Genomic DNA, 286,933 nt, shown 5'->3' with positions numbered 1-286,933 from the left:
ATCAAGCTGCCTGGAAGGTAAATGGGTTTTGATAGCAGATGTCCAGGGAGTGGATACCCAGGTGTTCATTTTGAGTTCCTGCGAGCTATGGCCACTCCGTAACCAGGCCCTGTTGCGTTGGTGGGAGCTCTGGGATGCCCTGACTGTCTTACCGTGATGCCTGCGGTGTCTACCAGATGCGGGCCTCCCCTGCCCAGGGCTGTGGTCCCTGGCTCAGGTACCCTCATATCCCCACATTCACACACTTAAGTGCACACACTGACACACATGCACATGCCCGTCTTGCCCAGGTAGAGCGGCTACTGCCCGTCCTGGCTGTCTGCAGGTGCCATCCTGTGTTCCCATCTGTCTCCCTGCGTCCTCTCGCTGGGTCGTGCACCCATCGCTCTACCTGCCTTCACGTTCGGCTTTCACTCTCTTTTTGTCTGCATCTCTTTGTGTCTTTCTCTTCTTTCCACATCTCCTTTTTGAAGCACCCCACCAGGACCCCCAGCCCGCTCTCCGAAACGTGGTGTTTGGTACGTTGCCGTGGCGTGGCGTGGCGTGGTGTGGCGTGGGTGTCCGTGAATCCATCTGCCTTTGGATCTGAAGCTCAAATTGCACATCAGAAAGGATAATGCATCTTTAAGCTGTTACAACGACTTCTCAATTTTTCATTTCCTGTCGGGGTGGGAGCGGCAGGAGGCAGGGGCGGCCGCAGAGCCTGTCTCCTGCCAGCAAGTGTCTGCCTGGATCTGAGCGGTAGGAAACCCAGGGGTGATAAATCGCTATTTCTAAGTAAATTTCATGCATTTGCCCTTTGGTTAAAGTCTCCCCTCTCAGCACTTTCCCTGTGCACACAGCCCGACTAATAATGGCCGCGCAAGCCCTCGCCTCTGTGACAGCTGATTGCACCTTGAAGTAATAATGGCTGATTTCATAATTGGTATAATTTTTCACTGGTACCTGAATGTCATCGGTGCACAAAATAAGCTACCTGGACCCACAGCGGCAGCACTTTCCCTTCTTGGGCAAATCAATACTGCACAGAGGCCCGGCCCTAGTGGAGGTGGCTATGGGGGGTGTTAGCGGGGGCAGGGGAGGCTGAGGGCCACCGCACGGAGGCTGTAAGGCTGGACAGAGGTGTAAGGCTGGCTGGTCTGTGAGCCCAGCCAGGCGGAGCAGGGAGGCCTGAGCACACCCCCAGATCTAGCCCCATTGTGACAGCCCACTGCTGTGGCCTCCTCCTCCACTCCCCAAGGAGCCTTCCCCTTCCTCAGTCAGCGGGTAGGCGGGGCTTGGGTGTGTGTGCACAGGTGTTGACCCCATTGCTGCTTCCAGGGCCCTACTGTGATCCAGGAACCATGCTAGGGACAGCAGCTTTTCCAGTCTGGGACCTTGTGTGCACAGGTGCCTGGGTCAGGGTGACAGGTGTGTGTGTGCCTCTGGCTGGGACCGTGTGCCCTGTGAGAGGGTGAGGGAGCAGGAAGCTTCATCAACCCCAGCTTTGGCTTTGAAATCCATCTTTCCCTTTGAGTTCTGGGTTCCTTGGCCCTGTTGAGCTGGCTTCCGACACACATGTGTTTGGGACACTCCAGATGGGGCTAAGGTGGGGTGGGGAATCTGCCTTGCTGGATCCAGACCTACCATGCCCCTTCCTGCCGTACCCCTACTCAAGCCCCCTGCCTGGGAGGACTCCACCCACCCACCCCGCCCCATACCGCGAAGGGCACAGCCTCCGTGGCCCCATCTGGAGTCACGAATGAGGCAGGCCCTCTTGTCTCTAAACCCATTTTTCCCAAGAGGGGTCCCCAGAATCCCAAACTCACACGTCCCATGAAGACACAACAGGGTTATGGATGCAGCCTCTTGCACCTGCACACAGTAGGTCTCTGGTGAGCATTAGCCCTGATGCACTTTCCTGGCTCTAACCAATCCTTTGGGAGGTCCTGGCGGATAGGGAGTCTGTTTTCTGCACAGGCCCAGGGACTAAGACAAGCCAGGGTAGCACATAGTAGGTGCACAGCTAATGTCTGCTACGTAGGGACTCGCCTCTGGGGTGCTACTTGAGCTGTCTCCCAGCTACTGTGGGGTTAGCCAGAGTTTTACTGGCTCTGCCTGAGCCGGGTGGTCAGAAGGACCTTGACCAGGCCAGAACTGGGGGACCCAGGCAGGCCCAGACATCCCACCTCTCCCAGCCCCCTCCCCTCCTGCCTGTTGTCTGGCTGTGAACCGGGAAATCGATTTCAACTTCATCTCATCTCAAGATCAAACATCTTAAGTGAGATTATTCACGTTCCTCCATTGTTTCTAACTCATTTCCTATTTTCCAGTTGAAAAACCCTGCCAGAAGCGTTCTGTGGCAGAGATTAAAACAGCCTTGGAAAGCTGGCACCCAATTCTGCTCTTTGGATGGAGAGCAAATTGGATGCCTGGGAGAAGCAAGCAAATTTTATTATGAAGACACAGTTTGCGACTTAACTATCCTTAGGCCCCCCAGTGCTCGAGCCCGCAGCAGGAGGGCCCGGGGGGGGTGGACAAGATGAAGGGTGGGAGGAGAGGAGAGGAGGAGTGGGACCCCCAACTGCGCCCAGCCTTTTCCTGCACAGTGGGGAGCAGTGGATCTGCAGCCATCACCCAGACAGGGTCCTCAGCCTCCTGGGACCAAGGGTGGTAACCCAGACTTGCTGCCCTCCTGCACCAGTCCAGCCAGGTCCCAGGCTCCACGCTAGGGACTCAAAGCATCTGACAGCGCTGAGTCATCACAAGTTTGGTGGGGAATAATGGCTCTGGCTGTTTTCTGTTGAGACGCAGACAGGGCAGGTGACTTATCCAAGCACACACAGCAGTAGTTTGTTGAGGCAAGACGAGAGTCGGATTCATGATCTGAATGATCCCTGGGGAACACAGATTTCAAAAATGGCTATGGTTTGTACCCCTTTTCTCCTCGGAGCAGGCAGACTGGTCCCTCATTCCTCAAATCTGGACCAGCTTTGCTACTTGAGACAGAATGTGTTGGAATTACAGGTGTGACTCGAGGTAGGATGTGCTAGGAAAACCATGTGATTGTGCATACTTCTGTGCTCTTCTCTCTCTCTTCCTCTCTCCCTCTCCTCTTTCTCTCTCTCTGTGATCACTGAAGGAGAGCCCCTGGCTAGACCAGCCTGCAGCCAACCAGGTCCCCCAAGGCAGTGAGAGAGCCCATCCCCGCCTGCTGAGGAAGTCCTCCACCGACCTGAAAGGCACAAGCCACCAGAACCACCCCACTGAGCACTGCAAATGCAAAGATAAGGACTTGCTATTTTAACTCACAGGAGTAGTTCAATTTGGGAGTGACTATGTAGCAACAGCTGACTGCTACAGCCATTCACTCCAGGGCCGGGGCTCTCTGCACCTGTTCCCCCTCCCACTCTCCGCCCCAGACCCCCTGGGGTACCTGTCCCCCCTTCCCCTTCCCCCAGCACCAGTCCCCTGGGATACCCATCAGCTTTCTGCACCCAGGCCAGCCCACCTGGGATAACTTGCCCCTCACCGCCATGGTCACCCATCCCAGCCCCCCTGGAACGGACCTGGATGCTCTGGTCACTGCTCCCTCTGATTGGTGCTCACAGAGTAAGGAGGACCTTGTGGGAGCCATAGCCACGGAGCTACTTAAACCCTCCCAGCCCCCCAGGCCTTATCCACAGGCCCAGCTGCTTCTAGCCGTTCCGGAGCTCATTGGTAGCACCAGCTCCACCTGGGAGGGCTTCTCTGCTTTGGTGTGCATATAGGCCTGGGCAGGTGGCAGCTGCTTGACAGAACTCACTCCTGCCCAGGTGCCAGGAACAAGCAGTGAGAAGCCGTGGATGACATATGTGGGTGGGGGGGAGGCGGGCAGGTGGTGGTCATGGGCACAGGTGCACCTGGCACAGAGCCCAAACTCTAAAACTTTGTGTCCCCTTTGCTACAAGATGGGGCTGGGGAAGCTTCCTTGGTACCAGACTGATCACAACCAGGAGGGTTCTACCGCCGCCCCTCATCATGCCCACCCCCTCACTCCACTCCCACCGCACCCCACACCACCCCACCACCTTGTGCCTATGTAAGCCCGTCTTGCCTCCCCCCCTACGCCCTGCCTCCCCTGGCGCTTCATCCACTCTTGACTTCAGGCACGCTTGCTGCCCCTCCGATGAATAGCAGACCCCGGTGTGCAGTGTGTCAGACTCAGGGTGGGACCCCTCCCCCCGGGGCGAGGCCGCCCAGACACTGAGGGAGCCCCCCACCGCGGCAGCCGGGGGAGGTGGGGTGACTTCTCCCACTCTTCCCAGGCGGTTCCCTTAGCAACGGGCCTTGCTTTGACAGCCACCCTCGCAGACAGTCTGCTTTCTGGGGCGCGGTGGGGAGACTCTTGGCATCTCCTCTTTAGTGGAAGTCTTAGCGCTGCGGGGCTGAAGCAGAGGCGGGGAGCAGTCTCCTCTCCATAGTCTTCCTCACTCCCCGGCTGCCATCCCCCACGAGTGGGTCCTGCCCGCCTCCCTCCTGGCCTGCTTCCTTTCGCAGGCCCTAATGATTCTCATCTTAGGCCTCTCTGTGCCTTACTTCTCCACTGTCTCCTGGCTTTTTCTGTCTTTTGACTTCTCTCTGACACACCTCTGCCCCACCCTTCTTTGCCGCCCACGCCCCGACCTGTAGCAGCTAGCGCGGCTGCATGGACCATACTGTTTTTAACATAGGCCTTGGCGAGCCAGGAAAGGGGGCACTGCGCTTCCACAGAGCCGGAAGGGGGGCTCTTCATCCCGCATCCCGATGGTGGAGGAGAGGACAGCCTGGGCGGAGCGCTGACACCCGCAGGCACTCTGGCTTTTCTGTGCATTCCCAGGACCCCTTTTTCTGAGGCTTCCAACCAACAGCAACGCTAAAAGCCGGCTACGAGGATGGAGTTCTTCTCCGTGGTCAGGCCCTGTGCAGGGAGCGCCTATCCCCATATTAATATTAACATCCTAATATTAGCATTCCCACTCCACAAGTTAGAAACTGGAGCATCAGGCTAGCTGACTTACTGAACCCTGCCAGTTAAGGCCTAGGGTGTTTATACCATCAGAAAACAACATCCTCTTTTGCCTCCAAGCCCCAGTAGGTGAAAATGCTGGTCCCCTGAACCTCCATACAGGTCTGTGTCAGAGCCTGTTTAGAAGGGCTGAGGGCCCAGCGTCTCCCTCCACCTGCAGCCCAGCGTTCTAGGGTACACGGATGCGTTTACTGGTGCTGGCTGGTGCTGTGACACACCCTCTAGGGGAGTGCCCTCTCAGCTGTCGGCACTGCTGTGATGAGCAGGGGACCCCTCTAAGAGGCGGCCTGTTTGCAGCGCTGATGAACCAGGAGTCTGGTGAGAGCTGAGTCCTAGAACACTGGCTCACATCAAGCAGAGATCCTGCCAACTCCCATGCCATGGTCTCAGGGCAGAGGCCAGGCTGTGTCTTACTTCCTCTTATACAAGGAACTCGAACATCTGAGATTGCAGCACCCATAGGAGTTCCTGGAGTGCATCCCCACCAAGGCCAGGGTGCTGACGGTGGGCAGGGCGGCTCCAGCGGGCTGGGTTCCGGAAGCGGGGCATTGGAAAGCAGGTGCACGTTGCTGAGGGTGCCCTGGGATAGCGGAGGCGGTGCTCTGGGAGACACTTCCAGCTCCGGGAAGGTGGGGAGGGTAAGGAGAACCAGAGAGCTAATTAAGGAAGCTTGGAAGGATTGCTTGTAATGGTGGGAAGTCCTCCAAGGCTGGGGACCTCAAGTTTATCATGGCATCAAGTAATCCTGTCTGTAGGATTCTAGATCCCCCACAATCTCAGCTTCTCAAGAAACTTTGAAAATTCCTACAGACTCCCCTGTGCACCTGTGCCTTGTAACTTGCCCCAAGTGCAGAGTGTGTACCCCAGGGGACTTCAGAAAATTCACGGATAAAGGAATTAAACATTTATTTTGGTGCAAAGACATTGGAAATCCAGGAATAGTTTGGCCTTTTTTTTTCCCCCATGGTACACATTTTACACAAATGTTTTGAAGGCTGCTTGTGTGTAGTGTGTATTGTCCAAAATATTTATAAGAAAAATCTTAAAGATTTACTTTATTTGAAAGGTAGAGTTACAGGGGAATAGGGAGAAACACAGAGAGACAGATATTCCATCCACTGGCTCACTTCCCATGGCCACAGCAGTGGGCCTGGGGACCAGGCTGAAACTGGGAGTCAGGAGCTTAATCCAGGTTTCTCATGGGGGTTCAGATGCCCTGGCACTTGGAGGCATCTTCTGCTACTTTTCCCAGATGCATCAGCAGGAAGCTGGATCAGATGTGGAACACCTGGGACTCAAACCAGTACCCACATGTGATGCTGACATGCACCAGAGCTGGCTTGGCCCACTGCCCCACCATACTGGCCCCCTAACTTTATTTTTGAATGGAGTACTTCTTATTCCAGCACTCTTGGTGCGTTAGCAGCAGTTCACACCATGGGGCAAAGCATCTCTCAAAAGCCCCATGCCCAGTGCCATCCTGCTAGTGGCCTAAGTGTGCCATGATGGGAATGTTGACACCCAAGAAACAAGCATACGCCACAGACTAGGACCATTTTCCCTGCAGAACTGCTTGCTAAACATTTACTGTCCCACGTTGACAGTTCCATACAGAGCCAGTGTACAAAGACCAACAGGAGATAAAGTTACCAGAAAGGAAAGGGAAGATTATATGATTATTTACTGGGAAATCCAAAAGATCAGCCAGGAACCATTACAATTAATCAGGGATTCAGTAAGATGCTGACTTAAAAGAAATATCCAGCAATCAACGCCTCCGCTACGTTCTGGCATTAATCATCAAGAGCGGGTGATGGGGAGAAGACATTCACCATCACAACAAAAATAGAGAATATCTAGCAACCGAGGCAATAATAAATGTGTGAGGCTAAAGAGAACATAAAAATAAGAATTGACTATATGGAAACGCCTGCTGTGTTCATGGAAGAGAAGATTAAAAATTGTCAATTCCATTAAGATGAATCCATACATTTAATTCAGTTCCAATTAAATCCCAAATGTATTTTCTTACTTGCAACATTAGCTCATTGGGAGTTATAAATAGGCAAGTATGCCAAAGAACATCTTAATAAATAACATTGATCAGGGCAGGAGTAACTTCTAGGTCAGAGACTCAGATGCAAGGACCAAGAGGTGAGGTTGTGTTGCTCACTGCTCCACTGTGGAAACTCGAAGTCCCAAGTAGCATCTGCTGGACAGAACTGCCTGATATGTGTTTGTTGAATAAGGGAGATGGTGAGTGAATGAAGGAAAATGTGTGGTAATGGTCCAATAGTCCAAGACAGTATGAACTGGCATAAATAGACAAATGAGCCAATATAAAAAATAATTCAAGAGTTTGTAACTATTTATTCTGTGATAAAGGTGGCATTTCAAATCAGTAGCAGAAAAACATGAATTATTTAATAAAGAATTCTGGGATAATTGGTTAAGTATTTGAAAAAAAAATAAAGCCAGACAAATAGACTTATACTAATAACAGGATTGGCGAAGCAAATGACATTGCATTGAGAGCATGGGATACTCTGAGCCCACAGAAACAATATCACAAAGGAGATGCGTTGGCACCAGTCATTGCATTGCTAGGTGGGAAAATGAGGAGCAAACAAAATGAATGTGGCTGTGTGGCCTTCAGCAGGCCGCACCAACGCCCTGTGGTAAGGCACATCCCACGTGGAAGTGGCCCGGTTCATGTCCTGGCTCCTTGGCTTCTGATTCCAGCTTCCTGTTAATGTGCATTCTGGAGGCAGCATCATTCATATGATGGCTCAAGTCCTTGGTCCCTGTGACCCATGTGGGAGACTGGGATTGTGTTCCGGGTTCCTGGATTTGAGCTGGTCCAGCTTTGGAAGAGTGGGCCATCAAGTGGAAGATCTCTCTTTCTCTCCCCACTTTCCAGATGCAATGGAAATAAGTAAATAAGTAAATACTTTACAAGACAAAATGCAGACAAAATGCTTAGCAGTGTGTGTGCATGGTCGATGCCCTATGGCAGCATTTGTTGAGGCCTCCAGTGGTCCCTGCAGGTCTGGAGAAGTTGGGGCGGTGCCCCAGTTAGGTGGAGACCTGTGGGAGCCAGGAAAGGTATGGCAGGACAGTCCTGGCTCTCTGGGGGAAAGACAAGGTACCTGGCCCAGACAACTGGCCAAAGTTCCTAAAGCACCACTGTGTATGAGCCACAGAACTGGTGAGAGAGGAACATTACAGATGAAAGGAAGGACGTGAACAGGTAACCTGAAGAACAGGCATGCTGGAGTTGTGATGTCACAGAGGCAGAGGCGGGAGATGGGAGCCAAAGGTCCTGGGGGCTGACCCGAGGCGTCTAATGTCCACTGGCCTTGTAGGTAGGCTTCAGGGCAGGATGGGACGTTCAAAGTCACTGCCCTTAGTGCCTGTAGGACTGAGCTGAATGAGGGAGGCTGGAGTGAGTGAGATAGGGAGGCTGGGGCGGGTGTTCAGGCATGAGTTGGAAGAGGAAAGAGCAGGGAGGCCATACATGGACGGATGAGCACCTGCAGCCAGTGGGAAAGCAGAGCAGGTGGGTGTGGCAGACACAGGAGCAAGGAGCCCTGGGAGACTCACAGCTCATGCTCCCAGCTTCCAGGTAGGCTGGGGAGGGACAGAGGAGGAGGTTGGGAAGGGGAGATGTGTTGGCCTTGCTCAGTTAATGAGAACTATGTCTGTCTGCCCCCACCCCCAAGGGAGGTCTCTCAGGACAAGGAACATCCCTGCTGAGGCCCGAGTCCCCACCGTGTCGCCTGAGCTGCAGAGGTTCTCCCGGGACTGTGTGTGGCTGGGAGGTGGCCCTGGGCAGGTGATGGGGCAAAGTGGGGACGCCAGAAGAACTGCCCAGGAGCCACAGACAGAACAGAAGCACCAGCATTGGGGTCCTCCTGGACATGGCCCAGGCCCCACAAGTGAGAGATAAGGCAGGGGTGAGCTGGGGCAGAGTCGGACCCGGGAGAGATGGGCATGGGGAGTGAACGCGAGCTCCTCCCACTCCCAATGGGGCTGTGGCACAGAGGTGGCACCTGTGCAGATGGGGAGAGGAAGAACACACAGGGCACAGAAGCAAGACATCTGAAAGGCAGAACAGAGAGAATCTTCCATCCATTGTTCACTCCCCCAGTGGCCACAAGAGCAAGTCTGGACCAGGGGGGACCCCAGCACCGTAGGCAGGAACCCAGATGTAGCCATCATCTGCTGCCTTTCCAGGCATGCTCGCGGTGGGCGGGGGGACTGCATGGGAAACAGAGTAGCTGGGTTTGCCACTGACTCAAAGCACCAAGACCCCAGCCCTGCCTGGGTGTTTTAGAGTCTTCATTTCAGAACACATTTCGACTCACAGAGAAGTTGGGAAGGTGAGAGGCAGAGTTCCATGTGCCCCTTTTATGCCATTCTCCCTGTTCGGGGCCTCTTACATCCGTGTGGTCCACTGGTCACAGGAAAGGGACCACAGGTGACCCACGGTCCTTGACCCAAGTCTGTGCTCTGTTCTGATGACCTTAGCTCTCCCAGCATCCCACCACTCCCCCAGCGGCCCCTCCAGGACCCCACCCGTGGCTCAGGCATCTTGTCTTTCAGCTCCAGTTGCATGTGACAGCTTTCCCAGATGCTTCCAGGTTCGGGTGACCCTGACAGCACTGAGCAATGCTCCTCACTGGGCTGTCCCTCTCCTGGGATTTGGGTGATGCTTGCCTCCTAGAAGCCTCGAACGTTGGGTCTCAGGGAGCCCACAGCGGTGCCACACCATCATCCTGGTGTCATTCATCGTCCCCATGACTCCCTCGATGCTGACTCTGAGAACTGGCTGGGGTGTGTGGGTTTCTCCCTACTGTGCCCACATGGCATATCTACAGCACCCATGGGACGGGCATCCTGCGCACAGGTAGCCAGAGGCAGCACCCCCTTCAGGGAAACCAGGGCATCCCCAGGAATGCCTTCTACATCTGGCTGTTCATTCACTCATTTACTTGGAACAGAATGGGCTCCTAAATTTCTTCGGATGCTCATTTCCTTGCGGCTTTGGCCATCGGCAGCTCTTTTCGTGGGGCCGGAGTCCATCCTGGATGGGCTTTGGGAAAAGAAACCTCTGGGAAACAGGATGTGTGGTGCGTGGGTCTAGGGGGGCATTCCAGGAACAGCATGCGAGGAGGATACGGTGGCTGCTGGACCAGGCCGGCTGAGCAGAGGGAGGTTGTTGGGGTGATGAGGGAGTGAGGGACAGGGAGAAAATATGAGGATATACCCCCGGCTGCAGCCTCCTCCCCACGGGAAGGCAATAGACTGAAACTCCAATTTATAACAGCAGTTCTTAAAGGCAGGTGCCACATCTGAGGCCTGGCCAGCACAACCAGAAGCGAAGTGTGGGGGTGTCCAACCCTGTTCAGGCTTAATGCTGCACTTGGAGCACACACAGTTGATCCTTCCTTCCTTTCGCCTCCTCTCCCTGCCGGCCTGCATTCCACCACAAAGGCCCTGCCGGCATGACCTGCCCCCAGCAGTCAAGGGCCGTGTCCGCCAGAGGCTGGCCTAGGCAGGGGCAGCGGGGAGCGGCCAGTGAAGCCCTCCCCGTACCGCAGCTCCGGGCCAGGAGGGAGCCCGCCTGACCCGCCAGCGAGGAGGTGGACCGGGCCGCCCAGCCCCGCCCCGCGCCTTTGTCTCCTCCCGGCCTCGCCCCTTTTGTCCGCCTAAGTGTTATTTCTACAAATGTAATAAACCCCTGTGTGTTCCAAGCACACACTTGCTCCCCAGAACCACGGGGCTAAAATGAGCGTTTAATGGGGCTAATGAGGCGCCCCTTTGTTCTGAGCCAGAGGGCCGCAGGGACCCCCAGCGGCTGAAGGACAGAGCCGCTGATTAGGGCAGAGCCCAGGCCAGACGGCTCAGGGCCACTTAACGCCACGGCGCCTGAGCCGGGTTCCCACCTTCCCACCTTGCCGGAGAGCAGAGCAGCTTCCGTCTCCTCCTCAGGCCCTGCGACTCCCTGGGGACTTCCAGAAGAGTTCGAGGTTCTGAGTGACTTCCCACCCGACACTCCAGCCTTGGCGATTGGTAGATCCGCGGTGCTGGGCGGAAGCAGGGCCCATCAGGAGCGAGGGTCCCGTTCCCGGCCACCCGGGATGACCCTGGGAAGCTGAGGTACCTTCCCCTGAGCATCAGTTTCCTCCCTCAGCTGTAAAGTGGGTTCACAGGTGCCCCGCTCCACCCATTTGTGGGGAGGTTGGTGCGATGCAGAGAGCGGGAGGGCTGGTGGCAGAACTGGGCATGGAGCCATTGGAAGGGCTGTGCTCCTCTCCAGTCAGGACAGTGCCCACGCCACCCGTCACCTCCCAGAGCCCGTGTGCACGATGTTGGGGAAATGGGACTCGGGGCTTTGCCTCTTCCCGCTGGACTCCATGCTTTCGGCTTGTTCCCTATCGGGTCCTCCTGTCCCCTCTGAACACGCAAGGGGGAGCTAAGAGGCTAATGCATGAGGGCGGTGCGATTGGACAGTGACAGACGGCGGTCACCCGGATAGGCCCTGCCCTCGGGCTGTAATCCCAGCATCCCAGAGACCAGCACCACCCTTCCGCAGGGCTCACCTCCTGGCTCCAGCTCTTAGGAGCTCTGTGACCATGGATTCCTCCTCACTCTGCAATCTGCTCCTCCCTCTCCTCCCCGTTACTGGGGCTGCTGATCCAAGAGCTCTCTCTTCATGAGGGTTTAAAGCTTAGCACAGTGTTGCGTGTGGCCAAGGGCTGTGGACTCACTCAGTTACTGTCATCTGAGCCCTCACCTGCACTGTTCACTGGGTTCATAGTGCTATGCTGGGCACTGAGCCTCACTCTGCACCTGCTCACGCAGGCTCCAGGTGCACTGCACCCATTTCACAGAGGTGTCTTGGCTCACACAGCAGTTTTGCCTCATGCTTTCCACCGTTGCTCTGCTTTGCACATGGGCTTTTTCTGTGCACAGAGGTCACACTGTATGTGTGTCCAGGCTCAGGCCCCTCTTGATGGTTCCTGTAGTTATTTATGCTCAGAGGCATGAATGTCTTCCGGCCACGTGGCTATGGCTGGGAGAATCCATGCTGGGCACAGCTCACTGCAGGGGATCCTAGCTCCCCCTCTACTGCTGCCAAGACATGGGCAAATCCTGGGCTTGTGGATGTCCAGAGTGCCAATGGTGCCAGGCTTTGCTTGCTGGCCATCTGGCAGCGAGCTCTGTAGTCTTGGGGGTGTGGAATTACTGTCCAGGAACATCCATGGATAAGGCCACAGTACATGTGTAAGTGAGGAATGACTCTTGAGGGACACTCAACGACAGGACCACTGTACTTGCAGGTAAGCAAGGGGACTGAGACCTGGTGGTTTGGAGGGGAGAGACTGGAAGACCTGTATGGGTCAGACTCACGCACCAGCCCACATGGAGTCCTGAGTTGGGCTTGTTAGCATGAACATTGCTGACTACCACACACCAGTCCACGTGAAAGCTAGGGCTGGGGGCCTGTCTAGCAGGACTAGATCCCAGTACCTGACTGAATGTTGGAACAGGGGATGGGTCATGTTAGGCAGGGCCATGACACTAACCAGCACATGGAAGAACCAGGTCTGGGGGTAGATTCTGTGGGAATATGTGGGCCAAGCCCTATGGAAATACAAGTCCTGCTGGTTACCTCAAGAGATGGGGTGGTGATGGGCTGCGCTAGGCGTGACCATGGAACTTGCCAACACTCATGGGTACAGAGACCAAGAATAGTCTGTGCAGGTCTAGGCTCCAATACCCACATCCTAAAACAGGGTGTGATGCGGGGAGGGCTGCAACGTTTACCAGCTCATACTAGGCCAAGATGAAGGAGTAGGCAAACTGAGAAAGGGCCTAGCACCTGCTGGCATGTGTGAGATCTGGGTCTGGGAGTGGGCTGAGTAGGGAGCTCTGAGAAACTCTCCTGCTGGGTCATAGCTCCTGCTAGTGAGCACATGGTCCAGACCTGGGGATTGGCAAGCTGGGCAAGGTAGCTCCAACTGTTGGCTAATGTGTGGGTTGATTTTAGAAGGGGACAGACCAGGCAGGACCGAGAAAACCTTAGCTCACTGGCAAGTGCAGAAACCAGGCTGGAGTGCAGGTCATGCTGGGCTAGGCTGCTATACCTACAGGTTTGCAAAGCCAGGGATGAGAGCAGACTGAGTAGGGCCAGGTTCCAGCACCTGCCAGCGAGAGTTGGGACTTAGGGCAGGCCAGGGGCAGGACAGGCTACAGCACCCACAGGCAAAGGCCAAGACAGGGGAGGAACTATTCTGATGCCATGCTGGGTCAAAACAACCGCTGGCATATGCAAGATCTAAGGCTGGGAACAGGCCTGGTTGGGGAGCAAAGGGGATGCCCTGGCTGGATCGTGGTTCCCATTGGTGAGTGTGAGGGCTGAAGGGAGTGCTACTATCTGGTCTGGATAAGTGTCCCTTGGCCAAAGTGTGGACTGGATCTGGATGTGCCAGACTGGGCTAGACTCCAGCACCCACTGGTGCTCATGAAAACCAGGGAAGGTGTAGGTTGGACTGGGTTAGGTCTCTGCCCCTGCTGAGCCATATGTGAGCTGTGTCAGGGTATTGACAAGGCTTGGCTAGGCTGTAACACATAACATTAAAAACCAGAATGGGTAAAGACCAGTCAGGAAAGGCTACTGTTGCTGCTAGGACAGGATGTGGACTAAGTAGAGCTGGCCCATGGACCCACCAATGGATGCGAGATCTGGCACTGAGAGAGGTTCAGATGGAGCAGCTTAGGGGGTTCTTTTGTAGGGACACAGTCCCTGAGGTGAGCGTAAGAACTACAATAAGGAAGCAACCCAGACACGGCCAGGTAATGGTACCCACTGGCATCATTTGGCACAGGCTGGGGGTAAACCAGGCTGGGCCAGTTGATATCACCTGCTGGTGAGTCCAAGTACCAGAATGGAGTGTGGGTCAGGCGGGGTTGGGCCGCAACACAAGCCATTTCACATGAGGGCCTGGACTGGGGGCTGTTTGGGCTGGGCTAGGCTGTAGCCCACACTAGCATGAGCTGGAACTGCGGGTTGGCTGGGCTGAGTCAGGCTACAGCACCCACTTGCAAACATCGAATTGAGGCGGACTGTGCCAGACTGGGTCACAGCACCCAACCAGCACACATGAGACTGGCGGGGGGTGGAATCTGGTAGAGAGAGTGTATGAGGTTTCCCTGGTGGACCACCATTCATTCCCACTGGTGAACATGAGAGTTGGAATAGGAGCAGACCAGGCTGGGCAGAGCTACAATACCTGCAGGACTGCATGTGGGCTGGATTGGGAAAAAAGCCAGGGAAAGCCAGGCTAAGTTGACTGTTCCTACTGGTGCATACACAAGCTAGAGTGGGTGTGAGTTGGTTGGGCTTTACCACAGCATTAGCTGGCAGATGCTGGCATGGGGGTAAAATTCTGTCAAGTTAAACTGCAGAACCACTTGGAAAGTGCATGATTCGGGAGTGGGAGTGAGTCCAGTAGAGATATTGTGCGCACTTCCCTCTTGGGCTGCTACTCTGACTGGTGAGAGTGAAAAGCAGGACTGGGGCAGGCATGACTAGACGGAGAGTGGCACCTGCCAGCACATGTATGGGTTGGGTAGTGGGGCTGGTTGGGTTTAACTAGGCTTCAATGCCCATTGATATGTAGGAGGGCTAAATGGGATATGGGACAGACTGGACCAGTCTGGCGTATATACTGGCAAGCATGGGAACCAAGGCAGGGGGTAGGTCTGGTGGGGGTTATTGTGGGTCACTCTGACTAGGCTGCAGCTCCCACTGGTTTGTGTAAGGGCCAAGTGCAATGTGGACAGAATCGGGCTGGACTGCAACGCTCATTGGTTTGTGTAGAAGACAGAACTGACCCAGCAATTGCAACCACCAGCATGTGCAGAAGCTGATTGGGGCAATAGACTGTGCTGAACCATGTATTGGTAAGCACACACAAGAATCAGTTCTAGGATCACCTTAGATGAAGTTTCTTTGGGGATCCCCCCCCAATTGAACAGGTTAACTCAGAACCCCAACCATTGTAGGTTCCGTGGTCTGACCATGGAGTGCATATGTCAGAGCTGAGCCTCCTCAGTGACTTAAATGGAGCAGTGGACAGCATATCCAGATGCACAGGGAGGATATGGCAGTACATTGGAGTCTGCAGAGGACAACACCTGGTACCACAACAGAGGATAGAACAAATTGATCAACTACCCCAACCAAGTTTGGCAGTGAATATTTGGGCAAACAGACTCTAAGGAGGGCTCTATCAACCATTGGATCCTGGAATAATTTCATTGTGCTTAGAGTGGTTAGATCACCAGTAATTCAGAGCTGTTGAACTATCAAAACCTCTTGAGCAGGACCCTCGGAGCACACCCCACATCAGGGACCCTGGGGTGGTGTTGGGTGGCTGTCCTCCATCCCAGGGTGCAGAGCCATTTGGGAGGCTGGGTGTGGCTTCTCCCCTTATCTTCCCCTCCCCTCAGGAAGGAAAAAAAAAAGAATGTGAGAATAATGGTCTCATCCACTTTCTTATAGCCCTTGACCCTCATCACCCTAATTATGTAAAAATCATCAAAAATCTGAATTGAAAAAAAAGAAAAAGAAAAATATTTTAATTTTTAAAACGTTCACATATTAAAAAAAGAATACCGTGAATAGCTGTACGCCATTTGCCCTAACTTACCCAGTCTTCCTTGAGTCTTTTTGCTGTGCTGCTGTGAATATGCACACATGTGCACACGTCTGCATCTACTTACACACGGATAGCTATAACACAGTCATGTATACACATGTGTATGTACAAATGCACACGTGTGTATGCACATATACACACATATTTCTTTTTTTTGCTGAATCATTTGAGAGCTATCTTCAAATGAGACTTCCTTGTTTACAAATACTCAAGGCATATTTTCCAGAAATAAAATCAGCTTCTTACACTGCCAAATGAAATGCTCATGATATTCTTATTTATTCCATTCAAATCTCAACAATGCAATGGTACCATTGATGGCCACTTTATTTATGGCCCGGGATATACCCATGTTACTCTGTGTATATCAACACACAAGAGATGTATAAATATCATCTGGTTAGGTTCCCTTGCAAAGGCCACAAAGCTTTAAGCGGGGAAGCCAAAACTTGAACTCCCCTCTGAGTTCTGTTGTGTTTCCAAGATAAAGCTTGCATTATGCAAACATGGCATTTTACATGAACTGCAAGATGGTGATACTAATATTTGAATCTATACAATTTGGTGGTTTTCAGTATATTTGCAATGTGACACAACAATCACCACTGTCCCTAATTCTAAGCATTTGCATCACTTTCTTCCCCGAAAAAAAAAAATAAAATAAAAAGGGAAGAAAAGAAAAACCATGTCTATTAAGCAGTCACTCCTCATTACCCCACATCAAGATCCTGGCAAGCAGGAACCAGTTGCCTGTCTCTTTAAGAACAATGCGTTTACTACACCCAGCCTACTGAACGTCGTGCTTTGCTTAGTCTTACCAACCTCAAATGTGCTTGGAACACTTACATTAGCATGCGTCTGGCATGAAATCTGCTTTGGAATAAACTGTCAAACATCTCATGTGCATCTATAGACGGGCGTTTTGTAGACATGATGAGATTAAGGCGGGTAGCACAGTGCACAGTATTGGTTGTTTACCTTCATGATGGTGCTGTTAGCTGGGAGCTGCACCTGCTACTGCTGCCTCACCTCAGACAGCATCTTAGGCACCTTGCTCTCCAATCCCACATCTGAGTGTCTGGCCAGGATACCCACCTCTAGCTCCTGTCTCCAGCTTCCTGCTAACGAGGATGCTAGGAAGCAGCAATGATGGCTGAAATAACTGGGTGCCTGCCAGCCGTGAGAGACCTGGATTGAGTTCCCAGCTCCAAGCTTTAGCCCAGCCCAGTTTGGTTAATTGTGAGCTCTTAGGGGAGTGGGCCAACAAATGCAAGCTCTGTCTCTTTCCCTCTCAAACCAGTATACACATTTTCCAAAGCCCAGGAAATGATCAAACATCAAAATATGGTTTCTACGGTTTAGGTATTGTTTCCTCATCAATGTAACATTGAAAAATCCTAGGTTGAGAAGCCCCAAGTCATGGAGAAAAAGTTTCATCCTGAGTCATGGGGGGGTTAAAATCCAAACTGCTTTGAGATTCGATCGTACCAGGTAAGGTGCATCGGATGCGATGTCATCGCGCTGGTCAGTGTCCCAGTACATGGCCTGTGGGAATTAGAAACAGCACAGTCAGTGTGCAAAAACAGCTCGGAAGCTCCTTATAAAGTGTAACTTACAACTATCTATCATGTGACCCACAAGTTTCACCCTTACACACCAAAGAGAAGGGAAACACACCCACACACACACACTCACATACAAACGTTCATAACAGCCAAAACGTGTACATAACTCAAATGCCCACCAATTGATGAATGAGTGACACCTTGTAGTACATTTGTGCAAAAGAATGTTACTCAGTCCCAAAAAGGAATAAAATTCTGATACATGCAACAACTTGGATGAACCCAAAAGTATGATACTCAAAACCCTGAACCGAAAGACCATGTGTTATATATGCTTCTATTTATATGAAAGGCAGATTTACAGAGAGAAAGAGAAATCAAGCTCTTCCATCCGCTGATTCACTCCCCAAATGGCTGCAGCGGCCAGAGCTGAGCCGATCCAATACGGGAGCCAGGAGTCTTGTCTCTGTTTCCCGTGTGGGTGCAGGGTCCCAAGGACTCGGTTCATCCTCTTCTGCTTTCTGAGGCCACAGCAGGGAGCTGGATCAGAAGTGGAGCAGCCAGGACACAAACTGGCGCCCGTACAGGATTCTGGTGGCTGGAGGACGAGCCTGTTGGGCCACAGTGTCAGCCCCTACTCTTCTCATTTTACTCCGTTACGGATTTATTTTGTGTTAGAGGTTTCCTAGTTCACTGTGTTAACCTCCTTTTCATTTAGTGCATTTAAAAAAATTTTTTGAGTTTTTAAAATATTTTTCCCAGAGATTATAATTAGTGTCTTAATTTTTAAGAAAACGGACTGGATTCATATCAGATTTATTTCAGTGTTATACAAAAACCTTGGTACTCTTAGCTTCATCCTCCTGCTTTTCGCAGATGCGATCACAAATTATATCCTTCTATAGGGCATGCTTAGGAGCATAGTTTATAACCTGCAACAAATAATGATTTGGTGTCTTCATCTTTTCCAGTCCTGTGTGGGGTGGGTGCTGGCAGCAGTGAATGGGGTGCTCATGTTCCATCTCGGGGGGCCTGGGTTCAGGTCTCAGACTCGCCGCTGATTCCAGCCTCCCGCCCGCGCAGGGCCTGGGAGGACCGCAGACGACGACGACTCAAACCCGCATGGGAGACCTGAACTGACTTCAGAGTTCGTGGCTGCAGCCGGGTCAGCTCCAAACGTTGGTATCTGGGGAATGAGGCAGTGGCTGGAAGATTCCTGTCTCTCTCTCTCTTCCTTTCAAACAAGCAAAGAAAACAAATAAATAAAAATTTAAAGGCATTTTATGGAAAAAGTTTTAGAAATGATAAAAATGGCCTTTCTATTCACATATGTAGTTAGTTTTGCCAGTCAGTATTCTTCATTTCATGGTATGACTTGGACTCACTCTGGCGTGGCCTCTTGTTTCAGCCCCCCAAATTCCCTTTAGAGTGTCTCGTGCAGCTCATCTCCCGGCAATGAACTCCTTTAGGTTTTTTGTTTTTGGAATACTGAAATCTCTTGATTTCACCTTCATTTTTGAAGCATAATTTTACTGAATATAAAATTCTTGATTGAGAAGTTTTTTGCTCTTGAAAATATTTTAAAAATATTTTTACTTTCTGACCTCCCAGCTTTCTGATAAGAAATGTGCTGTAACTGATGTTGATTTTGGCTAGTTATTTCTCCCTGACTTACATTGGGATTTTCTTTTAGTCTTTGAACAGCTCGATTTTCTGCGTGAAAAGTCTTTCTGTGTGCTTCTTTTTGAGTTTATTCTGTCTGGAGTTGATTGAGCTCCTTGGATGATTTTTAAATCAAATTTGGGATGTTTATTATCATTATTTCTTCTGACACTCTTTATTTCTATTTTTGGTGTTTTTAAAAAGGTTTATTTATACATTTGGAAGGCAAAGAGAGAGATCTCTTTGGCCAGGCCAAAGTCAAAAACCTAGAACTGTATGTGGGTCTCCCACGTGCTTGTCAGGGACCTGGACACCTGGCCGTCTGCTGCCATTTTCCCAGCCGCATTTGCAGAGAGCTGGATGAGAAGCAGAGCAACAGCCGGGACTTTGGTCATTGAGTGGTCACTGCTCACAGAGGATGCAGATGTCTCAGGCAGGGGCTTAGCCCAGTGAGTCACAACACTCCACAGCATTCTCTTCTGTTTAAGCCCCTCACACTGAAGAATGTCACACAACCTAACACAGCCAGCGCAGCACGACTAGGGTTGGAAAGAGGGTGACACGCAACTGATAAAATAAGAAATAAAACAGACATGGGTCTGGCATGGTAGCCTAGCAGCTAAAGTCCTCTCTTTGAACATATGGGCACCAGTTTGTATCCTAGTGGCCCTGCTTCCCATCCAGCACCCTGCTTGTGACCTAGGAAAGCAGTCGAGGACAGTCCAAGGCCTTAGGACCCCGCACCCATATGGGAGACCCAGAAGAAGCTCCTGGCTCCTGGCTTCAGATTGGCTCAGCTCCAACTGTTGTCGCCACTTAGGGAGATGGATGGAAGATCTTCCTCTCTGTCTCTTCTCCTCTCTGTAGATCTGTCTTTGCAATAAAAATAAATAAATCTAAAAAAAAAAAAAAAGGACACAGGATAAAGACAACAAAAGCAGGTGACCAGAGGGAAGCCCCTTGTTGAGGAAGGAGATCAAGCTAGAAGGTTCGCTGCCTCCACCTTGTGTTGAAATGCTTGGGGAGTCCAAGTACAGGAGTCACTGTGGTAAATGTCAGCAGCTGCGTCCTGTTCTGATGTTCACCAGCCAATGCTCGATGATCTAGAAGTAACCCACATGCACAAGTGAGTGCGTGACCGTCACAATGGAACCTTAGAGCACGCAGCCCTGTGGCCCCGGGCCTCGACCAGCTGCAGAACCTCACTGCACGCCTTGACCGTGGTTTTGGACTTTTGCCCGCTTGTAAATCATTGCCTGCAGTTTGACCTCGGTCTGCAGCACCAGCAATCTGCAAACTCAAGATCCCAGACACAGTCTGTCCTGCTCCTCTGCCTGCTCAAAACTGCTATGGCTTCTGCCAAGGGAGTCTTCATCTCCATCATTGGGCTTCTCATCACGGGAGCGCCTATTTGCTGCTCCAATTCCTGCCTCCTTACTGGGATTAGCCGCTTGGAGAGATGTTATTCCCAGGATTTCCTTTAATCCTCTTTTGTTCCCCCAAGATTTATTTTTGTTGGAAAGGCAGATTTTACAGAGAGCGGATGAGAGAGAGAAGATCTTCCATCCACTGGTTCACTCCCCAGATGATCACAATGGCTACAGTCTGGCTGATCTGAAGCTCGGAGTCAGGAGCCTCCTCTGGGTCTCCCAAGCACGTGGACCGTCCTCTGCTTTTCAGGCCATAAGCAGAGAGCTGGATCGGAAGTGGAGCAACCAGGAAACACTCTTTTTCAGAGCCCTTGCGCATGACCTCTTTGCTGGAAGGACCAAACACCTGCCCTGCACTTGGCCAACACCTCTTCATCCCTTAAAGCCACACATTTTCAGCTTATGTACATGCTGTGGGGATACAGTGAACCAAGCTGTCTCCATGGGCTGTCTTCAGGGGTCGTTCTGAGCCCCTACTCATGGACCACGGTGAACAAGAGAATTCCATCTTTCTGTGGTTCCTACCACCAACTCTGCTCCGCTTTGGGTTGTATGCAAGAGTGGGGCAAACCCCAACTTGTCCTACACACCTGCCTTCCTCTAGACTTGATTTCCCACAACTGATGAGGACTGGTACTTGCTAATCTTGCCCCAGAGGCCTTGGCCTTTTTCTCTCCCTTACTACTTCCTGGAAATCTGTTCCCAGTGTCCATGCTTCACTTCTGTGCACACATCAGGCTTTGGGGTGGGACAGTTGGGAACTAGTTGGATGTTGCCCATCCGGGTGATCAAAATGGAACACCACTCATCCCCAAACCACCCGCTTCGACTCTCCTTTAGGAGTCCTGAGATTCTTAAACTGTTTCCTGGCCTGGAGTGAACAGAATGAGGCCAGAAAGGGGGAGAGCTCTCCTGATCAGAGAGCCTGTCTACGGGCCTAGATTCAAGACTGGGCAGCCAGAGTTAAAGATACTTGTTGCCAATATCTTCTGACATGATCATGTCAATATGCAATTGGGCCAAGGGAGACTGGATGAACAATTGAACAAATGAATGAATGAATAATTGAAAGGAAGAAAGGAGCAGTGGGGGCTTAGGAACATAAAGGCTTTGCAGCAATGGTCAGGGGATGACCTTGCTGTGGCACTGTGGCCATCTGTGGTCATAGACTTTGTGGTGATGGCGATGGGGTGCGGGGCAGCAGTGTCCAGGATCGAGTAACCCCATGGGGCTGGCCAGGCCAGGGGGCTGTGACTTGGGGTTCTTGGAGACACAGGATTACCAGGCAATGGGGATCCTAGGGGCATGACTCGCATAATCAGGAAACTTGACTTTGCTTCCAGGCCTGGGGCTGGTGAGAGATGAGGACTCTGGGATTCCATGTAGAAAAAGAATAGAGAGAAGAAGAAAGAGCAAGTAAAAAGCTAAGTATAGGAAGAGGTGGAGCAGGCTGGACAAAGCCCGAGGGAGGAGATCCAGCAAGGAAAAACAGTTAGCAATGGATACAAGTTGGAAGTGAAAGGCATCTGGCAACCTTGCATTGCTGTGAAATGATATTAACATTTTATTATTGTAAGGTGAGCTTTTTAAAACGGAATTTTAAATGTTACCCTGCTGTTCGGGAACACAAAAACCTTTAATTTTATGCAAATGAACAGCGAAGAGCTGAGCGCTTAATGTAAACGAACACTTTCTTTGTAGGAGAGGTTGGGAGAGAGAGAGAGAAAAAAAATTCCCCAGGATTCTTTAATTGCTGTCTGAAATTATGTAAATCCCAGCACTAGGCAGAACACAATTACCCGGCGGCCCTCCCTGCCAGCGCTGCTAATGTCTAACAAAATATCGGTGGGTGACATTTAGACGAGCTAATGCAAATGAGAATTAATTTTTTTCCAAGACAAAGGGCAGCTGAAAGATCACCTCATTCATATACAGGCGCGAGGAAAGCTGAGGAACGCTGGGGGTGGGGTGGAAGGGGAGCCAGGGGCCAGGGGTTCCCCCTTAGGCCTGGGTCCCTGGAATTCTAGCCTCAGGGAGTTTGGGATCACGCACCCCCCAATCGTAGGTCCCACGCAGTTCTTCGTGGAAATCGAATGGACAAGTGTAAACAGTCGTTAAAATATCTACATTCCTGCACGCAAAGGTGACCCTTTCTTGGAGACACGGAGCCACCGACAAGGCCATGCTAGCAGGAACATCTGACACAGAGCAGGTGACCGAGGCTCAGAGATGGCAGGGTGCCCAACCAAGGTCACACTGGCACACAGCGCATGCCAATGGGGAGAGCTGGGTCAACTGTGGGAAGGACCGTGTTGTTTCCTGACCCTTCCTCGTTCTTGCCCTCTCTCCTCCCTCTCTCCCTTCTATCTTCTTTCCTTCCTTCCTGGGTTTTCCACTGAATGTTTATCATTTTTAAAAATAGTGCTTTTAGCAGAGGGAGAAACCCAAAGCCTCAATGTAGTCCCATCTGCACCCCCAGTTTCCTTTTCTGCCGGGGATTCTCTATGCAGCAGTTTTGTCATATTCTTTACTATTAAAAATTTCTCCAAAAATCTAAAGGGGAGCAGAGCGAGATGTTCCATCCAATATTGATGGGCTCTCCCAATGCCCACGTCAGCCAGGACTGGGTCAGGCCCAAGGCAGGAGCCTGGAACTCAGCCCAGGTCTCCCACGTGATCCAAGAGCTTGGGCTGTCACTGCTACTCCACAGAGCGTGCGTTAGCAGGAAGCTGGAATCCAAATGGATCCAGGCAATCCAAGATGGGGTGCAAGTGTGCCAAACAGTGACTTAACTCCTGGACCAAATGCCTGCTCCCAGATTTTAAGTCATGACATCAACGTGACTTCCTTGAGGGGAGTCTTCTCTGAACTATTTCCAACCTGGCACCCAGGTGTTGACTTCCAGGTGAAGTTCCAAAATGGCAGTACCAAGTCAAGCTCTGTGCTCCCAGTGGGACCATAAGGTGTCAGCTCCAAGGGGACAAGGACTGTTCTGGTTGTCGCCGTTGCCCAGCACTGCAAAGGTTTAAATGACCTCATGCATTAATGAACGATCTGAACGGAGAGTGCATATTAATCAAGGTGGTCATCCTGTTAGCACATCTAAAAATGCAAAGCGAGTTGTTATGATTCTCTTAGTGGCTGCTCCTGGGATTCAAAAACTGTTTCACAGCAGATTGGGGAGCGTGGCGCGTAGACAAGAAGTCAGAGTTCCTGGAGTTAAGAGAGCTCCTCTGCCACCAACTCTGGTTCAGACTAACACAGCCACGCCCTAAGTGCCGCTGACTCCTGGGAACTAACTGGTTTAGTCAGCTCCTCAGTTGCTGCTCTGCATCTTTCCTGCCAGTTTTTAATCCTTGGATAATTCCTCTAGTTTCTTTGAAAGACATTTTGAGCTTGACCCAAATCTGGAAACAAACAAATCTGCTACTAAAAGAAAAATAAGAGGCCTGCGTCACGGCACAACAGGTGAAGCTACTGCCCATGATGCCAGCATCCGCTATGAGCATCAGTTCAAGTCCCAGCTGTTTGCACTTCTGATGCAGCTCTCAGACAATAGCATGGGAACACAGCAGAAGGTGGCCCAAGTGCTTGGGCTCCTGCCATGCATGTGGCAGACCCGGATGGAGTTCCAGGATCTTGGCTTTACCCTGGCCCCATCCTGGCTTTTGTGCTCATTTGAGGAGTGAACTAAAAAGATGAAAAGCACTTTTCTCCCCCCTCTCCCATCTGGCTCTCATCTATCTCTCCTCTTTCTTTTATTTTTTATATTATTTATATAGTTGAGAGGGATGCATGCCCATGTGGGCCTCTGATTAGGGTGGGGAGGGTCAGGTATGGGGGAGGGTGGGTGGGATACACCCAGGGGAAGAAGAGGCTGCCCCTTGTTGTCAAACTACATCAACATCGGGGGTGGGGGATGGTCATTTGATGATGCCTTGGAGACAAGGATATGGGGAAGAATGTTCCAAGGTTTTACTAGAGTGGTTTTGATATTTCTGAGAAGTTGTTGGTTTTGTTGCTTCAGGACTGAGAAAATCTTTCTAAGGTCCGTTGATTGACAAAGCCCACCTTAAAGCATCCATAGGCACAAGAAGGTGATACAAAGTTTGGCAAAATAGTCCAACCAGTTCTGCTTTCCATACTCTGATGAGGCAGTCAGCGCCCCCTGCTGGCTTAGATGAGTTGGCCATCATGTTGCCTGTGTGCATCTGGACATGCTAGTCACTGCACACCCAATCAGCAACCGCAGGGGCCCAGTACTGATAAATGCACTCTAAGGTCAGACCACACATCCTGTGGTTTTTCTTGTGGTTGGAGTCTGAGTTCAGTGGTCTAGTTGGGGAGTTCCCCCAAGAAAGCTTGCCTGGGGTGACCTCATGGGTGTGCTAGCCAGTACAGGGTCAGGTGTAGTCTGTCACCTGCGCCAACCAATGCAAAGACCCAGTGGATGCAGCTGCTTGGTCAGTTCCGCCTCAGACCCGTATCTCACAAAAACTGATGGGTGCTACAGTGCAGGCAAGTCAGCCTGACGTAGGTCCGATCCTCACGCGTATCAGCAGGTGCTGTGGCCTAGTCAGGGCCACCTTTAATAACCCTCATTAGGCCTGCCCCAAGACTTGGTGTTTGCATGTGCCAGCTTCTGGCTCAGCCCATCCTATCAGGCTCTTGTGCATACCCATGGGTGCTGAGGTAGCTCAGCCTGACCTGCCCCCAGACCCGGCCCTCACATATACTGACAGGTTTCACTGCCTTGCCCAGACTGGCCTGCCCCCAGACCTGATTTCTGTGCTCACCTGTCGGGCACAGTCCCAGCCCCAGATCTTGTGCCTGCCAGGAGGTACTGCAGTCCAGTGTGACATTATTCACATCCAGTCCTAACACTTGCCAGCTGGTGCTACAGCTTAGCCCAGCCTGATTTGGCTGGCCTGAACCCACTCTGGCTCTTGTACTTGCTGGCCCACGCCTGTCCCAGCTCTTATACTCACCAGTAGAAGCAGCAGCCCAGCAAGGGAGTCCTGAAATTCCCCTACCAACCCCACTCCAAGCCCAGGTCTTGCATGTGCCAACAGGTGCTGCAGCCCAGTCTGAGATGGCCTGCCCCAACTTCTTGGCATTTGCCATTAGGTGCTACAGCCTGGCTTAGCCTGGCCTGCTGCCAGTACCAGCTCTCATCAGTGGATGCAATAACCTAGCCCAGTCTGGCCCCGAGCCCTCATGTTAAATGGTGGGTGTTGTTGTCCACCCTGGTCTGGCCTGCATCCTGTTTTGGTTCTATTGCCGATGTGTGCTATGGACTGCCCTTGTTTGATGCATCCTCCAAAACTGGCTCACATGAATACTAACTGAATATGCAGCCCAGCCTGGTGTAACCTGCTCCTAGCCCTGGCTCTTGTACTCAGCAGAAGCTGTAGCCTAGCAAGGGAGTTCCTCAACTTCCCTTACAAGGCCAGTTACCAGCCCCAGATCCTGTGTGTGCTGTCAGGTGCTGTTTTTAAGACTGACATGATCAGTGCCCAAGCCTGGCACTCATTGATGGGTACTGTAGCCTAGCCCAACTGGCCAACATCAATTATAATTATAATCAAGTATAACCCAGCCTGTCCACCACCCCCAGACCTGGATCTCATGTGACCTGGTAAGTGCTATGGTCCAGCATGGCTTGTCCCCATACCCTTTTTGGCTCTTGAGAGCTCCAGCAGGTACTGGAGCACAGCCAAGTTTGCCCCCCACCCCACCCCCCCGCCAGATCTAGTCAACACACATGCTGGCAGGTGCTACAGCTTTGCCAAGCCTTGTCTGCCCACAGCTCTGGGTCTCACAGTCACCAGAGGGAGATGCAGACCAGCAGGGGAGTCCCCAGAGTTCCTTTACCAGGTCCATTCCCATGTGCTGGCAGGAGCTTCGACCCAGCATGGCATGGCCCTGCCACATTCTCAGCTCTTGCTGGCAGGTATTGTAGCCAGGCATGACCCACACTTTGTCCTGGATCTCGTGTGTGCCAGTAGGTGTTAAGGTCTGGCCCAGACCAGCCTGGCCCCAGACCCGGCCCACATAAATGCTAATGAATGCTACGGTTTTGCCTGGCCTGCCCCAGCCTTGGCTATTGAGCACCCCAGTGGGAGCTGTGGCCTAATAGGGTAGCTTCCCAAGTTCCTCTCCCAGGCCTGCTCTTGGCTCTGGATCTTATGTGTGCTGGCAGGGGCAGTGGACCTTGTTGGCATGGTCTGCCTTCAGTACTGGCCCTGGCATGCACTGGCAGGTGCTGCAGCCTTGCCCCATCCAGCCTTCTCCCAGCCACACTGAGTGTCAGAGGGATTCTTATCAGCTCCCCATGTAAACCAGAGGGTGCTGCTGTCGCATAGAGGCAGGCTCACAAGTCCCCTGCAGTAGTTCCAGGCTCCTAGTTTTTGACCGACCCAGCTCTGGCCGTTGATGCCATTTGAGAAGTGAACCAGTGAGTGGAAGAGCTCTCTCTCTCTCTCTCTCTCTTTCTCTCTCTCTCTCTCTCCTCTCTCTGTAAATCTGCCTTTTAGACAAAAATGAATAAATTTTAAATAGAATAAGAATAATCATGTTTTTTTTTAAAGTAACAGGAGGTAAAAGAATACGAGTGACGGTATTTGGAGAGATGAACTTGGACTTCAGGATTCACAAAGGACACAGATAGTCAGGGTCAGGCAGCCCACAATCAGTGTCACCCTGTGCTCCACTTTCTCTCTCACTGCCTTTACAGTCTGTCTTTTTATAAAGTCTTTGTTGTTCTTCAGGTTTATTTCCAAGTATCGAGGTATGGACTCCTTCTGACTCCTGCTTGAGACTCATGTTTGGGACTGGTGTATGGCTGGTGTATGGTGTATGGGGCCGGTGTGTGGTGTATGGCTAGTGTATGGTATATGGTATATGGGATTGTTGTATGGCTGGTGTATGGTATATGGTGTATGGGACTGGTGTGTGGTGTATGGGACTGGTGTGTGGTGTATGGGGCTGGTGTGTGGTGTATGGTATATGGGGCTGGTGTATGGCACAGCAGGCTAAACTGTGTCTTCGGACACCCCATCGCATACTGCAATGCCTGTTGAAAGATCTTCCATCCACTGGTTCACACCTGAAGTGGCTGCAATGACCAGAGCGGAGCTGATCCAAAGGCAGGAGCCAGGGGCTTCCTCCAAGTCTCCCACACAGGGTCAGAGTCCCAAGGCTTTGGGCCGTCTTCCACTGCTTTCCCAGGCCACAAGCAGGGAGCTGGATGGAAGTGGAGTATCCAGGATGTGAATCAGTGCTCATGCAGGATATTGGCATGTGCAAGGCAAGGATTTAGCTACTGAACCAATATGCTGGGCCCTTAAAAACTCTCCTGTTGTTAACTGATGTTTGATGTAAGATGCAGTTTTCAGTTGTGTTTATTTTCTAACGAAAGCATTTCAGCCTATTTTTCTGTTATAGTAGAACACTTGCTCCCTCCCTCCCTTCTTCCCAATGTTTCACGTGCTGCTAACAGCAAATCTTGCTATTTCCTACACTAGCTCTCCTTCCTTATCAAAGAGAATCTTAATTAGGTTTGGGAAAGTATTGTGCTTGGCCGTGTTTTGGAGAGCATTTTCCCCAGCATCCCTTGCGACTCGAGGTAGCAGCAATGTGCTTCATTCCGGTAGACAAGCTGTAAGCAGTGCCAGGGACTCCCGCAGGAGGTCTGAGCCTGGATGGAGCTAGTACTCCTTTTCCCATCTTGCTTTCCTCCTCCTGCTGCAAGTCTGTAGAGTGAATGTGCTGCTGTCTCGAGGCGCAGCAGCCATGTTTGTAACCTCAGGATGAAAGACACCCAGCAGGCAGGATGGAGCGTGAACGGAGGTGATCAGCTTGTTTAAGCAGCAATGCCCTTTTGCAATGCTGCTGAAACAGCCAAGAGCCAGGCTTCTGTTAGGGCGGTCTGATGCGCCGTATCTCAAATGTTGACACCGAATTTCATGCGCAAGTCCTTATAACTGAAGTCTGTTCCCAATTCTATTGTCTTGCATGGAGCATAAAGTGACAGGGACACTCCTTTACATGTTACTGATGTGCAGTAAGTTTTATTATTGAATGGATCAAATGCCCCTTCATAAGCTTTCCTGTTTTCAAAATAGCTCTATTCAAAACTTGGGCTCTTCCTGATGAGCTGTAGAGTGACTGTATCGAGTAGGTTCAACCTGTTTTGTCTTTCAAATGGAATTGCATTGAATCTGTAAACTGACTTGGGAAGGATTCAGGCCATGACTGTACCTCTTCTCCCTACTCTCGAGTATGGTATACCTTCCCGCCTCCTTCCAGTCCTGTGTATCTAAATCAAGTTGTATGGGGAGCCCATGTGAGAGCGTAGCATGCTAAACCACTTGTGATCCCAACATCCTGTTATGATCCCAGGTTCGAGTCCTGACTGCTCCATATCTGAGCTAGCTCCCTGCTAACAGACTTGGGAAAGCAGCAGAAGATGGTCCAAGTGCTTGGGTCTCTGCCCCCCTCACTCCCATGTGGGAGATCCCTGTAGAATTTCAGGCCCCTGACTTCTGTCTGGCCCAGCCTTTCAAATAAATCATTTAAAAAAGAAAGTGTGCAGCATTTTTCATGGATAATTTCTGCACCATTCTTTTTATGGCTATCACGAAATCTTTTATGCTTTTATTGCTATTGTAAACAGAATCTATTTTCTATTACACCTTACAACTAGTTATTGCTGGAATATAGAAAAACTATTGATTTCTAAACATTACCACGTATTTGACTGCACATTTATCCTAAACATTTTTGTGTTGCTGCTTTCATGTTTTCTGGATGTGTTATTTTGTCATCCATAAATGAAGATGATCTCATCTTCTCCCTTCTAATAAACCGTGTGTCGCTGCTTATAAGTTTTATTGCACTGAAAGCAATGATGTTGAATAAAAATGGAAGTCGTCATGCTTGCTTTGATCTTGATTTTAGAGGGAATGTCTCTATACTGTCCCCATAAGGACAATCTATTGTTATTCCAGCAGGAGTGTATTTTATTATGTTAATGAATATTCTCCTATTTCTGGTTTTGAAAATCAGTAGTGAGAATAAAATTTTATGCTATGTCATGTCTACATACACTGTGATTATTCCTTTTTTAACTTAAAAATTTTATTTTCATTTTCTTGGAAAGCAGACAGAAACATGGAGGGGGGTGTCTACTTTCTCTGGTTCATCCCCCAGGTACCTGCAATAGTGGGGGCCGGGCCTCAGCCAGGAGCCCAGGACTCCTTCCTGGTAGCTCATGTAGGCTTCAGGGACCCAACTGCTAGAATTGTCACTGATGCTACCCGGGGTGGGTGTTAGTAGGAAGCTGGAATGGGGGCAGGGGGCCAGGACCCACACCCAGGCACTCGGGTAATGAGTTCAAGCACCCCAAGGGGCATCTTTACTTGCTATGTGCAATAGTCACCCTTTTGTACTTTTTGTTTGATTCTTTTGCTGATGGATTGTGTGATTGGATTTCTTACATGGAAAACAAATCCTTCATATCCTGAAACAAAACATAGCTGATTATAAAATATGATTTTATGAATCTTGTTACTTTTAATTTACTAATTTTAAAGGATTTTTTCCATATTTTAACTTGTAAATTAAATTCATCTGTAACTTATTTTTTGTGTCGTCTCTATCCAGTGTTGGTCTCAGAGTCTAGTTCTGTAAAATGACATAGGAGAGATAGATTGAGTCATAAAATCAATTGTTATTCTTCTGCAGTAGAATTAGACACCCACACCCTTGCCGTGTCCTCACAGGGTGCTGAATGTGTAAGTTCTGCCCCTTAGCAGAACTTGGGTTCACCCAGGCACCTTGCTTTGGACAATGACAAGTGACACAACGTTTTCAGGAACGGAAAGTTGAAACCCGCTAATATGGTGTGCTTGCTTCCTTCCTGGCCCACCGTCACCACAGGCAGAACCTACCGCAGCTAGACTCCTGCCCCAAAGACATCCCAGCCCCACCTGTGGCTTAGACCTAGGTCCAGCCAAGCCACACCGCCATCACTGCCCAGATGACCCGCAGGCATGTGGACAGGAATGAATGAATGTGTAGCCTGGAGGAGACTCCTTGTGTGGAATTACTGTGGCAACAGCCGGCCGCTGTCTACCCTTCCCCTGTGTTCTGAGGAAATTCCTTACAGCACGTTTGCTCCTCACACTAAAGGAGCTCCCCAATAGGATCGATAGGAGCTCCCAATAGGATCAATAGGAGCTCCCCAATAGGATCGATAGGAGCTCCCAATAGGATCGATAAGTCCGCTTGCTTTGGTGGATGGGGAGAGGGTTGGATTTGTTGATTTTTTTCTTCCTTGTTGTCCTTCACGATTTCTTACAAAGGAATGAAGACATGACAGAGAGCAAGAATGCTGCACTAAATCTTTCCCTTCCTCCCTAAAATCACTGTCTCAACCTTGTGTGTTACTTCCTCATGCAGGCGTACATCGGTAAACATGGATTAAAGCAACAACAATATGTTTACTGTCCTTGGGCAGCAAGTGTTATGTCCATGTGCAGAAACATCCCATGAAACCCATCAGCAGCGTGACTTTCATGTCAGTTAAAATACAATTGAAAGAATTAAAAAAAGGGGGGGAGGGGACCTGGTGTGGTAGTACAGTGGCTAAAGTCCTCACCTTGTCACTGCTGGGATCCCATATGAGCCACAGTTCGTATTCCAGCTACTCCACTTCCCATCCAGCTCCCTGATTGTGGCCTGGGAAAGCAGTCGAGGACGGCCCAAAACCTTGGGATACTACACCTAGAAGAAGCTCCCGGCTTCGGATCGGCTGAAATCTGGCCGTTGTGGCTACTTGGGGAGTGAAATAAAAATAAATCTTTTTTAAAAAAAGAATTAAAAAAAAAAGAAAGCATAATGGCTCCAATGACTAATCCTCCACCTCTTCAAGCATGGTATCCCATATGGGCTAATTTATGTCCTGACTCCTCCACTTCTGATCCAGCTCCCTGTTTATGGAAGAATTAAGAAAGAAAGAAAGAAAGAAAAAAAGAAAGAAAGAAAAGAAGAAAGAAAGAAAGAAAGAAAGAAAGAAAGAAAGAAAGAAAGAAAGAAAGAAAAAAAGAAAGAAAGAAAAGAAGAAAGAAAAAAAGAAAGAAAATAGGCTATTTTAAATAGCCATCATTTATTCATTTTATTTTTAATTTTTTAAAGATTTATTTATTTTTAATTGGAAAGGCAGATTTACAGAAAGAAGGAGATACCAAAATCTGTTGGTTCACTTCTCCAATAGCTGCAATGACCAGAGCTAAGCCAATCTGAAGCCAGGAACCAGGAGCTTCTTCCAGGTCTCCTATGCAGGTGCAGAGTTACAAGGCTTTGGGCCATCCTCTAGTGCTTTCCCAAGTCACAGGCATGGAACTGGATGGGAAGTGAAGCAGTTGGGACACAAACTGGTGCCCATATCAGATCCCAATTGTGCAAGGCAAGGATTTTAGCCACTGAGACATTGTACCAGGCCTTTAATTTATTTTTTAAGATTTATTTATTTATTATTGGAAAGTCAGATATACAGAGAGAAGAAGAAACAGAGGAAGATCTTCTGTCTGCTGATTCATTTCCCAAGTGGCCACAATGGCTGGAGCTGAGCCAATCTGAAGCCAGGAGCTAGGAGCTTCTTCCAGGTCTCCCACATGTGGGTGCAGGGTCCCAAGGCTTTGGGATTTCCTTGACTGCTTTCCCAGGCCACAAGCAGGGAGCTGGATGGGAAGCAGAGCCACCAGGGTTAGAACTGGTGCCCATATGGGATCTCAGCATATTCAGGGTGAGGACTTTAGCCACTAGGCTACCATGCCAGGCCCAGATTTATTAATTTATTAGATAGGCAGATTTACGGAGAGAAGGAAAGAAAGATCTTCCATCTTCCGTTTAACTCCCCAAATGACCACAACAGCCAGAGTTGAGGTGGTCCACAGCCAGAAGGCAGGAGTTTCAATGGCTTCAGGGTCCCAAGGCTTTGTGTTATCTTCAGCTGTTCTCCAAGGCTATACGCAGGGAGTTGGATGGGAAGTAGAGCGGCTAGGACACGATCCGATGCCTATATGGCATGCTGGCGCTTGCAGGCAGAGGATGAACCAGTTGAGCTTTCTTGTTGACTTTGATCCATTTTCTTTTTAAAAGATGTCAAATCTTAATAGAACAAATTCAATAAAAACATAAGAAATGTACCTATTGGACTTTTTCTTTTTAATACATGAGACGATTACAAAGACTATAGGGAAGCCAATTGTATCAGAATCACCAGCAACATTCTAAAAAAGTGAAGCAATGAGCATATACTACTTCTGTCATCTGGTATGCCAAAGTGTTGAACATCAGCAAGTAAATAAAATGTGGTCCTGGATCCAGGGTAGAAAACGGCCAACTGGACAAGCAAAGTCCAGAATGTATCCAGTGAGGAATGAAAGCTTAACACATGCTGGTTAAGGCAGCATTTCTCGTCAAAAGTAAAGATGTGAGGAGCACGGGGCTGCCCTGAGCCCAGGGTGAAGATGAGGCCGGGTGTTCGCAGACCAGGCTGTCTCTGTGACTGTGGATCTTGCCCTGAGCCTAAGGTGAAGACAAGGCCAGGTGTCCCCAGACCAGACCGTCTCTGTGACTATGGATCCGAAAGGAGAGCAGATAGCAGAGAGGCCCAGGAACCAGCTCACCCCATTCGGTCTTCATCACAGGTGGATCCTTGCCGTTCCTTGCTCCCACAGCCACCCCACGCAAGGACAGGACCTCAGACCATAGCCTCCTAGGTCTTGGGGTGAACCCAGGTCAGTACTCCTTAACCTTGAGGTCCCCAGAGTCACCCCCAAGGTTCCTGACCAAAGCCATAGGGGAGGACGCAAGGACATACAATTCCAACAGGCCCTCGGACCATGTGATACAGGCCAGTATGGCTGTCCTTGAGTTCACTTGACCCAGGGGCTAAATGTAGGGATTTGGCATCACATACAACAAAGTTCTAGACTGGCATGTAGGACACCCTCAAAATCTGCAAGCAATTAGTGTCAAACTAGGGAGAGTCTGGGGGACATTTGGGGCTGGACTAGACTTGTCGATGAGGTGGTGGTGGGGGGGACATAGTAGCCTGGCCCAAGACAGAAAGATCAGCAGATGGGCTGTGTTTGGAACCCCCAGACCACGCCAGACATCCAGTTCAAGCCCAGGAAGTCAGGCTGTACAGCTGCCCAGACCTGGGTTTTTCTTAGCCTCATCACTCCTTAGCCAGAAACTTGGGGCAGGTGTGAAAATCCAGCTGCCCGCCTCACCCTGTATGTTAGCAGAGAGCACAAGAGTTGCTGGGGGGTTGCCAAGGCCATGCTCCCTGCCCCCTCAACACAGGGACAGGACCTATGAGAATCTCAGGAGGAATGAACGTGTGGCACTAAGTGGGTGCCCCACCAGCATCTTTCCTGTAAGACAGAGCTGTGGTTCTTATTCCTGTTGATCTCATTCCCCATCGCTCTTGCCATCCTGATCCCCACACAGGGACAGGACCCGTTAGCACCCAGGTCCTAGAGACACTATCCCATGCTTGTGCTGGGTCAGAGTGACACCTCCAGTCCTGTGACCAGGACACCTATGGGGCCTAGGCTATCCCCAGCTCTCCTGCTGGATGGAGCCTTAGGGACTGCCAACTAGGTTGGCCCACGGGGTGCCCAGACATTTGGTCAAACGTGATGCTGGCTGTGTCTGTGAGGTCAGTGTGGGGGAACTAAGAAAGACACATTCCCTACCCAGTGTGCATGAGCTTCATCCAATCCACTCAAGACCTGGATGGGAGATCCACCTGGGAACCCCTCCCACCTGCTGACCTGTGCTGGGGTGCTGGCCTTGTCTTGTCTTCAGACCTGGACCACAGTATGGGCTCTTCCTGGGTCCTGTGCCTGCCCGTTTTCAGATTAGCACTCACACCACCAGCTCCCTTGGGTCTCCGGCTTGCTGATCAAAGAGCTGCTGACTTCACAGCTTCCAGAATTACTAGAGTCAATTCCTTGTGGTAAACCTCTTTTTTCTCTCTTTCTTTCTCTCTGTCTCTCTCTGTCTCTCTCTCTCTCTCACACACACACACACACACACACACCGTGTTGGTTCAGTTTCTCTGGATGACACTGACACATTCACTTGCCTTTGCTGGGTGGTCACCCTTGCCTGGCCCCTCCTTTCCTGGCCCACTTCCGTTCCCACCATCATGCAGCTCACCCCCCTGCCTGCTCTTAAACTGTTATATGCACCTCCTGGGCCCAGGTGAGGACCCCCACAGTCCCATTGCTCGCTGTCATACTCCGGCCTTCCCCTAGGTCACCGCTGACTTGGCAGGAGACCCAGAAAGGGGAGCCCTGGTGGGAACCCCAGCATGTCCAGTGGGCTTCTTGGGCCTGCAGGCCAATGACCAAGTTCATGGCAGGGGGACCAGCCCACCCCAGTGTGCAAGTGTGCGTGCGCTGGGGGCAGCTGCTACCTTCCCCACCCTCCCCAACCTCCCCACCCTCCCCACCCGCTGACAGGTACTGGGAGCCGGCTAGAGGCCACCCTCATTAATATTTATGATGAGGAGAGGAAGTTGCATAAATCTTCCCTGATACTTAATTAAACCAAACTTCTTTTGATTTCCCCTCTTTCTGCCTCACTGAATGTGCCCAGCATGCCTATTAGATGTTCATCCTCCCCCAGGCTGTGAGCTGGACAGAGCCCACAGGTGCCCAGGAACCCGGAGCCACTGTAGCCATCAGCGGGCACCTAGGGAAATCTCAACAGACACTGGGTGGACAGCCTCGGCAGAGGACCTGACAGAGACCTTAGCAGAGCTGGCTGTACCCAGCTCCCCACCAAGATGCCCCTCTGACTCCAGAAAAACACAGCCTTTAGAGAGTGCTGAGAAGGAGCTGCTCAGACAGGGGGAGGCCCTGAGTTCCAAGACCTCTGTGGAGTAGCTGAGGCTTCTGGAGAAGCTGGCTGGGGCAGTGTCCCCCCGACTCTTCCCCACACATACACTCTAGTACTGGCACTGGAGGTGTCAGAGTGAACCCAGGCAGGACAGACGCCCCCGGCGCTGTAGGAGCTGGTTAGTGGCCGGCTGACATATCTTTGATAAGGAATCATACCCAGGAAGCAGCTTGACCCCCAAAGGCCCCTCTTAGCGTGGGATTGACACTGGCCATTGACTTTGCTTCAGGCTTATCCGCAAATCTCAGCCAATTTTATTAAAGAGCCGCCTGTGGTGTGGAGCATGCCAGAGAGACAACTTTATTTATAGATCTTGATCGGCAGCGAGGAGCCCACGCTTGATTCCGCCAGTGCCCAGACCTGCTCGCTCCTCCTCAGGTGGGAGGGATGATTGGCAGGTGCGGTTTCCCACTGGCCCCACTTCCCCGGTGGTACCCCGAGACTCACAGGCACAGGGGCAGACAGACGTACAGGACTAAGCTGGGGCACATGCAGTCACAAGTCACAGAGGCGTGTGTCACTTCCCCAGATTTACATGCTAAAATCCTAAATCCGAGTGCATGGAGGTGGGGCATCTAGGGAGACAATAGGTTCCATGAGGTTCAAAGTGGGAGCCCTAATCTGAACGGACTGGCACTCTTACTATAAGAGGCACTTCTCTTGTTCTTCCTCTCCCACACCAGGAGCCGGTGAGAAGAGGCAGGGCGGGGCAGGACAGGGCTGGCTACAAGCCACACTGAGAGCCTTGACCAGAGACCCCAGGTGCTGGCCCCTTGATCATGTCTCCCTCCTACCCAATGCTTCCAGTGCTGTAGGGAAGCACGATGCATTGTGAAAGCCACCAAGTGGTGGTCATTCAATGTGGTGGCCCCAGCCAACTAGTGAACAAATGTACACATGCACGAGGGCACATGGAGCCATCACTACAGACACACACCCCAGCTGTGTACTTCATACACACACAAGGACCTAGACCACCCAGCCAGACCAAGGCAGTGCAACCCAACCCAGGCATCCCAACACAGAGGTGGCCTGCAGGAACTGTGTGCTAAACACAGTGATACATTCTGCAAGAGGCAGGAGTGGACAGTTCAGTGAGGGTGCCCTGGCCCCTGGTGCTGAGGTCTTTGTACTAGGCACTCCTGGACTTGGAGGATAGGGATGCACTTCCTGTGGAGACTGTAGGGCCAGAGCTGGGCTGAGGGCACCTGGGCTGGGGGGCAGTGCCCACGAGCTGCTCCCAGCTCCCTGGCGTTGGCAAGCCTCAGGCTCCACTGGCACCTCAGGGACTGTGTGGCTGAATCCTGTGGCTGCTGAAGAGATGGAGGTGTATAGCAGTGTGACACAGCCTGCTACTCAGGTACCGGATTCCTAATACTTCCCAAGGGAGAAGAGGACCCTGCCTGTCTTCTGCCTGGCCCTGATGCCGCAGGAACTCCTGCAGCCCCATTCATGGAGCAAGGAGGAGGGAGGGCAGTGGTTGGGTGAGTCTCGCTGTCTGCCTGGCTGAGACAGACAAGCCCTGCACAGCAGAGCAGGTGGGATCGGGATGGGAGGCTGAGGCTTGTGTCCTACCCCTTAGCACAGAGAAGGGCCACTGCCAAGAACAGATCTAGGGATTGGGCTTATCTCACCCTGCTGAAGAGCACAGGGCCAGGCTGGGCTGCTGGGGGGTGAACAGGGCCAGGCTGGGCTGCTGGGGGATGGGCAGGGCCAGGCTGGGTCTGCTGGGGGGGTAGTCAGGGCCAGGCTGGGCTGCTGGGGGGTGAGCAGGGCCAGCCTGGATTGCTGGGGAGCCCTCAGGGAAGGGCCTGCATCAGGCCTCGCTATCAGGGCTGCTGTACTTGGAGTTTCCTTGGCGGCTGAGGAGGGGTGGTCAAGTGCCGGGGCAGGGTAGGGGGTGACTATTCCACAGTTCTGGGTTTTACTGGGGGAGGATGGAAAAGCTGGGGAACTAGACAGAGGTGACACCTGAACAGCAATGTGGACACTTATCTGTACACTTGTGAATGCTTGATTGATGCTCTGTATGTTTCAGCTCAAGTAAACCAAGATGAGAATGAGAGAGCAGAGACACTTCCCTCTGCACCTGCCCTGTGTCCTGGCTCCATCACCTCCAGCCGGGTGGCCCTGGAAAGAGTTCTGTCATCTCTCAGCATTTGTCTTTGTGACATGGGTTAACAGCGGCACCTTAACAGCAGATAAAGTGATGGGATGAGTCTGTGAGCACTCAGTATGCAGGAACTGGGCCAGTTTGTCAAATGTGCCCCAAGTGCTTTAGGCTCCCAGCCACTCTGGATTCAGTGGCAGTGAAAGGCGGGTGTTCGGCTGACCTGGGGCCAGTGGCTAAAGCTCTGAGCAGAACCAGGAGGGCAGGGCCTCAGGAGGCATGTTCTGGGCTCCCTAAGACCTTCTCAACCTGGGAAGGAAGCCACTTCTGGCTGTGCTAAGACGACCTCCTGGGACAACCAGAGGGGTCATGAGAATCCCACTGCCCCCCACCCCGCCATTCTCCTGTCTCCTGTTGAAGGCCTCAGTGCAGCCCGGTGCTAACAGAGAATACTACTGGACCAGCACCTGGGGCTGGGCACCAGTCAGAACAGCAGGGTAGGGAGGCAGAGGCACATTCCGGGCGTGTAGGTTCCTCCTGATTGCAGAATTCAGAACATCCTACAATGCAGCCTACTGTGGCATCCCCCAGGGAGATGCCCAGAGTCAGCTCACAGCACTGGTCTTCTTGTTCCAGACCCCGGGAGAAGGCAAACTGCCTCCGCTAGCTCCGCGGGAAAGAGCAAGGGTGAGGAGATGGGGGAGGGAATGGGCAGCACCCAGGCATCGACACATGTCCACTGTGACATGAGGAGCCCACGCAGGAAGCAGAAATGTTTGGAGAAATTCTGCAGCAGGAAGCAAGTCGGCCATGGAAGGTACTTGCTGTGTTGCATCAGCAGTCTGGAAATTCCAAAATGGTGAGGACAGAAGGTCATTGCATTGAAAAAGAATTTATCATGGAGAATGGGACATAAGAGTAGAGTGGCATCATATCTAGAAACATTAAAAGATTTATTTTGATTTGAAAGGCAGAGTTACAGAGAGAAGGAATGCTAGATCTTCCATCTGCTGGTTCACTCCTTAACAGCTGCAATGACTGGGGCTGGGCTAACCCAAGGCCAGGAGCATCTTCTGGGTCTCCCATGTAGGTGCAGAAACCCGAGGGCTTGGGCTGTCTTCCACTGCCTTCCAGGGCCATAAGCAGGGAGCTGGATTGCAAGTACAGCAGCCAGGACTCAAACCAGTGGACTCAAACTCCACATTTAGAACCTTGAAAGACATTATTAAGAAAAGAAGAATACTGCAAAATGAAGTAAACATAAACCCACATAATTAAATCATTAGGAGCACTAATAAGAAAAAAATAAACTGTGGTAAGCTGAGTGTGTTGGGGAGGAAAACTGGAAAAGCTCTTTTGAAAGTTAAAGAAAGGAAAATGGCTTACTTAAATGAAAAAAGGTGAAACCTAGTTAATTGGTAACTAATAAGTATTGCTGAATTGGCTGATGTTTTTGAGTCAGAAGAAAATGGACCAGATGTAACAAAGATGGAATAGAAGAAAAATTTTCAAAAGTGAAAACAGCAAACTCATAGATTAAAATATTTGAATGATTTTTTTGGAGAGATACACAAATGGGTTCTGTTCGGATTTTTTTAAATTGTGAGGTGGGGCTGACATGGTAGAATAGTGAGCTAATCCTCCACCTGCAGTGGGCTCCGGTTCACGTCCTGGCTGCTCCACGTCGAATCCAGCTTTCTATTTGTGGCCTGGGAAAGCAGCGGAGGATGGCTCAAATCCATGGGACCCTGCACCCACGTGGGAGACCTGGAAACATCTTCTGGTTCCCGGCTTCAGATCAGCTCTGTTTTGACCATCTATCTCTCCTTCTGTTTGTAAACCTGCCTTTCAAGTGAAAGGAAAAAAGAAAAAATTCCCATAGGGATAGAGGCAAACAAAAAACAGTATCTCTAAGAAACCACAATTAGACCTGACTTGTCCAAAATGCCAAACACAAAAGCACACTGAAACAAAATCCATAGTTCCAAGGAAACAAGCTTGTGTCAGAACTCTTTGCCCGTGTCGTCTGGTTAAGAAGGCAACTACTGCACTTTCCCAGGCAGGAACAGGCCCGTGCTCAACCCGACAAGATGCTGGTGGTTTTAAAAGTCTGTACTCAGTGCTACCAATAGCAATGAGATTTGACCTTGAGGAAGATCATTCTAGATGCAGTGATCTAGAAGGATCATTCTAGAAGGAGTGGGTTGTGAGGGGAGAAGCGTGGAAGTATAGAACAGTTAGAAGGTTGTCCCAGCTGCAACAGGTGAGCAGCTGTGAGCGTGGAGGCCGTGCCAAGCGCTGCTGGAAGGTCAGCGAGGATGAGGATGGAGAAATGAATGACCCTGGGACTTGGCGTCATGGTGGTCACTGCGGGCTTGTTGGGAGTGGCTTCTAAGGGATGGTGGGTCTCAGAAAAAATGGAAGGAAGACAAAAAGAGGATGTGGGTACAGCTTGCCACCCCGGAGGATGCCCCTGCAAAGAGGACTTGAGAATTGGGTAGTAACTGGGAAGGGAGATGGATTAAGAGGCTGTTTGTGTTGCAAATGTGGGAGAAACTCCAGGTGTGCATAGCATGGTAGGGACAACCCACTGGGAGGGGAACCTGGGGTAGGGGAGAAGGGTGTGGGCTGCTGTGCAGAGCCCTTGAGTAGGAAAGAAGGGTTGGCTCTGTGTAACGCTCAAGTGGTTTATAGTGGAGGAAGAATATTAGAGGTACAGGTGTGTAGGTTGGTGTGTGGACAGAGGTGCTGCTGGGATCTGAGAGAGTGAAAAAGAGAGAGGAAGTTTAAAAGAATCTAAGAAATAGGCTAGGAATGGCCTGGGGAAAGGGAGTAAATGCCTGGGCCATGGCAAGGCCAGTCTGAGTGCTGGCGTCCACTCACACAGCCAGCTGGCAGCTGGGAGCGAGTGGGGTTTCTCTCAGCGTGTGTTTTTGTCATGAGTGTGTGACAAAACTGAGAAAGGAAGGAGAGAGGTGAGGGTGTAGGCGAGGTAAGATCATGGAACTAGGTGATCAACTGGATAGGGATCACGGGACGTGAGGACCCTGAAGAGGTGACACCCATGCCTGAAGTCTCGCTAGGGTCAACGGGTGATGGAGTGCACCATCAGGAGGAGCCAGCAGGAGACAGGAGGGTGGATCCGCGGAGCAGAGGACTGCCGGTGACACAGCCTGTGTGGGGCTAAGATGACGGCGAGACCTTGGGAAGAAAAGGCTGCGCCAGCCATCCCAGGCTGGATCATGACGGCACACACTGAGATGACCGGAAGAGAGAAGAGAGCAGCAGCAAGCCAGGCGCTTGGGCCCAGGAGAGGTGAGGAGGCAGACAGCGGCCAGAGTGGAGTGTGGGAAGGACTAGACATTCAAACAGGAGTCTATTCAGGAGGCTGAGGCCCCAGGTCCTCACACATTCCTGCGTCTGCACTCCTTGCAAGGAGTGACTGCAGACACTCTGCTGTAGGTCAAGGCTATCGTCCGCCCCTGGAATCAGGGCCGCCCTTCTGACTTACCCAGCCAGTGCAAAGCAGCAGAGCCATTGAAAACCCATTGCTCAAGAGGCCCAGCAACTCCCTGTCTCTCCTGGCTCTCTGTTCTGCTGTCCTGGGAACATATCCCCCAGCGGAGGCCACCCCAAATCAACACACAGCCAACTGACTCCAAACATGCAGGCCAGGCCGGGCCCAGATGGGCAGAGCTGTCTTCCACCTATGGCTGGCCGGAGATGTGTGTGGCCCCAGCTGAGAACAGAGCCATTCACCCAAAGGGGCATGAATCAAATGCTTATCATTGTAAGCTGCATTGACTTTCTTTTGTACGCAACAAATACCACAAATTCAGTAGCTTGAAGTCACACTCACGTATGGGGTTCCATAGGGTAGACTCCCATGTCGGTGCCATGGACCCGGCTTAGAGTTTATCTTCACTGCCAAGCCACTCAGCGCACTATATTGCCATTTCATTTCTTCTGCAGCTTGGCCTTGGTAAGTGCACTTAGATTTTTATGTCCCTACTGATGTTCCAGCTGGGTGTCCTTTATAAAGTAGGACTCCACCTGTATCCCTCTGTGGTCTGTCACGTTTCACCTCTCCCAGAAGGCCTCCTCTCCCCTTCCTGACTCTCCCTGTGTTTGGTATCCTTGGTTGTATGTGCTGGAAGCCTGGTCCCTCGTGTGGCAGTGTTGGGATGTGATGGCACCTTTAAGAGGTGCCGCCTAAGGCCCAGAGTGCCAGCCTAGTGGTTAAAGTCCTAGCCTTGCACACGCCAGGATCCCGTATGGGTGCCAGTTCTAAACCCAGTAGCCTCGCTTCCCATCCAGCTCCCTGCTTGTGGCCTCGGAAAGCAGTTGAGGACGGCCCAAAGCCTTCAGACCCTCAGCTGCATGGGAGACATGGAAGAGGCTCCTGGGTTTGGATCAGCTCAGCTCCGACCGTTGTGGCCGCTTCAGGAGTGAATCATCAAATGAAAGATCTTTCTGTCTCTCCTTCTCTCTATATCTGACTTTCAAATAAAAATAAAATAAATCTTAAAAAAAAAAAAGAGGTGCCACCTTGGACAAGGTGATTAGGTCTGGTGTGCTGTTTCCATGAGCCTCTGTTGTTGAGGGGGTCAGTTTCCATGAGCCTCTGTTGTTGGACTCAGGACTATACCTGCAAGGGACCGGTCATGTTGTGACATGGCCCAGGATGCTCACCAGGATGCTGGCACCTGTAGGGATCCTTCAGCCTCCAGAATCACGCACCACCTAAAACCTCTTAACTTCATAGATTACTTAGCCTTGGGCATTTAACAAACAAGCTTATCCTTCAATAAATCCTTGAAAATGGTGCAAAGGAAGAACTAGTTCTGAAATGTCATGTTTTTCTTTCTGATCGGTCAGTGTTTTAGAATCCTACGCTAAAAATCCGGTTTTTCTCCTAACCATGACGATGTGTGCTGCCTTGTCTTCTGGTTGCCACCGTCACTGCTGATAGCATAGATGTCCGTGTTTGTGCAGGGTCTCTTCCTTCCCTCCAGGGGGGCTTTCAGGGCTGAATTTTGGGGGACAGAATGCTCCCAGTGATGACCTCTGCTGGGGCTTTCTCCTTCACTGCTCTGGATCAGGAATGGACCTTTCTATTTATTTACTATTTTGAGGGGAAGGAGGGACACAGATGGAGCCCCCATCCACTGCTTCACCCTGCAAACGCTCCAGCTGGTCAGGGCTACCTCAGGCTGAATCCAAGAACCTGGAACGCCATTCAGGCCTCCCAAGTCGAATCCGGAATGGAGGCAGGACTCCAACCCAAGTACCACAATATGGGACACAGATGTCATAACTGGCTAGACCCCGTGCCTACCCCAGAGCCTTTGAGATGTACATGTAGTTAGTTTCCAGTGGGACAGAGGCACAACAGTTGTGCAGATGGGAAAAATAAGTCAAGAAAGTGGGTGGGAGAGCTAACATTTTCTTCTATTGATTCTCAGCCAAATCCAGCAACACATAAACTTCCTACTATTTCTGTTATAAAAACAAAATAAAACAAGAGCATGTGTCTGGCCTAGCGGTTAAGACAACTCATCAGCATGCCCAGTTCAGCTCCCAGCTCTGGTTTGAGTCGTTTCCTGCCAAGCAGACTCTGGCAGGCAGCAGTGATGACCCAAGCAGTTGAATTCCTGCCATCCCCGAGGGAGCCCTGCATTGTGCCCACTCCCGGCCTTGGCCCTCCTGGCCATCATGGGGACTGACTCAGCGGAGTCTCCACACACCTGTTTTTCCAAGTAGGCAAAAGCTCACCTCTACTCCGTCTCCCAGCTTCTGATCTCACATCTCCCTTCATTTATGAAAAAACAAACAAACTCCCTGAACAATTGTCTGCTGTCACTGGGGTCACTGCTGGCTACTCACAGCTCTTGTGCATTGGACACACGGTCAGGCAAATTGAGGTGAGGTATAAACATAAATAAATAGCGTGCATGCCAGGTTTCAGAGTCTCAGTATGAAAAGAAAAATGGGGTATCTAATCATTTTATATGATTCTTATAGAAGTGAACTGATTGTATACACTGAGCTACATCAAACGTATCAGTAACATTAATCTCACCTATTTCTTTTTATTTTGCCAAATGTGGCTACTCGGAAGCTGAATACAGCATAGCCGGTACCCTGCTTATATTGGACAGGGCAGGCTGGATTGCAGCTCCTCTCCTTGAATTCCCTCCCATCTGGCCTCCACCTTGCTGGAGCACTGAAACGTCCCTTCATGTCCATTGGGGGTGGCCGCATGGCTGACGCTCAGTTCTCAGACCCCATCTCTCTCTGAATTTTAGCAGCACTCGCCACTCTCTGGCTGGTCACACTTCCTCGTTGGAACTCAAGGTCTCCACATTCTTCCCTTCTTTGACTCTCCTCCCCCAGGCCCTGCCTCTCCCTCACCTCTGACCCACCCAATCCTTGGCTTTCTTTCTAGCCACACTCATTCCCTGTGTGATGTCATTTGCAGCCACAACATTAAATACCATCTGACTCTCTGCAAGCAACCTTCTCTTCCCTCAGTGCTTGCCATATTGGCCCCTGGTATGGTCCGGCCCCCGGGCCTTTGCACTGACCACTCCCTCTGTGGGAAGCAGACTTTACCCAGCCTTCTGGGTGACTTGTTCCCTCTCATCCTACAGAGCGTGACTCATCTGGAACCTTCTCTGCAGCGTCCTCTCCTGGCCCTTTCCCCATGCACTTCCTCCTCTCCATTCCCTCTTTGATTTCATCGCAGAGCCCTCATCATCACCCAGTTATCTACTATGCTCGTTTATCTGCAGGTTGTCTCTCCCACTCCTGGAAGGCTGGCAGCAGCAACACCCCGAAGATGCCTCAACGCGTGCCACACCCCAGCCCCAGCTTCCTGCACCGGCAGGCGAGTGTTGCCATTCCTTCTCCTGACCTAACGAAGCTCGTGTTTGCCAGGGTTTCTGGCTCATCCACCTTGTTCCGCTCACTGTGCCCCTGCGGATTTAGACCGCACTTGTCCCTTTTACGTTAGCAATGACAGAAATAAAGACACGGAGCCGGAAGTCCCAAGGCTATGCTGTTGTGCTTTGCCAACACCCTTTTCCCTTCCTCTGCACAGGGTGAATTATGATCTGTGTGTTGTGTGTGTGTGGTGTATGTTGTGTGTGTGGTGTGGTGTGTGTTGTGTGGTGTGTGTATGGTGTGTGTTGTGTGTGTGGTGTGTTGTGTGTGTTGTGTTGTGTGTGTGTGTGTTGTGTGTGTTGTGTGTGTGTGTGTGTTTACTCTCAGTGGCTGCATGTAATTCTTCTCTGCCGTTAGAACACTACTTATGACACAACCTTCCCAGCTCTGGACAATTCAACGATTCAAGTTGTTGCTAGGTTTTGGTTACACTAAAATTAGTTGCTGTGTCTTCTCCTCTCTGGGTGAGTACTGAAATTTGAAGGCATGGAGAGTTGGAGGCGATTCAGCGACCCTTCGGCGGAGCACACTGCTGCACCCCGTCCCAGCAGCGGCGCTGGGGAGAGCCCACGCGTGCCACCAGCGAGTGCTGGCATCATTTTCAATCTTGAGCCGTGCGATAGGCGAAAATATGTCTCCCTGTTAAGATAATTTGTATTTTCTGTAATTACTAGTGAGGTTGAGCATCTTTCCTATTTATTAGCTTTTTCGATTTCTTCATATGTTCATGACATATCATAAAGATAAAAGCAGGTTACCAAACGTTATGTCTAAGTTTGTGAAAAGAAGATTAGGACCGGCAGAAAACAGGACAAACACAAACTGGCTACTCCTGGGCAGTGGGATGGACGCTAGGTCTTCTTTTTTCATGTTCAAACATGTCTATTTTACAAATTATTGTACCCTGAACATGTATTATTTTTGAAACAAAAAAACCCAGAGTGATTTAAAAAATAACAATTATCTTAAGGAAATAGCCTAGTTTTCTGAAGGGAGTTAGGTTCATGAAAATAGCACGCCCCAGCCAGGCCTCCTAGGATGTCCAAGACGTGTGTGTGTCTGCTCCTGCAAAGGGCAAAGGTGGACCATGGGCAGGGCAACTGGCCTGAGATGCAGCCAGTGGGTACCGGGCGCCCATGGGCATCACCGGGTAATTACATCTCCTTTTAACGCATGCAAATTGTATCAGTATTATTTATATATTCAAAGCCACGGATGAATAATATATGCATTTATGCAGAGGTAATTGCCTTAGCCAGGTTCTTCCTGGGACTTTTATTGTCTCCCAAGATACTGAATATTCAACTCTCCTCTCCAAGCCAGAGCTGGGGGTGCAGTGAGATTGTCTACAGCCTGGGCTCCCTCCGGCGAAGGGGAAGAGGCCCTGGCAGGAGAGGGGGCTTGGGCTGGGCACTGGACCTGCAGCTCCTGTTGAGTCTTCTATGGCATCTTTGAGGATTGGAAGCCTAGAGCCCAAGATCACAGCATGGTTCCAAATCCCTCGACCTGGTTCAGGCTGACACGTGGCTTCTTTGGCACGAGCTGTCACTCCTACACGTGCATCAGTTAAACCAGGACGTCTGCCCGTGCAGCTCACACCGCCTCAGAGCCTCACCCGTGACAGTCAGCACTGAACTTGTTCCTCTTGGTTTGTGCCTTTTGACGGACTGCTGCAGCCAGACCCAGCTCTAGGCCTGGTATCTGTCAGGGGGCCTTGGACACCCCCCCTACCCCGCTCGCTGCCTTTGTTTGAATTGAGTGCCCTGTCCACTCTCCAGCCAGGCCCTGATGGCAGGAGGGATCAAACACTATCTTGGTGGACGTGCTCTGTGGAGACAGAAGCAGCTGACTGCAGGGCTGATGAGCACAGGAAGGCCTGGGGCAGACCCACCGTCAGGCACCACCCTGTTACACTGGCCTGGGTAGCTTGTGCCTGAAATGATGCCACTTTAGGAAAATGGGTGCAGAGTGGCACCTGTACCTCCTTGCCCCACTTCCCAGCATGCCTTCTTCCAGGCCATGGGCCTCTAGGGCAATCAGATGGATGAAGACCATTTTACAAACGTCAGCAGAGAAAGGAAATCAAGGATTTGGAAGAAAGAGAAATACGCATAAAAAGGAGGTTGGAGGAGATAGATAGTATGTGGCTAGGGTGGGAGGAGGGAGCGGGGAACTCAGGGTACCCAGAGGAGAAGAGGCCTTGGGAAATGAGACAGAACAGGATCTGCAGGCAGTGTCCAGTGAGAGGGGCGTTCCTCTTCCTCCAAGGTGGGGAGGAATGGGGAGGATACTGCAGCATGGGGGGCTGGGGTGGGCCTAGGATCCATGCTTCTCTTTTTCCATTAGCTGAGACCAGTTGTACTCCTGGAATTGAGTGAAGGAGTGAGGAGGGGCAGGCTGGGGAATGTGGTAGGAAAGGGGAATCATAGAGAGCTGAGGAAACGGGAGGAGGTGGCGCCCTGCTGGTCCCACTGGCACTAGGCTTGCACTGTGCCATCGCACCCAAGGCAGCAGTCATGGTGGCAGTGGCCGGCCTGAGAGCTGTGTCTCCACCTGCCCACCTGTCTTCCATCTTCTCAAACCACTGTCCTCCCCATTCTCCCAAGGGCCTCTTGCTTCCCCCACTGGCTCCCTGCCTCTCCTCCTCCTCTTCCTCCTTCTTGACTGTCTTAAAACCCTGGTGGGCTCAGGTGGCAAACCGCTCCTGCAGCGATGCTGCATCCTCGGAGACCCCTTACTGCCTGGAGGTTGGAGCGAGCCGTGGCAGGAGGCTGATGCCCCCCACTGGGTCTGCAGCTCAGGCCTGTGGGTCAGGTGCTGTCCCTGGGGCTGTCTCTGTTGCCATGACCCAGTACCACAGGCCAGGGCTTTGCAAGTGGCAGAAGCTTGTCCGGTTCCAAGTTCTGGGACTGGTTCGTCAGAGAGGCTCTTATGCGCATCATAATGTGGTAGGAGGACCAAATGAGCGCACAGGAAACTGGGAAAATGGTCACATTCATTTTTTAGATGAGGAGCTCTCTCGCAGGAAAACTAAGCCACACCCATTGTGGTGCAGTGCACTAGGCCCCCACTTGCCATGTGGCATCCTATATGAGTACCAGTTTTAGTCCCAGTTGCTCTACTTCTGATCCAGTTCCCTACTGGTGCTCCTAGAAAAGCAGTGGAAAGTGGGCCACATGCCTTGGGCCCTAAAGCATCCACACAGGAGACATGGAAGGAGTCCCAGCTCCTGGCTGGTTCCTGTCATTTGGGGGAGCGAACCAGCAGCCATCTCGTGCTCACCTGCTTCTTTATTCTGCTTTTCAAATAGATTTTTAAAAAAATTAAACCCAATCCTGCGCCAGAGTCCTCAAGGCTCAATCACCTTTAAAACTAGCCCCTGCCACGCCCCCCCCCCCCCCCCCGGTCCTTCTGCAGTAACTATGAAATGGAATATGGGATTGGAGTGGCTATTAGACCCTAGTAGGTGCCACACCACATTCCTCACTTTTTCCCCTGACCTACCACTCCAACAGTCTCCCCAGACTGGTCAGTGGCCATGCCCCTTGACCATTGCCCAACCAAAGCCCAGGCATCATTCTTGGTGATTCCCTTTCCCTCTTAATCCACACCCAATCCACAAGGAAAGTCGCAGCAACACTCTTAAAATTCGCTCACACTGGACGACTCTGGCCCCCTTTGCTGCTGCCAAGCTGGTGCCAGCTCACTCAGATGACCACAGCCACCTGCTGCCATTCCAGGCTCCCCTAGGAGTCTGCACCCCACACAGGGTGTGCATGTCCCTTCTCAGCTCCAAGCTCTCTTCCTGCTGGCCTAACTGAATATGGGGTAAACCTCAGACTCATTTTGGTCACGTTCCTTCACCCTCTGGCACTGCTCCAACCTCCCTTTTCCCCACCCTTCCCCTGCCTCATTGTACGCCCACCCACCCACCCCATCCCAGGTGCTGCCTGGGGTTGTGGGTGGCAGCTGTTGTAGTTCAATCATCTTTAAAAAAACATTTGACCTCATCTGGAAGCCCACCTGTCAATACCACATCAGGAGGTGGTTGGATACGGTCGGCTGCACAGCCAGGTCGTGCAACCACCAAGTTAGCATCTGCTCCGTGGTGCACGGAGCACGGGGGACGGGGAGGCCACGGGAAACGCTACAGATGGCTAAAGGGCTGTCATTAAGAAAGCGGCAGGGTCCAGACCTTGCCTTGGGGACAAAGGAGAGGAGCTACCTCAATGAGAGTTATAAAGAGGCACATCAAAATGTGTGTGGAAAATGCATATTATGAAAAATTTATACATTGATTTCAAAACTTCTTGCATCAGAGGAAATGTCCTTTAGCTCAGTTTTCCTACACCTCTGATGTATATTGACATTTGAGCAGGGGATCATAAAACATCGCACACATTCAAAAGCAGGTGAGCTGGTACCATGAACCCTTGGTAATAACATCACCCTGATTCAGACATTTCAGCTCATGGCTAGCTTTATTTCATCTGTTTTATCATTCATACTCCCTCAATTGTGTTGAAGCAAAGCCCAAACATTATAATAGCTCAATCATGAACATCTTAGTGACCTATGGGGTTTTCATTTCAGCTAGGACTGGCCCCATGAGTTAGGCAATTACCTCTTCCGCCCATTTCGCCCCCAAACCTCTCCTACCACCACCAAAGACCACATTGGGCTCTCACTGCTGGCTCTGAGCAGGCCTGAGCTTCAGGGCCGTTACCTCTGGGCTGGGTTTCCAGTGAAGGACAATACCTTCAGCCAATCTTTCAGGAAATAAGATTGGCCGAAAGCATGATTGGGGTGGTCACTTAAGGACCGTGAGCATGCCGGGCGGGGAGCGTGGGCCAATCTGGCACAGCAAGGTGCAGAAGTCAAAGTGACCTAAAGAAATCCGAATCCTAACAGACTTTCAAGTGGAAATTGGCACACAGATTTAAAATGAATGTGGAAATTCAAAAGAACTGCACTAACTAAATTAAACTTTAAAAGGAGAGGTGGGGGTTTTGTGCAGCAGTTAAGGCATGGCTTGGGGCCTCTACATGTCATGCCCGAGTGTCTGGGTCCAAGCTGCCTCTGCTCTCTGCTGACGCTCACCCTGGCAGCAGCAGCAGGGATGGTTCCAGCAGCTGAGTCCTCGCCCCTCACGCGCGAGACCTGCATCGCGAGATCCTGCCTCTGACTGTGGTCTGGCCCAGCACGGGTTGTTGTGAACTCTGTTGTGTCTCTGTCTCGTCTTTAAAGCATTTTTTTTAAGAAAAATAAAGTTGAGGATTTGCTCAATCTAATTTTAAAATTTATTATAAATGTATAATAACCAAGTCAGTGAGATCCTGAAAAGTGTCAGTGAGACAGAAAAGCAACATCCACAAATCAAAAAAGAAACCCATAAATACAGACCATGCAGTTTGGGACAGCACCAAGATGATTCAAAGAAAGTGTTTTTTGCCAAATTGTCCAAGAACAACTGAATAAATACATGGGAAACTGTCCCCAACCCCTGATGCACCCCCAAAATACCCTACTTCATGCCACACACAAAGATGACTTCAAGATGGAAACCAAAGGCAAACTCAAAGCTATAAAACCTCTGCAAGAAAGCTCAGAGAAGATGCACTGACGCCTTAGAGCAAGATTAATCCCACAGTCCCAACACAGTGGCCCCATGGCCAGAGTCCTCACCTCGTGCCGGCATCCCATATGAGCACAGGTTCATATCCCAGCTGCTCCACTTTCCTTCCAGCTCGCTCGCTGCTTGTGTCCTGAGGAAGCAGTCGAGGACGGCCCAAGGCCTTGGATCCCTGCACTCGCTTGGGAGACCCAGAAGAAGCTCCTGGCTTCGGATCAGCTTGGCTCTGGCAATTGTGGTCACTGGGGGAGTGAACCAGCAGCTGAAATACCTTTCTCACTGTATTTCCTTCTCTCTGTAAAAAATAAATAAATCTTACAAAAAAAGAAAGACGAATTCAAGAGGATACACGAGACACGGACTATCAAAGAAAAAGTTGAAATGCTGGGCTTTATCAAAACTGCAAACTGTTTAGGCTCTGTTAAACAGTGAACCAATTCAGAGAAGATATATCATGGGTTATGTGACAATGCATAATATATACCCTGCAAGTCAATGATGGAAAGACAGACAACTCAAAGAGAAAAATGAGCAAAACATGTGGAGGAAGAGATACAAAGGGCCAGCAGGCCTGGGGAAAGGCTGTCAGCAGTAAACGTGCACATGGAGATCTCAGAACAAGCACCACCACATTCCACAGGACGGCCCAAAGCAAAGACTGACACCAGCACGTGTTGCCAAGCATGTGCGATGATCAGAAAGCTGTAACTTTGCAGTGACAGAGCAAATAAAAATGGAAAAATAGAAAGGAGAAAGAAATGAAAATTGATTGGAATCTTACTTTAAAAGGCGACTATGCATTTATCACTCAGCCTGGACAGTTCACTCCTAAATATTTACCCAAGGAAATAAAAATAAAATGGCTTCTATACAAACGCTCACCATGGTCAAATGTTGCAAACATGTGGTCACGGTCAGGCGAGTGGATCTGAAGCCACAGCCTCGCAGTGCCTGGAAGGTCCCTACCAGCCTTGGAACCCCAGCCCTCTCTCTCCCCTCTCAGCCTAAAGCTCCCTCGTCCAGCTCCTGCAGGATTGCAGCTCAGCTTCTCCCTGTGGTGACAGAGTGGCCGCCGGAGTCCCCTCCACAATCACTTGAATTCCCTGGAGGACATGGAATTGCTGGCCAGTCAGAGGAGGACGAGGAACGCTAGTGCCCAGCGAGGGGCCTGGCCATGAGCCGGACACGCGCCTCTGGGCTTCAGTCTCCGGCCCTTCTCCCCCAGCCCCCTAGGAGCAGGGAGTGCGGAGGGAGCTGCCTGGTTCCTTGCTTTGCTCGGGACCATCAACCTTCCTGCCTTCATCCTCACCTGGGTGTCAGTTTTCTGGGTATCCCCACAAGCAGACCCAATTTGGGGCGTTCTATAGCCACTCGGAGCAGTTCTGAGGGGTGTCCGATGTCAAATCCATAACCTGTGGTGTACTCGTATAACCCAGTACTATTTAGAAATAGAAATGAGCAAACTTGATTTGTAAAAAATAAAACACAAACCGAGCAAGCACGGCCCGTGCGATTTCATGGACACGTTCAAGAACAAGTGAATTCAATTGACGTTAAAGGAAATCGCAGCAGAAAGGGCTGTGGGGGCGGGGGGAGGGAGGAGTTGACTGCGCAGGTGCAAGAAGAAACTTGGCAGGTGATGAATGGGTTCTGTGTCCTGAGTCTTGCTGTCGGGGGAGGGGAGCCGGGCCGGCTTCATCCTTCCCGGGGGGGTCGCAGGAAGTGTGTATCATGAAAAAACTGCGCATGGGTGTCAAGCATTTTGCCTCCAAAATGAGCATCTTCTAATTCCGTTCCCCACCGCCACCACCTACTCACCCAGAACTTTCTGGAGTCCCTCTCCAGTACCCGGATCCAGGCGAAGGCTTGTGCCTTTCACTGTTAAGTGAATTTTACCTCCTCCTACCCCTCGCTTCAGCTGGAACAGTTTCATGGCGAAGTTCCAGGTGATTTAAACCGCAGCTTCCCTGAAGCGCAGTCCACGGCCACACCGCGAGTGAGTCTGCGCAGGAGTAACCCAGCCCCGCATCGCACAGGTCTCCCCAGTCCGTCCCCAGCCACCTGTCCCCTGGGTCACCCCTGGGGAGAGCAGGAGGCAAGAAAGACTGGCAATGATGAGGGACAGAGGGCCTGTGCCCCGGACTGCCTGGGACCTTTCCTCAGCACCTGCCAGAGCTGGCCTGGGCCTCAGGAGGCTCCTGGAGGTGGCTGGGCAGCGGCCTCCTTCCCCACAAAGACCTCAAATGTCGGGGACCTGGAAACGTGCCTGCGCAGTGCGGGCTGTGCCGGAGTGGGGGACCGAGGTGGGAGGGTGGGAGCGCTGGGGAAAGGACTTGAGGGGAGCGGCCGCCGAGCCCCAGCCTCCACGGACCTGCTTGCCCCTAAATCACGCAGCCGCATGAATAATAAATAAGGACCGCTCGGATCCTTAATAGTAGTCGCATGTCTTATTAAACTAATATTTCACAAACTTTTATTCTCCCTGTGGTTGGAGATCGGGAACAAAGCCCACCGCCCCTACACCTCGGCTGGCGACACACAGCCTGTGCCAGGGGGGCTAAGGGGCAACCTCAGGAGCCCCACTTCACCCCACTGAGTGCCCAAGCCAGCAAGGGGCAGCCTTTGAGTAGGTTCCTCCCGGCCTGGGCAGAGTGTGAGGGGCTTCGCAAAGCCATGAACCCCGCAGGGTGGGCCCAGGGCAAGCACCTTCCAAAACTGCCTGCACACGGCCTGGCAGCCCAAACAGCCAAGGTCAAAGCCGGAGAGCTGGTGTGAACCCCTCATCCGTTCTAGCCGGGAGCCAGACTGGAGTGTCAGTTCCCAGCCCTGGCACCCCCAGCCTCGCAGCATGCCACCTCACAGCCCTCTGTGGCTCACACCCTCGTCCGCCTGGCACCGTCCTCGCTGCTCGCTGGGTATCTATGAAAGTGGGAAAACGAGGCACTTCTAAGCAGCTTCAAGTGTCGGTGCTGCTGGCTTCGTGTGCGTTTCACAGCTCGGTTAAGATTCCAGAATGCACTTTTTGAAAAGGCTTTTTAAAATTTTTATTGCAAAGACACAGAGAAAGATCTTCCATGCACTGGTTCACTCTGCAAATGGCTGCAACAGCCTGAGCTGAGCTGATCCAAAGCCAGGAGCTAGAAGCCTCTTCCAGTCCCCAAGACTTTGAGCCATCCTCGGCTGCTTTCCCAGGCCACAAACAGGAAGCTGCATGGGAAGTGGAGAGGTCAGGGCATGAACTGGTGCCCATATGGGATGACTGTGCTTGGAGGTGGGAGATTAGCCAATCGAGCCATCCCACCAGGCCCCAGGATGAAGTTTAAAGAGATGATCTATGAACACCTTGGAGGGGCGGAGTGGCAGAGCCAGGAGAGCAAGGGGCTTGCTAGGCACAGGCTGGGCCAGAGGGCCCTGCCACCTTGTCTGCAAAGTGGCCCGTCCAGCAAGTCAGCAAAGCGAGGCTGGGAAATGGTGTCTAGGTCTTATATGGTGGATAATGACATCTGTTGGGACAGGCTGAGGCAAGCAGGGGGTATGTGCGAGGTAATTCCCAACTGGCTGACCCGCAGGTCCCTGATGCGGTGCCCGGGGGCTGAGTCCTGGTCCGTGTGGTCCCCTCTCAGATGACTGCCCAGCAGGTCCCTGATGCGGTGCCCCGGGGCTGAGTCCTGGTCCGTGTGGTCCCCTCTCGGGTATATGAAGGCAGGAGCTTTTGCAGACTCCACAGAGTGGGGGCCGAGACCACCCCCACTCAGGTTTTCCTTTTAAAATTAGTACTTATGGGCCCGGCGCAGTGGCGCAAGTGGTTAAGTCCTCGCCTTGCACGCCCGGGATCCCATATGGGCACCGGTTCTAATCCCTGCAGCCCCGCTTCCCTTCCAGCTCCCTGCCTGTGGCCTGGGAAAGCAGTCGAGGACGGCCCAAAGCTTTGGGAACCTGCACCCGCGTGGGAGACCCGGAAGAGGCTCCTGGCTTCAGATCGGCATAGTATCGGCCCGTTGCGCTCACTTGGGGAGTGAATCATCGGACGGAAGATCTTCCTCTCTGTATCTCCTCTCTGTATATCTGTCTCTCCTCTCTGTATATCTGCCTTTCCAATGAAAAAAATAATAAAAATAAATCTTTAAAATTCGTACTTATTTAAGAGCCTGAGAAAGGACCTGTGTAATGGCTCAACTGGCTAATCCTCTGCCTGTAGCACCAGCAGCCCGTGTGGATGCTGGTTCATGCCCCAGCTGCTGCTCCACTTCCCATCCAGCTCCTGTTTGTGACCTGGGAAAGCAGTGGAGGACGGCCCAAAGCCTTGGAACACTGCATCTGCCTGGGAGACCCAGAAGAAGCTCCTGGCTTCAGATTGGCTCAGCTCTGGCTGTTGTGGCCATTTTGGAGGTGAATCAGCAGAAGGAAGATCTTTCTCCTTCTCCTTCTCTCTGTAAGTCTGCCTGTCCAGTGAAAATAAAATAAATCTTTACAGAAAAAAAAAAAAGAGGCAGGGAGAGAGAGAGAACCCCCATCCACTGGTTCATTCCGTGGTGTCTGTGACTGAGCCAAGCTGAAGAATTCAACCCTGGCCCTGAGCGCTAAGGATCCAAATACGTGAGTCCCGACCTTCGCCCCCCAGGGGGCATGCGATGGGAAGCTGGGGCTGACAGCAGGGTAGCCAGGCTCTCACTGACGGCTTAACTGGCAGAACAAATGAATACTGAGCTTGAGTCCCACGCAGGGAAATTGCTTGGAGATCCCAGTCTGCCCAGTATGCCCAGGGGAGGGGTGGTGGGGAAGAGGGGCCCGAAATAATAACAAGGAACCTTAAAGGAACTTCTCTGGTGTGCGGCCCCTCACACAGCAAACAGGTCAAACAAACCCACGCATGGTCACCTGGTCAGTGGACGGCAGGGCCAGGGCACCATCCCAGCTTGTGGCAGGTTAGCCCGCTGTGCTCTGCGCTGCCTCCCCCAGCAGAGTCTGAACTCAGCGTCCAGGGTGAAGCTATCAGACCCTGGCTGTGCCCCCCTAAGGCCGCCTGGCTGGAGCCACCCCTGGCAGCTGCCTCCTTGGGAGCGACTGGCAGCAGCTGCCCCTGGTGGTTGGGCAGTGTGGGCACAGGTGCCTGGAGGACTCCTACACGCTGATTGGGGTGGGTAGGGCCAGGAGGGACTCTGAGGCTGTCTGGAGAGTTAGGGTCTCCTGGGCTGGCAGCGAGGTCCCCATCCCTGGGGGAGGATTCGAGAGGGACCCTCAGCTCTGGTGGCTGTGCTAATCCTGCCCCGGGGCGGCCTTCGGCTCTCAGTCATCCCACTTCCTGCCCAGACCAGATCTCACACCTGGCAAGGCATGTCCCCAAAGGCCCTGCTGGCTCTGCCATCCTTGGCCCTGGTTCCTTCGTCGTAAACTAGATACCCGTCACGTGCTAAAGTGTCAAGCCAAGTCGGAGCACAAGCAATGGACCAGAACCAGCACACACGGCCCTCATTACAGAGCCTGTTAGAGCCTGTTGACCCGTGTGAGCCCCACACTGCCCACCGCGTAACACCATGTGGGGACACTGGGACACGGGGAGAGAAGGCAATCTACCCAAGGTCACACAGCCGGGCCAGGGTGGAGGCCAGGGCGGGGGCCAGGGCGGGGGCCAGGGCGGGGCCAGGGGCGGGGCCAGGGGCGGGGCCAGGGCGGGGGCCAGGACGGGGGCCAGGACGGGGGGCCAGGGCGGGGGCCAGGGGTGAGGGCCAGGGGCAGGGGGCAGGGCCAGGGGCAGGGGCGGGGGCCAGGACGGGGGCCAGGGTGGGAGCCAGGGGTGAGGGCCAGGGCGGGGGCCAGGGCGGGGGCCAGGACGGGGGCCAGGACGGGGGCCAGGACGGGGGCCAGGGGTCAGGGGCAGGGGGCAGGGCCAGGGGCAGGGGCGGGGGCCAGGACGGGGGCCAGGGTCGGGGGCCAGGGCGGGGGCCAGGGTGGGGGCCGGGGCGGGGGCCAGGGGCAGTCAGGGGCGGGGGGCCAGGGCGGGGGCCAGGGCGGGGCCAGGACGGGGTCCAGGGGCGGGGGCCAGGGTCGGAGGCCAGGGTGGAGGCCAGGGCGGGGTCAGGGGCGGGGGCCAGGGCTTGAACCAGAGGCTGCACCGAGTGGCTCCTAGCATGCAGGAAATTCCGGTGTGAGAGCGCAAGGCAGCAGGCGCCCTGGGCCTGTGCTACCTGGTGTGGTCTCCGTCTCCTGCTGCCCGCTGTGGGCGCTCGCCGCTGCTCCCTCTCCCTGCCTTTGTCTGCCACTCCCCTTCTCCACCTGCCCTCTCTCTGTCCTCGTCTTTCTCCTCTCCCCTCGGCCTTGTCTCTGACTCTGTGTCTTCCCGTCTTGCGGCTGTGTCCCCACCAAGCCCTGGTTCTGCCTCCCTGGTCTTCCGGGCGCCTCTCGGCAGCTCGGCGTCATCTTTGTCTTTATGAGGCAGCCCGGGTCTCACTCCCTCTCCCCTCCATTTACGAGTCTGTGTGAGTGGACGGGGTAGCCCGATGGGGACCACTCACTAGTGACCCATCTCCACCACCACCTCATTATTTATCACCAGGGACGCCAGAGTTTCTATAAATTACCCCGACCTGGAGCCGCCTGCGCCGGAATCAATAGTCGCCTCTTGCCTAATACCCAATTATTAATAACCACGGGGGGAAGGGTGGCCAGACGAGCTGGCACTCAGGGTCCTCACTAGGTGGAGGGAGTGGAAACCAGCACCCACCCTGTGAAATGCCCACACAGGGCCAGGGCGAGGGCCTGGAGAAGGAGCCAGGGTCCCCAAGTTCTCTCCAAAAGCTGGGACATGGAATCTGAGATGCAGGACCGGGAACGGACGCCGAGCCCCATCTCCAGCATGCCCAGCCTGCTTCCACAGAGCCCCTTGGGACGAGGGTCCTGTTCCCCAGGACCTCACCCTGCCCCGCTTACAGGCAGGTGTGGGTCAGAGGTGGTCCTGGATGCACTCGCACTGCAAGCCCCTCAGGTAAATTATGCTGGAGATTTGAAGCCGTAGGAACTGGTGGCTGCTGGAAGGAAACCCCCAAGAGAGGGCAGGGATGGGGGAGGGGAGGAGAGACAGAGCGTTCGGGGGCTACACAGCTGGGGGAGTCTAGGACTGGGCACTGGGGGGTGTGAACCAGAGCAGCTTGTCCACACAGGGGCCAGGGCAGGGTGGCACTGATATCCAGGCCTGCGTGCACGCACAAACACACACACACACGCATCTCCACTATTGGCATTCCCCTTCTTGCTCCCCAAACCACACACACCAGGGACACCAAAACACTGCTGCACACGAGGCACTCTCACAATGCAGGCACCAGCTCCTACACACACACACACACACACACACACACACACACACACACACACACACACAGAGCCACAAAGACAGCTAAAGCGCAGGAAGGCATACAGGCACACAAATACACCCACAAGCACAGGATCAGGCACGCAGACCCTTCCCCAGACCACGCCGCAGGCAGGAATCCCACCCGCCGTCCCGTCCCACCATTCCCAGCCCATCCTGCACACGCACCCCTTTGTGCACACTGCGTGCTGGCGTCTGGCAGCAGTCAGGCCAGGGGACGCTGCCTTCAGCGCCTCTGGAGCCCAGTCGGTGCCAACACTGCCACCGTGTGGCCACAGGGACACAGTGCACAGGCCACGAGGCTAGACATCAGGCCAGTGGGAAGAAGGAAGATGAGGCAGGGAGGGCTCCCACACCTCACACTAAAATCCCAGGCCTCTCCATCTAGATGGGCCCCGCTGCCAACTCGTCCTTGCTCTGTGATACCACAGTCTTGGTAAATCAGGTGTGGGGTGTATGGCAGCTGGTGCCAGGCACCGTGGCCAGAGCTGTCCACCCCCAGCAGGGCCCCCACCCAGGTTTCCCCCTTGGTCTCTGTCCCGGCAAGCCCTGCAGGAGCTGAGCAGCTGGCAGGCAGCCCCTGTGCTAGTGCTAAGTTGCCTAACCTCTCTGAAAGACTAGGAATCGATCCCAACCTGCAGCTTCATTATTTATTCACTCATCAATATCTATTGCAGCTCTAATTCCATGTCAGGAGTAGAACACCAGGTGACACAAAGGTGAGCAACACAGAAAGGTCCCTCTGCTTAATGTCCCTGGAGTGATGACACCATAAATGATTATGGTTGACACAACAGGAAATTGCCATCCGTGCAAGTCCCAAATGGTTGACTGCTGGCAGGTGCCGTGAGTCCCTAGGAATGGACCGGCGTCGTGTACAGGGCAGCGGGCTGGACATGGGGAGAAGTGACTCCAAGCTGAATGTGGGAGGACAAAGGGCGGTTAGGCACCCAGCAGGAGCTGGGAAGAGCCGTGCAACAGCCCAGAGGCAGGAAAGCGCTTGAGACAACCAACAGACGCCTGGTGTGCTCAGAGCCAAGAGACCAAGTGGTGGGAGCGGTGGGTATGCACAGAGGCCACGGGCATGTGAGCAGGCAATACACAGGACTGGGATGTCCTCCCTAGGGGATGCTCGCTGAGGTAGGTCCTTGGCTACCCAGGGAAGAAGGTGCTGGAGCAGGGCAGGTGGCTGCTGAGAGACCAGCTGGGGAGAGAGCTGGGTTCTGTCCTGTCCAAGTGCTGGTGTCACCTTCCATGGGCTTCCCTTCCTGGAAGATGTCTGGCTGACGAGTAACCCGGCCAACGGCAACCACAGTTGCCAGCCTTCCCCTGACCAGAAGGCCAGAGGACACACCCCCACCAGAGCCCACTGTGGCCCCAAGGGTTTCCCCATCCCTTCCAGCCCACCTATCTTTGTCTCCCGAAGGTGGGGTACAGGGCAGGCTGGGAGGTACTGGGAGGTACTGGGAGGCACTTGGCGAGGCTCTCTGTTCTGGGAGATGAAGCACAGGGCTAGGGCAGGCACACAGCCACACAGGCTGGTCAAGATGAGGAAACTGAGGCCGGAAGAGAACGTCAAACACGGAGCTGCAGCACTGAGAGCCCCTCCCCCAACTCCTCTGCTTATTAAAACAACAACCAGAAAACACCTTAGGGACAGAAAGTTGAGCTCAATACGCATCTCACTTGCAGGCACAACATTCACACCAGGTTATCTTCCTGGTCCGTGATTACTAAGACACTGATTTGTGACAATCCATTCTTTGAGCCCCCCTTCCACCAGGGTGTCAAGCTCAGTGGTGAGCACCCCTGGATGGCTGGATGGCCCTTCCTGGTCGTGGGGAGTGTGTGGCTCCAGGGCCGGCTTCTGCAATGAGTATGGCTGGCTCACCTCTGCGCAGGGAGCCTGCGGGCACCTCCGTGGATCTGGCCTTAGAATAAAGGAACACACACAAGTGCAAAAAGATAGACATCAGGCTGTGGCGTGCCATGAATTACTAGCCCCAGGTGACTGCCGCTTGCTCCATGAAGCCTGTCTTGGACTGAGTGGTTAGTGGCTAAGCTGGAGGTTCAGACACCCCTATCTGATCCTGCAGGATGTGGCTCAGTTCCTGGCTCTGGCTCCTGACATGGGCTGTGGAAGCCACCAGTGACAGCTCAGGGACCTGCGTCCTCCCCTTCCCCGGGGGACCTGGGCTGAGTTCCCTGCCCCCGACTCCAGCCTTGGCCCAGCACTAACCATCGTGGACATCTGCGGAGGAACCAGCACGCTGGAGTGCTTTCTCTCTCTCTCTAAAACAAAAATATTTCTGTACTGTCTGGATTTTATAAACTGAGCAAGAAGTATTCTTATAATTGGAGGGAAAACCTGTTTCTATATTGTAAACCAAAATAAAGACTGAGCTCAAAAAGGCTGCTGCTCTTGCCACAGGGCAGCCAGAACATGCACTAAACTGCAGGGGTCAGAGATGGGCTGGCAGGGGCCTGCAGGGAGGCAGTGGGACTGCCACCCGGCAGCTGGCAATGACAGCACACATCTGGGCGTGCTTGTTCGGAGTGGGGCTTATCCCAGGGATTGTCCTAATCCAGCAGTACTGGCATCTTTGCTTTTTTTTTTTTCTCCTTTTAAGATTTTTTTTTAAAAAAGATTTATTTATTTTTATTGCAAAGTCAGATATATATAGTGAGAGGAAAGACAGAGAAGATCTTCCACCTGCTGATTCACTCCCCAAGTGGCTGCAATGACCGAAGCTAAGCCGATCCAAAGCTGGGAGCCCGGAACCTCTTCCAAGTCTCCCACACAGGTGCAGGGTCTCAAGGCTTTGGGCTGTCTTCGACTGCTTTCCCAGGCTAAAGGCAGGGAGCTGAATGGGAAGCAGGACCGCTGGGATTAGAACCGGCTTCCATGTGGGATCCCGGTGCGTTCAAGGCGAAGATTTTTGCTGATAGACTACTGCGTTGAGCCCAATATCTTATTTCTTCAAAAGAGACAAAGAGCAAGAGAGAAGGAGAAAGATGTTCCATCTGCTGGTTCACTCCTCAAATGGCCACATCATCTGGAGCTGAGCCAATCCAAAGCCAGGATCCAGGAGTTTCTTCCGGGTTCCCCAACTGGATTCAGGGGCCCAGGGCTATCTTCGGCTGCTTTCCCTTTCCATAAACAGGCAGCTGGGTTGAAAGTGGACTAGCCAGGACTTGAATCGGTGCTCATATGAGATGTTGGCATTGCAGGTGGCAACCTCACCCACTGTACCACTGTGCCAGCCGCAGCTGGCATCCTTCCAAGAAAAGGTGCTTGAGACATTGGTGAGGGGAAGACAGTGTTGGCCTATCTGGGAAAGAAACTGCAGAAAACCCTGCTGACAGCTGGACCCCGGGCCTCAGGGATCCTAAGTCTGGGGAGTCATGGAAAGGACAACCTGTGCCCGTTAAGACGCCGTCTGCGGTTGTGGCGGCGCTGGCAAACCTAGCGCTGCAGGTGGGCGTGTGGGGATGTTGGGCTGTGTGACAAGCTGTTCCTACCCCCAGCCCCAGAGAACAAGGATTTTCTTTCCTTCCTCGCAGTGTGGCCACTGCCTTTCCCAGTGGACTTCCAACGTGGAACAAGGCAGAGGGATGTGGCAGAGGGACGTGGCATTCTCATGAGCTGGCCCATCTCTGTCTCTGCATCCAGCAGGGCAGCAGTGGATGTCCCCCAGGTTCAGGGAGAGGGTGCACCGTCCGCACCGAGCTGGCCCCTTGCATGGGGAGCCGGTGGAATAGAATGTGCACCATGGTTTCTCAAAGAGCTCATGGAAACTGACATTACCTGGCAAGTCTTTTGGAGGGGAAACTTTATTTTTTTCATCCATGCGTAGTTTTCTTCTTCTTCTTCTTCTTCATTGTACATTTTCTCTGGCGACTCCTTGTGTTAGGGAGCGTCCTCAGACTTCCCATTTCCCAGGTAAGCAAGTAGAGTGTGCCGACAGAAGAGGGTAATACGAGACAGACCGTTGCTGGCCCAGGAAAGACACTGACCCCCAAGTTCAAGGTTCAGGTTGTAAAACAGACTGGCACAGAGAAACACTGAGGCTTTCAAAGCAAGAAGTGATGCTAGATCCTTGCCTGGGGGATTTCACTCTGGCAGCAGAAGTGGGGGGAAGAGGGGAGCAGGGTGCCTGGGGGCAGTGCAGGGGACAGGTGCTGCGATGGGGCAGAGGGATGTACCCAGCCCTGTTCGTGCTTGGAGGGTAGAGCAGATGCAAGGAGGGACCTGGGGCGTCACATGCAGGTGCCCCTTTAGCCTGTTGGCTTCCTCTGCCTTGGAAGTGGCCCCTCCTGCTGGCAGGATGTGATTTCGCCACACACAGCAGCCCAACCAACGCTTAGTGTTTGTAGGGTGTCCAAATGAATGGCTGAATGAATTAATAAATGTGAGACCAGGAGCAAAAGTCAACCAAGATACACACAATCCTGATACTCCAAGGGAAATAAACGGCAAATATGCCTTCAACGTGAAATTGCACAGGATCTTGGGTTTGGGATTCCTACCAGGATGGCACAGCCAGAGATGGGGGAGGGTGTGGGCAGAGGGATCCTCCTCCAGCACGGAGCAAATTGGCTGAATGGTATGAAAGCAACACCTTCCTCCCAGGGTTTGGGGCGGCCCAGTGAGCATTCCCAGAGGACTTGGGGTGTGCGACCCCAACCTTGAAAGTGTCCTGCAGCACGTGTCTTAGATGGAGTCAGAGTCCACCCCATGGTCCTCCCCACTGGAGACCAGGAGCTGCTTCAGGGCACGGTTGGTGGCCCAAGCCAAGCCAGGTTAGAGGGGACCAGGGCGCTAGGTGCTGGGAACAGGAACGGGGCTCATAGGGGCCTACCAGGATGGCGCCCTTATGCTGTAGACCCTGTCCATGTGCCAGCCAGGGAGCACATGTTCCTGAAGAGCCTCACAGAGCCAGGCAGGCCGTGAGGAGGTGAAGAGGACCACCTCAAACCTCCGGGAGAAAGTGCTTGTCCCCAGCCTATGGATGGGGACACTGAAGCGCCATGTCAGCACAGATGGTGAGAACTCCACACCCAGGCTTTGTCCCGCGTCACTCCACCTCCAGGGTCTCTCTCAGGAGGGGCAGAGGGAAACCAGGACAAAGAACCCCAGTGGAGCCTCTGGGGCCAGCAAAAGGCAGTGTGCCTTCTCCAGGTCCCTGCATGTCCAGCACCTGTGTTTGCGGGCCCCCAGGAGTTGCCTTTGGACCGCCCAGGAACAATTCTTCTGGATCCAGTGTTCGGAACAGCCTGGACTGAGGGAAAGAAAGGAAAAGCAGGTCTCGCTCCCCATGGCTGGGGGTTGGCGCAGCCCAAGGTCCCTGGGGTCCTGGAACATACAGCTGCTGGTGGGGCCCTTGCAAAGCTAAGAGTGAGGAGGGACCAGCCCTAGGACATGCTGACAGCCCCCTCCTCACGCCCAAGACCCCAAGCACTCTCAGTTGCCAGGACCTGCGCCTTTATGTGCCAACATGGCCTGGAAAGACGCTCTCCCGCATGTAAGGTCTTGGAGCTGAAGCATGGGGCATCTTTGGGCCTCCAGCTGGACACATACCCTGTCTTTAACCTCCTGTCATCTTCAGCTAATAGGGACCGCCACTGGTCACCCCTCAGTGCCTTGGTCACCCTGATCAGGGCAAGGAGCTCATCCGATGCCAAGCAATGGGCCCCAGAATTGACCACTCAGTCTCAGGACCATCAGTAGCCTGGCAGGTAGCGCCAGCCTTGCCCATCCCCTCTCGAGCTTGCTCTGCTCAAGACCAAGTGCTCACAGCCCTTTGGGCAGGAATTCAAACAGCTTCCCACGCAGTAGCCTGGCCTACAGCCAGGACGAGTCCGGAAACTGCTCCTGTCAACCTCCACACACCAGCTCAGGGTGGCCACAACCCCCACCTTCTCCATCAACCTACTCCCCAGCTCCAGCCCCCCTCCCCACGTTCCCAGCCTGCGCTGTTGGATTTGACATTCGCCCTGTGGCCCAGGCTCTCAGGACCCCCCGCAGCCCTGCCTGGGGACCCAGCCCGGGTTCCAGCTGGCTGGCGAGCCCAGCCAAGCATCACAGCTCCCGCGACATCCCTGAGTGACAGGAAACAACTCGCTCCTTCCAAGAGGCGAAGCTCTGACAAACACTCACTAGGAAATAATAAAGTGGCAAAATAATTCTGCATCGGACACACTTACCAGAGCAGAAAGCGTCTGCGGAGGAGACAACATCTTGTACCATCTATCTTCCTTAAATCCCCACGCTGTGACAAAGTGGAGGGCAAAATCATGATGAATGATCGGACACATTTAGCCAGTACCTGTGCTCTGCAGCGAGCGAGGCCCCGGGAAGGGGCTTTAATGAAGATCTGTGCCCCCCGCCCCAAGCCGGGCCTCATCAGAAAGCAGTCTTTATGACGAAATTGGCGCCTGGTTTTCATGCCACGCAGGCTGGAGGGGCAAGGAGTGACATGAATGAATGCTGGCACCTGCAGGGCCAGCCCAGCCCTCGCTGGCAGTACAGAGACAAACGGGTTCGGCTCCCGCCACCACTCTGCATCTGCTTGACAAGGCGCCAGTCGCCATCCAATTGTGCGGGAACACGCCTCGGTTCTGTTCCTGCCCGGCCCGCCATCATTTATTCTGCTGCCTCATTTGAATATGATGAATACTGTAGTCCTTTATTTGTTCACAACAACCAAATAATTGTAGATCCGTGGGCTTCGGGGCAATTAATCACATTTTTCCCTCCACCAATCCACTACAAACATGACATTGAACAATAAAGTACATTAACCTCTGCTTTGCACAAAACTTTGCTTATTTAAACACCACAAGGTTATTTGTTTTCCTTCTTGCCAGGCCCCTGGTTCGAGGGAAGGCGGACATGGAGCAAAGACCCACCCCATAGCAGCCTACCGGTCTGGCCCATCCTGGACTGAGACTTGGGGCCTGGGTCTAGAGCCAGGAGGTATGGCTGGCTGCAAGCCTGGCGTGGGCGCCCCTGTGCACACACGCACATACACATATACATACCCATGTGAATGAGCATACGTGTCGAGAGGATGTGTGTACATGAACCGTGTGCACATGTGTGTATGCATAAAGATTCCTGTGTGACATTTCAAACACAGATGGGGATTCTTTCATTTTCTTTCCATCACGAGATGGAATCCATACCTCCTTCAACTGGAAAGCAGAGTTGCAGAGAGAGAAAGAGCAAGACAAAGATTTTCCCACCCACTGGTCACTCCCCACATGGCAGCAACAGCCAAAACTGGGCAGGTCCAAAGCCAGGAGCCAGGAGCTTCTTTCAGGTCACCTATGTGAATGCAGGGGCTCAAGGATCTGGGCCATCTCTGCTGCTTTCCCAGCCATTAACGGGGAGCTGGACAGGAAGTGGAGCAGCAGGAACACAAACCTGTACCCATGTTGAATACCAGTGCCATAGGTGGAGGCTTAGGCTACCGCACCAGGACACCAGCCCCTAAACCTCCTTGCTTGCACTCAGGTGGGCTGACTGCTCTGACAGAGGTGTTTAAAATAAGCCAGCCAGGTCAGCAAGGTCATATGGCTTCTGCCTTGTACATGGAGCAGAGCACACACCCTGGGTATCCCAAGCTGCCATGTACAAAACCCAGCTAGTGGGAAGTCACCATGTGGGGAAGCCACAGAGAGAGGCCCCCAGGCTCATGAAGAGAGATGTTGGACGAGTACCCAGCCATTCCAGTCATCTCAGCTTGTGAGATAGGATGCCTGCAGCCCCGTGGTCCTCCCAGCTGGAGGCCTGTAGAGCTGAGTATAAGGGCATAGTGTGGCACCATGCCATCAAGCCAGCGGGGGGCGGGGGGAGCTTGTGCTTCTGGCAGTTTCTGTACACATACGTGCCCTGAGCGTCCTCAGTAAGACCCTAAGGATCTGTGCTTCTGGACACGTGGGATCCAACAGGGAGCAAAGCCAAGACTGCGTGTCCTGCGGAGTTTTCATGGCAGGGGGCAGTATTGAAGTGTGGCGGATGTCACCCAGTGATGATGGCTCTGGGCAAAGCAAAGACTGCAGCTCAGCAAGGGGAGAGGCAGAGCTGGCGTCTGGGGGTGAGGTGCAGTTTGGGGTGGTCATGGTGGGCTTCCATGTGAAGAGGAGGTTGGAGTTAATCCTTGAACGGTGTGAAAGAGCATTAGAGGTTTAATTACGTCCACCTCTTCCCAAATCCCATCGAGACATGCTGCGGTACCTTGCAAACAGAGTTGGAGTTACTGCAGTTGTAACTAGTAAGGACTCCCATTGTGACTGGTGTCGACGTGAGGGAGAGAAGGGGGTGTAAAGACGGAAGCATGTGGGAGGCCAGGCAGAGATGAGAGCCCCAAGTAGGCTTCTGCAGCTACCAGCAGCTCAGGGAGCAGGGAGGGCTGAGGCAGACGCCCCGCTAGAGCTGTATCCCCAGGGAGCAGTGCCTGCCAGGCACGATGGCCTCCATGTCTGCTCTCCAGGACCAGGGGCAGGGAGCAGCCGTTGTTCCAAGCCACCCCACTCACAGCACTTTGTCCCATCGCCCTAGCAGACGCACAGGGTCAGTGTCTCGGAGATCTGCGGGAGGAGCTGCCCAGCTGGGGAGAATTAGCTCACAGGAAGAGTCCCGTGATAGAGCCCCAAATCAAGTTCAAAGGTCAGCAGAGAGGAGGAGAAGCTTAGAGGTCAGCCAGAAGGGGGTTAGCAGGGCTGCTTCACTGTCAAGTCATGGTAGGCACTTGGCTTTTGTTCTGGGTGAGGGTGAGCTGTTGCTGGGGTCTGAGCACGGCATTTTCCAACCAGGATATAAAAGGCTCGGCCCGGGGACCTGCGCAGCAGCGTAGCAGGATGAAACCCCTGGCTGCCAGCTCTGGACCTGCCCAGCTCTGGTTCTTCTGGCCATCTGGAGAGTGAATCAGCAGATGGAGAATCTCTTTCCCTCCCACTTTCTCTTTCCCTCTCTATAACCCTGATTTTCAAGTAAAAGAAATAAATCTTTAAAAAAAAAAAAAAGCTCAATCTGGTGTTTTGAATATAAACTGGTGGGGAAGCTGCGGTCATAAGGTGAAATAGGAACTTGTGGCCGTACCCCAGTGGTAAGTGGTGTCATTCCCATCCTCCACCCGCGTGGGCCTGTCCATCAACACGGTGCTGATGCGGGCAAAGTGAGCCTGGTTCCTTGGAGGATGTGGGGATGGCACACACAAGGCAGAAGAGGAGCAGGCATCTGTGTTTCATGCAAATGCTACTATGTAACTGCCATTCTCCCATTAAAAAAAAAAAACTATGTTTTAAAAATTGTTCTATTTCGCTATGTGTGCATACAAGGGCACATTGAAACATTCATGGAAAATTATTATTTTGATGCAAAATCTTAGGAAATCCACACACAGGAGGTGTCTTCTAACAGTTCATGGAAAGTATATATTACGCGAACAAGTATGCGTAGATTTCAAATCTTTTACGCCCAAATAAAGCTCTGTGAATGTCACTTAGCCACAGATTTCCTGAAGGATCCTTGTGTGCCACTGTGCTTCGGGGTTGATAGAGCTAACAGGAACTGCTGCTGTCCATCCTGCCCCAGCAAACTGCACGGAGCACCCCTCAGACACCACCGCCTGCCTCGCACCTGTGGTAGAATTGCTGTGGGCCCTGGGGTGTGCATGGGCTAGATTTGCATAAGTAGCATTGGATCACCCCATAAGGCAGCCCTCATAGTTCACACTCCCATGGGCTGGCTAAGCATGAGGAACTCCTTGTTTCACCATTAATTGGTATTACCCAGCTTGCGAGTTTTTCCCAGTCTAAAGGTGCAAAGTGATACCTCGTTTTAATTTGCATTTCTTTGACTACTAATGAGTTTGAGCATGGCTTCGTGAGCTTATTAGCTTTTGGGGGCTCCTTTTCTGCGAATTGCCTGTCAAGTCATTTGCCCACTTTTATCTGAGAGTTACTGCTCTCTTCAGCTTTGCAGAGCTCCCGGTCTGTTCTAGGTGTTAATCCTGTGTCACTGTTAGACTCCAAAAAAAGTCTTAATCTGCTCATCCGACTCTTAATTGGCTCACGCTACTTCTTTTTATCCAAAACCTAATTTGCTGATTACGATACAATCAAATTCAGAAAACTGTATTCATTTGGCTTTATGATGTTAAAGTCTTATTAAATATCCATCCATTTCTCAACACCCAAAGACAGTCTCCCATGTTTTTCTCTGAATCCTGGGATGTTTGATTCACATAGCTTCCATCCGCTTTGTTGACCCTTTATGCAGATGGCTATCCAAAGGTCTATTGGTCATTTTGTTAGTGGACTAAGCTGGATCTCCCTCCTCTTTGTAGAAAATGGACCACCCTTCTCCCAGTATGGATGTGTTGCCCTAAGTTCCCATTCACTTGTGTGTGGGTTTTTACAGTCTCCAAGTTGCTTCACTGATGTATTTGTCTATTCTTGAGACAACAACATAGTTTTCAATCACTATGCCTTGACAGTCTTGAGACTTGGTGCAGAAAGTCACTCTCCTTCATTGCGTGTGTGTATTTTAAGATTTATTACTATTTTTTTTTTAAAGCAGAGTCGTTGAGAGAGAGGAGGAAAGAAAGACCTTCCATCTGCTGGTTCACTCCCCCAAAATAACCACAGTGTCTGGGGCTGGGTCAGGTTGAAGCCACGAGCCTGGACCTCCATCAAGATGGAGCTTTTACATGCTGTTAAATCATAAAATATACTGAATCTTATTATATGACTTTTCTGCCTCAGTTGAGATTCTTCTTTTTAAATTTTTTTTTAAAAAAGATTTAGTTATTTTCTAGTAGCTGCATTCCTTGCCTCACACACCACAGGATCCCATATGGGTGCTAGTTAGTATCCTGGCAGCCCTGCTTCCCATCCAGCTCCCTGCTTGTGACCCAGGAAAGCAGTCAAGGATGGACCAAAGCCTTGGGACCCTGCACCTGCATAGGAGACCCGGAAGAGGCTCCAGGCTCCAGGCTCCCGGCTTCAAATCGGCTCAGCTATAGCTGTTGTGGTCATTTGGGGAGTGAACCAGTGGATGGAAGACCTTCTTTTTGTCTCTTTTCTCTGTAAATCCCACTTTTCAATAACAAATGAATAAATCTTTTTTTAAAAAGATTTACTTATCTTCAATGGAAGGGCAAATCAGATTTACAAGGACAGAGAGATCTTCTATCCACTGGCTCACTCCCCAGATGACCACAACAGGCACAATTCAGCTGATCTGAAGCCAGCACCGAGGATTCTCCTCAGTCCCCTGTGGGGAGTGGTGTGCAGGGAGCTGACCCCACGCATATGATAGGCCGTCGCAAGATGGCGTCTGTCTGAGGGCCAGGAGGCGGGGTTGGTGCCGCTAGTAGGCAAACAGGAAATCACGGGGATAGGCTGATGCCCTCACTGCAATTATGTCATTGCTACTGGCCTATCAGGTAGTGTCAAGTGGACAGACAGGGAGAAGTGATTGGTGGAGAACTGTATATAAGCAGTCCACTTTCGGCAATAAAGGTTGTTGGTGGTGGGTTTTTCAGTTAGTTGGTTCGTTGGTGTGTTTGTATGTTCGTGTGTTCATTTGTTGTGTGTTCTGGTCACAGTGGCGATTCCTGTTTTTTTCCAGACCCTCGAGAGTGTTCCTCGTCATTTTAGTGTCACTGCTGGACGGCGGCAGTCTCCCACGCGGGTGCAGTGTCCCAAGGGTTTGGGCCATCCTCAACTGCTTTCCCAGAACGTAAGCAGGGAGCTGGATGGGAAGTGGAGCAGCCAGGACATGAAGCAGTATCCGTATGGGATCCCAGTGCTTGTAAGGTGAGGGTGTAGACATTAAGCCCCAGTTGAAGTTATTGTGTATTATTTCCTCCTCTTCATACATTGAATTAAATGGAAAAGTTTTCTGATGTTCCACCATCCTTGCACACCTTGGATGTACTGCTCTCTTTTCAACGCCCGGGGGACTTGGCCGACGGTCTGGCTGTAGGAGTTCTGAAGTTTGGGCTTTTGGTGAAGCAGGGCTACACTTCTCGTATAAGTTGTCTGAGTTTCGAGTCATCACTTTACAAGTATTAGCCTCATTTGCGCAAGCTTTCCTATTCTACTTGCTAGAGCAACTTGAGTAGAGTACTGTCCTTTTTGAACTTCAGTAGGATTCACAGGTAGAGACTTCTGTGGCATGTGGTTCTAAGTGGTGGTGGTTTTGTGTGCGAGGGAAGTAGAGGACAGGAGTGTAGAAAAAGGAGATATTTTACCACGATTTCAGCATTTCTCACTTTCATATGTTTGGTAAAGGTCATTTCTGGGGCCACCTCCTGCAACACCACTTGATATCCCCAGTGCTCGTCTTTCAATTCTACTTCCTATTGATGGCCTGGAAAAAAAAAAAAAAGCTGTGGAAGATGGTCCAAGTATCTACCATCTGCATAGAAGACTCAGATGAAGCTCCTGGCTTTGGTCTGGTCCAACACTGGCCGTTGCCGCTACCCAGGGAGTGAACCAACGGGTGAAAGATACATCTCTCTATGTAACTCTGCCTTTCCAAAGCAATCGAACAAATAATACATCTTATTTGAAAATATATTTTTTAATTTATTTGAAAGGCAGATTTACAGAGAGAAGGAGAAACAGAGAGAGAATATCTTCCATCTACCGGTTCACTCTCCAAAAGGCCACAACAGCCAGAGCTGAGCTGATCCATAGTCAAGGGCCAGAAGCTTTTTTTGGGCCTCTCACATGGGTGCAGGGCCCAAGAACCTGGGCCGGCCTCTACTGCCTTCCCAGGTCATAAGCAGGGAACTGGATTGGAAGTAGAGCAGCCAGGAGTAGAACCAGTGCTCATATGGGGTGCCAGCACCACAAATTAGAGGATTAACCTGTAGAACCACCATAACAACCCCTCAATAAATATATCCTTACAAAAAATCATTCGTCTGTCAGTGCACACTCACTCCTTCTTGCACAGATATTGGCATTTTAGATTTTACTATACATTTCACACACATTCCTAAACTTGGTAGTATTTAGCTCTTCATACTTCTTAACTTCTTAATTTTATTTCCTTTAGCGGGAGAGGGAGGAGAGCATGTTCCCATGCTTGTCACAGTCCAGGGCTCCCACATGGACGGCAGAGACCCTGTCCCTTGGGCCATCCCCACTGCCTACCATGATCTGCATGAACAGAAAGCTGTTATCAGGAGTCGCAGCCGGGTATGGAACCCAGGCACTCAGCTGTGGAAGGCAGGTGGATGTGTTAACCACATGGCTAAGCACCTGCCCAAGGAATTCTGTTCCTGTAAGACCTTCATTTGCGCTTTCCTGCAATGACCTTGGTTCCCAGGTAAGAGCTCCTGGCTGTCCGTTGTTCTCCCTCTCTGTGCACCCAGTTGTCATTGTGGCTGTTCCTTTAGTGTGAATTTTTATTGTCTCGAGTACAACTTCCAGATCTGGAGAGTCTGAACGGTAACCTTCTACTCCCAGCTGTTACATCTGAGGAGTTTGCTCAGGTGAAAGCGTGCCTTTGCCAGTCTCCCATGGTTGTTAGCTATCCTGTCCCCAAGCTCTAGAACTCTCCATCGCCCACCTCCCTTCCCACCATCTGAGCCTTCTCCCCCACTTCCTCCTGGGCTTCCTTCCTTATTCATTTTGTTCTCCGCCTCCAGTGGTTTTTTCCTAGGAGTCCAGAGGGAGCCTCATGGGCACTGTCATACCGCTGGGAGAACTCAGCCTTTGGCTCGCCTCCTTCTGCCCCCTCCCCACCGCCAGCTTGCACGTGGGGAGACACACCCCGGTTTTGCCAGTGGTTCTCGGGTCCCACTAGGGAGGGAGCGCCCTCCTGCTGTGTGGATACATCCTTCAGAGAGTGAGTATCTGTGACTTTGTCCACTTGGGCTTCCTGGTGCTGCCAACACCCCGCTGTCTGTGCCAGGGGTTTCTGGACACCCCACCCCAAACAGTGGCCCCTGGAGACACAGCAGCCCATGGTTTTGTGGGAAAGCCCAGGCATTCCTTCTCTTCCGGTGCTTTTTGAATTTTCCAGACGAAGTTTTGGGGAGATTCAAACACCACACTACTACCACACGCTCAGTGTGCTTAATTCTTTATTGTCACCTTGAGGACCAATGTCAACTGAGGACTCTAATTTCATTTTCCCACTTTCAGAAGCCACCCCATCCTGTTACTAGGGACGCTGTGTTTACTTACGGAAGAAGGCATACAATATGGGCAAGCAAAGGGGAAAAAATAAAACTTAGTTCTACTCTTCCTACCCACATAGTCACTTTGACATTTTGATCTATATGCTGTCCGGCATTTTACGTTGGCTGACCTTGGGCAAGCTGCTTAATATCCTGGGGATTCAGCCTCCTATAAAGCAAGGAGACGGACCATCACTCACTGAATCTAATATGTAATCAATTGTTAGAATTTCCTTTTTCTTTTTCACTACTAAGAAAGGGAAAATATGTAGTGCCAATTAAGCTATGACATGCTAGCAATCAATTTTAAATATCTTGATATGAAAAAGTGCATTAATCTCCAAATCAATTGAAAATGATAATTATGACCTTACAGCATCATTATAGGGATAAAATGATATATTAAGTGTAAGGTACAATAAATGATAACTATTATTATTCCATTATATTAATTTATTGAAATTTACATAACCCCTTACTGTTGAACACCTAGGTTAATTCAAATCATTGGATATTGAATGATTGATAAATAAATATTACCAAATATTAGATCTTAATTCACAACACTAATTGGAAAATGCAACTCAAAACAACAATGGAATACAAATTAATAGAATTCTTTCATATGAAGGAAAAATTGGACAAGTCTCATCGCCTAACCAGAGACTATAGCTAAATAAATTGTGATTTAATGGCATTTTTAGCCATAAGAAAGAGACAATACACAAAAGGGAGCAATTTATAATGTCACAAGCTACAATTCATAACAAAGACACAATTATGCATACCTTTGCATTAAATAACAGGAGAGAAATGATGAAACAAACAGAAGCACATCATAGTAGGAGACTTCAATTCACCTTCCAAGTTCATGACATTCACACAAAAAAGTAATAAGGGGGACCTATTAATGCAATAAATAAGTCTAATCTTTGATCACACTGTGAAAAACAATAATTATGGATTTCTTCCAAGTGTTCCTGTAGATTCACAAAATTGACCATATATTGGCTGAAAAAAATTTTTTTAAAGAGCAGTGAGACACCATTCTTGGATCCTAATGCAATAAAACTAAATGATAATGAAAACACTCAAATACGTGTAACATTTTCAACTGTCAATTACTGTATCAAAACCTGCAGAACGTACAGAAAATAATCATAGTGACGATCTTAGGTATTAAACCAGAGAAAGAGCAGTATTCAGAGAAAAATGCATGGTCTGGAGTCTGGCGCAACAGCATAGTGGCTGAAGTTCTTACCTTAAAAGCGCCAGGATTCTATATGGGTGCCAGTTTTAATCCTGGTGGCCCTGCTTCCCATCTAGCTCCCTGCTTGTGGCCTGGGAAAGCAGTCAAGGACGGCCCAAAACCTTAGGACCCTGCACCCGTTTGGGAGACCTGGGAGAGGCTCCTGGCTTCTGGCTTCAGATCAGCTCAGCTCTGGCCATTGCAGCCACTTGGGGAGTGAATCAGCAGATGGAAGATCTTTGTCTCTCCTCCTCTCTGTATATATAATTTCCCAATGAAAATAAATAAAACTTTTAAAAAGAAAAGAAAAATTCATGGTCATTGATATACATATTACTGATTAAGAAAGAATGAGCAAAAATGCTTCAAGTTGGGTCCAGCACGGTAGCCTAGTGGCACAAGGATCACATACGGACACTGGTTCTAATCCCAGCTGCTCCGTTTCCCATTCAGCTCCCTGCCTGTGGCCTGGGAAGGCAGTAGAGGATGGCACAAAGCCTTGGGACCCTGCACCCGCATGGGAAACCCAGAAGAAACTCCTGGCTTCAGATCAGCTCCAGTCCAGGCGTTGTGGCGACTTGGGGAGTAAACCAGAGGATGGAGGATCTTTCTCTGTCTCTCCTCTCTGTGGAATTGATGTTCTAATAAAAAAATAAATAAATCTTTCTTTAAAAATGCTTCAAGTTTACTTAGTTGATTAGAAAAAATGAGAAGAAAAATTATAAAGAGAAAAAGAAATATCAGTGAATTAGGAAATTTGGGATGTGTAAAAGTGTATTTGAGGCAGAGGGCGAGAGGGCGAGAGAGCTGCCCTCCATGAGCACGTGGTCCGTGTGAGGGCTCCCATCTGCTGGCTCTCATCTCACATGCCCACAACGCCCGCCAGCACGTCAGCAGGAGAGGGTTTGAACCGAAGTACCCCGTCTGCCGTGGGACGGGGCGCCCCAAGCAGCATTCTTCATCACGAAACCGCAAGCCTGCCCAGAAGCGGATGCTTCTGCTAGGGAAAAATGACTGATCAAAACTGACTCCAGAAGAGAAAGAAATCGTAAACAGCAACTTGCCTTCGATGCAGCAGTGATGCTGAGAGGAACTTACCCATCTTCTTGCACGGCTGTCCATCACAGGGAGTCTCACGGGGAATCCCTCCAGGATTTGAAAGAATGTGCAGTGCCACTGCCGCTTGAGCTGCCGCGGTGCCTAACGCTGTGTCATGTTGCTCAAATCGTTCCTGTGAAACAAAACCGTTTGACCTCAAAACCCAATATTCACCAATATGCATATTTCTCCTGTCAATACAAAAGTTCACATTTAGATAAGAAACAAAATACTAATATGTTTAAACCAAGTGGTCTTAACTATAGTCATGCAAGAGTGTTTCAATAGGGCCCGGCGTGGTGGCCTAGCCGTTAAAGTCCTCACCTTGCATGTGCTGGGACCCCATATGGTCGCCAATTCTAATCCTGGCTGCCCTGCTTCCCATCCAGCTCCCTGCTTGTGGCCTGGGAAAGCAGTTGAGGATGGCCCAAAGCCTTGGGACCCTGTACCTGCCTGGGAGACCTGGAAGAGGCTCCAGGCTCCTGGCTTGAGATCAGCTCAGCTCCAGCTTATTGCAGCCACTTGGAGGGTAAATCAACAGACGGAAGATCTTTGTCTTTCCTCCTTTCTGTATATCTGACTTTCAAATAAAAATAAAATGAATCTTTTTTTTTAAAGAGTATTTTAGTAGTTTAAGGTCAATTAAAATCTACTAAAAGCAGCACTTACAATTATTTATTACCTGTTCTGTGAATAGGCTGGCACAGTAACCTATTAATGGTAGAACGAGAATGGTAGCTATAGGCATGTTTGCTATGATGTAGTTTCAATTTCACTATACCTTTGAGGTCTCTCACAACACAGTGTTGGGGAAACATCTATTAATATAATTCATCATATTAATAGGTCTAAAGAGCATGATCGGAGAATCATTTCCACACACTGAAAAGGCATTCGACAAATCCAAGAACCATTCTTAACTTTTAAAGCATTTCATAAAATAGAAAAAGTTGGCTATTTCTCTGGCATATAAAATAGATGCATCTCGACCCAGAAGCCAGCACTATGCTTCGTTGATATTTTTATTAGGAAAAAAATAATTTATGGTTAATGGAAAAAACACTGAAAACATTCCCATTAAAGTCAAGATAAAACAAAAATGTCCCAATATCACTCTATTGGCCTATTATTTGCATTGTTCTGGAAGAAATAACCAATGTAATTAAAGAAAGACATTAGAGGCATGAAAAGAAGAAAGTGAAACATTAAATTATCTTTATTTGCAGATGATATGACAGTATAGCTAGGAAACCCAAGGGACTCAACTAAATACCATCATTAACAAGAAGATGATTGAATCCTGTGCCTGGCTACAGTTAGAAGAAGCAAGAATATAATCACACACTTGCCAGTGGATCTGTACGAGCAGACACACACACCACACATACTCATGATATTTATCATGATGATACATGTATAATATGTGCATGAATGATTTGGGTAACACCTTGAACTGTAAATGCTGACTTTTTTATACACCCATGCTTACTGCAGCTTAATTTACAATAGCTGAGATCTGAAAACACTCCAAATGTCCATCAAGAGATAACTGGACAAGGAAAACGTGGTATGTATGCACTGTTGAGTCCTGTCTTTACAACAAATGCTAAAAAAACCAAAAAGCTTGTGTCTTCCATGATTTGTGATAGCTAATGCACAGAGTGCAAGAAGGTAAGTTACACGAGTGAGCGAGGTAGACATGGCAAGACTTGTTTGTTGTGTATCGCCTTTATGTACAGTTTTTTTATCTTCTACATTATTTTTAATTTTAAGATACAATTCCATAGGCTCTGGAATTTCCCTTACCCCCTTCCTGCAACTGCTTTCCCCTATATTATTACAGTAGTATCGTCCTTCATAAACAGTCCATCATTATGCTATTTAAGTGTATCCTGACATTGTGGGTACAGACAATGGCAGACAGTCCAGCGTTGGGCCCTGCACAACGGCCTGGTGCCTGAAGTCCTCACCTTGCATCCTCTGGGATCCTGTATGGGCACTGGTTCATGTCCCAGCTGCTCTACTTCCCATCCAGCTTCCTGCCTGTGGCCTGGGAGGGTGGTGGACGATGGCCCAAAGCCATGTAGGGGACCCAGGGGAAGCTCCTGGCTCCTGGCTTTGGATCTCCTTGCTCTAGCTGCTGCAGCCACTTGGAATGTGAATTAGAGCATGCAGGATTTTTCTATATCTTCTTCTCTCTGTGTATCTGTCTTTCCAATAAAAAATAAATAAATCTTTAAAAAAAAGAAAAAAAAGGAAAGTTATTTTAGTCACTTAGATAGGAAGACTCAAAGAGGTGGGTTCTTTAAAATTAATTTATCACATGATGCTAGCTCACCAAAAGGGCTAACAATGTTATTAAATGCAACTAGCCGATTCAAAAGTTCAACTAAAAATGAGATGCGCGATTGCTTTTTAAGATGTGTTTGTTTGTTTATGCTCCTCCCACAAACACAGCATCCCTAAGAAATGAAGAGTCTGAGAGTGGGGCAATGTGAAGGCTCTAAACATGGTACTCTGAGTGGGTGCATGAGGCTCCAGGAAGGCAAACTGCCCAAGACGTGGCAATAATTAACGAGTGGCCTTCCAAAGCACTGCCTCAAGCCATCAACCCTATCCCTTAGTAACTAATTTTCTCTCAATAGGAAGAGATTACATTTAAATGATGGATTGATTAAGTTGATGAATATCATAATTGCAATTTTAAAGGAATCTACAGCTTCGTTTAATAATAAAATAAATTAAAATATTTTAGGGGATCACTAATAGAAGAAGGTCAAGAAAGAGGAATCTAAACAAATGGTCAACAGAAAGGAAGTGGAGACGATCATCAAACACAAAAGTCCTTACACAAATGCAGTGTTCATCTGCAGTAGCTAAATGGCAACAACGACCCAAATACCCATGAAGAGATGAATGAAGGAAGCCAACACAACGTGTCTATAAAATGGAATATTGTCCAGCCAGCCCAGGGAGAATGACGCATGGATCACCAATCACATGGGCGGGCCCTGACGACATCACGCTGAGAGAAGCCAGTCATGAAAGAACACATCTTGTGTGAAACGCCCAGAAGAGGCCAGTCTGTACAGGGCAAAAACAGACAGGTTCGTAGTGGATGAAGCTGGGAATGATGGGGCGTTTGGGAACTAATGACTAAAGGGTGTGGAGTTTCTTTCTGGGGTGATGCCAAAGTTCAGAAATGAATCTTGGTGATGACAGCACAATGGTGGATATGCCAAAATAATCCAATTGTTCACTTTGAATGGGTGAATTGAGTGGCCTCCAATAAGATGTATCCAAGAAAGCTCTTACCAGAAACAGAGAAAGACTTCATACACTAGTAATTCTTTAGAATGGGCCATTTGGAACTTCTTTTTCTTTTTTTGAAATTAATATATTTTTATTTTGAATTTTGAATTATGTGGTACAATACCCCCGTCAGATTTTTCCCATTTTGTTACAATAGTGTAGTCCTTCATGAGGAATCATAATTCTCTCAGTCTCTTATTTGAGTGTACCCCAACACTGTTGGTACAGACAATGTCAGACAGTCCAGCATCCCATTGCCTACACATGTCCAACAGTTTGATTGGAAATCCATCTTTCGTCTGGATGCAGGGATGCATGTTGCATTATACCCCCACGTCTGTATGTGATAGACCCCAGTACTCCATCACTATACATTACCATAAGTGAGAAACCATGAAACAAGATCAACAACTGGCATGAGTTAGAACAGCCACAACAACATCAACAACAAATTACAGCACCATGAAAAAACAAACGCACCACTGATGAGTGACAAAAAGGAAACACAGAAGTCTCTTGGGAAAAATGATGCCACCGTATAATTCATGAGCCTGTATTGAATTCGACTAGAGAAAAGAGATTATTTGGAATGAACCAAACTGAAATAAAAAACATCAAAACACATGGGATTGGAACTTCTTAAAAGATAGGCACTTTCTCTAAGAACACACACATACACAGGCAAGTTGGCCTTTATTTTCAGAGAGTTTAAGGACTCCCAGAGGCTCACATTCAAAAGTTGCAGAACTATTTAGTGTTAAGGAAAGATATTCTTGTCACCCATTCTATAGCAAAGGCTTATGAAGTATTGAGATGCACTCATTTCCGGGACCAGTGTTGTGGAATAAATGGGTTGAGATACTACCCTCAGCACTGGCATTCTATATTGGCACTAGTTTGAATCCTGGCCGCTCCACTTCCAGTCCAGTTTTTTGCTAATGTGACTCGGAAAGCAACATAAATGACCCAACTCTTTGCGCCCTTGCACCCAGAAACCTAGAAGAAGCTCCTGGTGCCTAACAGCTTAGCCCAGCCGTGGCTGTTGTAATCCATTTGGGGAGTGACCTTGTAGATGAAAGATCTCTCTCTGTGTCTCCTTCTCCTTTTTCTGCAACTCTGCCTTTCAAATAATAATAATAATAATAATAATAATAACTTTTTTAAAAGAATGAGCTCATTTCTCATTATGTCTGATGTGTATGTACATTGAGGCACACACAAACAAATCTTTGAGTGTTGGAAAAAGCTAGTCAGTTTCAAAATGTTAGAGTCATTTTCTGAGTGATAGGATGCTGGGAAATTCATATTTGTTCCCCTTTTCTGTATTTTGTGCAATAAGTATATTTTTGTGTTGAGATTCCCTCCACCAAGATCCCACATGGGATTATAACAATGCTTGCATTATTGATTACAACAATGCTTAAGAACCAATATCTGCAGAATATCTGTTCTTCCCGTTCTGAAAGCGTGTGTTTCTCGTGTATCAAGCGTTCTTCTATGTAAAGGTTTAAGGTTTGTCATACATGGATATGCAGGATATTTTTATGTGGTTGTTGAATTATTTGGTTGCTTTTAGAATCTTTTTTCTTCCAATATTTTATTACCAATTTTTATTGCTGTTACATTTGCTTCATAGACGGCCATTGCCAAACTTTATTAAATTTTTATTTTCACCTTTTATCCTTCAATTTACTTAATCTTCAAATGCAACTACCATCATTATAATTTTCAGCATAGAAAAGTAATACATGTTCATCATGTTAAAATTCAAACAAAAGATTAAAATGTGAAGGTGTCTCGTTGGTTCTGGCCCCAGGGGTAAACACTGCTTCTTATTGCTTCTAAGGATCTTCCAGTTAATTATCTGGAGTTTCCAAGACAGAAAAATCATATCATCTTTAATTAATGTGTGACAAAGTATTCCTGCGCAGATATTTAAACCAGTGCATCTTCTTTTCAAAATAATTTTAATTATGAAAAATTTCAAGTATATAAGAAATACAGAAAGTGGCACAACAGATAACTATCTTACCATCATCAGCTGAACAGCTGTTCATGTTTGTGCTGACGAAGTTGTCCTCATCCTCTTGTCTTCCTCCTTTCCCGAGGATGACAGTGACCTGAAGTTGGTAGGTGTCATCCCCATAGGCTTATCACGTAGATGTATATCCACCAAGATAGACACAAACCTTTTGTGGGATCCAGGGTTTGCATGAATGGCCACACACCGTCGTGGTTGTTAAAGTCTGATTCTGAGATCCACTTTTTCACGTCACCGCAGATAGGTTCTTTGTTCAACTTACTTGCTTTCTAGTATTTCTCCTTATGATGATCTTTTTTTCCCATTTCCTTTCAAAGGCACTGTGAAGTTGCTGCCACTCTCATACTATCTAGAGCGATGAAATTCTTTTTCATATCTCCTTAGGCAAATGGGGGAAGTTTATCCAGGGCAGATCTGTGGGCACTGAATTGCTGGGTCACAAGCTAGGGCAATTTCAACCTGCCTAGGTCCCTATCATCAAAGTGTCCCCAATGTGACTGAACTAGCTCCTGCTCCCGCCGGGGCTGTGTCCGCAACAACTTTACCTGTGACTTTTAAGTTTCACTGATGGATGAATGAGAATTGTTTCTCATCACTGCCTCAACCGTCTTGATTGCCAACGAGGTCGCGAATTTCTGCTGCATTTGTTTGACTATTTCTGCTTTTCTGCTCAAGTTCCCTGTGCATTGTCTGGGTCCATGTGTCCATGGTCACTGTGTACCACGGGCATGATGGCTTTATTGCACAGTTTCTCACAGACTACGGCTTGTCTTTAACCTTCCTTCCGGTATCTTTCATTCTATGGAAATATTGTATTTTTATATACTAAGGTGAGTCTTGGCCGTTGTGGTTAGCACCTTTGCTTAGTGAGTTTTCCCACCCCTGTGTCACAAATAAGTGTCTCTATATTTATTTCCCAAAGTTGAGATGGAGTTTTTCAAATTTTCTCTTTTACTCATTTGAATAAGCAAATCATTCCAGGATTCTTTTGCCTCTTTTTTACTTTGGAAATGTCACACATACACAAAAGTAGAGACCGGGACGCATGGGCTTGTCTCAGAGTCAACAGTTCTGAGACCATAGACAACACTGTGTCAGTCACTCCTCCCAACAGTATTTGCTGAATTTAATGAAGCAACCCCGACATCAAGATTCATTCTCAGGTGTTTGAGAGTCTCTTTTGAGTCACGATAACACTATTACAACAACGACAACAACAATTAAAAAAAAAACAATACCGCGAACGGGGGCTGCTGTTGTGACTTCACACGTACGAGCTCCGATTAGAGTCCCCAGCTGCTCCGCTTTCGCTCCAACACTGTATCATTGCACCTGGGAAAGCAGAGGTTGATGCTCTGAGTCTTTGGGCCTCTGCCCCCACATGAGACATTCCGAAGAAGCCGCCTTGTCATGCCACAGCACTGAACCGCCTCTGTCTATTTTAATCAGGGTCTGAATTAAACTTCGTAACTCGGGACTGGCTGGATGTTTCCTGTCTGTTTTCATCTACAATTCTTTCCGAGCTCTTTTTTTAAAAAAAAAAAAAAAAACTCATTTCTTGAGGAGACTGGACTGCTGTGCAGAGCTCCACCTTGTCTCTCGTCACATGCCTGTCACATCCTGTGATGTGTCTCCTCTGCCCCTGGTTTTCATCAGTCTAGAGAAGTGATCAGATTCAGATCCGATGTTCGGCAGGAAACTGCAGGATTCTGTGTGTTTTCATCAGCAGTGTATTTCATCATGTTAAATATAACATTCCAGTCTTGGAAGATTAACGATCATAAATGGTCTTTGTTTAGACCCCAAAGTAACTACTCCACTGGAGCTTGAAAATCGGCAGTACTCTCATGGCAGGCAGTGTAGCACAGGCAGTCAAGCCTCACATATCCGGTGTGAGAGTGTGTGGGATCAAGTCTTGCCTCTATTTCGGATTTAGCTCCCTGCTAACGTGCCTGGGAGGCAGCAGACAGTGGTCCAAGCGCTTGGCTCCCGGCCACCCATGGGAGAGGACTGAATGGAATTCCTGGCCTGTGATACTGACCTAGCCCAGCGTGGGCTGTTGCAGACATTTGGGGAGTGATCCAGGGGATGGAAGATATTTGTTTCTGTGTTTTTCCCTTTACCCAAATCCCCTCCTTTGTCACTATGCCTTTTAGATAAATCTTATTCTCAATAACAGTATTTTAACACCATCACCTTTCATTATTCAGTACAGCATCGTTTATTAACAGCCCATCCTTTGCTATCATGTATGCCAGTCCCTTCTATGCCATCGCTTCAATTATTTTTGCCATCTCTCCCTGTCCTGGCACTAATATCACATGATTTCAATTACTCCAGCTTCATAAGAAATCTCATAGCTAGGAAGGAAAATACATCACTGAATCCATCAGCTAATACAAGTATAGATTTCAGGCCTTTTTTGCAACAAAGTAGTTATGTTTAATTTCCATTTTCCACAAACTTTTTAAGTATACCCACACAGCAAGTTATTCCTGACTGTGGTTGCAGACATATTTTGAAATAAGCTTTTCCAGTTCAAGGGAAAATGCCTTGTCATTTTGAAATGCCATAGAACCAAATCTACATCTTAGTTAAGAGAACATTTCCATCTTTATGACATTGAGTCACTACATCCTTCAGTGTGACTCAGTTGTTCGTTTCTTTAAGTCCTTTCTATCTTTAAATGAAGTCATATGATTTACTTAAGGATCTTTATACTTGGTTGTTGTGGTTGTTACAGTCACTGATATTATATACAGGCATACAATTGACTTCCATATAAGCTTGCATCCAGCACACTTGAACTCTATTATAGCAGTCAGCTTCTTGGGAAGGGAGGTACTTGTTTTGGCTTTCAGTTTGCAGGTTCCTAGTCTGGGATGGTGCAGCCCTGTCGCTCTGACATTGGATAGAGGCCATAATGGCACAGCAGGTGCAGTGAACCACCCACATGAAGAGCCAGAAAATAGAGAGAGGAACAGAAGCTTGGCCAGCTTGCCAAGCCAGCCCTCCCCAAGAGCCATCTCCTGAGAACTAACCCCCAGTAGCCTGAACACTGCCCAGCAGACCCTGCCACAGACATCAAGACTCCACTCCATCCCAGCGCCCATCAGCATCAGGCATTGGGGTTTAACTGGCTGTATGATTTGGGAATTTGAGTCCTATTTTGGTAACTAGTTGATAGATGCTCTTAATACTTTTTTTTACAATTGTAGTTAATGATTTATCCAGGGATAATGACAATTCTGTCCTTTCCAATCCATTATGTCTTTTTTTCTCTTGCCTATTATGGATACAGTATTGAATATAATTGGTTTTGGCAACCATTTTTCACCATTTTGGAATTTAGTGGAAATTTACCACTACATACAATTTAATATAGTTTTCTAGAAAATACTCATCATGACCCCAATGTATTCCCTAGGTAATTTTTTATAAATGAGCATTGAATTTTTTAAAATTTGAAAGACAGATTTATAGAGAGAAGGAGAGACAGCAAGAAAGGTCTTCTGTCTGTTGGTTCACTCCCCAAGTGACTACAATATTCTGAGTAGAGGCAACCCAAAGTCAGGAGCCAAGAGCCTCTTCTGGGTCTCCACATGGGTGCAGGGTCCTAAGGCTTTGGGTCATCCTTTACTGCTTTCCCAGGCCACAAGCAAGGAGCTGGATGGGAAGTGGAACAGGGACAAAAGTCAGTGCCTACATGGGATCTTGGCACTTGCAAGGTGAGGATATAGCCATTGAGTCATTGCGCCATGCCCAAGCATTCAATTTTATCACATACTTTTGCCCACAAGTATTGGGATTGATAATACGTTTTTCTGTTAATATATTACTGGGATGATTGCATTATTTTTGATTGTTGTTGAGCTATCCTTGCATTCCTCAAATAATTTTCACTTGGATATTCCTCTTCCGTATTTTTGCAACTACTGGATTAACTCTGATTTTCCATCTCTTTAAAGCAATTTATTTTGGGGGAACTGTTTCTCATGGTTATAGATACAATATTCGTAGTTTTGTTTTCATTTTCTAAATTAATGGAATGTTGGTTCATTGCTTGACAACCTATACATATTTCTAATTTTATTAAAATGTAATCAGAGTATGTGGTTTGCATGGAACTAGTCTCTTCAAAGACTAATATGACCTACTGCTTGTCCCCTAAATACTAGATATGGCTGATACTTCTGTAACTTTTGAATACAAAGTTCAGAACAGCTTTGTAATTCCAAGTTTACTTACTACATTGTTGGAATTTTCAGTTTTCTTTCTAAAGCTGTTTTTTTTTAATCTGCTTGATATTCAAGAGAACACACTGAAAAGATACCAATTGGTAGATGTATCTGCTTTTTGTTCTAACTCCAGCGATGTTCTGCTGTGTCTACTCTGAGGTTCCTGTTCCATGTGTGCAAGTTTAGCATTCTTACAGCTTCTTGGTTCATCGCTTCTTACTGTTCTACAACATTATCCTGCCTTGCTTTCACCTCACTCTTCACATAGCTACATCAGCTCCTAAATTTATTGTTTTTTTTTTTCAAACTGAAAAAAAAACTTCATTAGCAAGGTTTGCTTGAGCCCTGATGTCTCTTTATTTGTGTCATCTTATTTTGTGCTGTTAGTCATGCTGTTCGTTGGTTTCTTCTTCTCCTCTCCCCCTGTCCTATCATTTATTTTAACAACTTTCTTGACTCTATCCCTAGGATGCCATTTAGTTCTCTCTCCTTCCAGAGAGTCTGTCTCGACTCTTACAATGTGGACTTGAATGACCCAAGCCTGCGTGACTCAGTGTGTCTATATCCTCATCCCAAACTGTCCAGGGATTTGCTAACTGCTCCGTCTCATGCCGTCCGTGTTATGCGTGTTTAGAAACGCAACTCCACTCACCGCAAAATTTCAATCACTTGTATCATGTCTTACTTTCTCACCTGTAGGATGTTGCAGTCTTATAGCTCTGGATTTTAAAAGGGTGTGTGTGTGTGTGTAAAAAAGAGGTCTGCATGTTGAAAATGTGGTGGAATATTTCATTTGGGATCCCCGGGAGGATTTGGGGTTGTCAAGGAAAGGATGCACTGACTTAGTTCTAGTGGAAGGCCCACCACATTTCCCTGGGCATTGATAAGCCTGTGAATTGAGAGAAGAGTTTTTTTTCCCTTTGGGGATTTTTTTTTTTAATGTAACAGATTGTATCTACTACACTGCATTTTAAAAAAAACATTTGTTTATTATTTGAAAGGCAGAGTTACAGAAAGTAGAGAGGGAGAAAAAGAGGGAAAGATTGAGAAAGAGATTTTCCACCTGCTGATTCATTCCCCAAATGGCTGCCATGACTGGGCCAGACTAAAGCCAGAAGTCAGAAGGCAGGAACTCCATCCGACATGGGTTCAAGGGATCCCAAACATTTATTCCATGTTCTGCTGCTTTCCCAGGGGCATCAGCAGGGAGCTGGTTCACAAGTGGATTAACTGGGCTTCATACAGAATACTGGCTTGCAGGTGGCAGTTTAACCCACAAAACCCTAACACCGGCCTTTTCTTCCTTTCCTCAAACAATAATAAGCATCTTCTGCAGTTGACATCTGAACATGAAACTGAGCTGTTTCACTCCTGCAACATATTGCCTGGTGCAAACTTACTGCAGCTTGCTGAACTGGTGTCCTGCATGATGGATACTTTGAATAGTCCCAGGTTTGCTGTTGCCCAAGGTGTTTGATCAAGCACTGTTCTCAAGCTGCCTTGGGAATGCGCACTGGGGTTCCTCTCTCTATGCGGAAGCCCTGAAGTGGAGTTGTCTTCTCCTAGAAGATGTGTGTCTTCATTCTCATCCTGCCCAGACGCCCCGCCGGGTGGAGGTGTCTGTCACAGTGGGGATGTATGTAAGATATTTCGCATACATCTTCCATTCCCCAAGTAATGCATGGAGCCCTCTGCTACCCAGAACACCAACACTTCAAGTTATATTTGAGCTTGTAAGTATTTACTAAGCTAATGAGTGAAAAGGGGCATCTCTTTATTGTGTTTTGCAATTAGTTCCCTGATTATTAGTAGAATGAAAACAGCTTTTTGAATTTGAATATTGGTGATTTATGTTTTCTATGCTGAGGATTGCCTCATCACAGGCTTTGTCCAATTTCTATCAGATTGTTTAATTTTCTTCTTCTTAATTAGTAGTTCTTTATTTATTCTTGATCCTAGTACTTTGCCTCTTAAAAGTATCAGCAAGCAATTTAGCAGATGTGTCACTTCTAAGAAACTTTTGTGTTATCACTTGTCACAGGGAATTATGACTTATATAGTAGAATTAAGCTTAGAAAAATGTTTCATTTATGGCTTTTGATTTTTATGCTTTTTCTAAAAAGTTGCCTGTACCCCAGGTTGATAAGATAGTGTCCAATATTTCTTCTAGTACTGTTGTTATATGTTTCACTCCTAAAACTACTTTTAAATGTTTATTTCTGTATTTGGAAGTCAGAGTTGCAGAGACAGAGAGAGATGGAGAGACAGAGAGACCTTCCATCCACTTATCCACTCTCCAGATGGCCACAACGACCAGGCCAAAGTCAGGAGTCAGGATCTTCTTCCTGGTCTCCCATGCATGTACAGGGATCCAAGCACTTGGACCATCCTACTGCTCTTCCCAGGCCATTACCAGGAAGCTGGATGAGAAGTGGAGCAGCCAGGGTAGGAATTGGCACCCATATGCGATGCAGACACCAAAGGCAGTGGCTTAACCTACAATACCACAAGGTCAGCTCAAACCTAAGGACTTTAATCCATTAGGACATTTTCTTTATAAAGGATGTGAGTTAAGTACCTAATCTCAATTTTTCCAAACACCAAGCAGTTGTCCCAGTATCACTTATTAAGTAATATTTAATTTCCTCCAGTAGTCGACATTGATTTTTTTTTTAATTTGACTATCAGAGCAATGAAGGGAAAGTGAAAGAAGAAGAGAGTAGGGTCTTTCATCTACTGGTTCACTCCAGATGCCCTCAACCGCTGGGACCAGGAGCCAGGGACTCAGCCCAGATCTCCCACAAAGGTAGCAGGAACCACCGCTTCTCATGGTGTGCACTGACAGGAAGCTAGAACCAGGAGCCAAACCCCTACTCTCTAGCGTGAAACGTGGGGGTGTTCAGCACCTGCTCTTACAGCCCATTTACATGAAGAAATCAACGGACACCAAGTGTCTGAATTCTTCTCAGCTCCACTAATTTAATCACCAGAAATGGCATCATGACAACATTCAGATGTTTGTCATTTTACAAAACTTTAAATCTCAAAGCATAATTATAAGTGGTTTTAAATAATCACCAATCAGTTCACACACATACTACTTTCATATTCATTTTAACACTAGCTCACAAAATTTCATGGAAAAAAAAATCCTGTTGAGTCACCATTGAAATCACATTGGGAGGCCCTTATTTTCCAAATACTTTAGCTTTTTTATTTGTTTCAACTTCTGTTACAAATGTTTTGTTATTGCACTTATACATAAAAATATGTACCCTCTGCCAACAATAAATGCAAAAGGACTCCACAATAGTTCATGCATGTCATCCTTCAGTCCATAGCTTCATGGACATTGGAAGCCCCTGGCATCGGTCACACGCCCGCTTTACAAAGCCACTCTTCCAGGATGAAGAGCCAGGGCAACATGAGAAAGACCGTATCCTCTGCCCTCTTGTGGCTTAGCCTGCCCATCTTTGGCAAGCTACTAACATTTCCATTGCGGGTTAGAAAAGTGATGAGCTTTTTAAAATGCCCAGTGGAATGTGTTAAGAGAAGGTATTCTGTGTAGATTATAGACTTAAAAATATATCTAGTAAATAATTTTATTAATGAAATTACTCACATCTTCCATATTTTTATTTCTTTTTGCCTACTTTGATTTGACAGAGATGAAGCAATGCAATAATATTAAGGTATCCGATTAAGACTGTGATTTTTGCCAAATCTATCTTGCTGTTTCTAATAGCTTTTGCTCATATATTGCTTTAAAAAAAAACACCATTTATTAGATTTTTTTAATAAAGGAAATGCTAAAGAATATCCCATAATCCCACCATCCACATAATCTGTACCCTACACCCCCAAAACACATAAACAAACACACACTTGGGATTAAGAAAAGTGTTCGGAAGAACAAAAAATAAAATTTGGGTTTCCTGCTTCTGGCATACTCTCCCGCAAGGCAGCTCTGGCTAAGAATCTGGCAAGCTTTGCCTGCAGTAGTTCCTTCCAGCATGGTCCCCCAGGGGCTCCTGTTCAGGAACTTCAGGATGAACTGAGCGCGGCCTCCATCTGACAGCACATCCCCATGGTGCCTTGGAGCGTGCGTTTCCGGCGCCGTGTCCTGCACAGCTGCTCGTGCCACTGCCCCTTGCTTTGGAATTGTGAAGACTTCCTAGCGTAGCTCTTCTCAGATGTTTATGGGCACAAGCTCCAGGGGATGTACACAGAAAGGCAGATTTTGGGGCAGGTGTTTGCAGTTAAGACGCAAGATGCAGCTGGAAGCTCCTCCCTTCATAATCACAGTTACCTGATGATGTGCACCCTGGGACGCAGCAGGTGGCGGCTCAACTAGTTGGGTCTCGAGTTCTAGGCTCCCGGTTTCATCCAGGCCCAATCCTGTGCTTTTGCGGAGTGCACAGCATAGGGAAAAGTCCCCTCTCCCTCCTTTTTAAGTAAGTAAAAACAAGTAACTAAAACATTTTAAGGAAGGAGATTTAGATTCGCTGAGGCGGCAGTGAAACCTGAGATTTGGCATATCTCTCAAGCTAATGAAGTTGCTGGTTTATGGGCCACACTTAAAAAAAAAAAAAGGAAGATTTATTGATTTATCTCGAAAGTTAAAGTGACAGGGAGAGGGGGAGGGACCTTCCATCTGCTGGTTCACCTCTCTCAGATGTCCACAATGGCCAGCAGTGGTCCAGGCTGAAGACAGGACCCAGGAACTTCATCGGGGTCTCCCCACATGAGTAACAGGACCCAAGCAACTGGGGGCATCTTCCGCTGCTTATGGAATGCTGATGCCATAGGCAGAAGCTCTATCCACTATGCCGCAGTGCAAGCCCCAGGTGCCACACTTTGAGTAGTCGGGTCCTGTCTTTGAATATAGCTGCTCTTTGGAACCCCTTGGGTGAGTTCTACAGAATGCAGATGCCCGGGAGCCATCCCCAGACGTCCTGACGTGGTCACAGGAGGTGCAACCCACACTCAGGGTGGGAGCCATCTAAAGCTCCCCTTGTGGGTGGGAGGCTTGAGAACCCCCCCAGCTCTTGGTCCCATGCCCCCCCAGTGCTCTCGACTGCACTGGACCTGCCTTCGGCCAACCAGGGGCAGCAGCTGTGATGGACACTGCTGGAACTGACTAGATCTCTACCACACGCTTTTCAGAGGAGGCTTTTCCTGCCCTTCTACGTACTCCGTGCTGTGATGTCCGCCAGAGGGGGCGATGAAGAGGGCAGGATGTTCTAGTCCTGCTGTCACCTCCTGACTGGGTTTGTCCCTCCCTGGAGATGTCCTGCAACAGCCATCATGTGCCTGACGCCTAGCTCCATCTGCCACCATGCTGCCTCTCTCCCCCTTAACATGTCTTATCTTTTTTTTATTTTTTTTCACAGAGTTACAGAGAAAGAGGGAAAGACAGAAATATCTTCCATCTGCTGGTTCCCTCCCCAAATGACCACAATGGCCAGAGCTGGGCCACATCGAAGCCAGGAGTTGGAAATCTATGCTGATCTCCCTTGTGGGTGGCAGGGGCCTGAGGACTTCGTCCATATTCTGATGATGATATGGGCCGTGTTCCACTGCTTTCCCAGACATGTTAACAGGGATCAGAAGTGGAGCAGCTGTAACGAGAACTGGTACCCGTATGGGATGCTGTTGTGGCAGGATGCTCTTTCATCAGCGTTGTCACTACACTGACCCAGACTTGTTTCATTGTTGTAGAGCCTTCCCTTGGCAAAAGTGGTTCTCCAAATAGGAGGGTTGGGGATGTCCCTGTGTAGCAGCCTCAGCTTCACCAGGGAATTGGTTAGGAACACCAACTCCCAGGGCAGCCCCATCCAGTCCTTCAGGACCAGAAACTCCGGGGCGAAGTCCAGTATCAACATTTATCCAGCCATGCCTGCAGTGCTGAGAATCCCTGCCCAGGAGGGACGGATACTGGCCTGCTTTGGCCCAGGGTGAGGTTTACACAAACCCCGGTGGACCTAAGGCAGAGTGAGCCATTGCCCAGAGAACAAGTTCCTTACACCTGCCAGCCCCATGGCTGAGGCGAAGTCACACCTGCAACCCCACCTCCGGCCACCTTGAAGTGCCGTTGCCAGGATCTCATTCTTCCTCTTCCCTCTCACATTTGTCCGGCTTTTCCATCATTCTTTAAGTTATATGTCCCAAACCCTAAGATGGAAGACTTCCCTTTTGCTCCACTGATACTTCAGAGCGTGTGTGTGTGTGTGTGTGTGTGTGTGTGTGTGTACGTGTGCCCAGCAGCAGCAGCAGGGGTGGGCGGGTACAGGGGCCCATCTTTCTCTTGAGTCATCTTCCTCTGCTTTCCCAGGTACATTAACAGGGAACTGGACTGGAAATGAGGCAGCCATCACTTCAACAGGCACCCATACAGGATGCTGACATTGCAGGTGGAGTCGTAAGCTGTTAGCCACAGACTGGCCCTGGGACTGTGTTTATTCTGCTTCATTTCTGCCTCAGCTCCTGTCCTGAGAGTGAGTCTGAGGCTTTCAGTCCCAGCCTCGAGGCACGAGCTCCCCGAACTGTGATTATTTGGAGCTTGCAATATTAGTAAGTTGTTCCTTGTGAACCTGAGAAGGCACATCTCATTGTAACCGACAGGTGAATCCTTTTTATCCCTACATTAATAAAATGTGCTACTCTTCTCAAAAGGAAGCCTTGAGCTGGATCTCCACAATTCCAGGCTGGTCCCCAAATGAAGTGTTAGCCTGTGCTCTCCTCTCCAAGCACACCTGCCCACTGCCCTTGTGAGGTCTCATCCTGGAGCCTTCCCCCAAGCCCTTGGGGCTGGTCAGCTTGCCCCTGGCTGCCAGCCTCCCTCCCATGGGCTTCAATTTAAAGTGTTCTCTGTGAATCCAATCCTATCACGTGTCTGCTTCTTTCTCCTGTGGCTTTAAACAAAGTTCTCAAACTCCATTCAGGTCCTCTTGGTGAGATTTCAGGAACATGTCTTTAGTCTCCATTTCACCCAAAGTCCTTTCCTTTTCCCATTGGAACCACATCTGCTTGCTCTCGAACACACCCAGTTCCTTCCCGCCTCTGCACCTTCGCACAAGCTGCTCCCCTCTCCTGCGGCCGGTTGCCCTCTCTCCCTAGCTCTTCACCTGGCTCGCTGTGACTGATGAGTTGAGTCTTAGCTTAAAGCCACCCACCCACAGGGAGCAGCATTGCGACACAGTGAGTTAAACCACTACTTGGGGCGCATCCCACATCAAAGTCCTGATTCAAGTCCTGGCCACTCTCCTTCCGGTCTGCCCTCCTGATAATGTCCCCTGGGACAGCATCAGAAGATGCCTCAAGCACTGTGTGTGAGACCCTCATGGAATTCTGGCATCTCGGGCCATTGCAGCCATCTGGGGGGCAAATCAGCAGATGGAAGATCCTATTCCTGCCCCGCATGCTCCAAGCCTGTATGTGTGTGTGTCTTCCCCTCTGTCGTTCTGCCTCTCTAATCAATACACGTCTCCCTCGGGGAGACTTGCCCAGTGCTGGGCCTCCTGCCTACCCATGGCAGCTCCCAAGGCTGACAGGGTACAGTCAGAGTTGCCGGTCTCCATATTCTGTAACCACTTTCTGCAGCTCAGATGCAGCAGGAGGTCCCTAGAGAGAAGGACAGAGGAAAGAAGGGCTCCCCTGATCTCAGAGGTTCTGGCTGGTGGCCCCCCGCAAGCCTGGCCATCACTTCCCCTACAAGCACACTGCCCCAGGGTAGCTGATTCCCAAGACCTGCCCCCAGCCAGCCTCCAGTAAGAGGTCACCTTAGACCAGCCTTGCCTCTGCTCTTTGGCCTCAGCATGCCTCCTGGAGCCTGCAGCTGGCCAGCTGATCCCTGTCCCTCTCCCTGGGCCCCTCTGGGTCTCTGTCTCACTGTCTCTCTCTCTCCCTGCCTCAGTCCCATCCCTTCCTTCTCTTCTCTCCCCCTTCCTCCCTCCCTCCCACCCATCCACCTCGTTTCCCTTTGTCTCTCCACACTCTCGCTGTCCTCTCTGGCTATAAGAAGCTCAGTCTCTCCCTGGCACCAGCACACCCAGAGGGCTCCTGGGCATCCTTCCTACTCTGGCTGCTGCCTCCCTTCAGGTGCGTGGCTGGCAGGGCCTCAGAGCAGCTGGGCCCAGGTGTGGCATGGCCCAGTGGCTGGCCGGACCGCCCGCCATCTAACACTCTTGTAAGGTTACTATTTATCTAGTGCAACCAAAGTTGGCACACACATCTGGTGCCGGGTACTTAGTGCAATTATTTATGATTTCCACCAAGATTTAAAAGCTCATCGCCGGCCTTGTAATGCAGTAACTGATTGCGCTGCTAATGTAATTAAGAAAAGATTATGATGTCCACGTGGCATACCAGATGGTGGCATTCATAGCAATCGGCGTGCACAACTGGCAGACAACTGCACAAGGGCGGCCGAGCGCAGGCAGCTGGAGACCAGTGGCTTCTATGAGTCACTCGGAGGGGAGGAGGATGTTGGGAGCACTGGGCAGTGCAGAGTAGGAGAGGAGGGGAGGAGAGAGGAATGGGAGGTCTGCAGAGGCGTCCACAGTCTCTGATCGGCTGCTCCTGATCAACTGCATGCACACACCCACGTGCACACACACCACACATGCACACACACCACACATGCACTGCTGATGCTTTGCTTAGACCCAAACACACAAGGCCCACGTGGACCTGTATAAGGACCCTAGTCTTCATTCATTCAGAAATCCGGATGGAATGTCTAGTTGTGCTAAGAGCTGAGACTAACACAGCAAGTTCAGCACCCCAGATCCTCCTGCCCCATGGAGCGCAACAGGCTGGAGGAGAAGGAGGAAGTCTTGGTGAAGTAACCATAGCAATGAATTTAGAACTGAACCAAGGCCAGCAGGGGGGCGGTTGAGGTGCTTCCAGGGTAGGACATTTGACCTGACTGGGGAGTTCAGGGGGAACTTCTGATCCTGTTCCTTGCGAATGCACCTGGAGGCAGCAGCTGACGGTCCAAGGCTTTTACCATCCTCTGGAACTAGGAGTGAGCTCCTGGCTCCTGGTTCAGCCTGGCCCAGCTTCACCTGCTGTGAGCATTGCAGGAGTGACACAGCGGATTGAAGAGTGTGTGTGTATACACACTCCCACGCACACATGTCTTATCTCTGTAATTCTGCCTTTCAAATAAAGCTTTAAAAAAGAAAAACTGTATAAGGTACTAGCTTCCATTTGCTCTCAGAAAATGCAAACTAAAGCTGCAGCAAGATGCCACTTCCATTCCCCAAGAGGGTAAACCTAAAAAGACAAAACACCACCCTGTTTTGAAGAGGGCATGGAGAACACGGAGAGCCAGGGAGTGCTGAAGTGGGAGTGGAGACTTGCCCCATGCTAGTCCACGGGTGCTGTCCATGGAGCTGGAGTCTGGCCTGGTCAAGGGCCCAGCCAGTGGTCTCCTGGTTGCAACCACGCTGAATGTTTCATGTGGACAGAAATGAGAGTGCTCTCAGTTGTGCCACCAGTGAGTGTCAAAAGCTCCAGGCCTCCTAAAAGCCTGCCTTGAGGGACAGGACGCACCCACGGAGCACGCATGCGTGGATTGAGTATCCTTGCATCAGAATGCTGCAAAACTGCAGATCAGCAGTTTCCCCAAAGGACGTGAGCCCAGAAAGCCCTGGAGAGAGAGCGCTGACCTCCAAGAGGTCACGTGGAAAGGAAAGTGGGAACAGGGCAGAAGCTCAGAATGGGGGGAATGGAAAACTCCCAGAAAACGCCACCAATTCCTGTCCCTGAAACCCACCTGTCACAAGCAAAAAGGTCAGCACCCTGAGTCCAGTACCCAGGCAGGATGTCAGCGGGTTTCTTACCGATGCAGAGTCCAGCAGAAAGACTACCTCACAGGAGCCCTGCCTCATGTGGGGCCTTCGGCTCAAAGGTCTAGATGCACATGGGATTCCCAAGCAACTTTCAATTGTCCATCTGAAACATACGCACAGATCACTAAGAAATCCAGATGTGTGAGAACACATGACCTGAGAGGGAATACAGTGCACAGGAGACTGTTTCCAGAAATTCAGACTGTCATGCTCAGAAAAGTTAAATTAAAGGTGGTGCAGTGGCTCAACTGGCTAATCCTCCATCTCCAAGCACCAGCATTCTATATATAGGCTCCAGTTCATGTCCTGACTCCTTTGCTTTCCAGCCAGCTCCCTGCTTGTGACCTGGGAAAAGCAGTGGAGGATGACCCAAAGCCTTGAGCCCCTACACCCATGTGGGAGACTTGGAGAAAGCTCCTGGCTTTGGATTGGCTCAGCTCTGGCCATTCATTGCAGCCATTTGAAGAGTGAACCAGCAGATGGGAGATCTTTCCCTCTGTCTCTGTAAATCTACTTTCCAATGAAAATAAAGAAAACATTAAAAACAAAAGCTAAAAAAGAATGAAAACGGACACCAAAGGGGAGGGGTGCCTGGTGTCCAGGAAGCACGGGGCTCACCCAGAGCAACAGTGAAGAGTAACCTCCGGGGAGAAGCCACACAACAGGTCCCACGGGCTGGGCCAAAGTGGGCTCAGAGTGGAGACCAGGTCTGTGCAAAGGGTGGGTGCAGTGAAGCACAGGACAGGGTGGTGAGGCTGCGAGCCAATTAAGTTGTGATGACAGCAGACAGCCTAACGTAGCAATTCCAGGGAGGCAAATGGTACTCAAAAGAGAAGATGAAATAGTAATGAGCTACCTGGCTTTACCCTGTGTAAACATAAATAGCGTGTGTGTGCTAGCCCCTCGCCTATGGTAGCAGGTTGCAATGAACAATGTGTAAGGTAAGTCCGTCAAGAACTGGACTGGGAAGGTTGTTATTAGGAGCTGTCAGAGCTACTGTGAGTCACAGTGAAAGGAGCTGAGAGCGGGCTGCGGTGTTGGCGTTAGGAATAAGGCAGGGTGCAGACCTATTTTCACCAGTACGTGTGTATCTTGCCTAAGGGGTGAAGTTGCTGTTTTGCACAGGCTGGCAGAGTGGAAAAATCTGATTGGAACATCAAGGACAGAAGCAAGTGCTTCAATCCATCGTAGCCAAGCCACAGGCCAGATTCAGCTCATTTTACGGTCAGATGAGGCTCCTCAGGTGCAGATCCGTGACTAGCCCAGCTGTCCTGCAGGCACCAGTCAGCACACACAGGGAGGGACACCCTGGATAGCTCCAGAAAAAGGGTGTGTCCTTGGGCTCCTGTAGCAATCCAGCCGTGCTCTCAGGCCTCCTTAATAGAACATCCCAGAGCATCCTCTCACACATGAATGAGGTCCCAAGCGTCTCTCTTGACGCTGTGTTGGTCGTTCTGGGCCAGTGTTCTCCCGGGCTGCTCAGGGCAGCACAGCCTCCCAAGAAGTGGCCTTGGAGGATTGTCTCAAGCTCTGTGGGCCTCAGTCTCTCTGGGGAGTGGGTTGTGCAGTAGCATCAACCTCATGGTGCCGATGCAAAGACTGGATGAAATAACGACATTTGCTGCCTGCAAGGAAGGAAGTGTTAGAAGTCGAGAGAGATCTCCCATCTCCCAGCAGCCACCAAACACAGCTGTCCCAAGGAACTGAGTACTCTGGACTGTGGAGAGCGGAGCTGCACCTCAAAGATGGCGCTTGTTGACCATTGCTTCGTGGCACAAAGGTGGTAAACAGGTTTTGGGAAGTTACTAAGGATTGGGCCGAGCACGCAGGGAAGCTACGTGACCTAAGTCATGATTGGTGTGTTTACCACATGATGTGAGGAACTGTGTATGGATTGGTTTGTGTAATGTAAAAAGGTCTGGGTGAAAAATAGTTAATGAGGAGATTCCACCAGGCACGCTTCAAGGCTAGGCTAGAGCTATCGCTATCACTTCAAGGCTATTGCTAGCTAGCACTAGGCTGCTTTTGCTTTACTGTAATAAATCTTACAAGTGCTGTAACTGCTTTCACTTTGCCACAACGCTTGAAGTCTTACCCAATAAACTTTTTTAAGAATCTTTACTGCATCGGGGTCTTGCTCGCGGGACGAGGGACCCCGATACTGGACCACCCATGATTTTCTGGAATTGGTGAGTGATTAGACTTCTGGTGTTCACTAGCTGTGTCCAGTTGATAGGGTCTCTCAAAGACCAGCAGAGAATCCTAAAAATGCCTTCTAAGAGATCACTTGTGGACACCGGAAGGATAGAGAGCAAAATTCTGAGTTCTGTTTATAATAATGAAAATTGAAAATATTCTACTTGTTCTTGATAAATGAAATGCGTTGGGCCAGCGCTGTGGTGCTTAGGCTAAAGCCGCCACCTGCAGTGCCATCCTTCCACATGGGTGGAGTCTCGGCTGCTCCACTTCTGCTCCAGCTCCGTACTAATGTGCCTGGGGGAGCAGCGGAAACCGTCCCAAGTGCTCGTTCTTGTACACCCACGTGGGAGACACAGAGGAAGCACCTGCTTACTGGCTTCTAACTGGCTCAGCTCCAGCCAGTGCAGCCATCTGCAGAGTGAAGCAGCAGATGGAAGACCTTCTCTCTTTACCTCCCTTTCTCTCTGTAAATCTGCTCTTCAAAAAAATTAAATAATTTTCTAAAAGATTATAATATATTCATGGATTTGTATGTAGAATAGAAAATAGGAATTGAATAGATCAAAAGTTAGCAGTTGAAATGGCTATCTCTGGTTAATGGGATTTCAGATGTCTTTTATTTTCTTCTTTATAGTTCTATGAATTGTCAGAAAATAAAAACTTTCAATGTGTGCATACTAGTTTTTCCACCTTTTAAAAGTAAATTATTTGGCCTGGCACAGTAGCCTAGTGGCCAAAGTCCTCATCTTACATGTGCCAGGATCCCATATGGATGCTAGTTTGTGCCCGGCTACTCTGCTTCCCATTCAGCTCCCTGCTTGTGGCCTGGGAAAGCAATATAGGACAGTCCAAAGCCTTGGGACCCTGCACCCACATGGGAGACCTGGAAGAAGCTCCTGGTTCCTGGCTTCAGATCGGTTCAGCTCCAACCGTTGCAGCCACTTCGGGAGTAAATCAGCAGATGAAAGATCTTTCTCTCTGTCTCTCCTTCTCTCTGTAAATCTAACTTTTCAATAAAAAATGGATAAATCTTCTTTAAAAACTAAACTATTAAAATCATATAAACTGAATTAACAAAATAATTAAATATCAACGCAAGACACATGTTACTTTCAAAGTGGAAAGAAGGATTAGTTTTACTGTTTCAAGAAAGATATAGTACTTGTTATTTAATTCAAATAATGCAGAAATGTATCATCTCAAAACCAGCTCAATATTCATTGAATTATGAACATTTATTGACATACTTCAAATGCTTGGGCCCGCACCTATGAGGGAGGCCTGGATGCAGGGGCATTGCCCCATCGTCTCTTTTGTCCAGTAATATTAGATTGTATTTTAGTCACTGTCAACAGGAGGAGAGACTCTGGATTCTATCTCTTCCTCTGGAGGGCTGATTTTTTATGTGTGTTAGCAGACAGCTTGGATGAACTCAAACCTCTGCTGCGTGGTAGGCAGCAGCTGAGAATTTTGTTCTTTCAGTTCAGTCAGTGAGGATTCTAGAAGGCTCCCAAGAGAATCTGCTATTCAGAAAATAGCCCGGGGTTTGGGTAGAGTTTATAAGCAGAATGTAGAACATGCCTTCATGAATTTCTCCTTTCCATTTGCTGTCTGATTCCTCCACATGTAAGAATACAGATTTCTATCCAACTGTTAGACGACTTATGAGGCACTGCATGAAACCTGCCCTCAGGCACAAAGCAATCACAGTGAGAAGTTCGTCCAATATCGTTCCCTTCTCGCAAAGGTCACCCACTCTCCTAGTTCTAACTGGTTTGTGTCACTCTGACCATATTCTCTTCCAGAATTTATAATTATCCGTAGAAGAGATTGTCTTTTACAAGGTACTCGGTGATGATTGGAGCTGAACATTTCTGACTGCATAAAATTTGAATTGTTTTTAGGATGACTAACAAGTTCCATAAATGGTGTTAAAAAGACAAACACTAAAGGGAGGGAAAATACAACATTGCAAAGCCTATGACAGAGAAAGAGTTAATTTCTAGCTCTTAGAAATTGTTAAGAAAAAGATGAAGCATCCAATAGAAAAATGTTCCCAAGATATGAATAGGCTCAGAGAAGAGTAAACCCACTTGGCCAATAAACATATGGCTGAACCTCCCAGTACTCAGGGAAATGCAAATTAAAGCAACAATGAGGCATCACTTCTCGCCCATCAGGTTGGCAAAAATTCAAAAGAATGCTAACACCTAATACTTATGGGTATGAATGGAAAAGTATATTTTCATACCTAGCTGATGAAAATGAGAATTAATACTGCCTCTCTGGAAAGCAATATGGAGGAAAAAATTGTTTTAAAAACACAAATACACATACTATTCAACCCATTAACCCTACTCATAAGAATTTGTCTCAGAGAAAAGAACAAAAGCATACAGATGCAGGAATATATAAAAGTGCCTAATTGGCTATATTTGTAGCGACTATAGAATTAGAAAGGGCCCACCCACAGGAAGATGCTTCAGTCATGACATGCTCGTGCCATGGAACAAGATACAGCTATTAGAAAAGATGTTCTCCTGGATGGGTTCTCACAATGGCTAGTTAACTAAGAAGATCAAAGAGAGTTCATGGAATATGAGCCACGGTGTCAGTGACTAGCAAGAGACAATAGATACATTTGATTCATACACACGGGAGATGCTATGCACCTGCAAGGCATAAATAACACACACCAGGCTTTTTAACATTGTTTTGTGGGCCATTAGTTAAGGATCAGAGACAGCACCAGACAGAAAAGTCTGCTTTAAAAGTGTCCAAGAAGCCAGCATCTTAGGATACAAGATTAAACCGCCACGTATGATGTCAGTGTCCTATCCGAGCGCTGTTTGTGTCCTGGCTGCTCTACTTCTGATCCAGCTCCCTGCTAATGTGCCTGCAAAAGCAACTGTAGAAGGCCCAAGTGCTTGGGCTGCTGTCCCCACAGGGGAGACCCTAAAGAAGTTCCCTGGCTTCCACCTGGCACAGTGGCTATTTGTGAAATGAACCAGCAAGAGGGTAATCTCTCTTTCTCTCCTCCTCTCCCTGGTACTCTGTCTTTCAAAAACTTAAATTCAAATAGAAGTATACATTTTTTAAAAAGAGAGAGAGAATACTCACTTTTTGATGAACAGCTTCCCACCAGCATAGAGCATCTTCAGAATTGTCTCAGACTCCAAGCTCCATTCACAGCCTGACACAAAATACATCAACAGCAGTACCCCAGGCCCACCAGGACCAGGGCACCTCCTTCCATCGTGGATAATGCTATGGATTGAGCTGTGCCCTTCCCCGTGTATGAAAGGCCTCCCCCTCAGCCCACCTCCACCACCTACCTCGTGCAGTACTGTTTAGAGGTAGGGCTTTGGGCAGCTGATTAGGTTCGGTTAAGATCCTAAGCCAGAAGCCCCCGTGATGGGAGTGAAAGGCAGGAGACCATCCTCATAAGCCAGAAGTGCAGCCGGAGAAGCCAAGCCAGCCAGATCTTGGTCTTGAATTTCCCAGTCTTCGAGGCTGTGGAAATCAATTCCTGTCTGGATCCTTCCCGACAGCAGTCCAAGCCAACTCGTCACAGGCGTCTCCGAGGTGGGCCAAGGAGAGCTGTCAGACCTAAAAGGCAGAAGCCACATGATGACTGTAGAAGTGGCTGACCTGCGGTAGCATGGACCACAGCAGCAACCCACTCCCCCACTCCTGCACCCGCCTTTTCCCAACCACATCTAATCTTTATTCCCAAATATCATCCAGTCCATCCTCTCAAGTCCATCTTCAGGCAAGTCTTCACTTGACCGTTCTCCTAAGATTGACTAATTGTCAATTTCAAGTGATCTTGTATCCTCTCTACAGTGACCTACCTTTCCTCTAGTATTTTCATGACAAAGTGAGAGTCTGTTAACATGGATGGTGAGATTGCGACTCTTGTTAATACTGCAGTCCGCCTCATCTGTAGTTTCCATGAACTGTGGTCAACCTCAGCTGAAAATGGGGATGATGGAAAATTCCAGAAACAAACAATTCATCAATAGTCTTGTTGTGAGTAGCGTGATGAAATTCTGCATGGTATTGTCCCACAAGGAATGAGCATCCTCTCTTTGCCCAGTGTGTCCATACTATATACGCTTTCTCCTCCTATTGGTCATTTCACAGCATCTCAGTTATCAGAGCCACTGTCATAGGAACTCGGGGCTTGTGTTCAAGTAACTCTTTTACTCAACAATGGCCTCAGCATGCAGGACAGCAAACAAATCCCTAGGGCATAAAACACAAAAGGACTGGCTGGCTCTGGTGGTCAGCAGGACTGCCATCAGGCATATAGGAAAAAGTAACCAATACCAAGGGTTCCATACAATCTGCAGTTTTGGACATTGCTGGGCATCTTGGAATAATCCCCCACCCCCTGCAAATGTTAGAGGGCGCTTCCTATAGAACTTTCCAGCAACCCCAAATCCTCTTACTTTCTCTCACGGTTTCCCCTGTACCCAAGGGAAGAAACATGCCTGAAGACCAGTTCAAACATCACTTGTGCCAAAAACCTCTGACCCTTTGCAGGCCAAGTGGGTCCCTTCTGGACTCCCACAGAACAGAAAACTCATTCCTTCAATTCAGGGGGGCACAGTAAGGGGGTGCAGCTAAGTGTTGATGCACATATTCAAGGTTATATCATGACAGCCACAGTCCCAACTGAAGTAAACACACCAGGACTTCCCAAGGACATGTCCTCAGACTGGATGGGGACAGTACAGTAGTGTCGCAAGGATTCGGGAGTTGAGTGGGCTAACCTTGTCCTCCAGCCAAAATTGGAACCTAAAGGGGCTCTCCAAGGCTTCTCTGGGCCACCTTCTCTCTCTCTATCATGGCCTCCATCTCTCACTGAGACCACAAGCTCGGCCCAAGTCCTCTGCGCATCCTTATCCACACTTCCACCTAGATAAGCCTTCCAGTCCTGTGGGTGCATGAATGGGTGACTCTAGAATCCACAGCATGGATTCTCTTGAATTTCCACCTCTACCCAACTCACAGGAACTACAGGTAGTCTGTGGATCACGCTGTCTGTTCAACATCTGCTCCTGTAGGAGGATCGAGGCAGACGGAGCCAGACCAAGCTTCTTCCCCTCCAACAGATGTGGACCCATCTCAGGACTTGACACCACCATGTAGCCAGTCAATCAAGCCCTCAGCTGCAAGTTAGGGAGTCCTGATTCTTCTTGTTCTCCCACATCTCACTCTCAACCCTAGGGCAGCCTCCCTGGGGTCCGTGTTCAAAGTCACATCCTGCAATGCTGGCAGCCTGATCCCACAGTGAACATGGGACCTGCAGACTCTTGCTTGGCCAAGGAAAAGCCTGGACAGCATTCTGCCAAACAATACTCTATACCTTTGCATGAACGAGCTCTTACTGAACTCAGCTGTGACAGTGACAATCGCAAAATGATGATCCCCAGCCCCTAGCCACAATCTTGCCATGTTTTCCACATCAATTCCACATTCCTCTATAAAAAAACTTCTCTCTGTTCTCTCTCTGAGGACTTCTCTGGGTTCATGAATTGCTGTTGAATTCCATGTGCCAGAGTCCATCTCTATCCTTCTTTTTTTAATGTTCTCACAGTTCAAAATTTTGGCCAAATTCCCACGTCCTTTTGATACACCCCCACCAGTCCTGCAGCACAGCCCTGCTTTCTGCAACACAACAGTCGGCATATCTGGGGAAACTTCAGGACAGACTTTGCTGAATGCACTTCTTGGCTAGGGTAGTTACCATGGTGCTGGAGGAGAATGTCCTTGCTCTTGGAAAATATTCCCAAAGATTGCAGGGTAAAATGTTGTGGTGTCTACACTTGACTCTTGGCAGAGTGGGGAGAGCGGGGGAAAAAAAGCATCATGAAATTCAGCAACCATAAGTACAGTAACTGTGCCTTTGGTGCAACTTTTCGATAGGGTCAAAGAGTTGTCAGGAAGCCAGGCACGTCCAGGTCCAATTCCCTGCCACACTGCCCACCTCAACTGATGCAGTATCGGTGCCCACGCACACCCTCAGTGCTCACCCACCCTTTCCTGTCTGCAGTAGCCTCTGCCCTCCCTACATCCCATGCTCACAGTACTGTCCAAAAGACTGCCATAGACTGGGATTCAATTCCCGGCTGCTGACTCTGGCTTCCTTCTAACGTAGACCCTGGTTAGTAGCAGGGTGGTCAGGTGGATGGGTTCCTACCACCCATGGAAGACATTGGGCTAAGTTTGAGACTCCCGATTTTAGCCTGGCCAAGTCCCAGACATTGTTGATCCTTGGAGCATGAATCAGTGGATGGGAACTTGCTTTCTCCCTGTCAGACACTCTCTTATCTGGGCCACTCCGCAAACCTTTGCCAAGAGGACCCCAAACCTCCTGGCATGGTCACCTCCTGATTCAGAAAAGCTGATAGGATTGGGGGAGGGGACCTGCTAGACAGGTGCCCCCTGATTTAGGGCTGCCCTGAGGCCCTTAGGAGAAGCAATGTCACCAAGGCCATTAGCTGCCTGGGTAGAGGAATAAAACACGCTTGGCTTGGCACCCTCTGCTCTGGCCACACCGGCTGTTGCAGTCACCCAGACTCCTGGGCAGTGTCCAGAAGCCAAGGGCAGCAGTCTCTTCTAGCTACACACTCCCTGGGCTACTGCGTTATCTCCTGCACTTTTTAGGTAAGGCAAACTGACCTGTCGTGTGCAGATCCAATTATATCCAGCTGGGGCTTGGGGGGTCTGGAAGGAGCTGTTGCTCCCAGGGCAGGGCTGAGACAGCCACAGCTGAGCTCTGTTGATGCCTGGAGCTCCCAAAGCACCCTTGATGCCAGGCAGTGGGCAGCAGAGCAGCCCCAGGACCCAGCTGCTGGCTCAGCCCTCCCTGTTTAGAACTGCCTGCAGGGTCCATGCAGGACTCTGGTCTGAGCCCTCAAAGCCTGTCCTGCATTTTAAGCTGACAGCACTGCACAGCCATGGATAGGTTTTAGACTTGGGAACATCTAGACACACTGTCCTCTCCATTTGGGGACAAAGCATGGCCAGTGTCACCGTACTAAAGTAGCAAAGCAGACCAGGGCCAGGGAAGGGGGCCAACATTTCACAGCGACTCTTACTAGAGACCAGAGTTCGACCCAGACATGGGCTTCCTCCATTCATTCATGCACCCACATCACACAGGCCTCACAGAGGCAAGAAATAAACCAAGTCCTCTCAGCCAAGACTGGAGGGTGGTAGAGGAGAAGCGAGGGCTGGGACCATGCACAGTGAAGGGAGGGTGTGGGAACTGACAATCCTGTCTCGGCTCTGTGATGCCCCAGGAAGAGGGTATATCCCACCTACCTGACAGACAAAGAAGCTGAAGCTGAGGGCGTGCAAGGCAGGGGTCTTCAGGGACCCGCAGAGCAACCCTCCTCCCCCCACCCACAGCCACTTCAAGGGTAATTTCTGTCCTTGCCTTCCGTCCCAATGAACTGCTGAAGTTCTGGGGAAATATGAGGCCCTTGGGGATGAGCCCAGGGGCCCAGTGCGGCTGCTTCCAGGCTGTGAGTAAAGCCTGCTGGTTCTTCCACTCGTGAGGAACGCAGCAAATTCACAAAGTCCACACTGTGCCTGGAGGACAAACTCCAGCCCCCTCATACTATACTCCTGCCGTGCACCCGGGGAAACCATGTGCCCCCACACTGCTCCCCTGGGGGGGCTGGCCCTGGACCACCCCCCAGAGATGCCCAGCAGGTGGGCAGACAGGATGTCCCCTCCAGCCCTGCCACACACAGCCTGTATTCCTGGCTTGGAGGGAAGGGGAGGAGACTGCAAACATCCCTGACCAGTGAGTCCTTGGAATCCAAGACTTGGAGCAAATGCTTGCTTGGGGCAGGAGGAGCTGGGGACTCCAGGGTCCCAGGGCTAGGCACACTAGGACTCCCTGGGATTTCAAATGATAGGGACGGTTCCCACCTCCTGGCACCTCAGTGAGTACGTGGGTAGGGAGGTGCTCTATGGAGTCCTGCCCAGGACAGGGGATTTCTCGTTCTCAGCATGGTGCCTCCTCCACAGAGACCTTAGTGTGGATCTAAGGCCAAGTCCTCCTGGAGGCGGCCAACCATGGGAAGTGTCCAGAGCTGAGACAGCAATGAAGGCCAATGGAGGGAGAAATGTCTGCCTAGGTAGAGCGGACACCCTGGGAGCCAGGGGATCTCCTACAAAAAGGAGGAAGCCAGGGTTGCATGGGTGGGTGGCAGGTGGGACCAGGGCTTTAGTGGGCAAGGTGGCTCTTGGGGATGGGAGCTGGCATGAGTGGTACAGGGGGCTCACAACCCAGCCATGCAAGGCAGCCAAGTGTAAGGCAGAGCTCTAAGCCCAAATGGAAAAAAGGAAGCCAAAGAAGCAAGCCCAATCTGGGCAGAATCAGAGCTGATGGACAAATGTAATGCTGGATCCCACCTGTTGGTGGCGCTGTGGCCATGCACCTGCTGGGAGGAGTAAAAGTGTAAGGAGCGCTGTCTCCAGCTGGGCACACCAGGAATCAGTGACCCTAGTGCTGACCACCATGGACCTCTTCCCACACCCACTTTGTGCCGTGGGCTGAGGTCCTGGACCTGACATGCAGCTTCTTGTATTAGTTGGCTTTTTGTTACTGTGACAAAACATCTGAGGCAGGGCTATTTTGCAAGAAAGATTTGCTGAGGCTCACTCACAGTGCTGGAGGTGCAGGGTCACGGGGCTGCTTGCTGGTGGAGTCCCAAGGTGTCACTAGCAGACAGAACCACAGACAGGAAGCGTGTCCGTGTGTCTGACCTGCCCTTCCTCTTACAAGCCCACCAGAATTCAGTCATGGCAGGTGCCTGATCACCCAAGGGCCTGTGGACACCAAGGTTGGGCTAAGTCTCCATGCTCTGGAAGCCTGTGGAAAGGGCAAATGTGCAGCCTTGGACAGCACTCAGACCACACCCAGCCACTGCAGGGCCTGTGGGCCTCTCACCACCTCCCTCCCGAAGCTCACCCCGCTGTTCCTGAACCTGGCCTGAGCTGCCCTCAGCCCCACAGTCCTCACTCTCTCCCTGTTGTGTAAGTTTCACCCAATTCTGACCTCATCTTCCCCCCTACCCCCCGCAGAATTTAGTCCCATTTCTGACTCCAGCCCCATGCCCCCTCCCCTGCTCTCCCTCTCTGCATCCCAAACCTTCCCCTGCTTTCCGTGCCCAGCAGGATATGCTCAGGTCCGATATGACTCAGAACAGGCTCAGGGTCCAGCTCTCAGGTGTCAGAGGGAGCCAGGATGAGGCGGCTGCTGCCCCTTCGACACTGTGTTTGACCTGAGTCTCCTGCTTCCTTTAGGGTCCAGGCAACAGGTGGGCCTTTCAGCAGGCCCTCCCCGACCCCACGAGGGATTTCAAATCAGCCTCACGAAAATGCCATGTCTGCGATGGAGCCAGCGCCCCACACTCACCAGCATCATGGATCTCCTACAGGGAGAGGGAGGGGAGCTGTGGTCGGTCACTCAGTCCAGGTGCAGATAACATGGCTGGGGTTGTAGAGGGAGGGGGTTTGCCAGGCAGGTCACAAAGCTCTGTGTTTCTGGCTTGTGCCTCTTTATGCTTCACTTCCACAAAAGGTTGCTTATTTTGTTTTTTTCTACAAGTCCCCACAGCCGTGGGCAGGTGGAGCCCAAGGGCCATGGGGGCTGGCAGCCGGGTCCCTAGCAGTGGCAGCGCCATAGCCAGCTGGGAGGCAGGTCAGGCTCACTGTGCTTGGTGAGGTGTGATCTGGCCCGCAAGCTTTCACTCTGACAGCAGGCTGACAGCAAGGGCACACCACCCCCCCCCCACCCACTACCACTGCCACCACCCCCTTCCCCGGCTCCTGGCCACACACCCCACGGTCTGCTGGGACCCCGCCTTGGTGCCAGCTGCCTTCCCCACCCCGGCAGCTGTATTTCTCAGGTCCGATATGACAGGCTCAATCTATCCCTGTTATATATTTCCCAGTAAATGGACAAGGTGAAAATAGTGTCAGTTCAAATCACTATCATGACACTTAATTCTGATTTACTGTACCTTTTGCTGCAATCTTGCAAGCGCCTGCATCGCCACTCAGCCCGATTGCCCAGCCGGGCCCCACAGGGTCGAAGTTAAGATCAGCTTCAATAAAAGAATTTAGGGTAAGGCAGCCCCAGGAGGGGCATGGGGCAAGCTTGGACCCGGAGGAGGAGCCGCCACAGCCGTTGCAGCCGCTGTTCCCCGCCTCCCTTGCCGGGACTCTTTGTCCCCAGCTCTGTGTCTGCAGCAGCTGCTGGGAAATTTATGGCGGCTCCATAAACGGGTTTTACAGACAGCTGTTAGAGCGCGCCGAGCAAGGCTCGGCTGTCGGGGGACCTCGTCGCGGGCTTACAGCCAAGACACTTAAATATTATGGCCCCACATATATAAAAAAGTGTGCTGTGTGCGTCCTCCATTGCCTCCGCCTCCTGACCCAAGAGCCTGGGCCACGGCCAGAGAGTAGCAGCCGCTCACAGCTGCACACTGGGCACGGACAAAATGCCCACGACCCCAAAGCTCCGCTCACTGCTGGGGGATGCTGACCGGGCTGGCAGCTCTAGCGAGGGCAGACTCAGGCAGGCAGGTAGCCATGCCGAGTCGGCTTCTCACCCCTCTTGCCCTTCCTGGCTCCCTGGGCTCGATGCACCTAGTTCTTTCAGGTTTGGCGCCAGCTCTGTCTCCCTGCCTTGACAGTTCTATTCCACCCCTTCTTGCTCCGGCTGGTTCCTCCAGATCATTCCAGAACTCAGTAGGAACGCTGTTCTCACAGAGGCATTGAGCCTTGCCTCCAGAGTTCGGTCTCCCATTATAAATGCTCCCCCCCTTACCCCCGCACCCTCCCCGGATGTCTTTATAACATTTATAACACTTGCAATTAAATAATTATCGGTGTCATTAGCTGTTTAATGTCTGCTTCCCCACTGGACAATAAACTCTGGGAAGGCAGGCCTGGGATCCGCGCATGGCCCTGAGAACGAAGAATGCACAGACATGGAGAGGACACTCACACAACCCTTGGATGCCCAGAAAACCAGAGGTGTGCAGGTGTCAGCGCAGGAGAGGGATGGGCCCACGTTTCTCTGGAGAGACTCATCAAAGGCCGTCAGTATGGTGCAATAATTAGGTGCTTTTTTTTTTTTTTTGAAGATTTATTTATTTTTTGTTTGGAAGGTTTATAGAGAGAAGCAGAGACAGAGGGGAAGATCCTCCATCTGCTGCTTCAAACCCTAAATGGTCACAATGTTCATAGCTGAGCCAATCTGAAGCCAGGAGACAAGAGCTTCTTTTGGGTCTCCCGCACAGGTGCAGGGTCCCAAGGCCTTGGGCAGTCCTCTGCTGCTTTCCCAGGTCATAAGCAGGGAGCTGGATGGAAGTGGAGCAGCCATGACATGAACCAGCAACCATATGGGATGCCAGCAGTTGCTGATAGAGAATTAGCCAGTTGAGCCATGGCACCCTCCCCAAGGAGTTAGGCACTGTCCTCCCACATCCGCCAGCCATGGCATGCAACATGGGAGGCAGTGCAAGTCCCCAAGACTCTTAGACCTTAGACTCTTAGAACCTCAGCTACTGGACCACTAGTGATGGTAGCTAGAACTTGGCAACTCCAGGAAGTTACATGTGAAAGATGGAAATCATTCCTCATGGGACTGATGCCAAGGCATACAGATTAAGCCTCTGCAGCACTAGCTAGCATTCCTTATGGGTGCCAACTGGAGTCCCGGCAGCCCCAGTCCTGATCCAGCTCCCTGCTGGGGACCTGGGAAAGCAGCAGTGGATGGCCCAAGCCCTTGGGTCCCTGCATCTGCATGGGAGACCCAGAGGAAGCTCCTGGATCCTGGCTGGGGACCTGGCCCAGTCCTGGCTATTGGAACCATCAGATGGAAGATATTCTCTGTTTTTCTCCCTTTCTCTCTCTGTAACTCTGTTTTTCAAATAAAGATAAACATATATTTTTTAAAGGAGAAAAATTGTTCCCCTACAATAATTTGGTACCTCAGCAGCCGTGCTTTGGCTGTCAGAATCTCAGCCTTGGGTGTTGGACTGGGGAGAGTATCCATTGGTAAGAGCCAATCATAACCCAGTCAGTGACTTGCTGGACCAATCAGACTTCTCTTGACTGATTGAAGAGACCTGGAAAGAAATGGTAGGAGGGTCACGTTCACAAAGTTCCATCATGGAAATGTTGCTGTACAGAAGATCGTGATGATGGGAGCAGGTATGTGACCTTGTGGTTAAGCCGCAAATTAAGAGATCTACATCGTTAGTCAGTGTGTGAGTCTAACACACACTTGCAACTTGCAACTCCAGCTTCCTCCCCATGCAGAACCTGCAAGGCAGTGGTGACAGCTCAAGTCACTGGGTTCCTGCCTCCCACAGGAGAGACCTGGGATGAATTCCCAGCTCCCAGCTTCATCTGGGTGGTGGTGACATTTGAGAAAGGAAGCCACTGGGTGGGAGCAGCCTTCCTCTCAAACAAATTTCAAAAACTTGGTGCCCAGAGCAATGTCCCAATTGGCTAATCCTCCACCTGCAAGTGGTAAAATCCCATATGGGCTCCAGCTCATGTTCTGGCTGCTCCATTTCTCATTGTGTTCCCTGCAGCAGTAGAGGACAGCCCAAAGCATTGGGACTCTGCACCCATGTGGGAGACCCAGAAGAAGCTCCCGGTTTCTGGCTTCAGATCAGTTCAGCTCTAGCCATTACAGCCATGTGAGTGAGTCAACAGCAAAGATGGGAGATTTTTCTCTCTCCTTCTCTCTGTAAATCTGCCTTTTCTATAAACTAATTAAAAATCTTTAAAATGCTTACAGGTGGAAGTTGATTAAACAATGGAGCTAAAAGATAAGCTAAACTTTTAAAATGTAGATGATAGCAAAGCACAAGGAGACCGAGAGAGCAGCTTACGATGAGAAGGGTGCTGCTCCCTCCCGTCCAGGGAGGCTGTAGTGTAGCACAGTGAAGTCCGATTCATTCATAAGTGTTCTGGCTGTGTGACCTTGAACAACGTGCCTAACCTCTCTAAGCTTGCATGTCCTTGTCCATAGAGAAGGAATGAGCAAAGTGTTTGTCACAGGAGGTCACTGCGTGGGCTCGGTGAGATTTTACAGTAGGTGGAGCGCTCACATCTTCTCCTCCTGACTACGAGCAAGTAGGTTCATCTAAGGTAGCGTGACCTTACCCTTGAACCTCCATCTTTGTGCATAAGGCTGGGAGACCTGTTCTGCTTGCACACTGAGTATGTTCTCCAATGAGGAAGAAGGACACGGCCAACATCCATGCAGCTGGCTTAAGAGGATGGGCCCAGCTGTGGTTCAACCTTAGGGAGAAAAGGAAGGGTCCTCCAAGAGCCAAAGTCACAAAGAACATGGGACTGAGCACACCTCCCACGGGAGCTGGATTAGGGACCTTCCCCTAGGCCTGGGAGATGGACCCCCGAACAGGAGCCAGGGGGGCCGGAGCGTCTCCATGGTGCAGTGAGGGGCCACGGGTGGGCGTGTTTGTCTGGGATTGTTGGGATAGGGACAGGCTGGGCCTGGTTCTCAGGTTCCCTGAATCACAACGAGCCAGTTCTGTCTTTTTTCCCAAGGTCTCATACAAGATCTTTGACTGTGAACTTGAACATGTTGCTAGATGGCGCTATGGGTGACTGGTAGGGAGCTGAGCTTGTTCTGCATGAAGGAGTGCAGGGAGGATGAGTATGGCGTGCCCAGAAGGGACATGGACACTGCAGCATGGACACTACTGCCACAGCCCCTGCGATGTCACTCTCAGCAGTGGAACTCTGGCCGGTGATGTACAAGTGCAAGGGACACAGAAACTGCCCCAGCCTGTTGTGTCTTACTGCATTCTGCCTCCTGCGGGAATGACAGCTGCAACCAGCCAGCATCCAGACGGAAAACAGCCTGGCTTTGGGAAGGAAATCAAGAGTAATCATTGCCGTCAGCCGCAAGCGGCTTGGCCCACACAGGTAGCACGGGGGCGAAATAGACCTTGGCAGGTGCAAGAGGTTGGGGTTGGGAATGCTCTATTGCTGCATCCCAGCCTGGCTTCTCCTGATGGGGAAGGTGATGTGCAGAACTGAGCCAGGAGCCTGGCTCAGAATGAGAACCAGCAGTATTCCTTTCCTTTCCTGTTGCCTAGAAGCCAGCGTCTTCTATTTCAAGGTCTGCAGGCAAGAAATATGCAATTGGTCAGAAAAGAGTGTGATGCCGCTAGAATGAAGGCTCTGTGGAGGGGAGGCATTGACAATGAAAGGAGAAAAAGAGAATGGCGAGAGTGGGGTCGGGAGACTTGGAATAGAAGCCACCACCTGGCTAAACCAGCACAGGAGTGAGGGCGCACACAGGTCAATTTATAATGTTCCATGGAAGCCAAGACCCCATATTCTGACCTGCTAGCATCTGCCCTGATTTCCTCTGAACTCCACACAATCTAACCAGCCATCAGCTGAGGCATGTCTGTTGACCAGAAAACCTTGTCTGTCCACCAGAAGGAAGGCTGTGTTTCTGCCTGCCCAGTTCTCTGTCCTGTGGCGTCACGGCTGAAGATGGACTAGCCCAGAGCAAGGGCATGTAAGAAGCAGGGGCTAGAGCTTTCCACCCTAACATTTAAAACTTCTCTGTGACAACTGACACCATAAACAAGCTGGGGACAAGCTGTGGCCGGGGAGAAAATATTTGCAATTTATATACCAGATAAGGGATTAGCATCCAGAATATATAAAGAATTCCAGTAAATCAATAAGAATAAGATAAATGGCCCAATAGAACATTCAGCAAATGATTTTAAAAAAAGTTGATTTATAGAAAAGGAAATTTAAATGGCCAATAAACTTGAAGAATGTTCAATTTCACTAGTAATCAAGAAAATAAAACATTAAACTGCCACAAACTGTATTTTACTCCATAGCTTGGCACCCAAAATGTTACGTTTGATGTTAAATTTTAGAGTGTATGGAAATGGGAACTTTTCAAAAGAAAAAAATTCATTAACTTATTTGAAAAGCAAGAGAGATTGCACATTTTCATCTTCTGATTCACTCTCCACCTGCCCACGGTAGGTGGAGCTGGTCAGGCAAACGGTGGGAGGGCCAGGAACTCAGTCTGGGTTTCCCCTATGAGTAACCAAGTCCCAAAGACGTGAGCCATCCCCTGCTGCCTCCCAGAAAGCTGGGGGAGAGGCCTGGACTGGAACCCAAGCAGGAGTCCCAAGGAGGGTCTTAACTACTGCACGAGATACCTGCCCCTGGAAATGGGAACTCATCAAAGTCGCTGGTGACAATACAAATGAACATAACCACTTTGAGCGACCAGAGCGCCTCTTGCTGCTGTCTCCGCTGCTGGGGCGGAGCCCTTGCACATGTGCCGGAGGAGGCCTGTGGGAGATGTTCATTGCAGGATGGTCTCAGAGAGCAGAGCCCTAACACAGCCGCCGTGTCCTCCAGCAAGGGGTTGAATGAGCCACAGCGTGGTCGTGGCATGGAGTGCTGCGTGAACATCTTCAGGAATGAGGTAAAAAATCCGTGGAGTTACATGAGGTACTGTTGGGTCAAAGCAGCAGAAGACACACAAAACAGTACACTTGAAGGTGGGGACAGACAGAGAGAAACAGCAACACATTCTGCTTAAATTGGATGTGAGGTTATGGACATAACAGAAATGCCTAATACTTCAAAGCACGCCTCTGAAGGGAAGAGCTGGTCGCCTTGGAGCCTGCAGGAAGGGATGGCAGGTGATGCTGGTGGTGGAGCAGCCCCTGGGACCCACAATGAGGACTCGACCTGCCTGCATGAACCATCTTCACAGCATCTCCCACAGCCCACGGCCAATGGAGGAAGTTCATCTCTCCTCCTTCACCTTGGCCATGCCAGAAGGTGGGACCAAAGCTAGTCCTTGTGCCAGGGAAAGGGGTTGACCTGCAAGCTGGAGCTAAAGATCCTGCCTGCTGACTTGGGCTCCACATGCCACCAACAAGGCAGAGGTGAGTGGGGTTGTGTTTTATGGGGCCACTGAGGGTCTCTGGGTCTCCACGTCAATCTTGATTTCTAATAGATGCCATAACAGACTACCACAGACTAGGGGGCTTAAAGACTAGGAGGTTTTTATTGTTTTGTCTTGTTTTCTTTTCTTTTTAATATGTATTTATCAGGCCCAGCATGGTAGCCTAGTGACTAAAGTCCTAGCCTTACATGGTTCTAATCCCAGCAGCCCCGTTTCCAGCTCCCTGCTTGTGGCCTGGGAAAGCACTCAAACACAGCCCAAAGCCTTGGGACCCTGTATTCGTATGGGAGACCTGGAAGAGGCTCCTGACCCTGGCTTCAAATCAGTGCAGATCCAGCCATTGCGGCCATGTGGGTAATGAATCAGCAGCTGGAAGACCTTCCTCTCTGTCTCTCCTCCTCTCTGTATATCTGACTTTCCAATAAAAATAAATCATAATATGTATTTAGCTACTTATTTGACAGGCAGTTATAGAGAAAGCAGACAGAGAGATCTTCCATCCACTAGTTCATTCCTCAAAGGCTACAATGGCCAGAGCTGAGCCAATCAAAGCTGAAGGCCAGGAGCTTCACTGGGGTCTCCTGCATGGGTGCAGGAGCTCAAGCACTTGGGCCATCTTCTGCTGCTTTCCCAACCTAAGCACATTAAAAGGGAGTTGGATTGGCAGTGGAGCAGCTGGGACTCAAAGCAGTGCCCTCAGGATGCTGGAGGTGGCGGCTTTACCTGCTAGCCATGTCACCAGCCCCCTCTTCACAGTTCTGAAGGCTGAAAGTCCAAGGCTAAGGGGCTGGTATCTTGAGACCCCTCTCTTCCAGCTTGTGTTTGGTTATCTTCTTCGGTGTGTCTCTAGGTGGCTGTCACTGTGTGTGTGTATGTGTCTATCTCTTTGTCTTTTCAAGGTTGTCAGTCAGAGCAAATGAGTTCACTCATTTCCTCTTCAAAAGCCTTGCCTCAGGTTGGCCCTGTGGATCAGTGGGTTAACCCACTGGCCTTGCATTTGAATGAGCCTTCATTTAAGTTCCCAGCTGCTCCTCCTCCCACCCAGCTCCCCGGGAAGGCAGCTGGGAAGGCAACAAAAAATGGCCCAAGTGCTGAAACCTTGGCATCCATGTGGGAGATCCAGATGAAGTTCTCTAGGCTTGTGATCGTCTGTGGAATGAATACACGGATACATGTCTGTCCCTCTCCCCGTCTGTTGCTCTGCCTTTCAAATGAATATATATATATTTTTTTCTGATATAAAATTAGCATAAATGTTTTTTGTTTTTTTATTTTTCATTATACAGTTTCATAATTCAGGGATTTCTCCTCCCACCCTCCCCATCCCCCGCCAGCCCACCCCAGTTCCCCCATACTCTTACATTAGTACAATCCTTCAGCAATAGTCGTAAGTCCATCATTCTTCTATTTCAGTGTATCATGACATTGTAGATATAAACAATTCAAGATAAAAAAAAAAAAGGGCCCTCTCTTCTGTATACTCACATGCTCAAGCATCAGGATTAAGACTTCCACATGGAAGCTGGCGGGTGGGGGTTCCCTAGCAGGTGTTTGTAAACACCTTGCTGCTCCGTGGGTCTCCATGACTACAAGTTTGCATAGCTATGTTTCTGTGTCAAGGTCCATGTGTCTGACCTCTGGGGACTCTGTCCCTGTGACCCTACTCTTGGAACTCAGTGCACCATTGTCAGAGCACTGCAGCATTCTGCAATGGGCTTTGCTGAGCAGTGAGCATGAGATCATGGGGTGTGGGGCCCCAGGAACAGAAACTGCTCACTTCTGGCTCCCTGTGCTTGTGGGCCTCTTTGTGTGTGTCTGTGATCAGAAGTGCCACTGTCCAAAGCCTGTGACCAGAAGGCAGAGTTGAAAGGAGAGTCGAGAAGGATCATGTTCATTTGAGGCATTAAAGTGGAGTTTTTACCAAAGCAGTGATCTAGTGTAGGAGCTGACTCCAAAGCGACCATCTCCTGTCATTTTTATTTAATAGCTTTTTTTTCCTAACTGTTAGATAAAACAGACTGGCAGACAGAACTTCTTCCCACAAGGTTTTGTTTTGTTTTATTTAATACATGGTCATTGATTTGCAAAGCAGAGTTACAGAGAAAGAGAGAGACAGAGACAGAAAAACCGTTTATCCATTGGTTCACTCCCTAAATGGCTGCAAGAACCAGGGCTGGGCCAGGCTGAAGCCAAGAGACCAGAATTCCAACTGGGTCTCGCCCCTGGGTGGCATGGGTCGAAGCTCTTGTGTCATCTTCTGCTGTCTCCAGATATATTGCTAGGAAGGTGGAACAAAAGTGGAGCACTGGGACTTGAACCAGTGCTCATCTGAGATGCACAGCATCTGCTGCGCCTCTGCCTTGGTGGCCCCTGCCCACAGGTTTTGATAAGTAGAGTTGCTGTTCTTGTTTACCTGTAAGTGTGACAACTTCTGACCTCTGAGATGACACCCTTACAGACGCCCTCATGGCCTTGTCTTGGAGACTAGTTCCTTTTTTTCCCTTTAATTCCCATGTTCATACTGTTTGCTTGTCTAAATTGTGCTATGGACCTTCTCTGGCAGCCTAATTCTTTCTTAAAGATTTCTTTGGGGGATAAAAATCCCTTTCTAACCCGTGAGAGTCTACAAGTTCAGATAAGGAGCCTGTTTTCCAAGCCAAGCGTTCCAATAGCCGTTGTGATTTCATGTCCAAATTGTCATCGATTCGCAAGCATTTTGTTCACTTTCCAAGCTTTTCTTTCATGGCTGGAGAGGTGTTTAGAGATGGTTCAACGGCAGCACCTGACCCTCAGCACACAGGCCTACTCCCCAGTGGCCAGGTCAAGGCCAGCCCCAGGCCTCACTTAGCTGTGCCACTCAGTGCTCCACCTCCACTAGGTGTCAAGGCCTATGCATCAGGAAGACAGGGGCATGAGAGCCCTGGGTAGGGTTATTCCAGCCTCTCATTGTCTTAGCCAGACTCCTCTATGGATCCCCCATTCCATTCACAGGCCCTGGGACTCGCAAGTCCTTCCTTCTCTCTACAGCCCCATAGCTGCGATTCTGCTCCCTGTTTCAACCCTGAATTCCTTCTTTTGGATGCTGCTGCTTCTTCCTCTTTCTGGCTTCAGAACTAACCCTTGCATTTAGGCTTTGGGGTTATATTCCATCCCCATCCCACCTCAGCATCTTAATGGATGAAGGACAGCAGGGAAGACTTCCCACACTGGCTGCATCCTCCCAGAACTCATACGTAGAAGCCAAGTCGCCGCGGTGATGGTAGTAGAAGCCGGAGCCTTTGGGCGTTGATCAGGTCACCAGGGCTATGCCCTTAGCAGTGGGATTAATACCCTTGGAAAGGAGGGCCTGAGATTTGTCTTCCACTTCTGCCATGTGAGGATGCTGCAAGAAGCAGAGGGCCCTTGCCAGATGCCAAATCTGCTGGCACTTCTGCTTCTGGAAATGGACGAAATAAAAACCCATCATTCATAAATGATACTGCATAAGATACTTTGTTACAGGATGGACTTAAATGTTGGTTTCATGTACTCATTTTAATTTCGACTCTCTGGCATGATGAGCTACAAGCCTCTGAGTAAGATATTGAAGTCTGAACCTCAGTTTTCTTTCATGTACAAAATGAGTAGATTCTACAATAGGAAAATCTACAAAATGGGTTGATGAAGGGATTATATATACAGATCCACACACAGTGTAGCATACAAGATGTCTGGATCACAGGAACTGTGCAATCAATGAGACGTGGAGCCCAGAAGGATGGAATGATTTGCCTAAAGTCACACAGCCAGCTCATGACATACGTACCAGATGTTTGAGCCTTCCTAGCTCAGGAGCCTCAGGAGCAGGTGAACTGAGAGGTCTTCAGCGTGCTTGGGCTCAGTTGCTGCCTGAGAGAACTGCTTAGGCACACTCCGGCTAGCCTTAGTTGTGTGGCAAAGTAAATGACTGCCATCCTTATAAGCCACCGTGCAAGAGGGTCTGTCACGAGAACATGAGCACTGTCCTGTTGCTTACAGCTGCATCGTTAGTCCATCCACTTCAACAAGCATGGATGGAGCCCCATTGAGCCTCAGGCTCTTGGCGCAGCATGGGGGATTCAGTGGTAAGCACGTCAGACAAGAAACAAACAAATATGAAACACCAGGTAGTGATAAGCAGCGATATGTGTCAAAAGGAAAATAAAAGCATTCTGAGAAAGAGCGGCATATGGAGGCTTTGTGACATGGGTGATCAGGGCGGGTGACATTTAAGTTGACATGAAGGTCGAGAGGGAGTAGGATTGGCAGCTAAAGGACTTGCTGGTACCAGTGCCCTGTGGGCAGAGCAAACCTGCTGTGCTTGAGTTCCCGCCATGCTCTCTGGGGGCTGGAGCTGAGTGAACACAGCAGCCAAGGACAGGAAAGAGACAGGCAGTGGGCAGGTGCTGGGGATCCAGCAGTCCAATAGGGTCAACTTCAAGCTCTCAGTGGCTTGTTCTGAGAGGTGTGGATTTCTCTCTAGCGTCATGGTCTGTTGTGTAGAGGTTTTCTTCTTCCTAACGGGTGACTCAGGAGCTCAGGGTGCCTTTGCCCAGTGGGTCCAGCATCTCACGGCTTCAAGGTCACTCTGATGGTATGCACTTGGGGAAAGTACATCAACAACAGATGGTTCTGGCTTACAAGTAGCAGACTTGACTTTCCGCATGGTGCAAACACACAAAGCAGTTAGTAGAATCCACACTTTATTTGATCTGGTGATACATAGGTTCATGCTGTCCTATGATGCAGGGCAATGGCAGTAAGCCACAGCTGCTAGGGTAAATGTCCAGGCATCCACAGGAAATGGCTTTTCCCAGCTCCAGTGTCTAGTAAGCTCAATGTGTTAAGTATTTTTTTTTCACTTATTTTCTGCTTATAACAGGTTTATCAGGACATAACTGCTTCACAAGTTGAGGAGTTTCTTTATTTGGGCACCTTAGCCTCAATGGAACACATTCCCCTCCTGTTCACTTCCTGATGGCCAGAGCTCGTCCTGTGACTGCCCTAACTGCAAGGGAAGCTGGGAGCTGCAAAGTGCAGGTCCAATAGCCTCGTCTATAGGCAGTGACAGGACCTGCTATGTATTCTAAGTGGCACCCTGGCTACTGTGAAGTACGTTGGTCAACAGCCATGTGAGTTCCGGAAATGATCAAACTGGAATTTGTCGTTTGTGGCTTGAAAGTCTGGGAAATTTTTACATCCTGGAATAAACCTCGAGTATTAGAAGTTGTGTCCCAAAGGGACATTCAAGGCAAAGTCAGAATAAAGGAATTCAAAACCAAGAGTTTAATCAGAGAGGCCCTAAGTTTTCTCCCAGATGTTGTGATTGTGAGCACTGGCAGGTTCTAGCATAATGTGAAAATCAGCAGTCGCCACAAAGAAATCAACAAGCGTTTGTCTCATAAGTACTGACACTGCTTCAATCTCTCCATGCAATAAAGAGCATCTTGCTCTAAACAGCTGGAAGGAAATAATTACACAATGAAAAGGCCCTCTTTCACCAAAAGCACATCACACTGACGTGCATGTACCATACACATATGTGTAGACCTTCTGTACATGCATGCACATGCTGGCCAGGGAGGTACTGTGCTGGACGTCAGTCCATTTCCATCACCAGGTAACTCTGTACTATGTATGTACAGTGACTCTGTACTATGACCCATGGTGAGAAGTTGCCTGATGGCAATTCTCACCTTCCTTTCCAAGAATCACCCTCCAAACCTTCACCTAGGGAGTTCCGCCAAGCAGTGTCTTCTTTCACTGCAGCATCTCAGCATTCACAACATGCCCTTTGCAACTGGTAGCTGACAGGGCTCCTGTCTTCCTGATGGCTTCCCTGTCTGAGATGTCTAGCGCCCCTGGCTTAGTCCATTTTCTGTTGCTACTACAGGAAAGAAATGTGGCTTGGCTCACAGTTCTAGAGACTGGAAAGTTCAAGAATGCAGCATTGGTGAAGGCCCCAGGCCGCTCCAATCCATGGCAGGGGGCAGAAGGGCAAGTGGACACTCTTGAAAGGGGCAAAGCACCAGGGCAGCCTACCCAGTTGGGAATCTGAGCTCACAGTAACTCCACCAGCACTCCCTCCCTACCAGTGAGAACAACCCATTCCCACCAGTCACCAATCCTTCTGAACAACCAACTTGCTTCTCAAAGGCCTACCTCCCAATACTGCCACAACGGCGAATAAATACCAACAACTCTCATCCAAGCCATTACAGTTCTCAAAGTGAGTTTTTGTGCACCTCACAAGCAAGGGCAATTTAAGGTTCAGTTTTAAGCCAGAGCACTGCCAACACCCCACCCACATTCTCCAGGCCTAGTCATTTTTTTTTAATGTGATGTGGTATAACACACAAAAATGCAATTGTATTTCTACAATGCCACATTGTCCCTTTCTTTTTCATTTCCCTATCTGCATATCCTGTCCCACGGACAAACATCGGCCTGTAAACTGCTGTTCGGAGGCTTTGGTGGGGTTGGCGAAAAACAGGAGCCACGGTCCAATACACAGAGGCTGTGTCTCTTCTCCCCACCCCCACCACCATCCTCCAGCTGGCCTGACTGCTGTGTCATGCCCCACACAAGCCCCTTTCTCCTATTTCTGTGTCCTTGGCATCTGTCCCCTTCTTCCTGGAGCAGCTCCCTCTTGAGTCCCCTTGCATGTCACTCTTTTAAAGGCATCTTAGTGACAACCCTCCTCCCCCCATGGTCCTGAGCCTTGAGGCTAGCACACGTGTTCAGAGACAAAAAGCCCACAAAGTTGCCTCCCAGGACACCGGCTGAGAAAGTGGGAAGTTGTGTTTTTCAGTAGATTAGATGAGGAGTCCTGAAGTTGGAGAGGATTTATAAGGGACAATATATCCAGGACAAAACCTGGAGCTGAGGTTTTAGACATGTCACAGGTGGATATTGTGCTGGTGTGGATGTGGTGGGTCCCCAAGGATGCGAGGCTAAGAGTTGGAGTGCACTTGAAGGTGAGTCTGTTACAGAAATACTACCCCCCAAAATAACGATTGCCTGTCTGTTGGGAGTGGGTTAGGACCTGCAGAGTTGTATTAGCCCCCTTGAAAGGGGATTATTCCAAAGTGAGTTTGGTTTCCTGGATGCTTTGCCTGCTCTCTGGCTTCTTTTCTCACTGTGTATACCTCCATGACCGGTCCTCACTGGAAACTGGTGGTGGCCATGCCTTTGCTTCTGCAGAACTTGAGCTACCTAAGCCTGTTTACTCAATCAAGGTGCCCAGCCATGGGCATATCGTGAAGTCACACGGAAGGAGACACCATGAGGCGTTCAGCCGGGCTTGTCAGGTAGGCTGTTGGAGTCCAGGAGAGAGGGCCAAGCTGGAGACATATATCTTGGAGTCACCAGCATGAGACTGAATGTAAAGCAATTATTTTTGGCACAGTTTCTATGGCATGTGGTTCCCTGTGGCCTGAAGCATGGAGCATTGGCTCTTTCTAGTTGGTTTTGGCTCGCCACTTCTAACCTCACTGCATTCCCTTCCAGCTTTGCACCATCACACCAGCCCCAGACAACCTGTGTCTTCCTCTACACTGAACAGGTGCACGACTCTCCCAACTTGCCTGTCTGTTGCCTGCCCCTCCTCCCTCAAGCGGCCGGTTCATACCTCTCCAAAGGAGGGCTCTTCCTCTTCTGATAATTCCTACAGCACTCTGACTATATGAGCTGACGCCCTTGGAAAATCACTTCACAGTGACTCTAATACAGGATCTCTGATAAATATTTTGGGGAGATTACCCAGATTGCTTTCTGCTTGGCAATTCCTTCTATAATTTCAACCTGAACCTCTTTCCTGTCTAAAATGTGGGCTTACTGCCTTGGGGAAGAAATACCAAAAGTAAATGCCAAAAACAAATACCAAATAGAAACAAATACCAAAAGCAAAAGATTAATTTCCTGCTTTTTGAGTTTTCCAATTTCACTACTAAAGCCCAAGACGAAACTACAAAGACAAGCCAGGAATGGGGAGAAACTATTGGCAAAAGATTCACTTGGTAGGGACTATTTCTCAAAACACACAAAGGACTCTCAAAACTCAAAATTACAAAAACAACCCAGGCACAGAGTGGGTCAGAAAGGTCCACGGGTGGCACAACAGCATGCATCGAACATGTCAAGAGCAGCATAACTTAAAGCAGTGGTAAGATACCGCTGCACACTTAGCAGGTGGCCAGAACCCAGAACCCTGACCCCTGACCACACCAGACGCTGCAAAGGATATGGAGCCCCAGGACCTCTTCTTCACTGCTGGTGGGAATGCAGATGTTTTGTAAAACTATCCAGACTGATAACACATTTAGCAAGATGTACCAGCCAGCTGAGCCAGTAACGTGGACACGTGGATACGGCGAAAGTCTAGGGCATGAGGTTTACTCTTTCCCCCATACCCTCATTAGCGCATATTGGATACAGCTGAGTCCAATTATTAGACCAGGTGCTTCTAGCCCCAAGCCCACTCCCTGCAGTGCTCGGCTTAAGGGGTGCTAGTCAACTCCTTAGCCCACAACAGCAAGACAAACAGGATGACAATGAGAACCCTGCCAGTGCAAAACTTTAAGCAGCTGTAATTCTGTAAGAAAGCTCCAAAAAAAAAAAAAAAAAAAACCCTCAGGACAAAAGTCTTGCAGCAGTTGGAATGGAAAAGCATGGGTGCAGGCACTCCCTAATCCTCGAGCTTTGGCAACGAATCAGACAGGTGCTTCTTCTTGCATAAGTTGTTTAATTATTAGTAGCCTAACAGAAAACATTGTCTACTGATTGACACACCCCTTGCATGCAAGCACATAAAACACGTCCTGTTTCAGACCCTCCTTCTTTGTGCCTACATGACACTCGGTGTTTAAAATCTTTTGCTGTTAATAAACTTTGGCTGTTGACCATCAGTCAGTAGTTCTTGTACAAGATTATTGGCTCTGTGTACCAAGTCCCTCGCTGCTGGACAGCAGACATCACATGATCCAGCAATCATGCTCCTTGGTATTGAGCTAAAGGAGCTAAAAAGGCATGTCTATACAAGATCTCTACATGAATATTCACAGTAGCTTGAATTGTAATCGCCAAAGCTTGGGAGCAGACAATGGGCCAAGATGCTCTTCAAAAGGTGAAAGGACAAACTGTGACGAGTCTAGACAGTGGAATAGAGTTCAACAGTAAAAAGAGGGAAATGCTTAAGCCGTTCAAGGACACAGAGGAGTCTTCAATGCACGTGGCTCCATGATGGAAGCCACCTAGAGGAGGCCTCACAGTGCATGATTCCAATGTGCAACATGTAGAAAAGGCAAAACTGAAGACAACAAAAAATTAAGGGCTTGGCAAGTGTTGGCAGTGTGGTGGGGGAAGGAAGAGGAGAGTGGAAAAATGGCGAGCAGTGAAGCTATTCCATGTGATGCTGCATTGGTGGATATGCATCATTACATATTGGGCAAACCCTACCAAATATAAAACACCAAGAATGAGTCCTCATACGATTTATAGATCTTCGGTGATGACCGTGGGTAGGCTCATCAATTGTGACAAGTGCGCCGTTCTGACGGGGATGCTGATGTGTCATAGAGGTGGGAATAACTGAGACATCTCTGTACTTTCTGTTCAACTTTCACATGAACCTGTTTTAAAGGAGGAGATCATCCTTTAACAAAGCCAAAAAGCATTAAAAAACAAAAAAAACCAAACTCCACGCAAAACTTCACATCTATGACAGAGAAATGATGTGACAGACAAATGTTTTTGATTTGCTAGGATCAGTTTCTTCAAAGAGACGTGGTTATGCGACATCTTAAAGGATTGTTATATGAGGACACAAATGACTAGGTCTGAAGTTTAAATCTCCTAAAAGAGATATGTGTATGTAGAGCAGTTACCTGGGCACACACACACATAAAGGCTCGCAGAAAGATGACCTTGTAAGAGAGAAAGCACAGTACCGAGATGGGTGGGAGTGAGAACGTGGAGGACAGGCAGAGCCAGGGCCATCGGACGCTGACCGTGGGCCAGGCTGGGATGGAGCTGTCACAGCCTGGCTCTGCTCTAAGTGGGGTTTCTGTGAAGCAGAGCAGGTGGTTATGGATCCCTGGCTTACCCAGGTGAGGATTCCGCATGTATTTTTTATACCCGTCCAAACTCTGGTGAAAGAGAGAAACAGCCACACGGGTGCACTGTGGCCACTGAGGAGTGAACCAGGGGATGGAGTATCTCTCTTCTCTGTCGCTCCGTCTCTCTATAACTCTGTCTTTCAAATACAAGTAAAATAAATCTCATTTTAAAAATCTTGCTTTAAAATAGAAGATCTAATTTTTTTTTTCCAGGGAGGAATATCTGGCAAAATGGCCAACAGTGAAGGTGATCATGATGGACAAGGCCGATTTTTCAGTCTCCCTTGTCAGGTAGGAGTGGCCAATGCAGTCATTTCTGTTCCAAGAGATCTTAGCAGGACCACTGGGAGAACTTGGTAAGAGGGAGACGTCACGGCATCTGAAGCAGAGGGAGCAATCCTGTGGATTGACGACAGCAAGCAGAGGATGTCAGGGAGGTCTGGAGGGACAGGTGCCCTTAATGACTTCATTGTCACCTATAAGGAAGACTGAGAGAGGCAGCTGCTGGCCAGCAAAATAACACCTACTGTTCAAGCTTCTGCTGGTGGGACTTTCTGCTATTTACATCCGTGTTGCTAAGTGATATTAATATGCTAAAATAGAAATGAGCGCTCTGGGTAAGCCATCCCCAAGACATAACCACCATTAAACACTTAACATCTGGAATGTATTTTTTCAAAGCGTGTGTATATATGAATACATCAATCACAAAAGAATCTACAATCAAAAGGCTCATATAGTCAACGCCTTTTGATATACAACCTATTTTTTCCACTTAAAAATACCACACTATATTTTTTTATGTCAGTACAACCTCTTTTTTTTTTTAATGACTCAATCTTCTGTTGCCAGACATTTAGGCTATATCCAATATTTTCTCATTATAAGCAGTGCCGAAATAATTACCCTTGAACATACATCTGTGTGCACTTGTTTGCTTTGGATAAATTATCGTACATGGACAAAGGGTATGCACCTATTAAATGTTGGCACATCTATCTACGAAATGCTTATTGAATGGTCTAGTATGTGTGCACATTTATGCTTGATGAACCAAAGATACATAGTTGGGTGGTCCTGGGTGGAAGACTGACAGGTGAACGGGTAAATGAAGAACAGAAAGTTTCAAATTGTGATGAATGACAAGCAGGAGATGCTCTCACACCATCTGGCAACATTAGGGACCTCCTTGACAGATGACAGGTGAAGACTTCCAAGGAGTAATATCTAAGCAGAGATTCAAGGATGAGAGGTGTCACCCTTGGCAAGGCAATGTCAAACGCAGTCACCCAAGCAGGAAACAGCTTGGGTAGCTCAAGACCTAAAAGCCAGCAGGTAGAGTGAGAACCGCTGAGAGGAGAACGGGCAGGTAAGCTCCAGAATGAACGAGACCCTGCAGGTTGGGCTGCAGCATTCAGATTTTATCTCTATTTCTAAAGTCACTGGAGGGCTTTAAACAAGGGAGTAAGGTCTGTATTTTTATGATTATCATGGTTATGTTTAGAATGATCGCTTTGGCTGCCATTTTCCTCGTTTGGATGGGAACAAAACTGGGGACTAGTTAGAAGGTTAGGTTGAGGCTAGGCTAGAGAGTGCAGTCTGGAATAAGGCATATAAATGTGTATATTCTATTTACACAGACATGTGCAGATTGGTCAATGTTGATAAAAGGCAAGCATTTTAAATGAACTTCAATATGATAAAAGTGTGTATTTTTACACTAGTAACCCACAGTTTTTCTCATTTAAAGTTTTTACATTATATTTTAGTATGCATTACGGCAATTTCTTCTCATTACTCCATATCAAAAATTTGCTGATTGTAAGTTTTCCATGTTTCATACCATCCCATCCACCAAAACATATTGGTTCTTTGATCTGAATATTTCACTGAATTTATGAACAATCCTGCTGAGGGGTTTGTCTTATTTTCTTGTTAATTTGTATCATAGGGCCTTCCAAAAGGTTTTATTGTTTTCTTTCTATGGACTCTGCCATGTCTTGTTAAACTTATGTCTAGTAGGGCCAGTCAGTCTCTTTGTTAAAAGGAGAATACTTATTTTTGCATTATACTTCCAAATGGAGATTAGTGGTATTTAGTACTATATCTGGGGGAACCCATGAATAGTTTTTCCTTCCTCTTGGATTTGGAATCATTTGTGCCATTGATACAGGAAAGATACAAAAACTAATGTTTCTGAGCAAATGGAATTAAAAGATTATTTTATCGTAGACAGTGTTGGAAATCCATGCATCTTTCCCACAATACACATTTTGCATGAACTTTTTGAAGACCACTTGTACTTAGCTATGTTATTAATAAAGCTGCCTGGGAGACGTAACCTTTGATCTGTGGCTAAGTTAACTTGCTCTTCTGGTACCTCTGCCCTCACTGGGCACATCTCTGTATTTGTAGGCAGTGTGGGGCAACACTCCCTCTGCCTCAGAAACAGGATGAGTTTCCACATAGCACATGAAAATATCTGCTCTCTGAAGTCAGCCAAACTCACAAAGAGACTACGTCCGACTCCTAAACTCACTGAACTCTTCTTGCAAACTCACTCAGCCTTTCCTTTGGGCAAAGAGGCCAGGAGTTCGTGCTAACTAAAGTTCCTTTATTTGGAAATGAAGCCTTTAGCATTTCCCTTAGCACTTAGGGAAACCTTATCAAAGTCTCGATATTTCACTGATTCTCTTGAACACCTAAATCTTAGGCAAATAATGACAATTGAGTCTCTTTCTGTCCAATATTTATATTTTCAATTTATTTTTTCTTATCTTATTGCACTGTCTGTAGCTTGTAGCAACTACAGCTACAAGCTATAATTATAAATATATGCATTTTAATGTAATTACATGTGCAGTTGTTTTGCTCTGACTTAAAACAAGAATGCCTTTAACATTTCAGCATTAAAATATGTCTGTTGGTGACTTCTAATACATAAATTTTGCCATTGTATATTGACCAATTACATTCAAAGTATCTATCCTGTTGACTTTCTGATTTATTTTGCCTTTAACAATGCAATCCATTTACAGAGTCGCTTGCGTTGCTATCACCACACTTCCGGAGTAGATTTTTTTCAGAGCAGGTTTTGACTTGTTTTATGACAAGCTGGCTTCAAACTGGCTAAACTTTTACTTTGCCATTTCACAATTTTATTTAGCCAGTTGGCCTGTCACAGAGATTCATCCACAGAGATTAACCAGTGAACTCTCATAAAGTGGTCCCGGCCCACAAGACGTTAGGAAATGCCAGATTAAACCAACCAAACAGGTTTCTTTGCTGGCGGATTTATCCGAAACCACAACACATTGACACTTATCTCCTCTTAAAGGTATTCTAGAACTGGTATGCAGCATGGGCATCTCAAGTTGTGTGACCCTGCAAGTCTTTTTCTTTTTTTCCTTTCCCCTCCCGCCCTACCGCCTCCCAAAACACACGCTAAATTTCCCAGAGACCATGTTCTATAGTCAGATGCAGTTCTCCCACTGAGCATCATTTCTGTTGGGTATTGCTGCCAAGGCTATGTTGAGTTTGGGAAATAAGATGGAAAGTTGTCTCCACGCCCCGCCCTCTCTGTTTTGCTGGGTAACAGTTTAAGGACCAGGGAGATCACATGAGCCCCCCGCCCCCACGCCAGCGTTATATTGATGGAACCTGCCAGGACACCATCAGAACGGGTGGAATTTGGGATGCTAGGAGGAACGCACCCCTTGCGGTGGAGTTTCCAACTTCTCTCCTCAGAGGCACCCTTTCCTTTAGGCTCAAAGAGCTGATTTGGAAGGAAAAAAAAAAACTGTCAAGTGTGATCTTGGAGAGCCTAACGCTGATGGCAGCCCCCCCGCGGATACCAAAGCACCAGCTTCCTGGCCTTTTAAAATGGCACCTTCTCGTCTGGTGTTGTGTCTGCTCCTGCCTTTCCTGTCAGCCCCTCTTGACCGAGGACCAAGCTCTGGGACGCTCTCCTGGCCCAGCTTCAACTATCCCAGATACTGCACTGTAGGGCCCTGCTTCAACCTTTTCTTCTAGAAGCTTCCCTGAGGCTAAGCCCCATACATTCTGCCTCGGGGGTAAATCCGGTGAGCCTCAGGGGGTCCACTGGAATCTGCTAAAGGGAGCATGTGTCCCTATAAGGACTCGCTCAGCCTGAGGACCTAGGGATTTCCAGAACTGGCGGCCACTCCCGACAACCGTACTCGGACCGCGAGGCCTTGGCGAGCTCCCCGGGCCAAGCGTGACAGGAAAGGCCACCTTGGTGAGGAGCGGAGAGGAGGAAGACCCACGCCCCGAGCACCAGAGGCCTGAGGCGGCTCCTGTCTGGGGTTGGGCAGGGGTCGCCCGTGGGCTCCGTGAGGCCAGGTCGGCGCGTCGGGCCCTCTGGGGAGTGGACCGGCCGAGGCAGCGGAGCGGGTTCGGGACCCAGGGCTCCCGCTCCCTCCTCCCGCCCAACCAGCCTCGGGCGCCGCCCCCGGAGCCAGCGCCACCGCCGGGGGCCCGGAGCCGGCCGCCGCGGCCCGCGGAGGGAGCTGCCGCCGTTGTTGCCGCTGCTGTTGCTGGAGCCGCCGCCGCCAGGCCGCGCCCCGCCCCTCCAGCCGCCGCCGCCGTCGCCGCCGCTCCCCGCCAGGCTCGCGCTCGAGCTGCGGCGCCGGCTCCAGCCGACTGGGCCCCGGGCCCGTCCCCTCCCGCGCCGCCCGGGCGATGAGAAGCTGCTTCTGCGTGAGACGGAGCCGGGACCCGCCGCCGCCACTGCCGCCGCCGCAGCCGCCCCAGCGGGGAACAGTTAAGTGAGGCCCGGGCGCCGCCGCAGCTCGGCCGAGCCGGCCCTGCTGCCCGAAGGGCGGGCGGTCGGATGCGGGCCCCGGGCCGAGGGGCGGGCGGACGGGAGGAGCCGGGCCGCGCCGAGGCCTGCGGGCTCCATGCCCGGCCCCGTGGCTGGGCAGGCCCGGGCGGCCTCTGTCGGGCCCGGTGCGCGCCGCGGATTCCCGTCCCCGGCTCGGCCTTGCTGCGGGGGGGAACGGGAAGACCGAGTGCTGGCAGCGCCCCCAGGGCCGGGCAGAGGAGGGGCCCCCAGAGCCTCCCGCGCCCTGGGAGAGGCGAGGCGGCTCACCTGTGCCGCGGCCACCTGGCTGCAGGCTGCGGACAGTCATTGAGCCAGCTTGGCTTGGGGGCCCCGGGGTCTGTGCTCACGTGGGGCGCAGACCGGAGTGCACCTGACCCTCGGGCATCCTTGGGGGACAGAGCGGAGGGGACCCTCAAACCCTGGGGGCACCTGTCTGGGAGGTGGTATAGCCTGGCCGGGTGCCCATACAGGACGGATGGCTGGGAATGGGATGAACGTCCTAGAATGACTGCAGACAGAATGAGGTGCAAGATCAGCACCGGGAGATAGCCAATCCCAGGATGGGCACAGGTGAACAAGGAAGACCCGTGAGCATCCTTGTTCTTTTGTTACCAACACACAACTGTTTGTAAATTAACAGCCTTTCTCACCATCCAAGATGTTATTCTTCCGTCCCCAGTCCCTCAGCAGCCTGCTCAGATGCATAAACACCCCAGGAGGGCAACGGCCCCTTCTCTTGCTCCCTTCCCACACAGCTTTCCGCCACAAAAGCAGACAGCAGGCCAGCTCCATGTTAGGGGTTCTTTGTCTCTTGTGGTTCCTTCTCAGTGTAGCCTCATTGTGTGTTTCTCGACAGCTGGCTGCAGCTCATCTCATTTTAACTGGGTAATCTTATCAGCTGCACCACAAAAGCCTTACAACACTCAACCAGATAAGGCTTGTGGAAACCCCCAAGTCAGGGGTGAAACAAACAAACAAACATACAAAAACAAAAATTCAGTGTACCTGAGGGTTAGTTAAAGGAGCTGGTGACAACCTTTCTTCTTTGCTGGAAGTCGTGTGGGATCTTTGGGGACCCTGTGACATGCTCAGAATATGGAAATGGGGCCTTGGAGACCAGGGGCTGCTCCAGGACCCTTGTGCAGCATCCTTCCGCGGCCCCCCTCCCTTTTTTCTTGTCTCTCAGCTGTCAGGCCACAGCCCAGCTGCAGATCAAAGGCATTTCCCCTGCTCTGCAGGGTCACCATCCTGGGGATAAGCTTTCTCCCCTTCTGGCTGGAACCGCCACTACACCACGTGCAAGGCTTAGCGTTAGGCCTCAGCTTAAGGCTTGTCTTCCCTGCCTACTGTGTGTTCTTGGGCAAGTTAGGGAAGATTTTGTGTCTCCTCTGTCCAGGGAAGCGAATGACAGCGTCTCTTCTACATGACTTTCAGGAGAGGGGCATGAATGATTGCAATGAAAGGTCGGTTCCGTGCCTGGCATGTGACAAATGGTCAGTAAACACTAAGGTGTTTAGTAAGGGCCTTCAGCTGATTGATCAGAAGAGCTTTTTGTTAATTTCTTTTTTTTATATAGATTTATTTTTATTATGTTTTATTGGAAAGGCGGATATACAGAGAGGAGAGACAGAGAGGAAGATCTTCCGTCCGATGATTCACTCCCCAAGTGAGCGCAACGGCCGACGCCATGCCGGTCCAAAGCCAGGAGCCTCTTCTGGGTCTCCCACACGGGTGCAGGGTCCCAAAGCTTTGGGCCGTCCTCGACTGCTTTCCCGGGCCACAGGCAGAGAGCTGGAAGGGAAGCGGGGCTGCCGGGATTAGAACCGTTGCCCATATGGGATTCCAGGCGTGCAAGGCGAGGACCTTAACCACTTGCGCCACCGCGCCGGGCCCCTCTTTTTGTTAATTTCTAATGTTTCCCCCCACCCCCCCTTTAAAATATTTGTTTATTTGAAAGGCAGAATCCAGATAGAGACAGGACTCACATTACTGATTCATTCTCAGACTGCTGTGATAGCCAGGACTAGGCCAAATCAAAACCAGGAGCCCTTCTGAGTTTGCTACCTAGGCGTAGTGCCCGAGCACTTGTACCATCTTCTGCTGCTTTTCCAGGCACATCAGCAGGGAGCTGGGTTGGAAGTGGAGCAGCCAAGTCTTGAACTGGCACCCGCAAGGGCTGCTGGCATCACAGGCAATGGCTTTATCTGCTGTGCCACAGTGCCAACCCTACCATCTTTTAAAAACAATTACTTGAAAAGCAGAGTTGGAGGGCAGAGACAGAGGCATCATCCATGCACTGGTTCATTCTCCCAGTGGCTGCAGCTGCTGAGCCTCTGCCAGGCCAAAGCCAGGAGTCGTGGACTCTGTTCAGGCTTCCCACAGAGCTGACAGGGTGCAGGCACTTGGACCTTCCTCTGCTGCATTAGCAGAATTGGACTGGAAGCTGAGCAAATGGGATGCTGGCATTGCAGGTACTGCCTTAACCCACTGTTCCACAATCTTAGCCCCTGATGCCTTTCTGTTCGTTCTTTCTATTGAGCCAAGTAGGCAGTGATGATATGGTAGGGCATAGATTCAAGGTCTTGGTCATGAATCTCAGGCTACCTCACAGATCCCAGGTAACCCTAGGCTAGTCATGGGACCATTCTGAATGCTCATGTCCTTAACGGTGACAGTAACAAATGAAAATAAGCCTACAGTAGCAAGTTAAGCTAGCCTCATGCAAGGACAGTCTATTGGAAAGCCTAGGTGAGCATGTGTGTGACAGTAGTTGGCCCTGTGCAGGTTGGGGACCCCCACAGCATGAAACTTAGCATGGGATCCAGTACCCAATGGTAGATTCTGAATGTGTGGGCCCATCATTCATACAGTTTGTTGAGGCATGGATTGCTGTTAAGAAAAAGTATATTCTTTTGTACTTAATATGTGTTGAACACATGTGAGCACGTTGCTGGATGTCCTCTCAGGGCCTTGGCAGGGGTGAGGGAGGGCCTGAAGCTAAGCTGTACCAGGGAATCCCAGCACCTTCGCCTTAGCGGGTCAGAAGCAGTTCCGTGCCACATGCTGGGAGGGCGCCGTCTTTGCCACGCTGCAAAGTATGGACAGCCTTGGGAAATGTCAGAGGTGCTGTTATGATGATGGAGGAAGCAAATGAGTACATGGCTGCTGGTGGCTGGGCTGAGGAGGCTGTGTGTAGTCGGCTGCGGGTGAGTGAGCAGGGCCTCCCCTGCAACCAGCTTGTGGGAGGGGTGGCCTGGGTTCCTGGGGTCGGGGGCTCCCCCTGCCAGGCTGTTCTCTGGCCTGCATCTCACTAGTCCCCGGGGCTCTCCTTGGCCTTGCCTGTACCGGGCTGCCCTTGGGAATTGTGGTTTTCCCCACGTTGTCTGCGCTCTGTGCACCAGCCTTGCCTGAGTCGGGTCTGTTGGCAGCTGCCCCTGCGGGGTGTGTGTGACATTGCCTCCCTCGCTGGGGACATCCTGTGGACATGTGTTGGGCTGACTTGACATGCTTCTGGCAGGATGCTGCACTTGTCCGGGCAGAAATGTGAGAGGCCCATGGGCCTGGAGCCCACGGACAGCACGCAGGAGCTCTGTGGCTCCTACGTCCCTGGGGATCGGAGGGGCATCCTGTTGGGCTGTGGCTGGGCTCAGCAGAAGTCTGTTCTGTCTTTTGTAGTTACAGGTGCAGACATCTCTTTCACACACACACATACACACGGATTGTTTTTCAAAGACACTGATCAGCAGAGAAAAAGGTTCAGCACAGTATCTCCTGACCTTTTAGAAAAGAGACAGAAATGAGTTCTCTTTTTAAAAAATGTTTTGCTTGCTTTTGATTTTGTTTTTAAAATATTCATTTATTTTTATTGCAAAGTCAGATACACAGAGAGGAGGAGAGAGAGAGAGAGAAAGATCTTCTGTCCACTGATTCCTTCCCCATGTGGCAACAATGGCTGGAGCTGAGCCAGTTTGAAGCTAGGAGACTGGAGTCTCTTCCAGGTCTCCCACACAGGTGCAGGGGCTGCCGGGATTAGAACTGGCACTCATATGGGATCCCAATACATGCAAGGCAAAGACTTTAGCCACTAGGTTACCATGTTGGGCTCAGAAATGAGTTTTTAAAGTTAACTCTGGCCCGGCGTGGTGGCCTAGTGGCTGGGGTCCTCACCTTGAGTGCGCCGGGATCCTATGTGGGCGCCGGTTCTAATCCCAGTGGCCCCGCTTCCCATCCAGCTCCCTGCTTGTGGCCTTGGGGAGCAGTTAAAGATGGCCCAGACCTTGGGACCCTGCACCCGCGTGGAAGACCCGGAGGAGCTCCTGGCTCCCGGCTTTGGATCGGCGCAGTGCCGGCCATTGTGGTCGCTTGGGGGGTGAGTCATTGGGCGGTGGATCATCCTCTGTGTCTTTCCTTCTCTCTGTGTGTCTGACTTTGTAGTGAAAATAGATAAAATCTTAAAAAATAATAATAATAAAGTTAACTCTGCCTCAGGAGTTGGTGAAAATGCAAATTCCAGAATCCCCCCATTTTATTGAAGGAAAATCTCCAGGGGGGGGGCGGTGGAGAGGGTCCCTGGGATCTGACAGTTTCTCAAGGCCCTGAGGTTGTTGGAGTCCAAGAACCACAGTGCCAGACGCTGCTTGGCACGTGGGTAACTCTGCATGGCGCGCAATGAACCGTTGTTGCCAGTTGACATGCGCGGCCGGAGGCACGAGCAGTGAGCATCGCTGCTCCTGGGCTCCTCTGCTGCAGAGTGGGTCCTCAATCCTTGTTAGACAGGCCCTGGCAGCCACCACTCTGCTGCTGCTCTCCACGTGCCCCGGGCGCCTCACTGAAGTAGAATCCACAATATTGTCATCTTTGTGCCTGGCCCACTTCACTCAGGGTTCCTCACGTTGTATCCTCTATCAAAAGGTCTTCCTTTTTGCAGGCTGAATACTATTTCATTGACCATGCAGACCATCTTTTTGTCTATTTTTTAAAGATTATTAATTTTTTATTATTCGAAAGTCAGATATACAGAAAGGAGGAGAGAAGAGAGGAAGATCTTCCATCTACTAATGATTCACTCCCCAAGTAACCGCAATGGTCAGAACTGAGCCAATCCGAAGGCAGGAGACAGAAGCCTCCTTCGGGTCTCACACACAGGTGCAACATCTCAAGGCTTTGGGCCATCTCTGACTGCCTTCCCAGGCGACAAGCAGGGGGCTGAATGGGAAGCAGGGCCACTGGGATAAGAACTAGCACCCATATGGGATCCCGGCGAATGCAAAGCAAGGACTTTAGCCATTATGCTACTGTACCAGGCCCGCGGACTGTCTTTTGTTTATTGGCCCTGAGATAGGCATATGAGGTGCTTATGCCATTTTGGGCTGTGGTGAATGGCTCTCTCTACATGGGTGTGAAATTATCTGCTTGAGTTTCTGCTTTCAGTTCTTTTGCATATACACCCAGAAGTGGAGTTGTTGATCATGTTATAATTCTGTTTTCAATTTTTGGAGGGCCCAACCCAGTGTTTTCCATCTCATTTAGTTACCATCCCATTTTGCATTCTCAACAACAAGATGCTGATTTTTCCATATTCTCACTGATGTCTATTGTTTTGTTTGTTTCTGATAATAGCCATCCTATTGGTGTACTCTCATTGAGATTTGATTTGTGTTTTCCTAGTGACTAACGTGTTGGTGAACATCGATCTGATGTGTTTGTTGGCCATTTACATGTCATCTTTAGAAAAAAAATGCTTATTCGAGTCCTTTGTCCATTTCAAATATATGATATTTTTTAAATTATGTTTATTTAAGATACAAGGAGAAAGACTAAGACAAACTTCCATCCACTGGCTTTCTCCCCCAAGTTTCTATAACAGGACAGGTTACACTGAAGGCAGCAACCAAGATCTCCATTTGGGTCTCCCCTGTGGGTGGCCAGGACCCAACAACTAGAGCTGTCACCTGCCACCTCCTGGAGTCTGCGTTGGCAGGATGCTGGAATTGGAAATGAAAGCGGGGCTCAAACCCAAGCACTCTAGTATGGGTGATGGGTAACCCAAGTAAGATCTTAACTGCTGTGCCTAACATCCACCCCTAGGAATCTGTTTCTATGTTGCTGAGCTGTAGCAGCTCTTTGTAAATTTGAATGTTTACCTTTATCAGACACCTGATGTTTTAAATATTTTCCCATCCCACGGGTTGCCTTTTCACTCTGTTCCTTGTGTCCTTTGATGCAAATTTTGGATGCCTCTTACATATTATAACCCTGTATCATCAATTCCAGTTTTATGGGGGTGGAAACTCAACCTAGTTTAGTTCATTTGCATGGGGTCACACAGCTGTGTCAGATCTGCAGTTGGAGCTCAGGGTCCTCTGAATCCCAAGCTGGCCCCCTTTCCGGTCCTCTCCCTTGCCTGCCACTCCCACCACTGAGCTCATGGCATAAGGAGGCCTGTGGGCATCTGAAGGAGGTGCTGTTGGTTGGCTGAAGAAGCACTGAGCTATAGGGGAGGACGTACACACAGAAAATCTCTTTCTTCAGATCATTTACTTAGAAATAACAGGGGAGTACCCATGGGTCTTTGCGTTTAGTCTGCTGTGTGGTGTGTATCTATTCCAACATGTCCTATACTCGTGTCGGATCCCATCTGCCACTCACAGCTCCCCAGCAGCCAGTGTGAGTTCACACTGTGTGCCCTTGGGACAGATGTCTCCCAACTGCAAGAGTTGACTCCCATCCTCGGCTCACAGGAAGGCCCACTCCTCTGCATTCCTCCCTGCCTCACCAGGCGAAGGGAGAGTGCACTCATTTGTAGCCCCTTGCTTTTGGAATCCTCCCAGCAGCCTTGGAGGTCCAGGTCTTAACTCACCGTGGAACCTCTCCTTGGCTGTGAATTACCGAGTGTTAGCCCCAGCTCAGATCTATTCAGTCAGAAGCTGAGCAGGGAGAGGGGTGGGCAGTTCTGGTTTCATAGGCTCGCTGCCCCCCATCTCTCCATCCCTGCCACCCCCCAGCCCCACCTAAGTACCTTCTGCCCCTGCCTGGCCCTCATCCTGATTCACTTCCGCAAGGCTGTGCCAGGCTGAAGCCAGGAACCTGGAATGCCATGTGGGTCTCCCATGTGGGCAGCAGGGGCACTTGGGCTGAATTTTCTACCATTTTCCCAGGCACGTTAGTAGGGACCTGGGTCAGAAGTGGAGCAGCTGGGACTGAAACTGGCACCGTGTGTGGTGGCTTAGCCCTGCTGTACTACAGTCTAAGCAGTTTTGAGAGGTCATGAACTTTGCCCATTCATTTTTGCTTCTCTCATATAGAATCTGCTTGATGAATCACCTACTAGAGGATCTAATACACCTTGCAGCAGTTTACGTTCTGCTGCGGAGAGGGCTGTATCCTGCGAGACAAGGCTGTATCCGCGAATGCTATGTGTGCCGGGCTGTGTTCTGAGAGCACATGCTCTGATGATATTAGGATCCAATGGGCAGAGAATCAAGATGGCGGAATAGGGTAAGGACACGTTTAAAAGGACGGAGAAACATTTAATCAGGATGAAGCAGAGAGGACATATTTCAGGAAATACGAAAGGAGAGAACAACAGCAGAGGGGTACCTGGAGACTGACAGACACAGGAAAGCAGCAGGCACAGCAGTGTGGTGTTGCAGTGACTGATACTCCAGCACGGCGATCTGAACTGCACCAGTAGCCTCAACTCCACCAGCATCCAGGTGGGAAGGGACTTTCACTGGGAGCTTGGGAGGTGAACCCAGATGGGGAACTGTCTGTCCTGCTGGTCTGTTTGATTTGACCAGGAGCAGAGACAGAGCAGTAAATCTCAGGCAGTGTGAGAACAGAGTGAATTTCATAGTCCAGTTAGCCCCCAGAGCTGAATTGGGCGCCATTTGCATAAGGAGGAAAGGGCAAGGGAAAGTACGGAGCATGCTCTGAGCTGGGAGTGAGCTCATTTCTGACTCGGTAAACTGCAACGATGTGGCATTCTACGGGTTCCACCTGGGGCAGGTCAGGGTAGCCCTCGGATCTGATGGCCAGAAGATCAAGAACTGTGGTGGTAGCACGTCAGGCACCATTTTACGCACTATGGCAATAGTTTTGGGACTGGAGGGGACAACAGTGAACTGCGCATGTGCTGAGCTCACGAGAACTCGCTGAGGTCCCGCAGGAAAATAATACCGACTGTGGCATCCTACCGGTCAAAATAGGCCCGTGTGGCACCCAGACCTAACATCCAACAGGTTCCAACAAGATCAGCACCACCAACAACCTAACTAGATAGTACACCTGGTGTCTCTAATCCTGGAACCCACTCCAACCGGAAGAGGGAGACATCGGTATCACAGGAGGTGGAGAGTGGTGAGCCAAGAGCTGGGGCTGTGGAGACCACAGTGGATATCTGACATAAGAATCCAGACCTGGAACTCGCTGGAGGTTGTGGCACAAGTGGCTGCAAGCAAAAAGTTGTATACCAACTGCAGTAAGTAAAATCGCATTGTAGACCTGTGGGTGACACAGCTTAGAAACCTGCCCCAAGAAGAAGACTCTGCTAACCAGAAGTACAATCAAGAGCAAAAGGAGAGACAAAGGCACAATGAATATTACTGAAAACTGCCCTGCAAAGGAGCAAAAACCTTTGGCAACCTCAGAGTTAACTGAGGAAGACATTGAGAAAATGGGGGACACAGAATCCATAAGACTCATTTTAAAGATTCTGGTAAAAAATGAGAAGCTCATGCAAGAGTTCAAAGAATTTAAGGAAGCAGTAAAGCAAATCAAGGCTGGAATATCAGAAATTAAGAATACAGTAGAGCAAATTAAAAGTACAGTGGAGAGTCTCCAAAATAGAATGAAGCAAGCAGAAGAAAAAATCTCAGAATTGGAAGATGTTTCCTGTCACCAGGGGGAAGCAAACAAAAAGCTGGAAGCAGAGCTGGATCAAGCCAAAAAAAGTATTCAAGAATTGAAAGACACTATTACGAGGCCAAATATAAGAGTTATGGGAGTCCCGGAAGGTGCAGAAAGAGAAGCTGAGTTTGCAAATGTATTTAATGAAATAATCAAGGGAAATTTCCCTAATCTGGAGAAAGAATTGGGAAACAAGATCCAGGAGGGACACAGAACTCCCAACAGGCTTGATCAAAAGCGATCTTCACCAAGACATGTGATAATCAAGCTCTCTTCAATTGAACATAAGAAAAAGATCCTTAAATGTGTCACGCCCACGTGTCTTACCGCCCAGCAGTAAGAGGCAGACGCGAGTGAAGCCTTCTGCGGTAAAATTTATTGCGCGCACAAAGATGAGGAAGAGGAAGGGGGCGACCCCGGCAGTCTTTCTGCTCTTATGTGCTGACTGGCCCCGCCTCCGCCGATGATAGGTCGGCGTCATGATCACGCAGGGTCCTGGGCGACTGGATTCGTCAGTCCCCAGTGTTCACGTGCCGGCCACGCCGCAGCTCATTGCGCAGGCGCCTCATGCGTAGTACAGCGAAGGCTACGTGACTTCCACCACGCACGAAGGTGTGGCTTCTCCGGCCGGCGCCATTTTAGGCACAGCATGTGGCCAGTGCATACAGATGCGGCTTGCAACATAAATGTGCACGTGAAAAAAATCAATTGACATATAAAGGAATGCCAATTAAGCTCACAGGAGATCTCTTACAGGAAGCTCTACAGGCAAGAAGAGAATGGAGTGACATATTCCAGATTCTAAAAGAAAAAAATTGTCGGCCTAGGATAACATACCTGGCAAAGCTTTCTTTCATCTTTGAAAATGAAATAAAATTCTTCCAGAATAAAGAAAAGCTAAAAGAATATGCCTCGGGCCCGGCGCCGTGGCGCAGTGGTTAAGGTCCTCCCCTTGCACACCCGGGATCCCATATGGGCGCCGGTTCTATCCCGGCGGCCACGCTTCCCTTCCAGCTCCCTGTCTGTGGCCCGGGAAAGCAGTCGAGGACGGCCCAAAGCTTTGGGACCCTGCACCCGCGTGGGAGACCCGGACGAGGCTCCTGGCTTTGGATCGGCATGGCTCACTTGGGGCCATGCCGTTGCGCTCACTTGGGGAGTGAATCATCGGACGGAAGATCTTCGTCTCTGTCTCTCCTCTCTGTATATCCGCCTTTCCAATAAAAAAAAATAATAAAAATAAATCTTAAAAAAAAAAAAAAAGAATATGCCTCTTCCAAACCTGCCCTACAAATGATACTTCATGATGTTCTCTTGACAGAGAAGAGGAATAGCACCTACCAAAACCAAAGGCAAATGGGAAGAACATCCCAGTAAAATGACAACAGAAGACTAAATCAATGAACAACCCATTCCTAAAATGACAGGACCTAAGTACCACCTATGTATATTTAACTCTGAATGTAAATGGCTTAAGCTCAATCAAACATCATATAGATTAGTAGACTGGATTAAAAAACAAAACCCATCTGTTTATTGTCGAGAGGAGACACACTCCAACAAAGATCAGCGGAAACTATATCACATGGGTTTTGTTGTTTTCTGTTGGTTTCATCTCTTCAAAACACTTTCTTCTGATTAAATCATTCAATGACTCGTAGATCATGCAGTGGCATCATTTTCTTCAAGAAGGTTTTTGATTTTCACTTCTTCGGCTACACGTTATACATTTAATAGCATGTTGTTTAACTTCTTGGTGTTGTTAATTTCTTTTTTCTCTCAGATGCTGAGTTTGTTTTGTGGCTCTTCATTTAAGGGAATGTATAGTAGTTGTGTAATGGAGACTGTCATATCTAGTATCATGTCATTTAACTTCATGGCATTGTAAATTTCTATTTTTCTATTGTTGATTTTGTATCATGACTTTTCATTTAAGGGAATGTACAGTAGTTATGTAATGGAGACTAACATCCAGATGTGAGGATGCAGTGTGGTACGCATTTCTGTTTCCAGACAAAGATGGACTTACAGTGAAACTGTTTTGACAATAGGATTCTGGACTCTCTGCCATTGTCCATGCCCGCAAAGATGGACATATGACTGAGTATGAAGAACTATATGTTAGTAATGATATAAAGGAACTAGGTGGAAGGGAGGGAATTGGGGAGGGGATAAGGGAATATGGAACTGTATCATAAAATGATAGCAATAATAATAAAATGTGAAGAAAAAAAAAACAAAACCAAAAAACAAACAAACAAAAAAAGAAAGGGTCCAATGGGCAGCTGCTGTCCGGCTGGGCAGTAGGAGGTTTGGGGGGAATGGATGGAGCGAATGATCTGGATTTTAGTGGGTATGCTAGAGGGTATGTGAGTGTCAAGGAGAAGGCACTGGGGTTCTGTCCTGACCTAGTGGTAGAGAGGAAGAGATCTGGAGATTCCTTTGAGGCTTATCTCAACAGGAGATCACCTTTAGGCCTTTTCTTTCTTTCTTTCATTCGTTGTTATTCATTCATTCATCCATCAAATTCCTAACACAGCCCTACTGTCTTGTCAGATTTCATAGCACTGACCATTTGAGAATTAGCCAGGAGCTTGTTGGAAATGTAGCTCCACTCTGCCCCCTCCCCGGTGACTGCTGCAGGTAGGGCTCCAGCTCTGTCAATGCAGTTCCTCCAGGGTAGCTTTCCACACGTTGACATTAGGGAACTCTTGCTGCAGAGTGCAAGACTTTGCGTCTTTGATGCTGCCATACCTTCCAGTGCTTAGCTCAGCCACCGCAGTGCCCCAGGCCTTGCTAGGGAGTGGGATGATTGTGGGTGGTGCTTGGCGTTAGTGGGATGCACAGGTAAAAACAGGTGACAGGACACTTGGCACATGCCCGATTAGCAGGGGTAAAGTCCAGTCCCAGGGGGGATTCTGGAAGTCAACACACAAGCAGAATGATTAGATCACCACAAGTTTGGCAAGGGACTTAGAAGTCCCACATCAAGGCAGGGAGGGGCTTGGTGACCTGGCTGACCTGAAGCCGCTGTCTTCATGGCCTGGCAGCCCCTGCTGCTGTGGGCTCTGTGGCAACGAGAGCTAGATGTGGCTCAGGTCATTTGACTGGAGAGACCATCGCTTTTGAGACTTCCTGGGGAAGTTTCGTGGAGGGAGTGTCGTCTGCCTCCCAGGAGACAGAGCGACAGTAGCAAGCCCTGATGGGAGTGTGTAGGGCTGGCCCTCGTTGGCGGTGATTGTGAATACAACGGAAGGTGACCCATCCTGGCATGATGGGCCTCGGTTTATATAGCACCGGGCAGGGCTTTGGCCAGGGCAGTGCCTGGGAACTTGATCCCAGGTTTATTTTTGGAGGGGGGAATTCTGGGATTTAGCATTGCACTGTGCAGGGCTGCCACCACCTGGACTTAAGGACTGCCTCACATTACCTATGGAAAAATCTATTTGCTCATCAAAGGGTTACCATCAGCGCAAGCCTGGGTCAGATGGAATCAACATATTTACAAACCAGATTCTCCTGCTGGGAGAAGCAGACCTTTACTGTGGGGGTGGGGGAAGGGAGGGGAAGGTTGGGGGAAAATATGGAGAGGAAATGCTGGCAATTGTTGATTTCCTAACTGGAAAATTCTTTGTGATCCAGGAGAGCTGGGGGAGGAGGGGGGAAGAATATTTACTTTCTCAGAACAACATCCAGCAGGACAACATCCAGAAGTCCAGAGTGGCTGACTTCTGACCGATGACCTAGGTAATCTGCCCAGACCAAAGCTGGGGAGGCTCTGGGATGCTGTCCCGAGCACCACACAAGGCGCATCATGCCAGCATGTGTCTCCGTTGTGACACTGGCCAGCCTGTGCGTGGTCCCTCAGGGCAGTCTCAAGAGCTGGCTGCACATTTGCCTGGGTGCTACATGCTGCACGCACCCCAGGCTGTTCCCTCTAAGGAGGGCATCTCTGGCCCTGTGTTTGTGAAGGCACTTCAGTGGAGCCTGGCCAGGGGCTCCCTCTGCAGGGACAGGGCAGTGTTCTTGTATCTCCTGCTTGCAGTTTACAGCCGAGGTCATGCTAGGGTGTCTGAGCAGATTGTTGGTGCTCCTGGGAATGGGCCAAGAACCTCCCCACAGCAGCTGCAGCAGCAGCCCTCACCAGGGACGGACAACTTTCACGACCACCCTGCTCTTGTGTGTGAAACATTTCTTCCCTCCCCTTCCGCAGCTCCTCGAGCTGGTAGATGTCTTTGGGCAGTTTATGCCTTTGGAGCCCTTGGTTTTGGATTTCAGGCAAGCAGATCACAAGTTCGTCCTTTAGTAGGAACTTAATTAACCCACTGTTTTTGTCATTTCAAGTATAGTAGTCTGGGTTAATCTGTTCCCTTTGGATACTTTGAAATTGCTCTCCTCGAAAGCTGTGTGCCAGTGGTGCCTGCAGTCCTGGTGGGTGGCACTCGCCCCACTTCTGAGCCTGCCCTCCTCGCCACGTCAGGGAGGCTGGGGTGCCGGTGTACCTCCTTTGAAGGAAGCGCCCCTTGCCCCCTGCAGTTGTCGCCCTGAAAGCACTTTAAACTCCTCGGCCTGCCGGAAAGGCCTCTCAGGTTGAGGTCTGAGCTCCATTAGTCAGGTTTTGATTTCGGTCCTGGAATTGATAAAACCGGTCAATCCCAGGCTCACTAGGGCAGTGGAAATTAAACAGAGATGATATCAAAGTTTCCCTGAGTTTTCAGCTGTGATACAGTAGCTCCTGCTCCTCCCCTTTGGTGCCTTTGATTCAGAAACAATGTTGAGCATCCATGCACTAAACCCAGCACTGCCCACTTTGAGAAATTAAGCTCTTGATTTTAGTAATTCTTTGATCAGCTGCAAGGGAGCTGTGTGCTGCCTGCTTGAAGGGGCTTCAAAGTTCATTTCTCTGTGAACCTGGGATAATAGTGCTGGGCAGTGCGGGAGCACTGGGATCTGGCCCTGGCCCCAGCCCCAGCCCCAGCCCTTGGTGCAGCACTGCAGGTCAGAGCAACAAACGGGCCCCTCCCGGACCTGCATGCTATTCATTAAATCTGGCATGAACAGCTCTTCACCCTCTCCCTTCCCGTGTTGCCCAGATCACACATGTGCAGGCCTTCCAGTGGCAGACTTAGGCTCCCCTCAGCCTTGGGCATGACCTGGCAGACAAATGCTGGGCTGGTTCGCCAGAGAGGGTGGAATGAGGATTGGGGCCAAATCTGCAAGGATCAGCGCAAGGTCTGTGTCGCCATGCCCAGCAGCTGACGTGACTTCCAGGCACCCCCCCACCTGCATTCCTTACCTGACATTTATTGAGAATGGAATTAGATTCAGGCTGGCTCAATCCTGTCGTTTTGGAAAAATCTCGTCATTCATTCTCTTGTCAACCAAAACACTGGGTCAACTTGTGGCTTTCCCAGTAGAGGCGCTCCTTGTAAGCGCAGCTGGGATGGCACGCATTTCCCCACTTGGCGTCTCTCCTCTGTGTTGGCCCCTCTACTTCCCCTGGTAATGGAGCCCCTGTGTGCTGTGGATCCCGCCCGCCCCAGGCCGTACATCAACCCGTCCCCTCCTGCGTGCCACACAGATCTCCCTCATTAGGCCTAAATTTACCTCCGTCCTACGCAAACGTGGTCCTAGCTCATTTTTATTGTTGTAAATTATTTATGAGGGGAATGTTGCATCTTGAAACTGAGGTGTGAGGAAAATTAATCCCTTGTTACTTTTATCTTTCTCTACTTTTCTCCTTCCGCCTTGACTTATTGAGCTGTGGACAGAGATAGAAGAGCGCTGGCATTTCAAACCGTAATTAGTGTCGGAACGCTCTCTCCGTCGGGTGGGGCGAAGGGAAAGCGGACCAGGAGGCACTAGGACTGGGGTCCCGTCCGGCTCTGCAGTCTGCCTGCTGGGTCTTGGTTTGCTTTCCTGTAAGACCGGGCTGACACAGGCCAGCCACCTCCCTAGCTGGCTCTGCACATGAGCTGAGGAAGAACCCAGGGATGCCTCCTGAGAACTGCACAGCGCCACACAGCAGAACAGAGTGGCTGGGACTTCCAGACAGAGCGGATGCTGGGTGCAGAGCTGCCCGAATGAAACCTGGGTAGTTCCCGGAGGGCCTGAGTATCTTGTGCTGGCTCAGTAGCACCTCTTGAAAGACAGGTTAATGCTGGTTTTAAAAATCTTGTGCCCTTGGCCTGCTCCCTCAGGGCCTCTGCTTTCCCCTATAAAAGTCCGGCCTGTGACCCCTGGCCACTGAGTCCTAGGAGGTGTCATCCCTTCTGGCTCAAGGCAGCGGAGGTCCTGGGAAAGCCTGGAGTGCTAGTTAATAAATGGCCTTTTGTTAGGAAGGTCAATTGAAGTGCCAGTGGAGATGCTGTTAGAAGTAATTTGCAGTCAGAAAATATGTAATTCAGGGCAGGCTTCTATGAGTGATGGCCTCTGCCGTGGATATCTTGGGTGTTTCTCATTAAAAGCCTCTGTGGCTGGTGGTGGCGGTGGCGCAGTCCCCACAGCCGAGCTGGCCACAGCCCCGCACTGCAAGGAGCCATTTGTCTCTGCTTCACAAAGGGCTGCCTTGGTCCCTCGGGCACAGCCACCCAGGGAAGGAAAGGAGGAGGCCAGCGCATGCACGAGATGCTGGGTGCTGCTCGCTGGCCCTCTAGCCTGTACAGCCTGGACTCGGACTGCACAGCCCGCTGCTTGTCTGCCTCAGCTCGAGGTGCCTGCAGCCATCTTGGAAGCCACGGCCGGGGTTTCCTTCTTGGTGCATTCTGGGAGCAGCAGCATGTCTCGCGGCGTGTTGACCCCGCGCACCCACACGAGAGGCCGTGTGCTTCGGAGCCAGAGCCGTGCTCCTGGGAGGGTCTTGGGAATGGAGGACCTGCATTTGCCCCAGATAAGAGATTTCTTATCTGTGCTTACCTTCTCCCTTCCCCTTTCCTCTCTCCCTTGCTAAATCTCTCTCTCTTTCTCTCTGATAGTAAAGGCAGTATGATCATGAAAAAAAAAGTACATGTTCTTTATTAAATTCACAGCATGGTATTTTAGCACTGGCATAATTCGTACATTCTGTTAATGGGTTGTTAATTGCAAAGTGTTTTTGGTAACCAACAGCAGGTACCCGTGTTTTGCAAACTGCAGCAGTGCTATTTCTGTGTCACCAGTGATACAGGTTTTTTTCCAGGCACCGCATCAAGACTTCTGACCGGTGCTTGCTTTGGATCAAGCAGGTGTAGATCTTTGCTGGGGGGTCATGCAGGCACATTTACTCAGTAAATATTTACTGCATTCCTACTGTGTGTGGAAAGTCCTGAACCCTACACTTTACGCAGATAAACTCCGCCTGGTGAACGAAATTTGAAAACAGGAGATGGTATAGCATGGTTTCCTGCCCCGCTCCCCCTCACAGTCTTGGCCTTCTAGAAGCATATCTTTAGCAGAATTCAGCTAAACATAATGCAGTGTAGCTTTTGTCCTCAGCAGAAGCTGCTGGTGCAGCTGTGCCAGGCTCTACCTCACATTAGTCGGCCTGGGCTCTGTGGCAGGGGTGAGTCTGTGTCCCAGCCTTTGTGGGTATCACAGACTCCAGGGGTGACGAGTGTGCAGCACTTGGACCACTCCTGCTCAGGAGGCTGCAGGCGTTTTGAATGACCTCCGCTTCTGCTGACTGAGAAGTAAGAATATTCCTCCACCTGCCTCCCTAGGCCGGGTACTGGGTTTGCTTTAGAAGCAGTAAGTGGCCTGGAGGCATCTGGCAGACCCGTGGGCAGCCAGCAAGGGGGTCGGGGTGGTTCATTGCTACAGAAGGAAGAGAGGGGAATCTCACTTGTTCCGTCACTTGTCCTTTTCAGAGTGCTTCACTTCATTTACGCAGGGTGTTGCCTTTTTGTTTGCTTTCTGGCACAGCCTCTCTTGCTGCCCAGACCCACGTTCTCTGCGTTCCACCTGTCTCCCTGGCTCACATCAAAAGGGAGTCGGCATGGGGTAGACCTTCCTCCCTGACCCCTGCTTCTTCCCGAGTGCAGCCCTCCATCCCCCCCGTTTAGAGGTGAGGGGTGTTAAACACCATAGAAGGTTCTGCCAGTCCCCTGGGGACTGTTGGCCACCTGGCTTCCAACTTCCCAGTGACAGTGGACCTTCCAGACTCAGATGCTTTCTGTTGACTGCCCACTGTGTGCCAGGGGCCCCTTCAATGCCCTTCGTGTACATTGGCTTTCTTAGTTCTCCAAACAGCCAAGGAGTGTGTCAGTACCCTAACCTCATTTTGTACTGGAGAAAAATGAGGCTCCAAAAGGTTAAATTGCTTTTTTAAAGCCGCCGACTGCTGCGTCGTGGAGCCTGGATTCCAGTGCAGTACTCAGGAGAAGAGACACTGAAAGGGAGAGGATTGAAAGTCAGACTGTCTGACTAAGCCGTGTCCGGTTCGCCCACAGAGGTGCTGCTGGTACCCTCTGAGAAACTGGGCAGCCGCATGGTGGAGTGGAGGGTGACTGGCTTTCAGTGAGAGGCGGCAGGAAGCCTCCTTCAATGTGCCTGCGCAGTGGTCCATGGCGCAGGAGAGAAGCAGGGGCCAGGGGTCATTTGCTGAAATCTTGACCTGAAGACAGAGTTGGGTGTGGTGGGGGTCCCTTCTGCCAAGTCATTTGGTGGAGCACAGGGTGTTTGGCCCGATCATGTTCCATCTTTGAAACCTTGAATTGTTCCTGTTGGATGCTCAGTTTGAATTTTGTGCTTCCTTCTTCTCTTTTCTGAACTAGGACCAGTCCACCATGCCTGAAGTGAAAGACCTTTCAGAAGCCTTGCCAGAGACTTCCTTGGACCCCCTCACGGGGGTCGGGGTGGTAGCTTCACGGAACCGTGCCCCCACAGGCTACGACGTGGTAAGTCGGGCTACTTGTTGGTGTGTGTCACTCCCTGATCCAGCCAGTGCTTGCCGCCTACGTTCAATGCCTTTGGACCCTGAGTATGGACATTCCTTGCCTCGAGGACCTCGGGGAGATGGGGAGTGAAGGTATCCATGAGTGCAAGTGTCCTGGCTTGGAAGGTGGAAGGCCTCTTTCTGGACTTAACCTTGGCTTGAGTGACATCCAGAGGTTGGAGACTCTGATTTCCTAGGTCAGTTGTCATTGTAACATTTCCCGAAAAGGGACCAGGGGAAAGACTGGTGGTTGTCATATTCTGCCATGTGTGCGTCAGCAGTCATCATGTCTTCATAGCTCTTTGCAGTTTCCGAGCCATGAGCTCGTTTAGCTCTCACCGGTTCCTGGAAGCCTGGGAGAGTACGTCAGCCCAGCTCACTTGGTGCTTATGAAGGGTACGCAGCCTCTGAGAAGTGACAGAGTGCTGGGCCTTGAGCGTGGCCGATCCCCAGGCTAGCCCTCTTGCTGCCAGCTCCAGGCTCTGACAGACCACACTGCAGCCCAGAGCAGAGGCCTCTCCCTGATGTCAGGAACAGGTCTGTGCTGGTGTTCCGAGGCCTTACTGGTTGGAACCAGTCTTGGCACTGTTTCAGTTGAGGAGTTCTTCTCTGGGTGGAGCTGACCAGGCGTGGAGTGCCCTTAGGGGGCTCCTTCCCAGTAAATAGCACCATGTGTCCCCAGAATGTAAAGGGATCTGATTCCTGCTTTCCTCATTTTGTGTTTATAACATTTTATTTTTTTCCTTGATAGCATGCATCAAAAATACATTAGAAGGTCACACATGTCATTAGACAGCGATGAACACCTGTCAGTAATCAGATTAATCTTGTGACCCAGGTAGGCAGGTTGTCCAGTGCCACAGAAAGCCCCCCAAGAGGGGTTTTCTTTTATTATTATTATTATTATTATTTTTATTGCAAAATCAGATATATACAGAGAGGAGAAGAGACAGTGAAATATCTTCCATCTGATGATTCACTCCCTAAGTGACCGCAACAGCTGGTGCTGTGCCAATCTGGAGCCAGGAGCCTAGATCCTCTTCTGGGTCTCCCACGCAGGTGCAGGGTCCCAAGGCTTTGGGCTGTCCTCGACTGCTTTCCCAGGCCACAAACAGGGAGCTGGATGGGAAGCAGGGCCGCCAGGATACTAACCGGTGCCCATATGGGATCGTGGTGCATTCAAGATGAGGACTTTAGCTGCTAGGCCATGACACCGGGCCCCCAAGAGGGGTTTTCAAGCTCAATGTGCTTGATATCTGGGGTCAGATAACTAGATAATTCTCTGCTGTGGGGCTATTCTGTACATCATGGGTTGTTCAGCAGTCTTGCTGATCTCTGCCCACTTGATACTAACAGCACCTGCTGCTTCTTTCCCAGTGATGACAAGCAGAAATGTCTCTAGGTGTTCCCAGGTGAAAACAGTGGTGAGAACGTTTCCCGACAGGAACACCTGCCATCGGGACTGGGGCCTGGAGAAAGGCACGTTCAAGGGCTACCTGTCAGTTTCCCAATGGCCTGCAAGTTTATGATTGGTGTAAGGGTGAGAGAACAGGATCCCTTTCAACAGAAGTTTGAGTCTTACCTGCTGCCTGACTTCACAGCACTCTCTGAATGTATAACTTTCCATAAAATAGAATCATTAGGTATGGCTTTTTGCCATAAAGCTGGTGGGGAAGCTAATAAAAGTGTTCCCGGTTTGAGAAGCCAAAGTGTCTTTTGATGAATGAGGCCCGAAGCAGCAAGGCCGTGAATCAGGCGAGGAGCTCTCAGGCTGCTCTGGCAGAGGGCGGCCCAGGTCGCTCTCCTGAGAGTGCTACCGGGGAGCACATGGCACGGTCATGGGTCTCTGCAGCTTCCTGCTGCTCCCTCTCGCTCGTCTGCAGCTTTAACGGTCCATTTGTACCTTTGGGGTCATCCTGAATGCCTGGCTCGTGGGCAGCAGATGGCCTTTGGTAGTTTGGTTTTCCAGAAGTCTTGGTAAGTCTGACAGGAGCAGAATCTATCCCTATCATTTTCTCCTAACATGGAGCCCAGGGCAGAGGAGCGTGGTGTCAAATGAGTACAATTAATAAGCACATTGCCTGATTATGCTGTACCATGCATTTTAGCGGAAGGTGAGCAGGGCAAGGGACTTGAGCTAGCTGGCCTGGTAATTACCCAGCCTCTGCTCGCCTGGCCCCTCTTCCTCTAAAAGCCCCTTCAGGGAGAGCGCTGGGAACCATCCCTTGGTGCTGGCTTCCGGTGTCTTCTCAGAGGTCTGACCCCGGGGTCAAGAGGACAGCAGGCTAGGCAGACAGAGAGGTACATCCCCACTCTTATTATCTGGAGTTTCATATCAAGTCAGCATCAGGCTGCAGCACAAGGCCAGTGCATAGTGGAGGCGGCTGCTGTGCTGCCTGTATGGCGAGCCCACTAGCTGCCTTCCTGTGTTTTGCAGGGTTCATCCCTCCTGTGCATAACATGTGTTCAAGACTGTGACAGCCACACAGCCCTGTGGAGGAGGCCCTAGATGCACTGCTGAGCCTGCGTTGGGCAGCTGCTTTAGAATCAGATGAATTTCATTCAGTGACTTCCTCCTCTCCAAGTCAGAAGAGTCTTAGTCTGGAGGGCTGGGCATGATTTGCTGAACTTTCAGTTTATGGTCCCTGTTCATGCAGTCTGCTCTGAAGCAGCCTCCCCTTTCTGTTCTGCAACCATATTCTCAAATCTTGGGGTGACTAGCTGACGATAGGCAGGATGGGTCCCCTATGTCCTTTGGATGCCACAGTGCCCAGATGAATGGCTCCGTGATGGACCTGCCTGGTGTTTGCCACAGATAGTACGTGCTCCTTTTCATAGGCAGCTGGCCAGTTTTCCAGTTGTAGCAGCACACACAAAAAAAACACTTCTTCCCACCGCTCCTGTGCACAGAATTTAGCCCTGGATTTCCACATCGCTCTGGGCTGTTGTATTGTGCAAGGGTATCCAGCTTGTTGGGTGTGTTTCTGTGTGCTTGCAGAGACTTGATCCTGTCACCTCCATCCGTGAGCCTTTCTCAGAGGGTGTCTCTGACTTAGACTGCAGCCTCACATGGCACGGATGCAGTGGCTTTGTGCTATTGTACCTTGAAACTTACTTTTTCTATATTCCCTGGGTGTTTATGCCCTCCCTTTTTGGTAAAAACTTACTCATCATCCTTCAAAGCTTAGTTCACAAAGCTTCTTAATTAAACTTTTCCTGCTCATTGCTCATTCATTCACTGATTTGCTCATTAGTTTCACCCCCTACTGTAGGAGCCCTGGAAATCCAGTGTTCTGGGAAGGTTGAGTTTCATTAGGCGAAGGTGGGAGGGAGGACAGGCAGATGGGTAGGGCCACATCCCAGCCAAGTGCTGTAAGCTGCACGGAGGGCTTGGGCTGTTGTTCGGAGGGTGCTGAGAGTCATTCAAGGATTTTAAGGGAAAGAGGTTCTTGGATTTGTGTTTTCAAAAGTTCACACACCGTGACGCCATGTGCGGCAAGAAATATTACTGGAGAGGATAGGTCCTGAGGCAGGTGGATGAGTTAGAGCCTGTGGGTTGGTGCCTGGGGGGGGGGGGGGGGGGGGGGAGGGTTAGCCCATCACAGGTAATTGATGATGGAAATGGAAAGAGGCAGACAGCTCCGTAGTCCACAGAAACATGGGCTGTGGAAGCCAAGTGCATATTTGACAGGGGAAATGAAGCAAGGTGTTGTGATGTAGGTGTGGGGTGAAGAGAGGGAAGGAGCTGAGCGATGTGGGGATCCCCTCCTGGGCAGCTGGTTGAATGCTGACGTTCCCTGTGGAGGGTGGAGTATGGACAGCCAAGTGTGTTCTGTCTGTTTGGGACACGCTGAGTTGGAGGTGCTTGTGTGATACCCAGATGGAGCCCAGGTCTGCTGATCCAGAAACAGGCCATTGTCACAAGCACTGAAGAGAGCCATAGCGGTCTGGGGCAGAGAGAAGCTGTGGAGCTGGAGTAGACACCGTGCGAGGTCAGCTGCCCATCAGTGTACCCTGGGATAGGCCGATTAGGGAATGGCAGAAGAGGAATCGCTCAAAAGGGAGTTGGGGCCTAGCTACCGGAAAGGCAGAAAATGAGCAAGAACACTAAGAGGGAAAGAGTGGTTCAGGAGGAAGAGGTGGTCAGGGTTGTCCAGGGCTGCCTGAAGGGTCAGTGCAGTGAGTCTGATGGTCAGTACAGTGAGGCTGATGGTCAGTGCAGTGAGTGTGATGGTCAGTGCAGTGAGGCTGATGGGTCAGTGCAGTGAGGCTGATGGTCAGGGCAGTGAGTCTGATGGTCAGTGCAGTGAGGCTGATGGTCAGTGCAGTGAGTCTGATGGTCAGTGCAGTGAGTCTGATGGTCAGTACAGTGAGTCTGATGGTCAGTGCAGTGAGTGTGATGGTCAGTGCAGTGAGTTTGATGGTCAGTACAGTGAGGCTGATGGTCAGTGCAGTGAGTCTGAAGGGTCAGTACAGTGAGTGTGATGGTCAGTGCAGTGAGTCTGAAGGGTCAGTACAGTGAGTGTGATGGTCAGTGCAGTGAGGCTGATGGTCAAGTACAATAAGTCTGAAGGGTCAGTGCAGCGAGTGTGATGGTCAGTACAGTGAGGCTGATGGTCAGTACAGTGAGGCTGATGGTCAGTACAGTGAGTGTGATGGTCAGTGCAGTGAGGCTGATGGTCAGTGCAGTGAGGCTGATGGTCAGTGCAGTGAGTTTGATGGTCAGTGCAGTGAGGCTGATGGTCAAGTACAGTAAGTCTGAAGGGTCAGTGCAGTGAGTCTGATGGTCAGTGCAGTGAGTCTGATGGTCAGTACAGTGAGGCTGATGGTCAGTGCAGTGAATCTGATGGTCAGTGCAGTGAGGCTGATGGTCAGTGCAGTGAATCTGATGGTCAGTGCAGTGAATCTGATGGTCAGTGCAGTGAGTCTGATCAGTTAATGCAGTGAGGCTGATGGTCAGTGCAGTGAGTCTGATCGGTTAATGCAGTGAGGCTGATGGTCAGTGCAGTGAGTCTGATGGTCAGTGCAGTGAGGCTGATGGTCAGTGCAGTGAGGCTGATGGTCAGTACAGTGAGGCTGATGGTCAGTGCAGTGAGTGTGATGGTCAGTGCAGTGAGTCTGATCAGTTAATGCAGTGAGTCTGATGGTCAGTGCAGTGAGTCTGATGGTCAGTGCAGTGAGGCTGATGGTCAGTGCAGTGAGGCTGATGGTCAGTACAGTGAGTCTGATGGTCAGTGCAGTGAGGCTGATGGTCTGCGCAGGTTCAGTGACAGGAGGTGACAGAGCTTGGTGGTGGGCACTGATTGCAGTGGATTCAGGCATGGGTGTGATGAAGAGACACTGAGTGCAGGGGCCTTTAAGAAGAGGGTGGGGGTGCCTGTGGCTGGAGTTTGACGTGACTTTAGGTGCCTTTCCCTCTTATCTCAAGGTAAGAAGGAGTGGACAGTGATGGAGGTGTGCGGGGCAGAGGGGAGAAGGCAGTGTGATGAAGCAGGTAGGAAGGAGTGGACAGTGATGGCAGAGACAAAGGCCACTCAACAGTGTTAATGTGAATGAAACAGTACAAACTTACAAATAGCTGGACCTCCTTAACCCCCAGAATGCCCCAGATGCATCAGGCATTTCTTGAACTTAGATGCTGCAGCTGTCAGACACGGCAGCTCCCGGGGCTGCCTCGAGAACAGAGCCTCTGGGTCCACGTGCTGGGGAGGGAGCATGCAGAGGATCTATTGAATCTGAAGAAGGTCTTCGTATTTTACTTGCTGGAGTAGGAAAATGGGGGGAAAATGAAAATAAAGGTTCAAACAAGCCTGCATTTTTTTCATATAGCACTTAAGGAATTTTTAAGAATCATATTATAAAAAGTGTGTGAGAACGGTAATATGTGGGCCAGATCAAGGGGAAAAAATGTGGGCCTGGTCATATATCCATTTGATTACCTCTCTCTGGAATTCCAGAAAGCCAGAGCTGTGGTGGAAGGCTCCTGGCAGGGCCGGAAACCACCTTTGTCCCTCCTGGGCTTGGAGACAGTGAGGACCCAAAGCCCAGGTAAGCCCCTAGCTCTGTCTCCAGCTAGGAAGTGCAGCAGCGTTTTCCTATTGTCTAACTCCGCTGTGCCATCAAGGAGCTACTTTTTACTTATTTTGTTTCTTTAAAAGATAGAAAGATGGAAATCTCCTTTCTGCTGGCTCACTCCCCTAATGCCTAAAACTGGATCAGGCTGAAGTCAGGAGCCCCCAACTCCATCTGGGCCTTCCCCATGGATGGTAGGGACCCAAGTACTTGAACTCAGACACTGATAGAGGCTTCGGGAGTCGCCAGCAGCATGTTCACAGCCGTGCCAGACTGTGACCGTGCCCGACTGTGACCGTGCCCCTCGAATAGCTGGTTCTGATTGCAGAAATGACCCAACGGAGTCCACCCTCAAGCCTGCTTTATCTTCACAGAGCTTGTTTTGATAAAAGGCACCAGGTGTTCCTCCTTTTTGTTTTATTAAAAAAAAAAACACATTAAGCTGAGGTTTATTGAAAATATAGAAAGTGGTTTTGTGACCAGCCTTTGGGTATTTGTTTCCTGTTGCCTGAATTGGCAAACTCTGCTTTTGCTTTTTGCTCTTGTTTCCCTTTGACCTGCCCAGCAGGGGCCTCCGGGGAGTCACCCAGAGTTGGCACATGGCACACTGGGGCACCGTGTGCCACAGGAGGCGTGTGGGAAGCAGGCACCAGCTGCAGTCGGGGTGGGCCTTTCAGAATCCGGGCTTCATGTCTGCCTGTGGAAGAGCTGCCCTCTCCCACCATCCGTGAATGTTTTATTTTGATCCAAAGACTTTGGTTCCCCAGGAGTGGGGGCCTGGTGGGGAACAATGCACAGCGTCCTGGCACTTCCTTCTGTTCGCTGAAACTTCCTGTTCACTAATTTGAAAAGACTTCTCTGACAATGAAATCTGAATTAATTGGGTTGAGGGAAAAGATGAGACACTTACTTTAATTCTTTCATTTTTAAAATTTAAACTTTTAAATTTTGAGATCATTGTGGATGCAGGATCCTGTTTACCCATCCCCCTCTCCCTGAAAAAGGGAACAGCTTGCAGACTCTGGTACAGTGTCACAGCCAGGATGTTGCAATTGACACAGTCAAAATACAGAACAATTCTATTTTAAAATGTACCCAGGGTTTTGTAGTTATTCATGTGTGGTGTGGCCACGATACCAGGAGAGGCTTGTCACTGGAAAGATAGTTTGTTAAAGTTCCTAAGAGGAGTTGCTAACCTGGGGAAGCAAAAGGTGTTGCTGACCTGGCTGAGCAGGATAGAGTTGGAGTCATTTCTTTAGACTCTAGGCTTTGAGGGTGGTCCCCAGATACTGGCTCTGGGGGTGCTTTAGGGCTGAGGAATAAGGGACCAGGCGGCAGGAGCCTGGGTAAAGCTGGGGTGCAGACCTAGCATCAGCTGCCTTGTATATCCAAAGTGTTGTTCACTGTCAATACATTCACCGCCTCCAGGAGTTGGCTGATCCTGGGTGCAGTCGCTCCTCACAAAGCCCCACGCTCAGCCATCAAAGCCTTATGCAGTACAGGCAGCAAACCCCAGAGCAGTTGCCATCCTCCTGGATCCTTCATCCTCCAGCCCCTCCCATGACCACTGATCTGTTTTCATTTCTAAATGTAATTATACAGGATATAGCCACTGGCATTGTCTTTATAAAGGCTCCTGACCTTATGGGAGACCTGGATGAAGTTCCAGGCTCCAGCCTGGCCCAGGGCCATTGTGGCCATTTGGGGAATGAACCAGTGGATGGAAGATCATTTTCATTTTGTTTCGCCCTCTCTAAGTCTGCTACTCAAATAAGCAAAATAAATCCTATTAAAAAGAAAGCTCAGCATAATTCTCTTGAGATTCATTCAGAGAATACGTTGTATGTATCAATAATTTGTTTATTTTTATTAATGTAGAGATCTTTATAAAAGACATCTTATTTATTTCTGGTTTGGAGCTATTATGATAAAATATATAGTATTCATGGCCAAGTTTTTTTAATGAGGGTTTTTTTTTTTTTTTTTGTGGGCAGAAGTTTTTATTGCTCCTGATAAGTGTCCAGTAGCATATTTTCTGGGTCATGTGTATTTCATGTTTAGATTTTTAAATATTTATTGGAATGTCAGATTTACAGAGAGAACGAGGGACAGAAAGAGCTTGCATCCTCTGGCTCACGCCCCAAATGGTCTCAGTGGTGAAGCTGAGCCAATCTGTAGCCAGGAGCATCTTCTGGGTCTCCCACATCACTGCAGGGTTCCAAGGCTTTGGGCTGTCCTCTACTGCTTTCCCAGACTACAAGCAGTGAGCTGATGAGAAGTGGAGCAGCAGGGACATGAACAGGTGCTCATTGGGTCCCAGCGCATTTATTATAAAGGCGAGGATTTCGCTACTGAGCCATCACACAGGGTTCTCATGTTTAGTTTTTAAAGAAAATGCCAAAATTACTTTCTGACATGGTTACAATTTATGAGAGATCCACTTTCTCAGTATCTTTTCCAGCATTTGTTATTGTAAGTATTTCTTGTTTTAGCCATTCTAATAAGTTTGTAGTGGTAACTCTGTGGTTTTAATTTCTATTTTCTTTCATGTGGCTAACGATGCTTAATGTCTTTTCATTGTGCTATTTTCCATGAAAGTCTGTTCATGTCTCTAACTGGTGTTTTAATTGGTTGGCGTGTTACTGTTGAGCCTTACTTGTGTTTTCTTTGTACGAATCCTTCATTGGAAAACCCTTATTGGTTTGCAAATCTGTTCTTGTCTGTACTCAACTTTCCCAGTCAGGATCTTTCATAGGGCAAAGGTTTTAAATTGTGATGCAGTCCAGTCTATCAGATTTTTAAAAATCATCAGATGGAAGATCTTCCTCTCTGTCTCTCTTCCTCTGCGCATATCTGACTTTGCAATAAAAATAAATAAATCTTTTTAAAATCTTTTTTAAAAAAGAAATATAGTGTTAGCTCTAGATTTTTTTGTAAATGGATGTTGACTTTTGTCAGGCATTTTTCCATATCAATTGATTTGATTATGTGATTCTCCGCCCCCCTCCTTTAACTTACCAATGTGGTAGATTACCTTGGTTTGTTTTTGAATATTGAACCAGCCTTGCTTCCCTGAAACAAATCCCATTTGGCTGTGCTATGTAATTGTTTTTACTGTTCACTTCTCTTTGCTACTATTTTTTGTTGAGAATTTTGTTTCTATATTCACGAGGGATGGGATGCTCATTCTGTTTTATACTGTCTGGTTTGCTAGTGGTAGATCCATAAAATAAGTTATAAGATATTCCCTCTTGCACATTCTGGAAGATGCCTTGTAAAATTGATGTTAATTATCCTTAAATGTTACAATTCTCCAGTGAGAGTGGTCCTGGAAATTTATATGCAGAAAGTGTTATAATTATACATCAAGTTTCCTTCATAGTTATAGGGATTTTAGATTATCCGTTGTGTGCTAGATGAGTAGGGTGGCCTGTATCCGTTGTGTGTTGGATGAGTGGGGTGGCCTGTATCCGTTGTGTGTTGGATGAGTGGGGTGGCCTGTATCCATCGTGTATTGATGAGTGGGGTGGCCTGTATCCGTTGTGTGTTGGATGAGTGGGGTGGCCTGTATCCGTTGTGTGTTGGATGAGTGGGGTGGCCTGTATCCATTGGGGGTGGCCCGTTTCATCTAAAGTCATGTATGTGGAGTTGTTCCTGTCATTCCCTTACTCATTTGATGGCTACAGTCTGTAAGGACATCCTGTTTCTGATTTGATCATTTGTCTTCTCTATAGCTTTTCAAAAGACTCTTTGTATCATTGATTTTTCAATTTCTCTCTGCTTTTAATTTTTCCCTTATTCTTTATTATTTTCTCCTTTTTTGCTAACTTTTGGCTTCTTTACTTGCTTATTTTTTCTAGGTTCCTGATATGTGAGCTTAGATTATTAATTATGAAGTCATCATTCTTGTTTTAAAAAGTATTTATCTATTTTTATTGGAAAGTCAGATATACAGAGAGGAGGAGAGATAGAGAGGAAGATCCTCCATCCGCTGATTCACTCCCCAAGTGGATGCAGTGGTCGGAGTTGAACCTGTCCAAAGCCAGAAGCCAGGAGCCTCCTCTGGGTCTCCCACACGGGTGCAGGGTCCTAAGGCTTTGGCCATCCTTGACTCTTTTCCAGGCCACAAGCAGGAAGCTGGATGGGAAGCAGGGCCACTGGGATTATAACCAGTGCCCATATGGGATCCTGGTGAATGCAGGGTGAGGACTTTGGCCACTAGGCTACGGCACCGAGTCCTGAAGTCCTCGTTCTTACAGTATGCATTTTGTGGTGTAAATTTCTCTTTTAGCACTGTGTGAGCTTTATCTCACAAGTTTATGTATTCAATTTTAAATTTTCATTCCATTCAAAGTACTTTAAAATTTCCTTTTAGATTTCTTCTTTTACTCACATTATCTGAAAGTGTTATTTGGTTTTCAAGCATTTAGGGGTTTTTCTTGTGATTTGTTAGTAGTTTCTAGTTTGAGTCCAATGTGATTGAAACCATTGTGATAATTTCAGTTCTCTAAGACTTGTAGACATTTTTTTCATGGCCTATTAAATGGCTTATGTTGGTCTGTGTTCTTCAGGCACTTGAAAAACAGTGTATTCTGTAGTTGTTGAGAGAAATGTCCTCTAAAACTTCATTAGATTGTGTCGTAGACAGAATATGCGCACCTGCTTTTACTGAGTTCCGCCCAATTCCATTAGTTTAGAGAAAGGGTTGTTGAAATCTGTGTTGTGGACTTTTTTTCTTCTCAGTACTGTCACTTTTTGCTTTTACAGATTTTGCAGCAATATGTATGGGGTATTTACATTAAGATAACTATGTCTTCTTGATGCATAAATCGTTAATATATATTTCTGTCTGATATTTTCTTAGCTTTGAATTCAGTCTATTTTATCTGATATCAGTGTGGCAACTTCTACTTCCTTTTTGGGAGTTACTTCTACTTCCTTTTGCTAACGCTTTCACTTTCAAACAATGTGTAACATTTCCCATAGAAAAATTTTGCTATATTTTAAATCTACTCTGTCAGTTTCTTTGCCTTAACTTGTGTGTTTAGTCTGTTTACACTTAATGTATTTATTCACATACTAGAGCTCAAGCCTGACATTTTTCTTATTTACTATGAAGTTTTTGTTCTTAATTTGTTTTCCTTGCCTTGCTGTGGGTTATTCGTGCATTTATTAGACTTTTTTGTTTTGCTTATGTGATTGTTTTGAATGTTCTTTGTATAACTTTCTAGTGGTGGTTGTGGGTATCACAATATGTGTATGCTCTATTTACATGTCTTATAATGTGTTCGTGTTTTATCAGCTTTTTTATCAGTTTGAGTAAAGCACAGGACCTTTGCTCTCATTTATTTTTGTTTATAAGCCTTATTTAAAATAGATTCTTAAACACTCATATGCACGGATTTCAATTTTTGCACCAAAATAAACTTACCTTTTAGTTTTGTTTTCTGTGAACTGTTTGAAGTGCCTTTTTTTTTTTTTTTTAACCTTTTTGACCATATAGCCTTACACCTTTTACCAAATCGGGGAAGTTTGTAGCTACTATCTTTTAGGTACATCTTCCACCTGGCCCTCTGATGACACAGATGTTTTCTCTGTGCTTCAGGTCACATGATATGTATTCCGTATTCTGATTGGTTGATTATTTCTCTCCTCCCCTTTCTGCTGCTGGGCTCATCATTGAGTTGTTTCAGGTGCTGTACTTCTTAGCCCTAAAATTTCAATTTGATTCTTGTTTATATTTTCTGTGTTTTTTTCTCTTTCATTTGCTACAAGCATGTTCACAATTGCCCAGTGAAGCATTTTTATAATGAATGCTATAGAACTATAAATTCTGACCCTGCTTTGTCTAACACTAGTTTGGGAGGAAAAAGTTTGAGGATTCTTACCACCTCTTCAAAGCCAGGTAGGGGTAGAAATCCAGGTTTCCTGCCTGGGCTCTAGAGAACCCCTTGGCATGAGGCTCCTTGCAACTGCTGAGCAGTGCTGCTCTTCTGGCCCCTCCACTAGGCCTTCACCCGTGCCTTCTTGGTTAGGGGAGCGTCACTGTGGCTCCTTTTGTGGCCTCCACCGACGTCACAGGGCTGGAGAGCAGGTTGTTAAAAACTGGCTGCACAGTGCTGGTTTCTAATGCTGGGCATCTTCTGCATCTCTCAACTGCAGAGGGAAGGGAGAAGATAAGGGTGAAAGTCCTGGCTCCCTGCTGGGCTGTCTCCCAAAGCACCTTGCAGCGGGCGAGGGTGGACAGCCGTGCAAGTCCTGACCCTGGTTTTGCTGACATGGCAGGGGTAGGGCTGCAGTGTTTGTTACAGTGTGTGGCTACAGTGCTGATGGTTTGGAAGTTTTCCATCTTGCTAGGCTACCCCTTTGATTAGAGAAAGCCTGCTTTTGTTGGGGCTTCCCCCATCCCACCCCTGTTTCCGGGTTGCTGGTTTCGCTTTTTAGCTCCAAGACTAGGGTATTTGAGACAAAAAGAAAACCCACAGAACTCATCATTGTGATGTTGCTTGATTCCCAAGGCCCCTGGCTGTTCTGCCTTACTCTCTCTCCTCTCCAGAGGCTTCTTAGGTTTGTTTCACATAATGTCAAGAACTTTTAGTTATACTTGGTGGGAAAAATAGGAAAATGCTTATGTACTCCAGATTCGGAAATGCTAAGTACCAGCCTGCTGTGCTGTATTTTTGTGTTAATCCAGGGCTAACCAGAGAATCTGTTTATCTGCTTTCCCAAACCTCCATGTTCCATGTCTGTCTTGCGGAGTGTGAGAGAGATCACACTAGACCTGAGTGTAGGATGTTAGGAGTCTATTTTCCAAGCTTGGTGACAGCAGTTCCCACTGCATGCCAGGAGCTACCAAAGTCGGGGGTTTTTAAGCTTTCTTCCTCCAATCAGATTGAGAGCCACACAGTACAAAGTTTCAGGCAGGAAGGGAGTTACCAGAGCCCAAATTTCTCCTGTAGTTAGCCTAATCTAGTACAATAGGAGGATGAGGGGCCGGGAGTAATTTCTGCACTGTCAGTTGTTCTGAATGGTGCAGAAGACCCGAGGGGTGGCGCACTTTTCGCGCCTTCAGGTAACTTGAATGGTGTGAGAGGAGGTAGAAAAGGTGGGGTGCAGAAACTGTTTCTGCGCCCTGTTTGCTGTTAATTAACCTGACAAGCGGGTGCGAGCCATCAGTGACTGCACCCCGTTACATCTGTGCAGGAAGGGCGCTGCTGTGTGCTCTCGGCACACTCGCCACTTGCTCGCTGAAGCCTGCGCGGCTTGCCGTGCTTCAGGGCTGCTTGGCTCGGTTCCACAGTCCACATTTACACTGTGAGAGTGGACTTGATAATGCAGGTGGGAGGTTCCGGTGAAAGGCTGAGGTCACTGGAGGGAGGAATGGCCCACGAGACCAGAAAGAAGCATCTGTTCTGTTTCTTACAGTGATCCACTTCCAGAGGGTCTGTCCTTTCCTCTGTCTCGTTCATTCCTTTACGTGTGCATTCGTTCATACCTCAGTGTTGTTCTGCCTGAATGGCAGGAGTATTTATTATATGAGTATGTTACTGTAGAAGATGCAGGCGGTTCAGGGGCTCCCATCAGTTCTTACCACCTCTCATCTCCCAGAGGGAACTGGTAGGGACAGTCTGGTCTGTATCCTTTCAGTCATCTTTCAACAGACCTACAACCACCTATTAAGGGATAGGCTCAGTGGTCAAAATCAGACTTGCCTTCTGCCTGGTCTAGAGGCTCCACTTAGAGCCTCAGCTTTCTTTCTTGTCTCTGAAGTGGGGGATTAATAACTGAACTTTCCTTCTAGAATTGAGGTGAGGAGCAACTGAATAATGCCCGCACTGTACTTTGAGACATGGTGGTGGCTGCTGCTCTTGCACACGTGTGCTAAAGGGAACATCATTCAATTTCCCTTTCCCCTTCACAGGACTGTATCTGTCGGAGGTTTTTCCATGCCATCAAAGAATACCAGGACCTTGTTCCTTTTGTTTTAATTTTTAAATGTATTATTTATTATAATTTTACTTGAAAACAGGCAGAAAGAGCCAGAACTAGACAAAAAGCTGTCCCACCACAGGTTCAACCCCCAAAAGCCTGCAGTAGCCAGGCCTAGGCCAGGCTGAGCTCGGGAGCCTGGAACTCATTCCAGCTCTCCCACCTGGGTGTCAGGGATGCATATACGTGAGCCATCATCTGCCTCCCAGGGAACATGCAACCAGCAAGTTGGAATCCAAAGCAAAACTGAGAGTTGAACAGCCCAGGCATTCTCCTACAGGATGTGGGTGTCCCAAGTAGCATCTAAGCCAGTATGCCAAGTCCCTGCCCTGTTACCTCATCCTTTTGATAATGGTTATAAATTTTCTAGACACTGTCCTGCTGATAACAGTTTAGAGTTTCCCCTCTGGTCTGCGCAGAGCAGTGCTTCAAAGCATCTCCCTGTCCACCTGTCAGGGAGCGTGCCAGTGGCTGCAGGGACATGGGTGGTTCAGGGTCAGTGGTTGTCACCAGGTAGCCTTTCCAAAGCACACTGCTGAGCCGGACACACGGCAGACACTGTCCTCTTTGGCCTTGCCGGCCTTCACCACACTTAGTCCTTATTACTTTTCCAAAGCAGAAGCTCATTGTGCAAATTTATGTTCCATGATTAGTCGAAGGGCTGAACAGCCTTTGCTGTGTGTGGCCCACGTGTAGTTTTGCTGTTCTTTCTTTCTTTCTTTCTTTCTTTCTTTCTTTCTTTCTTTCTTTCTTTCTTTCTTTCTTTCTTTCTTTCTTTCTTTCTTTCTTTTTTTTTTTTATTTTTGAGTTGACTCATTTTGTTGGCCTTTTGTTACTGATTTGTATGTAGGATTCCCTCATGTATCTTGCACAGTTCTAACCAAAAGAGCTGAAAACTGAAATGCTTCAAAATCTATTTCAGATTTTGGATTTTCACACTAGGGATGTTCAGCAAAGTCTTTTCAAATCCAGAAACAAACAAAACAACAGAAAATGTCAAACATTTTTGTTCTATATATTAAGCTGCTACATTTTATACTGAATATTACACCGATTTTTCTAGACTTTTGTATTCTTATTATCAGAATTGTTCGCTCTGTTAAAATGTTGATGTAGTCACATCTGTCCATCAGTCTCTTTGGTTTTGTTTTTGTCAGTATTATTTTTAATGATTTATTTGAGAGGCAGAGTTGCATCCACCCCTTCTTTCTGCTTTACTCTCCCAATCAGCATAGCAGCTGGGGCTCTGTCAGGTGGCAGCCAGGAACCTGGAACCTTAACTTGTGCTCTCACATGGGTGGCAGAGGCCCAAGCGCCTGGGCCGGTCTTCAGCTGCTTTCCCAGGAGCCCTAGCAGGGAGCTGGGTCTGAAATGGAGCAATCAGGACTTGAACCGGTGCTCAGGCAGGGTTGCCAGTGTCATAGACCAGTTAGCTGCTCCACAGGGCTGGCTGCAGTCATGGCGCGCTTAACGTTCTATCTAGATGTTGAAAACAGCAGGTGGAGTTTTTGTGAGAAACGGTTTATTTAGTCTCAAAGTGCCTTTCGTAAAGTACTTACTGTTTACAGAGGACTGAAAGTGAGACACCAAAGCAGACTCCACTGAGGTGAGTGATCTGAGTTAGCACTACCAGTTAGGAGAACAATCCTGTGAGCCCCCAGGAAGCATGTGGCAGATAAATGAAACACATACACTCACATACATGTGCAGACATGCATGGATTTCAAAGTTTTGCATCAAGATAAATTTCTCTTTTGGAGTCTCATGTGCTCCTTGAAGTTCTCACACATGGAAGGAAGAGAAAAAGGCGGTATGGAAATGGTAACCTTTCACAATTCTCTGCTTAAGAAGAGTTAGTGGTTATATTTATAAAATGCATGAAATTGGTTCTTTTTATTAATTTTAAAAAATAAAGGTTATTACCCTTATTTGGGAATCTGGGCAATGGGTGTATGAGAATTTTTGCATGTTTATAATTTGTCTTTAAATCCGAAGTTATTTCAGCATAAAAACTTGAGGAAATTAAGGAAAAATAAGAAAGCCTAACTATCCCATGATGTAAGACTGATAGTTTTAGCTGATAATCCTTCACGTGTCTTACTGGTGTGTTTGTAGACATCCCAGTGCTGCTTCTGGGGTCTGGGTTAGGATGGACCCTGGATCCACACCCCCCAAGCGTGTGGATGTCTTCCACGCCGTCTTCACCTCTGTATCTGATGGTGCTGCCGCTCCGTTGCTAACTCGCGCCTGCTCGGGCACAGGTAGTGCTCTGATCAGATTCAAACCTCCTCTCCCGTCCTGGAGACAAAATCCACAGGAGCTTCTTTTCTCTTAAGGGAAATAGTCCTCTGCAGAGGATCCAGGACACCAGGAATTAGCTGTGTCGCTGCCTCCTGCTTACCCCAGGTGACAACCAGCGGGGCGCTGGGCAGTGGGGAGGGCTGTGAGGCCCTGGGCAGAGCAAGGGCTGCATTATGGCAGGCAGGTCGGCTTGTGCTGCTGATAGCGAGTCAGGCCCTTAGCATTCGACTCTGGCTTCTGTGTTTCTTTCTATTCTGCTGCGTTATGATGATAATACAACATCCTGCTTGCAGCTTAGGGCCTGCAGGTCTCAGCCGATTGAGGACCAGTCTGGTGACCACAGCAAGAAATCTTGTTGTAGGGTGGCATTTACTTGGGCCTCAAAGAAGGGAATTTTCCAGATTATTTTAAGCTGTATTTTGTTTCATTAATCTGTGTAACCTATTCCTGTGCAATAACACACTGTTTCAATTATTGGAAGCTTAGAGCATGTTTTTTTTTTTTTTTAAGTTAGCCGTTCTTTTGATTTTCTAAAATTGAAGTGAAATTGCCCATAACGTAGAATTCACCGTTTTAAAGTGAACAATTCAGTGGCATTTAGTACACTCTGGAGAATGTGCAGAGCGCCATCATGACCCCCGAGGCACTCCTGCCCCCTTGAAGGCGCTGTCCTCCTCCTCCTGGCAGCCCCCCGGCCCACAGCCTGTGCCCTGGCCGGGCTTTACCGAGGCTGGGAGATTCATGGATACGGAACCCTATGACATATGGCCATCTGTGTGTTCAGCTTCTCTCATTTCAAGGTTTTTTGTAGCCTATTTTAACGTCTGACAGAGCCATTTTCTTTTTTGAGATGTTTTGGTTACTGCCGCATGTTTTCTAAGAACTCTGGAGCCAGCTTGTCAGACGCACAAAGGGTGATGATGTTTCGGTGAATGGGTTGACTTGAGGGAGTTGATGTTGACAGCACCGAGTTTTCCAACCTTAGAGCATGATTTGCCTTTTTTGTTTTCTCTTTCAACATTTATTTATTTTGTTTGAAAAGCTGACTTGGAGAGGAAGCAGGGAGGAAAAGAGAAAGAGAAATCTTCCACCTGCTGTTTGACTTCCCCTCTCCCCACAGCGACCAGGGAGGGCTGGGCTGGGGCCAGGAGGTAGGTCTCCCACACAGGTGCAGCTTCTGTTGCTTTCCCCGGGCACAGTTAGCAGGGAGCTGAACCCAAGTGAAGCAGCTGGGGTTCAAACTGACACCTGTGTAGGACACCGGTGTCGCTGCAGGTAGCTTGGGATTGGCCTGCAGTCTGCCGCCGTGTCTGACGAGCTTTGCGCGCATGCGTGGACCTGTGAGACCATCACAGGGGAGTGAGCTCGGCCCTCAGCCCCAGACGCTCCTCCCTGCCCTGTTCTCTCCCTGCCTGCTTCCCGAGGAAGTCACCGGCCTTTCTGATGCCGTAGAGTAGGTCACGTTTTCTAGAATCTCGTGTGACTTTTTCATCTGGCTTTCTTCACTCAGATCTTGGCTTGTTGAGAGCATTTGTAGTTCCTGTTAATGGAGCAGTGTTCCTTTGGTTACTGGCCGGTCGCCTGCAGGTGGTTATCTGAGTTGCTTCTAGTTTGAGCTACTAAAGTGCTGCTACTCACACGAATCTCTGTGTGGAATTATGCATTCCTTTAGGCAGTCCCCTTAGGAGGGAGAAGTTGGAGGGTATGATATATGGGTTAAGGGTCTCACTGTACATATTCTGATCCAGTTGTTCTAGTGACCTCTCCTTAAGGCCTGTGCTTTCTTCATTGAGTTATTCTGATACTTTTTCCAAAATTTCATTGATCATACATATGCATAGCTGTACTGCTGAATTCTGTGTCCTGTTTCATCGATCTGCATGTCTGTGTGTTTGCCAAATCCATGCTCTTAGATTACTATAGTTTTATAGTAATTCTTAAAATTAGATAATTTTTTGGGCCCGGTATGGTAGCCTAATAGCCAAGTCTTCACCTTGCACGTGCCAGGATCCCATATGAGTGTCAGTTTGTGTCCCAATGGCCCTGCATCCCATCCAGCTCCCTGCTTGTGGCCTGGGAAAGCAGTTGAGGATGGGCAAAGGTCTTGGGACCCTGCACCCACATGGGAGACCTGGAGGAAGTTCCTGGCTCCTGGCTTCAGATTGGTGCAGCATCACCTGTTGCGGTCACCTGGGGAGTGAATCATTGGATGGAAGATCTTCCTCTCTGTCTCTCCTCCTCTCTGTATATCTAACTTTGCAATAAAAATAAAATAAGTCTTTTTAAAAAAATGTTAAGGAATGAACTGATATTTGAATGTTAAACCAAACTTGCATTTCTGGAATAAATCCAATGTAGATGCAATATGTTGCCATTTTATTTATTGTTACATTCAGTTTGCCAAAGTTTTGTCAAGAAATGTTACTTTCATGAGGGATAGAGATTAACCTGTGACTTTTTTGTCTTATGATGGCTGTCAGGTTTCGGTATTAGAGTAATACTGGTCTCATATAATGAGTTGAAAAATGTTCCTGGGGCAGTTTTGACAGATTTGGTGTAGATCTTCTATTTTAGGCATCTTTAAATATTTGTAGAATTCACCAGTGTAGTTTTTCTGGTTCCAGCTATGAGAAGGTTTTTTTCACAGTCTGATATTTTACAGAGATGATGATATCCAGGTTACCCCTCTTTTAAATTGATATTGATGATCTGTGTTTGTCAAGGAATTTTCCATTCGAGTTTTTCAATTCACAGGTATTAGGTTGTGTGTAACATTCCCGGAGTGGACTCGGAGCAGCTCAGATGCCTGCAGCCTACGTTGGGCTGTCTGGGTTCACTCCTGACCCCAGATCCTGCCCACATAGACCCTGGGTGACAGGGCTGGTACTGCACCCCAGCACCCCCTCAGGGGAGAGACCTGGGTTCGTTCCTGGCTCCCTCTGCCCCCACTCAGCCACAGCACCAGCCTGGGCCTGCCTGTTGTACGCCTTCGTGGATAAATGCAAAATAATTTCCAAAAGTTTAAAAATTCCTTTTTTTTTTCTTTTTAAAAAATTATTGACTTTTATTGGAAAGTCAGATATACAGAGGGGAGGAGAGACAAAGAAGATCCCCAAGCAGCCACAATGGCTGGAGCTGAGCCAATCCGAAGCCAGGAGCCCAGAGCCTCTTCAGGTCTCCACGTGGGTACAGGATCTCAAGGCTTTGGGCAGTCCTTGACTGCTTTCCCAGGCCACAAGCAGGGAGCTGGATGGAAAGCAGAGACACAAACTGGCACTCATGGGATCCCAGCGTGTGCAAGGCAAGGACTTTAGCTGTTAGGCTACCGTGCTGGGCCCTAAAAATATTTCTTTACATTATCTTTGTAATGTCTTTGAAAAGAATAGTGTATCTTTTCTTTCATTCCCAATAATGATAAATGATAATGATGTTCTCATTTTTTTCCCGATTATACCACCTAGATATTCATCTATTTCATCTCTCAAAAAAATCAGTTTCTGGTTATACTTATTTTTCTCTTGTCTGTTATTTTATTTTATTATTAATAATTAATATAATAATATACAATCAATATTATAATTAATTAATTATTAATATTATTCTTTTCTTTCTGCTGTTTGATGTGGGTTTAGCTTTTTTTTTCTGTAAGATAGAAGTGTTGGTCATTGATTTGAAATTTTTTTCTTTTCTAACATGAACATTTAATGCTGAGTGTTCTGTGAGCCTGTGTTAGCTACAACCCCTACCGCCTGAGGCTTTCACCCCGCATGAGCACCGGTTAGAATCACGACTGCTTCATGTGGGATTCAGTCTGTGAGAAAGCGGCAGAGGATGGCCCACGTTCCTAGGACCTTGCACCCAGTCAGGAGCCTTAGATGAAGCTGTTGGCTCCTGGCTCGAGCCTGGACCAGCCCCAGGGGATCGGCATGTGGGGAATGAACCTGCGAATGGAAGGTCTCTCTCACCTCCTCTCTCTGACTCTGCTTTGCAAATAAATAAATATGTTTTTCTTTAAAACCCCAATTTATTGAATTCTGTGTGGCCAGATGGTACAATTTCATGCCTGGAATAAGGGTGAGCATTTGGGGGGGGGGGGGGGGTAGGGTAAGAGCCAGATAATAAGCATTTTCAGCCTTGTGAACCACATCTGATCTCTGCTGCATATTATTGTGTTTTTAACTCTTAAAAATATGAAAACCATTTGTAATTAACATGCTGCAGGCTGAAAAGACTGTGGTTCATCAGCTGTGGCCCAGACTATGGTCTTGCTAAATGTATTCAAGGAAGAAATTTATTTCCCACAAAGGCACTAGGCCAAATTTGATTTAAAGCAATGTTCCCTCAAATGATCAAAGAACAGGTAATTCCCACATGATATAAACTACCCTAAAGCTTTGAAAAAAAGATGAGCTGCCTCTTAATTTATTTTGCAAAATGCTTCAACCTTGATGATTGACATTGTTATTACGAGTTGTACTGTTTTCTTCTAGTGTGTTCTGTAAGCAGTTTTATAGTTTGGGCTATAGTTTACATATCTTACACAGCAGAAAACTCATTTTTTACAAAATATATTTTGGTTCAATTCAACAGCTTCACTGAATTATCTTATTGCTTCTAATTCTCTACTTTGTTTCCTCTCCTGTGACCCTTTGGACTGTGGTTAAAGATAAATTTGCAGGGTTTATGCAGTGGGAAATTATGTGGTTGTGAATTCCACATTGTTAGTGAGGAGGAGCAAGTGAGAGAGTGTATGAAGGACTGACCTGTTGACTAAGCTTTGCTTTCCACCCTCCTCTGAAGGCCTGCTGCATGGCCCCACCTTCCTCTCTAAAGGCCTGCTGCATGGCCCCCACCCTCCTCTCTGAAGGCCTGCTGCATGGCCCCCACCCTCCTCTGAAGGCCTGCTGCATGGCCCCACCCTCCTCTCTGAAGGCCTGCTGCATGGCCCCCCACCCTCCCCTCCTCTGAAGGCTTGCTGCATGGCCCCCCACCCTCCCCTCCTCTGAAGGCTTGCTGCATGGCCCCTCACCCTTCTCTCTGAAGGCCTGCTGCATGGCCCCCACCCTCCTCTCTGAAGGCCTGCTGCATGGCCCCCACCCTTCTCTCTGCAGGCCTGCTGCGTGGCCCCTCACCCTTCTCTCTGAAGGCCTGCTGCATGGCCCCCACCCTCCTCTGAAGGCCTGCTGCATGGCCCCCACCCTCCTCTGAAGGCCTGCTGCATGGCCCCCACCCTCCTCTCTAAAGGCCTGCTGCATGGCCCCCACCCTCCTCTCTAAAGGCCTGCTGCATGGCCCCCCACCCTCCCCTCCTCTGAAGGCTTGCTGCATGGCCCCTCACCCTCCTCTCTGAAGGCCTGCTGCATGGCCCCCCACCCTCCCCTCCTCTGAAGGCCTGCTGCATGGCCCCCACCCTCCTCTGCAGGCCTGCTGCGTGGCCCCTCACCCTTCTCTCTGAAGGCCTGCTGCATGGCCCCCACCCTCCTCTGAAGGCCTGCTGCATGGCCCTCAGTGCCTCTGCCCAGCTGTGTTTAGCCTTCTCCAATCTTTCCTAAACTGTTGCCAGTAGAAGCTTTCTAAAAGACTAGTTTACTCACCTCATTGTTCTCGGCTCTTTGTTGTTGATTCAAAGGCAAATTCATTGTTTGTCCACGCAATTAAAGCCCAGCACTAGCACTTAGTGGGTGCTTATCAAGTGGGCTTCATGGACATCTAAGCCCCCTTATAGCCTTCATGCTGCCCCCTTGGGGCTCAGCGCAGGTCCCCAGAGATGCTGCCCCACTCTCACCTCCGTGCCTTGGCAGGTCCGTACCTCCCTCCTCCCCGGGGGATGCTCTTCTGGCTATTTGTGTTGGGATAGCACCTTTGCTTTCTATGTTGCGGCTTGTGTCACTCTTCATTTGCACTTGTCAGCCTGTGTGTCTTGTTGTGCACCAAGGTCCTTGGAAACTGTGGACCTGCGCCTTTCATGTGGCCAGCCCTCCAGTGCCCAGCACAGTGCCCGGCTGCACGCAGACTACACCCGGCATGTGAAGAATGTTTATTGAATTGAATTAGCCCCTTTCTGTTTTCCTTCCTGTGTCTGGGATATTGGATGCCAACATCCAGCTAAGTTATGTTTGTGTTAAACATGAATTGAAATGCAATTACAGCTGGCAATGTGGTTTGAGGGCTGAGTAATAGAGTAAATAAGAAGAGTGACTTAGTCACAAGGGCCAGTCCATCTCCTCTGCTTTCTTGCCTCCTGTCATTGAGCATGACTCATGAACCACACGAGTTCAGCTTATCTTCTCGAAATCCCATCACTTTCACTCTTCTTGCCATCTATGTTTTGTTGGGTCTCTTTGTTAAATTCAGCAAGCAGTGCAGAGCCAGGCCTCACAATCTGAGTTCTTAACTCTAGCAGGAGGCTTTATCCCCCGCTCCAGGAGGTCTGTACAGAGAGCTTGGGCAGGGGTAGAGCAAGCGCAATGGGGCCCAGGGTCCCTGCGTCCAAGGGCAGGCGGCCAACATCCTTTCTCCAGGGCTTGGGGAGGCCATGCAGCACTGTGGATGTTTGCAGTCTAGATCATGAGGCTTTGCTATTTCTTAACTTTGTCCTGATGGAGCCCAGCCAAGCCAGGCACAGGGCTGTTTGCCATGGATGCTGCCTTGTTGACTTGAATTCAGCAGTTGTCTTACGACAGTTGCCTTGAGGTCAGTTGATTGGCGGGCTTGATGGAAAAACTCGGCTGTCTTGGGTCACTTGTGTCCTCCAGCACCTTTCAGAGCCTGTGGGAGTTCCGATAGTCCCCTGAGTCAGCTGGCATTCTTTGATGAGCCCTTTCTTCTGGGTTCAGAGGGAAGTTCCCCCCACACTTCAGAGATGGAGCAGAGGACAAAGGAAGCATTCATCTCTTTGTTCATTTTCACACCCACCATGTACCACTCATAGACCCTGTGCTAGGCGTTGGGAATTGCATGCTGAATGAACCAGGTGTCGTCCCTGCCTGTCTGGAATTGACAGACTCCAGCTGAAAGAATAAAAAATGACACAAGGGGTAACAGAGTGGAGCGCCCTCAAGTGGCCCTCTTCTTCCCTGGGATTAACTACTCCCCCGCAACCCCCACCCCAGCCACCCCAGCAAGTGCTCACATATTCTACTCCTGCTTTGAGTTTTATAAATCCCTCCCTTGTGGGGCTAGTAGGAAGCTGTGACTCTGGCAGAGGTATCCTATTTGGTCCCTGTTCACGTCCTGGCCACTCCACTTCCAATCCAGCTCCCTGGGCCTGATTCTGTAGCCTAGTGGCTAAAATCCTTGCTTTGCATGTGCCGAGATCCCATTTGGGTGCCAATTTGTGTCCTGGCTGCTCCACTTCCCTTCCAGCTTTCTGCTTGTGGCCTGGGAAAGTAGCAGAGAACGGCTCAAGTTCGTGGGCGCCTGCGCTGACATGGGAAACCTAGAAGAGCCTCCTGTCTCCTGGCTTATGATCAGCTCAGCTCTGGCCATTACAGCTACTTGGTGAGTGAACCAGCAGTTGGAAGATCTCTCGGTCTCTCCTTTTCTCTGTAACTCTGCCTTTCAAATAAATATAATAGATCTTAAAATTCTTCTCTTTCACATTGGAGTCTCTCTTCTCTTGGTTCCTCTTCATGACATAACGTTCTACATTCCCCGTGGTTAAAATAAACAGACCCGTGGCCACACCTCCCCTCGTCTTGCCAGCCCCTCCCATGCCTGGACTTCCAGATGGTTCCTCTTTCATCTCCTCTTCATTTTCTCTACTCACCCTTACTTCTTGATTGTGTAGCTCACTGGCCTTTTGCTAATCTTGATTCTCCTTAACCTCATCTCAGCCTAGCAACTATAGACTCATCCATCCTTCTTACTTTATTAATATTTCTATGTTCATTCATTCATTTGAAAAGCAGAGTTACAGCGTGAGAGAGTATCTTCCCTTTGCTCACTCAGTTCCCAGAAGCTGTAGTGCTGGGGCTGAGCCAGGCTGAAGCCTGGAGCCTGCAGCTCCATGTAGCTCTCCCATCTTGATGGCAGAACTTGGGCCGTCTTCTGCTGCTTTCCCAGGCATATTCTCAGGGAACTGGATCAAAACTGGAGCAGTCTGGACTAGAATTCACACTCATGCAGGATGCTGTTGTCACACGTGATGACAACTTGCAGTACCTCAAAGCCAACCCCGTATGCATTCTCTGAATTCAGAGAACTAATATGTGTTCATTGTGAACCATTTGAAGGTAAAGAAAAGCACAAGGAAGAATATAAAAGTAAGTCAAAATTCTGTTAAGAGGAAAACTGCTGTTGACATTTTGACATACACCCTTTGGTTCGTGTGTGTGTGTGTGTGTGTGTGTGTGTGTGTGTTGGCAGTACAGATGCTCCTTGACTTGTGATGAGACTGAGTCCAAACAGCCCATTGTAAGTTGAAAATATATGTTGAAAATGCATGGAACACACAGAACCTACCAGGCTCCTAGTTTAGCAGCACAGCACACACAGGGCGCCTGGCTGGCTGGGAGCTGCAGCTGCTTCCTTCCGAGAAAACATGTAGCATGTATCACTAATCTAGGAAAGGATACAAATCCAAAGTGCGGTGTCTGCTTACTGGGCATTGCTTTCCCACCGTGGTAAAGTCAAGCACTGGTAAATGGAAGCATTGTAAGATGATGCTGGTGCACATATATATGGTCAGGCTTCACCTATCGACAGGGCTGTGCTCTGAGACATGCAGAGGCGTAGGTGATATTGTGTGAACATCAGGGAGTGTACTTATACAAGCCCAGATGTTACAGCCTGCTCCACACCTCGATCTGTGTGTGTGTGTGTGTGTGTGTGTGTGTGTGTGTGTGTGTGTGTGTGGTACAGCCTTTTGTACCCACAGCCACAATGAACAAAACAACACAAGGTTAAATCAGGCACAGGATGGTGATGCAATCGAAAGGGACAGTAAACACGAGATGTACAAGGCTGCTGCTGGCATAGCACAGCATGCTGTCTTATGATAATCTTTTCATGTGTAGAAGGAGTACACGGTGAGGTAATGATATAAAGTGTAGGAACGACATACGCCTGTAATGCTGTCATTTATTGTCATTTGAAGTACAAGAAGCTGTACAGCGTTGTGTGTGTGACATTTTTACATGAGCAGCAGCACAGAGGGTTGGAGTCCGCATGCATCGGCACAAACCTGTGCGGTGTGTTCTGTGTCACAGTGACCTGCTGACGCCACCAGCTGTAGGAACTTCTTAGTTCCATTACAGTTGCGTGTAGTACATGACTGTAAAGTTCTATGGTCTTATTGTTCCATTGTGTCTTCTTGTTTTCACTGCAGTATATTCTTGGGCCATCAGCTTCTCTCTGTAGTCCTTCTTCCTTCAAATGTGCTTAGCCCTTCTATTCGATCTCATTTGTTTTCTGCCCTGTTCTTCTCTCACCCATCCTTCCATCTTGCAGCAGCCTCTGTAGGCTGTGACACACCCAGGCTCCTGTGCTGTGTGCTGCTCTCCAGCCCAGCTGATGCCCTCAGCCCCATGCCCCCTGTCCAGCTGTATGCCAGACAAGCCCACCAGCCTTACTGGCTCACACTTGAATGCTCCTGAATTGAGTGGGTCTTCTGTTTCCCTGCCATCTATACCCAACCCCATCTACCGAAGGGCGAGCCAGCCCGCAATCCCATCTCCCGCCCTCCCACGCTGTTGCTCCTGCAGAGGCCAGGCTCCTCCCAGGGCTCCCCCAACCTGCCCTGCCTTAGCACCCAGGCAGGCAGTATTTCAAGCTTTTCCTTTCTGTCTCTGCCACCAACTATCCCTCACAACTCCTGTCCCACGCAACCCCTCCCAGGAAGGCTCTGTACCCATCCACCTGTGCTCTGGAATTGTCCCTTCCCCATCCCCGTCCTCAGCAGTACCCAGCTGTCCCCCAGTTCTGACTTGTTCCATTCCTAGGTCTGCTACCATAAAGCCCATAATCCAGCTCCCCACACCTGTGCCTTGGAGCCACACCTCTTTGCCTTGGAGCCACACCTCTCCAGGACCACGCCTTCCGCTTGCATGTGCCTCTCGGCTGCCTGTGGATGCCTCAGTTATCCCACCACGGCTGCCCTTTGTTCTCTCCGCCTCCCCATGACTGTCCTGTTTTATGTTCTTTACTTTCCTTACCTTTCACACTGCCTTGCCCCTCCAGGAACCACAGTCTGCCTGCTTCTGGCTGCTTCCTTAGACTGTGCACCTCACACAGTGATCCTGCAAGGTCACTGCCATAGCCTCATTGCACAGAGGAGAGAAAGCCATGGGGAGAGCTTGAGTGAGATGGGAGCTAAGCCAGGACCCTCGTCTCTGCCCTTTTTTCCTTGGCCCCTCACTGCCAGCCCAGAGAACCTGTTAGCTGTCTGCCAAGGGAGTGGCTTACCTTGCCCATGCCTGGGAACACTCAAGTGCATAACTTGAGTCCTTAGCCAATATTTACAGAAAGAAGATGACTTCCAGCCTCATGCTGACCACACCTGCAGGTAATGGTGTCTCTGCAGCCAGGGCATGGCAGGGAACAGTGCTTCTGTAAAGCAGTAAGACAGTATTTGCCATGAAAAGGGATGACCATGTGTGAGATACCCAGAGCACTTCATGTTGTTACTGTCAGCGTGTGATACACACTCTGTTGTCTGCATGAGAGAGGCTCGGGAATGCAGCTGAGGTCGCACAGCAACTGCAAAGTGAAGCTGGAGGCTCTCACTTCCTCCAACACCAGGCCATCACATTGTCCTGTTTCCCTGGCCTGGGAGAGTAGGGGTTGGGTGGCTTGGGACATGGGCTGTTATCCCGGATTCCAGCCACCAGGGATGTGATGATTTCTGTTAGCAGCATCAGTGGGAGGGTTTTCAGGAAGCAGCCTGAAGCTGCAGCCTCTTCTTGCCTCTGCTCGGCAGATGTACCCACCATATTGGAACAAACTTCCTTTCCTTTCCCTTCCTTTATCGTTTTTGAAAAGGCAAATTTGACAAAAATGAGAGAAAGATTTTCCGTACACTGGTTCGCTTCCCAGATGGCCACAATGGCTTGAGCGGAGCTCATTTGAAGCCAGAAGCTAGGAGCTTCTTCCAGCTTTTCCTTGTGTGTCACAAGGCTTTGGACCATCCCCTGCTGCTTTGCCAGGCTACATGCCAGGGTATGAGCAGGGAATAGGATCCGAAGTGGAGCAGCTGGGTTGTTATTTGTTTTGTTTTGTTTTTCCTAAAATAATTCTTTCTAATTAGATGAGAACACAGAAATGGCTTTTATTTTAAGAAATCTAATATAGCCAAAGCTCGAGTACCTTTTGGCCATGCACCTGATTTCTGTTAGCTGTTGTCATCGGTTTGCCTGTTTTCCTTAGTTTTTCTCTATATGTAAACATATCATTGTAATTTTGCAGTTTCAAAATAAGTTAGATCATGCAGTAAGCTCTTTCTGGCCCAGTGTGTGCGTGTCTTAGGCTTTCTTGTTAACTGCTCTGTCACCTTCCCAGGAGACTAAGCAGTCTATGTTACATACAACTTAACTTTTAGTTACCCTTTCCAAATTTTCACCAAACAGAACCTTAGTATATTGCCTCCCTGGTAGTGCTATGAAATTTAGCAATAAAAATAAAGGCTGATCTGTTGAATTGGAAAGTCTGGTGGTTTTGTTTTTTTTTTTAAAGACTAGTTTAGCAAAGTGTCCTGGGACTATCTCTGGCAACCATATTAGGTATACAGATCTGTGAATATTTTAGGGTACTTCCTTGGGTCTGGTACCTGACTTTTAAAGTTTAAAAATTTTGCCACAAATACAGAAAAATTAGCAAATAATGTAACAGAAACCCGTGTAACCACCATGCAGCTTTTCTAAGTCTTAATATCTTATGAAGTTTTAAAACAGAATTTTAAAAAATTGTTCTGAAATGAATTTGAGAGTGAGAGTGAGGGGGTGCCCCCCTAAGTGCTGATTCATTCCAAAAGTGCCTACAACAAAAAGGAGCAAAGCCTGGAGCCGGACACTCTATCCAGCTCTCTCACATGAATGTCTGGGACTCGGTTAACCTGAATCATCACCTCTGCCTCCCAGGGTCTACTCTGGCCATAAGCTGACGTCAAGAACTGGAGCCAGGGTTCAAACTCAGGTCCTGCTGAGTGGGACGGGGCATGTACTTGATGCCCAGATAAATGGAGGAAGCCATGATTGATGCCCGTGTGCCCAGAGGGGCTTCCTTGCTTACCAGACTCTCCCCTGCTATGAACGTCCCTTCCATTGTTCTTGGCTTGTTGTCTGTGTGTTCACATTGTATACGATGATATCTTACAGCTGCAAGCTGTGGTATTTTCCAGCTTGCTTTTGGTGACTGCCATCCTTTTTGAGATTCATCCCTGCCGATAGATTATGATGATCCTTCCGAAGGATTGTGGAAGGTGGAATTGAAATCTAAGTTTGTTGCCTGCAGTGTGGCATCCTTTAGCACTGCTAGTTCATGGCTTGACTACTTGCTTCCCATCCAGCTCCCTGTTAATGTTTGTGGGAAAGCAGTGAAAGATGGCCCAAGTCCTTGGGTCCCTGCACCCATGTGAGAGACGTACAAGAAGCTCCTGGCTTCTGGCTTAAGCATGGCATAGCCCAACTATTGTGCCCACTTGGGGAATGAACCAGCAGATGGAAGATCTCTCAATCTCTTCTCTCTGTGTCTCTCTCTCTGTGTGTGACATCCTTTTTTTTTTCTTTTTTATAGAAAGAAAAGTTTCTTTTTGCACTAAGCAAGTTTGAGATCTATGCACAGTTTTTATAATACATATGTCCTGTGAACTTTTTAAGACTCTACTATATAATTTATCTTTTAATTCCATTTTATATAGAATCTTAAATATTTTTGTTGATAGGCAAGGAGAGATTGTCCGTCACCTTTTTCACTCCCTAAATGGCCATAATGGCCAAGCTGAAGCCAGTAACCTACAGAGCCAAATCCAGGCTCCTTCTACAAGTTTATAAAATACCCACCTAGGGCTCTAGATCTTGTGTTTTCAAGGCCACACAGCATTCTGTTGGAGGAATCTACTGGAATGTATTTAATCATCCTTCTGCTAATGAACATTTGGGTTGTTTCCAATTATTTACCGCCACAGACAATATTGCAAATAGCATCTTTGTGTCTTTATGCTAGGGATTTCTCCAGAGAGCGGTTAAGAGTCGAATTGCCGAATCACCTTGCTGGATGCAGCACGTGTTCTGTGGGGGGGTGCATGTTCATGCCCACTCGTTTGCCAACATTGGCCGTTTGGATGCTGATTTGCCATGAGTGGTATCGTTGCTCTTTTCCATTTGTGCTTATAGAGAGGTGGAATGTCTTCTCAAGTGGCTTCTGGGCACTGCGTGTGGTTTTTCTCATCTGCACATTATTTCTTTTTCTTGCTGCCTTGTGGTTGTTCTTTATATCCTTGTTTCAGAGGTTAAGCTTTGTTAGGGACCCGTGGCTCATGGCCTCAGGCTTGTCTTCTGTAGCATAAAACTCTTGTCCTTTGCAGCCTGAAATTATAAGTGTAGGGAAGTCAAGTCTATGGATTTTTTGTTTTGTATATGTATCTAGTCCTTTAGTCATTCCCTCTATTAAAAAAAATTCCACATTTCCTTCCAAAGTTTTGAAGTGTTGCTTTTTGGATTTACTCTTGAATACCTTTAGGTTTGGGTTTGACACAAGGTAGAGCTCTGAGTTAATTTTTTGGTCTAGATTGACTCCCAGGTGTATGGATGCTCTTTGTTCACTGGTCTCTACTTCATCCTGTGCTGTGTCACTAACAGCTCCATGACAGTGTCCAGAGGCAGAGAGGACCTGGCCCTCATGTGAGTGCTGACTGGCCCCGAAGCTGCCTCATAGTCTTTGAAGCTACTTGCTGTGTCTACAGAGATCCAGGGAATCCTGCTGTGATTGCATGTGGTGGAGACAGGAGTTCTTCTGGCCCAGTTGCTCCCTTCTGGTGACCTGATGTGGCTGACAGCCTGCTGTGTGGAGATCCTCCTTTCCTCTCTGCAGGGCCTCACAGCTCCCAGAAGCTCACTCCCCAGGGTCCCCAGCAGAGTCATCAATCACTGCCCTGTCTCCAGGGGCCTGGCCAGCACTGAACTCCGCCTTTGTCCACCTTCACCCTCCCTACGCAGCTGCTGGGACCCATCTTCCCCACGCCAGCTGTGGCAGAGGCACCTGTGCAGCAGCTGCAGTGACGAAAGGCAGCCCCTGATGAGCCAGGCATCAGTCTCTGCACTTTTCATATTCTGCTTTTCTTTAATGGCTCATTCTGCCATTTGGCAAATATGTGATGGTGTACTGTAAGCAGGGCAGTGGGCTAGGGACTCGGAAAAACAGAAGAGCAGAGATAATTATAAATATCTAACATCGTGTGTGTGCCACATGCCATGCCTTATGCTATATGCCTTTAAAAGAAATAGCAACTTTATTGAGGTATAATTCACCTACCAGAAAGCTCACCCTTTAGAATGATTTTCATGTTGCTCAGTGCTACTATGCAAGGTGCCCAGTTCTATCTGCCTCAAGAACATCTCCACCTCACCAGCCCCTGGCAGCCCCTACTCTGCTTTCCATCTCTGTGGATTTTCCTTCTGTTGCCATTTTATGTAAACAAAATCATAGAATTTGTGACCTTATTATTATATCACTATTCCTCCACATTCCTGTATTGTTTGATTATTTCATTCCTCTGGTTTGTTAATAATATCCCATCATGTGGCTAGATCACGTTTTGTTAACCATTTAGGCTATTCCCACTTTGTGCTGCTTATGAAAAATGCTGTTTTGCGCACGGACGGACAAGTTTCTGGGTGGGTGTCTGTTTCATTCTCCCTGGATGTATACCTAGTGGCGGATTTGTTAATGTTTGAGGAACTTCAGGTTTATTTTCCAAAGTGACTGTACTGTTCTACAGTGCTACTACAAACCTGCCAACATTTGATAATTCCTGTTTTGTTCCCTTTAAATATTCATTGGAGAGGCAGAAGTATGCTCAGAGAGAAGCAGACAGAGACCCAGAGACTGAGCTCCTGTGCACCAGCTCAGGCCCCCCGATGCCCACCATGGCCAGGACTGGGCCAGGGCTGGAGCCAGGAGCTGAGAACTCAATGCAAGCCCCCCATCTGGGTGGCACTGTGAGTCAGGGTCAGCCTTGTTGCCCGTTTTTTTAAAAACTAGGCTCTTGTGATGGGGCTGAAGTGGTATCTCCTTGCTGAGTGCCTTCTCTCCTGGAATTCTCACGAATAATGTCCTGAGTCAGGTGCTGTTACTATCTGCATGTGTAGATGAGGCTCAGAGAACCAAAATGTGACTTTGGGAAACCCAGAATATAAAGCAGAGCCAGAGCTGGAGCTTGAACTTGAATCCTTTCAACCCACAAGTTCCAAGTTCTTTCCACTGAGAGGGGACACAGGAGCTGGGCCAGGGAAGTAGGGATGGTAGGGCCCTGTGAAAATGTGGATTTGCAGGTGAGCCAGGTAGGGGCAGGGCAGTGCATCAGGAGGCCCAGAAGGGTGCCAGGCCACCAGGGTAGGGGTTGCATGGTGCGCCTATGCCCCAGGAATAGGAAGCACCTGGGCACAGAGGGGAATGCATTGCTATTCCCAACAGAGCCCTGCATCCCATTTCTTTTGCTGAAAATATTAGGCATTTCCATGGAAGGTCTGCAGCATACTTTAGGTCTCCACTCAGGATGTACAAAAATAAAATGAAACTGATGAACTCAGAACCGTGGGCAACCAAGCACTCCCACACCCCTCTCTTGAGAAGCCAGATTTCCTTTACTTTGCACTGGAGGAAGGATTTGGGACACTCCTATTAGGGATCAGAGACTGCCTGGATTGGGCTTTTTGCCCCACACCACCCCACACCGCTCTGCTTAAGAGTTTAAGTGGCTCCACGGCAGCCGTGGTCCACCTGTGCCAAGTGTATGTGTCTCCACATTCCAGGATCTGGCATGTCAGGAGGTCTTTGAACTTCATTCTTGCTCACAACGCCAGGCAGATATTCCCTCCGGAATGTCTGCAGAACTTCCTGGCTTCTTTGTTTTCTCTTTGCGAGTACCTCTTTAAGTTCTGGGTGGGCTTTCCTCAAACACCAGGGTGTAAACAGAGTGATGAAATCAGTGGTTAGCTGTCTCTTGCCTGAGATCCCTCTGGGCTTGGGCGAGCAGCTCTCAGTTCCTCTGTCAGGAAACCCCTTAGCTCTTCTCCAGGTGGGCAGTGGATTCACCATGCCAGAAGCTTTTCTGCTTCTCACTTGCGCAAATGAGGTCATTACTGTTTTTCTAATTATAAAAGATAGCTATGCAAATTACAAAAAAAATCAGAAATATAGGTGCAAGCAGAATACTATGTAATCATCAGCATCATCTCAACTTTGCACAAACAGTAGCCACTGCTTTGCTTTGTGTTTGTCTCAGTCATTTCCTGTACAGATGATGTAAAAAACATAAAATATGCAATTGTATATTACCAACCATTTTGAGACTTACTTTTTCCTCCTGAACTGTCAAAGTTTGTTAGAGACATCCACAAAACTGTTGAGCCACAGCTTGGGCTGCCAGTATCACGTATTGGAGAACTGGGTTAAGTCCAGCTCCTTCCCTTTTGATGCAGCTCCCTGCTGTTCACCTGGGAAGGCTGCTGAAGATGGCCCAAGTACTTTGGGCAGCTGCCACTCTCACGGAAGACCTGCATGGAGTTGCAGGCGCCTGGCTTCAGCCTGGCCAGGCCCAGCTGTTTGCAGACATTTGGGGAGGGAACCAGTGTATGGAGCATCTTTCTCTGTCTCTGTCCCTCTCTAACTCTCCCTTTCACATAAATACATCTGTGTAAAATACGATCCAAAGCAGACAAGTCTCCATTTGTAAAGCTGGCCCCTGGCCCCCATGTGTTATAACCAGAACCCCAGTGGACATGCTGCTGACGTATTGCCTCTAGCCAGGCGGAAGTGGCCTGCCGGCTTTGTGTCTACCTCAGGGGCTTCACAGCAGTTGCTCTCTCCTCCTGCTGGGTACCCGCAGGGCCAGTTCCCTGTCATCCAGATGCGAGCCCCCCCTTCCCTTACCAATCCCAACTGAAGGTTCCCACCTGGCAATCATTCTGGCACCCTGTTTTATTTTGCATATGGCACTCACTACTCTCAAAAATTATCCTGCTTTCTCTTATTTATTTTGTATCTTTCCTATTTAGAATGTGACCCTGGGGTCAGTGTAATTTGGCTTGTCTTGTTTGACACGTTGTTCTCAGCTCCCAGAGGCTTAACTTACTTTAGAGGAGTGATCAGTAAGGACAGATTTGTGTAAAAAACTAATCACTTCGGGCCCGGTGTGGTGGCGCAGTGGTTAAGGTCCTTTCCTTGCATGCCCGGGATCCCATATGGGCACTGGTTCTAATCCCGGTGGCCCCGCTTCCCATCCAGCTCCATGCTTGTGGCCTGGGAAAGCAGTCGAGGACGGCCCAAAGCTTTGGGACCCTGCACCCGTGTGGGAGACCCGGAGGAGGCTCCTGGCTTCGGATCGGCATAGCATCGACCATTGCGCTCACTTGGGGAGTGAATCATCGGATGGAAGATCTTCCTCTGTGTCTCTCCTCTCTGTATATCCGCCTTTCCAATAAAAAATTAAAAAAAAAACAAAAAAAAAAACCAAAAACTAATCACTTCATGAGACTGACCACAGGACCTGTGTGTGTTCCAGGCTTCAGGGACCCCTGACCACGGGGCATGTGTGCGTTCAAGGGTTCAGGGATTTGGCACCAGGTTAGACGAATGTAGACTTGTATCACTTTCTGGTCACACCTGGTGTGACCAGTTCCTGTGAGAATATCCCATAGCACTGAATGTTGCCATCTCGTCCTGTCCCCCTTTGTCTCATCTTATTATTCTCCTTTGATTCTAATAATTGACATAGCTAAACGTTTTTCTGTGTTCAATGGCCATTTGTGTTGCAATGTAAATTGGTTGATGGCCATGGTCCATTTTTTTTTTTTTTTTACTGTAGTTTTGGTCTTTTCTTTGCTGCTTTGTGTGTGTGTGTGTGTGGTGAGAGACAGAGAGAGTGAGAGAGAGAGTAATTTACATGGTTTTATGTTTTAATTTTGATTATTTATCATACTTTTTTTTTTTTTTTTTACCTTTTTTGGGTAATGACTTATTTATTTGAAAGGTAGAGTTAGAAATATCTTCCATTCACTCCCCAAATAACTGCTGGAACCTGGAACTCCATCCTGGTCCCTTACACAGGCTGCCGTTTGGTGCCTCCCAGGCAACATCAGCACCAGGCTTGTTGCAAGTGGAGTGGCCAGGACCAACCTGTGCTCAGGATGCCGACTTTGCAGGCAGTAGTTTAGTATGCTGCAGTGCAGTGCCGGCCCTCCCCTTCACATGCTTTTTGGTAAGCGGGGTTTTTTTTCTCCACTTAACATGCCATGGATATAATTCCATGTAAACACCCTCATCCCTTTTAAGACCTGGATAACCATTTTGTAGACCTAATTTATTTAACCACTGTCCTTTTGCTTTTCAGCTTCCTCATCTACAAATCCAGACAATGAGCGTATCTAGGTCAAAGGGAAGTTGTATTAGATGTCACTTGCTTGAATTGAAGGCAGGTGGAAGACTTCGGTAGGACATGTGTGTGGGGTGCAATAAGCCTTGTGCTAAGCAATTCCAGCTCCACTGTCTGTCCCACGCAGCCATTCAAGGTTTCCTGAGCACACATTCTCTCATTTGAGCGCCACACAATAGGCCAGAATGTGGCTTCTGAGTGTGAGCCAGAGAAGGACATCAGAGGCCAGGGCTGTGAGAACCAGAGGTGGAGTCCGGCCCTGGGAGGTGTGCTCACTGCTGACATTCTGTCACTGCTTCTGCGCCTAGGGCAGTCCAACACCAGACACTCCTTCACCTGCTGTGGCTCCTCTTCTGCACGTTGGAGGTTAACCCTGGCTGGAGCTGAGCTACAGGGGCAGCTCGAGGCAGCTGGGCTTGCAGCTTGGAGAGCATCACCCACTTGGGTACACATGAGCAAGCTGCCTCGGGGTGAGAGCGAGGGTTTGTCCAAAAGGAATGCCCAGTTCCCACATTTCCTTCCATGACATGTCTCCTTAGCTGACTTTCTTTTTTTTTTTAAAGATTTTATTTTGTTTTTATTGGAAAGGCAGATATACAGAGAGGAAGAGAGACAGAGAGGAAGGTTCTCCGTCCGATGGTTCACTCCCCAAGTGGCCGCAATGGCTGAAGCTGATCCGATCTGAAGCCAGGAGCCTCTTCTGGGTCTTCCACACAGGTGCAGGGTCCCAAGCCTTTGGGCTGTTCTTGACTGCTTTCCCTGGCCACAAGCAGGGAGCTGGATGGGAAGAGGGGCTGACAGGATTAGAACCAGCGCCCATATGGGACACCCGAGCCACAGGCAGTCCTATCTAGAATGCAGCAAAAGAAATCTGCCAGATGAAAGGAGCCCCTAAGAGGAACTTTAGGGCATGCAAGGCAAGGACCTTAACCACTATGCTATGGCACCAGGCCCATAGTTGACTTTCTAAATTAGGATTTGCTTTTAACAAAGTGACGCATGCATACGCAGTTGAAGATTCAGTGCTGAAAGGTGTGTAAGAAAATATGCATCCCCTGGCTTGTCTCTGTGTCTTTAAAAAGAAAAACTTTCATTTGGAACGCCGAATGTTGGGAAGAAAGGAGAGGGAGAGTTGTGTACCATCATCTGTCACTTGCTGGTTCACTCCCCAGATGGCCACTCTAGCCAGTGCTGGGCCTGGAGTGTGGAACTCCATCTGGGTCTCCCTTGTAGGTGGCAGGGGACCAATCACTCGGGCCATCCTGTAATGTTTCCCTAATCACATTAGCAGGAAGCTGGACTGGAGTAGAGTAGCTGGGACTTGAACCATTGCTGTGCCACAGTGCTAGCCTATAATGTTGAAAATTAATATGTTCTTTTTAAAATAGCTGCCATGCCTGTTTATTTCAGCCTCCTAGATGTTCTGTTGCACTTCTCATATGCCCATCCATTCTTCTTCCAAATGTTCCAGTGCGGTTCTAAATCCTTGGGTTCTGCAGCACCTCCGCCCCTAGAGCCTGTCAGGGCCGCCCCCGTGGGGCGCCCCGGCTCCCTGCTGCCCCCGTGGGGCGCCCCGGCTCCCTGCTGCCCTGTGGGCTCCTGTTCCTGGACCTCCTGCTTCCTTGTCATTGATTGAATTCACAGTTTTGTGATGCATCCCCCAGTAGCTTCCGAAGACAGGCCCTCTGGAGAGGAATTCTGGAGTCCTTGAACATCTGAAAAGGTCCTCATTCCACTCTCACATCTAATTGATGGTTCAGGTGTAGAATTCCAGAATTGCTCAGGTCTTGGAGACAGAGTTCTCTTCATTTCTTGTGTCTGCATTCCCCTGTCGGCACTGTTACTTCTCCCCGCAAGGTTTTAAGGTGATGTTTTCATCCCGCCTGTGGTGGGGATCTCCTCCGCTTTGCTCTTGTCTGCCAGGGAGGGGCCTTTTCTTAGAGGTGCTCACTCTTCCTCTTCATCGCTTATTTCTCTCTCTCTCTCTTTTTAAAGGTTGATTTATTTGAGATGCAGAGTTAGAAAAGAGACAGAGAGAGAGGTATTCCAAGTACTAGTTCCCTCCCCAAATGACTGCAACAACTTAGGCTGGGCCAGGCCAAAGGCAAGAGGCAGGAGCTTCCTCCAGTCGCAAGAACCAGGGCCACCTTCCACTGCTTTTCCAGGCACATCAGCTGGGAGCTGGGTCGGAAATGGAGTGCCCAGACTCCAGGGAGCACTCTGATAGGGAGGTGGGTATCTCAAGTAGCAACGTAGCCCTCTGTGCCACAGCGCAGGTCATTGGTTATTTTTCTTCCCTTGGACTTTACCAGTTGGATGTCATGTTGATCTTTCATTTCTCTTGGATTTATCTCTTCATTTTGCATTTTACCTTCTGAAGATTTCCTTAACTTTCTCTTCTGTTTTTTTATTTTTGAATTTTTAATTTCGCCTATAAATTTTTAATTTTTAATCTGTTTATACTGTTCCCAGATTGTTTCTTCTTTCACAACAAAATAAAGTCACAGCAATCTGTTGTGGATGCAGAACACACAGGATTGCGCCTCCCTCTGAGGACTCTCATGGCTTTGTCCCAGGATCTGTGCCACCTCCGGGTGCCTGTGAGTGCCTGGTGAGCCTTTGTCGTCAGCGCTGCAGGGTAGGGGCAGCAGTCAGAAACTGGCCTTTGTGCCCTGGCCTTCTGTAGTTCCTTCCTTAGCCAATGTTTAGGGGAGACAGCTGGAGCCCTCCTTCCTGGGGAGGGGGCAAGGGAGACATTCACCTCTTCAGGGTGCGTAGTTAGCATTTATACTTCTCTTTTCTTTCTGTAATGGACTGGGATTCCAGGATCTGGAGCCTTGCCAGAACCCACATCTGGGTGTAGATTGAGGCACTGACTGCTTTGCTTATGGGCCTTGCTGCCAGTGGCCCGCTGCAGTCCTATACCCCCACGCTCATCCCCACCAGTGGTATCTGTGGAGCTGGGCCCTGGGCTCCGGCACATGAAGCAGCCTTGTCCAGCATGGGCCTCCACATGCCCCCAGGCGCAGCGCCCTCCGCCCAGCTAAAACCCTGCCTCCCACATCCCATGGTCAAGTGCTGGTTGACAGACAGATGCTGGGGCACCACAGCTAGTGGCAGCACAGGGTTTGGGAACAAGGAAGGAAAAAAGCAAATGATAACTAAAGGACAAGTTGCCTCAGTGTGGAAACAGGTCTGAGCTTCGGACAGGGAGACCTACTCAGCTCAGCACGTTAAATCCTACCATCTCGGGACTAATACGATAGTCTAGTGGCTAAAGTCCTTGCCTTGCATCTACCAGGATCCCATATGTATCCTGGTTCATGTCCCAGCTGCTCCACTTCCATCCAACTCTCTGCTTGTGGCCTGGGAAAACAGTAAAGGCCCAAAGTTTTGGGACCCTGCACCTGTGTGGGAGACCTGGAAAAATTCCTGGCTCCTGGCTTCCAATAAGCTGAGCTCCAGGCCATTGCAGCCACTTGGGGAGTCAGAGGGTAGAAGATCTTTCTCTGTATATCTCCTTCTCTCTGTACATCTGCCTTTCCAGTAAAAATAAATAAATCTTAAAAAAAAAATCCTAGAATCTTGTGCTGATTCCCCTTCCCAGGGAGCCAGCGGGGCACGTGGCTTTTCCCTCTGCTGTGGCCGAGTGACTGATTTGTCCATTCCTCCAGCACCGTTAATCCCGCTTACGTGTGTCATGTGCTGTTCTTTGGGTGCAGGATAGTGCAGGGGAGAGCAGGGGAGAGACGCATGGGCCACGCAAGTGTAATCTGCTCTGTAAGCAGGGGATTCATTTCAAGGACACCTCTGTATCCTGTGCCACCCCAGTGGCTACCAAAATCAAGAGATATGCAGAACCTTTATATATATATATATTACAGTGTTTGTATATAAATTCCACCATCCCCTTGTATCCTTTTTTTTTCCACCTTTTTTTTTGTATGAATTTGAGAAGTGGAAAACAAAGGAACAGCATGGAAACCTAAGAGAGAAAAATCTCCCTATTTGTTAGTTTACTTCCCAAATGCCTGAGATGGCTGGACTGGGGCTGGGTTGGGCAGGAACAGGATGCTGGGAATTCAGTGTATGTTTGCAGTGTGGATGGCAGAGCTCAATTACTTGAGCCTTCCCTGTTGCCACCAAGGTTTGCTTTCGCAAGAAGTGGTGTCGGGAGCCAGAGCTGGGTGCTGAACCGAGGCATTCTGAACTGGGATGCAGGTGTCCAACCACTAGGCTGAACACCAGGCCCTAAGCTTTCAGTCACCTCTGGATGACCTGTAATACCCAGTGTCAACAGCATGCACTGTTTTGTGTTTTAGTGTTTAGGGAATAATGATGAAAGTCTTTGAATGTTAACTGTTGATTTCTGTTTTGCTTGTTTTCAATATTTTTAACTAGAGTTTATTTACTTGAAGGGTATAATTCAAGAATGGGAAGGGGGGAGAGGGAGGGAGAGAGAGGGAAAGAAAGAGAACTAGTTCCAGCTACTGGTTCACTCCCCACAATGACCACAATGGCCACAATGGCCAGGGCTGGGCTAAGATGAAACCAGAGGCTGGGAACTCTGTCCAGCTCTCCCACGTAGGTGACAATGGCCCAAATACTTAAGAAATCATCCACTGGTTTCCAAGGCATATTATCAGGGAACTGGATATTTACTTATCTGAAGAGAAAGAGAGAGAGACAGGCATACAGACAACTCCCAACTGCTGCTTTATTCCTGGAATGCCCACAGTAGCCAGCTTGGGCCAGTCTGAGGTCAGGATCAAGGAACTCTGTCTGGGTCTCCTGTGGGGTGGATGGTGTCCAGGCGCTTGGACCCCAGCACCTGCTGCCTCTCGGGGTACATTTTGTCAGGAATCTGGAGCAGAGCAGAGGTCAGCCTTAATCTCCAGCACTCCAGTATAAGATGGGGGTGTCCCGAGCGGTGTCTTCACCAACCCATTTTCTGCCTGAAGTGGTTGTGTCCCAGGTGTGGAATGTGAGGTACAGGGGGCCAATCTGCTGTGACTCTCAAAACAGATCACACTTGGGTCCAAAGATGGAGAAAGAATCCCAGGATACCTAACGGAATTGGGCCACAAGGAACCATACAGGGCCTTTTGGAGCCTGGTGTGGTGCACATCCACCTTACATACCTGGCTTGATATCAGACCAGAGGTTCGTCTTGTGTTTGGCAAGTGCTCACTGGTCCTGGCTTGTGCGGCATGTCTTGTGTCCTGGCAGTGGGCCCAGGCAGCAGGTCCACTTTACAGAGAGCATTGTGGGATTTGAGTAAGCCATTGGATGTCAAGATCACATTTGCCACTGTATTTCACAAATATACTGGGGATGGAAGGAGGGCCTTGTCATTTTCAGACCACCGACCCAGCAGCCTTGGTTAGAATGTACCCCTGTGCCAGCAGTGTTTCTGCATTCCTTGTGGGCCCCTCTGGAGAACTGCCTGGCCCCGTGAAAGGTTCAACACAGCTTTCTCTGGAGGGACACCCTGAAAGTCCACAGGATTCTGCACCCTGCCTCTATTTGCAAGTATTTATCACAGATAGTCACTTCCTATAGAGACCAAAAACCTTCCCTGTTTCCTAATTTAAATTTTTATTCTTTAATGGTTCTGAAATGTGGATGCATCTTAAAAACAGATGTATGCATTTTAAAAATCTTTATTTTTATTTGAAAAAGATACAGAAGGAGAGGAGGAGAGAGAATCTTTGATCCGTTAGCTCCCTTCTTAAATGGTCACAGCTGCCAGCGTTGGGCCGGTCAGGAGCCGGGGGCCTTTTTTCTGGGTCTTCCATGTGGATTCAGGGCCAAGGACTTGGCTCCTCTGCTGTCTTCCCAGGCACATTAGCAGGGGGCTGGATCAGAAGCGAAGTGGCCAGCACTCCGTCATTGCCCTCATGGGATACTGTCACCGCAGGCCGAAGCTTAGGCCTGGCACTGGCCCCAATATGCGCATTTTGATATGGTATTGTTTCTTTTTGTGAGTGAATTAGTGTTTCTTAAAATTCATGGCAGTTTCCCAATGACCACATTTGAGGAAAACACAGTAGAGGGTGCAGTTTTGAGAGACAAAAACAAAAACAAAACAGAAACAACTCAAAACGTGCACCTCATGGAAGAAAACGATCCCAGGAACCCTTGGAGGTGGAGAAGCTGACACTGCCGGAACCTGCCTGCTTCCCTGGGCGCTGGGTGTGGGATGCTCATGAAGAAAGGCCTGAAAAGGCTGGGTGGGTATTAGCATGTTTGTTCCCTGGGGGTGGCCCACTTGGAATCAGCAGTTCCTGAAGCCATCCAGCTTGCGGGTCAAGTAGATTTACATATCTAGTGTAAGGACCCTTCTTGTTCTGTGCTTCTCTCTGCTAATGCACGATTGTTCAGTTTGAGAAGCAAGCACTTTGCCTTTGCCAGCTGGGTCTGGGTTTCTCTGAGGCTGCCTCCGAGAGCCAGGGTGTGGGGGACCTGGAATGCTTCACAGCCCCACACTTCCGCCCACACACTGCTGTGACAGAGGCTATGGACATGCTGCTTCTGGGTGGGACTGAGTCAAGGCAGCTTTTCGTGTGAGGGAATTAAGTCCTTTCAGTAGTTTGTGAGTGTGATTGGATGCTCATCATATGCAGCACTAGATTCCAAACTCTCAACCTCACTGAGAGGGTAGCCAAGAAGTGCAAGTGCAGACTGCCTAAAGACGTACACAGAGTTATCTTGTACTGGGGCACTGCTCCCTTCATCCTCCGGCTCCCCCATTGCATAGCTGCCGTGGAGGTTGATCACACTCTGGCCCAGTGTGGGCTGCAAGGGGCAGAGCAGATTAAGCCCTGAGTAGCATCGTCAGAATAATCTGGAGAGAAGATGCAGGAAGTAGCATGTTCCTCTAGTCCCCTTGTCTTCCGCCCTTGCTAACACTTCCCCACCACAGAGCCTGGTATGCTGCTGCTTCCAGCACACAGGTCCCTGGGAGCAGCCATGGTGACTCTGGTGCTTTGGGTCCCAGGCACCTCCGCAGGGAACTCGGATTGATTTCCAGCTCCCAACCTTGAGCAGGCACCATGGCAGGCATCACCTGGGGAGTGAATCAGCAGATGGATGCTCCCTGTCTCTGCCTTCTCTGCCTCTCAAATATATAAATTTAAAAAAAAAAAATATGTATCAGGGCTGGCTTCGTCCTGGAGCATTTCCAGAAAATTTCTGCAGCTGAGTATGAAAAAGTGGCTTCTTGGTGAGAGAGCAGACGAGGGATGGGGCCGTTCCAGATCTTTCTGTCATGATGCTGTGTGTGACCTTGAGCACTGCTCTTCGGGGGGCGGGAGGGGACGGAGTGAGGAAGACATGTATGCAGCAAAGTGCCCCTGCAGGCCCCAGGGTCCAGGGCCAGGAGCCAGTGTCAGCTGCACCACAGGTGGTGCCCTCTCAGGTGGCATCTCACAGCTCCCTGACGTCTGCCCTCACCCCGCGGGGCTCCCTGAGACAGTGGTAATGAGCAACTTAATGTGCTGACTTACCCGGTCCTTCTTGGTCCATTGCAACAAAAGTTGCTCTTTTCTCATTAGAACCATTTTTGTCAGAGTGTCTTTAATCAATGACTTCCCCGGGGACAATATTTTTAGAAGTTGTATTTTTCACATTCTCCCTTTTCCCCTTTTGGAAATTCTCTGCCCTGTGCCTAGTGAAGTGAACTAATGAGACGTCGTGAGAGTTGGGCGGGTGTGAATCGGCACAGGTAGGCAGGAGGCCCCCCCCTGCCCCCACCGCCGCCCGTCCACCTTCGCTTCCTCCCCGTCACCTCCCGTGCTCTCCTTTGTCTCCCCATGCAGGTCGCACAGACAGCAGATGGTGTGGACGCTGACCTCTGGAAAGATGGCCTGTTTAAATCCAAGGTCACCAGGTACCTGTGCTTCACCAGATCGTTTTCCAAAGAAAATGTAAGTCTCGTTGTGGTTTCCATTTGCTGAGTGAGCACAAGTAATTTACATTCCTGTTTGGAATCTCCTCATTTGGGGGAGGGGTACTGAGGTTTATTTTCATTGCCATATTAATTTATTTGTGGTTTTAGCGAACAGGGTAAAATCAGCAGCCAGTGCTGTGTTTCATTGTATTGACAGTATTATTAACCGTGTACCCAAGTGTATAGTGAATTCCATTAAAATGTGTTCTCCAAAGGAAACCAGCAGATTTCTCTCGCAGCTTTCATTTTGCCTGCCTTTCCTTCCAGCAGCAAATCACGGGGCAGTCTAGATATAGGAACTGCCCGGCCGAGCTGGGTGTGTCGCATGCCAGGGGGGCGAGCTTGGCTCATAGCAGCACCCAGCTCTTCCTCCCCTGCCCTGCTGCTGGGCCACAGACGCAGCCTTGTTTCCAAGTCTCTGTGTGGCATCAGGCGTTGCTCTGTCTTATAGGATGGCATCCATGTACAGATTTCTCAGAGTGCTACTTATTAGTACAAGGACTATACGTTAAGAAGCTTTAAAGATAAAGCTTTTCTAATAAAGCATCTAGTGGGTGGCTTTGGAAAAAGGAGGTGGCTCTAGTGGGCTGTCTGCTGGACAGAGCCCACTCAGCCTGGCGTCCTGCGAAATCTCTCACTGCACCCTCGGTCTCCCAATTCATGGAGACTCCCATGGACTTTATTTTCACAAGTGAAATGTTATTTTTTGGCCTCAAAGTTACTGTCTCTTTCTAATACAAATGTTTATTTTTGAAAATATTTTATTGACTTATTTTTATCAATTGTACTGTAACAGCAATAGATGTCTATAGTGTAAAAAAAAATGAAAACAAGTTCATGTGTCCTCTCTCATAAGCATGGAAGGAAATTCTCCTGTCTGATGTTGCCTGGCGTTTTCCGGGCTGGGCTGTCCACTACCACCATTCCTGCTTGTTGGCAACCCTTGCCGGGAGAATTACTGCTAGCATGTTCAGGACATGGGGGGAAGTCAAGCCTTTCACCACCTCCCTGCCTCCTGCCCCACCTTCCACACGAGCTGCACATGCTCAACGTGACAAAGCTGGGGCAGCCGGGATGCTGAGTGCTGGGAACCTCTCAAAAACTTCTTAGGGCACATTGAATCCTAGGAAGTGGTGACAGAGCTGGGCTGGCTGCCGGCCCTGTGGGTCTGGCCTGTGCGCCGGCCCCCAGAGCTGGCAGGGTGGTGAGGGAACAGCAAAGGGTGGCTCTGAAGGCGGCCTCCCGAGCATAAGGCGTCCCTGGTTGTTCTTTTCCCTGCCTGTGCTCCTTCCTGCATTCATTCCCTCAGCCCCTTTACCCTAGGGCTCACTTGTTTTTCTGGAAGTTACGTGGCTTTCACTGCCTCCCTTTCAGTCGTGACTGCCCACTCTGCATGAGGTCGGCATGTTCCCGGTGTTCCCCGCTGCTCTAGGCTCTTAGGAGGGGCTCCTGGGGCTTTGGCAGCTGCTGTTCACACCCCTCCGTGCAGTGGCTCATGCAGGCCTTCCTGATCTCAGCTCACCGTCAGTCTCCCGAAGAGGCTTGGTTCAGAATGGCCTCCAGGCTGGCAGGCATCTCCCTGGTGGCAGGTGGCCTTTGTTTTTGTTGCATCTTCTCTGCAAAGGCTGTGGGAATATTGCAGTTCTCAGCTATGAGTCCTGCACCCCTTTGGAGACAGTGATGAGTCTGGAATGACAAAGTGATGCCACTGGGGCCTGTGCATTTGGGGGGTGTGGGTGGGCATTATAAATAAGCACTGATCGCGTCCTCACTGTTGAGCATAAGGCATGTGTTTATTGGGTATGATGAAGCTTGACAGAGAGGGTAAGGCCAAGGAGAGACCTCTGCCTCAAGTTGGAAACAACGTGAGAAGTAGCTTGTTTTTTTTAATAAAGAATTAATAAATGAGTTCTACTATGGGATCCAGACAGTAGAATCAAGAGATCAAATCTGATTTGGGACCACGCTGAGGGGTAGCAGCCCAGGTGCCTCCCAGGAGTGGTGTGGCAATGAGGTGTGTCTTGCTGTGTTGTAGCTGCTCTGCTCCAGCCCCACTGTCTGAGCCACGGCTTTACAGAGCATAATTCTTCCCAACTGTGCAGGAGGCAGTGGGATCTCCAGACAGGCAGCGTCTTAATGAGGTGACTTGAGACTCCCTGTGTAGGAGTTTTGGGAGACTCCTTTGGAGCCTAAATTCCTTTCCCCCAATAATGCTATTAATACAGAAACCTGGCTTTTGGAGTGACATTGCTTCCTGGGGAAGGATCAAGATTAATTGCACTTTTCATGCCCTGTACTTTCTGCATTACCTGTAATAATAATGTACATAGATTAGGTGGGGAGGATATTAAACAGAAGGATTTATGAACATTTGAATATTAAGTTGGTTATCTGTGGCTACCTTAAATGCAAGGTTGTCAAAAATAATTACAGTATACTAGCAAATACTGGCTACCAGAGACAATATAAATACCCTGCGTCAGTGCATCTTGGGCTTTTGGCATGAATCATTTGCTCAACAAGGATTGGGAATACGTTCTTCATATTTATGAGGAGGAAATGAAAGAAAGCAGGGTGGGGGAGGGGAGAGGAGCACGCAAAATTAATGGTGTCGCAGACCTGCTGTGTGAGACCCCGTGCAAGGAGGGACCCCGCCCGGGCTGTGGGAGCCGCCACGGTGCAGCCTCCTGCTTTGTACGCACAGGGGCTTTCCTGATGCTTTCTTCTAACCGCATCACTGCTGTTCTGGTTTTGTGCTCAGGGACATTTGTAGACAGTGTGGAGGGTGAGGTCGCTAAGTGGTTCGCAGTTGACTTCTGGAAAACCCAACTTGTCAAGGTAGAGATATCTGAAAAGGATGTTGATGAATGCCCATCCATTCACGGGGCAGGAAAACATGCCCAATGGTTAATTTCTCAATGCAGAAAGCAGTGATGACATGGAAAGCGACTGACTGCCATGAAAAATAAAAAGAAAAGAAAAAAGAAGAGAGAAAGAGAAACCCTCTGATAGATTGTGATTCCACAAGGGGCTGATGTCCACAAGTTAGGTTAGCACTTCAGACCCTTCACGCATGGGCTGATTTACCCCATGTCAACAGTAGTTCTGGATTCCACCGGCTGCGTGCACACACAGCCTCTTCCTGCCACCCAGCTGCCTGGAATGTAGCAATACTCAATTGTTGGCGGAAACAACAGCTCTGAGACAAAGGTGGTTTCCTGGTGGCAGTGCTGTGACGGCACTCATCAAGGGTTACACACCCCACTTTGGCCTGCATAGTTCAATTCCAAGAATTTATTTCATCTGTGTACTTTATGTTCATAATATACTTATTAAATCTGCTTTCAGTACTTTTATTGATACTATTTAGATTTGCCATCCAAGCAAATGCTATTTTATTTCTGACTCTGAATAACTTACCCACTTGAAATATTTACTGAAAGACATTAATTGATTTAACAAGTAGTCGCTGAAACATCCCATAGGTGAGACTTGTTCTAGGTTAGACCCAGAGGTAGCTTCAGTTCTCATGATTCTCCGGTGTGGAGAGGCAGGTACGCATCACCTCTCCATGTCAGTGGGGCTTCCCAAGCTTACTCTTCAGAAAGTCATTGGAAGATGCATAGCATTTTTTTAAGAAAAGTATACATGGATTTCAAATTTTCCTACAACAAAATAACTGCCTTTTAATTTCACTTTCCATGAACTTGGTAAAGTACACCCTCAGATACGATTATGAATTCATGTGAAGAAGAAAAGAGTGCCAGGAGAGCCCAGCATGCTTATGTGGTAGTGGTTCCCTGCTTGACTTCCAAGGATGCTGGCACCTCAGAGAAGTGGAGGTTGGGGTCCTTGCCACGCTGCCCCTTCTGGCAGTAGTTGCTGTTGAGGGCAGAGTGATGGCTGAGCAGCGAGATGCTCCCCACAGGGATGCAGAACAGGTGCATGGAGAGCAAGCCTCTGCTGCAGTCCCAGCGTGGGGCTGTTCTGGAAAATGGACATGCAGGGTGCACTGCACGTGTCCTACGAGGAGAGATTTGGGGTTGAAACCCATCAATCTTCACTTAACTGGCTAGACTGCAAAGTGCTCTGAAGATGCTCATGATCTCTCCCAGGCAGCCCCACGTCTCCAACTTACAGGGCAGAGGTCCTTAGAGCGCATTTCCAACTCAAGAGCCAGCGTGTCTGCAAAGCATTCCCTCACAATCTGAGGATGGTACAATACTGTCTTCCAAAGATATTTTTACACCAGTTATGGAAACTGCGCACTGTGGGCCCTATATTACCACCACTAACTTTAAGAATTTTAAGCTTTAAGAGGCCCCTGTGTGTGTCATTTTGGAAGATGTGTACTATTGAGGCAGTGAGGCTTCTACTGTGTGTTACTTTATGATTCTTGGGATTTTGCAAAGTGTATCTAGCAGCCAGAATATGTGTCAGAAAGCAGACCTGTGATCACTCAGGAGTGGGATTGGCTCCCACAAGGTTTAGCTGTGGCTGTTCCCCTCAAGGAGTCTGCCCTTTCTGAAACCTGATGGCCCTGAGAGCTGAGTGGCAGCTGGGTCCAAGGACAAGTGTGCACTGCTGCACTCTCATGCCTAAAGCGTCTTCTGGGTCGAACATCCTGTGAGCCAAGACCGTGTCTAAGTGAGTGGTTTTGAGGTCCTGCAGATGCAACTCCTTCCTGGGGGCTACTTGAGTCCCTGTGTAACTGCTGGGAAACATAAAGTGTCACCTTCACTAATTAACCTGCCGTCATGGTGTTGCACAAGCCACTGTGTTAAATATGCCTCTTGAAGCCAAGACACAAGCATACCACATGCATGTTCAGATTAATAGTCTGTATCCCTTCTCTTCTTCCAAGAGCCATTTGGGGAACGTGTTAGTGGATATGAAGCTGATTGACATCAAGGACACACTGCCTGTGGGCTTCATCCCAATTCAGGAGACAGTGGACACACGTGAGTCCCTCTTTATACTGCTCATCATGCGGGGGTCCTCCTTCTCTAGGTATATTTCTAGATGGTTTCTGTGTTGCATGTTTCTTGGGAACATGTTAGGAGACTTCTCTGTGTACCTGTGGGTAAGGCCTGCTGCTCTGACATGCCTCTGACTGGTTTTCGGGAGTGAGTGATGTTTGGGGACCAGCATGACCTGCTGATTGGGCTCTCACAGGATCGGATCGCTGGGACCTGGGAGAGTTCATCCCTGGTCATCCTCCTGGTACTGCTGAAGCCAAACTTGGCACAAGATGCAGAAACAAGAGGGGGAAAAAACCCGCCCAGTGCCTGGTGAATGCGAGTGCAGTAATGGCTCTCAGAGCAAAGAAGGGAAGAGAAAAGCAGCAGACTTTGAGGGAAGGTGCTCAGGGTTTGAATCAGGCCGAGCAGTGAATCAGGTGCTGTGAGGACCCTGAGCTGGGGGAGCCCTGCTCCCATGATTCCTGTGTTGGTGGTCAGCGCTGGCCCTAGTGAGCCACGCTGTAAGGTCACAGAGGCCTTTGCTGTAATTCCACTCAAATTGTTTATTTCTAATTACTGGTTAGGAGACAATGAAACAGTGAGGAGAGGCAAACAGAGAGAGACCTTGTCGTGGCACAACCCATCTGTGAAATGCAGCCTCGCGTTCTTGGTCGGACATGCTCTTTTGCAGTGGTAGCCCTGCTCTGGACCCACTGTGTTTTTTTTGCTTGTTGACATTTCATACTAGCCAGACTTCTCGTCTGCACAGACCCTGCATAGCTGTTACCTTAATGACATGAGTAGATCTGCTGTGTAGCAGATTTCCCCCCTCACTGGTCTCCTCACTTTGGGGTATTGGGCTGCTGTTAGTTGCTGATTCTTGGGAGTGTGAGCTCAGAGCCATAGTAATTGATGTTTACTGTCTGCTTACTTCATGCAAGTCCTGGTAAGCAGTGCTTTATCTGCCTCATTTACTTAATTTTTTTTTGAAGACCTCCCCTTTAGATACAGGTGTTGCTGTACCCATTTCACATAGGAGAAAAGTGAGGCACCCTAACTTCTTAGAGATTTAAGTGCTTAAGGGTGGAGGGGTAGCAAGAACACACACACCTGAACCACATTGCCACACTCGAAGGTTTTATATAGTGTGATTAGAGTGTTTCTCTTGTAATAGCTTTATTGGGATATGAAGCGCATGCCATGCAATAAACCCTTTTAAAGTATGTAATTCAAATTTGTGTAACCATTATCATCTTCAGTTTTAAGGCATTTTCTCACCTCCAAAAATAAATTATTCATTTCTCCCTGCCCTTACGTCCCTGCAGCCCTAGGCAACCGCTGGCTCACTTTCTCTCCAGATTGCCCTGTTCTGGGTATTTCGTGCAAGTGGAATCCGATAGCATCTAGGAGTGTTTTATCCCATTTTATTGCCGGATAATATTTTTGTATTCTCTGGGCACATCACATGTGAACACTGATGTAACGTTCTTGTCTGGACACGCGTCTGCATCTCTCTTGGTATCTGCCTAGGCCTCGAGCTGCTGGTAACATAACTCTGTGTGTCACTCTTTAAGGAGTGGCAGCCTGCCTTGCAAAGGAGCTTGTATCATTCTACATTTCTACCAGCCTTACACTAGGCCTCCAGCTCTCCACGTATTTGCCAGCACTTGTTGTTGTCCACTGTTCTTAAACAATTTACTATTAATGTATTTGAAAGGCACAGAAAAGGAGATGGAGATTTTTCGTCTGCTGATTCATTTCCCAAACACCCGCATTAGCCAGGGCTGGGCCCAGTGGAAGCCTGGAGCTCCTTCCTTTGGGGCTGGGAACCTAAGGACTTGAGCCATCACCACCTGGCCCGCAGCGTGCATTTTAAGAGAAGCTATGTTAGAAGCCAAGACAAACTTGAACCCAGGCACTGCTCTCTGTAAGTTGTAGGCACCACAGCGGTGGCTTAGCTGCTGCACCGCAATGCCCACCCCCTGTCTAACAGATCCTGGCCCTCTCAGTGGATACAAGTTGGTATCTCATTGTGGCATTCTCTTGTGAGATACATGTTTTGTGCAAATGCTCTCCCATTCTGTCAGCTTTCCCTTTTCTTAGTGGTATCTTTTGCTGCTTATTTACTTATTATATTGTTTGAAAGGGAGATAGAAAGAGAAAGAGAATGAGCAAACATTCATCTGCTGATTTACTCCCCAGTCCCCATAACCACCAGGGCCAGGCTGAAGCCAGGCTGGCAGGAGCGCCATTGGTGGAGCCCTCCAGGGCTGTGCAGAGCCGGCACACTAACCGAGACACTTGATATAGAGTGGCAGCATCTCGGCTGCAGGGCCAGATGTCCACCCCGAGGGCTCCTTTGAAACATGGAAATCTTCATTTCTTAGGTGTGGTTTGGGTGTCATAGCTAAGAAAACACTGCCTAGTTCAAGGTTGCCGTTATATATGCCACTGCTTCTTCTAATGGTTTTATGATTTGAACTCTTACACTTCTGTCTTGGACCCATTTTTAGTTCATTTTTTTCTGTTTGTTGTGAAATGTCACCCAACTTTACTCTTTGCCATGTGCATAGCCATCCAGTTATCCAAGCCCCGTTTGTTGAGATGACTGTTGGTGTCCTCACTGAGTTGACTCAGCAGTTTTGTTCAAATTCAGCTGACCCTGAGAGTGAGGGCTTAGTTCTGGACCCTGGATTCTCTCCGTGGATCTGGATGTCTTGCCGTACAAGCACAGCAGTCTCTACCACTGTAGCTTTGTTGCAAATTTTTGCAATCAAGAAAGTGTGATCCCTGCAACTTTTATCTTTTTCAAGATTGTTTTGGCAATCCTAGGTTTATGAATTTTAGAATTAGCTTGTCAGTTTCTGCAGAGAAGCCAGCTGTGGTTTTGATAGGTTTGGTATTTGTAAATGCTGAGTGAATTCCTCACGACACGTTCCTCCTCTGACAGCAGGCCCGGTTCCTCTGCAGACAGATGCAATCTCCCTGCTCTCCTCCCAAGCCCAGCCCTCCCCAGGCCTGCCGCTTGCTCCTCTCTTTCTGATTGTCCCTCCCAACTCCTCGGAGTGTCTCTACCCTGTGTCTTCCACAGGCAAGTGTCTGTGTCTCCCCCTGCAGCCTCTGGTCCTGCACTCCTGTTTGAAGTGAGCTCACCCTTAGCCTCCACAGGCAGCTGAGATGATGAGCGCCTAGTGCAGGGCAGGCCTGCCAGCTCTGACGAAGGATAAAGAAGACACTGGCCCTTCCCTTAGGCAGTGTGGTCTAGCTGGGGTATGCCTGCAGTAGGGAAGTGCAGTGCCAGGACCGGATTAGACAGCAGTCAGGGCCCCGTCTGCCTGTTACTGCCCAACCGTTCCCCTGGCACAGCACGTGCTGGGCAAGGGTGTAGGCACCTGTAAGTGGCTGTGACGAACAGCCACCTCTCACCCCCAAGTCACAGTGGCAGGAGGCTGAGTAGTGTCAGTTCAGCCTCTGAATTTTTAGGACAAACTGGTGAGCGGTCCTTGGATTGTGCAGTCAAACTTGCCAAGTATTCAGTCTGGCTCTGCCGCTTATACCCAGTGGGCACAGAACTCGGTTTGCTCCTCTGTCGAACGGGAGAAATGTTACTCAGTTCACTTTAGAATGTGCATGTTAGCGTTAGCTTGCACTATAGTCCTGTCTGTGCTGCTTAGCTTTCGTTTTGTTTTTGTTTTCTTAAGGACAAGGTCCAGGTTTAATTTCCTCTGTAAGCCACCCAGGTTCCTGCCTCCTGCAGTGGCCTGCTCATGGATAGTTTCTGTGGAGGCACACTGTATCACTGTGTTCCCAGGTCAACTTCTGTAGTGATGGCATTGTACCTGTTCCCCACAGGCCTGCCAGCACAGGTTTGGTTTTATCATCTAATTTTTCCTTCATTATTAATTAGTAAGACTGAACAGTCAAGTGCTTGTTGCTACACATATACATTGTCTACGTATGAGCTGAAATTACCTTGTAGATTGTATTAATTTTGCACTTTTCCCTTGGGTTTTTCATAATTTGAAAAACTCATACTGATGTTGATTTCTGAGATCATGTGGATGTACATTGGAACCAAGAAATTCCCGTCCTCATTTCCCTCCCTGTGCACCCAGGCTAGGTCCTGTCTGGGCCCCGGTCTGGCTAGGGTAGGCCCCGGGGCCCTGGTCCGGAAGCCCCTCCCCTGTGCCTGGACACTGCCTTTATAGACTGTGCGGGGTTGCATCCTGAGCTGTCCCATCAGAAGCCTTACCATGCAGCGTGAGATGGGTGAGGGGGGCCTCCTGGTTTCTAATTGTTTCCTGGGCACTTTGTCCAGAGTACAGGAGAGCCTCTTGGCCAGCTCAGTGTTCCTTGAGAGCATTTAAGGCCCTAGTTTTGTAAAGTCAACCAGAAAGATGAGACTCCTGTAATTAATTTAAAATACAGTTTGTCGCAATCCATATAGCACTTAAAAACTGGAAGACTGTTTGTTTTAGCAAAGTGCTGTGTACTTTCTCTGTGTTCATTAGCATGACTGAACACATTGCTATTGACTATGTATAATATGTTTACTTAAAATTAGGCCTGCTTAAGCATGTGTAATGAGCAGCTTCATCTCCTACCCTGAGTTTGCTGCAATAGAGGAACAGGGCTGAGAGCAGCGCGGCTCCGGCAAGCGAGCACCTGTGATGTGGCTGCTCAGTGGAAGCGGGCCTGTGCCCCAGGTACCACCCTGCCACATCGGGTGCCATGTTTGGAATCTGAAGTCAGGGCATTGTTGTTCACTCTGGCCCTCAGTTCTGAGAAAACACCACCCAAACAATAGTGCTCAAAAGGGACCACTGACTCACTCTAGCCCGTCTGGAAGTGCCCTCCTCACTGCCCCCTTGGGTGACGGTGCTGTAGGATGTACTTTCTTCTTGGGATGAGGAAAACGGAAAGGTCTGGAAGGTCAGTCCTGAGCAGGGACATACATGATGCACTGCGAGCCGACCGGCGGCGGAGGTGCCAAGAGAGCACTTCCTGTGTGCCAGGCGCAGGACTGAGTGACTCATGTGGGTTGTCATGTTGTACCAGCGTCCATTTGGGGTGGGAGCTCAGTAACCACCTCGTGCAGGCAGTGCAACCCCAAAGCCGAGAGACTGAGGAACTCCTGAGGCACTGGGGCGCGAAGCCATGCCTTTAGCTCTGTCCATTTACAAAAAACACAAGGAGGGCCCCTGTGTCTCCACCTATGAGTGTTCCGGAGAGAGGAAGCAGCGAGAGGCTGTTTCAGTAGAGCTACTGAAGAGGCCCAGCAGCCACCCGCCTGCACTGGGGCTGGACTGGAGCATGCACGAGCCAGCGGATGGCAGTGAGGCATTCTGTGCGTTTTTTGTCTGCCATAGGTGTCTGCTGAGATGGGGATGAGTGACATGATGCATTGAGGGTTCATTTTCAGTCTGCAGCAAAGCAAGAGAGGACAGCAGGGGGCAAGGAAGCCAGCTCCAGACAGCCTAGTGGCGGAAACTTGTGGCTTCGTTCCAGTCTTCTGTCTAGGCTGGGACACAGCTGAGGGTATCTGTGACAGAGTAAATAAGGACAGAGGCCCCCCACAGTGAGCACGCCGCCCCTGCAGAGAGCGTGTCGCCCCTGTCCCCCACAGTGAGTGTGCTGCCCCCATGTCTGCGGCTTGAGAGTGAGCAGTGGAAGGGTGGGGAGGCATGGCCCTCCGAAGCTGCCCGTGGGTTCATTCCTGGAGGCGCCTTCTCTGCTGGGGCCACCACCAGACTCTGATCCTGATGCCCAAGCTGCAGTTACCTTTCCACTCTGGCTGTGGAGAAGGCAGGGTGGAGGGACAGGGGTGAACCTCCGCTGATACTGCCAGGAAGGGGATGTGGCAGGAGACATGTTTTCCAGAGTGGATACGGTGACGCGTGAAAGACTCACCCCGCCTCTGTCGTCCTTCCCTGCAGAGGAAGTGGCTTTCCGAAAGAAGAGGCTGTGTATCAAGTTTATCCCCCGGGATTCAACGGAAGCTGCCATCTGTGACATTCGCATCATGGGCCGGACCAAGCAGGCCCCTCCTCAGTACACGTTCATCGGGTGAGTCTTAACAGCACAAACCCACCACCGCTGTGCGTGGACAGAGCTCAGGTCACACGCGAGGACGAGGTCCTGAGTCTCCTGGACTACCCGTGTCTTACCCCGGCCTCCAGGCCTGCGCTGTCACAGCTGCTGACCTCCACGCCCCTCAGTTCACCCTGAGCGCACCCTCAGGCCTTCACTCCCCCTGTCCTTTCATGTGTTCAGCTTTAGGCTTCTCTGGGTCCTTCCCCCACGCCTTGGGCTCTTGCCGGGCCTCAGTTCTGCACAGTGTTGTTTCACTCTGTGGAATGTTTATAGAGCACCATCCTGTCCCACCAAGCTCCATGCTGAATGTGGGAGAAAGGAGGCAGAGGCACTGCTGTTGCCCCTGGTGTTATAAAAGGCAGACACACCATGCACGACAGTAACATGTGGCACAAGGTGGAGACTGCTTGAGGAGGGGGCGGGAGGGGCCCATTGGCCAGAGACCACAGAGTCAAGGAGAAACCTGTGCTGAGTGGGGAAGGCAGAGCCTTCCAGGCAGGCTGGGGAGCAGGTGTGAGAGAGGGGAAGAGTGTGACACCTGCCACAAGCAGAGAGCCCAGATGGATGGAGCAGACAAGCTAGGGAGGAAGGTGGTGAGGGTGAGGGAAGCTGTCGGCGTGCCTTGGGGAGGAGATGGTTGGCTGAATTTTATTCCGCACTGGGAACCCGTTGGAGAGTCCCTGGTGTAAACTCTGTAAATCACCTAAATACGCAGAATTAATCGTGCAGGATTTAGTCTGATGCTTGCCTGCCCAGTTAAGCAGAGCTGCCGTGACTTGGGCCGTTTGTATCTTATTTGCTCACTAAGTGGCCTCAGCCCCAAGCACTGGCCTGGCTCTATAGCCACTTCATAAACACTAAGCCCAATGGAATTTCAGGTTTCATGTTGACTTCTTTGGATTGTGAGACAGGAAACCCAACCCAGAACAGCTTAAGCAGAAGAAGGAATGTGTTGGCTGACCCAGCACAGGCACCCCAGGCAGGACAGCTTCAGGCGTGGCTGGAGACAGGAGCTCTGAGTACCTCTGGGACCTGCTCTCCTGTCGTCTTTCTCCTTGTGCTGATCCTCTGGGGGGACTGCAGCCCAACATATGAATTCCCTGAGCAGAAGCAGGTTCAAGTCCAGGGGCAAGAAGCAAGCCTCCGTTTCTGATAGTTTACACAAAAGTTGTGGGATTCAGTGTCATTGGTCTTGGTGAATCTAACCAGCTTTATGTGCACTCTGGCCACTTTTTCCTGGAAGATGTCATTCTCTGAGACCTGACCTATGTAGGCTCCGTAGGCTCCATTCGAGTGGCTTCCAGGACTAGCATGGCAGGGCTTGGGAGGCCAGCAGAGGGGTGGGTGGGCAAGCGGAGGCTGGTGTCCAGGCCCTCGGTATGTGACATTCGACTAAGGGGGAGAGTGTGGGAGATGGGCTTTGGCCCCTGGCCAGCACACTGTTCCCTCACTGACCTTGCATACTTCCTCTTCTTCATTGGGCTACCAGCAGCACGGCTGCCTACTGGCCTGTGAGCTTGGCCTCCTGGGCCTACTTTGTCTTCTGTTCATTTTGTCCAGGGCCTTTTTCCCTCTTATAGACACATCTGGGGAGCAGGTATCCCAGAGGTGGAGTTTCATCCAGACACACCACATGTTTTTGGACTGTTGAGTCTCAGGGTCGGAACATTCCTGTGGCTCCTAAGAGGGGGTGATCAAAGTCTTGCTGCCTGCTCGAAGTTCCTGTCTTATACCCTGGCGTAAAGCAACTATATACACAGAATGACAGGGGCCAAAATGGCTAGAAGCCATTTGCCTACAAATAATAAACCACAACATCTTAGTGATAAGCTTTCTGTTAACCATGTATAGTTTTAATTATGAGCCATGGGGATGGTGTCATGGCATAGTAGTCAAGCTTCCGCCTGTGGCACCAGCAGCTGATATGGACACTGGTTCAAGTGTCCTGGCTTCACATTAGCTCAGCTCTGGTCATTGTGGCCACTTGGTGAATGAACCAGCGGATGGAAGAGCTTTCTCTCTGTCTCTCCTTCTCTCTGTAAATCTGCCTTTCAAATAAAAACAAATTTAAAAAAAATTCACAAACCATAATATTTGAAAAGATTTGATTTTAACCAATTTAAACAATCCTAGAGAATAGGATATTTTTTTTTTTTGCTAACAAATAGCTTGATAATCAAAGCTAAACTATTATTCTTTTTATATAACTTTTGAGAAAATTGCTAAGGTGTAGTGTTGTTTTACCTTGGGATGAAAATTAGTGTTACTTTAAAATAAGGAGAGAGTATTCAGGATTCAAAACCCCAAGCCACTTGATCTTAAAAGGGGGCACCATTGCATGTGTTTTTCTGCAAGGGCTGGCTTTGCTGCAGGGCAGCAGGGCCTTATGCCCCAGGCTGGAGCTGTGCTCTCACATGGTGCACTGGAGTCGCTCACCTGATGCCACCGGGGTGTGGCTTGGGCCGGGTGCTTCTGCACACCTAGAAAGTCGTGCTTCGGGAGGAGCTGAGAGTGGCTCCCTGGGCCTGAGGCTGTCACTCGTAAGCTGGTGTGCCTGTCGCTTAGGTCAGTGCGCTGTGCTAGCCAGCACTGTTCTGATTTCTCTTTTCTCCTAAAGGGAACTGAACAGCATGGGGATTTGGTATCGGATGGGCAGAGTACCAAGAAACCACGATGCGTCTCAAACCACCACGCCTTCCCCGTCATCTGCTGCTTCCACCCCAGCCCCCAACTTGCCCAGGTAAGGCCTCATCAGTGGCGTCTTGGGCTGACACATGATCTTGGACAGGCCCTTGGTATCTGCTGATAAGACAATGCAGAATCTGTTTGAAAATGTAGGGGCAGTGTGCCTTCAGAGGAGACCTTTGCAAATCCAGTTAGGAATCTGCAGCCCATGAATGCAGAGGCCAGCCCATGTTCTCATGTGTCCACACTCTACAGGCCCCTAAAGTCACAGAGTATGCAAATGAGAACTGGTTTACTGTGCGCAGGCGCTTAGAGACCTACACAGCCATGTGATGGTGGGGTCCCTGGCCCCAAGAGGGTGGCCCACCTCATGTGTCGCCGTCAGCTGCTCGTCATCACCCTCGGGTTCCAGTGAGCTCCAGACTGAGAACCAGGCGGAGAGAGGGCAATGGGGCTTTCAGAAGTCAGCCAGTGCTTCTGAGGGAGCGTGCTGCTCTGCCCCGATTTCAGCCCAGCAGGCGTGACTGTCACTCTCACTTCTTGTGCACAACACATGGTCAGACGAGAGTGTCCAGTCAGAAGTTTCTACAGAGCGGGAGGCCAGAGTGGAGGGCAAAGAGCTGGCAGCAGGGATGGGTTGTCTGAGAAAGGATTGCAGAAGTGCGCAAGGCAAGACAGCATCATCGAGATATTGATGTGACAGAAATAAGAATGGACCTGCAAGCATCTGAGGGTGACAGGGGTTGGTGAAGTCCATCAGGAACACGCAAGAGACTCACCCAGGGGGCCATGCTGAACCCCAGGAGGTGCTGCTAGCACCCCGCATTCTGTTCCTTCCCACAAGTGTGCCGTGGTCGGTGCCCTGCTGCTCCAGGGACTGGGTCCGGAGGGGGCATCCTTTGAGGACACTCTGGTTCTCCTCGGGCCAGCTTCACACACGAGGACTGGTGCTGAGCATCCCCAGAGTTACCAGCGCTTCTGCAAGTGTTGGCCTCACTTTGGAATGGAGAGGCTGGAAGGCTAGCTGGGTTCCCGGGGTGCACGTGGGCAGCGGGGTCTCATGTGGTTCAGGAGCCGGAGCCCAGTGCGGCACATGAAGCCGCTGTGCCTGCTCTCCCTGCTGTTCCTGGCAGGTGTGCAATGGGGGTCAGCTGAGGCCCAGCTGCTGTGTTCAGGGTAGCTGCAGGTCTCATGTCTCCTGTGCAAGGGATCAGCATGAGGCGTGGGCCGTGTCAAGAGCCCATGGGGCATGAGTCGCTGAGAGGTGGTTGAAACTCCTCCTGTGGTCTGAATGCCCCCCTACCCTGCCCTGCCCTGGTGACTTTAACTTTCTGCTGAGTGAGGGTGGTGCTGATTTTCCCACATACAGCACAGAGATGCTGTGCCAGAAGCTGTCAAGCTGCTGTGTGAGCAGGGTCAGTGTGAGTGAAGCAGGAGACCCAGGAAGGCAGGCTGTAGGAACCTGGCCGAACCGCAGTGTGGTGTGTCCAAGTCTGGTGGCAATGAGGCCTCTGTGTCTTCTAGCCTCTGTTGTACACTCTGTGGCTTACAGTAGCTACAAAGAAATCGGACCAGTTTTGCTTTACTTTTCAAATAAAACAAATGTCAAGATAGTTAATGTAAAATGTATTCTGATTTGGCTGAGTTAAGTCAGCCAGGATGCAGCAGGATAATCCCAGTGTATGTTAGTGTGTCCCAGTAGGACCCACCTGCCTGTCCCAGGGCTCCTCTCTTGGTGGGGACTGTTTAGTAGGCAGCATGAGCCCCGTGTGAGCTTCATGTTGTGGAGGGTTTTGGGGGTCTTGGAAGGGGCATTCATTTCCTATCCAGTACCTTTGGTTTTCAAGAAGTGAGCTGCTGATTATTTGTTCAACTTTCTGTCGCACCTTTGATGAAAAACAGTAAGTGCAGTGTTTTATTCCGTGAGACATCTGCTCTGTGACAGGCTTGTCTCTGGCTGTCTCCCGTGGGCCTCTCGGGTGGAGACCCAGCTCCTCGGGCACTGCCAGCCTCGTGGCCAGGGCCCAGGGTTCCTGTCTTCTGTGTCTTGATCCCAGCCTCAACTTTTACCCTGAACTGGTAGCTGCCTCTTCCTGTGTCACGCATCTGTGCCTTGCTCAAGGTGATGCTTGGCCCATACGTAGCTCCCGGCTCTTGCCCAAGACCTCAGCTCAGATGACTCCTCTGCCAGAGAGCCTCCTGGGAACCCCTCGGCCTGTGTTGGGCTCTAGTCACCACGTAAGGGCAGGGGCTCCTGGAAGCCACCCTCTCCAGAGGAATCCCATGTCTCTGAGCACTTTGGGGTCTTCTGCTTAAGAAGATTAATGCAAACTTGTAGGAGACGGGCAATGTATAGAAAACAATGAAACACAAATGTCGTTTCCAGAGAGCAAATGCTGATGACCTTTTGTCCTGTTTCCCGCAAATTGTACTTTTTACATGTGTGACATAACATTGTGTAATAGCAAGTTTATGCTTGGGTACTGTGTTCTCATGTGGCACTAAACCACAGACACCACCATGTCCTCAAGGCATTTTGTGCCAACACTGGGATCAAGTTGCTCAGGCGGATACAGGAGTGTGGTGACACAGCGCCCTCTACTGACCGGCAGTGGAGGTGGCGCGGAGATGTGCAGGGGTCTCAAGCAGAGGCCTCCAGGCCCCGTTTTGGTAGATCTTTGGTTGTGGAAGTGAAGAGGAGCATCCTGTCGCATACCTGGCCTCCCCTCCAGCCTGGGTGTCTGTCTCAAAACCTGAAGATCTGAGCTCTGGCTCCATTTTTTACACTCTCATCCCTCGGACTTCAAAGAAGTGCCTCCTCTCAGTAGAGCTCTCCCTGGCCTTACTAGAGACAAAAGGGGCTCTGGGGCCCTCCCCATTTCAATGGCCCACATGGTTCTAGAAGAATCACTGCTTCTTCCCCAGGACCAAGTTTCCTTCCACTTCCTCCCTGGCTCACAAAAAGACCAGAAACAGGGCCATGCCCCTGCAGAGAAAGGGGTGCTCCTTGGCTGTGACCAGTGAACTGGATGTGCCATCGAATGGCACTCAGGAACCTAGGAAGCTTGACAGAGGCCCTGCTTCTCACATGCAAGCATCTTCCCGCACGCGTCCCGTCTCCTGACAGTCCCAGGTGAGGAAGGGCAGTCTGCTTGTATCGGGCCATCCTTTGTTGCCATGACAAAGTACCTGGGGCAGACTCTGCCCATCTCAACCCACAGTTCTAGAGGACAGGGTCAACAGGCTGTACCTCATGCCAGCTTCCTGCTGGCGGAACCCGTGGGGACACAGGGCATCCTAATGTGGCTAGAGCCAGGGAGCATGTGGGTATCTCTGTGTCCCCTCAGTCAGGAGACTCCCCCTCTGATGACCTCATCCAGTACGTTGTCTTCCCAAGGGCCCACCCCTCAGCACGCATCTCCTAGTTCCCCCAAGGGAGGAGTAATCTCCCTCCCGAGTTCAGAGGGTGAGCTCACCCACAGTCGCACTCGTTGCAGGGCTTAGGCCTTGTCTTCCCCTGGGTGTGGCCCCTGCACACTCTCCTCGTGTGCACTGCCCAGCACGAGGGAGCCGGGCTTGGGCTGAGCTGCACTCCCGGGGCGGGCCATCAGCCTGTGGCTCATCTGAGAGAGGCCTTGGTGTGCTGCCTTGGGCACATGCTGAGGGAAGATTGCCCTCCCAGCTTCAGGCGGGGCAGCCCTGCACACATGGGGTCTCACATGTCGATTCTGCTGGGAAGGAAAGGTTCAGCCCCAGGTGGCAGGCACACGGGCAGGCCTGCACGTGCTCAGCTGCCCGGAGCTCCCGTGTGCGGGTGACTGAGTGGCTGTGCACCCCCGTGGGAGGAAGCCCTTGGCAGGCTGCCGCCCCACTTAAGGAACAGCAGACTTGGTGGGCCAATAAAGACATCAGAGGCCTGCTTATCAAATTTGCAGATGACACCGAGTCATTAGGGAGAGCAGACGCGCTGAGTGACAGAATCGATATGCGACATCCCTTCACAGCCGGAGCACCCTGCAGGAAGCCTGGAATGGAAGGTGATGGGCGAATGGAGAGGCCCCTAAGGGTCAGATCGGCAGCACGGAAGCCATATGGCAAGGCCTGGCTCAGCAGGTGCATGGAAAGGGTGGCATGGCCAGGAGCTCAGGTATGGGGAACGCAGCCTTGTAGCACCTCCCAAGAGGCGTGCCCACACCTGACAGGGGCTTGGAAAGTGTGGAGAGCGGTGCACCGGGAGCTGACCCCACGTGTATGGTAGGCAGTTACAAGATGGTGGCTGGCTGAGGGCCAGGAGGCGGGGTTGGTCCCACCAGTAGGCAAACAGGAAGTCACGGGGATAGGCTGATGCCCTCGCTGCGATTATATCATTGCTACTGGCCTATCAGGTAGCGCCAAGTGGACTGATGGGGAGAAGTGATTGGTGGAGAACTGTATATAAGCAGCCCACTTTCAGCAATAAAGGTTCGTTCGTTGGTTCATTGGTTTGTTCGTGTGTTTGTGTTTTCATTCGTTGTGTGTTCCAGTTGTGGTGGCTGTTCCTGTTTTTCCAGGCCCCCGAGAGTGTTCCTCATCATTTTAGTGTTGCTGCTGGACAGCGGCAGGGAAGGACACGTCCACTCAAACACACCAGCTGGACAAGTACCTGAATTGGGTGTAGCCACTGAGCATGAAAAATTGTGGAGTGCTCATCTGAATAGGGACAGGCAGCTGGCTTGCAGTGTCAGTGTGATCAGCATAAAGGGGAGAAGGCAGAAGGGTTTCTGGGTGCACATGGAGGGGAGCACTGCATCTAGGGTGTCTGGTACTCCACAGAGTTCAAAAGTCAACCTTCCCTAAGGTGGGAATGCCTTGTCCCTGGGAAGCAACTGCCAGCAGGGTCACATGATGCTGGGAGCTTCAAACCTTCATGGAACTGGAGCAAGCCTGTGTCATGGCTGTCTCGTTCTGTTCCTGCCCTCAGAGCACGTGCAGCCACCTTGCAGAGGCCCTTGGAAGTGGCAGGGAGGGTGTGGAATGGGCCCTGGTCACTGAAGTGCCACCTTGGCATCTGCTATCTTTTGCCCAGTGTGGGTGGCAGTGAGGGAGGCCTAGACATGGCAGAGTTGTTGCTGTAGCACTGCCCCTAAGATGTCCCAGAGGGGCCAACGTGTCCCAGTTGGGAGCTGCCATGGGTGAGCCAACAAGCATGCTGCGTCTGAACTATGTGGCCTGGACTTCATGTCCTGGGATCTCCAGGACATTGAATGTTCTTTTGGACCTTGGATACGGTCACCCCTTCCCAACAGCCTGGGTGCTGAATCCGGCACACCGTGAGCCTGAAGGACACGCTGTTCCCTGCAGACCCCAGGCCGGGCATGTGGGCACATCCTGTGACACTGAGCCAACATAGACACTCCCAGGACCACAGGGCACAGCACCCTCTCCAAGCTGGAGCCGTGGCCACCCAGGAGCCTCTCTCGGGTCAGTGGTAGTGAGCGTCCCCCGGGAGGTGATGTGATGTTCATGTTGTCTTCCTGTGATTTGTCAGCTTCCGGCAAGTTGTCACTCACAGATGCCGTGGCATATTCCTTAGTGACAGACATAATTGTACTTAACTTTTTGCATGGATGTTATCAATCTGTGACAGATTCTCTGGGAAATGGGGCATTCTGATTGCAGCACAACTGTCACGTTGCGCATAGCCTCCCTCTCGGGGACACCGGGATTCAGACACACGATGTGCGTGTCCGTGTCAGGTTTTAAGATCCTTGCTGATCTCAGAAATTGTTGTGCCGCTCCCATCCTGTTGCTGTCATTGGAAAGGTTAATGGCCTTCCTGAAGGAGAGAGAAAGCCATGCAGTGGTGATCTGGAATTCAGACGAGATTGCCATATGAGCTCAAACCCTGGTTCCTCTGCTTGCCCAAAGCCCTAGGCGATCCTGGCTCATCCTGGCCTCACCAGCCTGCCTCCCTGCAGGCCACAGGGGTCACCTCTGTCACTTGCTGGTCAGCTCACGTGCATCATCATTGGGGTGGAGCCTGAGGTCAGCCACAGGGGTCCCCTTGTCTGCACTGACAGCTCAAACCTCAGGCTGCTTCTGTCAGTTTTCAGTCATAAGATGATCTTTGTCGCCTGGGTGCCATCTGTCACTCGTTCTGTCATTGCCACACTTCAATGCGAGGCCTCGAGCTGCATGTCAGGAAGGCCAGTTTTTCTTCTGTGGAGGCATCTGCCACCTGTTCTGAGTGGCAGAAGGCTTAGCGTTGGACCAGGCCTTTCTCCTCGGGGCTTATCAGGGCCAGGCTTGGCCCTGAGAGCCAGAGGTGGAAGCTGTGGGTTCATGTAGGAATAAGGGGGCACTTGACTGCCTCACCCAGTGGCACCTTCCTTGTGCCCCCAATAGGAAGCTGGCTGTGACATGGAGCTTCAGTTCTTCCATAGTGGCAAGGGCCATTTGGAGGGTAGGTGCGCCTATCTGGTGGGGAGAGCATTCAACCCCCCTCCCCTCAAAGGAGCCTCGGGGCCTGTTGTCCAATGGAAAGTATGAAAGGGATTGGGGTATTCAGAGCCTTAATGTTCCTGCAGGTATTGTCTGGGTATGAGTGAGGTCTGGCCCTGCGTGGACTAATCAGATATGCCAAAGCCATGGTCACCCTTGGTGTGCTTGGGAAGCCCTGGAGGGTATGTGCTTTGTCCTCCCTTAGTGTGACTCACCTCTCAAAGACTGTGCAGGGTTTCTTTGTCTAAGGAACACAGGTGCTCTCTCCACTCTGCAAGGGGCACCTCCTATGGTACTGCAAGTACCAACAGCCCGGGAGGGACGGGCACTCAGAAATTACATCAGCAGCTCACACTACACATCCCTTGCCTGTGACTTCAACTCCTAGGCTAGGGCCTGCAGTTAATGTGGGGACAGCACATTAAGCTGCTGCTTACAACACTGGCATCTCGTGTGGGTGCTGGTTCGAGTCCCTGCTACTCTACTTCTTATCCAGCCCCATGCTAACGCATCTGCTTCAGCCCAAGTCCTTGGACCTTGCTGCTTCTCCCACTGTGGGAGATTCAGAAGGCTGCTAGTTTGGAATTGGCCCAGTGCTAGCTGTTGTGTCCATTTGTGAGCTGGCAGATGAAATATCTGTGTGTGTGTGTGTGTGTGTGTTTGTAACTCTGCATGAGTGTGGGCTGGCTAATGGGGTCAGTTGGGCTGAGCTAGGCTCCAACACCCATTGATGTGTACAAGAGCTGAATGGGATATGGGACATACTGGACCAGTCTGCTGCACATACCGGCATGCACAGGAACCAGGACTGGGGCCTAGTGGGCGTTACTGGATTCACTCCGACTAGGCTACAGTTCCCGCTGGCATACATGAGGGCCGAGTGTGTGATGGGCAGAGTTGGGCTGGGCTACAGCATCTATTGGTTTACATAAGAGAGGGGATGGGGACAGAACAACCAGTGTGTGCATAGGCTGATATGGGTGATGGACTGAGCCAGACGCTGTCCTGGCAAGCACACACAAGAGTCAAGTCTGGGATCACATCAGGTGAGGCTTCTTTGGGGATCCCCCCAACTGAACTGTTAGACTCAGAACTCCAACTATAGGGAGAATCACAATATCTGTGGTCTGACCATAGAGTGCATGTGCCAGAACTGAGGCTCCTCAGTGGCTAAGCTGGAGCAATGGACAGCATGCCCAAATGCACATGGAGGATATGGCAGTCCATTGGGCCTGCAGAGAATGGAGAGCAGAACAAACTGGGCAACTAGCACTGCCAAGCATTGATGGAAAATATCTGGGTGAACAGAGACTAAGGTGGATTATGTCAGCCAATGGACCTTGGGAGAGTTTCCTCATCCTTGGATCGGTGAAATTGACAGCACTATCAAAATTACTTAAGCAGAACTCTCAGAGCATGCTGCACTTCAGGGACCCTGGAATGACATCAGGTGACCATCCCTTATCCCCGGGTGCTAATGAGGTTGGAATGCTGGGTGCAGCTTCTCTTCTCTCCCCCTTTCCCCCAAATACAGAAAGAAGAAAAAGAAAATTTGGCCATTCCCCTAATCCACAACCCTTCCCATCCTAATTGGTGGTTCACATGGGCATGCGTCCTTCTCAACTATGTAAATATTATTAAAATTGAAAGGGAAAGAAATCCTAGGTTGCCCAGCATCCCATAGGGATCTTCCAACATGTGCATATACTTTGCTCATCCTGGCACCTTCCTGGCGCCCAGGTGCCCCACATCATCTTGCAGGAGTCACATGCGTCTGAGCGTGTCGTTCTTATTCCCAGAGCATCTCCACACAGGCCGTCACCATGCGGCTCACCCCTTGAAGCGCTGTGCTGCACCCTGGGGTGCTCGGGTTGGTCTTGGCCACTCTGGGCCTCTTGTAGAAAGCTTGGTCTTGCTTACCTGCAGTTGCCTGCATCATACCTTCAAGTATTTCCTAGTTTTCTGTTTTCGCTGTGTGTATTTATATTCAATCTTACTGATTAGATTTGACTTGTATTGGTGAAGGATCCTTACATTTCCTTGTTCTTTTAAAAATAACAACAACAAAACTCAGGAAAGGCTTTTTTTTTTTTGAAGATTTATTTTTATTGGAAAGTCAGATATGCGGAGAAGATCTTTTGTCCCATGGTTCACTCCCCAAGCTGCCACAACGGCTGGAGCTGAGCCAGTCTGAATCCAGGTGCCAGGAGCTTCCTCCAGGTCTGTGACGTGGGTGCAGGGTCCCAAGGCTTTGGGCCGTTCTTAACTGCTTTCCCAGGCCATGAGCAGGGAGCGGGATGGGAAGCAAGGCCACCGGGATTAGAACCAGCGTCCATATGGGATCCTGGTGTATACAAGGCAAGGACCTTAACCACTATGCTAATGTGCCGGGCCCCAGGAAAGGCTTTAAACTTTGTGTGGAAATAATGGCCGTGATGACCTTGTATCCATGTGCAGGAAGGCCTAAGAAAAGGACTATAAGCTCTGTCTTATTTGATACTCATCATGAGCATTCCATGAAAAATGTGGGGCCCTAGGACGTCTAGTACCTCTGATTGGAAGGTGCCTGGAGCATGATAGGAACTCAGAAAATAGGATTGAACCTATAAAGTGTGCTACTGTAGATGCATGGGACCAGAATGATATATTTATATAGTCTCAGCCATCTGCCATTCATCCACCTAGCCATTTGTCCATTCATCCATCTATCTGTTGATCTGTCTTCCACGAATGTCTGTCCATCCACTCATCTAACCTCCCATCTTGGTTTTTTCATCTGCCTTTCGATACACCTACCCACCTGTCTTTTACCTCTCCATCAGCCATCCATCCATTTGTTCATCCATCTGCCTGCCCATCCGTCCGTCCATCCACGTATCTTCCTTTCATCCATCAGTTTGTCCATCTGTCTATCTGTCCATCCATACGCTCATCCAGCACAAGCTTCCGTTGCACTCACTAGGTGTCAGGCGTTCTTCCAAGTGCTTTCAAGTAGTGAAATCCAAATATCTCTCTGAATTGAGTACTATCATCAGCCCTATTTTAAGCTGAGAAATAGACCTAGGAGATAAATTCTCTGCCCAGGATCATAGAACTGATTAGTGTTAGGAGTAGGATTTGAACCTAGCATGGAGACTGTCTCTTTGTCTTACTACCTAGAGTAGCTGCTGGTGGTGCAGCCTGTCCTGGGAAGCAGAGCCTGGCTCCAGTACAACTGCCCAGGTGCTACCATGGTCTGCAAAGCTGCTTCTCTAGGCCCCTGACTAGTACTGGTGGGCAAGGACTTATCTGAGGCTCCCCAAGGCAAGCGGCCTAAGCAGTCTCCACTCATACCCCTAGGAGATGTGAACGCTCCGAGGGTCCAGCTCCCTGAGCTGTAGGTGTCAGCTGAGGACGTATACAGGAGGGACCCCATGTTCAGCATGGTTCTAACAATGGTTTATTCTGGGGGACACACGGGGTGTGCAGGATACCGATAGGGAGAGGTTGTTGGCATGTCCTCAACATGCCTGTGAACAGAGCCCTGGCTGCTTTGGTAACAGAAACGAACTTGGGGAAATTTCATTAGAATGCAGTTTGGTATTGTTAGACATGAATGATGCGTTTAGGTTGAGCAGTACGACTTTGATATGAATTTTTAATATGGCTTCTTGGGAAGTCAGGGCTCGTGTTTAAGGAAGGATTGGTGAGTCATCTATGTGGCCTCTCCTGCCGAAGCAGAGTGGACCTGCTTGGCGTTGACCATCTCGTGTCACACGTGAACAAGGCACTACTGTTTTTGTCATGTCTGTGGTCGGACGCCCTACCTGCCTGGTGTCACGTCTCAGAAGCAGGGTTAAGGATGTGAGCCAGGTCCCGTGTCTGCTCTTGTGCTGTGTGCGGTTTCCACTGCGGGCTTTGGAGAAAGGCCTTTTTCAAGATTATGAAAATCGTTCTCTACATGTCAAAACAGATTTATCCGTTCACTTTAGGGTGACTCCTGTGAGCCAGGCCATTAGGAGGAGGGAGTTTTACCTTTTATCAGAGTGGAAGCTGACAGTCTATTTTCAGGTAGCTCTGTAGAATATTTCACCTGCGTCTCTCAGTGTAAATATCACTGCCAAATATTGTAAAAAAAAAAAGGGGGGGGCACTAAACCTGCACGATTTCCCGGGATTTTACCACAGCTTCCCCCACTGTGTTGTTCTGTTTCAAGGCAGGGTTTCAGTTATGAAGTCGGGCATTTAATAAAACCGATTGCTTGTAACTTGTAGAGGGCCTCTGAGTTCATGTGGGTCGCTTTCTGCTTGGGGTAGTGTGGGAGCATTTTGAATATCCTTCTTGAGAAGCAGATGTTTTGTTTGCAGTTGAATAATAATATCAAGAATTGTAACTATTAGGAAAAATAGAATTGTCATCAGCACCGTTATTTCAGCTGCCATTTTCTGAGCCTCGTGTGCCGACATCACATGAACATTTCATAGGAGTTTACATATAGTCCCCAACTCGAGATGCTGAGAGGTGACTGTGTTCTTATTGTCAGAGAGGAGGGAACTGACGCTCGGAGAGATCACACTTCCCCAGGAACAGACAGTTGGGATTAGAGAACCCGACACTGGGCCCAGAGGTCAGCATCTTGCACCTCCTGCCCCCCTGGAGCCCTGGGGCTCCCCAGTTCTCAGAACTCTCTCCCTCCGTGTCTCCTGTGACCTCAGTGGGTGCGATCTTGCACAGAGCCTACTTTAGCCACGTTACCCACAGCCCACCTCCTCCTCCTCAGCCACAGCTTTATTTTATGAACCAAGTTGTTTTCCAGGGCTTTGGAGATGGATTAGGCTCAGAGGAGGAGAATATTGCCTTGGGCTCCTTGTTCGGGGTGGGCTGTTTGCAGCCCCATGGTTCACTGCCTGCCCCAAGCTCTCACGCATGTACCCTTTATGAATCTGAGCTTGGCAGCCGCTCAACTCTAGAATTTTGGAAAAACAGATATTTTAGTAGACTGGAAGAAGATGAAAAGCTCGCAGTGCCCATATGTTCCTTGTTTTTCGAAGTAAGGTCAGTGAGATTTAGAGACTCTTTAAATATTTCAGTTTATAAGATCAGCACAGATTGTCTGGAATGGAATTGTGGTGCCCATCCCGGACGGGGCTTTTGTCTTCATTTCTTTGCAGTGCGAGCTAGGTGTTTGAGCATTGCAGGGTTCACGTGTAGTCAGACATAAATGCTGTGAATAAACCCCATGATTGGAGCGTTGCTGCAGCCATGAAAGTTAATCTCCTTTTCTTATTTCGTTTTTAAAAGTAGTCAGGGACTTGAAAAATAACAGGCTGGTCCAAGGATTGTAACTTAAGGAACTAATAATTCCCAAGCTTTTAAAGGAGTGTATGGTCTTTGGCATTTTTCTAAGGAAGCGTTTTCTTCACTCACTTACATCTTCCCGGGTTGAGCTGTGACATTCATCCTGAAATATTCCTGGGAACGGTTTGAAATTCATTGCAAGGGTGCATTTTCCCCTGGGTTAGGAGTGGTGAAAGACACAGGGGTGGTTTTTCCAAATTCTAGGACGTCTATGGAAGTTTGGGGTCTGAGTTGCGCTGCACCCAGGCCAGGCTGGGACACAGCCCCACCTCCCCGCCTCCACAACCAGTTCACCCTTCTCTCCATGCAGTTAACGGAAATGTATCAGAGTGTACCCTTGGTCCCTGTCCCAGACTCCTGGGAGACACCTCTAGGAGGGAGGGCCATGGTCAGCACCCTTGTGCAGCAGCCAGATGGTGGGAGCCGGGACGGGTGGTGGGGGGGATCCCTGTTCTGTGTCTTGCTGCAAATGAGTGGACGCTGTGTGCTCACTGGCAGCTCCTGTAACGTTCAAAGGAACATGCTCGCTCTTCGTACGTCTTTGATTCTAAATATCTGAAGTAATTTGTCACTCTGGAGGAGGGTGTCATTAATAACCATTATTTAGGACTGCCGAGCGCGCCTCTCGGTATGCGAGTGTCTGAGTTAAGCAGGCACAAAATTGGCCTTGTTGGTGGTGAACAGTGCTTCCATCTTGATGGAGCCCCCCACAATGGAGTCATCCACTGTTCCCTTTGATCAGGAGAGGGTGATGATGGCGAGCGGCCCGGCCGTGTCCTCCAGGGCTCAGAGAGCCGGAGCTGCGTGTCACACTGGGGAATAGCACCTCCTGAACACTCACTGTGTTGTACTTCAAGAATTAAAAGACATCCTTCTCTTGAAATCCAGAGTTCAGAAACCCAGCTTCAGGTCCGCTTGATGTGGACCTCGGCAGGTCACACCTGGGCCGTGGGGGTGTGGGGCAAGGGCCAGGGAAGCACCCCCAGACCTTCCCACAGTGACTAAGGAGAAACACTGCTGCCCAGTGTATGGTAACACACGTTGTTATTCTTTAACATTAAAATTCCACTAAAGTACTAATAATTACTGTTAATATGTTTCAGTGGAAACTTACAGGGAAAGAGCAGTAGTAGAAATGGTGTTTAAGGGAAAGCTGCCGGCATGATCAGAATGCAAATAAGTGTTATTAGCCTAATGATTTTGCCGTCGCCATGGTTGTGCGGCAGCAGTGTTGTGAATATGTCATCGGCACCCGTGAATTTGGAAAGTGTGTCAAAACACAACTTCAATTAGTTTGCTCTAATTATGGCTCAGGAGAGTTTGTAACTACATCACTCCTCATTAAAAGAGATTTTCTTATATGGATTAATGTAATATACAAAGGAAACTTTCAAAGTTCCCCACGCCATTTGCTCCCACCATGAGCTCGCTCAGAGAGGGCCTGATGGATTCAGGCCCCCTACTGTGGGCCAGGCAGAGGCAGGGGGCCAAGCATGAGCTGCTGCAAGAAGGAACTGCAAGGGCCGAGAGGGATGGCAAGGGGCGGCTGTTCCCTCGTTCTGTTCTGCAATCTGCTAGCTGCTCCGAGTGGCGTGACAGCCTGAGTCTTGATGACTTTCACAAGAGGTAAATGAGCCCTTCGGCAGCATTTGGTGTAGGGGACAGGAAGGCCTCCGAACCTTGTGACCCAATTGAGCATGCAAGGTCAGCCTTTGGCCCGATGTAGGGTCCTGCAGGAAAGAACACAGGGAATTTGTTATTTTTGTTCATGTAGAACTACACAGTCTCTATGAAATTTCAATAGGAGCCTTTTCCTACAGTGAAGAGTACATGAGGGGAATATGGTCTCTCAACCAGACTCAGCTGCAGTTGCAGTGCAGTCATCGAGCCCCGCCACTGAAAAGGAACAAAAGCAAGTTCTCATCCTGTTACCAACTTTGCGCTCTCCTGACTGCAGCGGTTCCCTTCTGATGGGTTAGCCACACCCTGTCACCCCGTCACCCCGTCACCCTGTCACCCTGGCTTAGTCAGCTGAACAAATCTGTTCTGAGCAGCAGACCTCAGGAGCATTGCAGCCCCACAGCGTGGGGAGCTCGGTGGTGCCTCCGGCTCCCAGGGCGATGGTTTAGAATGCCGGCTTTGATTTGCAACTAGATGGTCCCAACTAGAGACCATTTTTGCTCAGTGAAGTAAGTCAATCCCAAAAAGACAAATACCATATGCTGTCTCTAATATAAGGAAATCATCATGCAAATTGGAATGTATGTATCACTATGGAGTAATAGAGACTACCATATCCAGATGTGAAGACACAATGCGACATGCATCCCTACTTCCAAATCAAAGACAGACTCCCAGTGAAACTGTTGGACTCATCTAGACAATGAGACGATGGACTGTCTGCTATTGCCTGTACCAACAATGTTGGGGCACACTGAATTAACAGTCTGATGAAGTTATAACTCCTTACGAAGGACTGTACTATTGTAACAATACGGGGAAAAATCAGTCGGGGGTGGGAATTTGGAGGGGGAAATCCCAGGCTCTATGGAATTGTATCATAAAATTCAAACTTAAAAATAAAAATTAAAAAGCAAATAGAATGCCGGCTCTGGAGGCTGGCTGTGGGTTTTCCTCTTTATTTGCATAATGCAGAATATCCAAGAGACAGCTTTGAGTACATTTTAGTTGGCCTTTACTTTTTTTTTTATGTATTCCCTTTGTCATAATTTTTGGTGAGTAGCATCTGGGATGTATGTATGTGCGTGTGATGAGCAACTTGGGCCTGATGTACCGTTACCTGGGCATGTTTTGTCTCCTATGAGACTTGGGGATAAGAGTGCCTCTGTCACAGGATTGCTGGGAGGGCTCTGTGGGGGACATCGCGGGGGTCATGCTTGGTGTGCGGTGGCCAGCGTGCTGGTGGCTTGCTGTCTTTGTCCAGCACTTGTTCCCTTAGACCTCCCCTTGGCCACCTTCCGGCTCCAGTGCCAGGGCTTCCCGGGAGCAGGGTCTTGCTCAAAGAGGCAAGGGGAGCAGCTGGGAAGGGGTTAAGATGGCAATTGTGTGAGTCTTCCAGGCTTTCTCCCAGTTCTGCGATAATTTGATGAAGAACTTCACCCTAATTAAATATTCAAATTAGGAATAAGTGTCAATATGGCTTCCCATTGCCTGAAATGATGATTAATTGTATTCAAAACTCCAGTGGCCCACCGTAATCTAAACCAAACCGTTGTTCTTGATTATTTCTGTGCTGCACTCGCCATGTTTTTGTTTTAAGATTTAAACTAGTAATTGATCTGCCATATGCTGTGGAGCTGCATGTACTGTAAAGCTGTGTGTGGAGGAACTCGGGGAGTTTGGAATCGTCATTTCCTTAGGTTTCCCGTGACAGCTTTTTTCCTCCTTGTCCAACACAGTGATTTGGCTGGGAGGCAGAGGGAGGAGTGTCTGTGTGTTCCCCATGAGGAAAACTCATTACATAGCCAAGTTGTCGGGGGGAAGTTACACTGACCACGGCAAATGGGTGAATGGAAAAGGACTAGGTCTGTGTCTGTGCTTGTGCTCCAGAGGGTCCTGGGGAGGCAGCCAGGCAGAGCGGCAAGTGCAGGAAGTCAGGTCCTCGCCCAGCTGGCTCAGCCAGTGACCGGGCGTCTCTGAGCCATTTCCTCCCTCTATAGATACTGTTCTCCCTGCTGGGCCATTTAGATGAGAGGGGCGTGTGTGCAGCAGCCGAGCGTTCGGGAAGCCATGCCAGTCATCGGCACAAACTGCTGGAGGAGCACCTGCTTCCCCCAGAAAGCCTCCCCGAGCAGCTGAGTCCAAGCCCATGTCACAGTGCTCCAAGGACCCGTGCTACCTGTGACTTGCAGGGGTCCTCCCCGGGGCCACAGTCATAACTGTCTCGTCACTGAGCCCTTCCCCACTACCACAGTCTTTCTTCTCTGCAGATGGGGTCTAACGTGGTGCCTGGCATACGGCTGACTCCACAGATGGGCAGCGTTTGGGCAATTTTTTCCATGCCATTGTTTTACAATCAAAGCATATGGCCTCGGAGTCCTTTACTAAGGACTCTTTACAACTTTCTGAGCTTTTTAACTTGTGGTGTGGGAAATTTACATATGTGCTTCCGTTTACCTGTAGCTGAGTTCCTAAAGAGGAAGAAGTGCCTCCCTTTAGTGCCTTAAACTAATTGTGTACCAAATGTAGTGCCTAGCATGTAGTAGAAGCCCAATTAAAGATGAGTGGACCAAGTCGGTGGCAGTCCGCTCATTAGAGCAGCCTGTTATGCCTGCCAACACAAGCATTGTGTTCCTTGGGTGCGTCCGGGTTGTTTGAGGACTGGGCCTGACCATTCTGTGAGACAGGGCTGATCACTGTAGAGGCAGTAGGCCTGTCTTTGTTGGTGTCACGAAACCGAAGAGTTTAGTTTCATCAGATTGTGAAAAAATGATCATAAACTGTGGTTTCTTTCTGAGGTTGGCACTGAAATCAGTAAGAAAAATCGCACCTAAAAATGTTTTAGGTCGAGTCCTTGAAGTAACTACATTTTAGTGGACCCAAGTTACGAGAAATAATCGCACTGCGAGGGTACTTCAGAAAACTGGTGGAAATGCAGATCATGAATACCATGCGTGGGTGTCCTCCCGCAACTTGGGGCCTCCCGATCTCAGTTGTAACTCAGTGCGTTGGTGTGGAAGCACAGGGCACCCGGAGTAGGAATCCTGGCTCGGAGCTCATTCAGGAGGAGCCGGGCTGGGCTGGCCCCGCAGCTGAGAATGATTCATTTTAATTACCTTCCCGGGCCGTCCAGGGCCTGAGCATATGGTCCTTAAGAAGCTCGGCTCCCCGAACTGTCAGCAAGTGTGGGCAGCAGTCAGGGACCTCTTTTTGACACCATTGACCAGCCCTGGAGAGCGGATGCTCTAGAAGGTGCTTATTAAAATGCCAGCAGGTGCAGCTCAGGTCCCCTTCCCTGTGACTCCCTCACCCTGCTTGTGCCAGGTGTTTTATAAGAGCCTTTTTCTTCATTAAGTGGCATTCATTAAGCACGTCCTTCCACCTGGCACAGAAGCTGTGCGTCACAGCTGACTTCTTCCCAGTGGCGGCTTGCAGAACAAAGTGGGATTTCATTTAGCCTTTTGCTGTGTTCTTCCCATCCGGCCATCTCAGCTCAGCTCTTGTCGCCTTCGTGGGTTTCTTCTACCCTGCCTCTCCCCTCCCCTAGTTTTCCGTTTCCTTTGAAGCTTGACTCTGGCCCTTGTCCACCCACAGACGTTTCCCCTTAAGCACCCAGCACAGGGCTGGCCATGCTCACCAGCACCATCCCTTCTCGCGCTCCCAAAGCTTTAAGAACATGTCCACTTTTTTGCCATCTTCTCTTTCTGATACAAAGGAAAACAATTTCTCTTTAAAAATTGAATCTTTAAATGTATTTGAAAAGGACATGGGAAAATCCACACCTCACCTTCAAGGTCAACACCAAGAGTTCATCCCTGGTCCCTCAGCTGCCCCGGCCCCGGGGACTCTGTGATCTGTCACACCCATCACAGTCATGTCTGTGCTAAGCGGCTACACGTGTGTTCTCAGGTGGAAGTGCTGTGGGGTTGTCTGTGACCTGCCATCCTGTGGCTTTTCTGTCTGGTGCCTCTGTAGTTGGGTTTTCCTTTTAGTCATGACTGTGAGATTTGGCCCTGCTGACAGCAGGTGTCTGCCTCGCCTCCCCTGCTTGTTCTGCTCTCCTGTGGTCTCTGTGAATGCCCCCACCAGCCGCACCTTTTCCTGTGGGGTCATCAGCTCCACCCCATCACCCCCTCTTCCTATGGGGTCATCAGCTGCACCCCCATCACTCCCTTTTCCAAAGGGACACTTTTTCCTCACAGCAGGGCCCACTTCAGCTCTCTGTCCCATCCCACCCTCCCCCATCTCCAACCCAGCACTAGAATAGCCCAAATCAGTTACATCATGTTATTTCAGGTTTTGATCAGAGCATGAGAATGAAAAACTTGGATTTTGTCACTTGCCCAAGAGCACTCAGGTCCAGACTCCGGCAAACGCTCTCTAAGGTCAGCCTGTGTCCTCTCTGAAGCCCACCTGAGCTGGGGTCTTGTGACAAAGTGGAAGGGGTACACCTGCGAGATGCTGTTGGCATCACCATACTCAGTCCTGACTTACCATCTCCCCCTTCAGGCTGCAACTCTGCTGTCCTTTGTCCCACTCAGCTCCTTCCCAGATCCTAATGCTCAGTCTCCTGAGCGTGGCGCACACATCTCTTAAGAAAAGGGATGTAGCCTCATGGTAACCTGAAAGAGCAAAGAATTTCTTCATCTTGCACTCTGTGACTCCATTGTTCTCAGCACTGGGGTGGCAGAGGGCAAGTCTCAAGTGCCCTGGGACGTGTGGTGGACAAGCCCTCTCATTGCCCTTTCTGGGACACTGTGAGCCCTATTAGTTTTATATTTAGGGCTTTTGTTTGATTTCTTTTAAAAGATTTATTTATTTGAAAGTCAGAGTTGGAGGGAGTGCAAAAGAGACAGATGTTCCATCAGCTGGTTCATTCCCTAGGTGTCTGCATCAGCTTGAGCCTGGGCTAGGCTGAAGCCAGGACCAGGACTCCATCTGGTTTTTCCCATGTAGGTGTAGGGACCCAAGCACCCAACCCACCTTCTGCTGCTTTTTCAGGCCATAAGCAGGGAGCTGGATTGGAAGTAGCAGCGCCTGTATGGTTTTCCAGCAATGTAGACTGTTACACCCTCACAGCCAGCCCCTATTTAGGTCTCCCTAAAGGAACCGGAGTCTGTCCGGCTTTAATGATGATGGATATTTGATTAATGGCTCATGTTCAGAGTGTACGGTTTGGAGAGTTATCCTATGTGTGTGCACCTGGGAACTCAGCAGGAGGCCTATGAGTGTCCCCTCCTACCCTGTAAGTTCCCATGTGGTCCCCCTGCCAAGGCAGCCACCAACCAGCTTCCTGTCCTTGTGCACTAGTTTGCATTCTTTAGAATTTTCTACAAGTGGAATCTCCCACAGATCGACGTGGATCTTCTGCCTCCTGTGTGCTTCACAGCTGCATTCTGAGATGAATCCATTGTGCGTGGAAGCCACAGCCTGCTCCTTTTTCACAGCTGGGTAATGCCGCTTGTAGGATATACCACAGCGTAGCAGGTGACCTGTTACTGGGCATCTGGGGCTAGTGCTTGAAAGTGAGCTTCTGCACCAATCTTTGTCCCTCAGTTTTCCTTCCTCTCAGGTGAAAACCTAGTTGGGCTGAGCGGCTGCATGCTGTTTCCTGTTTGCTGTTTGACATCCCTGTCGGCTGTGCCTGTGTGTGAGGTCTTCCTTGCCGGCAGTGGCGGTGGCACTGCCGTCATTCTAGTGGCTGCAGGAATGACACGCTGTGAGTTTGTTTTGCATCTCATTAAGGGGTCCTGGCATGGAGAATCTTTATCAGCAGACTCGCTGTTTGCATTTTCTTTATGAGTTTTATGGCCATTTTAAAATTGAATTGTCTTAACTTGTGAAAGTTCTGTGTTTTTCCTAGAATAACCTGAACACGTGTTTGGAAAACACCTTCTTCGGGTCTGTGGCTTGCCTTGTCATTCTTTAGCAGCATCTTTTGAACAGCAAGTAGTTTAAATGTTGATGGAATTCAGCTTATTGATTCTTTTCTTGTATAGTTTGTGCTTTTCAGTATCCTATTTAAGAAAACATCAAGTAAAGCCTCAGGATCATAGAAACAGCTGTGACCTTGAGAACTGTCTTAAATTGTGAATCCCCAGAGGTGGCGGAGCACACACCACATACAGCTGCTCCAGGAGGGGTTTAATATGAGTTTAGGGGATGATGTCGTGGTACTGTGGGTTAAGCCACCACCTACAAATGCCAGCACTCCAGATCAGCAATGGTTTGGGTCCTAGATGCTCTGTTTCCAATCCTGAGACAAAAGCAGAAGGGGGCGCCTGCCACCCACAGGAGACAGCTGGACGGAGTTGCTAGTGTGCCTAAGCTCTGCACTGTATTCATGTGCTCTCCCCCCCCCCACCTTTCTCTCCCTCTGTAACTCTGCCTTTTCAAATACATTAACTCATTTAAAAAAATATGACTTGCAGCCCCTGCAAAATAGGGTGGAAATTACTATTTCGTGCCACAAGTCAGTGTGGCTGTAAGGTTCGTGTGTCAGTGTGTGGGGCAGTGTCTGCTCCCAGGAGTTGGCCTCTGCCCGGCTCCCACCCCCAGACAGCCTGAGAGGTCTGCAGGTGCCGCCGCCCCCCAGTCGGGGCTGTCTTCCTCATATGTGGCCGCTGGGTCCACAAGATTAATGGTAACATTTTAAAAATTCACACGGACCTGGAATCAGCACTAGAAAATACTGATTTAAATTAACAAGGAAAAAGCAGAATCCCATCAAAGGAAATAAATCGTGCTGGCAACTGTTGTCACATAATAAAATGTATTCTATAACTGAAGGGCTTTTATATGGAGCCGTCTACAGCTTGGTGGCCATGTTAATTGAATAAGGTGCCTAAGACTGACTTGGGGGAAAAAAATGAAATTTCCCTCAGCATCTATTTAGCTGGAGCCGTTGTCAGCTGTGTGCCCAGCACTAACCTATTTATTGCAGAACAGCGGTGCCTCCTACAGGGAGACCAGCAGCTGCAGGTCCCAGCATGGCTGTGTGCCCTGACCCTCTGGGCAGCTCTGTGGAAGGCCAAGTGCTACTGTGGTCACCATTCCCCCTTGCCACATGGATCTGAAATGACAATACACTATTTATGTCAAGTGGCCTGCTGGTCTCTGAGGTTCGGGCCCTTGTTCCAGAGGCCCAAGACCTAGGGATGGTGCCAATGGGTATGCACTCCAGGTGCCATCATGTATAACTCTTACCCGCACCTCCAGGTCAGCTTCTTCTAGGCTGCAGCCCACCCTTTGTGAACACCCCCTAAAATCTAGAAAACAGTAGTCTCTCCTGGTCCCCCCCCAAGGCAGCTGTGCTGGCAGTCTGGCTGTCCATGGCCCAGCGCCATTGCTTCCCTGGACGTCTGTCTCATTGGGCACCGTCCTGCACCTGCCCATCCCTCCCCTCCCTTGGCTTGTATGCTGCCCTTGGGGCAAGTGTCTGGTGCGAAGGTCAGTGGGGGGCCCTCACTCCCCCTTCTCTCCTCCTCTAGGAACAGTGACAGGATTGGGGCATTCCAGTAGCCTTATTATACTGTTCAGTTGTGGGAAGAGAAACCAGGGTGTTGGGTTAACTTGTCACAATCCCAAGTAGAAAGATAAGGATTTTAATGTATTTGTTAACTAGATGCAATGGGCAGAGGGATGGACTCAGGTCATTAATTAGCCTTCTGAAATATTTTAAGAGACTATAAAATGCTTCATTGAAACAGTTGTACCATAATTTTCTAACCGATACCCTGTTGTCTAATATTTCATTTGAATCTGGTTTTTGGCTTCATAAGCAGTGCCACGATGAACATGTTCACTGTTTATGAAAACCATCCATGAATCAGAAATAGTTGCATTTTCCAAGCCATTAAGCAACTCAATCCCAAGCATGAGACTGATGCAAGTGGGACGCCTTCCTGGGAGCATCCCCAAATTCTCTCTCATTACAAGTCAGTGTCCAGTTCTTCCATTCATTCAACACATGTGAGGTCATCTTGGGGGATTTCCTACTGTTGGCAAGTGTCCATGTATGCGAGGCACTGTTCTCAACTGTGCAGGTGCGAAGAGAAAGTGTGATGAGGCCCATGCTATAGTGATGCAAAAGCAGCCCAGACAGCCTGCAAAGCAGGGCAGCCTCTATAGGAGAGGAAGAAGGGCTGTGGGGAGTGAGTGGCTGGAGGTGGAGCCCCTCAGAGGGGCCAGCAGGGCAGGTCCTTGGCTGGCTAGGCAGGGCAGGTCCTTGGCGGGAAGCTCTGGCAAGCAGAGGAGGCAGCATCTAGGGAGCTAGGTGGCGCAGGGGGAATACCAGGTGAGGGGAACTGCACACCTAAAGGTCCTGAGGTAGGAGTGAGCGCAAGGGGCTGGAGGAACAAGAAGCAGCTGCTGACACTTGCAGAAGTAAGTGCAGAGAGGAGCACTGGACACCAACTGGCAGGACCTCAGGCCTGTGACACAAAGGGAAGACATGGGTGGGTTTGTGATGCTCTTGCGTCAAGGCCATCATGAACAGGATGCTAGATCATGCCGGGGTTTCAGCCCCAGCTGCCCAGTCTGCCTGGGACTGACCCAGCAGATGTTTAAAAAAAAAAATAGGATGGTTGGGATCTTGTAGGATGAATAGGAGTTTAATGTAGGTTAGGGAGGGTGGGGACTGTGTGATGAGGCAACAACATAGATGAAGAGTCAGTCAGCAAGGCCAAGTCAAAAGGTTTGAAACTTGCTGTCTGTGAGGGAGGGAGCAGCGGCGTTGGGGCAGCCCGGAGAGGAAGTGGTTGTGCTGGAGTGCTGAGGCCTGGTGTATGGCTGTGCAGAAGGCTGCTTGGGAAGTAGGCAGGATGGAAAGCAAGTGACTGGGGACCAGGCGAGCTGCAGCTGTGGAAGAGCTGCAGGAAGGGGAGGAAGGAAGCGAGTCAGGCCCTGGGACGGAGCTCGAGAGGCATGCAAAGATGTTAAGAGTCCACTGCCCGAGAGGTGAGAGCGTTGGCAACAGGAGGCCCCAAAGGATAGGCAGCGGAGCCAGGCACCCTGCTCTCTGTGGTCCTGTGCACTGCCTGGTAAAGCCCTGTGTGCCATGGAGTGTCCTCAGCACTGTCCCCAGGGAGGGTCTGTAGCAGCAATGAAGGCAGTCTAGGAAGTCTCCTTCATCACAGCATCTGCCATCCTCCTCCTGGTGCAGCCCCTTGTGTAGCACATGCGGGCAGCCCTTTACAATTGTTGCATGGATCTGGTTACATCTCTGTTTCACAACCCTTCAGAGTCACGTCAGAGATTGTGCCAGGGCCCCTGTACTTAGGCTCCTGTGGCCCTCCCAGGTCTGGCCGCCCTGACTTCCTGCTGCTGTGAGAGTGCCTGAGAGCTTAAGAACGTAGCCTCCTCCTCATTCTCTTAGTGCCACCTCCTGGGGCAACCTGCCCTGCCCTGCCCTTAGCAATTTGGTCTTCTGCTTCTGTGTGTTATCACACTTGGAGGTGAGGATTCGTGTAACTGTGTTGCCTTCCTGTCCCCCGCCATCCTGCCACTGCTGAGTCTCCATGGATCTGCAGTGCTGTGTGTTTGCCCTCAGTAGTGGGGTGCCCCTGTGCCATCACCCAAGCATGCCTGTCTTCCAAAGCCCAGCCACTGCCCACTTTCTAAACTCCTGGGCTCACAGTGCTGCCATGCAGTGCCGACAGCATGGTGGCCTGGGCAGGGTGCACCCTTTAGGGAATTGGGGCTTAGAGATCTGAACCTGACAGTGCTGCAGCACCATTCTTGCTCGGCTCCTGCAGATTCCCTCACTGGGCCCACGTTGTGGGCGTGAGACATGCAGTCATTTAGAGGGCCCACACTGGCTTTCCTATTCTGCCATTCCTGTCTCAGCATGACTAATAACATCTAAACCAGAGCCCTCACTTCCACTGAGCCGCCTCCCACCCCACACACACTCCATGACTGCCACCAGGGTTATTGCAAGAAGCCATAAGGAGTGTGTGACATCCATGTACCCCAAGTCTCACACCTGGCAGTGCTCTCTGCAGGATCACCTGTTACCATTCAAGTTCTGCTCAGCCACCCCCACAAGCAATAATCCATTCTCTGTCTGGGCAGCTCCACTGACCAAGTGCTATGGCCAAAGATGTTGATCAGTGCTTGGAACCTTCACAGCTGCTCTCACAGTCTCAGTGTTCCCAGCCTGGCCCAGGGCCACATCCACTGCTGGCACATGCAAGGAACAGCTTCCTGTGGTACACCTGCTGCACCCGGTCCCCAGAATCAGGCCTATGTGTGTGTGTAGCGACTCGACACAAGGGGCTGGCAGCCTCCTCTGCTGGGATAGGTGGAGCAAGACTTGGGAACCTCCATTTCCAGGAATGCAACCTAGGGCCGTGACACAGCATTTGGTGTCCTCACCAGTTAGGCCCAAGCCTACCTGTCCAGCTTCTTTTCCAATGGATGCACTAACCAACTTGTTGGCTTTCCCTGGCCACTTGTGGGCTCCTTTCATTCTTCTGCACTCTGAGGTGCCATGAGGTCCAGTCCCTTTTGACAACATCTTGTCTCTCTGACACTCGCCAGCACCCAGTGGCTTTTGCACATTGATGGCAGCCTCAGCGCCAGCAGCCACCGCCAGCTGTGTCCATGTGTGCGTGCTTGCTGTCACTGCGCAGCCCACACACAGTCCTGGCTCATCGGAGACCCCTCAAGTGGCTCATCATGGCTGGTCTGCAGTGCAGGTGTGTGCACATGCACCCTCAGCACTCCCCTTGACCCTGCTTGACCTCTGCTAGTTTCAGCTGCTCCTTGACTGTGGAAAACTTTCCACACAGCAGTCTTTCTGGAAGGGCACATGTGTGCCATGCGGGGCAGACAATGACCGACTAACAGCTTGCCTTAGTATGCTCCCCCTTCAGCCTTCCCTCGTGAAAGGCAGGCTACGGCCCAAGCCCAGGCTGCAGAGCCACTCCAAGCCAGGTAATGGGCAGAGGTTTAGTGCTAGTGGTTTCCTCCAGACATGTTGGTTCTAAATGCTTTTCCTATTATTTTATTCTTTCTTATCAACATTTATTGAAGGCAGCTGATGGCCATGCTGAATGGATTATTTACTCTTGACCAGATAGATACTCAGCTGTGTGGTCCGTGTGACCTTCAGCAGGGTGTACCTGAGCTGTGAACCACAGCCGCGGGTCCATCAAAGACACTTTCCCACACCTGTGCACTGCCATGGCTCCTGGCACACCTATGGGCAATGCAGTTCAGAGAAGTGTGCACTGTTCTGCTTTATGTATGTAAGCCAAGAGAGAAAGGGGAGAATGGAACAAACCAAGGTTTGCTCAGGGCCTGGGGTTGGGTTCCTTTGGCCTGGTGGTAGAGGTCTAAGTCAAATCACCACTGTCTTGGAATACTCAAGACACACCAGGAGACTTACAAAGCCCTTTCCTTCTCCTGATGGCCTTCCTAGAATGGAGAAGGTGGCTGCTGGTCTCTGGAAACCCCTGCATCCCATGGGAGAGCTGCAGTGGGCCAGGGCCAGGTGGCTCTCGCTCTTCCTGCTTCTGCTACAGTGAGACTGTCCGTGGCATCAGGCACTGCCTGAGTCTTGGCAAATGCCCCATGCCCCTTGTAACCTCCCTTTCTCCTCTGTCTCTTTCTCAGGCACATCTCCCTAACGCTGCCTGCCACCTTCCGCGGCAGGAACAGTACCCGGACGGACTATGAGTACCAGCACTCCAATTTGTATGCCATATCAGGTATGTGGAACCACGGGTCAGGCCAGCTCCAGGGTCTGTGTCCCGGGCGCCACCTCCTTCAACATGCTCTCTGCCTCCTGGAGACCTCTGTCTGTCTCACCTCTCTCCTGCCCTCTCCTTTGTGTCACCACAGCTCCAAGGGAAGGGCCACATACGCAGCACCACGCTTTGAGAGTGATGATGAAAAACAATGTGGCAATTTCACAAGCTTGAAGGGAGGTGCCCAGAGAAAACTCAGCACATTGTTCACCTGCCAGGCCCCGGGCAGGCCTCTCCTGGGAACCCTGGCGCAGTGCCGAGCTGAGCTAGGCCTGTTTCTGAGGCTATCCCCACCTCTCATTTCTCATCTCCAGGTCGTGTCCAGGGGGTACACTGGCAGCCTGTCCCCCACAGCCCCAGAGCGGGAGCCTGTGGTTTCTGAACTCGGCCTTGAAATTGATAGTGTTACCTTGGCAGGGACTTCATCAGTTCTAGTTTCCCTTTTCACCTTCGCCCAGGGAGGGGAAGCTTAGAAGCCTTATTACAGACTCGAGATTCATTAGGTGCTTGGCAGCACAGGTGACTTGTTAAGTGCTGAGGCAGCCCACAAACTCACCTGTGATTACCCTGGGCGGCCGGCGGGGCGTTCGTGCACCCGGGGGAAGTGGTAAGTCGGGGCCACTTACCAGCACATGCCCGTAATGGTGAGTGACATTTCCAACACAGGAACATGGCATTCATTCATGTACCATAATGAATCAGTTATTTAAAAGGTAATCTTTTTTTTTCTAAAAATTGCAACTTCAGGTTACTAAATAGATGAAATAGAACAATGGCATAATTCTTGTCAGTATTAGTTTTTCTCACTATGATCACTCCCTAATAGGTTTGGAAGTATAAGCAAAAGCCAGTTGTTGCATTTCCTGCCGGGCTGGGGAGGGGTGGGCCGTGCTGAGACCCTGGGCCTGGCTGTGCTCCAGGAGCCAGGCTCTCCTGGGGTGAGGAAACATGTTTGTCTAAGGAAAGCATCTCCTGGGAGAGCGCCTTTTGTGCTGCGGCTATTTCAGCAGAGTCGACAAGGAGCATAACAAGTGTGGAAAGATGACCTATTTTGTGGAAAAGCTGAATATTTCCCCAGATGCTTAGTAGCAGAGTGGTGCATAACAGGCCTATGAAACCTAGCCAGGCGGCCCTGGTTGGTGCGCATACGAACAAAGCTTTGGGAAAACAGGCGACTTTTCCCCTGCAGCTTGCAAATCTTTTTCCAGCTGCAGTGTTGGGCTCCACCCACCTTACCTGAATCCTCTGATGGCTTTCCCAGCTGTTGGCATTTCTGCAGAGAAAGGCCCGCTATGTGAAAATCGCCCCCAACTTGGCAAGAATGCCACTGGCTTCCTCTGGGCTGCCATTTCCTTGCCCCGCCATTTGGATGAGGTGTTGTCTCGGTTCATTTCTGCTGGTAGTTTAGCAATGCCAAGGTAACAACCTCAAGACGCAGGGGAAGCCATTTAGAAACTTCCTCTTTCATTTATGTAAGTGGCAGTCAACTGGGTTTTATCTTCCAAGCAGAGGCAGTTGAGGCTCCCGCCCATGGCAGCAGGCAGCTCTGGCCTCTTTCACGGCTGCAGGCACCAAATTGCTGTGCCAGGGCCTAGGGCTGCTTTTAGTGATGCTGCCAGAAATACCCTACTGGGCCCACTGGCTCCATCAGGCCTGCAAGCTCAGCACTGGGCAGCGAGGGCACAGCTGGGAAGCCTGCCCACCCCCCCACTGGCCGCTGCCTGCAAGCCATTCTGGCTGGAAGGGAGCGGAGAGCCTGCTTCACCCCATCCCACCTCGCCGGCAGTATTTGGCACTGAACAGCCCATATCAGTTTGGTATTGCAAAGTTGGAGTTTCTAAGGTTTATTCCAAAAGCAGTTAAGGTGGAGCATGCCACAGGCCCTGGCTGTGACGCAGAGCCAATGCTTCGGTCCCTGGAGTTCTACTGATGGTGAAGCGAGTCCTCAAACTGCACTTTGTCCTTTAGAACAGGCCGTGGGACGTGTGTTCACCCACTCCCCAATCTGAGCCCTCAGCGTGAGCTTCTGGTGTGCTGGGTGTCCTTGGTGAAGATGGCTGACCCTCGCCCTCTAGAGCAGGGGGGAATCCTTTCCCAAGCCAAGCCAACTGTAGAACGATGTCACAGAGCTTAAGAAACAGCTCACACACATTAAAGTTGTTCTGGTCTCATCACTTTGCAGTGTTCTCTCAGTGTCACGCTCTTCCTAAGCTTGTGTGAAAGCAGTTTGCTCCTCCACGCGTGCACTCGAAGGCATTGCCCAGGAAGCCCATAGGTGTCAGCAGAAGACAGTTTGTAGCTCCAGCCCCTGACACTCGTGAGATGTTCATGGAGGGAAGAGAGGCCTTTAGTCCAGTGTCTGCCTTGTTCAGGGACCTCCCTGTAAGATCTCTAGGGCCCATGGCTGCCCTAGCTTGCCACTGGAATGCCTGGGTGGCAGCCACCACCTCTGACCACCCTGGCTTGTCTCTGCGGAGTCCTCCCTCTCTCCGCCAAGAGTCCTCCTGCACATTCAGGTCATCAACAGTGAGCAAGTTGATTCCATTGGCTGCACTCGACCAGCTGCTGTGTCCACGTGTGTGGCATGAAGCACTCTCACTGACTCTGCCTGGAGAGCTGCGGAGGCTGTGTCCTGTGGCCTGTCATCTAAAACATTAATCACAACTGTTGTGAAGCAAACTTTTACCCTTACACTTCTCTCCTAAAAACTTCTAGAAAATGCTTAGAGATGTGCAAAAAGACTTACCCATGTGGTTTACCATCTTTACTTTTCAAAAATAATCCTCCAGAAGGAGCTCCAGGACCAATGTTGTAGCATGGTGGGTTAGGTCACTGCCTACAATGTTGGCATCCCACATGAGTCCTGGCTCAAGTCCCAATTACCCCACTTCCAATCCAGCTCCCTGATAATGTCTCTGAGATGACAATGGAGGATGGCCTAAGGACCCACATGGAAGACCTAGATGGAGCTCCAGACTCCTCACTTCGCTCTGGCTCAGCCCCTGCCATTGTGTCCATGTGGGGACTGAACTGGTTAATAGAAGATCTTTCTCTGTCTGCACACACACACTTTCCTTTCTGTGCCTTTAAAACGAATAGGTAAATCTTTATTTAAAAAGATGCCATTTGTACTACTGGTTGAGTAATGGATATGTCTTAAAGACAAATAGTTGAATTGTGAAACACCCATACAATGACTTTAAACTGAGCCATTCTAAAGATGATAATTTAAATAAATATATGTGCGTGAATATTGTTAAGGATGTGTTTGCAGAGGGGATGTAACTGAGAGGAATGGGAAGGTGATTAACTAGAATGTGCAAAGTGATCTCATTTCAAAATCATGCATCAATGGCCCAGAAAGACCCACTGTAAGGTGCTGACCATGATCATCTTCTCCAGCTTTTCTTCTCTTTTCTTTGATATCCTTACTATTCTGCATTTCTCCATAATAACTGTGTTGCTGCTATAATGAGAAAAACAGAAGCGAATGGTATATATGTCCCTTATGGGTCCCATGGGATGGGACATGTATATTCTGGGTGGGCTTTACAGGATGGTCCAGGTGTGTCCCAAGTGAGCCCCATCAGGTGGCCTGGGTGTATCCCAGGTGGGCCCTATGGGATGGTCCAAGTGAGCCCCATGGGATGATCCAGTTGTGTCTCTGGTGGGCCTCATGGGATGGTTTGGGTGGGTCCCACAGGATGATCCAGATGTGTCCCAGGTGGGCCCCATAGGATGGTCTAGATTTGTCCCTCCTGGAAGTGAGCCCATGGGATGGTCTGGGTGGGCCCCACAGGGTGGTCCAGGTGCCTCCCTGGTAGACCCCACAGGATGGTCCGGGTGCATCCTTGGTGGACCCTACCATCCCTGTTGTTCACCTCAGTTGCTTTCTGATTGCTCACAAGCCACCTGATTCATAATAAGATTTTGAATTTTACTCCTGGATATGATGGAAGTCACGTCCTGACCATCTATCAGTAATATTTTTATCGGCCTTCTTTGAAAACTACTTTTTCTGTTATCCAGTCCCCTGAAACCATTCCCACATGATGGTTTATTGTAGTTCCGACATCATTGTCCATGTGTGTGTCTGGATTGAGTGTGAATGCTGGGTGCATTCACATCCCCTTACCTGTCTTGCTCTTCAAATCCACCATGTGAATGTTATTCTGCTCTTGTGAGTTTTATCATGGTTTTCTGTAATGCAGGAGATGGAAATAGAATGATCGTTTGACTCAGTCTATTATCTGTCTACATTAGGGTCAGTGAACTAACCAGCAGAGCCCACCTACAGTATGTTTTTGTGTGCCCTGTGAGCTACAGATGGTTCCAGCATTCTTTAGTAGTTGTGGAAAAGGAGTGGTGCTTAGTAACTTTAACTTAATAATTACATGATATTCAGATTCCACTGCTCCTAGACTTAGCTTTATTGGAACCCAGCAGTGCCCCTTTCTCTACACTCTGGTGGCAGAACTAAGTGCAGCAGATGCTGTCGCTGAGGCACCATGTGCTGGTGGCCCTGTCCGTGTTGTCAGCCCTGAGCAGTGGCACTACCCATTCGTGTTGCTTTCTTGTTCTGAACCTCGTTTCAAGAACCACCTTTTGTGCTGTGTGTGTTCTTGGTGAGCAGCAGTCTGTGCTTCTGGGCACTGTTGCTACCCCACCTCCTGCACCCCCTAGACATGAGGCCTTTAAGAGCTTGTTCCTGGGAGGGCTGTCTGCAGAAGCATGCTTTCTCTAGACTACCCCAACTCTGCCCCAAGCCACTTGCAAGGGAGCTTCTCCCCACAGTCTTATAATGTGGTACCAGAAGCTGGCAGCTTCCCCTCTTCTTTCCCTTAGATGTTTAGATGTATGAGCATTCATTCATTCATTCATTCATTTCTGTTTCACCTAGTCAAGAGAGATTTGAAGTAGCTCCAAGATACTTACAAGGAAATGAAGGTAGAAATGAGAAACTAGGGGTGAAGGCAAATGGGAGAGAGAAGTCAGGGGCAGCAGCGTGGAGGAAGCGTGAGCTGGCTCTGTGCTGCCAACGGCTGGCTGCATAGGGATGAGATGGAAACAAACTGCTTGCTGGGAGAACTCATTCCTTTTCGGATCTCAGAAAGGAGCTGTCCGCACCCAGAGACCCTGTGGAGGACACGACAGCCATGAGCATCCATGGGAAGCTGGAGAGAGGGAGTATCAGCCTGTTCCGTTGAGAGGCGTGCAGTTGTTTACTGTAGACACACTTTCCCACATTAAATGCACATCAACACCAGGCAGTGTCTGCACCCCACCAGACTGTGGTCCCCAGGGCCACGTTGGGGCGGGGCATAGCCACTCATGTCTGAAGCTTGAACGAGGTATTCTTAAGGAGTGTTCTCATGCTGGGCCTGCACCTTGGCATGTCAGGGCAGGCACGTCTGGTGACCGCCTGCCCGGAGCTGCCCACCTGTGCCAGAGGTTTCCTGTAAAGAGAGGCTGTGCCCTGAAGAGCTCAGTCTTGCTTCTTCCAACCTGGGGATGAGTCTCATCCATCGTGGAAGATCACTGTTCGGAGAGGAAGTTGGGCTGCCCTGTTTTGTTACTGCTGGTCTGTATTTCCAAGTGTGGAATTTTTAACACACAAGAAGACTTGTCTTTCTCCTGTATTAAAACTGTGAGAGAAATAGAACACCTCAAATCCAAGTGGATTCGGGGCAAGCCACCGTGTAGACCTGCAGGGAGCAGTGGCTTGGCGTCCTCGTCCCCTGAGAACACAGGTCCAATGGCACCAGGCTAATCAGGTTTTTAAAAAAATGCATGTGGAGGGGGAAGAACGATAGAGCCAGGCACACAGCTGAGTCAGGACAGAAGGTCCCCGGGGTGTGTCCTGGAAGCCTTAGGCATGCTGGCCACCACGTTTAGCATTGATTGCTCTTTTCAGATGTTTGTTTTTGGGGTTTTGCTTTCTGTTTGGTTAGAAAAACTGGCTTAGTGCCTCCATAGTTATTCTCTTTTTTAAAAGTAGGGCTCTCTCAAGACATTTAACACCAAGAGTGTGGTCCTGTCCAAGCCACGATCCCATCAGTACAGAGGAGGAGGATTTTATCTGTAACATGGAACTGTGGATAAGCCATGTAGCTCTGACATTGGACTAGGAAAGCACAAAGCAATTAAAAATAATTAATGATTTCTGAATATCAGCCTTCTCCATGCAGTTTTAATCTACTCCTCATTTAAATTGGAAGATGGACACTTAATTATCAGTATTATGAAATTTGTGATTTATATAGTTCATCCAGTTGGATTAAATTTCTGCCAGTAGTCTTCATCTTATGATGAAGAAAGTCTGTGTATCTTGCAGTGTGATCATTTAAAACTCATTGGCCTTGTACCAGTTACAAACAGAGTGCCTGTCATCTGTGGGGATTTTATTTTTCTCTCTCAATTAGGAAAAAACAAATCTCACCTGGAAAAGTGAAAAGCCACCGAAAGATTTTAATGCCGGGGAAGGCTCACACGGTTGGACAATGAAAACTAGAAACGAACACAATAGAATCCCAACAGGCACTGTTCTCGGGGTCTGTGGCAGGGGCCGACTGTTTCGTGCTAGGAGATCGTGGTCGTGGCCTGCGGGATGAGCATCTGTGCTATGTGCGTGTGCGTGGCTTCTCTTTCCCACGTGTGTGGGTGAATGTCCGTCCCCTCTTGGGCGGAGTGTGTTACTCATAACCACCAACGAGGAAAGGAGCCCAGCGCAACGTCAGGGCAGCCTCTGCCTTCATGGGGGCCCCTTTGTCTGCAGAGGACGTGTCCTCATGGCTGCATGTAGCCTGGCATGTCACACCCCTGCTGACCCTCCTTTCTGCTGAGCATTTTCAGAACCATCTAGAACTTGTTGATGAGAGGATAGGAGAGTTTCTGGGAAGGTGGCAGACGACCCAGGGTGGAGCATTCGTTTGGCACAGCCATAGTTGGTAGCATAAGGCGAACATTGCTGATTGGGGTGAACACACACACACACACACGTTAATGGTGCATGAATCAAGGAGGGCATCCATCATTTTAAAGGCATATAAATTTTTATCATCACCTATAACAGCCTTTTCCTTCCTTGTCTATCCATCTCTTCTGCCCCAACTGACAACAATATTGAGTATAAAGAAAAATACAGTAAGAAAAAGAAGAAATGAATGGGAGCGGATGGGGAATTGATCGCACAGTGTATTTGTATATCCTGATGTAAAAGGTGCCGCTGACAGGTGGCCAGGTTTGCTCTGTACACAACCATGTGTGTGCTGTCAGGCGCACGCACGCTGCCTTGTTTCGATTGATGAATTGCCTGCTTTCTTGATTAAACCTTCCGTCACTTAAGAAACAGAAAGCCTGTGTTTAGATGGCAGAGTGGGACATGTCAAAAAAATCTGTCTCCTCTACCTTTGTGCAGATGTTGGGCGCAGACTGTAACATGTATTATTAAAATGAATGTGGCATTTACTGTGCATTAGTTCCTTTCCTGGGAGAAAGGACTGTAAATTATATGCTAATAATAAGCTTTAACCCTTTCGAAATGCACAAGATTTAAGAGTGCAAATATTCATGTAGGCCTGGCTAATTGGATGTGCTTTTATACATCCTCCGCGGTGCTGTGTCACTGAAGTTAATGAACAGCGTGTGCGGGCAGACACGCGGGGCACACGGCGGTGCTCACCTCCTGGAATTTGCCGCTGTGCGAGTGCCTCCTCTCGGATTTCATGGGGAGCCAGATCCCAGGAGCTCTGCCCTGGGTGCTGGGCCCTGTTACTCCCAATTAAGTCCAAGGCTGTGCCCAGTTCCCCCGGCAAGTCCTCTGAGCTGAGCGTGAAGGGTGCTCCTCTCCTCACCCTCCTGGCAGGAAGCAGGCTTTGGTGCTGTCTTCCTTGAGCATCAGTACATGGCCAGGTGGCAGACTTGTTTTCCAGAGAACAGCTTGGGCCCGCTTGGGTCCTCAGCTTGCACCTCTGTTCCCGCCCCAGCCCACTGCCAGCTACACGCCTTGAGATCTCATCCCGGCAGGGCAGAGGCTGTGGGCAGTCGGCTCCCACTCATCCCACATCATCTGCTGCCTGTGTTTCTGCTTTGTGGGTTTCTCCATGTCCCTTTCAGGGGCCATTACCCCTGCCCCCACCCTGGTAGCTCAGATCACCTCACCTTTTCTTCCTTCTGCTCTGTCCACCGTCTTGGGAGCCTGTTCCCAGACTGCTTTTTCCACAAAGCTTTTCCTTTCTCTCGCCACCTGTTTTAACTCTGTCACCTGCCCCAGTTTATCACCCACAGCTCTTCATTGGGGAGATTTCACCTGCAAGTGCCCAGAGAGGGTAGAGACTGTTTGAGAGGATGACGGCGGCAGAGGTTTCAAGTAAACAAAAGGCCAGGGAACCTCATCCCTTCTCTGCTCATTCATCAGACACACAGCTGGCTTGTGCCCTGAGAGCAGCAGGCTCAGCCTGTGATTGCCAGGGCCTCTGCGGTCAAAAGCACAGGGGGCAAAATCTGGGCTCTGCTGCTTCTGGACATCACCCAGAATGGCCACCCAGCTTGTGCACTGCCCAACATGCATGCTTGGATGGTGCCCCCAGGAGCTGTGCAAGCATCCTGCTCCGTGCTGTCGTGGTTGAATCAAGCAGTGCTGGCTCTTAAGCCTGTGAGAGACAGGGCTGCAGGAACTGCCCGCTGCCTTCCGTGAGCTGTTGGGAGGGTGCAGAACACAGAAGGGCCTTTGCCAACCACAGAAGCCTGCAGCTGGCTGCTTCTGGCCACCTGCACCTCCTTTGCAGGGCTCTGATTCCAGGAGCCCAAAAATTTGTTAATTTTTTACTAGGGACACGCTGACTCAAGCCCAGGACAGCCCTTGCCCTCAGCCGAGTCTCCTTGCTCTGGCTTTGATATCTACCATTGCTTCTCGGAATGCTTGGAGAAAATTTCCACCAAGACATTTGAAACAACAGGCTCTCTGATGTGGCGCTCAGCTGGCCTCATGCCCCATCGCTGTTACTTGTAGCAAGAGCCATAAGCTATTACCCAGGGAGGTGACAGAGTGATTGCTCAAGGGCAGGAAGAAAAGCAGCCCTGGGCTTTTCTTAGGGAAAATGCCCCGGGGGCTGACTTTACTGCTGGCTTTCCCTGCAGTAATCGCTCCACAGCTGGAAGAAAGGAAAGACTTTCCCTTTTCTTCATCACCAAAAAAACACTGTCAGGTAACTGACACTGGAGTGCTCTTTAAAGGATGGCCCCCACTCCGCCAGTCCCTCAGCACACACTCTCTCTCTCTCTCTCTCCCTCTCTCTCTCTCTCTGCTTTGGTTCTGGGTTTGGTTTTTAAGTATGGCTGAGTGTGACTGGCCCTAGTTTGTCGGGCCACCTCCCTTAAGTGAAGCAGTAAGGCCGGGGACAAGGGGGTGAACCTGGCAGGATCTCAAGAGCTGGGGTATGGCCCCAGCCCTTTCCCACGAGATGTGGTGTCAGGCACAGCATGCAGCCTTGCTGGGTCTAAATTCCCATGTTGCTCAGCAACTGCAGGGACCTCATGGGCCATTTCATCATGAGTGTAGCACACTTGATATCCTTCAGAAGCTGCCTAAGTGTCAGGTGTTGCTGAGGGGCCCTACTCTCAGGGTTGACGGTGTGTAAGAAGGGGCCTAGTGTGTCTGAGGGCACATGTGCAGTTACTCTCCCTGGAACCCACAGGCATTGCCTATGGATATGACTCAAACATGAGCTCCACAGAGAACCCTCAGAAGAAGGCCCCCTCCTCTCTGCAGGCCCCTCCTGATTCTCCTCCTGGCTGGTGGCCTGCGTGCAGACTGCAGAGAAATGGGAAAGCCATGGAGCACCCTTCACCCAGCTCCTCCTGTGCTCTCAGCCCTGCAGGGGGTCAGCTGGGGGCTGAATGACAGCACCCCCCACCCAGGGACAGCTTCCATCAAATTAGTCTCTTATTTCTCAGTCTGTCGTGGTCTCTCTCAGAATAACAGACTATAAACTAAGAAAGATAGGCCATAATTACAGCAGCTTCTTTCGTTTAAATACATTTAGGAAGCTGAAGTTGCTTTTACTTTATTAAAATGGATTGAATTAATTTATTTAATAAATGCAGCCCTCCTCTGGCACTTAAACCATGTACAAGACTAACAGGCACTTCCCCTTGCATTTTGTCATGAATCCCAACAAACCCTCACCAAGAAAGCGTCTTACCAATGGGGGAAATGGGTTCTGGCCCAGAGTTACTCCCCTGGTAAGTGGCAGGGCCAAGCCTGACCTAGGCTTCCGAAGCTGGTGTTCCAAACCAGCCTACCCAGCTGGTCTGGCCACACAGGGAAGTACAAGCCCTAGAGTGGATTGTGCTAGGATGACCTTGGTGCATTGCGTCTCAGCCTTGTTTAAAGTTACAGAGAGGCCCCTGGGTGGTCTCCTGTGAGACCCTGCAGTGAAGTCCTGGCTGCTTGACTGATAGCAGTCCTGAGGCCCAAGGGCCTTGTGGACAGTAGGCAACTCCCCCTGTGGGCTTGTGCCAGGCAGGACAGTGAGATGGGCAGCACAGATGTCGTTTCCTTGGCAAGGGAAGACCGTGATTTGTGGCAGATACGAGGGCCATAGCCAGGACACAAGGTTGTAGTTGCTGCATGTGTTTCTGCAACTGTGATTGTTTCATAGCCTTTTCTCTGGTGCTAGCTCAGATCTAGAAAGGGGGGTCCTGGCTACGTCAAAAAATCTGCCCTGACCCCACCCCGAGGCTCTGGTCTTGATGTTGTAGAACTTTCGGGGAGCTCTGGGCACTAGATGCCTGCTTGCTGTAGTTGTAGCCCTGCAAAGAAAGTGGGCAGCCACAGCACAGTGTCTTGGTTCTAGTTCTCCTGCACCCCACTCAGGAGCAGGGGCCCTGTTTGAACTGACAGTCACCCAGGCCCATCATTCCTCCCTGCAATAAAGCTGCATCCTCTAGACTGGCTTTCCCAAGAGCCAGTCTGTGCTGAAATCAAGCCCCAGATCACTGACCATTTGAGACCCTAAGCTGCCAGCTGTCCAAGTGGTTCTAGACAATGGCCGTCAGATCCCAGGCCCAGCTTCCCCTCCCACCTGCTTCCATCCCACCCCTGCATTCTCCCAGTGACCACAGTGACATGTTATCAGTTCATGTTAATGTGTTTCCACTCCCAGTACTTTCCAGAGCACAGACGTAGGTGTTGGCAGGACTGGGCAGGGAGAAGCTAGACAGAGCACAGCCCCCGACAGGGAGAGCAGATACTATTCTTGGGCTGCAGCCCAGTGTGTGCCTCAGCCTGCAGTTGCTGGCCATGGGACCAAAGAGGCCCATCCAGTGAAAATGTGACACCATCTTTCCCTTGTGGACAAAATGCCTGAACTGGCCATTGCCATTCATTTGCTGCTTGTGTTCCAGACACGGAATACTTTATACCTCTTTTTATTAATGGCCAGTGACAGTTCTAAACCTGTTTGTGTTTAGAAAATGTCTTCAGTGCTCCAGCCCCGAGTTTGGGTGGGATGTATTTATCACCTGTCCCAGAGAACAGGGCCCTTCTTCCTCAGATGTGTCTTACGATTGTCTTTGAGACAATGAGTAATGCAGAACTCCCGTCCAAGGTTGAGACCCTCTGTTAGAGAGCCATCTCTTATGCCTGGCTTGTTTTATAGTGCCAATGGTCTCATGATCTGCCAGCGAGGCAACATCCATAATTTTGAATGAGAGAGTAAAGCTTGCTTCATTGGCCCACAGCATCACTTCTGGCGATACACTTGGAAGTCTGTAATCGCCTGCTACCTGGAGGCCGTCAGCGTACCTGTCCAGATGTTCCATTGCCTTGCCTGTGTACCTGAAATACATCCTGCGCCTGTGGTCGCCGGTCTTGCCCCCACCAGCAGGCCCTCTACCTCGTGAATCTCACAGCCCTCACCCATCCCAGCTCTGCATTCTGTAGGCCCAAGAGGAGCAGCTTCTTTGGCCAATAAGCTTCTTGGCAACTGGTGCTTCTTACAAAACTGTGGCTGACTGCTGAGTGTTCCGGTCCTACCGAGAGAGGTCCATCTTTGGTTGAAGGTCTCTTGCCTTCTTGGCTGGTATTAAGGGTTCTTCCTGAGCCATGATACCTCGTTTACTGATGCTGCCTAAGGCATACAGGAAGCACTCAGCATTTGCTGTTTGGAGAAGTGCTGGGTCTTAGAAAGCAGTCATCTGCCCTTTGGCACTTTCCCTTACCATCTGTATGACTTTAGGCTATTTATATAACATCCTAATTTCTCTGATACAATTCTGATTAAATTTTTCTCTTCTGAAATGTTGAGGATTAGAGATAAAAGGGTGCTTCAAGAAGAAGTTGTAGGAAGTGAAATCAAAAGATATGTTAAGAAGTGGGTATCTAACGTAGCAGTTGCGATACCCATGTCCCACGTAAGAGTACCTGGACCGGATTCCCAGCTCTGGCGGCCTGCTGTGAAGACCCTGGGACACAGTGAGGATGACTCGAGTGCTCAGGTTCCCCTCAGACGTGTGGAAGACCGGATGGCTTCCCTGACTTCCGGCGTCCTCCTAGCCAAGCTGCAGCCTTCGCAGGCATTTGGGGATAGATGGACAGATGACAGCATTCGTTCTTTCTCCTTCCCTCGCTCTCTCTCACCTGGCTTCTCAGAAAAGACTCAGGTTGAAGCCCAGATTCCTGACTGTTGGCAGGCTATTGGGAGTGAACCAGCAGGTAAATAAATAAAACATTTAGACATAATTTTGCTGCCAAAAAAAAGTTTTGAAATCATATGTAGCTTTTCCATGAACTTTTTGAAGCCCCCTTCTATACCTTTGGACGTAAGGCAGGCTGCCCCCACCTGCCTATCCCCACTAGTCCAGGTCCGGTCACTGCCTGTGCGCTGCAGATGCTCCTGGCGAAAACAGTGCTCAAGAACACTTGACAAGGTGCTGTCAGCCTCGGTTATCCTCTCCCTTAGTCATCAGATTAACTCTAATTTGGAAAGGGTCCTGTCTGTGACATCCCCACACACACACCCTGGCATGACCCTGACCCTTTAGCACACACACACAAGAGGAAATTCCTTGTCTCACCCCATCAAGTACATTTTCCGGGAGTCCCTTGGGCGAGCTCATTGCCAGGCCAGCTCATTGGCTGACCAGCAGTCCCTGGGCTCTAAGGCCACGACCCACTGTGTGTGCCACAGGCAGCTTCTGCACGTGTCTAGGGCTTAAACAACTCTCTCGGGTGCCCCACCTCCTGGGAGGTTGCTGCCGCTGTGGTCTGCAGGCTATCAGCGCTGAGGGATTGCTCGTCTTCCAGCGACATTCTTTAAAAGGCTGCTATACCTTTTATATGGACTTAATGAGCACAGACATTTTAATCAGAGGTTAGTCATTTATTTTTGCAAACTATTGTTTTGATTCATCATTTCTGCAGATAATTAAATGGTTCAGCTGGCACAGTGTGTCTACTTTATTAAAACAGGTAATTTTTGGGGAAAAGAAAAGATGCTATTTTTTGGATCACTGCACAAGAATTGCTTTTATCTTCATGTTTGGGCAGTTTCTGGTGGTTTCGCTTGAAGGCTCTCTTGTGAACAGGCCTTTGGTACCCTAACGGCCCAGAGGGGTTTCCCCTGGGGTGAGGCAGATGTCGGCAACTCCGCCCTTTCAGAATCTTTACCTTCTGAAAGATTCTCATGCTTTAATTGGACTGGGAGAAAGCACCTACAAGTTATGAACTTTGCAAAGCAGCTGTTCTCGGACTAAAAACAGATTAATTGTAGCCCTTTCAGTGGGTGGAGTTTAAAAGTCAATTACTGCGTGTCCTATTATAATTTACACACCTAGCATGTAAAAGAGTCTGTCACTTAGCCTAAAAACGAAAAGGTTACGTGTACTAAGTGTGAGCATCCATACCTGTGACTTCCCATTTGTAAATGCTTGGGCTACATGTGTTTGTGTGTGTGCAACTTGTAGCTGCAGAGCACAGCCTCACGACAGGATTCCCGGGAAGGATAACCTTTGAGATCTGGTTCTTTACATCCATAACGGCTTGGGATATTGCCCTTTGTCTGGCGGCCCAGTCCACTTGTGGCCATGGCGGCCAGCCCCTGCAGAGCCTAAGGGACCCTGCACATGTGGGTCATGGACTAATAAGGGAATGGCCCTTCTGGGGTCAATTCTTTCAAAACAAATTGCTCACAGCATTTGCTTTCTTTGATTTTTTTTCCTCCCCTGTTTGTGTCCGGAATCAGTTAATTTGCTCATTAAGAGGATTTATTTTAGATGGACCAATTAAACTTTGGGAGCTAATTTTTTGCTGAGCAGTGCAGACCTCTGAAAACGCAATTTATAACATGGCTTCTGCCCTTTTCCACAGAGAGCTGTCTGCAAGCGCTGTAACCTCTGGTGCTTGCAGAAGTACGCAGTCACTGCTCTTTGTCCTCCAGCTCCAGGGCTGCTCAGAGCTTCCCATTGTTTTAAGGTGTCTGGCCAAGTCCAGCCCAGCCCAGCCCAGCCACCGTGCACTGTCTTTGGCTGTATTTGTTTGCTTGCATCAACCCCATGGTTTAATTTTTTTAATAGGAAGCTGCTGTGTAGTTTGGATATTTAAACAGTTATTAACCGAATGACAATTAACAGATTGCATAGACAGATTTTCTTTTGAAAACCCCTGAAATTGAGTACAGTTTGCAAAACTATCACGGCATAGTAATGACAATGAATTTTGATTTCCCGGAACTGATATTAGACTCCTTATTAAACTATGTGCATCTGCTTTTAATTTACTCCAAATAATTGGAAAATGCAATGAAGCTTTCCAATTAAAGCACGGCTTTATGCTGTTTAATAATACCCCCATAATATTATAGCTTAGGAAGTGACAGGTGAGTCGGTGTATGAATAAAACATTAAGGCAGCAATAAGGGACAGAGAGCCGGAGACAGTTGTGGGGATTTTAAATGCTGGATGTAATTTGCATATATTAATCTCTTCTTTTCAGCCTTATCAGGCGTTCTTCAGTATTTGAAGTTAAAATAGCGTTGACAGGCGGGAGTATGCTTAGTTTTTTCAAGGATTTATTACTTGTATAATTTCTGATCTTTAATAAGCAGATATGACTGATCCTCATAGTTCTATAGAAATCAGTTAATTGTTCCAGATGGCGTGTACTGATTATGCAAAATTACTTTTCACACCATTTTTTTTGTGATGGAGTTTGGAGTAAAATTAAATTTTTTATAGCCTTCTTATCATGCTGTTTTACAGTGGTTTTTTCCACAGAAGTTGAATTTAATCTACTATATTACATTGACCAGCACAGTTATTCTAATGTAGCATTTTGTGATTTGACAAAGAATAATAGAACACATTGCTCATTGTTCATTACTGTGTCCCTAATAAAAAGGAGCTCGTGTGCATAGAACAGAGCTGTTATTTATGAAGAATGCCTAATTCATCCAGCTACAAATGCAGAGTCGTATTATGAAGTAGTTCCTTTTGGGGAAAGAATAGCAGGGAAGAGCAAATGGAAACAGGCTCGTGGCTGCCAGCTTTGCATGCCACGGGAGCAACGGTCTTTCAAAAGCCAACATGCTTAAGTCATGTTCCTTTCCTCATTTCGGAAGGACAGAAATGAAACCAGAGCATCTCACTCTATTAGGAGCGGTGTCACCGGCTGAGTTGTCCTGATTCGCACACTTCCAGAAGTCTATCATCCATGAACTGCATTCACTTAGGAAAAAAAGAGTAGCTACACTTTGGCATGAAGTACTCCCAAAAAAAGTCTGTGATGCATCAATGATAATCTGTCTCTAACGTTTTTCAAATTGTCAGTTGATTGCCAAAAGCCTTGTGCCCTTGTCAGATCCAAGTCCCGACTGTGCGCGTCCCCAGTGACATTACAGCTTCTCAGGTGACTTGCTCTGCAGTTGCACTGGTGGCGGGGGCACGAAGCGCCCTGCAGAGGCCCCTCAATGTGTGCCAGGAGCGTAGTGGGAGTGGTCCAGGAGGTTCTGTTAGAACACACGGTGTTTCAAGGGCAGCAGGCAGGTGAATCTGTAGAGAAATGCTTCTGTATGTGCAGACAGCCTCAAGTGTGCCCTGTTTCTGAAAAAAAAACATGGCAGATTGAGTCTTACCAGTATTCCTGGAGCTTTGAGATATGTGTTTCTGCCTTGCCTGGACAGGGACACTCAGGTGGGTCTCAGCATGACCTGCCCCCACCCCCACCACCCCATTCTGCAAACCTTGAGAGTACCCCCATGCTTGAGCAGACGTGAGGGCCTTGGATCTGTTTGAGGGCTCCACTCCCTGTGCTCTGGAAACCAACTTTTTTTTTTAATGTTCTTCCAAAAGCACTGATTGCACCTTGTGAAGGGGCATGGGATGGAAACAGGGCGCTATTGTCACCTCTGCAGCCCCTTGGGGCCAGACACAAACACGGCTGACTTGGAGCTCAGAGGGTGTATGGGTGCAGGATGGAAGTCCGTCGCCTGGGTGCAGGATCTCTGCCAGGACCCAGATCAAGTCAGATACCCAAAGTCTCCACTGCCAGTATCCTGTGCGTTACCTCAGTGTGTGTACCTTGTACTGTATTCAGGTCTTCAGAATATTTTTGTTTAAGTTCTATGTTATGTGTAGTCTGGTCTTGAAGGACATTTAATAGGCAAATGTATTTGGCTGCCTCCAGTACTAAAATGACTAATTAATCCAAACAGGAGGAGTGATTAGGACCGTCGAACACTTACAAAGTGCAGGGCCAGCAAAATTCTGTATTTGCATACCTCAAGAGTACTTCAGAAACTCGAAACTCATCAGATACCCTCTTTCGTATACTCAAAATATATTTTTGTGAAAACGAAAATTATATGGAAAAGGGAATGCATAAATCAGAGATGATTAAAAATATTTGTTCTAATGCAGTGATAATTTGGTGGTAATGCTTTCATCAGTATGGCTTAAGGCTACATTAAGTGGACAGACTTTATATGGATTCTCTAATTTTAATCTTCAAAATGCTATCTAATGTCTCATTAAGGCTTGCATATAATGTATCTTAAGTACAGTCATTAAATATAGTTTAGGGAGATTTATGTTCAGATATTGCTTAAAGATGTTTTAATAGGCCCATTTACTCTGATGATATTAATGAGCTCTTAATACAGACGAAGCTTCTCAAACTACTGGTAAAGACTCCCAGCCTGAGCACAACAACTTGGAGGTAGTGCCTGGGGCAAACAGACACCTGAAACCTCATCTGTGGACACAGTGGCATCAGTGGGAGTCCCTCGGAGGGGCCTGGGGTTTCCAAAAGGCTCCTCCAGTACTGCCTGGGGTTGGCTGCTGACCCAGGAGACTCCCTTCCACTGCCAGCCCAAGAAAAGTCCTCTTGGTGCCTTAACCCAAGCCCCTGGCCACACTGCAGCTCCGAGGTCAGCTGAGAGCCACTCACACTGCTTGGGGTGACCCTGGGGCCTGCGAGGGGTTGTGGAGGCTGTGTCTGGCCTGCTTGCGGAAGCACCTGCCAGGTATAGTGTGCGCAACCTCACTGCATCTCGAGGGAGCCATGCAGGCTCCCCGGGGTGTGCTTCCCATGCCCAGCCCTCAGCATGGCAGAGGTCCACGGAGTCCAGTGGCCCTGCTAATTCCCAATCAGGAAGGAAAAGGGCACCAGGAGCCTGTGAGCCTGGCGTGCACAGGCAAGTGCCGTGGTTCCCCAGACCCCACTTTCCAGGGACAGACAAAAATCTCCAGGTTGGAATTTCCCCTTTCTTTCGGAGAAATATGGAAAAGCACATTTTGGGGTTTCAATTATTTTAACAGAGGGGAAGGAAAAAAAAAAAACCTATGAGTTCAGAGACTTTCCTAATTACTAAATTGGTTTGTTATAGAAAGATAATAGCGAATTTCTTCTTTTCATAATTGGACATTTCTTCCCTGTAGGCTAATGCATGCACAGCCCGTGCATGCACAATAAGTTGTGCTTTTGAAAAGCCGTAACTAGCTAATAACAGCTACAGTGTCATCAGAGAGTAATGGTGTGCTGATTAGCATAATTAATGACAAATGGTGGTGCGGAATTGGTGGATTGGTTTAGCGGATGATGAATGCAGCGAGGCCTGGGCTGGGGCCTGCCAACTAGGCCTCGCTGGCTGGCAGCCCTTCTGTTCTCACCAAGGCAGCCCTCATTAGTCACGATAGGAGGTGCCAGTTTGTGTTCTGTTTGGAGCACAGAAAACTTAATAATCCAAGCAAATGTGGCTTGCACTGCTTCCTGCATATTTACTCACAAAAACCTCTTCCCACTCACGGGTGGTGTGACCAGACCATTAAGACATATCCGATGCAGGATCCCCTCCCCTGGCACTGGAGGGGAAACCAAAGCTAGCATGGCGGAGAGGCCCCGGAGGCGTGACTGTGAACTCTGTTGATTTGCGTGGTTGTGGGAAAAGAGAGATGAATTCAGTAAGCTATATGTTGTGTCCTGAAATGAGACTAGCACATTTATCTCTGACTTGATTAATCAGGCCTAATTTGCATTCACAAATGAGACTGATAAAAATGGATTTACCTTTTAACCTTTAGAGGAGGAAAAGTGTTTCTCGGCAAGATTTCTGGGGCTCTCCATTCCTTGGCCGATAAGAAGCAAGTCTTTTATCAATAAAGATGAAAATCCTTAATTTGCATCAGTGAATGAGACTAATTATTATATAGTTAATTAGCATCTGGAAATGAGGATTATCTTAATTACAAAGCACAATTTCCCTAATAGCTGCAAAACTGTAAGTTTGATCCGTGTGGAAATTGGTAACTATTATTATGTAATTAGTGATAACATTAATAGTACAGAATATTTAGGCATGATTTGCATATGCAAATGTGATTTACCTGAGCCAAATAAGTGGACCATTAATAATGAGAGCATGCTCCACCCACTGTAAATCTCCAGGAGTTGAGTGATGCCTACCATGCCCAGTGCCTGGATTAGGAGTGGTCAAGTCAAGAAGGGCCTCTTTACAGAGAGGAAGGCCTGGGGGGCTTGGCCTCAGGGAGCATTATTAGCTGGAAGATTACCTGATAAAGCTAACTGCCTGGGGAAATAACCATCATCTCCTCCAGTGTGACTTCATCTTGCCTCCCAAAATGCGTCAACTCTCGGATCTACTTTCCCCAGTGTTAGAACAGCTCTGAATTTTGGATCTCTCTCACAGTTGATGTGCAGTCCGTTTGAAGTAGTCATGATAGTTCCATGAAGTTCTAAAAGTTTATGGGAAAATGGGATTAAATGATTATTTCAGTGCAGACTTTTTTTTTTAATTTGGGGGAGGGATCTTCAAATAGTTGATGAAAATATGTGGATTATGAAAAATCTGTATGGATCTCAATGTTAATGTTAACCTTAATTTTTAATGCCATTGTTGCAGGAACTTTCCAAATACCTCCTTTACACACACACACACACACACACACACACACACACACACACACACACACACAGCAAATGATAAGGCTGAAGGCGCAGTTGGCCTCTCTGAATTCTGCCTGCAGGGCCCTGGGAGCTGTTTCTGCTCTCCATCTTCCTGATCCCCAGGCTGCTTCCTCCCTATGGCGTGTACCTGGGATGGTAGGGAGGAAACAAAAAGGAAAAGATGACTTTAGAATAGATGCAGCTGGTGTTTAAGATTGCTTCTTTCCTTTTTTTTTTTTTAAGATGTATTTCTTTTTATTGGAAAGTCAGATTTACAGAGAGAAGGAGAGAAAGAAAGATCTTCCATCTGCTGGTTCACTTCCCAATTGGCCACAATGGCTAGAGCTGAGCCAATCCAAAGCTAGGAGCCAAGAGCTTCTTCAGGGTCTCCCATGTGGGTGCAGGGTCCCAAGGCTTTGAGCTATCCTCTGCTACTTTCCCAGGCCACAAGCAGAAAGCTGGAAGGGAAGTAGAGCAACCGGGACACAAATTGGCACCCAAATGGGATCCTGGCACATGCAAGGCAAGGATTTTAGCCACTAGGCTACAGAATCAGGCCCTAAGATTCCTTATTTCATGGTTGCATGCGGTAGTGGATACTGTGGTCCAGAATGAGATTGCAGGGAGTCTGTTAGTTAGTAGTTGCTGGATACAGCAGCTGGATCAGGCTGAAGTCAGGCGCCTGGAGCTCTGTCTGGGTCTCCCCTGTGGATGACAGGGACCCAAGCACTTGGGCTGGCCATCTTCTGCTGCTCTCCCCAGGCCTGCTAACAGGGAGCTGGATCTAAAGTGGAACTGGATGTGGTGCATTATCAGAAAACTAGACTTGTGTCCTGGAGTCTGGGAGCTGCCGCTGATGCAGCGTAGGCCCTTTATGTTTGCTCCTCAGAAGGGCCGTCCTCCCCGAGTAGACACGGCCCAGGGACCCTCACAGGTGCCCGTAGCAGAGAGAAGTGCATGGCCTCCTACAACTTACAGCCAGTTTTGACCAAATTGAGACCTTCACATTTTGGCTCCTTTGGACCTTTGCAACCTGAGAAAGTCCCCTGTGTTTTCTGGGCTCAGCTCTCCCAGGCATGAAACCAAGTCAGTGAACCAGATGGTCCCCCGGCACTCTGGGACTGGTAGGACCGAGCTTCCAACTGAACACAACCTGCCTGGCACTCCCACCCCGAGAACCTCGTGAGCATGCTGTTGTGGGCACAGTAGTCCGTTCATGCTTATTCCTTTTTTATTTTTTAAAATCAAAACCAGAAAGCTTTTCTTTTCTAGTTTACAGAAGTGATGTATTTATTTCAGAAAAGCACAGAGGCAAGTAAATATCATTCATAGTCATGTAACCCAGAAACATAGTCCTTTATATAGGGTGTGTTCTGTCAACTTTTCTCCTATGCCATATGTTTACATGTGAAAATATGTCTGTCTAATTGTCTAGTAATTTTGTAAAGTCAGACTTAGTGGAGAATAATCTGGATATGGTGCGATCCCCCCTTTTTGACAGGTGTCACATTGCTTGGCGCCACCCCCAGAAGTGAGTTATGAGGGATCCCTATACTGCCCGGTGTGCTGCACCACCCCGAGGCCCGTTCCCGGCACTCGCTCACCTGTGCATGTCATTTGTTGCATGAGTGGACACGCGCAGCCTCCCGGGCACTTGGCGTGGTGTTTCTGAGAGCCTCCGTGTTGCTGAGGCGTCAGCAGCTGCCTCCTGGTTCCTGCCGGGAGGGTCCGTCCTGTGCTGAGACCCAGTCATGTCCCCTCTCTCCCTGTCGTACATTCCTGTCATGCAGGGCTGGCAGCGATGGTGTGCTGTCCTCCCTCTGCTGGACACAGACACACTTGAAACGTGGATAAACACACCTCTAAATGCAGTGACACATTGCCTGCCGCACCAGGGGAATTTGTTTATGCCAGCTTATGTGTAAGAGAGGCTGTTTCCCTGGCAGCCTCACTAACTGGCTGTGATTTTCTAAAACCCTTGTCCGTGTGCGAGGGGCAGAGTGTGCCCCTGCCAGCTCGCATGCCTGGTCTTGCCACAAGCGTGCAGGTGCGCGCTGTGTGCCTGCTCACAATGGTGCCCTTGCCTTCCCTGCCCCTCCAGTCTTGCTCTCGCTCACTGAGCATCAGGAGCTCATTTGGTAACAAGATCCTTTCTACGCTCTCATTACCGTCTGCTTCTTTCCAGTTTGTGATTTGTCCTTTCATCTGATTTCCTATTATTAGGCTTTGTGTCGTTGCTGTTGCGTTAGCCCTTCTTCGACTCCTGGTGTATCCTGATCCCTTCATTTCATTTCACATATAAGTCTCAAATTTGTCTACAGCTCATTTTGATGTGTAACGTGAGAGAAGGACCTGACCGTGTACCTCCCACCTGCCAGTGTGTCACCATTCCGTCCTTCCCCCTTCCTGGATGCCAGCGTCTTGGCTGTGTGCTATGAGAGTTCTGTCCCTCCACCTGGAATGAGGATTCCAACAGAGGGTCATGTGGTTAGTTATTAAAAATGCATGCGCTTAGAGTTCCTATCCTATGGTTTTTTCTGGTTGTTTTTCAAAATATTCTGGTAGTTTTATCTTAATCTCTTTATCTACTTGAAACTTAGAGTCCGTTTATGTTCCAAGAAAAATACTTTCAAGGTTGAAAAACATTGGAATTTTAAGTTAATTTGGAGTTAATGGTCATTTTTAAAATATTGGTCGTTCCCTCCAGAAATACCTGTTATTCCTTTACTGGTGATTGTACACTCACACATGCACGCACACACACAGGGCTGGCTTTTTTGTTGTTGGAAAGTTAGATTAAGAGAGAAGGAGAGACAGAGAGAAAGATCTTTCATCTGCTGGTACTTTGATCAGCCAGAGCTGAGCTGATCTGAAGCTAGGAGTAAGGAATTTCTTCAGATCTCCCACGCGGGTGCAGAGTCCCAAGGTGTGGGCCTACTGCCTTCCCAGGCCACAAGCAGGAAACTGGATAGGATGTGGTACAGCCAGGACATAAACTGGCACATGCAAGGCGAAGATCTAGCCACTAGGCAACCACACTGGGCCCAGGGCTAGTCTTTTAATTCATAGTGTATAGTAGCCACCCTTCTACATGCTTATTACTTCCAGTAGCTTCAAAATTCATTGAGTTTCTTGGTGGACTGCAGTGTCATCTGCAAATCGGGTACTTTTTGTCTTTGGCAACATTCATGCCCCATTTGTTTTTCTTGCTTTATATTGTTGGCCACAATATTTAAAACAGCGAGTGAACATACTCACTGCTTCCTGACTTAAATAGCAATGTCTTGACTGTCTCAGAATCAACTCCGGTGTGTTGGTAGTTAGGAAGAGAGCAGGTTTGCTCATGTTGGAGACATTTCTATTTTTACTTTCCTGGAAGTTTTGTTTTTTACATTAAATTCAGGGACTAATTTGTATTTTTTTCCCATTTACCTATTGATACAAATAATTTTTATCTCATGATTTGCATTTAGAAAAATATTGTTCTGTTATGAAATAAATGTGTCTTTAAAAAAGACTCACTTTTATTGGAAAGAGAGATATACAAACAGAGAAAAAGATCTCCCATCTACTGGTTCACTCCCCGAGTCAAGTGGTTGCAATAACCAGAGCTGAGCTGATCCATAGCCAGAAGTTCCTTCCACACAGGTGCAGGGTCCCAAGGCTTTGATCTATCCTCTACTGCTTTCCCAGACCACAAGAAGGGAAACGGAGCAGCCGGGACGCAAACCAGCACCCATATGGGATCCCAGCACATGCAAGGCGAGGATTTAGCCACTGAGCCATTGAGCTGGGTCCATAAATGTAGTTTACACTATAACTGCTGTTACTTGAGTTAGAATTTTAGCATTTACATGAAGTTGAGCTAAAAGCCGGTCAGAATATTATTTTAGGTGGTCTAATGTGTTTCTGGTTTGGGGGTGCAGGAGAGCAGGAAAGATCAGAAAGTCTCCCCTGGAAGCATTTGGGGAAGCTAAGGCATCAGGATTTCTTCTGTAGTTGCTAAATTTTTTTCCCTTTGGCTTTCTACTTTTTCTTGAGTCAGTTTTGTATTTTACGTTTTTTCTTAGAGAACTATCAATGATTTAATCTAAAATTTAAAACATTATTGCAAAATTAGGCCCAACAATTTATTATAGTTTTAAAAATAATGTAACTTTGGTCATATATGTCCCTAATTTTTTTCCCTCTTTTTCTTGGTTATCCTTGGGATAATCTTAGGGACTTACTTGTTTTCTGTATATTTTCAAATAATTTTACATTCATTTAAGAGGACATTAGGCCTTGGCTTTATGTTTTATAATTTAAGTTTAGCTGTAGGGGTTCCATTTTTATACTTTCTTTTGGCTCATTCTCTTTTTTATAGCTTTTCAAATTGAATAGTTACCTCATTTTTTTCAGTCCTTTGTTATTTTTAATAAAAATCAATACACTTCTGTATTGCTTCTGTAGTTTTGCTGTATGGTATTCTCAAAGCACTCAGTAATTTTTTTATTATCTCTGTGACTCCAATGTTAAAAGTTACTTTTTCCCCAGTGATTAGCTTTTCTTATTTCTAATTTTATGACCTAAGTGGTAAGAGAATGTGGACTGTATAATTTTTTTTTTCCAAATTGAGTCTGTGATCTAATATATGATCTGTTTTAATTATGTTCTGTTGACTCTTGAAAATGCACCTCTCTGTAAGCACAATGTTTGGTTTTCTCTCTCTGTCTCTCTCTCTCTCTATCTTCTCCCTTCCTCCCTCTCACCATTTTTTGGCCAAGTAGAGTAGAAGGATATGCAAAAATGCTTCAACAAGTTTACAGGAAAGTGAATTTAAAGATGAATTTATTTTGGTGTAAAACATTTTTTAAACCTACCTATAGTTTCCTGGAATGTTCATTTTACATAAATTTTTGAAGACCCGTCATATTCACGTCCACATACTAGATGCCTCCATACGTCACATTTCACCAAAGAATGTTGGTTCTTATTTTGCAGATTCCTTACAACCGTTCATAGAATTTCCTCTTCCTTTCTTTCAATGGCTGTGACTTGAATTCTAAAGGCTCTTGTCTCCCAGGCTGGCTCCAAGGCTCTCTGCTGGGCACTGCCACTCCCGCTTGCCCTGGCTCTAGCCTGCATGCTGCCCAGCCTGCTGGACCCTGGCCTAGGTCGTTGCTTCAGCCAGAGCCTTCTTGGTCCCCATCAGCACCCTCACCAGCCCCTCCTAGACAAACCATGCAGGCTCCCTGAAGCCATCCTGGTGACAGCTGTTCTCTAATTACTGCCAGACATGCCCCAGCCCTTCCTTCACCCTCAGCACTCCGCTCCACATGCTGGTCAGCTGCCCTCTCACATTGGAGCCCAGCACCCAGAGCCTGAGGCTCAGCAGGACCCAAGCTATTGCCAGTTCAGCCCTTCATGGTCTGTCTTGGCCAGGCACTCACTCTGTTGTTCACAGGCCTGATCTCTGCGGTGCCCTGTTCTGTTCTCAGGGTTCATCATGAAACACCAGTTCATTCCCTTTTCAAAACACTCTTCAACATCCTTACTCCACACCTTTGAGCACTGGGAGAGCACATGTTGACCCTTCCTCCTCCCCTGCTCCTGGCGATACTCCAAGGACAGCATGGCAGAGAGAAAAGAAACTGGGGTCTTAGAGACAGGGCACCTCCCAGGTTGAGCGTGATCCCTGTCACCTGCCAGTGCTCCTGTCCATAGTGCTGCTCCCTCCCTGCACCTGCCCTTCGAGGGGGATGCTGAAATGAAGTCAGGTGTTTATGCACTCAGCAGCTACTGAAGAAGTCCTGGGTAGCCGGCACAAGGGCTTGTCTGGTTAGTGACACGTACAGGGCTTGGCAGAGAGCTCAGAGAGGACTTCCACCCATCTGACGTGACCTGCTGTCATCGAAATCCCAGTGCAAGCTGCAGGAGTCAAATGTGCCGTGTGCCATGCTGAAGTGGGTCGTTGGAGAAGGCTTGCTGGTTGCAGGCACACAGCCCAGCCATCCACACTGTGATCCTGGCAGATGGGGACAGGCTGTCGCAGTCCCCAGGCCCTCTCGCTTACAGGTCGCCTGACAGACAGGCACAGCCTCCCTGGCTTCCTGTCGTTAGTGTGGCTTCGGGTGTGACTGTGCCCACAGCACCTCTTCACTGAGGTACCTTTCCAGAGCAAGGCAGGGAGCCATTCTTCACGGGTGCAAGTAGAGACCGCTTGGAGCTTGGCAGGTGGAGCCCCTGCCCACCTCTGGAGCATTGCTCACCCTGGATAGTGCTGACCTGGGTCTCCTAGGCAGCTGGGCCCAGACTGGGATGCCCCCATGTCATCTGCTGCAAGGAGAGAGTTTGCCCTCTGTCCTCTCTCCACCAGCCTCGCTGCTGAGAAACTCATGGCCTGTGTTTGGTGATGGAGCCCTCCTGCTAGCGTGTGAACCTGTTCAATCCTGAAACTACCCTTGGAAGCACCTGCCCTCGGTGTCCCCCCAATTTTACAAGTGAGAAAACAAGGTTCGGGGAGGTTAAGTGACTTTCCCAAGGTCACACAGCAAATGAAGACATTGCTCCCAGAGTCCCTACCATCACTCCCACGGCATAGCCTTTCTTGTTCTTACTTTCTGAGTTTTTAATTTTTCCCTCATTTCCTTGACTGCATGTTCCATCCGGGACTCACTCAGTGTTGCCAGTCCCTGTGCCACAGGGCTCCTGATGAACAGCTGCCCAATGACGTTCATGTCGTCCTCTGGTCCTCCCGGCAGCCGGTGGCCTGGTCCAGGAAGCACCAGCAGGCGGGCCCACGGGTGGTGAGCCCTGCTGTTCCCAGGAGGGAGCAGGCAGCCTCCGTGCCCTCTCCCATGGTTGGCTGAGCCTGGAACTGCAGAGCAGGCCCCCTGCAGGCTCCAGAGCAGCCGGGGGAGCCAGCCTTGTTGGAGTGGCACAGATGGCAAGCCCAGACAACCAAGCAGACACCAATATGTCTTGGAGGCATGGTCAGCCTGAGGCTTATTTGTCATGTCAGCCTGTGGGTCAGGCCACCCTGCTTGGCTCCCTCCTGTGTGAGTAGCGTGTACAGGAAACTGCTTTATAGGGTTGGGGGGATACGCAGTGAGGACGGAGGGTGTTCACTTCCTCTCTTCCCTGGGAAATGATGAGCAGTGACACAGCCTGCACTCACAGTGTGATATTCCTGGTCCCCAGGTGTCATTCATGCAGCCACCTCATTCCCAGAAGCCCCGGGAAGTGAGTGAACTTAGCCTCCATCACAGCCCCACCTGAAACTTACTTGGCTCTCAGCAGCCTGGGCCCCCAGATCATCTTGCTCACACTTGATGACCTGCTGTATACTGATGGCTGAAAGGGAGGCAAACTGGGCAGGGTAGCAGCCAGAACAGGAGGGGTCTTCCAGGTCCTTAGGTGCAGTCTTATTGTGCTGCTCAGCCCTCAGGGCAGACATGAAGGAGCCGTTGTGCTTGCACTGTTGGGCCTCCCTCCCATGGCTGCAAGCCCTCCACTGGGTGTGAGATCTCTGCTGCCTCAGCAGGATCTGAAGGGTAGGCAGAACCACCCCAGGCTCAGCAGCCCCACACTGACCCGCCATTGGGGCAGGCCCTTCACCATTTGAGCCCTGGCTTCCTCTCCGTAAAAATAAAATCAGAGGTATAGAAAGTCTCCTCAGTAACTTGAGATAAAGCTCACACAGTGGCCTAGCCCAGAGGCCCTTGCAGAGGATGGCTAGGGAAGGAGGGAGCAGTCACAGCTTACAGGTGCACCCTCAGATGAAAGAGGGCGAGGGACCTAGGTGCTCTGGGGACCTAGCAAGATCCCTAGAGTAGAGTGGGGTCTGCCGCTCACAGAACAGACGGGTATGTCCAAGGGAGCCAGTGCTGGGACACCCTCCTGCTCCACCCTCCGGAGGTAGGAAGGAAAACTTCACCAGCTTCAGGCCAGATGTCTGAGACATGTCATCTGCAAGGGATGCCTGGGAATCCACAGACCCCAGTCTTGGGCAAAGCCATGAAAAGCTGGGTAGGATATGACGGGTTGGTTGTGCACCGATCCCAGCCTGCTGAGTCTCCAGGTAAACTTCATGAAGTTGGCCAACTGAAGCCCGCTGAAATGTTCCAGGTCAACCATTCACAAGAGCCACATTAGTTTGCCCCTTGGCCCTCTTAGCAGTTATGTGCTGGCTGTCCTGGCAGATAGGCTCCAGAGCCTATGGCCCTAGTGCATATGGAAGGCCATGTCCTAGCCATCAGTGACCATAGCCATCCCCCATGCACATATAAGGCCATGTTCTAGCCATTAGTAACCACATCCATCCCCTGTGTGCGTGGGAGGCCATGTCCTAGCTGTCAGTGACCACGGCCATCCCCTGTGTGTGTGAGAAGCCATGTCTAGCCATCAGTAACCACAGCCAGCCCCTGTGCATGTGGGAGGCCATGTCCTAGCTGTCAGTGACCAACAGCCGGCCTTTCTTTTTCTCTGGTAATGGAAAAAGGAGATGTAACCTAGAGCCCCCATCTCAGGTGTACACACACATGCACTTTATCAGGCACTCCTGGGGAGAAAGTACACATTAAAAAAAAAAATGGACCTTAAATAGTTCCTGGTGCCGTCAGCCAGTCATTTATGAAACACTGAGGCCCAGTTGCACTGATGTCATTCCACCTGATTCTGCAACAAAAAAGGCAAGGAAGCCACACCCTGACTTGGCCCTAGGGGAGCTTTCCCGAGGTGGTTTAGGCCCCACTGTCATGCCCAGCGCCATGTGCTTGCTGCATATCAGAGAATGGTCTGGGGTGATTTGAGAGCAGTCCGGGCAGTACTTTCCGTGGGGTCTTGGTTGCAGGCTGGATGAGAAGTGGATTCTTTTCCAAATGCTGCTGGAATTAAGGCAGCCGCTGGTGAGCCTCTCTGGTCTCGTGTAGTGAGAAGAGGGTTTGTACCCACAGAGGCCATTCCCCAAGACTTTGATGTGGCTGGAAGACACGTGGGGGTGATTTAAGAGTTGGGGCGTGTTTTTTGGCTGCAGTAATTGGGCTGTCTGGGAAGGTGAGGGGAGGAAATTTGAGAGTAATTGCTAACGGATGCAGAAGTACAGACATGTGGAACACTTAGCAACCATACGGACGAAGCTTCTCCAGCCTTCTTGGGAGTGGGTGGAGGAGGAGAATGGCTGTAAGACAATTGATTTGTTTCTATGAACACTGGGCTGCAGTCCCAACCCTATGCCTGTCGTGGGCCACTCACTTTTGAACTTCAGGTCAGTCTACGGCCATACCCTGAACACGCCCGATCTCGTCTGTTACAGGGGGTTGACAATGCGTGCCTCCCATGGTTGTGGTGAGGGATGCCATGAGACTCCCAAGGGAGAGGAAACCCCTATTTGGTCAGCTTTGCAGATGTGTGTAGGACAGCTGTGTTCACCTGCATCTCTGCTATGTAATTGGCCATCGCACCCCACAGATGTGCCACAGACTTGGAAACCTACGGGCCAGGCAAGAGCTCCAGGAGGGATGGTCACGGGGGCGAGTGGGCCAACGCCAGGCTAGGGCAGGAGGGGACCCCGAGAGCCTGGAGGCAGAGTGACAGCATCGCCTTGGGCCCGTGCCTTGTCCTCAGGTTTAGTGTTTGATTTTCAAAGCTGGGTTGGAGATGTCAGTGAAGGTTCCTCTCCACCCACGCAGCTCATGGTGGCTTCCATTCTGATGACACTGGCCCTTGGTGTCACCTGCTGCTCCGTGAAGGAGGTGTGGTTACCTCAAGGATCATGGGCCATCTCCTGGTACCCCTTTCTCATATACATGTGCACTCCTGCACACACATCCATATGTCATGGCTGCCCCTTCTTCTTGATGATCTTGGTGCCACCCAAGTTCCTTTATGAGGATAAAGGGCAGTGAGAAAGAAAATGAGTATCTGTTGTCCATGCAGAGACCACCTATGCGAGACAGGCAGTTGTGGGAAGTTGGCAAAGCCCAAGAAGCCGAGCACACGGGCATGCGGAACCCCCCGTCCCTCATGGACTCCACCAGCCACTTAGAACCAGCTTTCTGCACTGGAAAGTGGCCTTTCTGCTTTTATTGTCAAACTTCAAAGATCTCTTGAAATAACATTTTTCCAGCAACATTCCAAAGGTTTTACACACGTGTGAAGGGAGGAGTCTGGCTGCTAGCGTTTGCTCAGCCCCATCCATTAGCTGCAGGGGTCCGCACTTGCTCACCACTCTTCTCCCCCCAGAGCTGAGCAGGCGAGAGGGAAAGCTGTTTCCTGAGTAGGCCCTGTTCACCAGCCCCCAGCTGTCCCCAAGCAGAGCCAGTGGCCAGGGCCAACAGGGAGGTGACCCTTGGTGTTGGCCAGAGACACTCCCCAAGAGCAAGGTGAAGCGGGCTTCCTTGTTTCTGACCCCAATGGGCCTTGTGTGCCGCCCCCCAGCACCCACTGCCAAAGAAGCAGCTGAGCAGTTGAGGTGGGGATGAGGGTCCTTGCTGCAGTGTTACCCCTGTGGGTAGTAACAGCACTGAGAGGTTCTCCTGACTGCATTCTCCCCAGACAGTCATCAGGCCAGGGTGTTCCTGTGGGCCCCGAGCCCGGCTTCTCCATGGACCCCTCAGTGGGACCAGAGTCATTGACCAATATCGCATTCCTCTAAAGCCCGGCAGTGCCAGAGTGAAAGGTTCTGGCAAGCTGTTAGAACTAACGATGCCATAAATAAAAAGTGACGTCGTTTATAAAGTCGCTTAAATAAATTTTGTCACTTACATAAATTCCTGTCCATATTACATCACTGTTAGTAATGATTTTAATGGCGAGTTTTCTTTCTGTGCAAAAGAATTAGTCTGAGATGCAGAATTTTGTAAAACGTGCCATTGGTACACTTGGCACACTTGGCTGGCGTTGTCATGTCGCTGCTACAGAGCTGAGGGTGAGAAGACCCCTATCACGTGGGCCACCCAAGCTCAGAAGCCCCTTTTCCTCCTGAGAGAGACTGGGTTGAGAAGGAGGTCTTCTTTCAGCAGGAACCAAGTTCATGAGCACTGGGCACCTGTTGTATTCACTGTGCACTTGGGGTTCTCAGCAGGCTAGCAGCTGCAGTCCACTGGCAGTGCCCCTCTCGGTCTTCATTTGTCAAAGAATAACAGGAAATCGTGTGCTTCCTGACCTTCCAAAGCCACCTTCTTCAGGGGATGTGTCCCCGTAGGCTCCTGGCTCCCTCCTGAGTCACCATAGGTAGTCCTGTTTGGTTCTGCATGCCACAGTTTGACCCGCATTTCAACTCTGTCCTGCCATAGGGAGATTCCAGGAAGGCAGCCTTACAGGTCTTTCCTCCGTCCTTCCACACTGAGTGGCCCGAATGAAACGTTCCACTCCTTATTGGATCTCAGACTCCCATCCTTTCCCCAGCCCTGCCCAGCAATCTCCACACCCCTTGAGGTTCCCAACATGCCCTCTTCTGTGGCACTAGCAACTAATTCTTTTTTTTTTAAATTTATTATTTTTTTGAGGTGAGGCGACTCTTAGGTAGAGTACATGACAGAAAGATCTTCTATACAGTGCTTCACTCCCCAAATGACTGCCACAGCCAGATCTGGACCAGGCTGAAGCTGGGAGGCAGGAACTTCGTCCTGATCTCCTACGTGAGTGCAAAGGCCCAAGCATCCTGTACTGCTTTTCTAGGCACATTAGCAAGGAGCTGGATCAGAAGAACAGCTTTCACTGCTGGGTCCAGCAGTGTAGCATAGTGGGTTAACTGCTGCTTCCAGTACTGTCATTCCATAGGGATTCTGGTCCAAGTCCCAGTTGCTCCACTTCCCATCCAGATCCCTGCTGATGTACCTTAGAAAGCAATGGAAAATGGTTAAAGTCCCTGGGCCCCTGTGCATCTACATGGGGACCATGGATGAAACGCCTGGCTCCTGGCTCCAGCCAGGCCCTCAGTACTGTTGCAGTCACTTAGGGAGTGAACCGATAGATAGAAGCACTCTCTCCCCTTCTCTCTCTAACTCTGTCCTTAAAATAAATAAGTAAATAAATATTAAAGTTACTGTTTTGTGGGAGGCAGACAAGCACTGGTCTCCTAGTTGGGGTAGACTCAGGTGCTAAGGGTCCTTCGGGCTCACCTGCAGAAATACTACACTCGGCCATTCCTGTCCCATCATGGCCCAGTTTTTTCATTTTTACCAGTTTACTTATTTATTTGAAAGTCAAAGTTGCTGAGAGATGTGGGAGGAAGAAAAGTTCACTCCCCAAATGGCCTCAGTGGCCTGGCTGAGACCGGCTGACATTGAGAGCCAGGAACATCATCTGGGTCTCTCACAGGCAGCAGAGGCCCAAGCACCAAGCCATCTGCTGGCGCTTCCCCAGGCCACTAGCAGGGAACTGGATTGGAAGTGGAGCAACTGGGATTTGAACTGGTGGCTTAGTCCCACACCAGCCCCAATATCCAATTTTTGTTTTTAGCAAACTAAAAACAAATGATGGTCACCACCTTCAGGATTTCCGCTGGTGGAATATTGTGCCATGAGTGTGTTATTCTGAAGCCTAGCTTCAAGTGTCAGAACCCTGCTCCCTGCCCTTGTGCCATCTCTGCACTTTGTCCTGTGCTCCAGATGGCCCTGGGCCTGAAGCTCAGTGGGAACAGGCAAGTGTCACATCGAGTTCCAGAGGGAGGCTGAGTTTGGCCGTGGGGTTCTATAGGCAGAGCGCTAGGAACCCCTCTGTTGCCCTGCCTTGGGCACAGATGGAATCACATTTCAGTGACTGTCCAGCAGCTTCGCTGGAATCAAACTGAGAGCCCAGGTTAGCGACTGGCCCTGACTCCACCAAAACTGAATACCAAAGGAAGCATCCCATGTGCTTTCCAAGTATCTCTCCAAAGCCAGCATGGGGACCTTTGCTGTAAAGTTGGTGGCTATCTCTCTGAGCCCTGAGCCCCGCAACCCTGTGCTGGCCAATGCCAAGTGGTGCCCTGAGAGCCTGGCTCCCTCGTGACCCACAGCTACAAGACAGGCTGATCCAAGTCGTCTCCCAGGCGGACATGGGAGAGGGCCTGGCACCATCCTGGCACGAAGCCCACAGCTTTTGGCAAGTGGCAGCGCTCACCCATGGGGAGGCATAGCCTGCTTTTCCCATAGGTGTTGCCAAGCCGTGTTTGGTGAAGGTGCTGGTAGTGTGCTCGTGAGGTCCTCAGCCAGCACCAGCCCTGTGGGACCGTGTTTCTTCTGGAGCTGGGTGTTCAGGGCTTTCTCCTCCCTCCACCCCAAGACTTGCACATTGGGAATTTAGAGAGTGGATGCTCTGGACAAAAAGTGTGCCTCTTCTGCAGTAGGGACAGCCCTGAGGATATGCTCTGCCCAGGCCACCTGGCCCCTTTCCTGCAGGTGCCCTTTGCCCCATCTCGAGAAGAGTGCACTGTCCGGAGAAGGAACATGAAGCTGGTTCATCTTCTGCCTGCTGGCTTCATGAGCAGTGCTGTTCCCAAGGGGCGGAGCTTGTCCTGTGACACGGTGACTAGGCTCTTAATCCATGGTTCTTCTTGGGGCCCATGGTTCTGTCCCCAACCTTGAACACAGTCTCATCAAAGTCAGTCTTGGCTTCTCTGGAGGGTGCCTGTCTCTTGCGGGGGATCCCCTTGAGAGTGCCCATAGACTCTAAACCTAAGCAGAGCTCTGAGGGGTGTGCCAGGCCCGCTCACCATGCGGGTGGCCAGCAGTCCTGTTACCATCTCACAGTCTGCTTGTGAAATAGGGAAGACACTCATTGCAGATGCTATAAGCCATCAATTGGCCTTCTCGGAGGGGCATGTTCTTAGAACTCTCATGTCCCTGTTGGTGCTCTCAGATGCTCAACTGGGACTTGGGTGCTACCACAGGGGCATCGCTTGGACGTGCTTTCTGAAGGGGAATGTGGAGCCAGGAGTAACCAAGATGGTTATATCAGGACCAGTGGGGTGGGCATCTCCCCAGCCTGGAGTCTGGAGAGCCAGGTTTAAACCCTAGCACATTTGGCAAGCACGCCAGGGACAGGAGGAAGGCAAGCAGGTTCCAAAGAGATCTCAGGGTTGGTGAACTCTGGGTCTGGTTCTGCTGGCCACGTGCTCTAGGGCTGTTTGCTTCCGCTTAGCCCGAGCATCATCCATGAAGTGGGAAATGTATATCACACACGCCCCTGCCTACCTCATGAATTGCCTTGAGCCTTCGGTCAGCATTGGGAGGGCTCTGCCCAGCCCAGGGTAAGAATTTGAAAAACGGAAGCTGCCATCACCACCATTCCCTGAGATTTAATTTGTGACTAGTGTTGGGGAGGCTCCGACAACCAAGAGGGTGGCAAAGTTGTTCAGAAGGAAGAGGGAAACAAAACCAGGAAGCTCCTCGGGGGAGATGAGTGTACCCCTTCTTTTTCTGGGATGCTCGGCACAGTGGCTGGCTCCCTAGGCCCCTGTGGTTCCTGCACAGCCCCTTGGCAGCTGGCAGAGCTAGCCCCCTAGCCCTGCCAGGGTCCCACAAGCTAGAGCCCAACCCAGGAGGATTGCCATCTATTGTCTGTGGCTTACATGCCAGGGAGTAGTTTGCATAGATTCCCAAGTTTGTAATTAAAACAATCAAGAAACAATTTATACTCTAGGAAGGGGGGAAAAAAAGCGAGGCAGGAAGCTTCCTCCGAGCAGATGTTGTGCTGTGAGCCATGCAGAAATTGTATTTGATCATCGGCCCAGCATGGCTGTCTCAGGACTTGAGGGGAAGCGAGAGGGCATCTTTTCCACTAACCCAGCGATTTTTAGATCCTAATATCATTTCACATTTAAAGGTGACAGCAATATCTTTAACGTTTTTCTATTGGATTAATAACATTTAATGTTCAAAGCAATAAAGCGAAATGTTTTTGTGAGGGTGCTTTATATCACTAATAGAAAATTCAAGTTTTTTTTAAAAAAAAGCACAACCAGAAAGAAAAGACCACACATGCAAAGTGATAAATGTTAGGAGCCTAAGCAAGCTGTAAACCCCAAAAGGCAGCCTGGGTGTGGAGGTGGCCCCCCAAGTGGGCTGGCACTTGAGTCCATGAGTGCATGGAGCCCTCACCCAGTCCACCCCACCCCTGCCATCCATTTCCCCCCAGCCACGGAATATGACAATGTTAGCATTTTTCATTTCCCTGACGTTACCATTAATAAAGCAATGATCCAAAAGGGGCTTTGCTGAGTGTGTTCTTTATGCTCCCATCACTCACGACCAGATAATTTCACACAAGATCGTTTTAAAATTAAATGACGATAAAAACGCTCTCTGTTCTGTGTTCACCAGTTCATGGGAGTCTATCAGGTCATTAATGTGTCATGACAAACTGCTCGATGGATACACGAATAATTAATTATTTGAATAAATAACAAGTTGAACTTGGGGCCTTGAACCACAGTGACATACTCGTCCCATCAGGGGCACTGTGGAACTCCTGCAGGGCGCTCAGAGGGGAAGAGTTAGATCACAGGCCAGACCCCTGGGAAGGCCGCCAGGCACTGTGGTAAACACGGGATGGTATCCCTCCGGGAGCGAGCCCTGTGTCTGCACTGCCTCTCCTACCCAGGGCTCGGGGTTGGCAGCTCCCTGGCGCCGCCGAGTCCAGGCCCCGCTGATGGGTGCTGACTTGGGGGAACAATCACCCAGGTCTCTATAATCACCATTAGTCTCTGCATATTTTTCAGGATAATTGCAGCAATTATTATTCGGATTTCTCCTTTCATATGCCCATTGTAGAAAGGAACAAGTGCTTATTATGCTGGATGGTTTGAAGAAACTGGGATTAAAATTTCTTGTCATCTCCGTGTTCCCCATCTCAATTCATGCTGCCTCTGAAAGTTTGTCGGCTCCAGAAATTAAGAGTCATGCCAGCAGGTGCTAGCATTGCCTCCTGAGGTTGAGCTCAGCCTGCAGGTAAGAGCAGAGTAGTTTATTTGGGACTGCCAGGTTCTGAGGGAGCACCTGTCATGCAGCAGGGGGCATCTGTGACAGAGATGGACAGAGGAGGGTGGCAGCCACACACCCGTGTCCCAAGATGGACAGACACAGTGCAGCAGCAACCGGCACTGAGGAACCATCCTTATTTCTAAAATTAATATACTTGTTATCTGAAAGACAGAATTACAGAGAGGATGTAATTCTCTGTTAGGGGAAGCAGAGAATGAGAGAGAAATATCTTCAATCTACTGATTCACTCCCCCAAGTAGCTTCAACCAGGGGCCTGGAACTCCACCCTGGTCTTCCACATGAGGAGCAGGGCCGCACACCCTGAGGCCATCCTCTGCCTTCCCAGGCACATCAGGGAGTTGGATCAGAAGTTGGGTTCATATGGGATGCTGATGTGGCCAGCAGTAGCTTAACCCTCTGCAGCAGCACACTGACCCCTGTAGCTTGCATCTCAAAGACATTAAATATTAAATCCAGACAGTGTGTGGCACTGGCCTTGGTGGACGCAGAGACTAGGTAGGGGCCAGCTTGCCCGGGGATCTCCATGTCAGAATGAGTGACAGGTGGGTCCTCAGTGCTGCCTCAAGCTGCTCCTCTGTGCCCACAGCACCAGCGTTCATCCCCTATATTTGGGTCTGTGGATAGAGACTTGCCCAGTGTGATCAGAAATGCACTTCCATGTGGGTTTGGCATAGGGATGCTGCACCCCAGCCCTCTGTGTGATCCTGGGGTCTCCCACTTCTGGGTGCGTACATCCGGAGAGGGATACCAGCTGTGTCCACCTCAGCCAAGCACTTGCCAGTTCATCTGCATGAGGGGCAAGACGGCTAGATACTTGGTTTTAAGCCGTAAAGTCCAGTTCTTGGGCTTTCTATAATGTTGAAAAGCTAGACAACATGAAATGCTTTTTCTTCGTCAGATGAAACTAGGGTTTTTGTTATGACCTACTTAGTTCTCACGCACTCAGATGGCATCTTCTGATAAGTTTGAGTTGGACTTAGGTTGTGGCTCTTTGCAGCAGATGTCCCTGACAGCCCCTACCCTTGGGGTTCCCCATGCAGCCTGGGGCCCAGGCCTCAGCTTTGAGGCTGTTGTCCTTGATCCTCGCATTCTCTCTAGTGTCACGCCCCACGTGGAACTTGGCCCCCCAACATCTCAGTCCCCTGGAACTAGGATGCCACATCTCGTGCCATTTTTGTTAGCCTGGTGGGCAGTTTCTGAAGTAAAATTGATAATGAAGTTCTATCTTGTGCAAGTTACTAGTCCTGCTGTCTCATTGCTGCAAATATTTGGGCAGATAAATGAGTGAGGATGTCACAGAGCCAGTGGAAGAAGTTGGGATGTTCCTTTGCATACAGCCTTAAAGATTTCCTGTTAGGAAGCAGCACTTCCTGGCCCTGGACCCTATTCCTGTGTGAGTTGTTTCATCTCTCACCAGCCAGCAACAGGCCCTGGGCTTGCACAGCTCCTGCGTGCAGCTCAGATGGGCTTGGGATGGCAGCATACAACACAGTTGCTGAGTGGTGGCCCAGAGGCGATATCCTTCCCCCAGTGTCAGGGGTCTACAAGGACCTTCCCCCCAGAGTCCACAGCAAGAGGGGTTTATCGTAGACAAGCGCTTCCCAGTGGAAAATGATGGGCAGGCGTAGGGCAGAGAGGACACGGGCAGTGGGATGCACCCCGGTGGAGACTTGAGCACCGTCCCTGGGCTGCAGGTAGGCAGTGGACCACCTTGAATGAAAGAATGATGCAATGGACATCAACTCCAGAGACAGGTGGCGTGGGCCTCCCCCCGTGAGCACCCAGAGAGCATTGCCATGACCCCTACTGCAGGTGGCAGCATAGCTCACTGCACTACAGCCAGCCTCCCATGGTGACTCTTACAGTTGTGAGACCAAGGGATATCCAAGTTCAACTTAAGTTACTATGTGACTAAGGACTTGTTAAACCCAAGCTGCAGAACACTCACCCCAGAGCTTGGAAAATGCTGAGGCCTGCCGGAGGAGCACTAGGCTGAGAAGGCACTGGCCCAGCCCAACCCTCTGGCCCACAGATGGGAATGCTGAGACCTAACTGATCCCTACACGGGCCCCCAACTCCTAGGCCAGTGCTCTATGCACCACTATGTTTTAGGTTCCTGTTCCACACTGGGCACTGTTCCAGGTGCTGAGGACATAGCCACAATGGAGCTCACCTTGGTTGATGGGATCTGGGGTACAGGGAGCACTGGCAGTGATCCCCCAAAGCCTTCATGTCATTGTGGTAATGACAGCGTAATAAGCACTGTGGCAACCGTTGTACCTGCCCTGGAATAAACAGCTCTGTGTGTAGGGGCTTACAAAGTGGGCTTCCCAGTCCCCGAGCCCCCAACGAGGGCAGGCCTGAGAGCTCAGTGTGAGGTTGTGTGACACCAAAGCTCAGTCCTATCGCTGTCTTCATTTAAAGTAACCAATACTCAAAGACAGTCTGTCTGAGCTTCCTCCCAAAGATGCAACCCAGCCATAAGTTGAATTTGCTGAATAACAAACTACCCTAATGCTGAGAGCTTACAGCAACCCCCATTTATCCAGTGCCGGGGGTCACCAGGTGTTATTTTTGTCCTGGTCAGCCTGGCTGGCCTAGTTGTCCAGGCAGCCATGGCCGAAACCTTTCATACCTGTTCTTTGTGGTGTTTCACCCTCCAGGAGGCTGTTCTGGGCTTCTGCACATGGCCGTGTCTGGTGCACAAGTCCCTACTAAGTTTCTGCCACATTTGCTGATATTCCAGTAGGCAAAACAAGTGATATGGGGAGGCCTATTCCAAGGGTGAAGGAGTAGAAGAGGCAACTGGATTGCAGAGGAACACACGCCTATGAGCCTTGAGGGAATCTGTGCCCATGTGTACAGGCCCCAGTGAGTCGGAAAAGCCACTGGTCCCCACGGCAGTTCATGATCCCTGAGTTGTCAGGGAGGAGGATGATGATGTGTTGCTTACTCTTTGGAACACTCCCCATGTGCCCTGGATATCGTGATTCTGGTGTTAGCGAGGTGGTTGTTCCTGCAAAGGTGGTGTGCATGCCCTGGAGGGACACATCGTAGCCTGCATGTGCCACTGCCCCCATCATGTCACCATATCCTGTGACATATCATGTCAGCCCTTCCCTGGAGCTCCGCCCCACGTCAGCATTTCACCTTACCAGCAGGCCTCCCTTTGAACTTGTCTGCTGTTCTCTGACAGTTAGCTGTATGCTATGCCTTCTGAAAGCAATGCCCCAGAAGGGACATTCCCTCAGCACAGCACACAGCCAGAGGCCCTTGGTGTTTACCTGGCCAGGGATGGTAAAGGCAGCCCGGATCAGCCTCCAGCTTTCATTGCCCTCTTGTAATTCGTGTGTGCTTGGTGGGAAACACCTGAAGACTGTGTGAATGGCTCGTTCCTCATCAGGTGTTCAGCTGCCAGGGATATTTTCAAGCCCATTCTCCCCACAGGGTTCGCTAGTTGGCAGTTGAAGGAAGAGCTATCTGTGACCCCAGTTCACCTGCTTGGTCGAGTTGATGCAGACTAGTGGGTTCCAGTTTGTTGCTGTTAATATTGATGCTGACATTGTCCCAGGTTTAGCCCACGGACGCTTCAGGTTCCCTCTCTTCTGTCCGCATGATTCACTCACAGCTTCTTTCCTTTCTTGCCACAGCGAGGAGTCACTGTCTTATTCTTTCCCTGATGGCCTTGAATTAGCTACTTCTCCAATGGGGCCCCTGTTACATTACATTACATTACATAGGGGCCAGGTATGTTTGTGGCTCCCAAGCTGTCAGGCACAGCCAGCTGTCTGTGCACTCACCTGGGCAAAAGCATCCGCTGCAGGTGTGCACACGGAGATCTGCACGTCGATACCGGGCTGTGCTGTTACCTCCAGGTCTGGTCCAGCATCACGTCCATCCTGGTCTTCTGTTGTTTTTCCAGTTCCTCTTCCTCAATAGAAGTTAGCATCCTCCAGCTCTGTCTCCAGCCCTGCCTCTGTTCCCACTATGTTTTCTTACACATTTTGTCTTCTCTCAGCCTCCATCACAACCAAATTGATCCCTTTCAGACCCTCCCACACCATCCTCCAGGCACATTTGCTACAATAAGTAAACAAACAAACAAAGCAAGCAGTTTGCTAGCCTCTATAATGGGTCTTCAAAAGATACACAATAAATGTGTATGTTTTAAAAAGATTTATTTATTTTTATTGAAAAGGCAGATAAACAGAGAGGAAGAGAGACAGAGAGGAAGAGTTTCCATCTGATGGTTCACTCCGCAAGTGGCTGCAATGGCTGGAACTGAGCCAATCCGAAGCCAGGAGCGTCTTCCAGGTCTCCCACGCAGGTGCAGGGTCCCAAGGCTTTGGGCCGTCCTCCACTGCTGTCCCAGGCCACAAGCAGGGAGCTGGATGGAAAGCAGGGCTGCCAGGATTAGAACTGATGACAATATGAGATCCTGATGTGTTCAAGGTGAGGACTTGAACTGCTATACTATCGTGCCAGGCCCAATAAGTGTGTATTTGGAGGGGCGAGGAGAAGAAACTATGTAGAAATTTAAAATTTTTTGCTCCCAAATTCATCATTTAAAAACTTTGTTTTTGTTTGTTTACCTGAGCAGCAAAAAGAGAGACTGACAAACACGCACAGACATACTAGCGAGGTCTGTCATCCACTGGCTTAATCCGCACATCGCTGTAGCAGCCAGGGCTGGGCCGGTCATGGCCAGAAACACAGGGTCCATTCGGGTCTCCTAGCTGAACAACAGGGACCCAAGTACCTGGCTCATCACCCACCACCCCCTGGGTCGGCACCCCATGTCTGTGCAGCTGTTAAAGGAACCGAGATGGAGAACTCTGTCAGTTAAATGAAAAACAAAATGCAAAAGCAGTTACACTGCAATGCCACTTTTTATTCAAAATAAATACACAAAACAGAATTCTGTACTTCTTCTGTACATACAGAAAAATAGGCCTGTGCACAGGAAACAGTGTGGACAGGGAGTCCTGGGACCAGGTGCCAGGTGGGAAACTTGGGATAGCAAGGCTCCTGGCTTCAGCCTGGCCCATGGGATGGCAGGGCTCCTGGCTTCAGCCTGGCCCATGGGATGGCAGGGCTCCTGGCTTCAGCCTGGCCCATGGGTTGGCAGGGCTCCTGGCTTCAGCCTGGCCCATGGGATGGCAGGGCTCCTGGCTTCAGCCTGGCCCAGCCGTGGATGTGCGGCCATCTGGGGATGGGAACTGCACATGGAAGGTATCTCCTTCCCTTCCTCCATGCCTGTCTCTCTCCGCCCTTCCTCTCTGCCTCTGCCTTTCAAATAAAAAGGTAAAATACATTCTTCAGATCCTCTCTTGAGGGACCGTAGGCTCGCCTGCGCTCAGCCCTTCCACCTCTGCCTTTTGGTTCTGTTCACTTGTGTACTGCAGGACCTGCATCTCCTCTGCAGACTGCTGGGGATCTGAGTGGGAGGCTAAGTGACTTGCCCAGAGCCACATGGTGGCATCTGACGCTGGCACCTGAGCCAAGCAAGTGCCTTCCCCATCACGAGGCCACGTGCGCAGTTCTCGGGGCTCCGGCTATGGCTGATAAAGCCCTGCTTCGGGTTCCTGGGTCAGATGGCAAAACACATTACTCTGGGAATCTAGAAGAAAGTATTGGCCTTGTTTAAACCCAGTTGGAACACTGCCACGCATGCAGCCCTGGGGCAGCCCCAAGTGTCTCCTGAGCAGTGTCCCAGAGCGTATTCCCCAAGAAGGCACGGCAGGCTCTGAGGCATGGTTTACAGATGCATCTTGAGACCCTGAGTGGTTGGCATTTGTTTCAGGGAGGCTTTCAAATACCTTAGGGAGTGGGCAGGAAGGGGCAGGGCTTCTGCTTACAGCTCCAAGCCCCAAGCAAGAGCACAGAGCCAGTGCCCCCGCCCCAACCTGTCTGGGTGTCGTTTCATTCTGAAAGTGACTACCTGCCAGGATCTGCAGGTGCTTTGGGGTACCGTTACTCACCTTCACATAACATCGCTTGACAGCTAGAAGCAGAGGGCAAGCCCAGTGCCAGCCACAGGGCTTCTTAGAAGCTGTGATGTTCTTGAGCACGTGCATTCCCGACTCTTTCCTTCAAGCGTGTTGAATTAAATCCACACATTGATTGGCATATCCTTTCACCCTTGCTGTTCTGTGAGCTGTCAGGAAGGGAAGGGGCCAGATACCCTGAGCAACACCGGGCTGTCCGTGGCTGAAGGGTGGGCTCAGGCCCAGCACTCTTGGGAATTGGTTAGTGATGGGTGTTGAGTCCACTCAAGGTGGTTTGCAGGGGGTGGTCAAGGGGGCAGTGTGGGGGATTGCCATGGCCATGAAGTTAGAGTGTCCATCTGAGCCAAGGAACAGATACTGCAGGCCCCTCCGCTGCCAGACCGAGTTCCTGCAGGTTCAGGGTAGTGTTGTCTGTGCAAGCAGGATCCAATTTTATGTCCAAGCAAATACAGCGTGCAAATCGGGCTGCTTCCGGTCAGCTGGCTGGAAAAAAAAAAAGGTAGCCACCTTTTTTTCCTTTAAACTAGGAGATGGGGTTTGTCCAGTAGCAGTGAGAGCTGTGTTTGTTTAAACCTTGCAGGATCTGGAAGCATTCACAGTCCCCTTGACTCACGGTGTCTGACTGTGAAAGAACAGTTGAATAGGCTCATTGTTTTCTGGGTTTTTTGTTCCGCGTATTTTACAAACACTCCGGCGACAGGCCTGACATGCTGATCTCTATGCACTCACGCTTGAGGAGCGGACCACAGCATTAATAACAGAGTTCCGTGCATCGTGCCATTTCTAAGCATGATCGTTATGATAAAGGGCATATACTTAATTACAGGCCTGCTTAATTACAGCTCTGTTGAAGCTCGTTTGTTTAGGAGAATGCTAATTGCGCCACGGAGCCTGCGGCACATCCTCGCTTGTATCCACCGGATGCTGCGACGCTACAGACCCGTGTTTCACTCAAAATGCCATCAAAAAATGAAAAATTAAGGGGTGAAAAATGGTCTGGTACCAAAGGGAAACCTGTGCGGCCGAACTTCTCGGCCCTCCCTCAAGGGGACCTCTCTGGTCCAGGTCTGCATGTCTGTTCTTACAGTCTTCTAAGTGGGCTTCATATTGTTCCCATTTCACAGGTAGAGAAGCTGAGGCTGGGAGAGGTGGGGTAGCCAGCACCTGCCCACACATCCACCTGCTGCTGCCCTCCATGCCAGGCTCCCTGCCTTCTCTACGTCTTGGTTTCCTTGGATGTGACCTACAGATGATAACATTGGCAGTCCTCTGATGTAAACTCAGTTTGGTGTTGGGATGGGAAACGGGCTTCCTTCCCATTTGGCTTCTTGGTAGGACTGGGCTAGGCAAGAATTTCTGTAACCTCCCAGAGGACTGGGAGAGCCTGTCCCAGGGAGAGGGCCACGCAATGTTCCCCTTGGCTCACGTGATCCAAGAACTAGAGCTGGCTGCACCAGAGCTGCAAGAACCAGGCTGGGGTCCAGCCCCCATGTTGATCTGGGAGGGCATGTCATGGGTGAACGTGTGTGCCCAGTTCCTGTGACAGTGGTCACCCTGGACAGGGTCAGCAGCAGATGGGTAGCCAGGAAGAGCCCAGCCACTCAGTGCTCAGATGGAGGACTGGCTCCTGATGGGAAGGCGGAAGGTGGGCAGGGAGGCGGCCACCACAGCTGCCCGTGAGAAAGCAGCACCGATATGATTTATGGGCACTCTTGGGTTACGTGTGAAGGATGTGTGTCACTGGTTTTTGGAATTATGCTTGCAAACCTTGAGATAGTTTTAAATATGGAAAGACTGACAGGCTAAGGAGAGTAGTAGTGGGTGCCGTGAGATCCTGAGGAGGGCGAGCTGGCCCCTAGGCCAGCTTTCTGCCTCATCCATGAGTCCCCTGCCCAGAGCCCCCAGTGTGTAGCTGATGCCCATGCCCTCGCCAGCTGGCCTTGCAGGTCCCAAGGGAAGCCTGCCCCTCCAGAGGCGGGAGCTCCCACTGAGCCGTGCGTCAGCTGTAGCGGACTTGAAAATGGCACAGACATTTGCTCATGTTCGCCCTCGAGGCCTCTCCAATCTCACTGTGCGGCCCACCTGCCAGGCCCAGCGCTGGGCCCTGGGCATGCAGGCCTGCTGGCTGCTGCGTTCTCACATGGCCCCATCCCTGGCCCCAGCCGGTCTCCCCAGAGGCCACTGTGAGAGTGTGGCCCGGAGTCAGCAGGAAGCAGCAGCCAGAGCACATCTCTCTTCTTCCCATCTCCCACCATCATCCTACTTCCTCTGACAGAGCAGGGCTCCGGGTGTCCCCGTGGGGGCTTGGTAAACCCCGTCCACTAAGATAGCCACGATCCCAGCTTCCGGAGGGCTTCATTAGACCTGCTTCTGCTGCCCAGCTTAGAGACCATCCTGCCAGGCGGGGGGCATCTTTAGGCCACTGGTAGCACCCACGCCCTTCCCCTGTGCCTGGTCCAGCCAGCTACAGATCCTACTTATCTGACAGTGTCCAGCCATCTTTAGTCATCTTTTCCACACAAGAGGAGAAATCGTGTCCAGGGTCCTCCGGTGTGCCGTCACCTCTGTCTGTGTGGCCCGGCTGACTGGCTACCTGTCGGCAGACACTTCCCGGTCAGGAGAATCTGCCTCTCAGGTCCCCGGCACCCACAGCTTGGCTGTCCTCCTTCTGCTACAATCTTTTCTGAAGGACCACATGGCTCTCCTGAGCTCTCTCATCTCCCGGACATCTTCCTCGTGTGGTTTGAGGGTTTGTCTAAGCTGTCCTCATCTCCTTGGCACTGGCCCAGGCGGGGGTGTACAGCACCAGCATGCTGGTGGCCGCTGCCCTGTGTCCCCTCCTCCTCTCCAGAGAGGCTGCCTGTGGTGTGTTCTCCACATGAGATCATTGCTGTCTGCCTATATTGGGCCTTGGCAAGGTTTTCCCAATGGCCCACCTGGGGGCCCCCCATAGGTATGTGTCTAGCTCCCTGCCAGCCCAGGAGGTCTGAGAGGGAGGGCGTGGGCAGCTGCTGAGGTGGACAGGAAAGGATGCAGTGGAAGAAGTCTCCGTGAGAGTCTGACAGCCAGGTGTGGACTGCGGCTTTCCAGGGCCGGGAGCGTGGCTGGTGGACCACGGGCGGGTGGCAGTGCCTACCACCCCTCACACTTGCCAGAGAGCCTTCATTTCTCCTCCTCTGAAACGTTGACGAGCAGAGCTTAGGTGGAACATGCCTGCTCCAGGTCTCACTCCTGATTTCCTGTCCTGCTCTCTCAGGACTTAAAGTCCCATCTACCACCCGCTCACCAGAGGGGCCCAGTCCAGCAGACATCGGGGAAACAGCGACCATCGTTTCCTGGCACTTCTCCCTAAAACCCTAACACTACCCGCACCCCCAACTGCTGAGCCCTGCCCTGCTGAATCAGTCCAGCCCCAGTGCAGGGGTGCCCATGGCAGGTGGTTTGGGTGTGAGCTGTTGCCCCCACGAGATGAGGCCTCCAGCCGTGTCCCACACACACACACTTCCACCACCACCCGCCAGTTTCAATTTTGCGGGAAGCACACACAGGCAGATGCAGCTCGGAGCAGTTTCCTCCGGGTGCCTCTGTGAGCACAGACCAAGGACAGGGCAGAGCACAGCGGGTCCTCAGCACAGTGGGCACCCTCCCTGCCCCTCCCGTGTCCACACCCTGCAGCCAGGCAAGCCTCATGTCAGCAGACAGCCCCCATGGCTGGGTCATCCTTTTCTTAGGTATAACGCAGGTTGCAGGGCCAAGATCACAGCCACCCCAACTCCATGACCCCAACAGCTTGGGCCCAGGAATGTGTAAGGAGCACACTTTGTGCTCCCATCCTCCCAGTGGGCAGCTCTGTGCCCTCCCAGCTCTGCCATCAGCCCAAGGGGCTCTGACCCTTAGGAGACCATGCTCCAGGGGGTCCATGCCAGCTCTCTGCATTTCTGCACATCTGTCTGGTGTCCAGGGGCTGATGAGGTATCTACCTCCTGTCCCTGGAAGCAGGGTGCACCTGCTGTCCCTTCCACAGCTCCCACTGCCACATGCCAGTTCTTCCATGGGTTGCGGGGTGTCTGAAGTCTCTGAGTGACTACTGCTGTCTTCACTGCTTTTTTTTTTTTTTTTTTTTTTTTAGCAATGGATGGTGTGCCTTTCATGATATCTGAGAAGTTTTCTTGTGTTCCAGAAAGTGTAAGTTTCATATGTAAAACTGTCCTTCCATTTTGCTGCCCCAGCCTGAAGCCCCCCCCCCACTTCCTGTGCACACAGGGTTGCCCTGGGGGCCTAGTGTTGGGCACCTGCCTGTCCCCATGCCACTCCCCCCACCCCCGACACACGCACACTCACTGACAGTGACTTCTGAGAGCTGGAAGTGGATGGTGCCCACCCCGAGCCCTTCTACAGCACTGGGAGGTGTGGAAACAGAGCAGGGAGGGCAGGGGAGGGCAGGGGAGGGCAGGGGAAGGGAGAGGAGGGCAGGGGAGGGCAGGGGAGGGCAGGGGAGGGGAGAGGAGGGGAGGGGAGGGCAGGGGAGGGCAGGGGAGAGCAGGGGAGGGCAGGGGAGGGGAGGGCAAGGGAGGGCGCAGGCGCAGTGCTGTGAGCCCTTTCGCTGCAGCTGAGCTGTAAACTGAGCTGAGCTGAGCTGCACCTCATCAGCCATGCATAGTCTCTGCTTTCCAAGCTCAGCTTCGTAATTGCTGCTCCGCTGGGCATGATGGCAGCAGTTTCCTGCTGAAGGGAGGTTGTGTCTATGCTCACTGCACACTCCACTGTGGCTCAGTGGGCCTCCGTGGGAGTGCAGGGGGCCTCTGGGTGCAGGTCCCCCATCTACACCAGGCCAGCACTGACCCCGCAACTCACGTGAGCCAATGCCAAGGCCTGGCCACCTCTGTGAGGCTCTGAGAGGCCAAGAGCCAGACTGTGAGCAGTGCTCCCCACTGCGTCTGGCACTAGGGTCTCCGACTGGGGCTGCAGGCAGGCCCTGCTGCCCCCTGGGCTGCCCTCTGAGTGATGCCCAAACCCTGGACAGCAGCAGCCCTCCCCGACCATATAGTCCTGGTCCACACCAGCTCAGGAACCTTGTTGCTGACTGTAAGCCTGTCTGCAGAGTGTTCGGAGCAGCAGATAAACACGAAGGCCCCGGCACGGGCATAAGTCAGGAATGCCAGAGTATTCCTTGGAGCCAGCCAGAAACCACCAGGCTTGTGATCGGAGCTGCTCTGTTGCCCCCATCTCCGTCAGATACAACAGGCTGTCTCTGCAGCCATCCACTAAGCAGCTTAATCTTGAAAAATGCTCGTGACGTGACACACAGGGCTTGAGCAGCTTCAGCGACTCTGCCAGGCCACGTTGCCATGGAAACACTGGCACCTCTCCCACAGGCTCCCTGGTAGAAGTGGCTATGTCCTGCCTCCAGCTCCAGTCAGGGAAGTTTAGTGGAGTCGTTGGAGATGCCCAGTACAGCAGCTGGACCCCTGCTGAAGCTGAGCAGTACAGGCAGGTGGCCCTGTCCACACACTGCCCAGCGGGCAGCAGAGAGCACCAAGCTGTTTTGCAGCAGAGCAGTCCCAGGAACTGCATGTCCAATTGGGTGGCACTGCAAGTGTGGGCAGCCAGGCCCTTCCCACCCAGCAAGTGCTCACAGCTGCAGACTCGAACCAAGCCCCGTGGCAAGCCCTTCTCCCATTCAGTCCCTGCCACCCCAGCAGGGAGTGCCTGCCCATGCCACATTTTAGTAGGCGAGGAAATGATGAGGTCACTTAACCTGTGGCCACACCCCATGTTGAATTAGGTTCCTGGAGTCCCCAACCAACCTCTTGCTACTGGCTGTGCCTGAAGGCCCTGCTGCCCAGGGCGGGCACTTGCTCCATGCCCACCTTGGGGCTGCTGCAGCCCAGGTCCAGGAAGGCCCTTCATATGCACCTGCTCAGCCCAGGCTACCAGCCACTCCCTGGGCCCCTCAATACCCAGCACTCAAGTTTGCCTGGGGCTCCGCAGGACTGTGGACAAGGCCACACTGTACGTCGCAGCCCAACTCCAGGGCCTGCTGTGCGAAGCCAGAGCTGCCTCTGGCCTTGTGGCTGCAGGAGGCAAGAGTAGACCCTGCCCACACTGTCCACCTCCTCCTCCGTCCTCCTGGGTGCCGTGGCCACATGAAGGAGCAATGACCCCACCTCCTGCCTCCCCCTCTGTGCCCCACTGGCACCCTGGGGAGAGGCTGCAGGGTGGGCTGGAGTCACCCTATCACCCTGCCACCCTTTCCAAGGCTCCCTGGTCTGTTTCTCTAGATGCAGCCCTTTGACCTCCTGGGAATCACCATCAAGTCTTTGGCAGAAATTGAGAAAGAGGTAAGTGGGCTGCCAAGGTCGCAGGGGGCTGGACCCCAGAACAACCTAGGGGGAGGGGGTGTCCTGCTGCAAAGAGCATGTCCACCTGCCTCTCATGTCTTACTGATCAGGATGTAACTCACCCGCATGTCCTGACAACTTGGAGTCAAATCCGCCTGGCATGTGGCTGCTCTAGGCCTGAAGGCTCCAATTGGCAAAGGAGTGATCAGTTCTGCCTCAGGGCTTTAAAAAGTCTCCGATCAGCATCAATGGGCATCTGTGTGACTTCCTTCCTCACTTGTCCTGTTGGTCACCAGGAGGGGCTTGGGGGTGGTGACCACACTCCCTGGTGACACAAGAGGCAGCATGTGTCCCCCACACCTGATCAGCTGCACCTGTTTGGCAGCTCAGTGTGAGAGTGTAGGGGCTTCCCTGTGGCAACAGCGGGACAGGTGACAGGGCGGTACTGGCTGCAGACCCGTCTGCACAAGGCAATGTGAAGCTCAGGACCCCCGTGCATGGGGGCTGCTGAGTGATGACTGCGCAGCCCACTCCCTGCTAGCGGGAGCAAAGCGGAGCCCTTCCAGGATTCTCAGTTCAGAGGGGCCTCTGGTGTGCAGAGCTGGCATAAGCAGGGTGCATTACCGCAGGATGGCTGCATCGACATAGTGCAGTCAATTCTGGGCCCAGCTCAGCCACAAGACAGAGCCCCTGCATCACTTAAGGCGGCCCGTGCTCAGCTCCCATTTCTGGCTTGTCTTTGGCTAGCTTTGTCTCGTGGGTCTGTTGCTTTGTTGGTTTCATTTTCATAGCTTGGAGTAAGAAGGCAGGGAATGGCCCTGGTTTCTCATTGTCCTGGCTGTGGCAGTGCAGTCTAGAAGGAGCCTTTGAGGGTGGCGGCTGCAGCTGCAGGAAGAACCAGTCATGGGCAGGGGTCAGGGCACCATGGCTGTGGCAAGTGAAGGCCATCTCAGCAGGCGTCTTGGACATCTGTCGGTGCCTATCTCTAGGGGCGAGTAGGCATGTGGGGTGTCCTGCACAAACATGCTGCCTGCCAGCGGGACTGTCACTTGGACTACATGCTCAGCCTGGACTTGGGGCTCCCCCTGCATGGGATGGTCTCACAGGCTTCATTCGTCTCTCTCAGGCAGAGGTGGCATAATGGGGCTAAGGCAAGATGGAGTCCCAGCCAATGTGCTCCATTTCCTCTCTTGACTCATTGCTGTTCTGAGTTCCTCTGGGGCCTTTTGACCTGGGCTGCTCCTGGCCATGTCATGGCATCCCAAGCATGTGGTAGGAATGCTAGGAGCCTGCCTTCTCCCCATCCCGTAACACTGCCCCCAGACACTAGGCTGCAAGTCCCTTGGAGACCTGTTATCCAAGACCAGGGCTGGAGTTTCCACAGGGGACACAGGCCAGAACCAAGGCTGGAGTGGGCACCTGGGCTCGAATCTCTTCCCCTGACCTGTCCATACCACAGTCTCTGCTAGAAGAGGTGATGGGGATGAAGCCCTTAGCCAGGTAGGCCCCTCAGTGCTATCTGCACTGCCCCCTCCCAGCCTCTGCTTGTGTCGCTGTCCCCATGATCACGCCAGCACCGTGACCATCCGTCAAGCACATGGTTCCTGTCCAGTGCCATGTGCTGCCCCATTGCTAGAGACTGGGTCACTTTTCCACTATCCAAAGTGTGTGTGGGGGGGGGGGAGCTCTCAAATGGGCTGGGAAGACCATGCCTATGGCAACAGTGGAGGGCCACTGCCCCATTCTCAACCTGAAGGTGCTCCTTCAGCCCCAAGCTTGGCCCTGCTCGTGGGGGTGGGAGACCCAGGAAGGAGCTGTGTGCACAGCCCAGGCCTGTGTGTCGGGCCCGATGCAGGCTGGGTGTCGCCTGATGGGGACAACTTCCCTTTTGTCCTTTCCATCCCCTGCGAGAGGTCTCCACTTGGAAACTCTTGGCTCGCCGGCACCACGCAACAGGAGCGAGGGTTGGGGAGCAGAGGCAGCAGGCAGCCTTTAGCCTTTAGGACCGCTGTGTCTCCCTGCACAACCCAGCCCCTCCCCAGCTCCACGCAGGATTCCTGGGGGTGGAGCAGCCGTGGGCAGCTGCCAGCTCCCTCGGCCCCATCTCACTATTCAGACCTGGATTTGAGTTCCACGGCAGTGACAGGGCTGCCACCAGGAGTTCTAGAGCTGGACAGAGAGCTGAGGGCGGCCCCGAGGCAGGACCCACCCACTCGAGGGGCCCTACTGCAAAAAAAAAAAAAAAAGAGCAGATGAGGGCTGCTTGTCCACCTGTCTGCCCAGCTGGCCATCCTGCCAACCAGGCCTCATTGACTCCCAGCTGGGGGGTATTTGTGAATTGCAGCCAGAGGTCATCAGCACAGGGTCCTTGGATCTGGCCCTCATGAAGGAACCCCAGACTTGCCCCATAGTCATGTGCCCCACAGGGGAATGCCAACAGGCAGTGACATGGAGTTATCCTGGATGCCCCTACCAAAGCAGACCCACCATGGGTCTGACTCCTGAAGCCAGATGCTGCTGGGCTTCAGAAGTGGGACTCCGTGGCAGCCAGGGACACTTGAGAGCCTGAAATGGGGACAGCCCCTAGCTGTAGTGAGCAACTGTGTTGGCCCAAGGCAGCAGGGCCATGTGGGGTGACGGACTGGGTTTCCTCCAGACACCCGGGGTTGGAGTTGGGGGCGAATCTGCAGCTGAGGTTGGCCCCAGAGCAGGCTCGCCGTGCAACTGGAGTGCAGGCATGATGGCCTCTCCCAGAGGGCATTGCTGCGGGCACCTTGCAGCCCACCAGCCAGTGCCAGGCAGATACCACATCCATGGGGAACCCAGGAGCTGTGGCAGCTGTAGTACCTGGGGGAAGCTTCACGAAGGACTTCCGACTCAGGTCATGTTTTCACGTTCAAGTCCATGCACCTGTGGAGCAAATTCACACAGAGAGTGAAGTTGATGGGAAAGGAAGGAAGGAAGCCCTGCCGGTCAGACCCCGTGCTGGCCTGGGGCTGGGGCGGGACGGAAGGTAGAGCCTCAACAGAGCATCGGCACTGCTGCTTGGGCCCAGGATGCCCCGCTCCCCGGTTAGTCTGCGGCATGAGGTCAGGGGTTTTCTTCTGTCTCCCCTCATGCCAGAAGCACCCCTGAGCAGCTAGAGGCAGGACCCACCTCACAGGACCCAGCAGGTGCTGAGGGAGCGAGGGTGGAGGAGGGAGAGGCGGGGAGGCGTGTCTGGCTGTGCGGTGGGCAGCCCTGTTCCCCCACACAGACAGGGTGGCCCCAGCCCTGAAGCATGCCCAAGTGCCCCTCCCCCGTGCCAGCCTCGCCAGCCCCGGACCGGGCCCACAGGCCTTCTGCAGCAGGAGCTGGGGGGCTGCCAGTGCTCGCCAGCGCTGCCCGGCACACAGCCCGGACCCTTCCCCTTCCCCACGGGGGTGCCACAGTGGGAACCACGGCCAAGGCTGGGAAGGACTGGGAGCCTTGCTGGTTTCCTGGTGGCGCAAACGGCCTCCATCTTCTGGCAACGGAAGGCTGGAAGACGAGGGAGTCTAATTAGTACAGGGATGCTCTAATATTAATCACGCCCTTAAAATTGACAAGGGAGGCAGTTCATTTAACCACTTAATTGCTACAGGTTTTTATGAGCTGCTGTTTGCAGACATTTAATGAAGAAGTTATAAATCTAAGGGACTTAAAATTTTAATTTTATACCTAAATATTTTCCTTGTTCTCATGTTTGTAGTCCGTCCTCAGGAGGGCAGTCACGTGGAATGTTCTTTAAATGAACATATTTGCTGACTGGCTCCATTTCAGTTTTTAAAACATTGGTTCCAGCAATTAGGCATTTTTTTTTTCAGTTCCCAAATGACTAGAGAAATTCGTCTTGATTATAATTGCTCTTAGCCACGCATATCTAATTTGTGTCTTTTTAAGTGTTAATTAGTAAACAGTTTGAGCTGACATCTTTATGTGTTTGTGTGTTGAAGAATGGGGCTCATGGCTTGTGTAGCTCGGGGCCGATTCCACCAGCGTTTACGTCACGACATTGAGGTGAAATTAATGAGAACCCGTTTGGCAGCACGAGGTGAAGAGAATTTTCATATTCAACTTCTGGACTTGGCGCTGTGCCAGGGTTTCCCTGGACCCCAGTAGAGAGAGGAGGAGAGGAGGGGAGGCAGGAGCGCGGGGACCAGTAATGGGCGGCGGAGTCCCAGCGTTGCGTCCCAGCACGGCGGTTCATTGTTTGTACTTTTGGGGAGCTTCCGTCGGCTTCTTAATGGCAAAAAACCTGGTGCAGGGAGGAGGCGGCCGCCCCCAATGTGCAGTCCCTCCCTGCCATCTAGTGGCCACATTGCAAACTGCAACAGGAAATAGGAGCAACAACTTTTCAGAATCCTTTTTATTTGTCCAATTGGAAGGCTGAATGGTTTGGGGGAAGAAACCTGCCTCCTTGCCATTAAGTAAAGGGGAAGCAAGTAGAGGTTAGCCCTTTCCCTTATACACAGAGCTGCCACCCGAGTCCCCACGACCATCCCAGCCAGGAACAGCAGGTCCTGACATCACAGCGGTGGCACGGCCAGGCAGGGCCTGCGTGCATCCAAGTGAATCGTCTCACAAGTGTACAAGGTGTACGTACGACCTAAGCAGCACGCACACCCCATAAACACACATCATCGTCCGAGAATTTTAGAGAAATGTGGCAAGGGTGGGACCCCAACGAGTTAGAGATGGCCTTGGAAACAGCTGTGGCCCTCCCCTTGTGGACACCTCGGCCCCCAGCTCGAGGCCTTCATGCTGTCACACAGCCACCCTGCTGACTGGCACCCAAGCTGCTGGCACTCCTGGGTTTCCCGTGTGTGCCAGTCCTGCTCGTTTATGAACTGCAGGTGTTAAAGAGTGGGACCCAACAGTGGCACTTCCCCACGACCCGCCCTGGGGACCACACACATGCCAGGACCTGACCAGGGTCCTGTAGGCTCATGCCATCCTAGGTGCCCCACTGGCTCCTTCCCCAGGGAGCCAGGGACACAGGGGCTGCTGCATCCTGTGCCCCCATGGGCAGTGCTGACCCTGGGCACCCCGTGACTGGAAACCTCGCCACGTGCCAGGAGGTCACTGTCTTGTGCTCCGGTCACTTGCCCTTCCTTGGTGGCACCCACCTGCTCTGGGCTGGCTTGGGTCCTTGACTCATTCAGCTTTGATCATCCGTGCTTTAAACACTTTCATGGTCAGGTCTTCAGGAGGCCTTTGGCCACCGTCTTTGTGTCCTCAGCACACGCTGGGCCGGGTCTGAAAGCATCCCTGGCACCTTGCTGGACTGCTTTGGTCTGATTGACTGCTTTGGTCTGAGTTGATGTCACACCTCGGACCCTGCAAACACATCCAGTCCTGTCACCTGCCACTTTCAGTACGTGTAACCCATCTACCAAGTCACTAGAAGACAAGAACTGGCTTGAGTTATCCTGAAGTGCTTGTCGGCTTTCTTGAAGAACTTTGAATGTGGTCCTTCCTTTGCTGTGCCATCCTCATTGTGTAGTCTCACATGTAAGGGATCTTAGCCGAGTCCACGGACGGACAGCGGTCACAGGGACTGGTGGTGCTCTCCTCGGGACAGAAGCACCTGTAGTGGAGTGCCCAGCTCATGTCCTGGCTGCTACAATTCCAGGCCAGCTCCCTGCTAATGACGGCTGCCGGCAGCAGGCGCTGGCTTGAGGACCTGGGCCCATGCCACCCACCTGGGAGACCAGGCTGCAGCCTGGCCCAGCCCCAGCATGGAGGGCATCTGGGGAGCGATCGAGGGAGAGGTGCCAGCTCACACAAGCTCTCACCGTCTCCGCTCTGCTGCCCCTTCAGGGACAGAAACATGGAAAGAGTTCACGGGGGACATGTGTCCCGGAAACCCCGTGAGGATCTCAAAGTCATTGCTCCTGAATTTAGTTCATCTCTTGGTTGTCCTTTCCGTGGATACAGAGTGCAGTTGCGGGGGTGGATCACAGACGCTGCTCTCAGCATCCTCTGCCTTGTCCGTGCTCTGTCACTCCAGTGGCGTGAGCCTAAGCCAGGCTGCCCTCAGCACGTCCAGGGCTGACTGTCCCAGCCGAGCTGGGGAATCCCAGGAAGGGCGGGGAAGGCAGCACTCAGGTACCCTGCCAGGTGCTCAGCCGGCCTGTCCTGGCAGAGCTGGTGGTCTGCTCTGCAAAGATCCCACATTGCATGCTGCGGCTTTACATACACAGGACGCTCTCCCATGGCTGGCCGTTGCTCAGACAGGAAGCAGCAGTTGATTCAAGTTCTGTATGTTCCTGATAGGTTCCCTGGACAGGCACCTCCCGCTGGGATATCCCGCCCCCTCCTGGGCCCACACAGACACATACAGGCACTTGCTGTGGCATCCCCCCCCTTCCTGGGCCCGCACAGGTGCACACGGGCACTCGCTGTGGCATCCCCCCCCTTCCTGGGCCCGCACAGGTGCACACGGGCACTCGCTGTGGCATCCCGCCCCTTCCTAGGCCCGCACAGGTGCACACGGGCACTCGCTGTGGCATCCCGCCCCCTCCTAGGCCCGCACAGGTGCTCAGGTGCTTGCTCTCACCTGTGCGCTTGGCAGCTAGTTTCACGGTCAATGTTGATCCACACGCTCCCACTTTGCTATGTGTGGGGGTGCCCCCTTTTACCGTGCTAAAAAATAAGCCAGCTAGTTACATTTCCTGTGGTTTGTTTTGTTTTGTTTTTGTTTTTGTTTTTTTGTTTTCCATCAAGAACAGATTGTGGCTCTTCGTGTCCCTTGGTCATTATTCGTCTCCCTGGATACTTGAGCACAGAGGGGTGTAGTGACAGTTCCTAACTCTGGGGATCTTTGGGACCGTCACCAACACTCCCTTTGGGATTTCATGAGCCACATTATCCTCCAACCCATAGTGCCACCCCTGTACAAATCTGAGCCACTGAGTTCAAGAACACAGCTACCCCATGGCCACCTGTCCCTCTGGGGACAGTGAGTTGTGCACCTATACAGTGGAAACCAAGGCGACCCTGGGACCCCAGCCTGTCCTTGTCACCTGGGGTCCCCCGCCTGGCCTTCAGGGGAGAATTTTTCTTGTGGGCGCTGGGACATCTGCCAGCAGGCTTTAAATAAAGCAAAGACAGAACCACGGCAGCTGGCGTGGCAGCAGGCAGGACCATGCCCGGTGTCCCCAAACCATCACACTGGCATCCATGTCCCTGCAGCCTTCATGGAGCAGCTAGAGGAAGCGGGACACGTCCCCTCCCTGCAGGCGCCCAGTGGTCCCAGCCAGCCAGCCAGCATCGTGTGGCCAGTCCAGGGAGGAGCCACCAGAGGCACCTGCAGGAAGGGAGGGGCTGGCGGGAGCAGGACGGCTCCGTGTCCTCCATGACCGCACAGCAGCCTGCACCTCACCCTAAGATGTGTGCATCCCCTTTCTGTTGAGATGATGGCCTTTGTGTGTACCCCGGTCTCCTGTGTCCCCAGCCCCTTCACCCTCATACCTGACTCCACAGCGGTCACCCAGGGCAAGTATGCCTGCCTGGCTGGACAATGCACAGGGGTTGGGAAGGCCTGGTGGGAAGCACAGCTGAGGGCCAGAGAGGGCAGGAGCTCTGAGCTGGGGACCTGTGCCTGGCATGCTGTGTCTGCGACGAGCCTCATGCTCACACACACACACACACAGCTGCTGTCCATCACACAAAGGCCCCGAATGCTGCAGCTGCCCCCCCCCCCACGAGGTGGGAAGCCAGCGTGTTGCACTCGGCCACCCACTGAGCCCTCAAAGCTCCTCTCCCCTGTGTGTTAGGCTGTGCCCAGAGCTCAGCCTGCTCCTCTCCCCCTCACTCTTCTGAGTGGCCACCTATGCCAGGCTGACCCCCTGCCCTGCCTTGCCCTTGAGGAGAGTCTAGAGAGTGCCATGAAGCCCAGAGGAGGGGGTGCTTCGGGGTGCGGCACTGCTTGGGCTGGATCCTGAAGGGCCAGTGCTCCACCTCTCGTGGGAAGGAGCGTGGCCTGGGCGGAGAGCAGGCTCGGGAGTGCGCCTGCGCTGGCACGTGACTCCGTGCTGGGTCAGGGAGGCAGGGCAGACACAAGACCCCCAGGCTCTGCAGAACCCTCACAGGGCAGGAGAACCAGACTGGGTCTGGCTGGTCGGTGCTCAGTCCATCACCTGAAGGGCTGTCCTCACCCTGAGCCTACAGAATAACACAGATCAGAACACATGGCATTGGTAGGGCACAGGCAAGGCCATGGTGAGCTCGGCCATGTGGGAGTGACCAGCCTACGGCATATGGGACCCGTTATGTCACTTGGGGTGAGCCTGCTAAGCCACACACTCGACTTCAGTGAGCCCCCAGCAGGTGGTACTGTAGGGGACCTGCCTGGTCACAAAGCCAGCTGGCCTTGGTAGGGGAGGCTCAGTCTGCTGATGAACCTCACAGAGGCCGCTGTTCTCAGAGTGGGTGGGTGGGCACGCACCAGGGACTGCAGCCAGCATACCCAGGGCCCAGGCTGGGCAACAAGGCCTCGCTGGGCTAGTGAGAAGGCAACAGGACCAGCTCCATGGGGCAAGGAGGGCAGGGCCAGCTCCTGCTGCCCCTCCTGTCACCTCCTCAGGGACCACGGGGATTATAAACTGGAACCCACCAGGCCCAGCAGAGGGATGAGTTGGAAGAGTTTTTCTCCTCAATCCAGAGTATTCTAGAACCTTCCTCTGGCACAGAGGGCAGTTCTGGCTGCAGCATTCCCCAGCACCCCAGCCTGCGTATGGGAAGGACAGCCGTCTGTGGCTAGGCATGTCTGTGCACTCGCCAGCTGCTGCCATTGCCTGCTCCAGCACAACCACAGCCCACCTGGGACAGGCTGGGGCTCCTTGGGCGCGGGGGGCAGCAGCTGCCGGGACGGGTGCAAGGATTCCAGGCTCTCCATGTTTGCTCCCTGGGCTGTCTGGGGTCTGAGAACGTCGGGGAGGTGCCCAAAGTATGTCTCAGTGACCAGCACAGAGAGCCTCAGCGCTCAGGTTCCACAGCCAGCACACTGGGGCAGGCTGCAGGGAGCCGACACGGAGGCCCCACAGTCAGGAGAGGCTGCGTCACACAGTGGGAGAGCCAGAGGGCTTGGGTGGCAGGGAGCCAGCCAAGGTGGCAGCATCCAGGACACATGGGGCAGCTGGGCACTTTGCAGAACCTGATGCCCTAAACCCCTGTGACCCCCGTCGCCGTCCATGACCCCCCTCACTGTCCATTGCGCCTGCCTCAGCCCCTTCAGGCCTCGCCCCAAGCTCAGCCCTCACCTGCAGAGCCTGCCCTGGCCATACCCTTCCTGGCTCCAACATTTTGCCATCCTGCCCCTGTGTGCTGGCTCACGCATCATTGTGGACCCCACCTCCAAGTCACACCCACGTGAGAGAGAGGTGGGCGTGGACGCCTGCTGGCCACAGGTTTCCCAGCAGCCTCAAGCCGCGACCTCGGGGAGCCACATCCCCACCCAGAACACAAGTGCAGGAAACTGTCTCTTTTTGCTCTGTCTCTTCTGGAGTTTCCTAATAGATACATTCATTACTAGACCCCCAGGCAGGCTGGGGGACAAGTGGTTCACCCATGGTCATACATGCGTGCAAATGTGTTCAGAAATACGTGTTCAGACTATGGTCCCCTACCCAAGTGGTGAAGTCACCCAGCTAATGCTTACACCCATCCCCAAGGTGGCCTGAGTGGGATGAGGCATCCCTGCACTAAAACCCTGGGTTCCAACCGTCCGGCCTGACTCTGAGGTCTGTTGGCCTGGTAGCTGTCCCAGCTCTGGACACCAGGTGGCGGCCATGCACCCTGTGTCCACCAGAGGGCACCCGGCCCAGCACTGCTCAGCTAGACTCGGCTCTGTGCACCAAATGCTTTTTAATTGAAAATTTTTTAATTCAAAAAGGATTTGCTGTTTGTCCTCAAGTGCAGGTTTTCCTTATGCAGGAGACTAATGTCTTGAGTAAACAGATCCGGGCCCAAATCCACCTTCAAAGGTACTCACTGTTTGCCCGAGGGAGGGCAGGGCCTTCCAGAAGCGGCCCGTCTCCTGGGCAAACACTGGCGGACGTGCTGTGCCGGGCCGGGCCGGGCCGGGCCAGCAGTGGGAGGCCAGCCACAGCCTAAGGAGGATTATGTCGGAGGACATATGCCAAAATTGCATCTGGGGAGTTGCGGGGGACAAGGGGGGCTGCTCTGCTGTAGCCAAGAGAGGAGGGAGGGACAGGGCTGGCAGGGTGCTGCCCGCCCAGCTGGGGCCCTCGTGCTGTGGGCATCCGGGGGCTGCGGCCTACCCAGGGACAGATGCTGCCCTGCTGGGGCCTGGCCCCAAGGTTTCGGCTTCCCCCACTGCCCCTGTGGGCACCGCCAGCCCCTCAGCCTGACACTCCCTGGCTCTGCCCGGTGTCGGAGACCAGGACTTGGAATCTCCACAGCCACAGGCTCGGGTCCCCTGGGAGTTGTCAGAGGTGACCCGCTGCCGGCTGACCCCTGGGCACCCTGGAAAAGACCCACAACTCCCCTGTCCACACTAGCACCTCACCCTCTTGTATTCAGACCCGCCACCCTACCCCACCACACTCCGTGTTTCCAATTCCCTGCCTCTAACCTGGATCGCTCGCTCCTCCGCCTCTCGCGGTCTCTGCACCTGCTGTGACTCCTGCAAAGCCCATCTAGACTGACCACCTCAGGTCCTCCCTGTCATCCCCGTGGAAGGGCTGCCCCAGGCCTCCACTGTCAGCCCCACTGAGCCCTCTGGCCCCTCTGCCCCCGCCCCTCCCATGGCTCGGCGTCCATCAGGAATGGTGTTCTCGCAGCACTGCTGGGTGAGCCTCTGCAGCTCCTCCCTTGCCCACCACCTGCTGTGCACTTCCTGAATGGCCACCAGGTGGCAGTATCATCCCAGCCATTGCCTGAGGACAGACATCCTGCCCTTGTCCATGGAACGTGCTGGGAACAGGGTTGCTCTGGGGGGTTCTCTGGGCCTGGGCCCCGACAGCTGCCAGGCTGCATCTTCACAGAGGCCCTGGCGGTCAGATATATCACCCTGTGGAGAGGAGGGGAGTCTGGCCTGTGGCCACCCCACAGCTCTCAGTCTCCTAGGAGCCCCGTGGCCCTGACCCTGCTCCAGGTGCTGCCAGCTCAGGGGCTCACGAGGGTGCCATGTGTGAGAAAGCCATCTTGGGAAGGCGGGCTGCCCCCTCCATCCTGCACCCCTCCACAGTTCTGCTCCCAGGGGCAAGCCCCTCGCCCTCCACACCTGCGCGGGGCCTCTGGCAGGGGCGGGCTGGGAAGGCTCCAGGCCTGTGCTCTCCCAGCTTCACATGAGCTGTGGTGTCCACATCCCAAGCCTGGCCTTTCATCAGAATCTGCCTGTTCTGTCGCACATCTGCAGCTTGGGGTCAGCACAGTGAACTTGGACTCCTGGCCCCAGCAGTGGTGTGGCCGCATAGTGACACACACACAGCACTCCCCCCGCAGGAGCTCATGGCAAGGGGAGGGGGACAAGTGGGGGCTGCCCAGAGCGGTCGAGGAGACCCCTTCCCCGGGTCTCAATCTCCCCCACATTGTCAGGGACTGGAGACTGAGGGCAGCATCCAGGCAGCTTTGGGGTCACAAGCCTGCCCGTGTTGCCATTCCGCGTGAGGCCAGGGAGTGGCCTGCAGGGTGGGTGGGCACACAGGAGTGGCTTCTGGGCCTCGGCCCTGAGACCTCACCTCGCCGGGGCAGATGGACCATGCCAGGTGTCCCCAGCTGAGCCCGGCTCGCCCCACTGCTTCATCCACACACACCAGCGGCCCCCGGCCCGGCCGCTCCTGGGCCTGGAGGCTCAGCAGGGCCTCTGGCCGGTGGTCCCTGGTGCCCATGGCCTCACTGTGCCCCTCTCCCCCACAGTACGAGTACAGCTTCCGCACGGAGCAGAGTGCCGCAGCCAGGCTCCCGCCCAGCCCCACCCGGTGCCAGCAGGTGCCGCAGTCCTGAGCCGCACCGGGAGAAGACGCGCCTCCAGAGACACTACTGACCCCGTCCCTCCTTCCCTGCCTGGGGGGCCGGAGACCCTGGGCAGTCACGAGGTCACCTCGTGGCCTCAGCTTGCCTGCTGTGACACCTGGCCTCCCGGGGCCTCACCCACAACCGCAACTAACCTGTGTGCTGTAGCGACCGGCGCTGCTGACCGTACGGGCGACCACCAGCTCCTCGAAGAAGCCTTTCCCGCTCGGGCACACAACAGCCCCGGGCAGGTGCTCAGGCCGCCCAGCGATGCCAGCCAGCCGGCTCCTCCTCCCCCTGACTGTCCAGGGGCCCCAGCCCCAAGGCTGCTATACAAGCCCCTCCTGCCAGGTCAGGTGCCTCGGCGTTTCCGCCTGGACCTCCATGGGTGTGTCCTATACGGCATGCCTAGATTCCCAGGGGGAGGGGGCAGGAGAGGCTGAGGCCTGGGACCTGCTCATCTAAGGGCTTGTATGGGGGGTCGCCCATGTGCCAAGAGCAGCCCTCACTGCCCACCCGGTGCCCCACGGGACCACACCCCAGGGGACACAGGCACCTGACCTTCATTCCGCCCGGAGCCAGGCTGTGTGCCCTGAAGATCCAGACCACCGGTTCCTCTCGGCTCGTCAGAGGTGCCAAGCTCAGTCACACATACCCATTCGCCACGAGGGGCGAGGGCTGAGGGCCTCGCCCGTGGGCTCCCTGCAGGCAGCTGGCACTCAAGGGTTCCCAGGGGGCTTGGTGTCCATAGTGGGGGCAATCCAGCGCATGTCACCTCTGGAGACCGCCATGGG

At 50.3% G+C, this 286,933-nt stretch overlaps 1 protein-coding gene across 1 annotated transcript; it reads left to right on the top strand.

Annotated features, from left to right (window-relative positions):
• The first annotated feature begins 126,464 nt into the window (after positions 1–126,464).
• On the top strand, positions 126,465–286,443 carry MVB12B (multivesicular body subunit 12B). The gene is made up of 10 exons (XM_041004439.1): positions 126,465–126,600; positions 144,316–144,438; positions 187,244–187,351; positions 192,239–192,335; positions 198,272–198,401; positions 201,046–201,168; positions 226,230–226,324; positions 271,928–271,983; positions 274,080–274,139; positions 286,044–286,443. Exons 1-10 carry the CDS (start codon positions 126,520–126,522, stop codon positions 286,128–286,130), a joined length of 960 nt encoding a protein of 319 aa, XP_040860373.1. The 5' UTR covers positions 126,465–126,519; the 3' UTR covers positions 286,131–286,443.
• Positions 286,444–286,933: the final 490 nt, after the last annotated feature.

This window comes from Ochotona curzoniae, unplaced genomic scaffold (genome assembly GCF_017591425.1).
Source record: "Ochotona curzoniae isolate NIBS_2020 unplaced genomic scaffold, NIBS_Ocur_1.0 scaffold_3208, whole genome shotgun sequence".
In the NCBI taxonomy this organism is placed as follows: Eukaryota; Metazoa; Chordata; class Mammalia; order Lagomorpha; family Ochotonidae; genus Ochotona; species Ochotona curzoniae.
This window is presented reverse-complemented; position numbering and strand designations above follow the sequence as displayed.

What these genes read in the sequence shown, in the direction of transcription:
- MVB12B (XM_041004439.1), top strand. Translation starts at nt 126,520, where the DNA reads ATGAGAAGCTGCTTCTGCGTGAGACGGAGCCGGGACCCGCCGCCGCCA. An exon ending in AGCCGCCCCAGCGGGGAACA is followed by an intron (nt 126,601 to 144,315) that starts GTTAAGTGAGGC and finishes TTTCTGAACTAG; the next exon opens with GACCAGTCCACCATGCCTGA. An exon ending in CCCCCACAGGCTACGACGTG is followed by an intron (nt 144,439 to 187,243) that starts GTAAGTCGGGCT and finishes CTCCCCATGCAG; the next exon opens with GTCGCACAGACAGCAGATGG.